This window comes from Bombina bombina, chromosome 5, assembly GCF_027579735.1.
Source record: "Bombina bombina isolate aBomBom1 chromosome 5, aBomBom1.pri, whole genome shotgun sequence".
NCBI classification, from domain to species: Eukaryota; Metazoa; Chordata; class Amphibia; order Anura; family Bombinatoridae; genus Bombina; species Bombina bombina.
In genome coordinates, this window is record NC_069503.1 from 831,017,064 (window position 1) to 831,305,421 (window position 288,358).

Here is a 288,358-nt window from a genome sequence, read left to right on the forward strand (position 1 = left end):
AGTTTGATGATGATGATACAATCTATTTGATTAGGTTTATAATGCTGTTTCGCATTTAAAGTCTTCATTTCAAAGCTTTAAAAATAATGTATTAGGTGTTACTTATGTCAATTTTTAGAGGGGCCTGGAACCTAACTCCCTCACTTCCCATTGACTTACATTATAAACTGGGTTTCAATTTACAATGGTTCCTTTTGGAACCTAACCCCGGCGTAAACTGAGGGCTACCTGTATATACATATACAGTTGTGCTCATAAGTTTACATACCCTGGCAGAATTTATGAATTCTTGGCCATTTTTCAGAGAAAAATGCAAGGGTCTGTCAGGAGTCCAGAAACTGATTGACCTTTTATACACACACTAATTACAAGCAAACAGATCACAGGTGAGGATGGTTACCTTCAATAGCCATTCAAACCCCTTTGTGTCAACTTGTGTGCATGTTATCAGGCCAAAATCACCAGGGTATGTAAACTTTTTATCAGGGTCATTTGGGTAGTTTCTGCTGTCATTATGATTTAAAAAGAGTAAACACAGTTGATTGATAATAAATGGCTTCAGCCAAACACTAACCATGAGTGAAAGAAAAGTTTTTTGTGTTATCATTCATATTCTCTGAAAAATGGCCAAGAAATAAAAAATTCTGCCAGGGTATGTAAACGTAAGAGCACAACTATATATATATATATATATATATATATATATATATATATATATATATATATATATATATATATATATATATATATATATATATATATATATATATATATATATATATATGTCTGGGGTTAACTACCTGTGGCTCTGGGGACAGCACAGCTTCCTGTGAGTGCCAGTGAGCACTAAGGGCTGAGCATGTTTCAGGGTCATGGGATGTGTACCCGGTCCGGTATGAGAGTGCAGTCCCCTTCCGTGTTTTGTATATGTCTAGGGTGATTACATAAGCCTGTGCAACCTTCCCTTGTTCCCAGTTTGTTTGGATTTGAGAGCTTGCATTGTGTGGCTGTTTTAGGGTCCCAGGTATTGGAAAGGACCTTGACGTGATACTTGGGCTTGTCCCATTTGGCCAGATGCGGTAACTAACCTTTCCATTTTTGCTTTTAAATCTTAGCTGAGAGCTTATAAGTGAGTGCTGGACTTTCTCTATGTGTTATATTAATTTGTTTTGTAATTTTCCCTATGGTTCTTGCACCCAGATCTGTCTGGGGTTAACTGCCTGTGACTCTGGGGACAGCACAGCTTCCTGTGAGTGTCAGTGACTGAGCATGTTGCAGGGTCATGGGATGTGTACCTGGTCCGGTATGAGAGTGCAGTCCCTTTCCGTGTTTTGTATATATATTTGTATATATATATATATATATATATATATATATATATATATATATATATATATATATATATATAAATACAAAATTTGGTTTAGCACACCTTACAAAAAGTTTATATACACATCTTTGGGAGTGCTGACCCAGTAATTACACAAACAAAAAGGTATTGGCGCACATCCATTTTCAAAAGCACAACATATTTTTTGAACTGCTGCAAAAAAATTGCCTGCAAACAACATCAAGGGACAACTCTTCTTTTTAAATAATATTGGGATCTTAGTCACACAATATGGCCATATTTTGCTTAGCCAGTCACCACTTACAAGGTGCCCCAATATAGACTGGTCCTAACACTACAGTCCTTTGCTTCAGAGGGCTGGACCATTCCTGCTTTTACTCTTCATAATAGAATGAGACTCCCTGGCTTAATATTCACAACTCTATTTCACTGACATGAGCACACCTGAGCAAAATTTGGTTTAGCACCTTACAAAAAGTTTATATATAAAGCGTGTGTGTGCATGTGTATATATGCATTTACAAATGTACTGTATATACACATATAAACATATAAATACATATTTATATATATATATATATATATATATATATATATATATATATATATATATATATATATATATATATATATATATACATATATAGAAGGCATTGGATCCCTTTGCAGTCAAGTAGAGGAAAACATAAGAAGCATAGTTATGCATTATTCATTTTTAAAGTGTGTGTGTGCATGTGTATATATGCATTTACAGATGTACTGTATATACACATATACACACATATACATATATATATATATATATATATATATATATATATATATATATATACATATACATACACACACACACACATTTATAGAAGTGCATTGGATCCCTTTGCAGTCAAGTAGAGGAAAACATAAGAAACATAGTTATGCATTATTAATTTTTAACAAAGTGTTATAGTGTGCATTTGCTATAAATATTTCACATTCTAATAATCTGAACATAGCAGAAAATGTTAGATGTATTTATAAATAGATGTTTTATATATATATATATATATATATATATATATATATATATATATATATATATATATATATATATATATATATATATATGCGGATTAATAAGGGCTAACCATTCCTGGTAGTTCTCTCATGATACGCTGGTTACTCTATAACAGCGTGAACTAACGTGAATTAACATTGTTTCTACGTTACACATACCTCATATGTTGAGGTTCTCTCTAGTAAGCATATTACCAAAGGAATAATTTTTATATGTGTATTTTATGTGTTAATAAATAACAGTATTACACTATCAGTGTTCCTTTTTTCGTTTTATGCTTTTATTTCTGTGGAAGCACCGTACAGTGTTTTACAACTATCCGGGGAGAGACGGAAGTTATTATCCACAACAAGACCAAGAGCTCCCTGCAGTACTCCACAAGGAAATAAAGGAGTTTTCTAGTGGGCGATGCACTTACCTCATTAGATTGAGGTGAAATCTGGTGAGAACCCACCTTTTTACCAGATACGGATAAGAAGATTGTACAGAACTCATTTGCACATCTAAAGACAGAGACTGCTTGGTTTCATCATACTTTTTTGCACGTCGATATTGAAAGTTTATATTATCCAGAATAAGACTTTTTATACCTATAATTTATATATATATATATATATATATATATATATATATATATATATATATATATATATATATATATAGTTTTTATATTGTTTTATAATTTACTTTATATTTTAATACTGGTGGTACATCACTCGCTTAAAATTGTGCTTCATCAAGATTACAACAGAGACATAATTTAACTCCCAGCATTATATTTTAATTGCCAGATGTACTTCTTTTGAAGCCATTTTTTTCATGTATATATTTTAAGTTATTTTATTGTTTCTATCATATGGAACTAAATATGTATGTACATGTATAGAATTTATTGAAATACACTACATATCACATACTCATTATCACACTAATTTTCCCACAGTTTTTATTTAACTGTGGAGTAGCATCTCCTGACAGCCACAGGAGATTCCATAGATTGGGTCTGATGCGCTTTAACCACATTTCTTTCTTTTCCTTCATATATGTTTATATATATATATATATATATATATATATATATATATATATATATATATATATATATATATATATATATATATATATATATATATATATATATATATAAATAGATATATATTTTAGCAAAAAAACATCAGATATATGTAGAAATATGTATTTATCAATAAATATAACATATTCTACTATATGAAGAACATTGGAATTTGAAATATTCATATTTTCATATTGGGTTAGCTCCCTTGAGAATATGCAACTGGATTTGCACACGAGCAGGGTGATGTTTCCTCACTTTTTTGCTTCTTTGACTTTTATGTGGTAAGCGCACAAGAGAAAACCTTTTACTTTTAACTTGTAATATGAACGCTACCTGTCATGCAAAAAAATGATTACTTCTAGCAGAGTTAGCGCAGAGGTGGGAGCATTAAATACCACTCCCCTTGTTATCTGGCCCAAATGCACGAAGCCAAATGCACGAAAATATTAAACTCATAACTTTAAATCCAAACTTGATACCAAGGAACTTTTAAATATGATGGTTTGTGAGGTAAAAAATGAGAAGTGCTTGATCTCCAGCTGTGAAAAGTGTCCTAGCATTGAACAGGTTTGTGCAGTCCTCATGGAAGAGGTTAAAAAATAGCAAATCAATGAAGAAGTAAAATATACACAATGGTTATCAACAGACAGATGCCAACTTGTAGAATTTTTTTTTACTTGTAGATTTTGTGGATAAGGACTTAAAACTTCATTACATTTCAAGAAAACATTCGGAATCTTTAAATCCACAAAAAGAAAACCTAAAAGATGATGACTGCAACATCATGAACGATTTCTTAAAAATATGTTTAATTTGTCATGCAAGGTGAGATCCAGTCTTTCCACTGGATCAACTCTCAGGCGACCCCCTTGCTATATATTTTAAGGGATAGATTTATCAAGCTAATTCCTGAAGTCTGGCGGTGAAGGTCTTCTTCCAGGTAGATCCATCTTCATCCAGCGCAGGGCCATCTTCTTTCTTCATCCCAGTGGCATGGAGCAAAGGCAGCATGCAGAGCAGGAATGGCGGCTGCACAGACATCCAATGTGGAGGCTCCTCTTCATGCGATCATCTACCGCACACTGAAGAATGAATGCAAGGCACCCATTTTATATTGGGGTACCTTGCATTCCTATTTTCTGAAAATGTAAAATAAGCCAATAGGATGAGAGCTACTTAAATCCTTTTGGCTAATTTGAACAGCATCTAATTTTGCTTCCAGACATACTACCCATGAGAGAGTACCCAAGAAAAAAAATCAAGTTGTTCCGCAGTCCTTCATTAAATTTTGAAGGACTAAATATTTAAAAAATGGAGATTCATTTAGACATATTTAAATAGTCATAGAGTTAAAACGGTTCAACAAATCGCAGAACCTCAATATGTAATTAAAAAGAACAGGTAATCAGCTTTCCAAAGACGCTATGTGAAGCTATATAAGTATAAAAATATGGGCAATCCAAAAAAAACATGAAAAGGTGATTTTATACTACCCTTGCAACAAGTAATTGCCTAAATTTTTAGGAGGACATTCTTTAAATAAATCTAACAATTTGGGGGGTTGATCAACAAAGGTGATAGAAATCACTATGGAATTTTCCTAAAAAATGGTGAGGAAACCTACATTTGAGGAAGCGTTCGTGAAACGCGCGTCAGGGGTCCGACAGGGGCAGCTTTGTCTCTCCTGTTCGTCCTTTTAATTTGACTTACTCTTGTGGAAAATTAGTTAATATAGTGGTATGATTAACAGCCTCTAGTCCTTAATGCTATCAGAATAATTATAAATACAGCCCTCGAATTGTAAGGGCTTAGTTAACTTTAATTCACTAACGGACTGAGGACTGTTCAATATTACATATTTATATTCGATTGCTATTATGCAATCCACTGAGTTCAAGTTTTGTTAACAAACAGCCTTTGTTACTGTATGTGTGTATGTTCCTAGTTGACAATAATAATGCTTAGTGTATGAATGATAAGGAACATTTTTAATACTTAGACAGTCTTTGTCTTTGCAGAGTTGTGTATACACATTGTGTATAGATAATATAAGTGGCACCTGGTACTATATCTATAACTCTGCTACCCCCAAACCCACTCAATTCTAAAGTCTATCACAGACATGACCCGTAAAGAGAATTATCCACTCCATTGGTCACCTACTGCCATTCAGGCCTTTGATGGTCTTAAGATTGCCTTTTCTGCTGCTCCAGTTCTGGCTCATTCTAACCCTGTCCTGTCTTTTGTTCTTGAGGTCGATGCGTCTGAGACTGGAGTAGGTACCCTCTTGTCTCAACGTCCTACGCCTTACGGTTCCTTGCATCCGTGTGGTTTCTTCTCTAAGAAATTGTCTCCAGTGGAGTGCAATTATGAAATTGACGACAGGGAATTACTGGCCATAATTTTGGCACTCAAGGAATGGAGGCATCTTCTCGAGGGTACTAGCGTGCCAGTGCTCATTCTTACTGACCACAAGAATTTAACTTATCTATCTGAAGCAAAACGTTTGTCGCCCCAACAGGCCAGATGGGCGCTATTTTTGTCTCGGTTTAATTATTTGGTCTCCTACCTGCCTGGTAGTAAGAATGTTAGGGCTGATGCCCTCTGTTGACAATTTTCTCCTCTGTCCAAGGAGGAGTCTGTACCTACTCCTGTTATACCTCCTGACCATTATTTAGCTACCATACGTACTAATTTGACTTCTCCCTTGGGAGAGGAGATCCTGGCTGCACAAACCAATGCACCTCCTGAGAAACCTAGTGGTAAGTGTTTTGTTCCTGAGAATCTTCGAACTAAACTTTTGCACACTTACCACTATCCTAAAGCCGCAGGTCACCCAGGCAAGAACCAAATGATTTGGTCTGTCACTCGACAATTCTGGTGGCAAGGTCTTAGTTCTGATGTTGCTGCGTATGTTGCCTCCTGCTTAGTTTGTGCACAGAATAAGACTCCTTGACGTCTTCCTGTGGGTCTTCTTCAACCTATTGCTAATGGTGAGCATCCTTGGACACATCTTTCCATGGACTTCATTGTCGAGCTCCCTGTTTCCAATGGCAATACTGTTATCCTTATGGTGGTTGACCGTTTTTCTAAAATGTCACATTGCATTCCCTTGATGAAGCTGTCTACCGCTCAGGAGCTTGCTTCAATTTTTGCCCAGGAGGTCTTCCGTTTACATGGCTTACCCAAGGAAATAGTGTTGAACCGGGGTAGCCAGATTTTGGCATTCCTTTTGTGCTCAAATGATGATCCAGCTTTCCTTCTCCTCGGCATATCACACTCAATCCAATGGGGCTATGGAATGGTCTAATCAAGCTCTGGAACAGTTCTTCCATTGCTATGTCTCAGATCACCACAATAATTGGTCTGAAATGTTACCTTGGGCAGAGTTTGCTCGTAATAGTGCTATTAATGCTTCCTCCAAGTTATCCCGTTCATGGTGAAATATGGGTTTCAACCATCCTTGTTGCCCGATTCATTCATGTCTCAGGGTATTCCGGCTTTGGAGGAGCATCTCTGGCAACTCCGTTCCACGTGGGTGCAGATTCAGGATTGCCTTCATCATTCTATGCAGTGCCAAAAGTTCCAGGCTGATCGTAAGCGTCTGCCTGCACCTTCCTACCAGGTTGGTGAGAGAGTTTGGCTGTCCTCCCGCAACTTGAACCTTCGTGTGCCTTCCAATAAATTGTCTCCCCGTTATGTTTGTCCTTTTCAAATACTCCGACGGGTTAATCCTGTGGCATACGCTCTTGACCTTCCTCCTGCTATGCGCATCTCCAATGTTTTTCATGTCTCCATCTTGAAACCATATGTTTGTATTCGGTTTACCACTGTGTTGCCTCGTCCCCTTCCTATCTTTGTTGACAACCATGAGGAGTATGAGGTCAGCAGCATTATTGACTGTCGTATGTCCAGGGGACGTGTACAGTATTTGGTTCACTGGAGGGGCTACGGTCTGGAGGAGCGTTCTTGGGTTCCCTCCTCTGATGTTCATGCTCCCGCCCTTCTCCGTGCCTTCCATGCCCGTTTCCCCAATAAGCCTCTTGTCCTCCCGCGGGGAGGGGTTGTTGAGGGGAGGGTACTGTCAGGGTTTTTCCCTGTTGTGTTTGCCATGGTCTGCTGGCAGCCATTTTACTCACCTCTCATCCTGACTATGGTGCATTGTGGGGGATGCTGCTCATTTTCTGCACTTCCTTTTATGGCCAGACTGGTGTGCATCATCCATGTGAGACAGGATGCAGTCTCAGAATTGTGATGTCATCACTTATTATTTAAACGGTCTCTGTTCAGTATGCTTTGCCTTTGTGTTGTCTCAGACATGTTTGTAAGAGTTCCTGTGTATTACCTGGCTGTCTGTCGTCCTTCCTGGTTCATGATCCCTGGCTTGTTCCTGACTCTGCTGTTTTCCTTGTTCCTGATTCCAGCTTGTCTGACTATTCGCTTTGGCTCCTGACTCGGCTCGTCTGACTACCAGCTCTGGTTTTGACTCCTGGCTTGTTATTTGACTTGTGGACTTTTTTATTATTTTTTGCTATTAATAAAGGTGTGATTATTTTTGCACTTCTCATCTCAGTCTGATTCCTGGCACCCTGACAATACTATAACTATGACATGTTGTTAAATAAGTCATGCACTCATTAGGGGTTATATGACCATCTTTATTAATGACTTATAGTCATATAAAGTAGTGTGTGGCAAATTGTATTAATGCTATGTAGTCATGTGAAGTAGAACAGAAAAAAGAGACAAGCGCAATCGCAATTCACTGTACTGGTTTATTATAGTCAGATTATTGGGGCTTCTAATGACTTGAAACATGGTTTCTGTATTTTGTGGAAAAATGTGTGACTAAATTAAGTTGCCTAATATTTAGTCACACTAAATGTGTGACTAAATATTAGGCAACTTAACAAAAAAACAAATATATACCCATTTCAATTATTTATTTTTACCAGTGAAACCAATATAACATCTCAACATTCACAAATATACATTTCTGACATTCAAAAACAAAACAAAAACAAATCAGTGACCAATATAGCCACCTTTCTTTGCAAGGACATTCAAAAGCCTGCCATCCATGGATTCTGTCAGTGTTTTGATCTGTTCACCCTTAACATTGCGTGCAGCAGCAACCACAGCCTCCCAGACACTGTTCAGAGAGGTGTACTGTTTTCCCTCCTTGTAAATCTCACATTTGATGATGGAACACAGGTTCTCAATGGGGTTCAGATCAGGTGAACAAGGAGGCCATGTCATTAGATTTTCTTCTTTTATACCCTTTCTTGCCAGCCACGCTGTGGAGTATTTGGACGCGTGTGATGGAGCATTGTCCTGCATGAAAATCATGTTTTTCTTGAAGGATGCAGACTTCTTCCTGTACCACTGCTTGAAGAAGGTGTCTTCCAGAAACTGGCAGTAGGACTGGGAGTTGAGCTTGACTCCATCCTCAACCCGAAAAGGCCCCACAAGCTCATCTTTGATGATACCAGCCCAAACCAGTACTCCACCTCCACCTTGCTGGCGTCTGAGTCGGACTGGAGCTCTCTGCCCTTTACCAATCCAGCCACAGGCCCATCCATCTGGCCCATCAAGACTCACTCTCATTTCATCAGTCCATAAAACCTTAGAAAAATCAGTCTTGAGATATTTCTTGGCCCAGTCTTGACGTTTCAGCTTGTGTGTCTTGTTCAGTGGTGGTCGTCTTTCAGCCGTTCTTACCTTGGCCATGTCTCTGAGTATTGCACACCTTGTGCTTTTGGGCACTCCAGTGATGTTGCAACTCTGAAATATGGCCAAACTGGTAGCAAGTGGCATCTTGGCAGCTGCACGCTTGACTTTTCTCAGTTCATGGACAGTTATTTTGCGCCTTGGTTTTTCCACACGCTTCTTGCGACCCTGTTGACTATTTTGAATGAAACGCTTGATTGTTCGATGATCACGCTTCAGAAGCTTTGCAATTTTAAGAGTGCTGCATCCCTCTGCAAGATATCTCACTATTTTTGACTTTTCTGAGCCTGTCAAGTCCTTCTTTTGACCCATTTTGCCAAAGGAAAGGAAGTTGCCTAATAATTATGCACACCTGATATAGGGTGTTGATGTCATTAGACCACACCCCTTCTCATTACAGAGATGCACATCACCTAATATGCTTAATTGGTAGTAGGCTTTCGAGCCTATACAGCTTGGAGTAAGACAACATGCATAAAGAGGATGATGTGGTCAAAATACTCATTTGCCTAATAATTCTGCACTCCCTGTATGAGATAGATAGCAGTGTGTTGCAATATAACAATACAAAATTGCAGTTTTAAAATATCCATAGTGAAATGTTGCTCCTATAGGAACACAATATTAACTATAAAAATGCTGTATATCACTTAAGCAACAATTGCAATGTTACTTGTAAACTTATCAGTTGCAGTTAAGTTGTGGCCACAACTCTGTTTCCCAGTTAAAAGTTAGGGTATCTTATCCTCCGTGCTTAAAAGTCAAATTTCTCTCCCCCTAACTGGACCTCTGGGGCGTGATCCAATAAAGATTGTGGTTTACAGCGCAAGCGAGGGAACCCCCGACGCCCGCAGTTTCAGCTCGCAACTCGAGCTATCCTATATACGGCACCGTCAGAGGCTAAAGTGCCGTAAGTCTGACAAACCAGCGATGTCCAGAAATCTGCGTAAGTACAAATTTCTGGAGTCGCCAGTGACTTACGGCACTTTAGAAACTGCCGGCGCCTACAAAACCTGACTACTGTCTAACACGCCTCCCAAACATAGCCTGACACGTCTAACCCTCTATCCGCTATCCCCCCTCACTATCCTAACAATAAATGTATTAACCCCTAAACCACCACTCCCGGACCCCGCCGCAGCTAATAAAGTTATTAACCCCTAAACCGCTGTTCCTGGACCCCGCCGCCAGCTATATTAAATCTATAACCCCCTAATGTGAGCCCCTACCCCGCCACCATCTACCTTACCTACCCCCTAAAGTGAGCCCCTACCCCGCCGCCATCAACCTTACCTACCCCCTAAAGTGAGCCCCTTACACCGCCGCCATCTACCTTACCTACATCCTAAAGTGAGCCCCTTACACCGCCGCCATCTACCTTACCTACCCCCTAAAGTGAGCCCCTTACACCGCCGCCATCTATTTTAAAAATATTAACCCCTAATTTAATCCCCCTACACCGCCGCAAGCTATATTAACTATATTAAACCTAATTATATTAGGATTAATATAGTTAATATTGTTATTATATTTTATATATATATATATATATATATATATATATATATATATATATATATATATATATATATATATATATATATATATATAAAGTATAATAACCCTATCTAACTCTAACATCCCTAACTAAATTCTTATTAAAATAGATCTAATTAATATTAATATTATTAATTAAAATATTCCTATTTAAATCTAAATACTTACCTATAAAATAAACCCTAAGATAGCTACAATGTAATTAATAATTACATTGTAGCTATTTTAGGGTTTATATTTATTTTACAGGTAACTTGGCATTTATTTTAACTAGGTACAATAGCTATTAAATAGTTAATAACTATTTAATAGCTACCTAGTTAAAATAATTACCAATTTACCTGTAAAATAAATCCTAACCTAAGTTACAAATACACCTACACTATGAATAAATTAAATAAACTACAAATATCTAAACTAAAATACAATAAAATAAAATAAACTAAATTACAAAAAAAAACACACTAAATTACAAAAAATAAAAAAAATTACAAGATTTTTAAGCTAATTACACCTATTCTAAGCACCCTAATAAAATAATAAAGCCCACCAAAATAAAAAAATTTCCCTACCCTATTCTAAATTTAAAAAGTTCACAGCTCTTTTACCTTACCAGCCCTTAAAAGGGCCATTTGCGGGGCATGCCCCAAATAATTCAGCTCTTTTGCATTTAAATAAACATACAATACCCCCCCAACATTACAACCCACCACCCACATATCCCTATTCTAAACCCACCCAAACCCCCCTTAAAAAAACCTAACACTACCCCCCTGAAGATCTCCCTACCTTGTCTTCACCCAGCCGGGCAGAACTCTTCATCTGATCCGGGTGATGTCCAATCAAGCGGCAGTGAAGTTTTCTTCCATCCGGGCGATGTCTTCAATCAAGCGGCAGTGAAGTCTTCTTCTATCCGGGCGATGTCCTCAATCAAGCGGCAGTGAAGTCTTCTTCCATCGGCGATGTCTTCAAGCAAAGCGGCATCTTCAATCTTCTTTCTTCGCTCCTCCGCCACAGAGCATCCATCCGGCAAGAAGACTGAATGAGGAATGAGGTACCTTTAAATGACGTTATCCAAGATGGTGTCCGTTGAATTCCGATTGGCTGATAGGATTCTATCAGCCAATCGGAATTAAGGTAGAAAAATCTGATTGGCTGATTGAATCAGCCAATCAGATTCAAGTTCAATCTGATTGGCTGATTGGTTCAGCCAATCGGAATTCGACGGACGCCATCTTGGATGACGTCATTTAAAGGTACCTCATTCCTCGTTCAGTCTTCGTGCCGGATGGATGCTCCGTGGCGGAGGAGCGAAGAAAGAAAAGATTGAAGATGCCGCTTTGCTTGAAGACATCGCCGGATGGAAGAAGACTTCACTGCCGCTTGATTGAAGACATCGCCCGGATGGAAGAAGACTTCACTGCCGCTTGATTGAAGACATCGCCCGGATGGAAGAGGACTTCACTGCCGCTTGATTGAAGACATCGCCTGGATGGAAGAAGACTTCTCTGCCGCTTGATTGGACATCGCCCGGATCGGATGAAGAGTTCTGCCCGGCTGGGTGAAGACAAGGTAGGGAGATCTTCAGGGGGGTAGTGTTAGGTTTTTTTAAGGGGGGTTTGGGTGGGTTTAGAATAGGGGTATGTGGGTGGTGGGTTGTAATGTTGGGGGGTGGTATTGTGTTTTTTTTACAGGCAAAAGAGCAGAATTCTTTGGGGCATGCCCCGCAAAAGGCCCTTTTAAGGGCTGGTAAGGTAAAAGAGCTGTGAACTTTTTAAATTTAGAATAGGATAGGGAAATTTTTTTATTTTGGGGGGCATTATTATTTTATTAGGGGTTTTAGAATAGGTGTAATTAGCTTAAAAATCTTGTAATATTTTTTTTTATTTTTTGTAATTTAGTGTTTGTTTTTTTTGTAATTTAGTTTAGTTTAGTTTATTGTATTTTAGTTTAGATATTTGTAGTTTATTTAATTTATTGATAGTGTAGGTGTATTTGTAACTTAGGTTAGGATTTATTTTACAGGTAAATTGGTAATTATTTTAACTAGGTAGATATTAAATAGTTATTAACTATTTAATAGCTATTGTACCTAGTTAAAATAAATACCAAGTTACCTGTAAAATAAATATAAACCCTAAAACATCTACAATGTAATTATTAATTACATTTTAACTATCTTAGGGTTTATTTTATAGGTAAGTATTTAGATTTAAATAGGAATATTTTAATTAATAATATTAATATTAATTAGATTTATTTTAATAAGAATTTAGTTAGGGATGTTAGAGTTAGATAGGGTTATTATAGTTAATATATATATATATAATATAATAACTATATTAACTATATTAACCCTAATATAATTAGGGTTAATATAGTTAATATATATATATATAATATAATAACTATATTAACTATATTAACCCTAATATAATTAGGGTTAATATAGTTAATATAGCTGGCAACGGTTTAAGGGGATTAGATTAGGGGTTAATGTGTTTAATATAGGCGGCGGCGGTGTAGGGGGATTAAATTAGGGATTAATATTTTTAAAATAGATGGCGGCGGGGTAGGAGCTCACTTTAGGGGGTAGGTAAGGTAGATGGCGGTGGGGCTTACTTTAGGGGGTAGGTAAGGTATATGGCGGCGGGGTAGGTGCTCACTTTAGGGGGTAGGTAAGGTAGATGGCGGCAGTGTAAGGGGCTCACATTAGGGGGTAGGTAAGGTAGATGGCGGCGGTGTAAGGGGCTCACTTTAGGGGGTAGGTAAGGTAGATGGCGGAGGTGTAAGGGGCTCACATTAGGGGGTATGTAATGTAGCTGGCGACGGTGTAGGGGGATCACATTAGGGGGTTATACTTTTAATGTAGGTGGCGGCGGTTTAGGGGTTAAATACTTTATTAGGGATTGGGGCGGGGGATCGCGGTTAACAGGTAGATAGACATTACGCATGCATTAGGTTTTATTTGGCAGGTAGTTTAGGGAGTTACGGGGCTCCAATAGACAGCATAAGGCTTACTACGGCTGCATTTTTGTGGCGAGGTGAAAATGGAGTAAGATTTCTCCATTTTCGCCACGTGAATCCTTACGCTGTATATTGGATACCAAACTGCGCTGGTTTGGTATACCTGCCAATGGCCCAAAAAACTACGGGCGAAGGCAGAAATATATGAGCGTAACTTCTAAGTTACGCCGTATATGTGATATATGTGATACCAAACCAGCGCAAATTTCGGTGTCACCGGCTTTTGTGGGCGACGCTGCATATCGGATCGGGCCCCTGATTGCTTTTACCTCCTTCCCTTCTCGGGTCTGGGGTGTTGGAATGGTTGCTGTTATATCTCTTTTACCTTCAGAGAGGGAAGGAAACTCGTCCTGTGTTGGCGTCTCTCTGTTAGATTTCCCGGCAACTCGCTTCTACCCAATCACATGTTGTGTCCGTATCACGTGGTCGTGGAGGGCCAATCAGGTAACCAGATTGTGGGGGGAGTATATCTTCTTCATGCTCAATACTTCTCGGGAGCCTGTATATCCACACTGGATTGTCTTTATGTCTACGCGTTTCAGCGCTTCACTGCGCCTTTATCAAGACTTCTAGTGTGTGTGTGCATAGCTTGGCTCTTTTATTGCTTCGGTGGGTCCATAAAACTCCTCCCATTTTTCTTCTTTATTTCCTTAAAGGGCATGTTCTTATAATTTGTTATTTCTTTTTCTTTTTGTTTGACTTCTGTACTTGTTTATACTTTGAATTCATTTTTACATAAAATAAAAAATATATGTGTAATTTAATAGATTGCATGCATATTCACATTTTTATTCCAAATATTGCTTCAAATTGTTTGGGTAACAGACTTCATATCTCTCCCAAGTTTTATAGGCAACAAATAATATATTTATAAATCTATCTTCCAGATATTATAATAGAAACATCTATTGGTAAGGCAAATGTATAGACATGGAAAAATATGTTTATGGTCCTTTCTAGCTTAATATTGAATAGGGTTCCACAATGAATGTCTCTATACTAATTTTCTGATGTTATACATGTCTATATTCTTCCGTTTATACATTATTATTGGTATAAACTTAGAACGTATATCATACCAGACATAATTTTTTATATAAAGAGGGTAAACATAGAGGTGTTTATTTAATTCCCTATACATTTACTAGTATATGTACATCTCATCTAAAGTGTGTTTCCTATTAGATTAAATATGTATTTTATTAGTAAGTTCACTATATATTCTTTAGTGGACTAGGTCCTTATATTTAATATTTTCCTTGTTATATGTATTTTTATATGTTTAAAATAGATATTTTATAAAGAATTTATATAGAATATACAGGTAGTTCTAACACTCAATTGCATCCTCATATTTTTGATAGGTATTATTCAGATATAGGTATAATTTTCCAATGGGTTATCTATATATGTTGGTGTACTCAAATACTTATTGGTATATCTTTGTATTCATTAACATCAGTTTGACTAAATATATAGTCTTATTGTATTCATTATGTATTATATTCAATCATTATATGAGTACTTTTTTATTATTTCGTATTTCTCCGTCTGACGTCCTTCCTGGTTCCTGATTCCTGGCTTGTTCCTGACTCTGCTGTTTTCCTTGTTCCTGATTCCGGCTCGTCTGACTATTCGCTTTGGCTCCTGACTTGGCTCGTCAGACTACCAGCTCTGGTTTTGACTCTTAGGGGTCGATCCGATAAAAATCTTCGCCCGCAAAAGTCGGCGACGCCAATATTTGCGCGGGTTTGGTATCCTATATACGGCGTAACCTAGAAGTTACGCGCGTATATTTCTGCCGTCGCCCGTAGTTATTTGGGCCATAGGCAGGTATACCAAACCCGCGCAGTTTGGTATACAATATACAGCGTAAGAACTTACGTGGTGAAAATGGAGAAATCTTACTCCATTTTCACCTCGCCACAAAAAGCAGCCGTAAGAAGCCTTACGCTGACTATTGGAGCCCCGTAACTCCCTAAACTGGCTGCTAAAATAAACCTAACACCTAACACATGCGCAATGTCTATCTCCCTGTCAACCGCGATCCCCCGCCGCAATCCATAATAAAGTATTTAACCCCTAAACCGTCGCCATCTACATAAACTAACCCCCTACTGTGAGCCCCTAAAACCGCCACCATCTAACTGATCTATCCCCTAATGTGAACCCCTTACACCGCCGCCATCTATATTAAAATTATTAACCCCTAATTTAATCTACCTACCCCGCCGCCAGCTATATTATCTATATTAACCCTAAGTATATTATAGTTAATATAGTTATTACATTATATATATTAACTATATTAACCCTAATTATATTAGGGTTAATATAGTTAATATAGTTACTATAGTATTTATATAAACTATATTAACTCTATCTAACCCTAACACCCCTAACTAAATTCTTATTAAATAAATCTAATTCATATTATAAACTAAAATATTCCTATTTAAATCTAAATACTTACCTATAAAATAAACTCTAAGATAGCTACAATGTAATTAATAATTACATTATAGCTATGTTAGGGTTTATATTTATTTTACAGGTAAATTGTTAATTATTTTAACTAGGTATAATAGCTATTAAATAGTTATTACCTATTTAATAGCTACCTAGTTAAAATAATTACCCAATTACCTGTAAAATAAATCCTAACCTAAGTTACAAATACACCTACACTATCAATAAATTAAATAAACTACAAATATCTATCTAAAAATACAATTAAATAAACTAAACTAAATTACAAAAAAAACCCCACTAAATTACAAAAAATAAAAAAAAGATTACAAGATTTTTAAGCTAATTACAGCTATTATAAGCCCCCTAATAAAATAATAAAGCCCCCCAAAATAAAAAAATTCCCTACCCTATTCTAAATTAAAAAAAGTTCAAAGCTCTTTTACCTTACCAGCCCTTAAAAGGGCCTTTTGTGGGAGCATGCCCCAAAGAAAACTGCTCTTTTGCCTGCAAAAAAAAACACAATACCACCCCCCAACATTACAACCCACCACCCACATACCCCTAATCTAACCCAAACCCCCCTTAAATAAACCTAACACTACCCCCCTGAAGATCTCCCTACCTTGTATTCACCCAGCCGGGCCGAACTCCTCATCCGATCCGAGCGATGTGTTGCAGCAAGCGGCAGTGAAGTCTTCTTCCATCCGGGCGATGTCTTGAAGCAAGCGGCAGAGAGTCTTCTTCCATCCGGGCGATGTCTTGAAGCAAGCGGCAGAGAGTCTTCTTCCATCGGCGATGTCTTCAAGCAAATCGGCATCTTCAATCTTCTTTGTTCGCTCCTCCGCCGCGGAGCATCCATCCGGCACAACGACTTCCCGATGAATGAGGTTCCTTTAAATGACGTCATCCAAGATGGCGTCCGCCGAATTCCGATTGGCTAATAGGATTCTATCAGCCAATCGGAATTAAGGTAGAAAAATCTGATTGGCTGATTGAATCAGCCAATCAGATTCAAGTTCAATCCGATTGGCTGATTGGTTAAAATAATTAACAATTTACCTGTAAAATAAATATAAACCCTAACATAGCTATAATGTAATTATAAATTACATTGTAGCTATCTTAGGGTTTATTTTATAGGTAAGTATTTAGATTTAAATAGGAATATTTTAATTAATAATATTAATATTAGATTTATTTTAATAAGAGTTTAGTTAGGATGTTAGAGTTAGATAGGGTTATTATACTTAATATATATATAATATAATAACGATATTAACTATATGAACCCTAATATAATTAGGGTTAATATAGTTAATATATATAATATAATAACTATATTAACTATATTAACCCTAATATAATTAGGGTTAATATAGTTAATATAGCTGGCGGCGGTGTAGGGGGATTAGATTAGGGGTTAATACATTTATTATAGGTGGCCGCGGTGTAGGGGGATGTAGATTGTAGGCAAAAGAGCAGTTTACTTTGTGACAAAGCCCCGCCAAAAGCACTTTTAAGGGCTGGCAAAAGAGCTGTTACTTTGGGGCAATGCCACGCAAAAAGCCCTTTTCAGGGCTATTTGTAGGGTTAGACTTAGGTTTAGTGGTAGGGATAGTTTAGTATTTTAGGGGTTAAATAATTTAATATAGATGGCGGCGGGGTAGGGGGATTAGATTAGGGGTTAATAATTTTAAAATAGATAGCAGCGGGGTAGGGGCTCACTTTAGGGGGTAGGTAAGGTAGATGGCGGCGGTGTTAGGGGCTCATTTTAGGGGGTTATAGATTTAATATAGCTGGCGGCGGTTTAGGGGTTAATAACTTTATTAGGTAGAGGCGGGCTCCGGGAGCGGCGGTTTAGGGGTTAATACATATTTTATTGTTAGGTTAGTGAGGGGGGATAGTGGATAGAGGGTTAGACGTGTCGGGCTATGTTAGGGAGGCGTGTTAGACTTGTCGGGCTATGTTAGGGAGGCGTGTTAGACAGTGCGGGTGATTTAGACTTTAGTCAGGTTTTGTAGGCGCCGGCAGTTTCTAACGTGCCGCAAGTCACTGGCGACGCCAGAAATTTGTACTTGCGCAGATTTCTGGACATCGCTGGTTTGTCAGACTTACGGCACGTTAGCATCTGACGGCGACATATATGGGATAGCTCGAGTTGCGAGCTGAAACTGCGGGCGACGTGGGTTCCCTCGCTTGCGCCCCAAACTACGATCTATATCGGATCGACCCCTTGGCTTGTTATTTGATTTGTGGACTTTTTAATTATTTTTTGCTATTAATAAAGGTGTGATTATTTTTGCACTTCTCATCTCAGTCTGATTCCTGGCACCCTGACAATACTATAACTATGACATGTTGTTAAATAAGTCATGCACTCATTAGGGGTTATATGACCATCTTTATTAATGACTTATAGTCATATAAGGTAGTGTGTGGCAAATTGTATTAATGCTATGTAGTCATGTGAAATAGAACAGAAAAAAGAGACAAACGCAACTGCAATTCACTGTACTGGTTTATTATAGTCATATTATTGTGGCTTCTAATGACTTGAAACATGGTTTCTGTATTTTGTGGACCAATGTGTAACTAAATTAATGTCTGTTTACAAGGTTGTAATTTATATAATAATCGTATAATATAATAATTTTTCAGTAGTCTTTTGTATCTTACTCTTAGCACCCTGAACTCTCCACTAAAGGTTTAGGGCACACAAAAAAAATATAACATGTGTTAATGTAGGCTGCCTGGTCTATTCACTTGGAAGATGGTCTTAGGGACTTATTAATCAGAATTTAAAATATTTTGATTATCATGCAGGGTTAATTTACATTAAGTAGGTGAGATAAAGATTGTTCATTGTACAACACCAAATATCAAGCATGGTGCAGGAAGTGTGATGGCTTCAGACTCTTTTATTGGATTTTGATTTTTGTTGCAACTTAGGCACCCTAAAACAAAATGACTACCACAGCATTTTGCATCACCATCCAATACCCTCTTGTATACAGTTAGGGCTAGATTACAATTGGAGCACAAATTTATCTTGCACCCTCAAATGGGCAAACTTGCCCGTTTGTTGTTGTGTGATAAATAATTAGCCATTACAAGATGCTGTTTATTGCTACCACAAGCTCACAGTAGCAATTAGCGCCTATAAAATTAACCAGAGATAAGATCTCTGGTTAATTTTATAAATGTCCACCAAATGCCCCCAAAATACAGTGGTGTGCATTTTATTAAAAAATAAAAATTGTATCATTTTTAATTTTCAATAAAATAACTGCAGCAGGCTGTTTTAGGGGGGCTAAATTTGGCGGGTGTGGGGTGTTAGAAAAAAAAATGGCACTGAAAAGTGCCTTTGAATTGCGGTCATGGGAACTGTGTGTTCCCAGTAAATATATATGTATATGCTTATATACATACAGTATATATAAGCTACCTACCACCCAACTCAATAATAAATTAATTTCACTTACCTAACAATATTTCCCTCATCTAACTATGCATTAACATATTTCTCAATCTTGCAGTCCTCACCTCCTGCTTCTCAACCTCCTACCCTTCTAGATTGTAAATTCCCATGGGAATAGGGCTCTCAATTCCTCCTGTATGTGTTTGTAAATGTTGGCCTGTCTCTTACAAGTTTTATATCATTGTTTTATTTAATGATAACAATAATAATAAGAATAAATATGTATATATACACATATTAGTACATAAATATATATATATCTATCTGAGCATAATGTAGGTTGCTAACTCCTTGCAGTAGGGCCCTCATGTTTTTGTTTTAATCTGTGTTGTTTCATCTATTTATGTGTCTGTATTTCAGTGTAATTATGTACCACAGTTCCTGTATCAAAAGCTATAGGATTTGGTGGTGCTTTAGAAATAAATAATAATGATAAAAGTTCTAGCAATAATAATAAAATGCCATTTTTAACCTATCCATAGTTTCCTTTAATGACATTCACAATATCTGAAATTGAATTTATCACAATTAAAATGTCACAATGCTGAAAATGTAATGATTGAAATGTTGCCAATTTAAATAATGCAGTGGTTAGGATAATGTTTTATGGTTATAGTTAGATTAAAGGGATATTCCAGTCGAAATGTAAATGCACATAGATAAATTACATCTTTGAAAATAAAGATGCTTGCAACATACATATATTGGCAAAAATGCTTCTAGTAAAAGTTATCACTGTTTTAGTTTTTTTCTCTGAATGTGCATGTAAAGCATAACTAGATATTCTCAGTAAACCAACATTTTTAATAATGCAGCTGATCAGAGCACCAGTGGGGCTTGTATTATGTCAGCAATTAACAAATTGAGTCATTACACATGAAACAAGCATCTTAGGCTCTCTGAGCAAGTGTTGCATTTAAAATGCTGGTGCACATTGCATACTTTGATACAATTTTGAAACAGCTATAGCATTAATTAGAAGCATTTTTTCTAATATAAGTATATTACAAAAATGCTTCTATTAAAAACTGAAATACATCCATGTGCGATTACGATTTTGGCTGGAATGTCCCTTTTATAGTTTGAGTTAGGTTAAGTTTAGGGATAAACTTTGGACATTAAAGTCCTTCCTAGAAATCAGGGAATCTACAAGACTGATAAATCTAAGTAAAACCTAAATATAACAATACAATAAGGCCTCGATCCGCTATAAATCGTCGCCCGCAAAAGCCAGCAACGCCAAATTTTGCGCTGGTTTGGTATCACATATACGGCGTAACATAGAAGTTACGCTCATATATTTCTGCCTTCGGCCGAAGTTTTTTGGCCAATAGACAGGTATACCAAACCAGCACAGTTTGGTATCCAATATACAGCGTAAGGACTTACGTGGCGAAAATGGAGAAATCTTACCCCATTTTCACCTTGCCACAAATTGCAGGCGTTGTAAGCCTTTTGCTGTGTATTGGAGCCCCGTAACTCCCTAAACTAGCTGCAAAATAAAACCTAACACTTAACGCATGCGCAATGTCTATCTACCTGTCAACCGCGATCCCTAATAAAGTGTTTAACCCCTAAACCGCCGCTCCCAGACACCGCCGCCACCTACATTAAATGTCTAACCCCCTAATGTGAGCCCCCTACACCGTCGCCACCTACATTAAAATTATTACCCCCTAATATGAGCCCCCTACCCCGCCGCCACCTATTTTAACTATATTACCCCCTAATCTAATCCCCTACACCACCACCACCAATATTAAATGTATTAACCCCTAATCTAATCCCCCTACACCGCCGCCACCTATATTACATGTATTAACCCCTAATATAATCCCCCTACACCGCCGCCACCTATAATAAATTTATTACCCCCTAAAATACTAAAATGTCCCTACCTTAAACTATATTAAAATTTTTTGTGTGGCATTGCCCCAAAGTAACCAGCTCTATTACCAGCCCTTAAAAGGGCCTTTTGTGGGGCATTGCCCCAAAGTAACCAGCTCTTTTACCAGCCCTTAAAATGGCCTTTTGCGGGGCATTGTCACAAAGTAATCAGCTCTTTTGCCTGTAATCTAAATCCCCCTACACCGCCGCCACTTATAATAAATGTATTACCCCCTAATCTAATCCCCCTACACCGCTGCCACCTATATTAAATATATTATCCCCTAATCTAATCCCCCTACACCGCCGCCACCTATATTAAAATTATTACCCCCTAATCTAATCCCCCTACACCGCTGCCACCTATATTACATTTTTTAACCCCTAAAATACTAAAATTTCCCTACCACTAAACCTAAGTCTAACCCTACAAATAGCCCTGAAAAGGGCCTTGCGTGGCATTGCCCCAAAGTTACCAACTCTATTACCAGCCCTTAAAAGGGCATTTTGCGGGGGATTGCCCCAAAGTAACCAGCTCTTTTACCAGCCCTTAAAAGGGCTTGTTGCGGTGCATTGTCACAAAGTAATCAGCTCTTTTGCCTGTAATGTAATCTAATCCCCCTACACCGCCGCAACCTATATTAAATATATTAACCCCTAATCTGACCCCCCTACACCACCACCACCTATATTAAATATATTAACCCTAATTATATTAGGGTTAATATAGTTATTATATTATATATATATTAACTATATTAACCCTATCTAACTCTAACACCCCTAACTTAATTATTATTAAAATAAATCTAAATAATATTAACTAAATTATTCCTATTTAAAACTAAATACTTACCTATAAAATAAACCCTAAGATAGCTACAATATAATTAATAATTACATTGTAGCTATTTTAGGGTTTATATTTATTTTACAGGTAACTTGGTATTTATTTTAACTAGGTAGCTATTAAATAGTTATTAACTATTTAATAGCTATTGTACCTAGTTAAAATAAATACCAAGTTACCTGTAAAATAAATATACATACCATAAATACCAATTTACCTGTAAAATAAATCCTAACCTAAATTACAAATACACCTACACTATCAATAAATTAATTAAATAAACTACAAATATCTAAACTAAAATACAATTAAATACACTAAACTAAATTACAAAAAAAAACAAACACTTAATTACAAAAAATAAAAAAGATTACAAGATTTTTAAGCTAATTACACCTATTCTAAGCCCCCTAATAAAATAACAAAGCCCCCCACAATAAAAAAAATGTCCCCACCCTAATCTAAATTACAAAAGTAATCAGCTCTATTACCAGCCCTTAAAAGGGCCTTTTGTGGGCCATTGCCCCAAAGTAATCAGCTTTTTTACCTGTAAAAAAAAACAACCCCCCCATTACAACCCACCACCCACATACCCCTATTCTAACCCACCCAATCCCCCCTTAAAAAAACCTAAGTCTAACCCCCAAGTGCTCCTTACCTGTCCTGAAGACCGGCGGAGAAGGTCCTGTTCCAGGCGGAGAAATCTTCTTCCAGGCGGCGACCTCTTCTTCTTCCAGGATCCAGCCGGCGCGGAGCGGAGGAGTTGAAGACTTATGACCGCGGAGCTGAAGACCGTCCATCTGGAACTGAAGACCGGCGATGCTGGAACTGAAGATCGGCGACGCTGGAACTGAAGACCGCTGGAACTGAAGACCGGAGCCGGAGCGTGGAGGATCCTCTTCATATGATCGCCGCCGTACACTGAATAGGAATTCAAGGTACGCGATTAAAAATGGCGTCCCTTGAATTCCTATTGGCTAATTTGAGCCTTCAAATTCAAATTAGCCAATCGGATGCGAGCTACTTTAATTCTATTGGCTGATTTGAATAGGGGTATGTGGGTGGTGGGTTGTAATGGGGGGGTTGTTGTTGTTTTTAAAGGTAAAAGAGCTGATTACTTTGGGGGCAATGCCCCACAAAAGGGTAGGGTAGGGACATTTTTTTATTTTTGGGGGCTTTGTTATTTTATTAGGGGGCTTAGAATAGGTGTCATTAGCTTAAAAATCTTGTAATCTTTTTTATTTTTTGTAATTTAGTTTTTTTTTTGTAATTTAGTTTAGTGTATTTAATTGTATTTTAGTTTAGATATTTGTAGTTTATTTAATTAATTTATTGATAATGTAGGTGTATTTGTAACTTAGGTTAGGATTTATTTTACAGGTAAATTGGTAATTATTTTAACTAGGTAGCTATTAAATAGTTATTAACTATTTAATAGCTATTGTACCTAGTTAAAATAAATACCAAGTTACCTGTAAAATAAATATAAACCCTAAAATAGCTACAATGTAATTATTAGTTATATTGTAGCTATCTTATTTAGATTTATTTTAATAATAATTAAGTTAGGGGTGTTAGAGTTAGATAGGGTTAATATAGTTAATATATATAATATAATAACTATATTAACTATATTAACCCTAATATAATTAGGGTTAATATAGTTAATATAGGTGGCGGCGGTGTAGGGGGATTAGATTAGGGGTTAATATATTTAATATTGGTTGCGGCGGTGTAGGGGGATTAGATTAGGGGGTAATATATTTATTATAGGTGGCGGCGGTGTAGGGGGATTAGATTAGGGGGTAATACATTTATTACAGTTGGCGGTGGTGTAGGGGGATTTAGATTACAGGCAAAAGAGCTGATTAGTTTGTGACAATGCCTCACAAAAAGCCCTTTTAAGGGCTGGTAATAGAGCTGGTTACTTTGGGGCAATGCCACGCAAAAAGCCCTTTTCAGGGCTATTTGTAGGGTTAGACTTAGGTTTAGTGGTAGGGAAATTTTAGTATTTTAGGGGTTAATAAATTTAATATAGGTGGCGGTGGTATAGGGGGGTTAGATTAGGGGTTAATAATTTTAATATAGGTGGCGGCGGTATAGGGGGATTAGATTAGGGGTTAATAACTTTAATATAGTTGGCGGCGGTGTAAAGGGGATTAGATTAGGGGTTAATAATTTTAATATAGGTGGCGGCGGAGTAAGGGGGTCAGATTAGGGGGTAGTACATATAATATAGGTGGTGGCGGTGTAGGGGGATCATATTAGGGGGTAATATAGTTTTAAATAGGTGGCGGCGGTGTAGGGGGATCATATTAGGGGGTAACATATTTAATGTAGGTGGCGGCGGGGTAGGGGGCTCACATTAGGGGGTAAAACATTTAATGTAGCTAGCGGCGGTGTAGGGAGGTCAGATTATGGGGTAATATAGATAATGTAGCTGGCGGCGGGCTCCGGGAGCGGCGGTTTAGGGGTTAATATATTTATTGTTAGGAGTGAGAGGGGGATTGCGGATAGAGGGGTATACGTGTCGGGCTATGTTTGTGAGGCGTGTTAGACAGTACGGGTTATTTTATAACGTCAGAAATTTGTACTTACGCAGATTTCTGGACATCGCTAGTTTGTCAGACTTATGGCAGTTTAGCAAATGCCGGCGCCGTATATGAGATAGCTCGAGTTGCGAGCTGAAACTATGGGCGGCGCAGGTTTCCACGCTTGCGCCGAAACCTGCGCCGTATATCGGATTGCGCTCTAGATTGTGCTATGATGTTTTAAACACAAAATTTGCTGTGGTTGCTACATTTAGTTATTACATCTAATATAAAAGCTTTTAAAATGAATTGACATTTTGTTTCCAAATCCTCATATTTTTGAAACAAGATTCTGTATCAGCTGCATTTCCTGTAGGTCTCATAAAGGCTTTAGACTGCACCAACAGCTCCTCCAAAGTTATGAGAGCTGTTAGCCATGCGGTGCAGGCTTACTCATGCAAACCTGCAATGGCAAGTTAAGAAGCAGCAGTCTTAAAGGACAGTAAACACCAAAAATGTTAATATTTAAAAATATAGATAATCCCTTTATTTACCATTCTACAGTTTTGCATAACCAACACTGTTATATTAATATAGTTTTTACCTCTGTGAATACCTTGTATCTAAGCCTCTGCAGACTGCCTCCTTATCTCAGATCTTTTGACAGACTTGCATTTCAGGCAATTAGTGCTGACTCTTAAATAACTCCACGGGCATGAGCACAATGTTTTCTATATGGCACACCTGAACTAATGCCCTCTAGCTGAGAAAAAAATGTGAAATGCATTCAGATAAGAGGCGGCCTTCAAGGGCTTAGACATTAACATATGAGCCTAACTATGTTTAGCTTTCAACTAAGAATACCAAGAGAACAAAGCAAATTTGATGATAAAAGTACATTGGAAAGTTGTTTAAAATTGCATGACCTATCTGAATCATGAAAGTTTAATTTGGACTTTACTATCCCTTTAAGTAAATGATACTCAAAAACATGTCTCTGTTATATCAAAAAGATACTCTTTCAAATTGTTCTAAAGATCTTTATTTTTTAAAATGGATGTCCCTGTGGTTATTATCCATCCCGGCTGACGACTGAACGACGAATGAGGTACCGTTAAATGACGTCATCCAAGATGGCGTCCGTCGAATTCCGATTGGCTGATAGGATTCTAGGTAGAATCTAGATAGGAATTAAGGTAGAAAAATCTGATTGGCTGATTGAATCAGCCAATCAGATTCAAGTTCAATCCGATTGGCTGAACCAATCAGCCAATCAGATTGAGCTCGCATTTTATTGGCTGATCGGAACGGAGAGAAGATTCAAGATGCCACTTGATGGAAGATTCTGCCCGATGGAAGAAGACTTTGCTGCCGCTTGGATAAAGACATCGCTGGGATGAAGACCTCTTCTTTACCGCTTGGATAGACATCGCCTGTATCGGATGAGGAGTTCGGCCCGGTGGTGAAGACAAGGTAGGGAGATCTTCAGGGGGGTAGTGTTAGGTTTATTTAAGGGGGGTTTGGGTTAGGGGGGGTGGTATTGTGTGTTTTTTTCAGGCAAAAGAGCAGTTTTCTTTGGGGCATGCCCCCACAAAAGGCACTTTTAAGGGCTGGTAAGGTAAAAGAGCTTTGAACTATTTTTAATTTAGAATAGGGTAGGGAATTTTTTTATTTTGGGGGTTTATTATTTTATTAGGGGGCTTAGGATAGGTGTAATTAGCTTAAAAATCTTGTAATCTTTTTTTTATTTTTTGTAATTTAGTGTTTGTTTTTTTTGTAATTTAGTTTAGCTTATTTAATTGTATTTTTAGATAGATATTTGTAGTTTATTTAATTTATTGATAGTGTAGGTGTATTTGTAACTTAGGTTAGGATTTATTTTACAGGTAATTGGGTAATTATTTTAACTAGGTAGCTATTAAATAGGTAATAACTATTTAATAGCTATTATACCTAGTTAAAATAATTAACAATTTACCTGTAAAATAAATATAAACCCTAACATAGCTACAATGTAATTATTAATTATATTGTAGCTATCTTAGGGTTTATTTTATAGGTAAGTATTTAGATTTAAATATGAATATTTTTGTTTATAATATAAATTAGATTTATTTAATAAGAATTTAGTTAGGGGTGTTAGGGTTAGATAGAGTTAATATAGTTAATATAAATACTATAGTAAATATATTAACTATATTAACCCTAATATAATTAGGGTTAATATAGTTAATATATATAATGTAATAACTATATTAACTATAATATACTTAGGGTTAATATAGATAATATAGCTGGCGGCGGGGTAGGTAGATTAAATTAGGGGTTAATTATTTTAATATAGATGGCGGCGGTGTAAGGGGCTTATATTAGGGGTTAATACCATTAATATAGGTGCGGCGGTGTAGGGAGGGCAGGTTATAGGGCAAAAGAGCTGTTAACTTTGGGGCAAAGCCCCGCAAAAGGCCCTTTTAAGGGCTGGTAATAGAGTTTATTACTTTATGGATATTAGATTAGGGGTTAATAATATTAATATAGCTGGCGGTGGTGTAAGGGGTCAGATTAGGGGATAGATCAGTTAGATGGTGGCAGTTTTAGGGGCTCACAGTAGGGGATAGATCAGTTAGATGGTGGCGGTTTTAGGGGCTCACAGTAGGGGGTTAGTTTATGTAGATGGCAGCGGTTTAGGGGTTAAATACTTTATTAGGGATTGAGGCGGGGGATCGCGGTTGACAGGTAGATAGACATTGCGCATGCGTTAGGTGTTAGGTTTTATTTAGCAGATCGCGGTTGACAGTTAGATAGACATTGCGCATGCGTTAGGTGTTTATTTAGCAGCCATTTTAGGGAGTTACGGGGCTCCAATACTCAGCGTAAGGCTTCTTACGGCTGCTTTTTGTGGTGAGGTGAAAATGGAGTAAGATTTCTCCATTTTCGCCACGTAAGTCCTTACGCTGTATATTGGATACCAAACTGCGCGGGTTTGGTATACCTGCCTATGGCCCAAAAAACTACGGGCGACGGCAGAAATATACGCGCGTAACTTCTAGGTTACGCCTTATATAGGATACCAAACCCGCGCAAATATTGGCGTCGCCTGCTTTTGCGGGCGACGATTTTTATCGAATCGACCTCCAGCACTGCTGATCCTAATTGGCTGCTATTGTTTTAATTTCAACTGAAGCTGACAGCAGCTGAAGGATAACTGTTCACAAAGGTTAACTATTCATAGAGCACTTACTTTTGTGAGCTAAAGATATTTTGATGCAAAATATCTTTCTTTTTTACATAGAGATGTTAATATTATATTTTCCTAGCAACTTTTTTACTGTTATGCTGCATCACTTTCAAATGATTTTCCATATGGGTATTACTTCCACTTTAGGTGACCTAGTTCAAAAAGAGGTCATAGACTTCTGTTGGTGGGACAGGTGAAGTTTTCAGTTGATGGAGCAGAATATTCTTCCAATCCCATAGCCTTAAGACATTGTTGTTTTAATACAGGAACCAGACAACTATTCAGTAATGTATGCATATTTGTTTTGGAACTTGGCTTAAACATAAGGGACATCACATAAAATATCTCCTTCATGATATTTAAAGGAACATGAAACCTTTTTTTCCCATGATTCTTTAATGAAGCAGCAGAAATACAGAACTGGGAGCTAGCAGAGCACATCATGTGATCCAATAACAAGAAGCATATATGTGAAAGCCCCAATCAGCAGCTAGCTCAAGTATTCTTTTCAGGATACCAAGAGAACAAAGGAAATGATGTAAAATAAGTCAAATGGAAAGTTGTTTAAAGTGAAGGTAAACTTTGATGAATTAAAGCCCGGTTTTTAAAAATACTATTAAAAACAGGGGCACTTTCATTCATCAAAGTTTAGAAAGCAGCCGTTTTGTTTAAAACTTACCTTTCTTCTTTTCACAGCTGGAGCAGCTTCCTCCACCCAGAGATCCTCCCTTCACATGTCAGCAATTACTAATCCGGCTTCCTCCAATCACGACTTTCCCCCCAGGGGAGTCATTGTCTAAGGGGTCATGCTATTATTGGAGGAAGCTGGATTAGTCATTGCTGACGTGTGAAGAGAGGATCTTCGGGTAGGGGAAGCTGCTCCGGCTGTGAAAAGAAGAAAGATACGTTTTTAAACAAAACGGCTGCTTTCTAAACTTAAAAAAGTAAATTGCCCCTGTTTTTAATACTATTTTTTAAAAACTGAGCTTTCATTCATTATAGCTTACCTTCACTTTAACAGTGCATGCTCTATCTGAATAATGAAAAACAAAAATTGAGTTTCATGTTCTGAATCATCAATAAATCACTGAAAGAACTAAACAAGAAGTTAAAAAGGGACACAAATATATTGGTGCTGACAATTGTTTCTATTGTTATTGCTATTTACATAATAGATAGATAGATAGATAGATAGATAGATAGATAGATAGATAGATGATATAGAGAACAGGTTAAAGGAACATTTAAGGGACAGTCTACTATTTAAAAGATAAATAATCCATTTATTATACATTCCCTAGTTTTGTAAAGCCAACAAAGTTATATTAATATACATTTTACCTCTGTGATAACCTTGTATCTAAGCATCTTCTGACAGCCCCCTGATCACATGACTTTTAATTTATTATCTACTGACTTGAATTTAGTACTGTGTTGTGCTAAATCTTAAATAACTCCTTGTGCATGAACATGGTTTACAAGCAAAGATACACACATTTGTGTGATTTTCAAGAAAATATGTGTTTGATTTTCAGATACATAATCTATTGCAATTCTTTTTGGTTGAATAAAAATGTGCTTGATATTGATATGTTTTTTGAATCAAGCAGAAGGTGATGTTAATCATGCAACATATTCAGATAAACAGATTTTTCTGGATATTGAAATTTATCATTAATTTAATAACATTAAAAAAAAAAAAACTCATGCAAATCATACTGACCATGTTTTTTTTTTTTTATAAAGCTCTGTTAAAATTGTTGCTTCAGGTATGAGGAGTGCATTCTCTCCTTTTGAATTAATTTGATACCAACATAGGGCTAGATTACAAGTGGCAAGTTAAAGTTTGCATGGGCTACAATATTACAAGTTAAAAGAAATTTGGGAGTCCATTTATTAACCGCTTAAGGACCAGACCATTTTTCAATTTCTTACCTTTATGGACCAGGGCTATTTTTACATTTCTGCAGTGTTTATTATTATTATTATTCTTTATTTATAAAGTGCCAACAGATTCCGCAGCACTGTCCATGGGTAACAAAGGTAAAAAGGACAGTACAATAAGAGACACCAGACAAAATTTAACAAACAAATACAGGGGGAATTGGGAGCCCTGTCCCCGTGGGAACTTACAATCTAAATGGGTAGGAGGGTGAGAAACAGGAGGTGGGGACTGCAAAGGTGGGAATGATGTTAGTGTGGAGTTAGATGAGGGCAACTATTAGGCAAGTGGAATTCATTAGTTACTGATTTGGTGATAGGCTTCCCTGAACAAGAAGGTCTTTAGGGAGTGTTTAAAGGAGGAGTGGTTGGGGGAAATTCTGACAGCTCGAGGAAGTGCGTTGCAGAGGGTTGGTGCCACATGAGAGAAGTCCTGTAGACTAGCATGAGAGGAGGTGATGGTAGAAGAGGCAAGGAGTAGATCTTTGTTGGATTTTAGGGGATGGGCTGGAGTATATTTGTTGAGGAGTGAGGAAAGGTATGGGGGGACTGCATTGGTAAGGGCTTTGTAGGTCAGAGTAAGAATTTTTTATTTAATTCTGCTGTGAATGGCGAGCCAGTGAAGGGACTCACAGAGGGGTGAAGCGGATACAGAGCATCAGGAGAAGTGGATAAGCCTAGCAGAGCATTTAGGATGGATTGAAGGGGGGAGAGGTGGGAGAGAGTTAGTAGGTTGTTACAGTTGTCAAGCCAGGAAATTACTAGGGAATGGATTAGCTGTTTAGTAGTTTCAGCACTCAGAAAAGGATGAATTTTGGAGATATTGCGTAGGTGATTGTGACAGGGTGAATAGAGCTATTGGATGTGGGGTATGAAGGACAGATTGGAGTCAGGTGTAACTCCTAGGTAGCGGACTTGGGGTGATGGGGAGATAGTGGTGTCACCAACAGTTATAGTAAAGTTAGAAACTGGAGTAGAATTAGATGGGGGTATTAGAAGAAGCTCAGTCTTGAACATGTTGATTTTTAGGTGGTGAGAGGCCATCCAGGAAGAAATGCCAGATAAGCAGTAGCTGATATGGGAAAAGACAGAAGGAGAGAGTGCAGGGGTGGATAGGTAGATCTGAGTATTATCAGCATAGAGGCGATAGTTGAAGCCATAGCTACTAATAAGTTTACCCAGTGAGGAAGTATAAATAGAGAAGAGTAGCGGGCCTAGAACAGAGCCTTGAGGTACTCCAACAGAGGCAATGGAAAGGAGGAGTTGCCAGCAAATGAGACAGAAAATGACCTATTAGAGATATGAGTGGATCCAGGAGAGGGCAATGTCACAGAGCCCAAGGAAGCTGAGAGTCCATAGGAGGAGGGGATGGTCAACAGTGTCAAAGGCAGCAGACAGGTCAAGTAAGATAAGTATAGAATAGTGGCCATTGTTTTAAGCAGAAAGAAGATCGTTAGTAACCTTGGTGAGGGCAGTCTCAGTTGAGTGTTGGGGACAGAAGCCAGATTGTAGAGGGTCAAGCAATAAGTTGGAGGATAATTTTGGTAGAAGGAGGGTTTTTTTGAGAATGGGGGTGACCTTTGCATGTTTGAAGGATTATGGAAATGAACAGTAGTAAGGTATCGGTTGAATATGTGAGTCAAAGATGGGGTGAGGGTAGAGGACAGAGAAGGTATTAGATGTGAAGGGATAGGGTCAATGAGCAGGTAGTGAGGTGTAAGGAAGATATTAGGGAAATCACTTCATTCTCAGTGGTTGGGGGGAAGGTACTGAGAGTGTTGGAGGGAGTGAACAGGGTCGGAGATGGAAGGTTGCAGTCTTGTGGTGGGATGTTACTTCAGATGGTAAGTGTTTTGTTGAAAAAGTAGTCTGCCAAGCCTTGAGCACTAAAGCCAGATGAAGGGGGTGATGCAGGTGGATAGAGGAGAGTGTTGAAAGTGGAGAAGAGATATTTAGGGTTTGAGGAGTGAGAAGATATGAGAGAAGAGAAGTAGTTTTTCTTGGCTAAGTGAAAGGCAGAGGAGTAAGAATAAAGAATGAACTTATAGTGTAGAAAATTGGGTTCAGAGCGGGATTTCCTCCAGGCACGTTCAGCAGCATGGGAGCATTTTTGTAGATAGCGTGTTTGCTGAGAGTGCCAGGGCTGGAGCTGATGACGTGGGGTTTTGCGTATTTGTTGTGAAGCAAGGATGTCGATTGCAGAGGAGAGAGTATTGTTATAGTGGTTTGTAACAAGGTCAGGGCAGGATTCCTTGGAAGTGTGGGGAAGGCGTTTTTCAATAAGGTAAGAGAGTTGGAGAGGATCCACAGTGTGCAGATTTCTACTGGTGTGGAGGTGGGGGGGAGAAATAATTTTAGCATGTACATTGAGATTATAGGTGAGCAGATGGTGGTCTGAGATGGGAAATGAGCCACAGGTGACATCAGAAGTGGAGCAGAGGTAGGAGAATACCAGATCAAGAGAGTGTCCGTCACGGTGAGTAGGGAATAGGGTGGATTGTGAGAGACTAAAGGAGTTTGTGAGTGAGAGAAGTTTAGAGGCAGCAAGGGCAGATGGGTTATCAATGGGGATGTTGAAGTCCCCTAGGATTAGAGCAGGTGTATTTGTAGAGAGAAAAGAAGAAAGCCAGGCAGCAAAGTTCTCGAGAAATTGGGAGGTTGGTCCAGGGGGGCGATAGATAACTGCCACCTTGAGGGAAAGGGGAGAGAAAATGCGGATGCAGGGGACTTCAAAGGAGGAGAAGGAGAGAGATGGATGAGGATGCAGGTGCTGATAGGAGCAGGAGGGGGATAGTTAGAGTCCAACACCACCACCATGTCTCTCACCTGGCCTAGGTGTGTGGCTAAAGTGTTTGTGTTTAGCTGTAATATTCCTCTTACTCATTTACTGTACCCACACATATTATATACAGTTTTTCATTAAAGATACAATTTTTTTTTTAATTGACTTTCTAAAGATACAATTTTACAATTTTTTTCATCATATCTTATAATTTGCTATCATTTTGTTTTTATAAATATGATGAAAAAATTGAAAAAAAACATACCTTTTCTAACTTTGACCCCCAAAATCTGTTTCACATCTACAACCACCAAAAAAAAAACCATGCTAAATAGTTTCTAAATTTTGTCCTGAGTTTAGAAATACTCAATGTTTACATGTTCTTTGGGTTTTTTTTTTTTTTTTGCAAGTTATAGGGCAATAGCTACAAGTAGCACTTGGTATTTCCAAACCATTTAAATTGTTAAATTTGTCACTAACTTTTTAACAAACTTTAAGTTTCTCACTGAAATTGTAATTAGAGGGCTGCTAAATGCCGCAGTGCACCACACTTGTATTATACCCATCAGTGAAGGGGTTAATTAGGTAGCATGTAGGGAGCTTGTAGGGTTAATTTTAGCTTTAGTGTAGTGTAGTAGACAACCCAAAGTATTGATCTAGCCCCATTTTGGTATATTTCATGCCACCATTTCACTGCCAAATGCGAACAAATAAAAAAAATTGTTAACTTTTTCACAAACTTTAGGTTTCTCACTGAAATTATTTACAAACAGCTTGTGCAATTATGGCACTAATGTTTGTAAATGCTTCTCTGGGATCCCCTTTGTTCAGAACTAACAGACATATATGGCTTTGGCATTGATTTTTGGTAATTAGAAGGCAGCTAATTGCCGCTGCGCACCACACTTGAATTATGCCCAGCAGTGAAGGGGTTAATTAGGTAGCTTGTAGGGTTAATTTTAGCTTTAGTGTAGAGATCAGCCTCCCACCTGACACATCCCACCCAGTTATCCTTCCCTAACCCCTCTCAAACAGCTCTCTTCCCTCTCCCACCTCACAATTGTCACCGCCATCTTAAGTACTGGCAGAAAGTCTGCTAGTATAAAAATAAAGGTGTTTTTTATATATATTTTATATGACGTGTAGGATCCCCCAACCTCCCTGACCCCCCCAAACAGCTCTCCAAGTCTCCCACCAGCTGTCTGCCAGTACCCAGTTTACTAACAAATTTGCCCTTTAAAAAAAAAAAAAAATATATATATATATAAACCCCCTATTTTCAGTAGTGTAGATTGCCCCCCTCAATCCCTTCCCCCTACTGGATCCCTTTTCATAAATGTTTTCCCTCTACATTTCTCCTCTCCCTCCTTCAGCTGAACAGTGAAAACATTGATGATTGCATGTGCGCTCCCGAGCCCCACGCTCACGGACACTTAACAGGATCTGGAAACGCACACCGGCGAAAGGCAATAGGCCCCACCTGACTCCCTGCTATGGCTCCCACCCACCAACGATCAGCACCACTGCTGTCCGATGCAGAGAGGGCCACAGATTGTCCTAAAGGTCATAACGACCAGCGTCGGACAGGGTATAACGCTGGTCGTTAAGGGGTTAAATGCCAGCGGACATATTTCGCTGTAGCAAATCATGTCCGCCCAGCATAGATAAATGCCGAGAGCATACACTGTCAGCATTTAACATTGCAGAAGCATTTCATGTGAAATGCTTGTGCAATGCTGCCCCCTGCACTTCATGGCCAACAGACCGCTAGCAGGGGATGTCGATCATCCTGATCGTATCAGATCAGGTTGATTGCAGTACGTCACCTAAAAGGTGACAGACAAGTCTTACAACCACTACTTCTCAACTTAAGTTTCCAGCCTTTTATGCGGTCGTCGCCCACATTAACATTTTGCTTCCATCGGTAGTAGCTTGTGAGTGAAAAAAATATTTAGGGCAGCACTTGTAATCTGGCCAATAATTTCTTAAAATAGCTAATACAACTTAAAAAAAACATCTACATGTTTTTCTCAGACTAATCTTTTCTTTTAATACATCATTCTATCTAGCATTTATTTAAGGCTATATTACAAGTGGAGTGCTAAATTATCACACGCTCGCAAATGGGCAAATGTCCCTATTTGCACGATAAATAACCAGCCATTACAAGTGTCTGGTTATTGCTACTGCGAGCTAGTTGATTTTCTAAAAGTGCCCCAAATGCCTTCAAAATACAGGCTATTATAGTTTTTTATTTAAAAAAAATAGCATTTTTAAATACAAAATTATTGCACTAGGCAGTTTTGGGGGTTTTAAAGTTGATGTGGGGTGTTAAAAAAAAAAAAAACGGCACTAAAAAGTGCCTTTTCATTGTGGTCTATGGTAGCTGTGTGTTCCCGGTAAATATATATATGTATATTCTTATATACATATATATTTATATATTAATATGTGTATATGTTATATAATATGTGTATATTAACACATAAATATATATGTATATAAGCATACATATATATTTAAAAATTATGTCATTGCTGCGCCACTTATCCCCTTCACTGCACTTAGGTTCTTTGTTGTCTCAGAGCTTCAGAACGAGGCTGCCATTGGAGTCTATAAAAGAGCACTCTCATGAGCACAATGCTTCCTAGAAATGTGAACACCAAGTCACATTCGCATTGCGTTTAAATTGAAATACAAGCGCACATTAGTGTGCGCTGGTATAACAAAGTGCAGCGCTAATATCGCATGCGTGCAAACAATATTTAGCGCACCACTTGAAATCTAGCCCATAGTGTTTAATATCTCTTTAAACTAAAATCAACATAATCTTACATGCGAAACATATTTAACCTTCACACCTGTTAACAGATTATTATAACAATAAATATATGTTGTTGTTTTTTTTGTTTTTTAAATTTCTTTATATAACCTGGTATTTCAGTGGTTATGAAATGCCTTCAAACTTTTTAAACTTATTAGATTCTTTGCCCTGAGACCCCTCACTAACAATTGTTCAGGCCATCAATAAACAATTTTCACATCATTTTTTCCATGTTTTAAAATATAAAATTCAAGCCTTTTTACCTCTGGTAAACCTATTTTGACCTGTTTTGCACAGTCTATTTTGGATTTTCACACAGCTTTTTTTGAGCTGTCAATCTTGCTCATTGTCATTTCACAGTTAAATAAACATAATCATTTTCTTTGCTTTTATTGAAATGTTAAAATATTGACCAAATCACACATTTAGTGTATGAGTCATGTTCAGAGAAAAAATATTGTCATCAGAATATCCATTCAAGGTTGATGTTAAGTGCTTGAACATTAAACAATATTAATTATAAATGTACAAAATTATTCAGATGTCATGAACTGTGTTTGTTAGGAAATTTGATAAAACTATAATTAAACTCACATAACAGTCATAAATAATAATGCATCCTCTTTTTGCATGACATTCCTTCTAATAGCTCTTTATTTTTTAGATTCATTTTGACCTATTAAAAGTCTAAGGGAAAGGAAACTCCTTTTAATAGGTTTCCATGTGTTTACCATTTTGAATGTAAGAAATTCAGGTGTCCCAGATTTATCCCATGAGTAACTTGGGTAGGTAAATTAATTCATATAGACAAGCTTCAGACTGACTACACCAATGACAGTAAGAAATCAAGAATTCCTGAGACAAGTTCAAAGACCTTGCAATGCATAAGCTATTAAGCTCATTATTTCATTTTGTTATGACAAACTTTGCACCTTATGGTTTTACAGAGTCAAATTTCCTTTGACATAAACAATTCTAAGAACATATTAGACTAGATTACAAGTGGAGCGGTAAATTATTGCGCTCCCGCAAATGGAAAAATGTGTTCATATAATAATTAACTAGCCATTACAAGTAGCTGGTTGCGATAGCACTTAGCGCTTCAAAAATTAAACAGAGATTAGATTTCTGGTTAATTTTCTAAAAGTGCCTCAAATGCCCTCAAAATAGAGGGCATTGTTGTTTTTAATTAAAAAATAATGTAGCATTTTTTAAAATGAAAAACGACTACACTAGGCAATTTTTGGGTTCTAAAGTTGGTGGGAGTGGAGTGTTAGAAAAAAAAAAAACGGCACTAAAAAGTGCCTTACATTGCGGTCATATATATGTATATGATTATGAACATACAGCTAAATTTCAAGTTGGGCGTTTTGACTCAAATTGTAGCGTTATGCCCCATAACACATCAATTTCCGTAACGCAGCCATGACAAGTTTGAAAAACCTCCATAGCGCAACCAAAATCCCCATTTACGCAGTAGCTATTGATATATCACAACCAAAAACCTTCACTAATCACTTCAAAAATATTATACAAAGTACACTTAGACTCATACAAACACTGTACAATAAATACATTTTTAATAAATTAAAAAATATATATATATATAACGGATCAAAGATATGAGATCTCGGATTATGTTTATTTAACTGTGAAATGACAATGAGCAAGATTGACAGCTCAAAAAAAGCTGTGTGAAAATCCAAAATAGACTGTGCAAAATAGGTCAAAATAGGTTTACAAGAGGTAAAAAGGCTTGAATTTTATATTTTAAAACCCCATTTTCTCTTGCAAGGTGTATCCAGTCCACGGATTCATCCTTTACTTGTGGGATATTCTCATTCCCTACAGGAAGTGGCAAAGAGAGCACACAGCAGAGCTGTCCATATAGCTCCCCCTCTAGCTCCACCCCCAGTCATTCTCTTTGCCAGCTCTAAGCACTAGGGTCTCTCTACGGGAGGGTAAAGTGAATGTGGTGTTAGAATTGTAGTTTTATATCTTCAATCAAAAGTTTGTTATTTTTAAATGGTACCGGTTTGTACTATTTACTCTCTAGCAGAAAAGTGATGAAGATTTCTGCTGAGAGGAAAATGATTTTAGCATGTTGTAACTAAAATCCACTGCTGTTCCCACACAGGACTGAGGAGTACCAGAAAACTTCAGTTGGGGGGAACAGTTTGCAGGCTTGACTGCAATGAGGTATGTTCAGTCATTTATTTCTAGACAAGACTGAGATAATGCTAGAAGACTGACAAGATCCCCATGTGGGGAGGGTAAGCTATGTTCTGAGACTTAGTAAAGAATTGAATGCTTACATAACAGGGCTGGTTGACACTAATTCAGGGCAATCGATTATTTGTTTAAGAAATACTCGTTGGAGACACTTTTTTAAGCACTTTGGAGTGTTTTTCTGGGGTTATTTTCCACATGCCAAAAATTTAGTCACTTAGAAGTGATTTTTGTAGGCCTCACAACTCCGGAATGGAGTGGGAGGGGCCTAATTTTGCACCTCAGATGCGCAGTTAGAATTGAAAGACAGTTCATGCTGCTTCACATGGAGGGTCCAGCTACTGATTGAGGGCCTAAAAGAAGCTTTTTTCCCCCAAAACTGATCCCTAAGGGCAGGTAGGGCCACAGCAGTAAGCTGTGGCAACGTGCTGTAGTTATTTAACCGGTTGCTAGCTTTAGGATGCTCCGGTTTGGGCATTAAGGGGTTAATTGTTCTGCAAATTGTGGTGCAATCATATTAAAGCCTTAGGTACATACTGTGAAAATTTCAAAGGGATTGCTGCATTTTTCACTGTTTTGTAAAATTGTGTGCTCTTTTTATTTCTTAAAGGCACAGTAACGTTTTTTCAAATTGTGTTTTTTATTTGATTAAAGTGTTTTCCAAGCCTGCTTGTGTATGCTACTAGTCTGTTAAACATGTCTGACACTAAGGAAAATCCCTGTTCAATATGTTTAGAAGCCATGGTGGAACCCCCTCTCAGAATGTGTCCCAATTGCACTAATATGTCTATACACTTTAAAGATCATATTGTTGCACTTAAAAGTGTGGCCCTAGATGATTCTAAGACTGAAGGTAATTAGGATAGTCTGTCTACCTCTCCCCATGTGTCACAACCAGTTACGTCCGCGCAAACAATTCCTAGTACCTCTAGTGCGTCTGCCCCTATTACATTGCAACAACTAGCGACAGTCATGGATAATTCCCTTGCGGCCTTTCTATCCAAACTGCCAGTTTTTCCTACAAAGCGTGATAGCTCTGTTTTAAGAAGAGATTATGAGCAGTCTGAAGCTTTATCTGATGTGCCCTCACAACGCTCTGAAGTGGGGGTGAGGGATTTGATGTCTGAGGGAGAAATTTCCGATTCAGGAAAGGTTTCTCATCAGGCAGAGTCAGATTCATTAGCGTTTAAATTTAAATTGGAACACCTCTGCGTATTGCTCAGGGAGGTATTTAGCTACTCTGGATGATTGTGACCCTATGGTGGTCCCAGAGAAGTTGTGTAAAATGGACAAGTACCTAGAGGTCCCTGTATACACTGATGCGTTTCCGATCCCTAAGAGGGTTACGGATATTGTTACTAGGGAGTGGAATAGACCAGATGTCCCTTTTGTCCCCCCCCCTATTTTTAAGAAAATGTTCCCCATAACTGACCCCAGGTGGGACTAGTGGCAGACAGTCCCTAAGATAGAGGGGGCTGTTTCTTCACTTGCTAAATGCACAACCATACCAATTGAAGACAGTTGTGCTTTTAAAGATCCTATGGATAAAACGTTAGAAGGTTTACTTAAGAAAATTTTTGTTCAATAAGGTTTTCTTTTCCAACCTATTGCCTGCATTATTCCTGTAACTACTGCAGCGGCTTTCTGGTTTGAGGCGCTGGAGGAGTCGCTCCAGACGGAGACCTCATATGACGAAATTATGGATAGAATTAAGGCTCTAAAGCTGGCTAATTCTTTTATCACAGATGCCGCTTTGGAATTAGCTAAGTTAGCGACAAAAAATTCAGGTTTCGCCATTATGGCGCGCAGAGCACTTTGGCTCAAGTCATGGTCGGCCGATGTGTCGTCAAAATCCAAATGATTAAATATCCCTTTAAAAGGAAAGACCCTTTTCGGGCCAGAATTGAAAGAGATTATTTCAGAAATCACCGGGGGAAAGGGCCATGCTCTCCCTCAGGACAAGCCTTTTAAGGTTAAAAACAAAGCTAATTTTTGATCCTTTCGTAATTTCAGGAGCGGTCCTGCTTCAGCCGCTACAGCTGCAAAGCAAGAGGGTAACGCTTCACAGCCCAAGGCAACCTGGAAGCCTTACTAGGGCTGGAACAAGGGTAAACAGGCCAAAAAGCCTGCAGCTGCTACCAAGACAGCATGAAGGGGTAGCCCCCGATCTGGGACCAGATCTAGTAGGGGGCAGACTCTCTCTCTTCGCTCAGGCCTGGGCAAGAGATGTTCACAATCCCTGGGCTTTAGAGATTGTTACCCAGGGATATCTTCTAGAATTCAAGGACTCCCCTCCAAGGGGAAGGTTCCACATTTCTCGTCTATCTACAGACCAGACAAAGAAAGAGGCGTTCTTAAGCTGTGTAGAAGATCTACATACGATGGGAGTGATATACCCAGTTCCAATTGCGGAACAAGGACTGGGTTTTTACTCAAACCTGTTTGTGGTTCCCAAAAAAGAAGGAACTTTCAGACCAATCCTGGATCTAAAAATTCTAAACAGATTCCTCAGAGTCCCATCATTCAAGATGGAGACCATTATGACAATCTTACCTACGATCCAGGAAGGTCAATATATGACTACCGTGGATCTAAAGGATGCGTACCTGCATATCCCTATCCACAAAGATCACCATCAGTTCCTCCGGTTCGCTTTTCTAGACAAGCATTACCAGTTTGTGGCTCTTCCATTCGGTTTAGCCACTGCTCCCAGAATTTTCACAAAGGTGCTAGGGTCCCTCCTGGCAGTTCTAAGACCGCAGGGCATAGCAGTGGCGCCTTATTTGAACAACATTTTAATTCAGGCGCCGTCTTTTCACAGAGCCAAGGCTCACACGGTAATTGTATTGGCCTTTCTAAGGTCTCACGGGTGGAAGGTGAACATCAAAAAGAATTCTCTGTCCCCACTCACAAGGGTTCCCTTCCTAGGAACACTAATAGATTCGGTAGAAATAAAAATATTTCTGACAGAGGTCAGAAAGTTGAAACTTTTAACTACTTGCCGAGTTCTTCATTCCATTCCTCGGCCATCTGTAGCTCAGTGCATGGAGGCAATCGGATTAATGGTAGCGGCAATGGACATAGTCCCTTTCGCTCGGATACACCTCAGACCACTGCAACTATGCATGCTCAATCAGTGGAATGGGGATTATGCAGATTTGTCTCCTCAAATACAGTTGGACCAGCAAACCAGAGTTTCTCTTCTCTGGTGGTTTTCTCAGGATCACCTGTCTCAGGGAATATGTTTCCGCAGACCAGAGTGGATCATTGTAACGACCGACGCCAGTCTGTTAGGCTGGGGTGCAGTCTGGGACTCCCTCAAAGCTCAAGGCTTATGGTCTCGGGAAGTATCTCTTCTCCCGATAAACATTCTGGAACTGAGGGCGATATTCAACGCACTTCAGTCATGGCCTCAACTAGCTGCGGCCAAATTCATCAGATTTCAGTCGGACAACATCACGACTGTAGCTTACATCAATCATCAGGGGGGAACAAAGAGTTCCCTAGCGATGAAGGAAGTAACCAAAATAATCAGGTGGGTGGAGGACCACTCCTGCCATCTCTCAGCAATTCACATCCCAGGAGTAGACAACTGGGAGGCGGATTTTCTGAGTCATCAGACTTTTCACCCGGGGAGTGGTAACTTCACCTGGAGGTATTTGCCCAGCTGACTCAGCTATGGGGCATTCCAGAGTTGGATCTGATGGCATCCCATCAGAACACCAAGCTTCCTCTCTACGGATCCAGGTTCCGAGACCCCAAGGCGGCATTGATAGATGCTCTAGCAGCGCCTTGGTCCTTCAATCTGGCTTATGTTTTCCCACCATTTCCTCTTCTCCCTCGTCTGATCGCCAGAATCAAGCAGAAGAAGGCGTCAGTGATTTTGATAGCGCCTGCATGGCCACGCAGGACTTGGTATGCAGACCTAGTGGACATGTCATCTGTCCCACCATGGACACTGCCAATGAGGCAGGACCTTCTAATACAGGGTCCGTTCAAGCATCCAAATCTAGTTTCTCTACGTCTGACTGCTTGGAGATTGAACGCTTAATTCTATCAAAGCGTGGTTTCTCTGAGTCAGTTATAGATACTCTGATTCAGGCTAGAAAGCCTGTCACCAGGAAAATCTACCATAAGATATGGCGGAAATATCTTTGTTGGTGTGAATCCAAGGATTACTCATGGAGTAAGATTAGGATTCCCAGGATATTGTCTTTTCTCCAAGACGGATTGGAGAAAGGATTGTGGGCTAGTTCTTTAAAGGGACAGATATCTGCGCTGTCTATCCTTTTACACAAGCGTCTGGCAGAGGTACCAGACGTTCAAGCGTTGGCACAGGCTTTAGTCAGAATCAAGCCTGTCTATAAACCTGTTGCTCCACCATGGAGTCTAAATCTAGTTCTTTCAGTTCTTCAAGGGGTTCCGTTTGAACCTTTACATTCCATAGATATTAAGTTGTTATCTTGGAAAGTTTTGTTTTTGGTAGCTATCTCTTCTGCTCGAAGAGTCTCAGAATTATCTGCCTTACAGTGTGATTCACCTTACCTGGTGTTCCATGCAGATAAGGTAGTTTTACGTACTAAACCTGGTTTTCTTCCTAAAGTGGTTTCTAACAAGAATATTAACCAAGAAATTGTTGTTCCTTCTCTGTGCCCCAATCCTTTTTCGAAGAAGGAATGTCTGTTGCACAATCTTGATGTAGTTCATGCTCTAAAGTTCTATTTGCAAGCAATTAAGGATTTCAGACAAACATCTTCCTTGTTTGTTATCTATTCTGGTAAGAGGAGAGGTCAGAAAGCGACTGCTACCTCTCTTTCCTTTTGGCTTAAAAGCATCATCCGTTTGGCCTATGAGACTGCTGGCCAGCAGCCTCCTGAAAGAATTACTGCTCATTCTACCAGAGCAGTGGCTTCCACATGGGCTTTCAAAAATGAGGCTTCTGTTGAACAGATTTGTAAGGCAGCGACTTGGTCTTCACTGCATACTTTTTCCAAATTTTCCAAATTCGATACTTTTGCTTCTTCGGAGGCTATTTTTGGGAGAAAGGTCTTGCAAGCAGTGGTGCCTTCCGTTTAAGGTACCTGTCTTGTTCCCTCCCTTCATCCGTGTCCTAAAGCTTTGGTATTGGTATCCCACAAGTAAAGGATGAATCCGTGGACTGGATACACCTTGCAAGAGAAAACAGAATTTATGCTTACCTGATAAATTACTTTCTCTTGCGGTGTATCCAGTCCACGGCCTGCCCTGGCAATTAAGTCAGGTAAAAAATGTTTTGTTTAAACTACAGTCACCACTGCACCCTATGGTTTCTCCTTTTTCTTCCTAACCTTTGGTCGAATGACTGGGGGGTGGAGCTAGAGGGGGAGCTATATGGACAGCTCTGCTGTGTGCTCTCTTTGCCACTTCCTGTAGGGAATGAGAATATCCCACAAGTAAAGGATGAATCCGTGGACTGGATACACTGTAAGAGAAAGTAATTTATCAGGTAAGCATAAATTCTGTTTTTATATTTCCTGATTCAGAAAGAGTATGCAGTTTTAAAGAGTTTTCTAATTTACTTCTATTATTTCATTTGATTTATTCTCTTCATATCATTTGCTGAACAGCAAATCTAGATATTCTCAGTAGCTGAAGGAATGGTGGCTGCACATAGATGCCTTGTGTGATTTGGTCACCCAATGTGCATTGCTTTTTATTCAACAAAGGATATATAAACAATGAAGCTATTTAGATCATAGAAGTACATTGGAATGTTGTTTAAAATTGTATTCTCTGTCTGGATCATGAAAGAAAAGTTATGGCTTTAGTGTCCCTTTAAGATCAGAATTTAAACATAATATACCACTAGGAATTTTGTCTAATTCAAATATATCATTAGAAAATATTCTATTTGTCGCTTTTTGGAAGGAACAACATTGCTATACTGTTTTATATAAATGAACATCTGTGGGAGAGAATCACAATACATACATAGATGTACACAACACACATCACACAACAACAAAACACAAATTTATCTTCTTAATCATCACACAATAATAATGTTGCAAAGTAGAACAAGAGAATGAAGATTTTGAAAGTAGACAGGCAGGTAGCTAATATGACGACATCATTCTAAGCTTCAACCATAGGGATTGTATCATTAGGACTTTACTGCCTCTTTAATCAGTTTCTCGCTCAATATTACATATACGTAGATGAGAGGTTTGTAATATCTTCATTATTATTGCAATTTCAATGGTACACGTAAAATATTGAAATCTCGACAATCACTTATATATATAATATTATTTATGTCAGCCGTTACTTTATCATTTTGCAATAATATTGCAGCAACATTGCTCAGTCTGAATCTATGCCATGTCTATGCACACATTATAGACAAGTATGCACTTTGAATCATGTTAGCATGGACTTGTGGTTTTTAATATAACATCGCGCTTACTAAGTATTTGTTACGCAAATAAACAAACATTACAAAGATACACTGTATATGTTATATTTTACACTTAAACACTTTCATATTATGATTTATTGGGGAAAAACAAAATTTCAACAAACACACCAAAAAAATGTACAACAGACTCAGGTATGCCCGGTGCCTTGAAGAGGAGCATGTGGAATGCTAGAGGATTAGGACTCCTCCTGTTCACAGAGTGAGGCTCATCTTGGATAACATAAACAATGCCAAGGTTTTTTTTGAGTATTGGCTCAATAGACAGCAGCTATTGAGCCTTTACAATGTACTAAGACCTTATCTGGAGCCACGCAGACGTATGCGCACTGCAATTCCTGGCATGTCCAAAGATGCTTTGCTGCCTACATGTCCTGGCTTCCATAGGCTTTAAATCCACAGAAGGTTACTTATCCGGTATGTCTCAATGCATCTTCTCTGTGGTTTTTGAAAAGTTTCTGAACACCATGAAAAAAATTATAGGCTTTTTGTAGGATTCCCTCAAAATGAGGACGATTGGAGACACCTCAAGAGGGAATTCTATCAAATAGCTGAAATGCCAAATGTTTTGGGAGCAATAGATCGCACCCATATTGCTCTGCAGGCTCCAGCAGAAGAGGGTCCTTTCCGAAATCACAAACACTTTCATAGTTTGAATGTATAGTTCATTTGCGACACACGGATGCAAATTATGAACGTGTTTGCGAATTTCAGAGACACCAGTCACTATGCCCATATCCTCAGGCAGTCCTCACTCTGGCAACAGTTTGAGGACAGACAGTTTCCCCACGGGTGGCTCGTTGGTGAATACTTGTGCACAGCATGGTTAAGAAGTTAGACAATTGCCACTGTAATGTTCGCAAACAGTTGTGTTTGTGTAATGTGCCAAATGTGCAGATATAGAATGTTGTTGAACCATTTCATTGTCTTTCAGCAAATGTCTAGGTTTAGCTTAAAGCAAATATGTAGCAGGTCATAGCTAAAATGTGTAGATATATAATGTTGTTTAACCATTTATTTGTATCTTTCAAAAAATGTCTAGGTTTATCTCAAAACAGATATGTAGCAGGTCATAGCTAAAATGTGCAGATATATAATGTGGTTTAACCATTTACTTGTCTCTTTCAGCAAATGTCTAGGTTTATATCAACAGATATGTAGCAGGTCATAGCTAAAATGTGCAGATATAGAATGTGGTTTAACAATTTACTTGTCTCTTTCAGCAAATGTCTAGGTTTATATCAACAGATATGTAGCAGGTCATAGCTAAAATGTGCAGATATAGAATGTGGTTTAACCATTTACTTGTCTCTTTCAGCAAATGTCTAGGTTTATATCAACAGATATGTAGCAGGTCATAGCTAAAATGTGCAGATATTGAATGTGGTTTAACCATTTACTTTTCTATTTCAGCAAATGTCTAGGTTTATATAAAGAGATATGTAGCAGGTCATAGCCTTGACAATACTTTTAAATGTACGGTGTAGCTCTTTAAACATAACTGACATAGACAACAGTTTAGCAGTTTAAAAGACTCTGAAAAATCAGCAAATTCACTAGCAGAGCAACAACTAACAGCTCAAAAAGAAAAGTATTTAAAACATCACTCTAATTAACTCATAAATCTACTCCTCCTTCAGATCTAATAAATAATGCAAAGAAAATAAAAAAGATAAAAAAGATAATAAGAATGAGAAAATAAAAATGATAATAATAAAAATTATAGTAAAAAATCTGGTTAAAAAAGTTCATGTAAATCAAAAATCCATTCAGGAACAATGTTCATATAAAAAGTTCCCACTTAGCTGCAACTGATGTCTCTCTCTGAGAGGTCTGTGTCACAGTGTTAGTATACAGCAAGCTGTTTCTCCTTTGCAGCTCCCTTTTTGATCACTGGTGTAATTCAGTAATTGGTGAAGAAAAAACTAAAAGCAAAAGGACATGGAGCGCATAGAAAAGAAACAATCACAGTGTAACATGTAAAAAAAAAATATATAATTTATTACAAATATAAAAATCAAACTCACAAACGTGACCTCAAACAATGTGAGGTATAAATACAGCGTGTAGTACAGATGACTCCTCCTATACCCTGGAACGCTTTTCATATCCCAGATCTTTTCCTGCCTCCCGATGCAGGTGTCAGCTGTTCAGGCTGGGGGATATCCAAAGCAAGGTCATCCTTTCCAAAGTGGGTACCCTCCTCCAGTATGGTCAACCCATGTTGCCCACAACGGTCCCAACCAACCAGAGGGGTCTAGCGTTACTGTACGTTCAAGTGGGCGTGGCCTTACACATTTTGCGAGACTCCACTCGCTTAGTCAGAGGCTATGCCCACTCCTCTTGCCTTCTTCTATTTATTCTTAAAGAGGTGTAATACGTGAAACTCTTGTTACAATGTCTCTGGCACTAATTGGCTACACCCAGTTAAAAGGTTTATATATGCTAACATCAACCCACCTCCTGCATTCAATCCGGGTTCTAAATATATATTACAAACTTATGGCTCATATGTGTATATACACAGCAGCAACACACAAAGCTTATGCAGGTTCATGGCAATAGCATATCTTTCTCCATGCCACATAGGACTTGTAAATTCATTCCTTAGATATTATAAATCACTAAATGGATATATATATATATATATATATATATATATATATATATATATATATATATATAAAAACAAAAAGCAAATACAATACAAATAAATATAAACATAAGAAACCATTTTATTAAAAACATATATATATATATAATGCACCTAATTTAATAAAAAAAATCCTATTATAATAAAAACATTTCATACTAACAAAAAAAAAAACCCATCTAAATATAAACAGACTGGACATATATAGATTAGTTATAAAAGTACACATAAAAATACATACTGAAATATAAGAGCAATCCAAAAATGGTATCTAGAAAAATAAACTGAGTTACTTTATATAAAAAACCTCCTGTGTCATTAAGTTCATCCTGTTTCAACATGTAATCCTAAAAAATCTTGGAGCTCCTATATGCCCACTAATAACACTCTATAGCTCAACCCCACATATCAGAGCTTTATTCCTCTATAAAAGCTGCCAAGTCAATATCCCTGTTGATACCTACTGGCTCCATGGTCCCCAACCTATGGATCCAGAAGGTCTCACGCTGTCTAAGTCTGGCTAGATGGTCCCCCCCATTGTACTTTTAATATGTTCTATTGCCCTAATACTTAGACCTGTGCAATCTTTATTATCTGCAAAGTGTGCTGACAAACCATGAATTCTCAATCCATTTTCTATGTTCCTTAGATGTTCACAATATCTTACTTTGACCGGACATGCTGTACGTCATTGTAGAACCTATTACACAGGCATTTTAGCATGTATACTATGTATCTTGTTTTGCAATTCGTTAGGTCCTTAATTTTAAATATAAACTCCTTCCCTATCTCGACAAAACTCTTATTGTTTTATCCATATGTTTACAACAAGTGCAACGTGTTAGATAAGAATCTGACACAGGTTTTCCTAGAGGATTACAAGAAATTGGTGTTGGAAGGGAGAGAGAAGGGTATCTTGAACAATACGGAGCAGAAATTCTTAGAGGTGGTCAATCAAGTACTGGCGATCTTCTATCACCTCTCCAAAAGCCATAAGGGGTTAGTTAACCCACCGGGGAGGCCGATAGTGTCAAAGATTGGTGGATTGACCACCAGACTATCAGAATATGTGGATCACACTCTTAAACCCCTGGTTCCAGTTAAAAAATCATTTGTATGAGATACCCCACACATTTTGAAATTATTGGAAGGCACTGAGTGGAAGAATAATTACCTATGGGTCACGATGGACATAAGCTTATTGTATACCTCCATTCCCCATGATTTGGCATTACAGCTGTAAAGTCCTTTTTGAAGAAATGTGGGTATATCAATAATACCCAAATATGTTTTTTAGAGGAATCCATTAAGTTCATTCTAACGAGGAAATACTTCATGTTCAAAAATAAATATTACCTCAAACAAACTGGTACCGCAATGGGACAAAATTCACCCTGATTTTTGCAATTCTTTACATGGGGCGGTGGGAGGATTTGTATATTTATAACACAGAGAATCCCTATAAGGAACATATAATTAAATGGTATCGTTATATTGATGACGTGCTCATCATATGGCAAGGGGAGATTGATGTGTTAAATTAATTTGTAAAATATACAAATATGAACATGATAAACCTAAAGTTCACGATGGGATACAACAGGGAACAAATTACATTCTTGGACCTTGAGATTGCCCAAGAGACTGGTGGGATCTATACCAGGTTGTATCACAAACCCACAGATACGAACGGGTACTTGCACGCCCAAAGCAGACACCATGAGAAATGGATACACAATATTCCATTTGGGCAATTTCAAAGGGTTAAACAAAACTGCTCAAGGAGACAGGATTTTGTAAATGAGTCAGAAATTATTAGTAATAGGTTCTTTGCCAAGGAATATCCCAAAATTGTGAAATTGTATATACAGGGGGAATACAAAAGTTATAAAAAGACAAAAGTGTGGACATAGGCATATACAATTTCACATCTTTATAGATATTGATTCAATGTTGATATATAACTTTATGCCAGTATATGCTCTATGTAAAGCTATATATTTCCCCTGTCTGTTCTCCTACACTGGACACTGTCTTCCTGTTAACTAAGCCCCCCTCATGATTTTTATGACACCTCCTCCTCTCCCTGCACTTTCTGTCTTCTTAGCTATTCTGTGATTTAAGATATAATCTGTAAATTCCATTGAATTGGTCAGTATTGCTTTAGACTTGATAAAGGAAGGAACTCTTCTGAAAGCTTGTCAACTTATAAATGTATAGTTAGTCCAATAAAAAAGTATCATTGCTCAATGCAATACTCTTGTTATTTTGATATCTAAATCTCTGGACTAACACAACTACTCTAATCAATGTATATATATATATATATATATATATATATATATATATATATATATATATATATATATATATATATATATAAAAATACATCTTTGAAAATGAGATACTATATATATATATATATATATATATATATATATATATACATATATATATATATATATATATATATATATATATATATATATATATATATATATACACTGTATATATATATATATATATATATATATATATATATTTATTTATTTATTTATTTATTTATATATCCATCCAAATAACTCACAAACAAAGAAAAGGATAGTTGTATAACTGGTTGTTAAATTATCTACTTTACAAGTACATGCCTGCTTTTATATATAATACAGTTAATTTGTTTTAAATTTACTTTCAAATATTAACATAGCTCCAGCAGATAATGAATGTTAAAGTCTTGCATTTTACCAAAGCGAAGGTGGAGCTAGATACAGCCATATAATGAATTTTGGTTGTGTGATTTAGAGATGTACAATTCAGAAAATTTTAAATAAGGCTTAATGGCGAGGCTATGCAGTATAATTTAGAATTCAAACTAATATCTGTAAATATTATTATATGTTGAAAGACATAACAACTTTTGTTATGTCCCTTTTAAGAAATGTGTAGGGTGAACTTGCTAGATTAAAGTGACAGTCTAGCATAATTTGCTATTTTCATTCTAATATCTAATTCACATTTGGAGAAAATTCTAATATATTTTTAAAAAATATATATAGCTTATTTATTATGTTATTGTTAGTTGCAAGATAGCATAGGTAGATTAAATGATCTTTAAAGAAAACATTATAGCTACATTTATTTTCACATTTAGACAGAACTATTGTATGTATGCCATATTGATGAGAGTGTTCACTCTAGTGGAGTCATTTAAAGGGACAGTTAACTCAATATCTTTCTCAACTTCAATTTGTTCACAATTATCCACTTTACCTGCTGGAGTGTATTAAATTGTTTACAAGTATTTCCATTACCTTTATTTTTGTATTTAAAATAGCTGAATATCTCCACCTATTCAGAGAGTTTTTGGCCTTAAGGCCAAGCTGTGTAAACACAGCCATCATAAGAAATTACACTCCCAGTGGGGTATAGAAGAGATTAGGTAATAAAATGTTAATTGTCAAGTATTGGTGCTTGTTTTACAGACAGATATAAGATAAATAAGCATGTATATGTACACAATGTGATAAAGTAATGAGATCAGATTATATCTACAAGCTCAAACCAGTTTATTTGTTTGTGGCTTCAAAACACAAAATCAGCTAATTCATATACACAAATAAACCTTAAAAAGCAAATATCATACATTTTATACTCTGCTGCTGTTACAAAAAAGTGTCCCTTTAATAGTCTGTACTGATTAATTAAAAAGCTCTGTCAAGGAGGGAGATAAGTGGCCAGTTTACATAGGCTTACATACAAGGCCCTTACACAGGTCAATGTATATTCATATAACATGGTCGAGTATGCCAAAATGTGGAATGGCTAATAAGATCTATTTGCTGGAGACTGTCCCTTTAAATGCATATAACCTGTGACAGTGTCTAGACTAATATTTTTAAATGTATTCTTAGATTTAGACTGCATCTAAATCTTATTTTATTAAAACATTACCATTGCATATCTATTATTAGAAAAGTGTGTATTACATGAATTTATCAACGATAAGAACAATATTCTAAAAGTAAATATGTTAACTATTTAGTTGTTGCTGTTACTAGCTTGTGATGGCTATTTCGTTTGTAGTGAAAGCGACATGCAACCCAAAGTTAGTCTTCCAACAAACAAATATTTACCTTCGATAATCACATTTGGTTCATTCTCTTGGTATCCTAAGTTGAAAAACCGATCTACATCGGCTCATGAGCAGCAAAGCATTACTGGGAGCTATCTGCTTATTTGTGGGTGGCCAAGAATGCATAGTTGCAATGTTTAGACAGATGTCTTCAGATTAGGCTGACCATATTGCCGCTTTAAGAAGGAACACATATGAAAAATACATATGTGAGGGTTCTTATACAAAACCATTTCTTTAAACAGCCCTAAAAACGGCCCTGACATATGTATTTTTCATATTGTCCCTTTTTAAAGTGGCAATATGGTCAGCCTACTTCAGATACTTCACAGTATTGCATATCTGCTCCTTAAAATAAAATACACCATGAGAATAAAATGAAAAAATTAAGTATATGTGAATATTTAATAGAAATACATGCTCTATTTGATAGGTTGTAAATACTCAGCTAGATTACGAGTCTTGCGTTATGAGTAAAAAAGCAGCATTAAGCCTCATAACGCTGCCTTTTTACTACCGCTGCTATTACAAGTCTTGCAGATTTAGGGGCACCGCACACTTTTTTGGCCTTACCGCAAATCAACTTACGCAAATTGCGTATAGTCTTTTTTCTATGGGACTTCCAAAGTGCCAGTATTACAAGCTTGTCCTGGGAGGCCAAAAAGTGAGTGGTACACCCTATCCCATCAAGATTCATAACGCATTCTAAAGTCAGTAGTTATGAGTTTTATACTACAAAGCTGTAGCATAAAACTCATAACTAAAGTGCTAAAAAGTACACTAACACCAATAAACTACCTAATAACCCCTAAACCGAGGCCCTCCCACATCGCAAACACAAATTATTAACCCCTAATCTTCCGCTCCTGATATCGTAGCCACTATAATAAACATATTAACCCCTAAACCGCCGTACTCCCGCCTCACACACATTAGTTAAATATTATTAACCCCTAATCTGCTGTCTCTAACATCGCCGCCACCTATCTACATATATTAACCCCTAATCCGCCACCCCAACGTAGCTGCCACTATACTAAATTTATTTACCCCTAAACCTAATTCTAACCCTAACACCCCATAACTTAAATATAATTAAAATAAATCTAAATAAAAATTACTATCATTACCTAAATAATTCATATTTAAAACTAAATACTTACCTATAAAATAAACACTAAGATAGCTACAATATAACTAATAGTTACATTGTATCTAGCTTAGGGTTTATTTTTATTTTACAGGCAAGTTTGTATTTATTTTAACTAGGTAGAATAGTTACTAAATAGTTATTAACTATTTAATAACTACCTAGCTAAAAGTAAGTTACACTACCACCTAACACTACACTACAATTAAATAAATTACCTAAATTAAATACAATTAAATAAATTAAATACAATTACCTAAATTACAAAAAAAAAAACCCACTAAATTACACAAAATAAAAAACCAATGACATGATATTTAAACTAATTACACCTAATCTAATAGCCCTATCAAAATAAAAAGCCCCCCCAAAATAAAAAAAAAACACCTAGCCTAAACTAAACTACTAATAGCCCTTAAAAGGGCCTTTTGTGGGGCATTACCCCAAAGAAATCAGCTCTTTTACCTGGAAAAAAAATACAAACAACCCCCCCAACAGTAAAACCCACCACCCACACAACCAAACCCCCCAAATAAAACCCTAACTAAAAAAACCTAAGCTCCCCATTGCCCTGAAAAGGGCATTTGGATGGGCATTGCCCTTAAAAGGGCATTTAGCTCTATTGCACCCAAAGCCCTAACCTAAAAATAAAACCCACCCAATAAACCCTATAAAAAACCTAACATCAACCCCTGAAGATCCACTTACAGTTTTGAAGATCCAACATCCATCTTCAACGAAGCTTGGAGAAGTCCTCATCGAAGCGGCAAGAAGTCCTCAATGAAGCCGGGAGAAGCCTTCATCCAAGCCGTAACTGTAAACAAAATAGCTTAATATTTAACGGATGCTGTATATTCTATATGATTCACATATGCATTCCATTCTCATAAATTCTAAAGAAAAATCTACATACCAAATGTAGTGATAGCACCCCTAGGAGGTATGTGTATGTACGTTACAAAGATATGAATCCATGAAACATTAAGTAAAGGCCAATCAGAGTTCATCACACAAACATGACTTGAGACAGTATGGCCTCACAGACATGCTAACAAAATTACATTATTTTATCCAATCAGATGTACAGATACCATGTCCCATGGTGTATCTCATGTTTACTTCCCCATATAAAAGTCCATTACACATAGTCATTTTTGTCGAGGAGTTTTATCTGCAGCTTTATGTGGCTCGAAGTAGGTCGACGACTCGGCCAGTAAAAAAAGCTATCTGGGCGCCTGTCGCATATCTGTTAATGGGGTGGCAGACATCCAGAGGACAACATTGCAAATTTGCAGGAGATTCAGGGATATGAGGTTGCGTCTGCAGAATAAAGTCCGTCTCATAAAGGAGTGGACTCGTGCCCATTGGAAAGGTGAGGAACCCCCATGGAAACTTGCCCTCAGAGATCATGAGGAGACTTTATGCGAGCTCCTCAGACTCCGATTCCTCCGCACATTTGCAGCTCCAAAGTCCTATACCCCCTCCTAGCCCCCAGCTGATGCCCATGAAACTCCTGACCCAGAGACCAGTGTACCTCCAATCGTTGACCTGGGAGAAAGCAGGACAGAGGCTGAACAAGGTAAAGATCAGACTTCATATAATATTTTAATATTTTAGTATATATTTAAGCAATGTGTATACAGTAATATTTTCAACATATCTCATATTCACAACATATGTTAACTAGGATGGTATACATATGAATTTAGATTCATCAAACATCATATACAGTGGGGCAAAAAAGTATTTAGTCAGCCACCAATTGTGCAAGTTCTCACACTTAAGAAGTTGAGAGAGACCTGTAATTTTCATCATAGGTATACCTCAACTATGAGAGACAAAATGTGGAAACAAATCCAGACAATCACATTGTCTGATTTGGAAATAATTTATTTGCATATTATGGTGGAAAATAAGTATTTGGTCACCCACAAACAAGCAAGATTTCTGGCTCTCACAGACCTGTATCTTCTTCTTTAAGAGGCTCCTCTGTCCTCCACTCATTACCTGTATTAATGGCACCTGTTTGAACTTGTTATCAGTATGAAAGACACCTGTCCAAAACCTCAAACAGCCACACTCCAAACTCCACTATGGTGAAGACCAAAGAACTGTCGAAGGACACCAGAAACAAAATTGTAGACCTGCACCAGTCTGGGAATACTGAATTTGCAATAGGCAAGCAGCTTGGTGTGAAGAAATCAACTGTGGGAGCAATAATTATAAAATGGAAGACATACAAGACCAATGATAATCTCCCTCGATCTGGGGCTCCAGGCAAGATCTCACCCCGTGGGGTCAAAATTATCACAAGAACGGTGAGCAAACATCCCAGAACCACACGGGGGGACCTAGTGAATGACCTGCAGAGAGCTGGGACCAACGTAACAAAGGCTACCATCAGTAACACACTACACTGCCAGGGACTCAGATCCTGCAGTGCCAGACGTGTCCCCCTGCTTAAGCCAGTACATATCCGGGCCCATCTGAAGTATGCTAGAGAGCATTTGGATGATCCAGAAGCGGATTGGGAGAATGTCATATGGTCAGATTAAACCAAAGAAGAACTGTTTGGTAGAAACACAACTCGTCGTGTTTGGAGGAGAGAGAATGCTGAGTTGCAACCAAAGAACACCATACCTACTGTAAAGCATGGGGATGGAAACATCATGCTTTGGGGCTGTTTCTCTGCAAAGGGAACAGGACAACTTATCCGTGTACATGAAATAATGAATGGGGCCATGTATCGTCAGATTTTGAGTGCAAACCTCCTTCCATCAGCATGGGCATTGAAGATGAAACATGGCTGGGTCTTTCAGCATGACAATGATCCCAAACACACCACCCGGGGGACGAAGGAGTGGCTTCGTAAGAAGCATTTCAAGGTCCTGGAGTGGCCTAGCCAGTCTCCAGATCTCAACCCCATAGAAAACCTTTGGAGGGAGTTGAAAGTCTGTGTTGCCCAACGACAGCCCCAAAACATCACTGCTCTAGAGGAGATCTGCATGCAGGAATGGGCTAACATACCAACAACAGTGTGTGACAACCTTGTGAAGACTTACAGAAAACGTTTGACCTCTGTCATTGCCAACAAAGGATATATAACAAAGTATTGGGATGAACTTTTGATATTGACCAAATACTTATTTTCCACCATAATTTGCAAATAAATTATTTCCAAATCAGACAATGTGATTGTCTGGATTTGTTTCCACATTTTGTCACTCATAGTTGAGGTATACCTATGATGAAAATTGCAAGCCTCTCTCATCTTCTTAAGTGGGAGAACTTGCACAATTGGTGGCTGACTAAATACTTTTTTGCCCCACTGTAGGAATAATGATATTTATTACTCAATCACGATTATGCTTCACAGAGATAAAACGGAAGTACGCATCCATGAACTCCCTATCCTCCGCCATTTTATCCATTGAATATCGATAACTACATAACTTGCAAATATTATTTAGCATCATTAAATATTTACAAACATTATATTTGAATATCGTAATACACACAATTGTTAATATATTTTAAAAAGTGTGAAAATATAGTCATCACCTTACTAGATTCAAATAAATTCATAGTCACGGATGACCAATTACATTTTTAATTATTGTCCAATGCTCATCGATAAAATTATTGCGCAGAGACATAAACATGATTTTGCTGTTACAGTGGCATTACTTTAGACATGTTGGTCAAATGTAAACATTAATTTGTATACATGTTTAAAGTACAGTATCATGAGTTTCAGATTAAAAATAAAATGATCTATACCATGAATCTATAGTTAAATAATGACAGATAAATATCTGAAAATTGATATCAATGCACGAATACATTAAATGACTCAAAGGGACAGTCAACAGCATAAATTATTTATTGAAACCATACATGATCCATTTATTTCTAAATACAGTTTTATTTATAAAATAACATTTATTATAAAACACATTTTTTTGCTATGATTAGTGTCACGCCATTGTTAGGGGCACAGCGTCGCCTTCCCTGCTCGTTGCCAGGGGTAGTGTCGATCCGGATGCGTGGGGTGCTGACGTCATTGCCGCACGCTCCTGATGCCGGTCGGATCTCTGTGGCGCGAATCCTGTGCCTATTTAAAGTTTGTACAAACAATCTGTCACTGCTTAAGTATAGGTGTTACTTTGTGTGCTCCTGGGTGTGACAGATCGTTGTATCTATGTGCCTAATTACTGTTGCTGAACCTGCCTGTCTGACTACTCTACTTGCCTTTTCCCTTAACTGCTAGATTGAATAACTATTGCTGAACCTACCTGTCTGACTACTCCACCTGTTTTACCCTTAACTGCTGGATTGAATTACTGTTGCTGAACCTGCCTGCCTGACTACTCTACCTGCCTTACCCCTTAAACTGCTGGATTGCTTTACTGTTGCCAAATATTGCCTGCCTGACTACTCTAGTGGTGTGCCCTTGGACTGCTTTACTATTGCCAAACCCTGCCTGCCTGACCATTCAGGTGGTGTGCCCTTGGACTGCTTTACTGTTGCCAAACCCTGCCTGCATGACCATCCTAGTGGTTCATCCTTGGACTGCTCTGTCATTGCCGCTGAGGACTGTCCTGCCTGTGGTGAGTGCCACTTTCCTCATTTTACTACCTTTCTCTGCTCTGGGATATTCCCTATCATTCCGACTCAATGCCGGGATAACAAGACTACTGGCCGAGTTTGGTCTGATAGAGGACTATCCCACGAGCGTTGCAATTAGCTTGTATCTAATCCATTGCAGACTGACCCCTTAATTATTTCTTTTGTGCAGGCTTACATTTAGCCAATCAGTGCCCATTATGCCCTTTAGCTGTTGAAAAGTGCAGCATGCATTGAAATAATATTTCCATTTCAAGGATATTGATAATAGCATATGATCAGAATTTGTTTTAGATTTAACAAAGAATAATAAGAGATCTGTTACAAGGGAACTTAACATTTTGGGGCCCATTTATCAAGCTCCAAACGGAGCATGTGGGTCTGTGTTTCTGCCGAGTCTTCAGACTCGCCAGAAACAGTGGTTATGAAGCAGCGCAGCGCTGCTCCATAACCCTGTCCGCCTGCTCTGATGAGGCGGACAGGAATCACCGGAATTCAACCCGATCGAGTACGATCGGGTTGATTGACACCTCCCTGCTGGCGGCCGAGTCAGCAGGGGGCGGCGTTGCACAAGAGCTGCTGGTGCAATGTTAAATGCGGAGAGCGTATTGCTCTCCGCATTCAGCGAGGTCTTGCGGACCTGATTCGCACTGTCGGATCAGGTCCACAAAACTTTTGATAAATAGGCCCCTATGTCACAGTTGCATTCACTATGTAATTAATGAAGGTTTGATTCTGAATAAACTGTCCCTTTAACATAAGAGGCACACTTCAAATTATAATAAAATAACATGTGAGACTACCTAGGATTATGATAAAATCAGGATAGCAACATAAATACAAACATATTTTTAAGCTAATTCCATTTGAAGTAAAGTATAGAAATCAAACTAAGGATTTGAATAAAACATATTATTATATTGATTCACTGTCAATTTAACACATGGGGTCATTGATTAAACCTTCTAGTTTGATAGTGCCTTGATGGATCAAACAGAGATTTAAAACATTGAATAAAAGTGTAAATATCAATCATTCATAAACATACAGTATTTACCATTTTTATAATAGTTGCGATTAAGTTATCACTTAATGGCAAAAACAAACTAGGAAATCATTGCTGCTTATTTACACATAAATTTTACAAAACAATGAACTCACATGCATATTTAAGAATATGTTTTACCTTGTCAAAAAATAAAATGTCTGACTGTTCGTGTCAAAGTTATGAATTTTACTAATGATATCAAATCTTGATTTAATATTTCACAGATATGGATGTTGGTACTAGACCCTCAACCTCGGGTTTGTCCCAGTCTGGTATGTCTCCTTATACTTCACTCTTGGCTTACAAATGTGTACATAACATTGCCTAATACATTGACATTGATCTATATGACCATGGATCCTCTAATTAAATGTAAAGTGTATTTAAAATTATTCTGATATAGAATTCCATTCTAAGCAAAATCAGAATTTATTAGTATTCGGAGTTATTCTTTATAATCTTGCTATCTTTAGTTGTATGTAATCTTAGGGGCTGGGCCATTTTGGATTCAGCACCTGGGTAGTGCTTGACAAATAATCAGTCAAACTTTAGACAAAAATCAGAAATTGATTCACAAGTACTGAATCTAAAAATACACATTTCATATTCATATGCTTAGATTCTTTATTCTTAAGATAGCAAGAAAATTATATAATCATGATGTTATGAGTAAATTATCTCTTAGATTTAAATTGCATGCTCTTTACGATTCATTACATTAACATATGGAATAGAATATTTCTTTAGAGGGACAGTCTCAAATATTGATATTGTATTTATATAAAGATGCAAATATCTTTATTACCTATTACACTGTTTATTGATTTAAATAACATCTTTCCCTCGAGGATTACCTTTCTATATAAGCATATTCTAACAACACCATGATGACATTGTTTTCAATATATCCTATGTCTTGCATTGTGATCAATATGTGTTGTGTCATCAACAACATTACTGTACATTGCACAATGTTATCTATATGTCCCACATGTATTATACAATAGTTGTCACCAGTTGTTATTCAAAGTGTTAATTCTCTGTCTGGATTGATTTTGAAACAGGGACAACTCTATGTTTTGAAATGTTCCATAGATGAATATAATAAGAATCGAATGTCTAATATTTGAACAAATAGTACATCTGTGAAATACATCATTTTCTTTTCACTCACCTTAATGAAGTAATACATTTATTTTTCATATTAGTGGTCTAGTCTTCACATTTCGATATATATATATTATTTTAACTTTTTTATAATACGTTTTTATTCATGCAAAATATGTATTTTTAAAGCATATGTACAAATTGTGTTACATAATTTATATTTATATCATTAATAGTTGAAGTTACTTTGACAATCACTGATGGATACGGCACCATTCCAGCCCTGCATGAGCAGGATGATGGTAAGTCCATTTAATCATTCATATATCATTAAAGGTATATTACACAAAGATTTTATGATCATGATAATGATAGAGCATTCAATTTGAATTAACCTTATAATGTACTCCTCTAATTATATATATTTATTTTAGTAGTTTAATATTAAAATCTCAAAGCTTCTTAGTCTACACTTTTGTGCTTCAGAACATGGATAGCACATGTTGATGTTTGTATAAATTTAGACAACAATCATCAAGCGATACACACATGATAAGCATTAAATGTTCTGTGTACTATGCTTTTGTTCCTGATTTACAAAATACAGATAAGTAAATTTATATATTAAACCTAGAAAATTATATATTTACTTAAAATTGCATGCTCCATCTAAATAAAGAAAATCCTTAATTTTGTTCAGTATCTCTTTAATACAACATTGATGTGTGTACTTGATCACCAGTAACACAAGTTTGAAATATTAGATTTTAACGTGTACACAACATATTATGTTTTACAGATATGGATGTTATATATGTGACAGAGGAGAATGGGGTTCCCTTGGTGTCTGATGGTATGTCAAATATAAATATAACAACATGTAAATAACGTGTGTATTTTGTAGAAATTATATATTTGGATACAAATAAAGTCTACGCCTTGGACTTGTTAAAAATTATTATCACATTAAGTTTCAAATACACTACTGCCCCCCCTTTCTATATCTTGCAGCAGGAACATAACAATTAAGAATTTGTTTTTAGTTAGGTATAATTTGGCATGAATAACATCATGATGTCACATGCATATTACATCCAATACCACAATAATCATCTTATAATTGTACAGAATGACATTGTTATTCATCTGAGTCCCTAGATGCAGACCAGCTTGTTATGGCATCAGTGTTCTGAGATTCTCAGCCATTTCTAAGTATACATAAAACATACTCATGTTTAAATTACTTGATTTAATTTCATGATGCATGCTCTGTAAAGGGTGCACGAGTATGTTTTCATGCTCATTTAAGCTTTGTTTTTAACATGATTTAAATGTAGACTGTCCATTTCACTAAGACAAACATTAATATTTCCCTAACCTAAAATGTTCAAGTCTGAATGTGTCTATTAATATTGGTATGACATACATTTAATCCTAATGTAAAAGATATATATTTAAAACATACTATGAAAATGTAATGTCAGATAGCATTCTATTCTTAATAGTTAACAGGTAAGGTACTGTCTACTGTGTAAATGTTTAGAATGGTAATTGATTGAACCATCAAGGTAAAAAAAAAAAAAACTTAACATTACCAAGGCAATCATCTTAATATAGTGTGTCATTAGTGATAACCTTGTTTCAAAGCCTATGTGGAGTGGCCATTTATATTTGCTCATATGAAACACTTCCATATTATACAATTAGTGGACTCTCATAAGTCAATCCACAGGTATGTGACTTAAGTACTCTATGTTGTTCACATTTAATAATGCACTCTACATGTGATCCAATGACAAGTATGGGGGGTAGTTATCAAGCCGTCAACCTCAAATACGTTGGAATTCCGCAGCGTATTTGTGGCGAGGCTGATTCACCTTAGTTATCAAGCCCTACATACCGGCAAAAGTAGAATTTTGTTACGTAAGCTTCGATCTGCCGGACTCAGTCCGACACAGATCGATTCTTACATCACTCCAGATGTTCCGCACACAAGTGCGGCACAATCTGACTACTTTTGCTAGTTATCAAAATACTAGCAGGTACGCTCGGCACTTTTCCGGCCCAGCGTACCTGGTTTTCAATCCGCCGCCCTGGAGGCGGCGGATTCCATAGGAATCAATTGGAGTCTGACCATAGCGAAAGTACAAGTTCGCTGCTGCCCGACATCCCATTGATTTCTATGGGAGATGTCTGCACCTAACACCCTAACATGTATCCCGAGTCTAAACACCCCTAATCTGTCCCCCCTACACCGCCGCAACTAAATAAAGTTATTACCCCCTAAACCGCCACTCCCGGAGCCCACCGCAAGCTACTCTATACATATTAACCACTAAACCGCCGCTCCCTGACCCCGCTGCAACTATAATAAATGTATTAACCCATAAACTGCTGCTCCCAGACCCCGCCGCCACCTACATGATACCTATTAACCCCTATCCTGCCCCCCCTATACCGCCGCCCTCTATAATAAAGTTATTAACCCCTATCCTGCTGATCCCGCACCTTTCCGCAACTAAATAAATAGTTTAACCCCTAAACCGCCGCTCCAGGACCCCACCGCAACCTATATTAAACTTATTAACCCCTAATCTGCCCCCCTACACCTATAATACATTTATTAACCCCTATCCTGCCCCCCCTACACCGCCGCCACTGTAATAACATTATTAACCCCTAAACCTAAGTCTAACACTAACCCTAAAACCCCCCTAACTTAAATATTAATTAAATAAATCTAAATAATATTTCTCTTATTAAATAAATTAATCCTATTTAAAACTAAATACTTACCTATAAAATAAACCCTAATATAGCTACAATATAAATAATAATTATATTGTAGCTATCTTAGGATTTATTTTTATTTTACAGGTAACTTTCAATTTGTTTTAACTAGGTACAATAGCTATTAAATAGTTATTAACTATTTAATAGCTATCTAGTTAAAATAAAGAGAAATTTACCTGTAAAATAAAAACTAACCTAAGTTACAATTACACCTAACACTACACTATACTTTAGTAAATTATTCCTATTTAAAACTAAATACTTACCTGTAAAATAAACCCTAAGATAGCTACAATGTAATTAATAATTACATTGTAGCTATTTTAGGATTTATATTTATTTTACAGGTAACTTTGTAATTATTTTAGCTAGTTAGAATAGTTATTAAATAGTTATTAACTATTTAATAACTACCTAGCTAAAAGAAATACAAAATTACCTGTAAAATAAATCCTAACCTAAGTTACAATTAAAACTAACACTACACTATCAATAAATTACTTAAATAAATTAACTACAAATACCTACAATTAAATACAATTACATAAACGAACTAAAGTACAAAAAATAAAAAAGCTAAGTTACAAAAAATAAAAAAATAAGTTACAAACATTAAAAAATATTACAACAATGTTAAGCTAATTACACCTAATCTAAGCCCCCTAATAAAATAACAAAGCCCCCCAAAATAAAAAAAATTCCCTACCCTATTCTAAAATAAAAAAGTTCAAAGCTCTTTTACCTTACCAGCCCTTAAAATGTCCTTTTGCGGGGCATGCCCCAAAGAAAACTGCTCTTTTGCCTGTAAAAGAAAAATACAACCCCCCCAACATTAAAACCCACCACCCACATACCCCTAATCTAACCCAAACCCCCCTTAAATAAACCTAACACTACCCCCCTGAAGATCATCCTACCTTGAGTTGTCTTCAGCCAGCCGACCCACCGATGGAACCGAAGAGGAGATCCGGAGTGGCAGAAGTGATCCTCCAAGGGGCGCTGAAGAAGTCTTCCATCCGATGAAGTGATCCTCCAGGCAGCGCTGAAGAAGTCTTCCATCCGGGTGATATCATCTTCCAAGCGGCGCTGAAGAAGTCTTCCATCTGGGCGATGTCATCTTCCAAGCGGGGTCTTCAATCTTCTTTCTTCAGGATCCATCTTCATCCCGCCGACGGACTACCGACGAATGAAGGCTCCTTTAAGGGACGTCATCCAAGATGGTGTCCCTTCAATTCCGATTGGCTGATATGATTCTATCAGCCAATCGGAATTAAGGTAGGAAAAATCTGATTGGCTGATTGGATCAGCCAATCGGATTGAACTTCAATCTGATTGGCTGATTCAATCAGCCAATCAGATTTTTCCTACCTTAATTCCGATTGGCTAATAGAATCCTATGAGCCAATCGGAATTGAAGGGATGCCATCTTGGATGACGTCCCTTAAAGGAGCCTTCATTTGACGGTAGTCCGTCGGGAAAGAAGGATGTTCCGCGTCGGTGGGATGAAGATGGATCCTGAAGAAAGAAGATTGAAGACCCTGCTTGGAAGATGACATCGCCCGGATGGAAGACTTCTTCAGCGCCGCTTGGAAGATGACATCGCCCGGATGGAAGACTTCTTCTGCGCCGCCTGGAGGATCACTTCATTGGATGGAAGACTTCTTCAGCGCCCCTTGGAGGATCACTTCTGCCGCTCCGGATCTCCTCTTCGGTTCCATCGGTGGGTCAGCTGGCTGAAGACAACTCAAGTTAGGATGATCTTCAGGGGGTAGTGTTAGGTTTATTTAAGGGGGGTTTGGGTTAGATTAGGGGTATGTGGGTGGTGGGTTTTAATGTTGCGGGGGTTGTATTTTTCTTTTACAGGCAAAAGAGCAGTTTTCTTTGGGGCATGCCCCGCAAAAGGCCCTTTTAAGGGCTAGTAAGGTAAAAGAGCTTTGAACTTTTTAAATTTAGAATAGGGTAGGGAATTTTTTTTATTTTGGGGGGCTTTGTTATTTTATTAGGGGGCTTAGATTAGGTGTAATTAGCTTAAAATTGTTGTAATTTTTTTTAATGTTTGTAACTTATTTTTTTTATTTTTTGTAACTTAGCTTTTTTATTTTTTGTACTTTAGTTAGTTTATGTAATTGTATTTAATTGTAGGTATTTGTAGTTAATTTATTTAAGTAATTTAATGATAGTGTAGTGTTAATTTTAATTGTAACTTAGGTTAGGATTTATTTTACAGGTAATTTTGTATTTCTTTTAGCTAGGTAGCTATTAAATAGTTAATAACTATTTAATAACTATTCTAACTAGCTAAAATAAATACAAAGTTACCTGTAAAATAAATATAAATCCTAAAATAGCTACAATGTAATTATTAATTACATTGTAGCTATCTTAGGGTTTATTTTACAGGTAAGTATTTAGTTTTAAATAGGAATAATTTATTAAAGTATAGTGTAGTGTTAGGTGTAATTGTAACTTAGGTTAGTTTTTATTTTACAGGTAAATTTCTCTTTATTTTAGCTAGGTAAGCTATTAAATAGTTAATAACTATTTAATAGCTATTGTACCTAATTAAAATAAATTGAAAGTTACCTGTAAAATAAAAATAAATCCTAAGATAGCTACAATATAATTATTATTTATATTGTAGCTATATTAGGGTTTATTTTATAGGTAAGTATTTAGTTTTAAATAGGATTAACTTAGTTAATAAGAGAAATATTATTTAGATTTATTTAATTAATATTTAAGTTAGGGGGGTGTTAGGGTTAGGGTTAGACTTAGGTTTAGGGGTTAATAATTTTATTACAGTGGCGGCGGTGTAGTGGGGGGCAGGATAGGGGTTAATAAATTTATTATAGGTGGCGACGGTGTAGGGGGGGCAGATTAGGGGTTAATAAGTTTATTATAGGTTGCGGCGGGGTCCGTGAGCGGCGGTTTAGGGGTTAAACTATTTATTTAGTTGCGGCGAGGTGCGGGATCAGCAGGATAGGGGTTAATAACTTTATTATAGAGGGCGACGGTATAGGGGGGCAGGATAGGGGTTACTAGGTATAATGTAGGTTGCGGCGGTTTAGGGGTTAATACATTTATAAGAGTTGCGGCGGGGTCTAGGAGCGGCGGTTTAGGGGTTAATAACTTTATTTAGTTGCGGGGGGCTCTGGGGGTGCCGGTATAGGGGGTAGAACAGTGTAGTTAGTGTGGGTGCTTAGTGACAGGCTAGCAATAAAGCTGTCAAAAAACTTAAGAGCAGCAAGATTGGATGAGTGATAACTATCACAGTCTGCTGTTCATCGCCCTGTACTTGGTGCGCGGCTTTTTGACAGCTTTTTTGATAACTTAGGCAAAATTTTTCAGGTCCACGGCGGCGAAGGTAGACGAGCTTAGGTGGGCGTATTGAACCGGCGAAGGCAGGTAAAGTAGACACGTTGATAACTAGGCCTCTATATCACATAAGAGACGGACCTCTATGGCTTTTCAATATCAAATGCATACATGTGTACCGATATAGATTATCAAAAAGAGAAAAGTAATATTGTAAAATTATAAAGATTAACACATAATGGGGATTTTGCAACATATGCTTTTTAATGTATGGATCAAACTTTCAAGAATAAGTACCAGTGAGCAAACATTAGAGTTTTAAGGATCAATTTCAGAAGATTTGAAATTAGACTTGCTTCAAATCAATTAGACCTTTAAACATATTCATTATTGTGACTTTGTCTAATTTGTGAGCAAAATAAATAATTACAAATCTCAAATGATGATGAATATTAATTTTAAATGTAAATAATATATTTTTATATAATATTTGTATTGAAACAATTAAATAATATAATTCAGATGGACCATCCACTTCTGAGCATAACCCTGCCACACGTTCTGAACCTCCCCCGTCTCCCTTGCCCCCCCTTGCCACTCTTCCCACCATTCCCGTCCTGCCCCTTCCCAACCTCCCCCCTGCCCACCTCGCAGCTCTCCCCGCCATTCCCTTCCTGGCCCTTTTAAAGCAGTCCTACCTGCCCTTCGCTGCTCTCCCCATCTTTCCTGTCCTGCTCCTGCCCCACCTGCCCATGCCCCAACTGCCCAAGACCCACCTTCCCCACCTGGACATGCCCCAACTGCCCAGACCCCACCTTCGCCACCTGCCCAGGCCCCACATTCCCCACCTGTGCATGCCCCACCTTGTGTCATCCATTCTCCCCTTCAACCCATTTTCCTTGATCCTCACCTTCCTCGGCCTGGGTATCCTATTCTCCTTCCCAGTCACAGATGTAAGTATCATTACAAATCAACATTAGACCATACATTCTTTAAGGGACATTATACTGATCTAATTATACCTAAAAAAAATGGAATCGAAAACTTTATTTATAAAACTTTTATTTCTGATATGAATGTAAATGTTTCATATTTACATTCTTTTAAATTATCATCAAAATACACTTTATTTTACGTATTCAATGTTGTGAACACATCGATAGAAATATGACATACAGGCTTTTTAAAAAAATAAAAATAAAAATTGCTTTATTTAACAAGCACATGTAGATATACCAATAAGCCATAAGGATTGGTATATGTTAGCATATTTTCTTGTTTAAGCTATGTTGTTTTCATTAACAAAGAGATATGCCATCATGTATAATTGTAATGGTCGTTGGTTTGTATTAGGAGAACACATTTGGAAATCACATCATAAAAACAAATCTATCTAATCAACAAGGAAAGCATGTGATGAAGTTGTCTCAACACACTTGTAAAACACACTCTGGAAACAATCTGCCTCCATGGACCCGGTCCAATAGAAGCCTATTAAATACAGAGTGTGTTCCACAAGTGTAAGAAGACAACATCATCACATAATTATCCTTTACACATTAATTTTAAGTTAAAAAACAATAATATATAAACATAATTACTTCTTCCTCCTTCCCTTCTTCCCATGACAGTGAGGCTCTGGAGTGGTCAAATGCCTCCTCAGATGTGTCCTCATTGGAGATGTTTGGGGAAGAGGGGGAGGAGGAGTACTGTGAGTGATGAGGTATTGACCAGGTAGAGTAGGAGATGGAGGAGGCACAGGAGATGATGGTCCAGGCTCTTGTGATCTTCCCATTTATGGATATGGTCTGCTTGCTACCTCCCATAGGACCTGAAATATGTTATTTAGAACATTTACAATATTTGTTTGTCCTTCTATCAGGGTGTTCATGACATTGGTCATAAACTGTGTGTGTGCCTGTTGTGCCCTCCGGGAGTCCTGCATTTCCTGTAGGAAGACCCTCATCAGCTCCACCTCGGCCATTGTGGGGGGGATGTTTGCGACAGGGGGAGCTGCTGCACGGGTATCTTCTGCAAGTGTATCTACAGCAGAGGTATCTACAGCAGGGGTATCCTCCTGTTCTCTCCTAGGAGGCGTTTCACCTTCTGCACCACTCTCATGCCTGGGTGAAGGAGGAACATGTTCCTGCTGTGTTTCCTCCTCACCGGCCTCAGACTCTGAAATAAGAGATATTAGCACAGTTCAAAATAAATATGTAAATGTTATTTTTGAAAGTGTATTAATAAGGCTGCCTTAGTAATTCAATTTTATTTTTAAAAAAAAAACAATACGATTTACGTATTTGAAAACCCATCTTTCGGATATCTAGATGGTCAATATTAATTTATTTTTGTGTGCGTCTTAAATATATTTATATGCACACATAATCTGGAGGTTAGATACTAATGTAATAGCTTTTCTTCATATACAACTTTTTCAAGGTAATTCTTAATGCGTTTTTGGAATAATGTTTAAAAAAGCGAAATTGCGTTAGTCATATCCCTAATTTATTTTGAGTGGAAATGAGTTATGAGGTGGATGAAAAGAGATTAGTAAATGTCCTTACCAGAAGATGAGAAGTGCAGGTTCCCGGTATTGATCCTGACTAGGGCCACCTTGGGACGCAGCATTTCCTCCCAACGGCTGTAGACGAATGTCTGCTCTGGGCCGCAACCGGTGCCGGTATTCGCTTGCCTGACCCTCAACATTTTTTCTTGAGCTCGCATTTGCAGTCCCAGTAGCAGTGCTGTATAGATTTCAAGTCCCTCCTGAACTCCCCACTGCGTTGACAGCATCTCTGATCTCCACCCTCAACCTTTTCTTCATTGCAGGGGTGGCCTTCGGTGCCTGTAGTCTCCTAGCCCTCTCCATATAGGCCATTATAAGGGTCTCCTTCTCCTCCCTGATATACCTCTCTGCCCTCTGCCTGTGCTTACCCTGTGATGTGAGCCTCTGTTCTCTGGACTGTATTGTGCCCTCTCTGCGCTCCTGCCTTGTCCCACTGGGCCCAGCCACTTGTTTGTCTTCAACAATGTTGCTTGGCCCACCCACCCACCCTGACCTCTTCCCCTTCTTCTCTAGTTCCTCTCCCACTTCTCCCCTTCCTCTCCCCCTTCCTCTCCAACTCTCCTCCCTCAATCTCCTGCCTCATTTCATCCCTAATCTCTTCCCTACTCCTCCTTCCCACCATACCTTTTCAGAAGGTGAAATTGCACAAATGAAAAGGGGTCAAAATAATTAAATAAAAGTAAAAAGTGCTCAAAGTGTGGATGGGTTTAAGAAAATAGCGTAAGGGGTAGTAAGAAAAAGACAAACGTATAATAAAGGACTAAATGAGGGTGTGTAAACAATAAGTTGGGCTAAAAAGAACAAAATATAACTATGGGATGGGTATAGGTTTAAAGGGAATGGGGTATGGAGTGTATGTAGTGTTACTGCTATGTGTATGTATGTATTGAATGTGTTTGCGTGTAACTGAAAGTAAATATGTTTAACTATGTGTAAGGAATGAAAAACAAAGCAGCACTCGCACACTCACCCAGACAGATTTGTACACAAATTCTCTCCCACTATCTGACTCTCACTATCTCTCTCACTATCTCCCTCTCACTATCTCTTTCTCACTATCTCTTTATGACTATCTCTAACCTTCAACGCCTAGACCTGTACCTGTCTCAAAAAGCAATACAGTCAAGGAAGCCATGTTCTGAGCGTGCTTATATACTTGCTGTAAATGCTTAATGATGTACCGGTTTGCAAAGTAAACGAGATCCAGGTGTGCTGTTCTGAAGATTTGTATGTGTGCAATGTGGGGTAGTTGTTTCAATTTGTGCATGCTCATATTGAGTTTCTAAATCCACATATGGTTTTAAGGAATGTGTATAATGCGATGATGTCATAGTGATCGCTTGCAGGACATTATCATAATTTAGTATCGCAAAATCCCTATAATAATTTTTTTAATCCTATTGTATTTGTTGACTGTTTTAAATAATTATTTTTGTGAAATCTTTCCATACAAATGTTTTTTTTTTTGTGTATAAGTGTGTAATGTGTTGTTCTTGTTCTTTTCTTCCGTGATGCAGATCCAAATATATTTTTTGATTCCTCGTTTTGTGTAAATGTTATGTAGTATTTGTTATGAGTAATTATGATTGTTGAATGCAAATCTGCTATGTTGTGTGAGTGATTGTTGTTTGTACATTTGACATGATTATTATTGGTGTCCATTAAGTTGTATGTGTAATGTGTCAGAGACATGTGTAGTTCTTGCAATATCGAGTGTTAGATGAAAAATCAGCTTATTTTTCAGTTTCCATTGATCTCTATGGGGGAATCCATTACGCGGCCATGAATACCCAAGTGAAATAAACACGGTTTTGTGTTCTTTTCAGACTTGTAATACCTAAGTTACGAAGAGTGCACAATAAACATTACGCATGCGCTATTTGCCCACAGCCATAACGTAAAACTCGTAATCTAGGTGATATATATTTATGTGTTAATATGTGTATATACACATATAAACACATAAATATATATGTATATATTCATTTACATATATATTTAAAAATACTGCCCATTGTTGTGCTTCTAACCCCCTTCACTGTGCAAGGTTTTGATGCCGTCTATGATAGCATCAGAACGAGGCTCCAATAGGAGCCTATAGAAGTGTACTCTCATGAGTGCAATGCTTCCTAGCAATGCGAATGCAAGTTCGCGATTACATTGTGATTTACTTCTAATAGCAGCGCACATTATCATGCGCTAGTATTAAAAAGTGGAGCGCTAATATCGCTGGCATGCAAGCGATATTTTGCCCTCAACTTGTAATCTGGCCCATAATGGGCTATATTACAAGTGGAGTGCTAAATTATTACATGCCTGCAAACAGGCAAATTTGCCCATTTGCAGGTGCACAATAATTAACCAGCCATTACAAGTTGCTGGTTATTGCTACTATGATCTTATGGTAGCAATTAGCATGCAGAAAATTAACCAGAGATCTGATCTCTGGTTAATTTTCTATAAGTGCACCAAATGGCCTCAAAATAGAGGGCATTATAGTTTTTTATTAAAAAATATATATAGCATTTTTTTTAATAAAAAATAACTGCATTAGGCAGTTTTACGGCTTTCAAGTTGGTGGGAAAAACGGCACTGAAACGTCCCTTTATATTGTGTTCCCAAAGACTGCACCGCAATGAAAATATATATGTATATGGTTATATACATATTAATTTTTAAATTAACACATAAATATATTTACCCTATTCGCTACTTACCCCATTCCTTGTGTGAGGTTTTGATGCCGTCTCTGAAGGCATCAGAACGAAACTACCATTGGAGAATATGGAAGCACACTCTTGTGAGTGCAATGCTTCCCAGCAATGCGAACTTGAGCTTGCGTTTGCATTGCTGTTAACTTGTAATATCAGCGCACATTAGCGTTAGCTAAAATTAGACAGCGGAGTGCTAATATCGCTTTCATTAAAGTGATATTTAGCGCTACACTTGTAATCTGAACAAAAACATTTTAAGAGAAAAATCTAAAATAATTAATTTAATAATAAAGATGATTAATACCAATCACATATCCTCAATTATATCCAAAGCATTTCAAATCCTGAATGACTCGGTTGCTTAGGGAGGCTGTGTCAATCAAAGACATTGTTTGCACCCTAGCTTTAATTATTATTAGAGTAGTTATTTGTGCTTTGTTTTGCTTAGTTTACTATTGCATTATATTGTTTTATTTATTTGGTAATGGATTTAACCTAACCCAATTGGTCGGGTTGCATTCATTTTGATAGAACCTTTGTTTGGCTCTTGTAGTGATTTGCTTGGATGGGAGCAATGACAAACATATATTGTACAATATTTATTGTTGATTGAGTTTTTATGGCTACGGGTCAAACCTTACTTAATTGTTTGGGATTCGGTCCGATCAGGCTTCACTCATTTTGATAGGACCCTTTGTTTGGTCCATGCAGTAATTTGGCTGATTGGGAACCATGCCAATCATATATTACTTTTTTTAAGTAATACATGTGCAATTTATTTATTTTTTTATACATATTTCCATTTCAATTTCTTTTGTGAAATCTTTTTATTGACAAGTTGGAAAACTCTTACTTTAATGGTATAACCTTTGCAATGAATTCTAAGTAAAAGAATTGAGCCAGTACCTATAGTTCCATGGCTGTATGGTATGTTTAGAAGTACTATGCATGAGGACAAATGGAGATGGTGGTGAGTAGGAAAACACCTAGCAAATATATATATATATATATATATATATATATATATATATATATATATATATATATATATATATATATATATATATATATATATATATATATATATATATAATGACTCCTGTTGAGATGGCTGAATTAAAGATTTGTTAGAATGTTTTGGGTTAATTGTTCTCAAATATTCAGTGTCAGATTCAGAGATTCAGAACAAGCCAAATAGTTTGAGGTCATAGTTTCTTTTAGCAACTTTCTTTGAAATACTGCCAATAGATAGGAAAATGTAGTTCAAATCAATGCAATGCATTAACAGGAAATAAGGGGCATATTTAATTACACGCCCCTTCTAAAAGTTGAATAGGCTTTTAAGCTATCACTCTGTGATTTACTATATATTTTAAACCCTTTCTAATGCCTACTATTACTTTTTCTATTATGACATTGTTTTTAAATATAATTATAGAATATACAATATGCAATTCCATTTCTAGAATATTATTTTAATATTTGAATCGTCAGTGAAAAATAACTGATAATTTGTCAGCATCAACTGAATTATTAAATAAGAATTATAATGGGTACTCAAGTCATCTACACTATCTTCCTGTCTGATTTTCTTTTTATGACCAGGTGAAATAAAACAAGGGATTTAATAATACCCATGGGAAGAATAATGTGGTTTTTATACTCCATTATTTACTGTGTGGCATATTTTCATTTGGAGGTCTGTGACTGGTGATCAATCTTTTATTGACGCACTATGTCCTGAGGGACGTATAGCAGCAAATCAGGGATAAGTGAAATAAAGGAAGAGCCAGTGAAGTAAACTTGTTTTGATTAAGTCTACATTAGAGTCATTTCTTGGCACCAAAGGATAATTTGTGTCAAAATGTATTTTACACCAGATTCAACATCCTATTGTGACATAGTCTCCAAATTGCTGTTTTTGTCATGAAAATTTAATAGCTGGAGCTTTAATTGTTTTATATGAGGATTATTTTCTGGGTTTTTTGGTTCAAAAAGTGACAATATTTTATCTGCATATCTAATCTGTTACAGATAGAGGTAATGGAATGGTGCTAGTTACTCGTGTAATAACCCATATGCTGTAGAACATATAGGATATAATTAGAATTGAACAAAAACAGAATGCCCATCTTGATTGTAATGATAAAATGTAATTATTTGTATAGCAGATGTGATAAATCTGTATTGAATGATCTTATCCAAACAGGATGTTTGTTTTTCAACCATAGAGGTGCACATGGGCATCCACAGATTTCTTTCTTGGGTGCAACAAAAAACATAAACTATAAACATAATAATATCAGTGGCAATGTTATACAAATGCTGGCTCATTAGCATAAAAAGCAACCTTGCAGTTAAAAACCAGCCAGCTAATGTTTGATGTCCTTAAAACAATATTACAGTCTCTACCAAATACACATCAATGGCAGACCCACTCACAAAAGACAAATTGATAATAAACATGAATAACACAGACATTTATCCAATGGCCATCTTTGAAGTAATGTTTCTGCATTAATTCTCTCTACTAGTAATTTAGTAAACATAAACGTGAAAATTCCCATGTTGAATACATGTTCAGTATGCAAATATAGGCCTAGGTTACAAGTGGAGTACAAAACTATTAGTGATATTGTGTGTTAACATTGTTCAAACACAATCAATAGTACTTTTATTTTTTTACTTTTTTGTGCTCAGTTATTTTTATTGCTTGGGTGATAGTTTAGGGTCATGTAAAAAGTGCTGGTTCACTAAATTCTTCTCATGATAGTCCTCTAATCGTGCATGCAGTAAAATTTAAGTTGGATATCAATCAAGCGCTAAGCAGGGGGTAAACTAAGCTGATGGTTCTTTATGTAATTCTATGGTATGCTATTATTAATAACTAGTCGATAAGCCTGCCCAGAGGGCAGTCTATGTGTTGAAAATACAACCCCCCAAGCTACAACAAATAAAAAAATAAAAATACAGACAAAAATAAACAAAGCTATAAAAAATAATAAAATTAAACCTAAACTAATACCCCTATAAAAAATAAAAAATTGCCCCCAAAATAAAACACCCCTTAATCTAATACTAAACTACCAATTGCCCTTAAAAGGGCTTTTTGTAGGACATTGCCCTAAGTTTAACAGCTCTTTTACATTAAAAATAAACAAAGTCCCCCCTAACAGTAAAATCCCGCACCGACCAAACCCCCCAAAATAAAAAAAACTAACACTAATAAACCTAAACTACCCATTTCCCCTAAAGGGGCATTTGTATGGGCATTGCTCTTAAAAGGGCATTCAGCTCTTTTTCACTGCCCTTAAAAGGGCATTCAGCTCTTTTAAAATTTGCCAAAAAAAACACTAATCTAAAAAAACAAAACTCCCCAAAAAATTAAAAAAAAAAAATAACACTAAAGCCCCCAATAGGTACTCACGGTTTCAGAAGTGCGGCGGAGGTCTTCTTCCAGGTGGATCCATCATCTTCAACCACAGCAAAGATGGCGCGGTCTTCCCAGATGTGGCGATCCTTGGCGGTGGTCATCTGTGGGGGAGTCGGTGGTCCTCGGCAGCGTCGGTCATCGGTAGCGGCTGCGGTCCTCGGTGGCGGCGGTCATCTGATGTCCGTGATATACTGAATATTGAATGCAAGGTACTGCAATCAGTTTGGGGTACCTTGCATTCCTATTGGCTGAATTTTTCAAAAAAGCCAATAGGATTAGAGCTACTAAAATCCTGTTGGCTGTTCAAATCAGCCAATAAGATTTCAGTAGCTCTCATTCTATTGGCTGCAGAATTTTTCAAAACAGCAAATAAGATTAGAGCTACTGAAAACCTATTGGCTATTCATATCAACCAATAAGATTTCAGTAGCTCTCAGCCTATTGGCTGATTTTGAAAATTTCAGCCTATAGGAATTCAAGGTACCCCAATAAATAGCTCTCATTCTATTGGCTGCAGAATTTTTCAAAACAGCAAATAGGATTAGAGCTACTGAAAACCTATTGGCTATTCATATCAACCAATAAGATTTCAAGGTACCCCAATAAATAGCTCTCATTCTATTGGCTGCAGAATTTTTCAAAACAGCAAATAGGATTAGAGCTACTGAAAACCTATTGGCTATTCATATCAACCAATAAGATTTCAGTAGCTCTCAGCCTATTGGCTGATTTTGAAAATTTCAGCCTATAGGAATTCAAGGTACCCCAATAAATATGGGGTACTTAGAATTCAATCTTCAGCGTGTGGCAGACGATTGCATGAAGAGGAACCTCCATGCATTTACCGAGGAGCGCCACCATCGCTGAAGGCTGCCGCCGAGGATCGCCACTTCTGGGTAGACTGCTCCGGACCTCCACTCTGCGCCACCTTCACTGTGGATGAAGATGACGGACCCACCTGGAAGAAGACCTTCTCCATCAGACTTCTGAAACCGTGAGTACCTATTTAGGGCTTTAGTGTTAGGTTTTTTTTTATTTTTGGGGGGGTTTTAATTTTTTAGATTAGTTTTTTTTTGGCAAATTTAAAAAAAACGGAATGCCCTTTTAAGTGCATTGAAAAAGAGCTGAATTCCCTTTTTAATGCAATGCCCATACAAATGCCCCTTTAGGGGCAATGGGTTGTTTAGGTTTATTAGTGATAGTTTTTTTTTATTTTGAGGGGTTTGGTGAGTGGGGGGTTTTACTGTTAGGGGGGACTTGGTTTATTTGTAATGTAAAAGAGCTGTTAAACTTAGGGCAATGCCCTACAAAAAGCCCTTTTAAGGGCTATTGGTAGTTTAGCATTAGATTAGTGTTTTTTTATTGAGGGGGGGGCTTTTTTATTTTCATAGGGATTAGGTTATTTTTTTTTATTTTGGATAGTGTTGTTTATTATTTTTTGTAATGTTAGCATTTTTTACAGTTTAAAGGCTTGCACTCAAGAACTCAAATTGAGGGTAGGTAAGTACCAGGGGGCTGGATCAAAAAATACAAACAGTCCAGTTTAACGACAGCACTCACTGGATTTTGTAAAAATTAAATTTTATTGCAAAGATATAAAAAAGATATAAAAAAGTCCCATGATGTTTCTGTGCCAAACTGTCACCTTTATCAAATGGTTTCACCCAGCATGTAGGCAGATGTTAAGTCCTGGAATCCGGGAGGTCAGTTAAAAAGTAGAAAATGCAGCAGCCTTAAATACCTTACATGTCTCCTTAATTAGAGTGAGAGACGCCATTTCTTGGCTCCGGGCGCGCGTGTCCCTGTGACCACGCCCCTTCCGGTCTGCCTGCTTATAGCCCATTGGATTGCGTCACGCTCATAGCAAGAGACACCCATTGTAGGTGTAAAGAGCACGCACATGGCTAATTTGCATAAGACAAGCTGCGCTGTCATTGCGGTGGTTTGACAGTGTATTAACTTGTAAGCGCTGCTGCAAATAAAAAACTGCAAATGTTTATAAATATAAACAAAATTATGCACTGTACACGGTAATGATACCAGGCGTATGCATCGATAGGTATCCTCATCCTTAAATGTGGAGAGTGTGCCCAGGCACCAGCAATACGAAGGCTTTATCAAGTCTTGATAAAGGCCCAGAGAGGGCCGAAATGCGTTGACCTGGTAAGCCTTATTCCAGTAGGAGAGTGTATCTGTGACTTTTCTACACATTGTATTTTTATTCTTTTTTCACAGGTATTCTCGCAGCAAGTCCGTTTTTTGCAGCAAGTTTGTTTGTTATTATTATTTCCCGTGTTTTTTCTAATCTACCTTTTTCACATCTTATATAGAGGCAAGGGCCTCTAGGGGCATCTGGGGAATCAAGAGACAAACACTAGAACCACCCGATTTTGGATTAACCACTGCTCAGGATTGACACTTTTTTCCACAGTTTGCAACACAGTCGCAGCTTTGCTATTTTTTCTAGACACTGTTTCTATTTTTACTTTTTATCACACTAGGATTGGATTTTTTTCATTTTTTCCTTTTTTCAGACATTGTTTCCATTATCACATCAGTATTGGATATTTGGAGTTTTCTTGGATTTTTTATACATCTCACATATTTTTAGGACACATTTTTAGGACACTATTTTTTGAGACACGTGTGATTTATGCTTTGTATTTTTTCTCCTTTGGATCAATTCACAAATGTTTAGATACATTACCCACTGTACCAGCATACACTGACAGCATTTTCATTGTCATCTTATTGTTATCTACTATGTTTTTATATTAATTCAGCGTGGATCCATGCATATGTGAATTTTAAATTTTATATTTGAATTTTGTGATTTTATCATATTTTACTCTGTATTAATAAATACTTTTTACCTTAGCCTTCGTATTGCTGGCGCCTGGGCACACTCTCCACATTTATTCTTCACAAGGTGATAGCTAGGTATCATCGCCACAGGCATATAAGGTACAGGTGGCGCTGGGATACACTTCCACTGTATCCTCATCCTTAGTCGATTAGGTATGCGGTAACTGTTGTGATGCAAAGTATTGGGAGACCCAATTGTGTGATGTCATAACTGGTAGTATTGGATATTAAACAAATCTAGACAACCAAACAGATTATTTGTGGCATAACACCATGGAGAGAATTTGTGCAAACTAGAAACACATCATGGTGATATGGGGACTTAACCAATAAATGCCCTAAAGTCCATCTTGACGTTAAGTCCTCTTGGTTCCACTGTATCCATGGTATAAATCCATTTGGATTCAAGTTGTAACAGGCGCCTTCCCTGGTCACCCCCTCTTGTCATAGGGGGGATATGATCAATGATCATAGTTTTAAGGCTAGAGACGCTGTGTTTTTTTATGGGCAAAATGCTGGGCCACCGACCGGTTGGAACGTATTCCAGTTAGCATCCAATTACAGGTAATGCAATCTCCACATCTAAAGCATCCCAGTCGTGTGGATTTAAGACATGTTTCCTTCTGGTAAGATCCAATGGGGTCTGTTTTAACCAGGATGTCTCGAATGTTTCTAGCTCTCCGGTACACCATCCGTGGTGGTCTCTTTTTCCACTGTGTCAGATTCTTATCCGTTTGTAGGATGTCCCATCTGTCACGAACAGCTTCATGTATGTGTTTATGAATTGGCGTATATGTCGTAACAAAATTCAGGTTGGAAGTTTTTGTGGTTTATTGTGTCTTATCCCTTGTCAATAGGGTCATTTGAGTCTGATCTGCTAGTTTTGCTTTTGCCATGTCCACATCAGCAATCGAGTATCCTCTAGCATGTAGTTTATCACACATCATGTTCAATTGTTCAATGGTATTACGTATCACCCTGGTGAGCTGAGAGGAGATAATTCCCATTTTCTTGTGATTGGGGTGACAACTTGTTGATAGCAAGTGAGAGTTTCTATCAGTAGATTTAGTAAATAGAGGGGTACCAAAGCGGTAGCTCCTGAGGTCAAGAAAATGTACATTGTGCAGGTCATGTTCCAACTTGAATCTAATGGGTGAGTTGATACTATTTAAGTCATATACCCACTGCTCTAATTGTCTTGCTGTGCGAGTCCAAACTAAAAATAAACCATCAATATACCTGGTGTAAAAAGATATGTGTGGATGAGATAGTGGTTTCATGGTAAAGAGCTTATATCCCAGCATAAATAAATTGGCATAGGCAGGGGCCATATTAGACCCCCATGGCCATGCCGGATAATTGAATAAAAAATATTTTTTGAATTTGAAATAATTTTTAGTGAGACAGTGTTCCATAAACTCAATAAGAAACTCTAATAGGGGACCTGTGTAGTGACTTGATTCTCTCACTCTCACTATCTGTCTCTAAACCCTCCATATGGGGGATGACCATATAGAGACTGTCAACATCCATAGTGACCAATATATCACTTGCCTGCAAAGTAGTATGTTGTTGTAGTTTGTGAATCATGTTGGAAGAGTCCTGCAAGTATGAGAATGAATTACATACCACAGGCTGAAGATGGTAATCAATGTATTCAGCAATGCCTGAGAAAATCGATCCCCTAGTGGATACAATGGGCTGGCCCGGAAGATTAACCAGGCCTTTATGTATCTTAGGGAGTAGGTATAGACTTGTGTGATGGGGTACTCCACACTCATATAATCAAATTCAGATTGTGTAATAATGTGTGACTGTAATGCAAATGTCAAAGTCAGATCAACTGACTTCTTGAAATCCTTAGTAGGATTGAAAGGTAATTTTCTGTAAGTGTTGGAGTTGTCTAATAGCTTCCAATCTATAATCGCTGTAGTCTTGAATGACTATGGCGCCGCCCTTTAGTTAGTGTAATAAGTGCCTTACGTTCAGATTCGGGTAAATTTGAGAAGCTGCGCTTGACAGATTTTGTTTCACAGTCATGTCTAAGGAGTCTTGAGAAGCTCTTAATTGATGGATTGGTAGTCTGTGGATCAAACCTAGATAAAGGCTTGAACCTGCTAGAGTTAAGTAAGGGCTGAGCATCCCTAAAATGTTCCTTGATGTTTAAATTTCTCTGGAATTTGCAAATATCAACTGCAGTCTGAAAATTATCATATTTGGGGGTGGGTATAAAAGACAATTCCCTGTTAAGTAGATTTTTTTCACTGTCCATTAGTGATCACGTACTGAGATTAAAAACTATGTCAGGCGTTTTTTGGGATTCTACATTTTTTTCTTTGTGCCCCCCTCGTCTAGTGCGAAGCCGTCCCCGTTTTTTGACTGTGTCAGAGGTGGTTTATTGGCAGATCTAGTAGAGATGCCAATATCTGTTTCCTTGTAGTCTGTCTGTGTTCTATCAGAGTCATATATGTGTGTATATATAAAATATATATAAATCAATAAAAAAATTGCATAGGAAATTAGCACATCTAGGCAAGTATCCCCGCTTGCTTTTCCCCAGTAAAACTTCATATATTTTGTTACCAATGTACAAGAGGATTCTGGGTAAGATATGCAAATTATATATGCAAAATATCAGACTTTTTGCTTCAAATACTGTTTTAACACAGCAATCCCTTAATAGGGTGATTGCAGCAGATGCAAAAATCACTGCTAGAAAGCCTGTTATTTTATATATATATATATATATATATATTTATATATATATATATATATATATATATATATATATATATATATATATATATATATATATATATATATATATATATATATATTGTCCTTATTAGAACTCTTCAGAAGCAGATAGATTTCTGATTGCTGCCTACGTAAAGCTCATTTCAGGGTTAAATCAAAATTCATTAAAATTATGGTGGAGTTAAAAGTTTGAAATTAAAATCCTCCATGTCTCAAAAGTAAATCAATAAAAAAATATTGCATAGGAAATTAGCACATCTAGGCAAGTATCCCCGCATGCTTTTTCCCAGTAAAACTCCATATACATTGCACAAGAGGATTCTGGGTAAGATATGCAAATTAGATATGCATAATCTCGGACTTTTTGCTTCAAATACTGTTTTAACACAGGGTATTGCAGCAAATACATTTATATATATCGTTATATATATATTATTAATACTTATATATTTGGATCCCAAACAAACAAGTTAGAGATCTTAAAGGGGGTGCACTTGATCAAATGCCAAATGAGTTCAATGTGCAATAGTCCACTTTATCTAGATGGATTTCCTTCACTGCAGTGTACAATGATTTTCTCTCCTATCCCAGACTGCTCCTCTTAGACAAAATGCAAATTAATCAAAAACAATACAAATAAAAGAAGGCACTTCTTGGTGCAGCACAGTTATACTCAAAGAGATATTTATTAAAATAACATTGTATTCACAAATGTTGAAGCACCAAATAGTGCTTAGTTGCGCATGTTGGGAACTTCCAGTGTCCCAGCTCACTGATACCAGGTGTGGAGTCAGTAACTCCCTGCTTGCCAGAAGGTGATGATTCAATGATGTTAAATATAATCAATTCCAAAGATTTAAAAGTTGTTTATTAAAAGCATAGGAGCAGATTACATAGGAGCAGATTACACTCACTGTACATATCTAAATTTGTGTATATGTATGCACACTGACTCAGTGCTACACTTATACGTCTTTGAATAAACCACTTTGGCTTAGAGTTCCCTGGTATCCTCGTCTTCCTTTACCTGATTATATATATATATATATATATATATAGTATATATATTTATTGTTTTATATATATATATATAGATATATATTTTACAAAAAAACATAAGCTTTATATAGAAATATATATATTTTAAAAAGAAACAACTGAAAACCCAAGATTTTGATCACATTGAGAAAAAGTACCCTTTTCTAAAGAAAACCTAACAAAAACAAAACATCTCCTATATTAGACATGATATGTTATGAAGTAAGCAAATTGTATTAAATAACAGGAAATATTAGGAAGGCATTTGCATAGTGCATCAGTAAAACATAGAAAATCAAACCTAGGGTGTGATCACATATGCGGCATCACCCACAAAAAACGGCGTCGGCTATTTTTAGATGGATGTAGCGATAACATATAAGGCGCCGCATACTAATACGGCGCGTATATTTTACTCTTCGACCGCTGTTTTTACTCCCATAAACTAACATAGAACCAGCGTCGCAAGTCGGTATCACATATTCAGTGCAAGGACTTATGCAGCAAAAATGAAGAAATTTTTCTCCATATTCATCTCGCCACACATAGGCAGGTGCAGCAAGCCTTGTGTTGAGTATATGAGCACCGTAACTCCCTAGAAGTCTTAACAAACACTTAACGCATGCACAATATGTACCTCTCAACCTCTATCCCCCATTGCAATAACTAATTAATGTATTAACCCCTAATCCACCAACCTTCACATGCATGTATTCCTGAAGTCTGGACATCCATCTTCTTCCAGGCGGAGCAAAGTCTTCATCCAGGCGGCGAAGATCTTCTTCCAGGGCAGCACCATCTTCCATCTTCATCCTGGTGGCATGGAGGTGGAGCCGTGCCACACTGGAAGAAGATCTTCGCTGCCTGAATAAAGACTTTGCTCTGCCTAGAAGAAGATGGATGTCCGGACTTCAGGAATGGTGAGTACATTAGGTAGTTTGTGATGTAGGGGATGGTGGTTTAGGGGTTAATACATTTATTAGGTACTTTGCGATGTGGGGGAATGGCGGATTAGGGATTAATACATTTATTAGGTACTTTGCAATGTGGGGGTTTGCAGATTAGGGGTTAATATCTTAAATAGGTAGATTGAGTTGTGGGGGTATGGCGGTTTAGAGGTTAATACATTCTATTATAAGTTGTGATGTGGGGGGATGGCAGATATAGGGGTTTTGTTGCCTCAGGTTCATTTTTGGGAGGTGGGTTAGACTTTTACGGGCAATTAAACTTTATTTTTTTCTTAGGCGCCGGCAGTTCATAAACTGCCGTAAGTCTCTGGCGACTCCAGAAATGTGTATTTCCGCACATTTCTGAACATCACCGGTTTAACTGACTTAGGGCAGTATATGATCTTCCAGCATTGTATATGTGATTAACCCGATGTGCGAGGTGAACTTATAGGCAGATGGGTTTCAGCAGTTGCGCTGAAACCTATGCCGTATATATAATTTCGCCTATAGTTGCATACCAACCAAAAGCTAAACAAACAGTGTTCAAAGTAATGTCCCAAAATTAAGCATATAACAAAATGCAAATCAGGCAAATTGTGTAGTGTAATCAGTATATTCGGGCACACAGTCACTGGTATAGTGCAAAACAGTACCTTTTTTAGCTTGGTGTAGTTGTGTCCTTGATGTCGGTAATCCTTAGGTAAACAACAAAACAAAACCGTGTCCAAGTTCCACTGAAGTATGCGGAGGACGCCAAAGGCCGGGTAAAGCGCTTCACTCGGTAAACACAGGTGAGTTGATTGTAGAGAGTGACGTAACTCCTTGCGGGAGGTTCGACTCAAAGAGCCTATAGGCAACTTGGCTGGATTGTAAACACACAAGGAGCTCCCCAAACTCCTCAAACAAATACTTATGAATACAAAGAGTGGACAATCCAAATGGAAGATATGCAGTGAAAGACACCTTTATTGGTAGTAGAAAGCAAACCTCATACAGAGACCAAACAGCACTAAAAAACATCCTATGTGTTTCATGCTGACAGGCACTTTGTCGAAGTGCCTGTCGGCATTTAACGCGTAGGATGTTTTTAGTGCTGTTTGGTCTCTGTATGAGGTTTGCGTTCTACTACCAATAAAGGTGTCTTTCACTGCATATCTTCCATTTGGATTATCCACTCTTTGTATTCCTCGTTATGTTATCTGTCCATTCATATGCAGATAGAAGAGAGGGGTAGTGTTTGCTCTTTTTGTTTACCCAGCCCCTTTCAGTGGGTGTCGCAGACTACTTCATTAACAGTGCTAAACTGGGAGCTTCTAAGTTAGTTTGTAAAAGGTTTTATATCAGTATCTGTGCATATTCTTCTTTATAATAGTGTATATTACATGCAGTTAAATGAAAATTGGTGTATATTGTCCCTTTAAGTATGCCACCTCTGAGGACTCAGACAGTTTAGGAAACTGTGGTCTAAAGACCTGCACTTCCTTAACCACAAGAGCTCAAAATGGCATCCTTTGTAAAAGCAATCCTAAAGTTGAGAGGCTGGAGTGAATCCTGCAGGATTCTAAATTCTTACCCAAAAAAACCATTCTACACAGTTTTTGCTTCACCAATGTAGATGCTCATTTTTATCTGCCTTACCAGCAAACCAAAAGAGGTGACAACAAGTAGTAAAGATAATAATGCAAGTTTTGCTATCAAAACATTAATGTTGTGTGCTTACCTGTTACAGGAAGGTGATAGTAAAGTTAATAATAAACTTGTATAAATCTGCTAGAGCATGTAATTATAAGACACTTTTAAAGGGATAGGAAAGGCAAAATTAAACTTGCCTTATTTATATAGATCATATAATTTTAAGACACTTTTAAATTCACATCTATTTTCAAATGTGCTTCAATCTCTTAGTATCCCTTGTTGAAAAATAAATATGCATATATCATACACCAGTGGGAGCTGCTGCTAATTGGTGCCTGCACACATTTGTCTCTTGTGATTGGCTAACTAGATATGTTCAGCTTCCTGTCAGTAGTGCAATTCTGTTCCTTCAGCAATGGATAACAAGAGAATGAAGCAAATTTGATAATAGAAGCAAATTGGAAAGTTGTTTAAAATTGTATGTTCTATATGAATCATAAAAGGATGTTTTTGGGTTTACTATCCCTTTAAATTCACTTCTATTTTCAAATGTACTTTGTTCTCTTGGCATCTGTTGTTGAAAAATAATATGTATATATCCTATACTACTGGGATCTAGCTGGTGATTGGTGCCTGCACATATTTGTCTCTTGTGATTGGCTCAATAGATGTGCTTAGCTAGCTCTCAGTGGTGCAATATTGCTCCTTCAGCAAATGATACTAAGAGAATGAAGCAAATTTGATAATAGAAGTAAATTTGGAAAGTTGTTTAAAATTGTATGTTCTATCTGAATCACGAAAGAAAAAGTTTGGGTTTCATGTCCCTGAATAACATGCACAAGTGTCACAGTGAAGATATAAAAGGTATAATGACGAAAATCAATTGAGTCATATTACTTAAAATGGTTTTACATATATAAAAGACAACAGTTAAACATGTTAAATATTTTTGCAAGGAAATTAAGTAAAAGTTAAAGTGAAGGTAAAGTTACCTTCATCTCTATCCGGAATAATATGCTTTCCTCAAAATGAATATGAGTTTAATTCATCAATTTTTTTAATTATGAGTGTAAATAAAGTAATGCCCTTTTTTACTCACTGTTTGATGGTCTGCAAATTCAACCCACATTTTTTCCTGTGTGAATCACGTTGTTATGCTAGCCTACTGAAAATCTGGCCGTTAGGCGGCCGTCAATCAACGTCATTCGCCTCCTTTAATATATGCGCATACGCTATATTTTTTCTTTCCTCATGTTTGACTGCCACGCGCGCTCCAGATTCGCGCATGCGTACTGTTATCTTGAAAAAATAATAAGAACTAGGCTTCCTACAGACAATAAGGCTACAAGCGGTGAGGAAATTACTTTTACCCGGTTTCATCTGGCAGCTCAGCTGATTCCAAGCAGGTACACAAAGAAAATGTTCGCCAGATAAAGGATATATTAAAACTCGGTCTTTATTAGCATCTTTAAAATTCCACAGTCTTTGGAGTACTGCAACAGAGTAAAGAAATAAGGCTATGACTACGGCTGTTTAAGCCGAAACACTTAAGCCGTTCTGTGCTACGCCAGTGTGCTTGTGTGATTTCTTTACTCTGTTGCAGTACTACAAAGACTGTGCAATTTTAAAGATGCTAATAAAGAGCGAGTTTTAATATATCCTTTATCTGGCTAACATTTTCTTTGTGTACCTGCCTGGAATCAGCTGAGCCGCCCGATGAAACCGGTATCCTGCAATGTGATTGGAGCAGGATCATAACCCCGTTGCCGCATTGACTAGAGATTGGCCAAGACGGACACACACCCCCGAAAAGAGGAGGAGTAGAGTTTCCAGCTCCACAGGGACGCCAGCCTCGTAGAGATACCACGGACACATGAAGTAAACAGATATCGCTGTTTGTGTCGGAAGTGTGGTAGGGGGGCACAGGGCTAGTGGAGCTGGTTTGAATTGTTTGTTTTCAGTAATTTAATTTGCGCAATTCAGAAGGGGTTTGCCGGTTAGCACATGCGCGGTGGAGAGGGATGTTGTGAACGCGCTTTAGAGAGATGTATAGAGCGGGTGGGACCGCTCTATACGTCAAAGATCAGAAAAGCAGGAAATAGGGTTTGGGACGAGTCAATAATAGAAACGGCAAAATATAAATTATATAGAGAAAACAAGTTAGCAATTAACTTATCTAAGGATTAACAAATGCTTTGATGTGTTCCAACTCTGAAAACTTTACCTTCACTTTAACTAAAAATGTTAAGTGAAACAAAAAGGGAGTGTATAACTGTGTACAAATGTTACTGCTCACTTCCCCACACAATTATTTTTTTATTCAGCATTGAAACATCCATTTAAAAAAATAAAAAAATATTTAGTAATACATTTTGAAACATTCTCTTCCTGGAACATCATGTTCCTTTAATTAAAAGATATGTGTGTTAATAGATAGTTATACTTCATTTACAAGACTTGGGGGGCCAATTTATTAAAGTGCGGACAGACATGATACGATATAGCGTATCATGTCCACCCCACATCGATAAATGCCGACAGCATACGCTGTCAGAATTTATCATTGCACAAGCAGATCTTGTGAACTGCTTGTGCAATGCCGCCCCCTGCAGATTCGTGGCCATTAGGCCGCTAGCAGGGGTGTCAATCAGCCCAATCGCATAGGATCGGGCGGATTGAAGACCGCAGCCTCAGAGGCAGCGGACAAGTTATGGAGATGCTTCATAACTGCTGTTTCTGGGCTTGATAATTTGGCACTTTAATTTCCACTGTTAGCTTTCAGCTTTCTAGGAACCTACTCTTTCTGCTGTTGGTTTAACACATCGGGTCGATTTACCAATGTCTAGTGGACATGATACGCTATAGCGTATCATGTTCACCAGAACACAGTCGGCATTTAACATTGCACAAGCAGTTCTGGTGAACTGCTTGTGCAATCCCACCCCCCGCAGATTCGGGGCCAATTCGCCGCAAGCAGGGGGTGTCAATTGATATCCTCAGCCTCAGAGCAGGCGGACAAATTAAGGAGCAGCGGTCTTAAGACCGCTGTTTCATAACTGCTGTTTCTTGCGAGCCTTCACAGGGGCATCAGGGGCCATTCGGCCCTTGATAAATCGGCCCCATCATCTGAAGACTCGCCAGAAACACGGGCCATCAAGCTCCATTTGGAGCTTGATAGATAGGCCCCACAGTCTCATTTCCAATTAAAAGTGTTGGCTATTAATTACTATACATTTATAGCATCAATATTCTATGTGGCCGATTTAACATGCTGCAAAGGCAGCTGTTTCCACGCGAGCCTTCACTCTCGCTGGAAACATAAGTCAAGAAGCAGCAGTTGTAAAAGGTGGCGGACAGCAATCATCCCGATCTTATCCGATCGGATGATTGACACCCCCTGCTAGCGGCCTATTGGCCGTGAATGTGTAGGGGGCGGCATTGCACAAGTATTTCACTAGAAATCCTTGTGCAATGTTAAATGCTGACAGCATATGCTGTCGTCATTTAGCGATGTCGGACGGACATGATCCACTACAGTGGATTGTGTCCATCCGACATTTGTTAAATGGGCCCCTATAGCTGTTGCTATGATGTGTGGTCCTCATATAGCTTTCTTTACCTGTTTTTGACATTGACATATACATAAGTTGTACAAAATTTTATTAATGGTAAAATGCATTTTAAAAGTGAGATTTTAAAACACCTGAAAGTATGAAATTTAATTTTTAATACATTTTAATATTTAATAATTTGTTTTAGTGTGTATGTACTGTGAATATTTTACATTCCAATGTTCTTCACATAGGGGAAAATGTTCTATATATTTATAAAAAGATATTCATATATACAGTATATATATATATATATATATATATATATATATATATATATATATGTATATATCTATACCTATATATTCATACATGTATATATATATATATATATATTTTACAAAAAATACATTAGATATCTATAGAAATATATTTAAAAATAAATAGAACATGTTATTCTATGTGAAGAGCATTGGAATGTAAAATATTCATAACTGTATGTTAGCGCACAATCGATAAGTGTTAGTTTTTTTTCCAGTTTCCGCTCTCCATTGAAGTCTATGGGGAGAAGTTAATGTGGTCGCAATATCCGAAGTCCTGAAGTTAGCATGCATTGGCTTTTGCCGGCGCGCAGACATTGTACTTTCATCTTGTTATATGCACGCTAACCTGGTGAGTTAAAAGTTTACTTCTGGCGGTGTTTACATGTGAGAAATAGCACTAAATAGTGTGTCACTTGTAATCTGGCCCTGTATTCCTTCAAAACTGTTGTATAAAAGTGTCAGCAAGTGGAATAGCAGCAGACTGGGATGCTCAAGTCAATGTGTAAAGCCAGTAGTGCTATGTGTCCTCCCAGTACAAGTTCTTTTGGTGATAGCAGTAGCAGGAGGTGTGAAGGAATAAAAGATGTGGAAGGTCTAAAGGATACTGTATATAAGTTACAAATATGGAGGCTCGTGGTGGTCAAAAATCTTTAATGGTATTACCACTAACAACTCCAAAGCTCCAGTTCTCTTAGAGCACCATGTAATACTCTTCATTATATATGAACCTAATACCATGGCATTATAACTGTGTCAAGTATGATCCAGTCAGTAAAATTGATCTATTATTAAAAATCTGGTTTCAATATATTTTTTGATTGCAGTTCCATAGTGTCAACTTGCATAATATCTAGATGTGTTTTTTCTTGCCTTCATTGAATAGTGCATACAGAATGTGTAGTTTGTAGTCTTGGAACCAGCTTAGTTTTAGTGGGGGTCAGTTTTATGAAAACAAAAAAAATCTCTTATCTCTACCTTCTACCATTTCCACGATTTAGCAAGCCCTGTATTGGCCCCAATGTAGCTGTTTCTTAAACTGTGTCTTAAGACCGCGGCTCCTTAACTCGTCCGCCACCTCTAAGATGGCGGACAGTAATCTGCCCCTTTAGATACGATTGGGTTGATTTACACCCCCTGCTAGCATCCTATTGGCCGCTAATCTGCAGGGGACGGCATTGCACAAGCATTGCTGTCGGCATTTATCAATGTGCGGTGGACATGATCCGCTACAGTGGAACATGTCCATTCGCACATTAATAAATCGGCCCCTTAGTCCGATTTTCAAATGAGAAGTTGATTCTTTTTTGACAAATTTCAAAGTTAAAATCAAACACAGTGCATACAAAGTAACAATATATGTAAAAGTCCAAGCAAGTAGGAGACAAGACTATGAGGATGCCCATTGTAGAAGCTCAAGCAATATTGGGGCATCAAAATAGTCTTGTCTCCTACTTGCTTGGACTTTTACATACAGTATATCATTTTTTGTATGCACTGTGTTTGGTTTTAGTTATATATATATATATAAATATTGAGTGTATACTTTTCCAAAGTATTTGCCTGTTTAACCCATCAAATTTCAAAGTTAGTTTAGTTTTCCTTCCTCCACACCATGTGACATTCATCAGCCAATAAAAACATGCATATAGATGTATAATGTGAATTCTTGCACATGCTTACTAGGACCTGGTGTCTCAGAAAGTGTGCATATAAAATGATTTTGCACAATCTGATAATGAAAGCAAATTGAAAAGCAATTTAAATTGTGGGGTCTGTCTGAATCATGGAAGTTAAAATTAGACTTTAGTGTTTCTTTAACAATAGCTTAGTATTAATTAGATATTAATTAAAATATTTTTCTAATAACCTACTATTTGATTATTACCATATTTGCCATGCATTAGTTTATAAGACAAATTCTGGGTAAAATAATGTTATGTAAATAATAGTTTCATAAGTCATTCAGCTGCAATCAAGTGTGGCAAAGTTTTTATTACCCTGTTTCAACAATAATTATAACTTTCAACATTAGATACAATGGGGCCTATTTATCAAAGCTTGAACTATGTTGCATTTGCTGGTGTCAATACGCTTGCCAGACATTGCTGCCGCGGATTTGAATACGATACCCTTTTTATTAAAAAAGCCATCAAAAACACGTGCGTCAAGTGCGAAGAGCATCGGAATGGTGTTAACTAACAGGCATCGATGTTGCGGTTATTCAGGTTTTTCCCAACTTTATTTATACCATTTGATTACTGTCCGGCACATTTCTCTAAAGCTAATCTTTTTATTTTTCATCTGTGAATGTCCAAGAAATAGATTGATTTATACCTCAACAAACAATATCTCATAGAAAGTTATTTTTATATGTATTTGTTATATGATACTTTCACATAAATGAATGTGTATTTGTATTTCTAGAAGTCATATTTTTTTTTTATTATTATTATTAATACTAGAATTTGTACAAGGATATATATATATATATATATATATATATATATATATATATATATATATATATATATATATATATGTGTGTGTGTGCGTGTGTGTTATGTCAGAAATCCTTTGCAAACATATTTACATGTCCCTAAGTTCCTTTTTTTGTTCTAAACAATGTTGTCTGTCATATCTCTGTGTTTATTTATACCACTATATTTATATATTGTAAATGTATTATTATTCTGAGAAGGAATAATTGCGAATATAACATGTAATCAGGGTATTATATGTATTTATTTGCAATCAATGTATATTTTAAGAGCTGGGCCAGTTTTCTCTCTGCACCTGTCTAACCCCTCCTGATTGCAATCTTAATTTTAAAAATTACCACTACACAGGTGTTATAAAATGGGCTGGCATATAAGATGATAGATGACTTTTCCTAATGAAAAAGAAATTCAGGAGAAGAAAGAAATACACTGAAAATAGCTTTCCAGTAAAGAGGTGATTTTAATTTCTGCTGTATCTGAATCATGACAGTTTAATGTTAGGTGGGCTATCCCTTTGAGCTATCAGTTTAAGATTATATTGAATCAAACATCAATTCGAATTTTAAAATCCTTGTCTAAAATATTACACTGTGTGTCCTAATGTCAGCATCAATGTATATTGTTTATACTAATTTCACATACTGTATACATACTTTCAAAGTATAATACACAATGTAACAAATGGCACAAGTTCTGATGAGTGATCAATGACACAAGTATCGAGCAATTTGATTAGTTAGTGATAGTTTATAATGTGTATTTGAATCAGATTAGCTGATGTCGTAAATCATGTGATTATGCATATTCCAATCAAAAGTGGTGGAAAAATTCACTAGTGTGTGGGTTGCTTAGGAGTTTGCGTCATAATTGTTGTGAAAAGTGTTCAATCAAATTTGGCGCAAAGTGGAGAGTCAGACTTGTATTACATGGCTTAAACATTTATTTCATTTTTATCTCTATATCCATTAGTGCAATAAGTTTGGGGCAAAACTTTGCACCAAATTTTGAGAAATATTGTCCCCTTGCTTTGTAATGAGATACAAAGTTGTAACATAATCCATAAGTAGTAATGTATTTTTCATTTGTATCCCTATATCTACTAGTGCACCAAATGTGTAGCAAATAATATTGTTTGATTTAGAAAGGGTATACAATTTTAATAACGTTTCTAATTTACTTTTAGTATGTAATATGCTTCCTTCTCTAGCAGCATTGAACATAAGCTTTCTGTGTTTTCAGACTCCCATTGAGTTCTTTGGCATCTGCGACCTCAAGGGTGGCAGATTTAAAACTATGTACGCTGAGTCGGAAAAGACACAAGCGTAAATGCAGAATTTTTGATAACTTAGTGAGAGGTTCAAATAGTTTAGATTAGGAGGGTGAATGAACAGAATTCTGCTCGAATACCTCTGTTTTCAACTTGCATCGATCTGTGTCGGATTGAGATCGTGAGATCGTATATTACGTCACAAATTTGAATATTTGCCGATTTTGATGCTTTGATAAATATGGCAGATCAATCTCACAACAAATACGACACGAAATTCAAGCATATTTTCAGTTGATGCTTTGATAAATATGCCCCAATGAATAGCTAACTAATTTTTAGAACCATGATCTCTTAAGTCATCAAGACTGTATAGTGAATTGTTACAGGAATGGAAGTAAAGGCCTATTAATACTTAGGTACTTACTTATTAATATAAAAATATATCTTTGTGCAAAATGATGGGGTTTACTACGTTCCCTACATGAATAGTCTAACACACTGGTTTTCAAACCAGTCCTCAGGCCTCCCCAACAGGCCAGGTTTTCTGGATTACATTGGATGAGAGCAGGTAAAATAACCATGTTTACTAATCAGCTAATTATTTCACCTGTGCTCCAGTGTGGCCTGTTAGGGGGGCCTAATGACAGGTTTGAAAAACAGTGGTCTAACAATAGCATGATAAAGTCAACGGCAGAGACCAGCACAGTCCTGAATGGAAAACCACAGTTAGAAACTGCCACACTCACCGAACATGTAGACAAAAGTTTTGGGGTCTCGTGATTAAAGGGTTTTCCCCCGAAACGTTGTGTTTCTATGGATCTGTTCCTATGTAACCAATAAAGGATTTTATTGCATGACTTTGGAAAACCACCTTCTCTACTTTTGTCTAACAAGAGCATGACCAACATGCAATATGGCTAACTAATAAATTTACTCATCCATGGACTAGATTACAAGTGGAATGCAAAAATATTAGCACTATTGTGCATTAGTATCTCCCACATGCAACTAATAGAGCTTATAATTTTACACTCATATTACAAGTCCAAAGTTATTTTTATGGCTTGAGAGATAGGGGCTGATTTACTAATTGTCGGATGGACATGATCTGCTGTAGCGGAACATGTCCGTCCAACATCGATAAATGTGGACTGCATATGCCCTTACGACCGCTGCTTCTTAACTCTTGTTTCCAGGAATCTGGAAACTGCGGGGGGTAGTCAGCAGCATCCGCTGATTGTTAAATCTACCCAGAGTCTATGTCGGACTAATATCTGCAAGTCGGATAGAGTAAATGATCTAAAACCCAAGAATATTGCTGGAGATCTAAGATGATGGTGCACAATTGGTGGAGTTCTTCATATAGTTCTGTGCTATACTATTAATAATAATTCCTTACTGCAGAAAGAACTCGATTTTACAGCGGCATTTTGGATTGTGCTTAAGTGCACCACTTAACTCCCTGCACTATCTATTAAAAGTATAGGGTGTGCTAAAAAAATGTGGCCACGTTAAGATACTTTGGTTAAAATATTTAGCAATCTACTTGTAATAACCAGACTGTGCATTTTTATTTATGCAAGGTCACACAAGATATAACACACTGTACATTTGATTGTACTCCACTTGTAATCTAGCCCCATATGAGTGATATTTGTTGGAAACAATCTTATTAGGAAGTTTCTGTTTGCATAAACCAAAAATACATCACAAATTATTTAAATATTTAACCTATATGATATTGTTTTATTACAAATACAATTTTAACAGGTCATGATTTCCTAAAATGTAGGTTTAGATGAGGTAAACCTTCTAATGGTCATATTGCCTGGCTTAACTTTATTTCACCCTCCATAGCGCTGCCATTAAACGTTTTTAAAACGCCGGCTTGTGCGTGCAATATGGTTGCGTTGAGCTCCATACCACACAAAATACAAGCGATGCTTTCACATGCTCATGCACGCTTTCCGCATAGACATCAATGGGGAGAAGTGTCCGAAAAAAATCTAACACCTGCGATCGCGAAATGAAAAGCTCCGTAATGCAGCCCCATTGATGTCTATGGGGAAAAATTGTTTAAACCTAACACCCTAACATAAACCCCAAGTCTAAACACCCTTAATCTGCCGCCCCCGACATCGCTGACACCTAAATAATGTTATTAACCCCTAATCTGCCACTCCCAATATCGCCACCACCAAAATAAATCTATTAACCCCTAATCTGCCGCTCTCAATATCGCTGGCACTATACTAAAGTTATTAACCCCTATTCCCCCGCACCCCAACATCGCCCACACTATAATAAAGATATTAACTCCTATTCCGCCGCTCCCCGACATTGCCGCCACTATACTAAAGTTATTAACCCTTAAACCTCTGGCCTCCCACATCACTACCACTAAATAAACCTATTAACCCCTAAACCATCAGCCCCCCACATCACAACAACCTACATTAAACTATTAACCCCTAAACCTAAACCTAACCATAACCCTAACCCTAACCCTAAACCTAACACCCCCTAACTTTAACATAATTAAAACAGAGCTAAATTAAATTTACAATTATTAACTAATAATACCTATTTTAAACTAAATGCATACTTACCTGTGAAATAAAACCTAAGCTAGCTACAATATAACTAATAGTTATATTGTAGCTAGCTTAGGTTTTATTTTTATTTCACAGGTAAGTTTGTATTTATTTTAACAAGGTAGACTAGTTAGTAAATAGTTATTAACTATTTACTAACTACCTAGTTAAAATAAATACAAACGTACCTGTGAAATAAAACCTAAGCTGCCTTACATTAGAACCTACCATTACAAAAAATAAAAAAAACCTATCATTGCAAAAAAAAAGAAACACTAAAATTACAAAAAATAAAAAAAAATAACAAATTAAATTATTACCATTCTAATACCCTGTTTAAAAAAACAACAAAAACAAAATAAAAAACCCTGGTCTATAATAAACTACCAAGGGCGTTTAAAATGGCCTTTTGTAGGCGCTTAAAAGGGCCTTTTATAGAGTATTGCCTAAAGTAATCAGCTCTTTCCCTACAAAAGAAAAACAAACACCCCCTAACAGTATATAAACCGCCACCCCCAAAACCCACAAAATAAAAATAAGGTTAAATCTAATCTACTCATTGCCCTGAAAAGGACATTTGTATGGGTATTGCCCTTAAAAGGGCATTTATCTCTTTTTTTTGCCCTTAAAAGGGTATTCAGCTCTTTTAAGAGTGCCCATTACCCTAATCTAAAAAAAAAAACACCCCAAAACGATTTTTTTTTAACAAAATAACAAATTATCCAAAATAATAAAAATTATTCCTATTCTAATACCCCTTTTAAATAAAAAAAAACCAAAATAAAAGAAACCTAATCTATAATAAACTACCAATAGCCCTTAAAAGGGCATTTTGTAAGGCATTGCCCTAAATAAATCAGCTCTTTTTCTAAACAAAAATACAAAGACCCACTAACATTACAAACTCCCACCCCCCAAGCCCACAAAAGGGCATTTGTATGGGCATTGCCATTAAAAGGGCATTCAGCTCCTTTTCCTGCCCTTAAAATGGCATTACCCAAATCTAAAAAAAAAAACACCCAAAAAAACCTTCAAATTAACTAAAGTGATAAAAATTACACTAACACCCATAAACTACCTATTAACCCCTAAACCAAGCCCCCCCCCCACATCGCAAATACTTAAATACATTTTTTAACCCCTAATCTGCTGACAGGACATCGCCGTCACTTTGATAAATATATTAACCCCTAAACTGCCACACTCCCACCTCACAAACACGAGTTAAATTTTATTAACCCGTAATCTGCCGTCCCTAACATCACCGACACCTACCTACATTTATTAACCCCTAATCTGCCACCCACAACGTTGCCGCTACTATATTAAATTTATTAACCCCTAAACCTAAGTCTAACCCTAAGTCTAACTAACCCCCCCTAGCTTAAATATAATTTAAATAAAACGAAATAAAATTACTTCAATTAAATACATTATTCCTATTTAAAACTAAATACTTACCTGTAAAATAAACCCTAAGCTAGCTACAATATAACTAATAGTTACATTGTATCTACCTTAGGGTTTATTTTTATTTTACAGGCAACTTTGTATTTATTTTAACTAGGTACAATAGTTATTAGTTATTAACTATTTAATAACTACCTAGCTCAAATAAATACAAAAGTACCTGTAAAATAAATCCTAACCTAAATTACAATTACACCTAACACAACACTATCATTAAATTAATGTACTAAATTGCCTACAATTAACTACAATTAAATAAAATAAAATAAAGTACGGAAAAAAAAACTAAAGAAAATAATAAAATAATTACAAGAATTTTAAACTAATTACACCTAATCTAATCCCCCTAATAAAATAAAAAAGCCCCCCAAAATAATAAATATCTCTACCCTATACTAAATTACAAATAGCCCTTAAAAGGGCTTTTTGCGGGGCATTGCCCCAAAGTAATCAGCTCTTTTACCTGTAAAAAAAAAGACAATACCCCCCCCAACATTAAAATCCACCACCATCAGCCAATCAGAATTAAATTAGGTAGGAAAAATCCTATTGGCTGATTGGATCACCCAATAGGATTGAGCTTGCATTCTATTAGCTGATTGGAACAGCCAATAGAATGCGAGCTCAATCCTATTGGCTGATCCAATCAGCCAATAGGATTGAACTTCAGTCCTATTGGCTGATTGCATCAGCCAATAGGAGTTTTCCTACCTTAATTCAGATTGGCTGCTAGAATCCTATCAGCCAATCGGAATTCAAGGGACGCCATCTTGGATGACGTCATTTAAAGGAACCGTCATTCGTTGTGTAGTCGTCAGTCGTCGGCTGGCTTCAAGATGGACCTGCTCTGCTCCGGATGGATGAAGATAGAAGATGCCGCCTGGATGAAGACTTCTGCCCGTCTGGAGGTCCTCTTCTGCCCGGATTGGATGAAGACTTCTGCCCCTCTGAAGGACCACTTGTGCCCGGTTGGGTGAAGACGTCTCACTGTAGGGTGATCTTCAAGGGGTTAGTTTTAGGTTTTATTAAGGGGGGATTGGGTGGGTTTTAGAGTAGGGTTGGGTGTGTGGGTGGTGGGTTTTAATGTTGGGGGGGTATTGTCTTTTTTTTTTACAGGTAAAAGAGCTGATTACTTTGGGGCAATGCCCCGCAAAAAGCCCTTTTAAGGGCTATTTGTAATTTAGTATAGGGTAGGGATTTTTAATATTTTGTAATTAGTAATATTTAGTAACTAATATTTTGTAATTAGTTTACAATTCTTTTAATTATTTTATTTTTTTCTGTAATTTAGTGTTGTTGTTTTTTTCGTACTTTAGTTTATTTTATTTAATTGTAGTTAATTGTAGGTAATTTTCTCCTAGATTTAGAGTTTTGCGTTAGTATTTAGAGTTCTCTGAGGGGCTGCGTTAGGCTCCAAAAAAAGAGGTAACAGCCAATAGAATGCGTGCTCAATCTGATTGGCTGATCCAATCAGCCAATCGGATTGAACTTGAATCTGATTGGCTGATTCCATCAGCCAATAAGAATTTTCCTACCTTAATTCCGATTGGCTGATAGAATCCTATCAGCCAATCGGAATTCGAGGCACGCCATCTTGGATGACGTCCCTTAAAGGAACCTTCATTCTTCAGTTGGACGTCGGAAGAAGAGGATGGATCCGCGCTGGAGGTCTTCAAGATGGAGCCATTCGTCATCGGATGAAGATAGAAGATGCCGCTTGGATCAAGATGGTTGCCGGTCCGGATCTCCTCTTCTTCCCGGATAGGATGAAGACTTTGGAGCCTCTTCTGGACCTCTTCAGCCGCCGCTTGATAGAAGACTTCAGCCGGATGATGGATCACAAGCCCCCGCTTGGGCTTGGATGAAGACTTCGGAGGCTTGGATCAAGACTTCGGAGGACGGATTGGTGAACCTGGCATGGCGAAGATAAGGTAGGAAGATCTTCAGGGGCTTAGTGTTAGGTTTATTTAAGGGGGGTTTGGGTTAGATTAGGGGTATGTGGGTGGTGGGTTGTTGGGGGGTGGGGTATTGTATGTTTTTTTTTCCAGGCAAAAGAGCTGAATTCTTTGGGTCATGCCCCGCAAATGGCCCTTTTAAGGGCTGGTAAGGTAAAAGAGCTTTTCTATTTTAATTTTAGAATAGGGTAGGGCATTTTTTTATTTTGGGGGTCTTTGTTATTTTATTAGGGAGCTTAGAGTAGGTGTAATTAGCTTAAAATTGTTGTAATATTTCTCTAATGTTTGTAAATATTTTTTTATTTTTTGTAACTTAGTTCTTTTTCATTTTTTGTACTTTAGTTAGTTTATTTAATTGTATTTATTTGTAGGTATTGTATTTAATTAATGTATTGATAGTGTAGTGTTAGGTTTAATTGTAGGTAATTGTAGGTAATTTATTTAATTAATTTATTGACAGTGTAGTGTTAGGTTTAATTGTAACTTAGGTTAGGATTTATTTTACAGGTGATTTTGTAATTATTTTAACTAGGTAGCTATTAAATAGTTATTAACTATTTAATAGCTATTGTACCTGGTTAAAATAATTACAAAGTTGCCTGTAAAATAAATATAAATCCTAAAATAGCTACAATATAATTATTCGTTATTTTGTAGCTATATTAGGGTTTATTTTACAGGTAAGTATTTAGCTTTAAATAGGAATAATTTATTTAATAAGAGTTAATTTTTTTCGTTAGATTTAAATTATATTTAACTTAGGGGGGTGTTAGTGTTAGGGTTAGACTTAGCTTTAGGGGTTAATACAGTTATTGGAGTAGCGGCGAGGTCCGGTCGGCAGATTAGGGGTTAATACTTTAAGTTAGGTGTCGGCGATGTTAGGGAGGGCAGATTAGGGGTTAATACTATTTATTATAGGGTTAGTGAGGCGGGAGTGAGGCGGATTAGAGGTTAATAACTTTATTATAGTAGCGGTGAGGTCCGGTCGGCAGATTAGGGGTTAATTATTGTAGGTAGCTGGCGGCGACGTTGTGGGCAGATTAGGGGTTAATAAATATAATATAGGGGTCGGCGGTGTTAGGGGCAGCAGATTAGGGGTTCATAGGGATAACATAGGTGGCGGCGGTGTGCGGTTGGCAGATTAGGGGTTAAAAAAATTAATATAGTGGCGGCGATGTGGGGGAACCTCGGTTTAGGGGTACATAGGTAGTTTATGGGTGTTAGTGTACTTTAGAGCACAGTAGTTAAGAGCTTTATAAACCGGCGTTAGCCCAAAAAGCTCTTAACTACTGACTTTTTTCTGCGGCTGGAGTCTTGTCGGTAGAGGGTCTAACGCTCACTTCAGCCAAGACTCTAAATACCGGCGTTAGAAAGATCCCATTGAAAAGATAGGATACGCAAATGGCGTAGGGGGATCTGCGGTATGGAAAAGTCGCGGCTGCAAAGTGAGCGTTAGACCCTTTCATGACTGACTCCAAATACCAGCGGGCGGTAAAAACCAGCGTTAGGAGCCTCTAACGGTGGTTTTGACGGCTAACGCAGAACTCTAAATCTAGGCCTTTGTAAATTAATTTAATGATAGTGTAGTGTTAGGTGCAATTGTAACTTAGGTTAGGGTTTATTTTACAGGTAAATTTGTACTTATTTTAACTAGAAAGTTATTAAATAGTTAATAACTATTTAGTAACTATTGTACCTAGTTAAAATAAATACAAAATTGCCTGTAAAATAAAAATAAACCCTAAGCTAGCTACAATGTAACTATATAGTTATATTGTAGATAGCTTAGGTTTTATTTTACAGGTAAGTATTTAGTTTTAAATAGGAATTATTTAGGTAATGATAGTAATTTTTATTTAGATTTATTTTAATTATATTTAAGTTAGGGGGTGTTAGGGATAGACTTAGGTTTAGGGGTTAATAAATTTAGTATAGTGGTGTCTACGTTGGGGGTGGCAGATTAGGGGTTAATAAATGTAGATAGGTGGTGGCGATGTTAGGGACAGCAGATTAGGGGTTAATAATATTTAACTATTTATTTAATTGTAGTAATTTTATTTAGATGTATTTAAATTATATTTAAGTTAGGTGAGGTTAGGGTTAGGGTTAAACTTAGATTTAGGGGTTAATAACTGTATTATAGTGGCGGTGACGTTGGCGGCGGCAGATTAGGGGTTAATAAGTGTAGTTAGGTTGCGGCGACATTGGGGGCGGCAGAGTAGGGGTTAATAATATAATGCAGGTGTCGGCGATGTGGGGGGCAGCAGATTAGGGGTTAATAAGTGTAAGATTAGGGGTGTTTAGACTCGGGGTTCATGTTAGGGTGTTAAGTGTAGACATAACTTTTGTTTCCCCATAGGAATCAATGGGGCTGCGTTAGAAGCTGAACGCTGCTTTTATGCAGGTGTTATTTTTTTTTTCCAGCCGATTCTGCCTTCATTGACTTCTCGACTACTCAGCTTCCTTGCAATAAAATGCACACACGTTTTACTAGGAAGGAAATACAGTAATTTTGATTGACTGCAAGCACGACATTTGAGAGAGAAAAACACACTCACATCATGATGTTGGTCTCAGGGGCACTGTATAATACAGCTGTCAGTGAATACATCTCTTTCAAATGTCTGTCATCTGAATTAAAAGTATTTTTTTTTATATTTTAGTATTAGGTGGAATTCTTGGTTAAAATATGGAATGATGTCTTGCTATGATCTCAGTATATTGGAAGTTGAAGAATTGATCTTCTTAAAATATAAAATGCATATTTTACACCAGTAAAATTATATATTTTGTACAGTGAATATCCCATTTAAAGGAACAGTCAACACCAGCATTTTTGTTGTTTAAAAAGATATATAATCCCTTTATTACCCATTCCCCAGTTTGCATAACCAACACAGTTATAATAATAGACATTTTAACTCTGCAATTACCTTGTATCTGTGTCTCTGCAAACTGCCTCCTTATTTCATTTCTTTTGACAGACTTGCATTTTAGACAATCAGTGCTGACTCCTAGGTAACTTCACGTGTGTGAGCTAAATGTTATCTATATGACACACATGAACTAACATCCTCTAGTGGTGAAAAACTGTCAAAATGCATTCAGATTAGAGTCGGCCTTCAAGGTCTATGAAATTAACATATAAGCCTACCTAGGTGTAGCTTTCAACTAAGAATACCAAGGGAACAATGCAAAATTGGTGATAAAAGTAAATTGGAAAGTTGTTTAAAATTATATGTCCTAGATATACTAGTTTGACTTTTGCTTTCCCTGACTACTCTTCTGTATTAACTAAAATAGAAGAGAAAGGGCGCACCTCCGACTCAAATAAAAAGTATAATTTTAATTGGTTAAAAGGCCCCTATAGGACAGACACTCCCAAGAGAAAAGTGAAAATACAGAACACCAAAAGCATTATCCCTTCTATCAGCCAATCGGAATTGAAGGGACGCCATCTTGGATGATGTCACTTAAAGGAACCTTCATTCTTCAGTCGCCATTGGATGGAAGAGGATGCTCTGCGTCGGATGTCTTCAAGATGGACCCGCTCCGCTCTGGATGGAAGAAGATAGAAGATGCTGCCTGGATGAAGACTTCTGCTGGTCTGGATGTCCTCTTCTGGCAGGATCGGATGAAGACTTCTGCCCCTTTGGACGTCCACTTGTGCCCGGCTGGGTGAAGATGGCTCAAGGTAGGGTGATCTTCAAGGGGGTAGTGTTAGGTTTTTTTTAAGGGGGGATTGGGTGGGTTTTAGAGTAGTGTTGGGTGTGTGGGTGGTGGGTTTAATGTTGGGGGGTATTGTATTTTTTGTTTCAGGTAAAAGAGCTGATTAATTTGGGGCAATGCCCCGCAAAAGGCCCTTTTAAGGGCTATTTGTAATTTAGTATAGGGTAGGGAATTTCATTTTTTAGTATTGGGTAGGGAATTTTATTATTTGGGGGGGTTAGTTTTTTAGGGGGATTAGATTAGGTGTAATTAGTTTTAAAAAATTGTAATTCTTTTTTTATTTTTCCTACCTTAATTCTGATTAGCTGATAGGATTCTATCAGCCAATCGGAATTGAAGGGACGCCATCTTGGATGATGTCACTTAAAGGAACCTTCATTCTTCAGTCGCCGTCGGATGGAAGAGGATGCTCTGCGTCGGATGTCTTCGAGATGGACCCGCTCTGCTCTGGAGCTGATTACTTTGGGGCAATGCCCAGCAAAAGGCCCTTTTAAGGGCTATTTGTAATTTAGTATAGGGTAGGGAATTTTATTAATTTGGGGGGCTTTTTTATTTTATTAGGGGGATTAGATTAGGTGTAATTAGTTTAAAAAAACATTATTTTTTTATTTTCGGTAATTTAGTGTTTGTTTGTTTTTGTACTTTAGTTTATTTAATTTAATTGCATTTAATTGTAGTTAATTGTAGGTAATTTATTTATTTAATTAATTTAATGATAGTGTAGTGTTAGGTGTAATTGTAATTTAGGTTAGGATTTATTTTACAGGTAAATTTGTACTTATTTTAACTAGGAAGTTATTAAATAGTTAATAACTATTTAATAACTATTCTACCTAGTTAAAATAAATACAAAGTTGCCTGTAAAATAAATATAAATCCTAAACTAGATACAATGTAATTATTAGTTATATTGTAGCTAGCTTAGGGTTTATTTTATCGGTAAGTATTTAGTTTTAAATAGGATTAATTTATTTAATAGTAGTAATTTTATTTCGTGTTATTTAAATTATATTTAAGTTAGGGGGGGTTAGACGTAGGGTTAGACTTAGGTTTAGGGGTTAATAAAAGTAATATTGTATCGGCGATGTGGCAGATTAGGGGTTAATAAATGTAGGTAGGTGTCGGCGATGTTAGGGACGGCAGATTAGAGGTTAATAAAATGTAACTAGTGTTTGCGAGGCGGGAGTGTGGCGGTTTAGGGGTTAATAAATTTATTAAAGTGGCGGCGATGTCCGGTCGGCAGATTAGGGGTTAAAGATTTTAGTTAAGTGTTTCCGATGTGGGGGGGGGGCTCGGTTTAGGGATTAATAGGTAGTTTATGGGTGCTAGTGTACTTTTTAGCACTTTAGTTAAGAGCTTTATGTTAACTGCTTTATGTTAACTACTGATTTTAAAATGCGTTAGGAGTCTTGCCAGGAGAGGGTGTACCGCTCACTTTTTCCAGCGATCGTAATACTGGCGTTAGGAAAATCCCATTAAAAAGATAGGTTACGCAACTGACGTAAGGGGATTTGTGGTATGCTAAAATTGCGGAAAAATACCAGCGGGTGTTAAAAAAAGCAGCGTTGGGACCTCTCAATGCTGCTTTTTAAGGCTAACGCAAGACTCGTAATCTAGGCACATATTCCTTATACTAAAAATAAAAGTAGTTAACAGAATAGTAAAAAGTGAGTGTCTGATTAAAAAAACTATGTGTTAAATAAAAAGTGAACAAAAAACACCTTTAAATAACTTCATTCAAAATACTTATACTTATATCAGAGGAAGTAATCTTTAAAATGGAGACTAATCCAAAAATGATTTCAAAAGCATGAAAGCACCAAAGCATTCTTCAAAATGTTATCCTCAAAAGAAAAGAGATACAATTCATAGTGTAAACGCTGATTTATTTTTTCAATAATAACAATGTGATACTCACATACTCTAGAGCTTAAATCCAGCTCTGAGATTTACTTGCATTCTTAATAACCCAATGGCACCACAGGATCAGTTTTTAAACAATTTATAAAAAAAAGTGTACACCGATACAATGTATACACTTCATAAGACAAATGGAAAACAAAATAACAAGGCTTTTATAGTTTAGCACAGGTGAAAAAGATTTAGGGATCTAACATAGACAACCAGTGTCCTTAATGTATACAGTTCCATTCTCTGCTCCTCCTTGTGCTGGTATATTACCTCACACTTCTCCGTGACAATCCCCAATCCTCCAACGTATGTTTCACTGTCTTTTCTACAGCTTTCTCAAGAAATATGATCCTGTTTTGCTATTATTCCTTAGTATATTTTCCTTAAATATTTAGATTAATGAATTTGCAGATACATCCTAGTACTGAATTGTTCTATTGTTTGTAGGTGCAGGTTAAAGTTTAGTCTAATTGCTCTCTTGCCGTTAGCTCCTGCTCAGTTACTGTGTTTAATTTGCAGTGTCCCTGTAAGGGTTACTGGTGAGTTGGGCATCTCAGCAATTGATTCCAATTTGTTATATTTTGGGACAACAGTATTTTACCTGATGCTGGAGAAGACGCAGGCCCCACCAGGAAAATAATTTACTGGTTTTTTTTTGTTTTTTTTAATTATTTTTATTCAAGATTTTGCAAATCCATAACATAACAATTGGGGACTCGCAGGACAAATTTTTCAACATTATAAATAAATAGAATAATGGGTCGTCTGACCCTACACAAAAAATTCAGCACATTTGAAAAGAAAAGTAACTGAAACAAACAAGCAGGAGAAATCCATTCGGATACAAATACATCAAGTTGGCCTCGCCCTGTACAGAGACAACGTACACGTTATTTCTTGCACGGTTGAGCGGATCTGTGGTAATACAATAGATCACTTCAGCTTAGATATTTCGAGTGTAGAGAAAAGGGTAGGGGGGAGGGCACATATGTGTGGAGTGGGGTGGGGGGGTATGCTACCGTCAGCACTTCTAGGTAACTGCGCACACTGTCCGTCAGGGAGAATAGTCAGATAATTAACTGTCAGTTTGGGCGTCAGTCGCCAGGACTTGTGGGTGCCACAAAGTATCGTGGTTGTTCTTCCAATCAGCCCAAGCCATTTCAAACAGGTCAGATTTGTTCAGATCGAAGTATATCGCCTTTTCCATAGAGTACAGATAGGCCATTGTGTGGATGATATCCTGCCAGCTAGGGGGAGCATCTCTTTTCCAAGCCCAGGCTATATTAGTTTTAATCGAGGCCAAGAGATAGACGCCAAAAAGACTCTGGTGCCTGGGAAGGGCGTGGAGACCTAGATGGAGAAGGGCAAGCGCTGGACCAGCAGAAATTCTTAAGCCGTAGTCAGAAAGGGTAGGTATTCCTCTTTCCCACAGGGGTCTAATGATGGGGCACTCCCACCATATATGTAGCAAACTACCATGGAGGCCACAGCCTCTCCAACATAGTGGAGACGTTCCTGGGAACATTTTAGACAATCGGGTAGGGACATAGTACCAATGTGAGAGAACTTTGTAGTATGTCTCAAACATCATTACACAATGTAGAGTCTTCTTAGTCAGCTGAATGGCTCTTTGCCAAGAGTCGATAGAGATTTCAATACATAGAAGGGAGCCCCATCTTAGAAGATGCGGAGCCAAAGTGGGTGGGAAGGTGCCGTCCAGGAGGGCATAATGTCTTGACAATGGCCTGACAAGTCTACACCCTCCTTGCCAGGTAGATTCCCATGGAGTAGGAGGGTGGGAAGTGGACGGAAGGAAACTCCAGCTTCTTAAAAAACTTTGGATCCTAGTAATTTCAAAAGTGAGGAACCTAGGGCTGGCCATTTGCTGATTTAGCTGTGTTAACGTTATAAACTCATCCAGCTGTGTAGCGGACCAAAAGTCTGAGACTTTAGTGACCCCTAACTGGGCCCACATGTTCGGGTGAGTGTCAGGCAAGCCCGTAAGTAGCCTGGCTACCAAAGTTATGGGAGAAGGATGGGGAGCGATGAGCTGGCGATGTCTAAGTCTATCCCAGATTGATAGACACTCCAGAATGACCAGATTACTAATGGCCATCGTTCTGTGACTATGTGGTGGAATCCATATAACATCTCGAAGGAGAACATTGGATGGCAGTGACGCCTGCTCAAGTTCCCTCCACCTGTCGTGAGATTGGAGTACTCCCCATTGGGAGATGTGCGTTAGCATAGCTCCTTCGTAGTATTTCACTACCGACGGTGATGTGAGTCCGCCTGAGTGAACGGGGAATTGCAAAGTCCTATGGGCAATTCGGGGGGTCTTGCCTTGCCAAATGAACTTTGTGATTTCACTCTGAAATTGGAGGAGGAGATGCATAGGGACTCTAAGTGGTAGAAAACGAAAAAGATATGTCAACTTGGGGAGGAAAGACATTTTAAGCGATGCTATTCTTCCCATCCATGAAATGGACTTATGGTCCCATGTGCTTTTTAAATTGCGCAGTTCTGTTAGTAAGGGGGAATAGTTATCCTTTATCATTTGTTGGGCGCTAGGAGATAGCTTTACTCCTAAATGGGTAATCTGCTCGGTCAACCACTTAAAATTGTATTTGTCTTTCAATTCACGAATGTAGGGTTGCGGGTATCCCCACCAAAAGATTTCGGTTTTGTGTGAGTTGAGTTTATAGAAGGAGAGATCCCGGAATATCTTCAGAGTCTCTAACAGTCTAGGGATAGCTTTGGCGGGGTCTGTGGTAAATATGGTAACATCGTCTGCAAACAATGCGATTTTATGCAGCGTGCCCGAAAGTCTAATCCCTGGAAGGGACGTGTCCGAACAGATTGTTGTGGCCAGAGGTTCAATCGCTAAGGCGAACAGCAGGGGTGAGAGTGGACACCCCTGTCTAGTGCCGTTCGATATGCTAAAAGGTGAGGTCTGAAATCCCAGGCCTCTAACAAATGCCGTTGGGGCCGAGTATAGAGCTTTGATATCCACACCGGTTTCGGGTGGGAAATTAAACGCTTGTAGTGTTTCCCACAGGTATTCCCAACAAACTCGATCAAAAGCCTTCTCAGCATCTAGAGAGACGACTGAGAAGGGCTTATTCATCCTAGTTGACTCGCTCATGATGTTGATGAGACGTCTGGTGTTATCCGGACCTTCTCTGTTATAGATAAACCCTACCTGGTCAGGGCTAATTAAATCTGGTAACAATTTACCAATACGGGTAGCTAAAATCTTGGAATAAATCTTAATATCTATGTTGATCAGGGAAATCGGTCTATAGTTTAAACAGAGAGATGGGTCCTTGCCCGGTTTGGGTATCATGACAATAGCAGCCTGCAGGAACTCTTCTTTGAGAGACCCATCTCTGCTTGCTAAGTCAAAAAACCTAAGTAGGTATGGTGCCAGTTCATGGATATATTGTTTATAAAACTGGGCAGGGAATCCATCAGGGCTGGGGGCCTTAAGAGGCTTTAGGCGCTTAATGGTTTGCTTAATTTGAGCAGCGAGATTGGTAAGGTGAGCGCAGTTTGCTGCTCTGTCGTGAGCGTGGGCAGATTCAGGGTGGATAAGTACTTTTTGATTTCAGGTATGGAGGACGGTTGTAATTTTTCCGCAGTGCCAATGTTATACAGTTTGGAATAGAAATCTGCAAAGCTTTCACCTATGAGGGATGGTTTATTATGCAGCTTATTATTATGGAGGATTTGCGAGATGCGGGTTGCACTATGTTTGTTTCGTAATTTATTGGCTAAGAGCGTATCAGCCTTGTTTCCCTTATGATAAAAGAGTTGTTTTAGCTTGGAAAGGGCACATTGAGTGCGCTTTAACTCCAGTTGATTTATATGGTCCCTGACTACTCTAATTTGATCTGTCAGGTCTGCTGAAATAGAGGCCCGATTGCATATTTCCAGATGCCTGAGCTTGGTATGCGCCTGCGCGAGCGTTAAGCCGGCCCGCTTCCTCAGAAGGCTCTGTTTGCGGATTATGAGTCCTCGAGCCATTGCTTTAATGGCGCCCCATAGGATATCATCAGGGGTCTGCCCATTGTCATTTTGGCTAAGTAATTCAGATAAGTCACGCCTCAGTTGCTCTCTAAAGGCGATATCTGTCAGAATATGGCATGGGAGTCTCCAATCTGCCCGAGGAAATGGCTTGTCCGTGGGGTGCAAGTCAGTTAAAATTAAGTCGTGATCTGACCAGGAGCTTAAAGCAATCTCCGACCGTATGACGGAGTCCAAGGTCTCCGCTTGACAGAACATGTGGTCTAGTCGAGAGTAAATTTTATGGGGGTGTGAGTAATGGGTATAATCTCTTTCCCTTGTGTGTAAGGATCTCCATAGTGAGACATTACACTCCGGAACTTAGCAGAGATACTGTTTGCCTGGGGGTTGGTATTGTCGGGAGTCATGGTTTTACGGTCTAAGGTGGGGTCCCAAGTCATGTTGAAGTCACCCGCCAAAATAACTCATCCTTGTCTGTACTGGTCCACTAATTGAAGGATTTTACGGAGGCATGCGGGTTGGTGGGAATTAGGGAGATAGATGGATACTAGTGTATGCAGTACGTGATTTATCTTACAGATTAAGATAGTGAATTTACTGTTTTTATATATACAAAATTGTCTGAAATCAAATTACTTGTGAATGTTAGGATAAAGCTTCTAATCCAGTATTGTCCTTGCACACACACTCACAGAAACACACATACACACATGACTGACCAGTTTGACTTGTACATATTTGACTAGACAATGTGAGTTTAGACCTAAATACATACATATACATAGGTATATAGGTATATAGGGCAAGATTACATTAAAGCCGGTGACAACGTTTTTTAAGTGGTTTTGGTATCACATATACGGTGCTGCATATACATGCAGAGCGTTTATTTCACCCGTTGGCCGCTATTTTTACTCCCTTAAGATGACATAAAACAGCGTCACAAATCAATATCACATATTCAGCGCAAGGACTTACGCTGCAAAAATGGAGAAATTTTGCTCCATTTTCACATTGCCACACATAGGCAGACGCAGCAAGTCTGTGAGCACTATAACTCCCTTAAAATAGAAACTAACACCTAACACATGTGCAATATCTATCTACCTGTCAATCGCAATCCCCCACCACAATAACTAATAAAGTATATTAACCTCTAATCCACCAACCTCCACTTTGCAATTAACCTAATAAATGTATTAACCCCATAATCCGCCATTAACCCACATCGTAATAAACCTAATAAATGTAGTATCCCCTAATCCGCCATTAACCCACATCGCAATAATCCTAATAAAACTATTAACCCCTAATCCACCATTAACCCACAACGCAATAATCCTAATAAATCTATTAACCCCTAATTCACCAAACCCCCACAACGCAAATAACTAATTAATTTACTAAGACCCCAAACCTAACACCCCCTAAATTAATCCCAATTACCTAAATTAAAAAACACTAAATTACAATTAACATAAAAAGCTAACATTACTTTAAAAATTAAATTAATCTAAGAATACAAATAAATGTACAAATAATTCCACAAAGTGAAACAAATATAACATAAATGTGAAAAATAGTGGTTTAAACTAAAAAGTTAATTCAATAATGGAAGGATATATCTGTTCATAGAGGAATCTCCTGGGACTGTGGTCTTCAAAAAAGTCCTTAAATAGAATGAGAAAAAGCAAAAAATAGTGTAACTCTGTAAACCAACTGGAAGCACTTGTTAAACAAGGACAAATGGTTACTCCCATTTGGTGAAGCTAATACAAGCTCTATAAGATGCGCACACCTACTTTATAGTGGTAGGCAAACAGTATCTCACACCGCAATAGTATAAAATAATATTAATTAAAATCTAAAAACGTCACAAATGCAAAGTGAACACCATAACTGTTAGGGTTTTTTTCCTGCTTTGTTTTCCATGTGCTGCTGGCAGCCATTTTACTCACCTCTCTTGCTGAGGTTGGTGCAGAGTGTGTGATGCTGCTCATTTCCTGCATGCCCTCTTATGGCCAGAATGGTGCACATCATCAGTGTGAGACAGGTTGCAGTCTCAGAATTGTGATGTCATCACTTACACCTAGATTTGGAGTTTTGCGGCCAAGGGGGTGCGTTAGGGTCCAATGGCAGGGTTTTCAGTGCGTTAGGCTCCAAAAAGGGAGCGTAGAGCATAATTTACCGCCACTGCAACTCTAGATACCAGCGGTGCTTACGGACGCGGCCAGCCTCAAAAACGTGCTTGTGCACGATTCCCCCATAGGAAACAATGGGGCTGTTTGAGCTGAAAAAAAACCTAACACCTGCAAAAAAGCTGCGTTCAGCTCCTAACGCAGCCCCATTGTTTCCTATGGGGAAACACTTCCTACGTCTGCACCTAAAACCCTAACATGTACCCCAAGTCTAAACACCCCTAACCTTACACTTATTAACCCCTATTCTGCCGCCCCCGCTATCGCTGACACCTGCATATTTTTTTTAACCCCTAATCTGCCGCTCCATACACCGCCGCAACTTACATTATCCCTATGTACCCCTAATCTGCTGCCCCTAACACCGCCGACCCCTATATTATATTTATTAACCCCTAATCTGCCACCCCCAACGTCGCCTCCACCTAACTACACTTATTAACCCCTAATCTGCCGACCGGACCTGAGCGCTACTATAATAAATGTATTAACCCCTAATCCGCCTCACTCCCGCCTCAATAACCCTATAAGAAATAGTATTAACCCCTAATCTGCCCTCTCTAACATTGCCGACACCTAACTTCAAGTATTAACCCCTAATCTGCCGATCGGAGCTCACCGCTACTCTAATAAATTTTTTAACCCCTAAAGCTAATTCTAACCCTAACAATAACACCCCCCTAAGTTAAATATAATTTTATTCTAACGAAATAAATTAACTCTTATTAAATAACTTATTCCTATTTAAAGCTAAATACTTACCTGTAAAATAAACCCTAATATAGCTACAATATAAATTATAATTACATTGTAGCTATTTTAGGATTAATATTTATTTTACAGGCAACTTTGTAATTATTTTAACCAGGTACAATAGCTATTAAATAGTTAAGAACTATTTAATAGCTAAAATAGTTAAAATAATTACAAAATTACCTGTAAAATAAATCCTATCCTAAGTTACAATTAAACCTAACACTACACTATCAATAAATTAATTAAATACAATTCCTACAAATAAATACAATTAAATAAACTAACTAAAGTACAAAAAATAAAAAAGAACTAAGTTACAAAAAATAAAAAAATATTTACAAACATTAGAAAAAAATTACAACAGTTTTAAACTAATTACACCTACTCTAAGCCCCCTAATAAAATAACAAAGACCCCCAAAATAAAAAAATGCCCTACCCTATTCTAAATTACAAAAGTTCAAAGCTCTTTTACCTTACCAGCCCTTAAAAGGGCCCTTTGCGGGGCATGCCCCAAAAAATTCAGCTCTTTTGACTGTAAAAAAAACATACAATACCCCCCCCAACATTACAACTCACCACCCACATACCCCTAATCTAACCCAAACCCCCCTTAAATAAACCTAACACTAAGCCCCTGAAGATCTTCCTACCTTATCTTCACCACGCCGGGTTCACCGATCGATCCAGAAGAGCTCCTCCGATGTCTTGATCCAAGCCCAAGCGGGCGGCTGAAGATGTTCATGATCCGACTGAAGTCTTCATCCAAGCGGGAGCTGAAGAGGTCCATGATCCGGCTGAAGTCTTCATCCAAGCGGGAGCTGAAGAGGTCCATGATCCGGCTGAAGTCTTCTATCAAGTGGCATCTTCAATCTTCTTTCTTCCGGATCCATGTTCATCCCGCCGACGCAGAACATCCATCTTCACCGACGACTTCCCGACAATTGACGGTTCCTTTAAGGGACGTCATCCAAGATGGCGTCCCTCGAATTCCAATTGGCTGATAGGACTCTATCAGCCAATCGGAATTAAGGTAGGAAAATTCTGATTGGCTGATGGAATCAGCCAATCTGAATCAAGTTCAATCCGATTGGCTGATCCGATCAGCCAATCAGATTGAGCTTGCATTCTATTGGCTGATCGGAACAGCCAATAGAATGTGAGCCCAATCTGATTGGCTGATTGGATCAGCCAATCGGATTGAACTTGATTCTGATTGGCTGATTCCATCAGCCAATCAGAATTTTTCTACCTTAATTCCGATTGGCTGATAGAATCCTATCAGCCAATCGGAATTCGAGGGACGCCATCTTGGATGACGTCCCTTAAAGGAACCTTCATTCGGCGAGTAGGCGTCGGTTGAAGAGGTTGGATCCGCGTCGGTTGGAAAGAAGATGGCTCCGCTCCGCTCCAGAAGAAAGAAGATTGAAGATGCGGCTTGATAGAAGACTTCATCCCGATGATGGACTTCTGACTTCAGCTCGATGATGGATTTCTTCAGCCGCCGCTTGGATCCAGACTTCAGCCCGAGGATGGACGTCACTCTTCAGCCCCCCGCTTGGGCTTGGATCAAGACTCTGGACCGATCGGTGAACCTGGCATGGTGAAGACAAGGTAGGAAGATCTTCAGGGGCTTAGTGTTAGGTTTATTTAAGGGGGGTTTGGGTTAGATTAGGGGTATGTGGGTGGTGGGTTGTAATGTTGGGGGGTATTGTATGTTTTTTTTTACAGGCAAAAGAGCTGAATTCTTTGGGGCATGCCCCGCAAAGGGCCCTTTTAAGGGCTGGTAAGGTAAAAGAGCTTTGAACTTTTTTAATTTAGAATAGGGTAGGGTATTTTTTTATTTTGGGGGTCTTTGTTATTTTATTAGGGGGCTTAGAGTAGGTGTAATTAGTTTAAAATTGTTGTAATATTTTTCTAATGTTTGTAAATATTTTTTTATTTTTTGTAACTTAGTTCTTTTTTATTTTTTGTACTTTAGTTAGTTTATTTCATTGTATTTATTTGTAGATATTGTATTTAATTAATTTATTGATAGTTTAGTGTTAGGTTTAATTGTAGATAATTGTAGGTATTTTATTTAATTAATTTATTGATAGTGTAGTGTTAGGTTTAATTGTAACTTAGGTTAGGATTTATTTTACAGGTGATTTTGTAATTATTTTAACTTTTTTAGCTATTAAATAGTTCTTAACTATTTAATAGCTATTGTACCTGGTTAAAATAAATACAAAGTTACCTGTAAAATAAATATTAATCCTAAAATAGTTACAATATAATTATTCTTTATATTGTAGCTATATTAGGGTTTATTTTACAGGTAAGTATTTAGCTTTAAATAGGAATAATTTATATAATAAGAGTTAATTAATTTCGTTAGATTTAAATTATATTTAACTTAGGGGAGTGTTAGTGTTAGGGTTAGACTTAGCTTTAGGGGTTAAAAAATGTATTAGAATAGCGGTGAGCTCCGGTCGGCAGATTAGGGGTTAATGTTTGAAGTTAGGTGTCAGCGATGTTAGGGAGGGCAGATTAGGGGTTAATACTATTTATTATAGGGTTATTGAGGCGGGAGTGAGGCGGATTAGGGGTTAATAACTTTATTATAGTAGCGGTGCGGTCCGCTCGGCAGATTAGGGGTTAATAAGTGTAGGCAGGTGGAAGCGACGTTGAGGGGGGCAGATTAGGGGTTAATAAATATAATATAGGGGTCGGCGGTGTTAGGGGCAGCAGATTAGGGGTACATAGGGATAATGTAGGTAGCGGCGCTTTGCGGTCGACAGATTAGGGGTTAATTATTGTAGGTAGCTGGCAGCGACGTTGAGGGGGGCAGGTTAGGGGTTAATAAATATAATAATGGGGTCGGCGGTGTTAGGGGCAGCAGATTAGGGGTACATAAGTATAATGTAGGTGGCGGTCGGCAGATTAGGGGTTAAAAAAATGTAATAGAGTTGCGGCGATGTGGGGGGACCTCGGTTTAGGGGTGTATAGGTAGTTTATGGGTATTAGTGTACTGTAGAGCACAGTAGTTAAGAGCTTTATAAACCGGCGTTAGCCCAGAAAGCTCTTAACTACTGACTTTTTTCTGCGGCTGGAGTTTTGTCGTTAGATTTCTAACGCTCACTCCAGCCACGACTCTAAATACCGGAGTTAGAAAGATCCCATTGAAAAGATAGGATACGCAATTGACGTAAGGGGATCTGCGGTATGGAAAAGTCGCGGCTGGAAAGTGAGCTTTAGACCCTTTAATGACTGACTCCAAATACCAGAGGGCGTTAAAAACCAGCGTTAAAAACCAGCGTTAGGAGCCTCTAACGCTGGTTTTCACGGCTACCGCCAAACTCTAAATCTAGGCCCTATTAGTTAAAGGGCCTCTGTTCAGTATACTTTGCCCTTGCGTTGTCTCAGACCTGTTTGTGAGTTCCAGTTCCTGTGTATTACCTGGCTGTCTGATGTCCCTCCTGGTTCCTGATCCCTGGCTTGTTCCTGACTCTGCTGTTCTCCTTGTTCCTGATTCCGGCTCGTACTCGCTTTGGCTCCTGACTCGGCTCGTCTGACTATTCGCTTTGGCTCCTGAGTCGGCTTGGGCTTTGACTCCTGGCTTGCTGTTTGATTTGTGGACTTTTTATTATTTTTGTTATTAATAAAGGTGTGATTATTTTTGCACTTCTCGTCTCAGTCTGATTCCTGGCACCCTGACATTACGCAAGGGCAATGAATCCTGATGGTGTTAATAATTAACCTTTACCTACCATCATTTCCAGGATGGATGAACAGGATCACCGCTTGGATCAATTTGCACTAGCCCAGCAAACCCTGCTGACTCGCAGTGCACATTTAGATCAAAGTGTCCTGCAAGTTATGGCTGCTCCTGTTTCCGCTGCTGCACCTAGTCCTACCAGGAGCATGTCTGGTTCTGCACCTCTACCTCAGCGATATAGAGGTGATCCTCTTCAGTGCAGAGGGTTTTTGAACCAGGTGGGCATTTACTTTGAGATGTTACCTTAGGCGTTTCTCTCTGACAGAGCTAAGGTGGGATTTCTCATCTCGTTACTCTCTGACACAGCTCTTGCCTGGGCTAATCCCTTGTGGGAGACTAATAAACCTGTGATTTCAAATTACCCTGAATTTGTGGCCTCATTTCGAAGGGTATTTGATGTTCAGGGTTGCTCCTCCTCTACTGCTAAACGACTCATGTCCATTCAGCAAGGTACAAGATCTGTTGCACAGTATGCCATTGAGTTCTGTACACTTGCGGCTGAGGTAGGTTGGAACAATGAAGCCCTTGTTTCCACCTTCTTTCATGGGCTCTCTGATGTGATTAAAGACGAAGTTCCTGCCAGAGATTTACCAGAGGATCTCGAGGCATTGGTGTCTTTTTTGATCCTAATTGACATCAGAATCAGAGAGAGGCCCTCTTTCAAGGAACGCTTGCAGAAGCCTCCTGTTCCGTTGTCTCCTACGTGTTCATTCCCACCCATGCCTCCCTGCCTCTATTGGGTGTTACAGGGCCACCTTTTAAAGGAGAAACCTTTGGTCATGGTTGTCATTTCCTGGGTGGACTCCTCCATAGTCACCCAGGCTCTTGTTGACTCCGGTGCTGCAGGCTATTTCATTGACAGTGCTTTTGTATCAAAGCACTCCATTCCTGTTTTGCCTCGGTCTGTTCCGCTTGCTATTGAGGCAACTGATGGCAGGCGCCTTCAGCCCACGCTCGTTACTAATGAAACCGCTCCATTATCCATGGCTGTAGGGGCTCTCCATTTTGAAACCCTCCAGTTCCAGGTGATAAACTCTCCACATTTTCCAGTTGTTCTTAGTTATCCCTGGCTCCAAAAACACAATCTCAGTCTCGACTAGCGCAGGTCCGAAATGTTGTCATGGCTTCTGCAATGTATTTCCACTTGTCTTGGGAATCCAGTTAAAGTCTTGTGCACTTCTTCTGTATCTCAATTGCCAGAGGAGTACTTAGAGTCCCTAGACATTTTTGACAAGGTGCGTGCTGGTACATTGCCTCCTCACCAGTCTTACGATTGTGCCATAGACCTGCAACCCGGAGCCATTCCTCCTTGGGGCCGGGTTTACCCTCTGTCTGTTGCAGAGAATTGTGCTATGGAGGAGTATGTTGCCGATGCACTGTTGCGGGGGATCATCTGCAAATCCTGCTCTCCTGCAGGGGCTGGCTTCTTTGTGAAGAAAAAGGGTGGCGAGTTAAGACCATGCATCGATTATAGGGGTCTTAATCGTCTTACCATTAAGAATACTTACCCTATTCCGCTCATTACGGAACTCTTTGACCGCCTCAAGAGAGCTACGGTCTTTTCGAAACTTGATTTGAGAGGAGTGTACAATCTCGTTAGGATCAAGGAGGGCCACAAATGGAAACAGCATTTAACACCAGGAGCGGACATTATGAATTTCTTGTAATGCCCTTTGGCCTATGTAAGGCTCCTGCTGTTTTCCAGGAATTTATTAATGATGTCCTACGAGATATGTTGCAACAGTGTGTTGTGGTGTACTTAGATGACATCCTCATACACTCACCCACACTTGAGGCTTATCGTTCTGATGTTACACAGGTTCTTCAGAGACTACGTGAGAATGTCCTGTTGAATGTCCATCAGACTAAAGTAACCTACCTAGGTTATGCTATCTTTGTTGCAGGGTTCTCCATGAATCCTGACAAGTTGTCTGCAGTTCTGCCGTGGCCTCGCCCAGTTGGTCTTTGGTCTACTCAACGTTTTTTGGGCTTCACCAATTACTATAGAAAGTTTATTAAAAACTTTTCTTCCTAGTCAAACCTATCACTGACATGACCAGTAAAGAGAATGATCCACTCCATTGGTCACCTACCTACATTAAGGCCTTTGATAGTCTTTAGACTGCCTTTGCTGCCGCTCTAGTTCTAGTTCATCCTAACCCTGTCCTGCCTTTTGTTCATGAGGTCAATGTGTCTGAGACTGAAGTAGGTGCCCTCTTGTCTCAATGTCCTACGCCTGACAGTTCCTTGCATCCGTGCGGTTTCTTCTCTAAGAAGTTGTCTCCAGCGGAGTGCAATTATGAAATTGGTGACAGGGAATTACTGGCAATAATTTTGGCACTAAAGGAATGATGGCATCTTCTCGAGGGTACTAGAGTACCAGTGTTCATTCTTTCTGACCACAAGAATTTAACTAATTTGACTTCTCCCTTGGGGGAGGAGATCCTGGCTGCACAAACCAAAGCACCTGCTGAGAAACCTAGTCTTAAGTGTTTTGTTCCTGAGAATCTTCAAACTAAACTTTTGCACACTTACCACTATCCTAAAGCCGCATGTCACCCGGGCAAGAACCAAATGATTTTGTCTGTCACTCAACAATTCTGGTGGCCAGGTGTTCATTCTGATGTTGCTGCGTATGTTGCCTCCTGCTCAGTCTGTGCACAGAATAAGACTCCTCGACGTCTTCCTGTGGGTCTTCTTCAACCTATTGCTAATGGTGAGCATCCTTGGACACATCTTTCCATGGATTTCATTGTCAAGCTTCCTGTTTCCAATGGCAATACTGTTATCCTTGTGGGGGTTGACCATTTTTCTAAAATGTCACATTGCATTCCCTTGAAGAAGCTTCCTACCACTCAGGGCTTGCTTCAATTTTTGCCCGGGAGGTCTTCTGTTTACATGGGTTACCCAAGGAGATAGTGTCGGACCGGGGTAGCCAGTTTGTCTCCAAATTTTGGCGTTCCTTTTGTGCTCAAATGGGGATCCAACTTTCCTTCTCCTTGGCATATCACCCTCAATCCAATGGGGCTGCAGTATGGTCTAATAAAGCTCTGGAACAATTCCTCTATTGCTATGTTTCAGATCACCACAATAATTTGTCTGAACTGTTACCTTGGGCAGAGTTTGCTCGTAATAGTGCTATTAACAGTTATCCCTGTTCATGGCGAATTATGGGTTTCAACCATCCTTGTTGCCCGATTCATGTCTCAAGGTATTCTGGCTTTGGAGAAGCATCTCCGGCATCTCCGTTCCACGTGGGTGCAGATTCAGGATTGCCTTCATCGTTCTATGCAGTGCCAAAAGTTCCAGGCTGATCGTAGGCATCTGCCCACGCCTTCCTACCAGGTTGGTGAGAGGGTTTGGCTGTCCTCCCGCAACTTGAACCTTTGTGTGCCTTCCAATAATCTGGCTCCCCATTATGTTGGTCCTTTCCGAATGCTCTGATGGGTTAATCCTGTGGCCTACGCTCTTGACCTTCTTCCTGCAATGCGCATCTCCAATGTTTTTCATGTCTCCCTCTTGAAACCATTGGTTTGTAATTGGTTTATCACTGTGTTGCCTCATCCCTGTCCTATCGCTGTTGACAACCATGAAGAATATGAGGTAGCATTATTGACTCTTGTAAGTCCAGGGGCCGCGTTCAGTATTTGGTTTTCTGGAGGGGCTACAGTCCAGTGGAACTTTTCCCTCCTCTGATATTCATGCTCCTGCCCCCCTCCATGCCTTCCATCACCGTTTCCCCAATAAGCCTTTTGTCCTCCCATGGGGGAGGGGTCATTGAGGGGAGGGTACTGTCAGGGTTTTTTTTTCCTGCTCTGTTTGCCATGTGCTGCTGGCAGCCAGTTTACTCACCTCTCTTGCTGAGTCTGGTGAAGAGTGTGTGATGCTGCTCATTTCCTGCATGCCCTCTTATGGCCAGACTGGTGTACATCATCCGTGTGAGACAGGTTGCAGTCTCAGAATTGTGATGTCATCACTTATTATTTAATGGGCCTCTGTTCAGTATGCTTTGTCCTTGCATTGTCTCAGACCTGTTTGTGAGTTCCAGTTCCTTTGTATTACCTGGCTGTCTGACGTCCCTCCTGGTTCCTGATCCATGGCTTGTTCCTGACTCTGCTGTTCTCCTTGTTCCTGATTTTGGCTCATCTGACTACTTGCTTTGGCTCCTGACTCAGGGTGTCTGACTATTTGCTTGGCTCCTGACTCGGATCGTCTGACTACCAGCTCTGGCTTTGACTCCTGGCTTGTTGTTTGACTTGTGGACTTTTTATTATTTTTTGTTATTAATAAAGATGCGATTATTTTTGCACTTCTCGTCTCAGTCTGATTTCTGGCACCCTAAAATAACTGGACAATACAAGGAGTATCAAAATCCAAGGTCAACCACACAGCCGGATGGCTACGGATGGAGGGCAGAAGCTTAACCGCTTAGCAACCGCAATACTGTACCGGTTAGGTATCACTCCGCCCTTGGTGTCACTAGCATGTTTTGACGTAATGGTGACATAAGAGTTCCAACGTAAGTTTCACTTTGCAGCTTCATCAAGGAAAAGAGTGTGCATATCCAAAATGTATTTTATACAGTAGAATATATGATTGATCAGCCATGATGGAAATGGGTAAATCATTATTATGTATTGGCAACCAAAAAATAAAAAATAAATTAAATCCGGCAGCTGTTTATCACCAATATATGGAAACAGTAGTTAAGAATAAATTGTTATCAATGTATCATTTCATTTTAAACGTAAATACAATATCAATGTATCTTGTTAATATAAACAGTAAGTGAGAGACTATATTAAAAATTATTTTTGTGACATAATAAGGGGAATCTGACAAAACACCTTATACATAGAAGAATATTATCCTATGTTAAACAAACATATCTAAGAACTCCGATTATAACATCAGTGATATTGATTGATATTATTATAAATGTGAATCTGACCTACCACCTTATACATAGAAGGATATGATCCCATGTTTAACAAGCAAATCTAAAGACCCTGATTATAGATTGATGATATTTTTTTGATATATTATAAATATAAAATCATTATAGAAAGTGGTGGACCTCAAAATCTTTATTAAGACCATTGGGTATGAAACTATTGATAATGTGGATCCACTTCATCTACATACGGCCCAAAGCATTCTGAGTATCACCCCCTCTCCGATTGGGTACCACCTTCCTAATCCCTAAAACCTGAAGATCAGCCAATCTTCTACTGTGTTTCCTATCAAAATGAGCAGATACTGTGTGGTTTGGAAAACCTTTCTCAATATTGTATATGTGTTCGTTGAGTCTTGTTTTTAATAATATAGAGGTACGCCCTATGTAGATCAGGTCACACAAACAGCGTAATAGGTAAACAACATTTTTGCTGTTACATGTGATAAACTGATCTATATCATAACTTTTTTTGCCATCTTTTGAATAAAACTTATTACTTAACTTGGGTGCGGGTTTCATTTGTTTGCATGCATTGCAAAACTGGCACCTTTTAAAACCCATATGTGAGGGAAGAAGCCAATTTTTCATCACATTCTCATCTGATATTATAGAATTATTTGAAAGTTGCAGTTTTAAATTAGGAACTTTTCTGAACATAATATTTGGACCATCTCCCAAAAGTTCTGACAGCCCTGAATCATGGAAAAGTATACCCCAATGTTTCTGTATAATTCCCCTTAGATCTTTACTTTGTGTACTGTGTTGGAATATAAGAATAATCGCTAGTCTGTCATCATACTTGTTATTATCCGACATTTTATTTTTAAATTGAAATAATTCATAGTTCTTCTCTAAAAAAAAAAAATTTTTAAATTTGAGACTGTTCCTGATACTTATATCTTTACAGTTTTGTCTCAACCGAACAAACTGTCCTTTTGGTATATTTGTTAGCCAGTGTTTTTGGTGACAGCTGTCTAAATTAATATAATTGTTCACTTCAATACTTTTAAAATAATTCTTGGTTTTTAATACATTGTCCTCAATGTATATTTCCAAATCTAAAAATTCCATATTGGTCCTACTATATTTCCAAGTGAGATCTACTTTGAATTCATTCCCTTTTAGGTGTTGTATAAACTCTAACATTTGTGCCTCATCACCTGACCAAATCATAAACAGGTTGTCAACATAGCGATGGTAGGATACCAGATATTGCGTCCAGGGGGAGTCATTTATTTTCCCAATCTGCCATATACAAGTTGGCATAACTGTGCTCATAACTGGGTGCAAATCTGGTGCCGATTGCCATACAGTCAACCTGTAGGTAGTAACTATGGTTAAACCAAAAATAATTAGTCTCAATAATGAGTTTAATACCTTCAAGGATAAACTCTAATTGTTTTTGATCTAATGTTTCATCTTTTTCAAAAATGTTTTTGATAGAAATTATCCCCAAATCTTTACCTATAATAGTATATAACAATGAAACATCACTTGTTACTAACCACTAGGTTTCATTACATTTTTTGTAACTCAATGGAAACATTTAGGTTCAAACATATTGAAGTTAAAAACAAGTCACACTTTAATCCAGTACAATACAAATCAGCTCCCATAGAAAGTTCCTAGAACTGGTTCACAGGGATATTAACAAATTAAAAGTTAAATATAACTCTAATCTATCAATAGAGGAACAAACAGCACTTTTAGAACTTAAAGAGAATAGAGAAATTATTATAAAGCCTGTGGATAAGGGCAGGGGCACCGTAATACTTGATAAGACACAGTATGATGCAGAATGTTATAGACAGCTTAATGATACAAATACCTATATCAAACTAACTTCTAACCCTATTACGAAATTTAAAAGTAGGTTAGATCAGTATTTAAAAAAAGGTTTTAAGGATAATATTTTAAATAAAAAGAAGCATTCTTTCCTCAATGTTAAATTTCCAGACACCTACATTTTACGTGTTACTGAAGATTCATAAAGATGTTCACAATCCACCTGGCCAACCCATCATGTCAGGGGTCAATTCCCTCACTAGCAATCTTTCTTTTTATATCAATCAATTCTTACAAATATATGTAAAAAATATGAGGTCCTATTTAAAGGACACTATTAGCATTTTAAATATCTTGGAGCACATAAAATGGAAATAAACCTGGTGGTTAGTAACAAGTGATGTTTCATCGATATATACTATTATAGATAAAGATTTGGGGATAATTTCTATCAAAAACATTTTGGAAAAAGATGAAACATTAGATCCAAAACAATTAGAGTTTATCCTATAAGGTATTAAACTCATCGTTGAGACTAATTTATTTTGGCTGTACGGCAATGGGCACTAGATTTGCGCACAGTTATGCCAACTTGTATATGGCAGATTGGGAAAATAAACACATCTATGACTCCCCCTGGGTGCAATATCTGGTGTCCTACCATCGCTATATCGACGACCTGTTTATGATTTGGTCAGGTGATGGGGCACAACTGCTAGAGTTTATACAACACCTAAAAGAGAATGAATTCAAAATAGATCTCACTTGGAAATATAGTAGGACCAATATTGAATTTTTAGATTTGGAAATATACATTGAGGACAATATATTAAAAACCAAGAATTATTTTAAAAGTATTGATGTGAACAATTATATTAATTTAGATAGCTGTCACCAAAAACACTGACTAACAAATATACCAAAAGGACAGTTTGTTCGCTTCAGACGAAAATGTAAAGATATAGATAAGTATCAGGAACAGTCACAAATTGTCAGGGTTTTTCCCTGTTGTGTTTGCCATGTGCTGCTGGCAGCCATTTTACTCACCTCTCTTCCTGACTTGGTGCATTGTGGGGGATGCTGCTCACTTCCTGCACTTCCTTTTATGGCCAGACTGTTGTGCATCATCCATGTGAGACAGGATGCAGTCTCAGAATTGTGATGTCATCATTTATTATTTAAAGGGCCTCTGTTCAGTATGCTTTGCCTTTGCGTTGTCTGAGACCTGTTTGTGAGAGTTCCTGTGTATTACCTGGCTGCCTGACGTCCTTCCTGGTTCCTGATCCCTGGCTTGTTCCTGACTCTGCTGTTCTCCTTGTTCCTGATTCCGGCTCGTCTGACTATTCGCTTTGGCTCCTGACTCGGCTCGTCGGACTACCAGCTCTGGTTTTGACTCCTGGCTTGTTATTTGACTTGTGGACATTTTATAATTTTTTGCTATTAATAAAGGTGTGATTATTTTTGCACTTTTCGTCTCAGTCTGATTCCTGGCACAATGACATTACGCAAAGGCCATGAATCCTGATGCTGCTAATTACCCACCTTTACCTGTCATCATTTCCAGGATGGATGTACAGGATCACCGCTTGGATCAATTTGCACTAGCCCTGCAAACCCTGCTGACTCGCACTGGACTGCATTTGGACCAAAGTGTCCTGCATGTTATGGCTGCTACTGTTTCCGCTGCTGCACCTTTGCCTACCAGGAGCATGTCCGGTTCTGCACCTCTACCTCAGCGATATGGAGGCGATCCTATTCAGTGCAGAGGGTTTTTGAACCAGGTGGGCATATACTTTGAGATGTTACCTGAGGCGTTTCCCTCTGACAGAGCTAAGGTGGGATTTCTCATCTCGTTACTCTCTGACACAGCTCTTGCCTGGGCTAATCCCTTGTGGGAGACTAATAAACCTGTCTTTTCAAATTACCCTGAATTTGTGGCCTCCTTTCGAAGGGTATTTGATGTTCCGGCTCGCTCCTCCTCTACTGCTAAACGACTCATGTCCATTCAGCAAGGTACAAGATCTGTTGCTCAGTATGCTATTGAGTTCCGTACGCTTGCCGCAGAGGTAGGTTGGAACAATGAAGCCCTTGTTGCTGCCTTCTTTCATGGGCTCTCTTATGTGATTAAAGACGAAGTTGCTGCCAGAGATTTACCAGAGGATCTCGAGGCATTGGTGTCTTTTTTGATCCTAATTGACATCAGACTCAGAGAGAGGCCCTCTTTCAAGGAGCGCTTGAGGAAGCCTCCTGTTCCGTTGTCTCCTACGTGTTCGTTCCCACCCATGCCTCCCTCTCCTTCCATGCCTCCTGCTGAGCCGATGCAGTTGGGGTTCACGCATTTCTCCGTGGTGGAGAGGGCCTTTAGGAGGAGGGAGGGGCTCTGCCTCTATTGTGGGTTACAGAGCCACCTTTTGAAGTCTTGTCCTAAACGGCTGGGAAACGCTCACACCTAAGGTCCTGTCAGGGGCAGACCTTGGGTGGTTTATCCTTGTCCCCGGAACCGCTTAAGGAGAAACCTTTGGTCACGGTTGTCCTTTCCTGGGTGGACTCCTCCAAAGTCACTCAGGCTCTTGTTGACTCTGGTGGCTATTTCATTGACAGTGCTTTTGTATCAAAGCACTCCATTCCTGTTTTGCTGCGGTCCGTTCTGCTTGCTATTGAGGCCATTGATGGCAGGCCCCTTCAGCCCGCACTCGTTACTCACGAAACTGCTCCGTTGTCCATGGCTGTTGGGGCTCTCCATTTTGAAACCCTCCAGTTCCAGGGGATAAACTCTCCGCATTTTCCAGTTGTTCTGGGTTATCCCTGGCTCCAAAAGCACAATCCCAGTCTCAACTGGTGCAGGTCCGAAATTTTGTTGTGGTCCCCGCAATGTATTTCCACTTGTCTTCGTAAACCAGTTAAAGTCTTGTGCACTTCTTCGGTATCTCAATTGCCAGAGGAGTACCGAGAGTTCCGAGACGTGTTTGACAAGGTACGTGCCAGTACGTTGCTTCCTCACCGGTCTTACGATTGTGCCATAGACCTGCAACCCGGAGCCATTCCTCCTCGGGGCCGGGTGTACCCTCTGTCTGTTGCAGATAATTGTGCTATGGAGGAGTATGTTGCTGATGCTCTGTCGTGGGGGATCATCCACAAATCCTGCTCTCCTGCAGGGGCTGGCTTCTTCTTTGTGAAGAAAAAGGGTGGTGAGTTAAGACCATGTATCGATTATAGGGGTCTTAATAGTCTTACCATTAAGAATGCTTACCCTATTCCGCTCATTACGTAACTCTTTGACCGCCTCAAGGGAGCTACGGTCTTTACTAAACTTGATTTGAGAGGAGCGTACAATCTTGTTAGGATTAAGGAGGGTCACGAATGGAAAACAGCATTTAACACCAGGAGCGGGCATTATGAGTATCTTGTAATGCCCTTTGGCCTATGTAATGCTCCTGCTGTTTTTCAGGAATTTATTAATGATGTCCTACGAGATATGTTGCAACAGTGTGTTGTGGTGTACTTAGACGACATCCTCATACACTCACCCACACTTGAGGCTCATCGTTCTGATGTTACACGGGTTCTTCAGAGACTACGTGAGAATGGCCTGTTTTGTAAACTTGAGAAATGTGAGTTCCATCCGACTCAAGTAACCTTCCTAGGTTATGTTATCTCAGTTGCAGGGTTCTCCATGGATCCTGACAAGTTATCTGCAGTTCTGCCGTGGCCTCACCCAGTTGGTCTTTGGTCTATTCAACGTTTTTTGGGGTTCGCCAATTACTATAGAAAGCTTATTAAAAACTTTTCTTCCTTGGTCAAACCTATCACAGACATGACCCGTAAAGAGAATGATCCACTCCATTGGTCACCTACTGCCATTGAGGCCTTTGATAGTCTTAAGACTGCCTTTGCTGCCGCTCCAGTTCTGGCTCATCCTAACCCTGTCCTGCCTTTTGTTCTTGAGGTTGATGCACCTGAGACTGGAGCAGGTGCCCTCTTGTCTCAACGTCCTACGCCTGACGGTTCCTTGCATCTGTGTGGTTTCTTCTCTAAGAAATTGTCTCCAGCGGACTGCAATTATGAAATTGGCGACAAGGAATTACTGGCCATAATTTTGCCACTCAAGGAATGGAGGCATCTTCTCGAGGGTACTAGCGTGCCAGTGCTCATTCTTACTGACCACAAGAATTTAACTTATCTATCTGAAGCAAAACGTTTGTCGCCCCGACAGGCCAGATGGGCGCTATTTTTGTCTCGATTTATTTATGTGGTCTCCTACCTGCCTGGTAGTAAGAATGTTAGGGCAATTTTCGCCTCTGTCCAAGGAGGAGTCTGTACCTACTCCAGTTATACCTCCTGACCATATTTTGGCTACCATACGTACTAATTTGACTTCTCCCTTGGGGAGGAGATCCTGGCTGCACAAACCAATGCACCACCTGAGAAACCTAGTGGTAAGTGTTTTGTTCCTGAGAATCTTCGAACGAAACTTTTGCACACTTAACACTATCCTAAAGCCGCAGGTCACTCGACAATTCTGGTGGCCAGGTCTTCGTTCTGATGTTGCTGCGTATGTTGCCTCCTGCTCAGTTTGTGCACAGAATAAGATTCCTCGACGTCTTCCTGTGGGTCTTCTTCAACCTATTGCTAATGGTGAGCGTCCTTGGACACATCTTTCCATGGACTTCATTGTCGAGCTCCCTGTTTAAAATGGCAATACTGTTATCCTTATGGTGGTTGACCGTTTTTCTAAATGTTACATTGCATTCCCTTGATGAAGCTGCCTACCGCTCAGGAGCTTGCTTCAATTTTTGCCCGGGAGGTCTTCCGTTTACATGGGTTACCCAAGGAGATAGTGTCGGACCGGGGTAGCCAGTTTTTCTCCAGATTTTGGCGTTCCTTTTGTGCCCAAATGGGCTTTCCTTCTCCTCAGCATATCACCTTCAATCCAATGGGGCTGCGGAACGGTCTAAACAAGCCCTGGAACAGTTCCTCCGTTGCTATGTCTCAGATCAGAGTTTGCTCGTAATAGTGCTATTAATGCTTCCTCCAAGTTATCCCCATTCATGGCGAATTATGGGTTTCAACCATCCTTGTTGCCTGATTCATTCATGTCTCAGGGTATTCCGGCTTTGGAGGAGCATCTCCGGCAACTCTGTTCCACGTGGGTGCAGATTCAGGATTGCCTTCATCGTTCTATGCAGCGCCAAAAGTTCCAGGCTAATCGTAGGCATCTGCCCGCACCTTCCTACCAGATTGGTGAGAGAGTTTGGCTGTCCTCCCGCAACTTGAACCTTTGTGTGCCTTCCAATAAATTGGCTTCCCGTTATGTTGGTCCTTTTCGAATACTCCGACGGGTTAATCTTGTGGCCTACGCTCTTGACCTTCCTCCTGCTATGCGCATCTCCAATGTTTTTCATGTCTCCCTCTTGTAATCGGTTTACCACTGTGTTGCCTCATCCCCGTCCTATCTTTGTTGACAACCATGAGGAGTATGAGGTCAGCAGCATTATTGACTCTCGTATGTCCAGGGGCCGTGTACAGTATTTGGTTCACTGGAGGGGCTACAGTCCGGAGGAGCGTTCTTGGGTTTCCTCCTCTGATGTTCATGCTCATGCCCTCCTCCGTGCCTTCCATGCCCGTTTCCCCAATAAGCCTTTTGTCCTCCCGCGGGGGAGGGGTCATTGAGGGGAGGGTACTGTCAGGGTTTTTCCCTTTTGTGTTTGCCATGTGCTGCTGGCAGCCATTTTACTCACCTCTCTTCCTGACTTGGTGCATTGTGGGGGATGCTGCTCACTTCCTGCACTTCCTTTTATGGCCAGACTGTTGTGCATCATCCATGTGAGACAGGATGCAGTCTCAGAATTGTGATGTCATCATTTATTATTTAAAGGGCCTCTGTTCAGTATGCTTTGCCTTTGCCTTGTCTGATACCTGTTTGTGAGAGTTCCTGTGTATTACCTGGCTGCCTGATGTCCTTCCTGGTTCCTGATCCCTGGCTTGTTCCTGACTCTGCTGTTCTCCTTGTTCCTGATTCTGGCTCGTCTGACTATTCGCTTTGGCTCCTGACTCGGCTCTGACTACCAGCTCTGGTTTTGACTCCTGGCTTGTTATTTGACTTCTGGACATTTTATAATTTTTTGCTATTAATAAAGGTGTGATTATTTATGCACTTTTCGTCTCAGTCTGATTCCTGGCACCCTGACACAAATCTAAAAAAAATTATTTTTAGAGAAGAGCTATTCAGGTCATTTATTGGGTGCCAAAATAGAAGAAGTGTCTAAATTAGATAGAAAAGAATTACTTTAATATAAAAATAAAATGTCGGCTAATAACAAGTATGATGACAAACTAGTGAATATGCTTATATTCCAACACAGTACACAAAGTAAAGATCTAAGGGGAATTATACAGAAACATTGGGATGAAACATTGGGATATATTTTTCCGTGATTCAGGGTTGTCTGAACTTTTGGGAGATGTTCCAAATATTATGTTCAGAAAAGTTCCTAATTTAAAACTGCAACTTTAAAATAATTCTATAAGATCAGATGAGAATCTGACAAAAAATTGGCTTCTTCCCTGACATATGGGTTTTAGAAGGTGACAGTTTTGCAATGCATGCAAACATATGAAACCCGCACCCAAGTGGAGTAATACGTTTTATTCAAAAGATGGCAAAAAAAATTATGATATAGATTAGTTTATCACATGTAACAGCAAAAATGTTGTTTACCTATTATGCTGTTCGTGTGAACTGATCTACATAGGGCGTACCTCTAGATTATTAAAAACAAGACTCAACAAACACATATACAATATTGAGAAAGGTTTTCCATACCCCACAGTATCTGCTCATTTTGATAGGAAACACAGTAGAAGATTGGCTGATCTTCAGTTTTTAGGGATTAGGAAGGTGGTACCCAATTGGAGAGGGGGTGATACTCAGAATGCTTTGGGCCATACGGAGATGAAGTGGATCTACATTATGCATAGTTTCATACCCAACAGACTTAATAAAGATTTTGAGGTCCACCACTTTCTACATTGATTTTTTATTTATAATATATTAAAAGAATATCATTGATATATAATCAGGGTTTTTAGATTTGCTTATTAAACATGGTATTATATCCTTCTATGTATAAGATGCTAGGTCAGATTTACATTTATAATAATATTAATCAATAATCACTGATGTTAGAATCAGAGTTCTTAGATATGTTTGTTTAACATGGGATGATAGTCTTCTATGTATAAGGTGTTTTGTCAGATTACCCTTATTATGTCACAGAAATAATTTTTAATATAGTCTCTCACTTACTGTTTGTATTAACAAGATTGATATTGTGTTTACGTTTATATTGAAATGATACATTGATAAAAATGTACCCTTAACTACTGTTTCCATATATTGGTGATAAACTTCTGCCAGATTTAATTTATTTTTTATTTTTGGGTTGCCAATACATAATAACGATTTACCCATTTCCATCATGGCAGATCAATCATCAAGCACTTCCGGTTTGATTATATTCTACTGTATAAAGGACATTTTAGATATGCGGACTCTATTCCTTGACAAAGCTGCAAAGCGAAACGTACGTTGCAACTCTTTTCTCACCATTATTTCAAAACATGCTAGTGACGCCAAGGGCGGAGTGATACCTAACCGGTACAGGATTGCGGTTGTTAAGTGGTTAAGCTTCTGCCCTCCATCCGTATCCATCCGGCAGTGTGGTTGACTCTAGACTGTGATAATCATTGTATTGTCTCTCAGATCCCTTCCAGTTATGGTGTTCACTTTGCATTTGTGACGTTTTTAAATTTTAATAAATATTCTTTTATACTATTGCGGTGTGAGATACTATTTGCCTACCAGTATAAAGTAGGTGTGCGCATCTTATAGAGTTTGTATTAGCTCCACCAAATGTGAGTAACCATTTGTCCTTCTTTCACAAGTGTTTCCAGTGTTTTTACAGAGTTACATTATTTTGTGCTTTTTCTCACTTTATTTGAGGACTTTTTTGAAGACCACAGTCCCAGCGATTCCACTAGGAATGGATATATCCTTCCATTATTGAATTATTTTTTTAGTTTTAACCACTATTTTTCACATTTATGTTACATAAAATAATAAACAAAATTATCCAAAATAAAAAAATTAAACCTAATCCCTATGAAAATAAAACAAAAAACAAAAAAGAAACACCCCCTAATTTAATGCTAAACTACCAATAGCCATTAAAAGGGCTTTTTGTAGGGCATTTCCCTTAGTTAATCAGCTCTTTTGCCTTAAAAAATACTAAGTCCCCCCTCTAACAGTAAAACTCACCACCCACCAAACCCCCAAAATAAATAAACCGAACACTAAAAAAACCTTAAACTACCCATTGCCCCTAAAGGGGCAATTGTATGGTCATTCAGCTCCTTTAAGAGTGCCCATTAAAACCCTAATCTAAATAAAAAAAAAAAAGAAAAAAAATCCTAACTCTAACCCCCAAATAGGTACTCACTGTTCCTGAAGTCCGGTGGAGAAGGTCCTATTCCAGGGGTTAAGTCTTCCAAGCGGCTGACATCTTCTTCCAAGCAGGGACCACTTCCTTCTTCATCCAGGACCAAGATTTCAGTAGCTCTCATCCTATTGGCTAATTTGAATTTGAAGAATCAAATCAGCCAATAGGAATGCAAGGGATGCCATATTTAAATGCATACCTTGAATTCACTATTCATTTTACGGCGGCGATCATACAAAGAGGATCCTTCACGCTCCATGGCTCCGTGGTCGCCTGTACTGCTCCAGGCTCATCTGTGTTCCGCGCCGGCTTGGTCCTGGATGAAGAAGTTAGTGGTCCCCGCTTAGAAGAAGATGTCGGCCGCTTGGAAGAAGACTTCACCGCCTGGAACAGGACCTTCTCCGCCAGACTTCATGGAACGGTGAGTACCTATTTAGGGGTTAGAGTTAGGATTTTTTTTTTAAAGATTAGGGTTTTAATGGGCACTCTTAAAAGAGCTGAATGCCCTTTTAAGGACAATGCCCATACAAATGCCCCTTTCGGGGCAATGGGTAGTTTAGGTTTTTTTAGTGTTAGGTTTATTTATTTTGGGGGTTTGGTGGGTGGTGGGTTTTACTGTTAAGGGGGACTTAGTAATTTTGTAAGGTAAAAGAGCTGTTTAACTTAAGGCAATGCCCTGCAAAAAAAGCCCTTTTAAGGGCTATTGGTAGTTTAGCATTAGATTAAGGGGTGTTTTTATTTTGGGGGCTTTTTTATTTTCATAGGGATTAGGTTTATTTTTTATTTTGGATAATTTTTGCTTATTATATTACATAATGTTAGACTTTTTTATTTTTTGTAATCTTAGATTAATTTAATTTTAGGTTTGTTTTTTTTAAATTAATGTTAGCTTTTTTATTTTAATTGTAACTTAGTATTTTTTATTTAAGTAATTGGGGTTAATTTAGAGGGTGTTAGGTTAGGGGGTTTAGTAATTTAATTACTTATTTGTGTTGTGGGGGTTTGGTGGATTAGAGGTTAATAGGTTAATTAGGGTACTTACGTTGTGGAGGTTTGGCAGTTTAGGGGTTAAAAGTTTTATTAGCATTATTGCGTTGTGTGGGTTTGGGGGATTAGGGGTTAATAGATTTATAAGGTTTGTTGCGATGTGGGTTAAAGGTGGATTAGGGGTTAATACGTTAATTAGGTAGTTTGAGATGTTGGGGTTGGCGGATTTAGAGGTTAATACTTTTACTAGGTAAATTGCGATGTGGGTTAATGGCGGATTAGGGTTTTTTAGTTTAATTGGGTATATTGCGTTGTTGGGGGTTGTCTGTTTAGGGGTTAATACATTTATTATTAGTTGCGATGTGGGTTTGATGGCGGATATGGGGGATTTACATGTCGGGCTTATTTTTGGGAGGCGGGTTAGACTTTTACGGGAGATTTGAGATTTGTTTTAATATTCTTAGGCGCCAGCAGTTTCTAAAGTGCTGTAAGTCATTGGCGACTCCAGAAATTTGTATTTATGCTAATTTATGGACATCGCTAGTTTATCTGACTTACTGCACTTTATGAACTGTCGCCGCCATATATGTGATATTCAGATGTGAATTTTACGGGTGGTGCATATGTAATCTCGCCCATAGTGTCTAATGAGTTACTAACTTCCTGTTTCATACTTTTTCAGAGAAGACAGGACATATGTGTCTTCATTTCATATTTATTAATAATTTTTTAATCTTAGTTATATTTTGAAATGTTAATGGGATTTAATAAACTACATAACGTATAAAACTAGATGCTGGACAATTTTCTTGAGTTTAAGCACTGATTTATCCACAGGACATTAATATTCCTTGCATTTAGTATTGAATTCAAATTATTTGATTGGGACATATATAATCCATTCTGTAATATTTATTTGAGGCTTCTCTTTGTTCAGGATAAAACCCTTATAAAAACACAAATGCACAAAAATACAGGGGTGTATTAGGGCCTAAGCAAACAAGGCAGATGGGGAAAGGCACTTTTTGACATAATTTACACCCATGGCTAGCCCCAAATTACCACAATTGTCACCCACCATTTGTCGCTGACCACTGAAGTTTAGCACGTTGCAGCTGGATGCCTTTCAGGCCACATTATATTATTTGTTGAAGAGATACCTAGTAGGGATGGGCGAATGTTTCTAAAAATTCGAAATTTAAAACGAATTTTGATACGTTCGTTCAAATCGAATTTAGAATGTTTATATAACATTCTATTTTTGAATTTTCGTTTTTGAATTTTTTAATAAAATAAAAAAATATTTGTTCGAATAGTAGAATGTTTAGCTATGTATTTTATATCACATTTAATTTCAAAATGTAACATTCAAATTTGAAATAGTATTTCTAATCTAATACTGTGTTTTTTAAAAAAAAAAATATTCTAATTCGAATTTGATATTTAAATTTGAATGTCACATTCAAATTAAAAATAGTATTTGTAGTCCATAACTGTGCTGTATAAATGTAATATTCGAATTTGAATGTCACATTCGCATTCGAATGTAGCATTCAAATTCAAAATGGTATTTCTATTCTACAACTGTAATATTCGAATTTTAATGTCACATTCGAATTTTAAATAGAATTTCTAGTCTAATACTGTGTTTTATAAATGTAATATTCAAATTTAAATGTAACATTCAAATTTGAAATAGTATTTCTAATCTAATACTGTGGTTTTTTTAAAATGTAATACTCTAATTCGAATTTGATATTCAAATTTGAATGTCACATTCAAATTCAAAATAGTATTTGTAGTCCACAACTGTGCTGTATAAATGTAATATTTGAATTTGAATGTCACATTCGAATTCGAATGTAGCATTTAATCACATTTGAATTCAAAATAATATTTCTAGTCTAAAACTGTGCTGTATAAATGTAATATTCGAATTTGAATGTCACATTCAAATTCGAAAGTAGCATTTGAATTTGAAACTGTGTTTTATAAATGTAAAATTCAAATTTGAATGTAATATTCTAAATCGAATGTGACATTCGAATTCGAATGTGACATTCAAATTCGAAAGTGACATTCGAAAACTGTAAATAACACTTGATAATAGAATTTTAAAGAATATTCGTTCTTATCAACATTCGATTATGTAAATCAAATTTCTACAATAAAATTCGTTCTAACATTTGAATTTGAATATAAACACATTTGCCCATCCCTAATTCCTAGGTAGACATCTGGAGCACTATATGGCAGGAAATGGTGCTGCCATCTAGTGCTCTTGCAAATGGATAACATTCTTGCAAAACTGCTGCCATATAGTGCTCGTAAAATAGGCCAGCTCCTAAACACATAAAGATAAAGATACAAAAGGGACAAAAGAAAAATTTATATTATAAGTAAATTAAAAATGTGTTTAAAAGCTCATGCTCTATCTGAATCATGAAATAAATAATTTGGGTTTCATATACCTTAATAGGTTAGGTGGTGTTTGTGGTGGGGGGTTGTAAAGGTTTAGGGGTTAAAGGGTTAGGGGTTTGGTTAGGTTTTTAGTGTAATGGAGTTAGGTTGTGTTGGTGGTGAGGGCTCATAAAGGGTTAATAGTTTAGAGGAGCAGTATGTGTATATACAATGTTTAAATTATATGAATGTTCCTGTATAATGCATATTAATTTAAGTATTTATTGATTTTAAACATGTTATTTTTCCATGTTAAAAAAAAAAACATTCTTAAAATATATACAATGCTTAATTTAATATGTATTATACAGGAAAATGCATATCCTTTAAACATTGTATATACAACTATCGACATAGCTCCGATAGTTATAATAGGGAGTTGTTGTTTTTTTGTCTTTATTAGTCAGGTATAGAGATTACCAGTTGTGTGATATATTCCAATATTTGAAATGCAGGTGTCACAAACCAATCCTCCAGACTAAAAAAGAAAAAGAAAAGGTCTGGGAGGAATTCTGCTTGACAGGGCAGTGCAGGGATTTGAACCCATGGCTCTGTATTTACTACTCTGTTTACTTGTGTGTTGAGCCACAGCCAGTTATACCAGTTTGTAAATTTCAAATGCAATATCATGCAACTTAAAAGAACTGCCAAAGCTGTATTTGTCTAATTGTATTTTCACCTGTGCAAAACACAGGTGCTTTCAATTTTGGTTATACTCTAAACCAATCCTGTGCAAAACCTTCCTATTTAAGGCTGGCTGTTAGGGTGCACATTGTTTCTGTTTTCTCACAAGCCAGAACCTGTTGCCTTTACTTCAGTATATAATTGGCGGAAGACTTCACCTTTGCACCTGTTTACAAGTTTGTTTCCTGCCTTGTGCAATTCCTGCACTTCAGTTATTACCAGGAGAAAGACTTTACCTTTAAACCTACCACCTGTTTACAAGTTTATTTCCTGCTTTATGCAAATCCTGCACTTCAGTTATTACCAGGAGAAAGACTTTCCTTTTGAATCTGCATCTGTGCTTACTTGTTTGTTCCTTTCCACTCCTGGTGTATGTGGACATAACATACCTGAATAGTACATATTTAAAATACCCTGCAAGTATTTGCTCAAAGTATTTTCTTGTTTAAATAAATCTGATATCTTTTCAATCTATATGGCTTCTATTGATCTTCATTTAAAGCAATTGTTCCAGACAATGAGACTCTCACAAAATATCCTGAGACAGAACATGACAGCAGGTTAAGTTTAGGGTTTCAGCCATGTTTTGCTCTCCACCTTTTCAGTGGCAAGATTTTACAGTGTGAGGCACGTAGTGTAGTTACAGTAAGGTTAGATATGCATTATTTAAAGTGTTCCTGCTCAGAAAAAAGTTTTTGGTTTCAGTAAATGCACTGTCTGTGCTGTGTGGGAACATTTCAAATACGCCCCCCACCACAAGTGGCGATGTCAGCTGATGGCAAATTTTTGGCATTTTGTGGGTGTTCTCCTTTTTTTCAGAAAATCTATGTCGATCCTTTAAATATCGGGGCCATAGAGAGTTATAAAAGAGCAAAACAGAAATACTCTTATTTGTCATTATTGTTTAATCGTTTACATAAAACAATGTTTTTAACTTAGTGGTTAACCACTTTGCAGGTGCTAAAGTTAACTCTATAGCAGTAATGCACTAGTGGAACTGATCTGGATCTGAAGAAATCTGTTGAGACAGTGTTAACAAGGCATATGTGCATAACAACCAATCACCAGGTAGCTCAATTAGTATATTGCTGCTCCTGAGCCAATTTAGGTATGCTTTTCAACAAAAAATAAGCAAATTGAAAAATCTCTTAAAATTATTCTATCTGAACAATCAAACTTCAGTTTTGACTTTCATTTACCTTTAATCAAGGTTGAGGTTTTTAAAAAAAATAATAATAATAATAAAAATATATAAATATATGACAACCGGCGGACCTGCGCAATGAGCTTTGCAGGACGCTGGAGCCACTTCCGGTAGTACATGGTGATGGTGGTGGGTAAAGTATAAATGCTGTATGTTTATTTTAATATATGTAATGGTCTGAGGACGGGGCTAACGACCCCGAAACGTCACTTGATTAAAAGATATTAAATTAAGACCCGGTGAGTGCGCTCCTATTTCATTTATGTATATTTGGCTTTGAATGCACCCCGGACACTTGTGGTTGCTGAGAGTGTGTGCAGTGCCCTACGGACATTTGTTATTGACTTTTTTTGGCACTATAGCACCCTAAGAATTAACACTATTTACCTGACTCAGGACCATCATTTTTTCACTAACACTGGGTGTGCGCACTGAAGATTGGTGTTTAAAGTTCACCCTTATAATGGAACAATCTATGCCAGCTATAATGGATGACATAGAGGATAATATCCCTGGAGCTACTGTGTTTAATTATACACAAGATGATGCTGACCGCATCCGGTTTGCAGCATTGCCTGTGAGGGACATAAAGGTCTCGTCTGAACATCTGTATACTAAATTGCTGAAATTAAAAAAGAAATGCACTGATCTTTCACTTCATGGAAGTTTTCTTTCAGAGTATCATCGCAAGATGTATATACCCAGGGGCTTCAGGGTCAAAAATGTACCAACAATTGGGAGGAACAACACTGCTTTTTGCGCCAAATGGTGCAGAATACTTAATAAGTGCTCGCTAGACTTGATCCTCTTGGTGATAGAGGAAGTCGGAGCACTTATGAAGGTGGCTGAAACAGAGGTAGCCAAGTTTGAGGAGGTACATAAAGCAGAATTGGAATTGGACAAAGACAACGACTGGTTAAATAAACTGGAACACCAGCTACAACAATACCAACATGAGTTGACAACTTTTAAGAATAAAAAATGGGATGTAGTCACGATGGACTATAAGGAGAAAAGGGTATACCGCTGGTTGTTGAGCCCAGAAGAAAGAAGGGGTATGTTAGACATGCGGACCAGGCGGCCAAGATACCACAAACCCAGGAACCTGACAACAGTGGATATATCAGGCAACAGTTCAGAGTCCGATGGGGCTACTGCACCCAATATTGATTCACCTAATAACAGTCAAGGTGTCATCACACGTTCAAAAAACATGAGGGGCGCAGGCCACACATCAGGAGGGGGGGGGATTAAGAGGAAGACCCCCCCAGACAACGTTGGTTCTAATGGAGGATATAGTTCTGAACCTGAGTTCACATGTACTTACATCCACGGAGTCTCAGGTGCTAAATAAAGGTTTGTCATTCATACCCACTGAACTGAATGACCCTTTTACGACATATCTGGAATTACAGAAATTTACAGAAACGTACTTTGAGATTACGTGAACATTTTGGGAACAATAGCTCTGAAATACCTAAATTCCGGGCTAAAGGGAAATATGATCCATGTAGTTCCAATCCGAGTATAAAAACCTATAGCCGTTTACTAGCAGACCAACTGAGTAAAGGATGTATGGCCTCAAAGGATCTCTGTAGGAATAATCTGACAAAGATGGAGAAAAAAGCCCTACAGGATTTAAAGTCAAATCACTCCATTATTTTCTGTGAAGCAGATAAAGGTGGGGCGGTAGTACTCTTAGATTATGCTTATTACCAACAAGAGATTATGACTCAATTACAAGATACAAATACCTACAGACAACTACCAGGGGATCCAGTTTGGACATTTAAGAAACAAGTGGATGAGTCTTTACACAATGCTCTAACGGGCGAGCTGATTGATGAAAAATTGCTGGCCTATCTAACAGTGCTGTTCCCGAGGACGCCAGTGTTTTATACACTGCCGAAGGTACATAAACACGCCACGCGACCACCAGGGAGACCGATAGTGTCAGCAATAGGATCCCTACTACAACCAATTGCTGTGTATTTGGATTCCATTCTGCAACCTATCGTCCACAATATGCCATCATTTCTACTAGATTCCATTTCCTTGATTAAAGAACTAAAGGCGATCAAAGGACTTAAGGGAACTGAATATCTAGTCACCCTTGATGTGGTGAGTCTCTATACGGTGATACCACATCATCAGGGTATAGAGGCTGTACGTAATCACCTGTGCAGATATCCTTATGTAGGTTCTAATATGGAATGGCTATTAGAACTTCTGGAATTCTGCCTGAAGATGAATTATTTTCGCTTCGAGAACAGATATTATCTCCAACTACTTGGAACGGCGATGGGGTCGTGTATGGCCCCATCGTACGCCAATATCTACATGGCTGAATTTGAACAACATCATACAGAGTTGTTTAATGACACCAAGATCCTATTTTTTCGTCGCTACATTGACGATTTGTTCTTGATTTGGGATGGCTCTGAAAATGAATTGTCTATTTGGTTGCAGCAAATGAATCAGGTTTTACTTAATTTGCAGTTTAAAATGGAATACAACAAGACCACAGTGGACTTTTTAGACCTGCGAATTTTGGGGGATGGGCTGGGGACCACCCTATACCGGAAAATTACTGATAGAAATTCACTATTACAAGCCACCAGCTGCCATCCACCTGGTTTAAAGCGAGCCTTACCCATATCACAATTTAAACGGGTAGTACATAATAACAGTGACCCTGAGAAAGCTAAAGAACAACTACTGGATATGAAAGAAAGATTTCTGCAAAGAGGATACCAACAAGCTCATATTGATAAACATCTCACACAGTTTTGGAACATGAAACAGGATGATGCCCTGCGTACAAGAGAACCGCTGGTGATGGAAAATCGATTGGCCTATCTAACTACATACACCGCAGACAAAAATGAAGTACCACAAATTGTAAGAGATAAATGGGAGATTGTGGCCAGTGATACAACACTACCTTTTACCACAATGGGGCCACCAAGAGTGAGTTACAGACAAGGAAGATCACTAAGGGACACTCTGGTTAAAGTGGGTCCTGTGGATAGTTACAAGAAGAGAACTTGGCTTCAATCCCCCAAAGTGGGATGCTATAGCTGTCTCGGCTGCATGACGTGCAGTGGGATGAGTAACACCAAGACATTCCTACATCCCCATACTAACAGAAAGTACACAATTAGATACAGAGTAACATGTACAACAGAGTTCATAGTCTATCTTTTACATTGTCCTTGTGGACTCTTTTACGTAGGTAAGACGGTAGATACCCTACGTATCCGTATGGCTAACCATCGCGCTGCTATTAGGCTGGCAATCCGAGAAAAAGGATCAGAACAGCCTGTTGCTAGGAATTTTGCGATGTGTGGCCATACGGTTAGTGATCTAAGATATGTTATTATTGATCACATGCCCAAACTCAATAGGGGGGGTGACAGAGCCAACTTTTTACTGCAAAATGAATCTAAGTGCATTTACAACTTGGGGACTTTGGCCCCCAAGGGATTAAATACCCAACTGGATTGGCATTGCTTTTTATAATTCACTTAATCCAGTATTCTTTTGAGAAATCGGGTTATTAAATTGCTAGGAAGTCCAGTTAGGATGGTATAACATTTATAATTGAGGAGTTATATGTTTTATGTTTTATCTTCAAGAGTAGCCCCGGTTTAGTCCCACATAAGCTAGATAGTATGTCATAGGTAAGGGATTGATCTAAACATAGGGACTAGCTTGTAGGTTTATTCTGGTACTGTATATATATTGAGATATGTATTGTGACAATATTTAAGCTATGCTAATGCCCTTAAAGTCACTATTGACACAGGCTATCTGAGTCCCCACTGACGTAGACTAACAACAACGGTTGGCATGACAACCGGATATGTCTACACTGTGGCCGGGACTCAAATAGCGCGCTTTAAGCTGTTTGCTTTATCAGAGTAAATATTACTACATATTGGACATATTTTGCAATTACTATTGGATTGTGTAGCATCTAGATTATATGCATTACTAACGTTTGTTCCTTTTTATAGATTGTGTACACGGGTTGCTATGACAACCGGCGGACCTGCGCAATGAGCTTTGCAGGATGCCGGAGGCACTACCGGTAGTACGTGGTAATTGTGGTGGGTAAAGTATAAATGCTGTATGTTTATTTTAATATATGTAATGGTCTGAGGACGGGGCTAACGACCCCGAAACGTCACTTGATTAAAAGATATTAAATTAAGACCCGGCGAGTGCGCTCCTATTTTATTTATGTATATTTGGCTTTGAATGCACCCCGGACACTTGTGGTTGCTGAGAGTGTGTGCAGTGCACTACGGACATTTGTTATATATATATATATATATATATATATATATATATATATATATATATATATATATATATATATATATATATATATATATATATATATATATATATATATATAGATATATATAATCAAAAGGCACATCTTAGTAGTACTTCTAATAAAATTTGTTTGTGATAGATATTTAGAGAATAATAACATTGCCTAAAGAAGATGCAGTAATTTACTGTACAAAATGTAGAGTTAATTGTATTAGAATTATTATTAACTATTTCTCTTCAGAAAACAAATATATACATGTCAGTTCTTGAACCAAAGTTTTCTGAAGTGGTACGAATAAAAGTGCTTTTTTTTAAGCAGAACTATACTAGGTATGAATGAATACTGATTGGATTCAGGGACTTGCATAGTAGGAGCTGCATTCTAATTCATACTGAATGAATATTTACATCTCATTTTATAGTTTTAATAGCTTTGTCATTTGTTTTCTCTGTTGTCATAGTATCAGAACATTTTTGAATATACGTAGAGATGTATAAAATGAATGCACAACAGAGTTATTATATAAATAAAAGATAGTATTTAAAAGAAGGCACACTTGAGTTCAAAGGAAAAACAGCATTTTCAAAAACGGAGGCATACATAAGCTCTGCTTTCATTTTTTTCCATTTATTAAGACTCATTGAAATCCTGTGGTCTTAAAAATACATTTCCCAGGTTCATTGAAGTAAAAGTAAAAATATGATTTGCATGTCAATAGCTAGGAGCTAAGGAAAGCTGGGCACACTTGTATAGCTCATTATTATAACTCACACATTGCATCTTTGCACATTTATAACATACAATAGGAAAAGGCCCACATTAAAATAACTGAAACTGTTTTTTTTTGCAAATCATAGCAGAACAAAACATAGAAGGTTATATTAAGTTTGACAGGGTCAGAAACATATTTATGATGAACTTTGATTGCTGTTTACAAGGTGAAAAGTTAAGAACATTATGTGTGTATATATAAAATTAGGGATGGGCGACTGTTTCAAAACATTCAAATTAAAAAAAAAAAATTGATACATTTGTTCATTTTAACACTCAAACATTCTTTTTTCTAATTTTAGATTTCTAATTTTCAATAACATTCGAAAATATGTGTTCGTACCATAGAATGTTTAACTATCGGCTAGATTACAAGTTTTGCGTTAGAGGCTATGCGGTGCTAATGAGCAGTTTTTACTCACCGCTCACTTTCCTACAGCGCTGGTATTACAAGTTTTTACAAACCCGTCGTTAAAAGACAAGAAGTGAGCGTTGAGCAAAATTTTGCTCCTTACCACACTTCAATACCAGTGCTTCTTAAGATCGTGCACGATATATTCATAGGAATCAACGGGGAGAGCAGGCTGAGAAAAAGTCTAACACCTGCAAAAAAGCAGCGTAAAACTCAGTAACGCAGCCCCATTGATTCCTATGGGGAAAAAAAAATTATGTCTACACCTAACTAGAGATGTCGCGAACGTAAAATTTTCCGTTCACGAACAGCGAACGCGAACGTCCACAACTGGTCGCGAACGGGCGAACCGGGCGAACCGCCATTGACTTTAATAGGCAGGCGAATTTTAAAACCCACAGGGACTCTTTCTGGCCACAATAGTGATGGAAAAGTTGTTTCAAGGGGACTAACACCTGGACTGTGGCATGCCGGAGGGGGATCCATGGCAAAACTCCCACGGAAAATTACATAGTTGATGCAGAGTCTGGTTTTAATCCATAAAGGGCATAAATCACCTAACATTCCTAAATTGTTTGGAATAACGTGCTTTAAAACATCAAGTATGATGTTGTATCGATCAGGTAGTGTAAGGGTTACGCCCGCTTCACAGTGACAGACCAAACTCCCCGTGTAACGCACCACAAACAACCGCAAACAGTCCATTTGCACAACCACAAGATAAATAGATTTGATAGATAGATACATAGATTAGATAGATAGATCAATAGATGCAATATACATTTGATAGATACGATAGATAGATAGATTTGATTGATAAATAGATAGATTTGATAGAAATATAATTTCCCAGACAGAGAATTACAAGATGTGCGGTCTGAGACCCATGGTAAGGTTCCCAGAGGCAGTTGCGGTGCCAGGGGACGTGTATATGTCATGGATTTTAGGGGGCAAATTTGGGGCACTGCGCGTGCAATCTACTGTGCCACCAGATATGAGTGGCGTGTTAAGTAGTACTATTCTGATCAGTTTAATCCCTGTTACGCCCCCTATCAGGGGACGTGTATATGGCATGGATTTTAGGAACCTGGAAAAAGATGCTTGGTCGGTCCTCCTACTTCAAATTTGGGGCACTGCACGTGCAATCGTGGCCGGACTTTTAGCCGACGGACATTTGGCAGACGGACATTTGGCCGACAGGCATTTGGCCGAAACACAAGTGACTGTCACAAAACAGTCCGGCCACGAGATAGATAGATATTGATAGATAGATAGATAGATAGATACATAGATTAGATAGATAGATAGATCAATAGATGAAATATTCATTTGATAGATACGATAGATAGATAGATTTGATAGATAAATAGATAGATTTGATAGATAGATAGATAATTTCCCAGACAGAGAATTACAAGACGTGCGGACTGGGACCCATGGTAAGGTTCCCAGAGGCAGTTGCGGCGCCAGGGGACGTATATATGGCATGGATTTTAGGAACAGGGAGATGGAAAAAGATGCTTGGTCGGTCCTCCTACTTCAAATTTGGGGCACTGCGCGTGCAATCTACTGTGCCACCAGATATGAGTGGTGTGTTAAGTAGTACTATTCTTAGCAGTTTAATACCTGTTACGTCCCCTATCAGGGGACGTGTATATGGCATGGATTTTAGGAACGGGAGATGGAAAAAGATGCTTGGTCGGTCCGGCCACGAGATAGATAGATTTGATAGATAGATAGATACATAGATTAGATAGATAGATCAATAGATACATTTGATAGATTTGATAGATAGATAGATAGATAGATTTGATAGATAAATAGATAGATTTGATAGATAGATAATTTCCCAGACAGAGAATTAAAAGACGTGCCGGTTGGGACCCATGGTAAGGTTCCCAGAGGCAGTTGCGGCGCCAGGGGACGTGTATATGGCATGGATTTTAGGAACCGGGAGATGGAAAAAGATGCTTGGTCGGTCCTCCTACTTCAAATTTGGGGCACTGCGCGTGCAATTTCCTGTGCCACCAGATATGAGTGGTGTGTTAAGTAGTACTATTCTTATCAGTTTAATACCTGTTACGTCCCCTATCAGGGTACGTGTATATGGCATGGATTTTAGGAACCGGGAGATGGAAAAAGATGCTTGGTCGGTCCGGCCACGAAATAGATAGATTTGATAGATAGATAGATAGATAGATAGATAGATACATAGATTAGATAGATAGATCAATAGATGCAATAGATACATTTGATAGATACGATAGATAGATAGATGATAGATAGATAGCTAGATAGATAGATAGATTTGATAGATAAATAGATAGATTTGATAGATAGATAATTTCCCAGACAGAGAATTTCAAGACGTGCGGTCTGGGAACCATGGTAAGGTTACTTCCTTTTGCACAATCGAGTACAGGTTGGGGATTGCCTTTTGTGCAAAGAGATTTCGGCTGGGTACCTTCCACTGCGGTGTCCCCTATCAGGGGATGTGTATATGGCATGGATTTTTGGAACCGGGAGATGGAAAAAGATGCTTGGTCGGTCCGGCCACGAGATAGATAGATTTGATAGATAGATAGATAGATAGATACATAGATTAGATAGATAGATCAATAGATGCAATAGATACATTTGATAGATACGATAGATAGATTTGATAGATAAATAGATAGATTTGATAGATAGATAATTTCCCAGACAGAGAATTACAAGACTTGCGGCCTGGGACCCATGGTAAGGTTACTTCCTTTTGCACAATCGAGTACAGGTTGGGGATTGCCTTTTGTGCAAAGAAATTTTGGCCGGGTACCTTCCACTGCGGTGTCCCCTATCAGGGGATGTGTATATGGCATGGATTTTAGGAACCGGGAGATGGAAAAAGATGCTTGGTCGGTGCTCCTACTTCAAATTTGGGGCACTGCACGTGCAATCTAATGTGCCACCAGATAGGAGTGGTGTGTTAAGTAGTACTATTCCTATCAGTTTAATCCCTGTTAAGTGCCTTTTTTTTGGTTTGGTTTTTGAAGCCACAGTGCAGCACCAGAGGCCAGAAAAATTTGGCATGTACACATGCCTGAAAAATTAGGTATTGTTGCTGTAGCAGCGGCCAGAAAAATTGATGTTTGTTTCCGAGGCAGAAAGTGCCCTAAAACATTGCAGCTTGAACCCTAGTTGGTGGCGGATGTCACCCAAGTCATCCGGCATTTGAAGATAAAATACAGCAGCGTGTGGACCATTTTTAGCCCAAGGCAGCTCATCTCATCAGGCCTCTTTTACCCGAATGTATCGCCCAATGTCAGTCCCTTTGGGATCCATCCCTCATTCATCTTAATAAAGGTGAGGTAATCTAGACTTTTTTGACCTAGGTGACTTCTCTTCTCAGTGACAATACCTCCTGCTGCACTGAAGGTCCTTTCTGACAGGACACTTGAAGCGGGGCAGGCCAGAAGTTCTATTGCAAATTGGGATAGCTCAGGCCACAGGTCAAGCCTGCACACCCAGTAGTCAAGGGGTTAATCGCTCCTCAGAGTGTTGAGATCTGCAGTTAAGGCGAGGTAGTCTGCTACCTGTCGGTTGAGTCGTTCTTTGAGGGTTGACCCCGAAGGGCTGTGGCGATACATAGGAGTTAAAAAGCTCTGCATGTCCTCCATCAACAACACGTCTGTAAAGCGTCCCGTCCATGCCGGCGTGGTCGTGGCTGTCGGAGGATTACTTTCAGCTCTTCCCCTGTTAGATTCCCGTTGTGCTGTGACATCACCCTTATACGCTGTGTAAAGCATACTTTTTAATTTATTTTGGAAATGCTGCATCCTTTCCGACTTGTGGTAATTGGGTAACATTTCTGGCACTTTATGCTTATACCGGGGGTCTAGTAGCGTGGACACCCAGTACAGGTCGTTCTCCTTCAGCTTTTTTATACGAATGTCCCTCAACAGGCACGACAGCATGAAAGACCCCATTTGCACAAGGTTGGATGCCGAGCTACTCATGTCCCGTTCCTCATCCTCAGTGATGTCACTGAAGGTATCTTCTTCCCCCCAGCCACGTACAACACCACGGGTACCAGATAGGTGACAACGAGCACCCTGGGATGCCTGTTGTGGTTGGTCTTCCTCCTCCTTCTCAAAGCCACATTCCTCCTCTGACTCCTCTTCCTCACAATCCTCTTCCAGCGTTGCCGCTGGTCCAGCAAGCAATGCTGATAAGGCTGATTCTGGTGGTGATGGTGACCACAACTCTTCCTCTTCCTTTTCATGCTCATCTACGGCCTCATCCAGCACTCTTCGCAGAGCACGCTCCAGGAAGAAAACAAATGGTATGATGTCGCTGATGGTGCCTTCGGTGCGACTGACTAGGTTTGTCACCTCCTCAAAAGGACGCATGAGCCTACAGGCTCCGCAGAGGCTGTCCTAGCACCCCGGTCATACAAATACTCGTTAATGGCTTTTTCTTGTTGGAGCAGGCGGTCGAACATTAGGAGTGTTGAATTCCAACGTGTCGGGCTGTCGCAAATCAAGCGCCTCACTGGCATGTTGTTTCACCGCTGGATATCGGAAAAGTGTGCCATGGCCGTGTAGGAACGCCTCAAATGGCCACACACCTTCCTGGCCTGCTTCAGGACGTCCTGTAAGCCTGGGTACTTATGCACAAAGCGTTGAACGATCAGATTACACACATGTGCCATGCACGGCACATGTGTCAACTTGCCAAATTTCAATGCCGCCACCAAATTACTTCCGTTGTCACAAACCACTTTGCCGATCTCCAGTTGGTGCGGAGTCAGCCACTGATCCACCTGTGCATTCAGGGCAGACAGGAGTGCAGGTCCGGTGTGACTCTCTGCTTTCAGGCAAGTCAACCCCAAGACGGCGTGACACTGCCGTATCCGGGATGTGGAATAGTACCTGCGGAGCTGGGGGGTGCCGTTGATGTGGAGCAAGATGTAGCAGCAGAAGAGGACTCAGCCGAGGAGGTTATGGAAGAGGATGGAGTAGGAGGAGTAGAGTAGGTGGCAGCAGGCCTGCCTGCAAGTCGTGGCGGTGTCACCAACTCCTCCTCTGCAGAGCCACACATTCCATGCTTGGCAGCCATCAGCAGGTTTACCCAATGCGCAGTGTAGGTGATATACCTGCCCTGACCATGCTTTGCAGACCAGCTATCAGTGGTCATATGGACCCTTGCCCCAACACTGTGTGCCAGACATGCCATTACTTCCTTTCGCACAATCGAGTACAGGTTGGGAATTGCCTTTTGTGCAAAGAAATTTCGGCCAGGTACCTTCCACTGCGGTGTCTCAATAGCTACAAATTTTTTGAACGCCTCAGACTCCACCAGCTTGTATGGTAAAAGCTGGCGGGCTAAGAGTTCAGAGAAGCCAGCTGTCAGACGCCGGGCAAGGGGGTGACTTTGTGACATTGGCTTCTTACGCTCAAACATGTCCTTGACAGACACCTGACTGTGGGCAGATGAGCAGGAACTGCTCCGGAAGAGAGACGGAGTGGCAGATGGTTGAGAGGGGGCAAGGAGGACAGCAGTGGTTGACGTGGCTGAAGATGCTGGACCAGGAGGAGGATGGCGGCTTTGAGTTTGTGTGCTGCTTCTAATCATGTGTTGATCCCATAGGCGTTTGTGATGTGCGATCATGTGCCTTCACAAAGCAGTTGTACCTAGGTGGGTTTTGGACTTCCCACGACTCAGTTTCTTTTGGCACAGGTTGCAAATGGCATCGCTGTTGTCAGAGGCAGACACACACAAAAAATGCCACACTGCTGAGCTCTGCGATGATGGCATTCTGGTGGTGGCAACAGCATGCGTTGATTGGCGTGCTGTCTGGCTGACCCCGGGTGCCGATGCATGCTGTCTGACTGTGCCACTAGCTCCTTGCGACGACCTCCCCCTGCTTCCAACTCGTCTCCTCCTCCTCCTCTCTGTCTCCCCATCTAAACTTTCCCCCTGTTCTTCTTCTCTTCTAGCGGGAACCCACGTGACATCCACGGATGCATCGTCATCATCAACCGCTTCACTTGTATCTGACAAATTACAAAGGAAGCAGCAGCAGGTACAACATCATCATCATCACACCGTACGTCCATGTCTGTAATGCTGCCTGACTGAGACATATCACTATTATCTACATCCTCTGTCAATGATGGTTGCGCATCACTCATTTCTTCCAACTGATGTGTAAAAAACTCCTCTGACAGATCAAGTGAAGCGGCTGTGGTGCTAGTGTTGGTGGTGGCAGCATGCGGGCGAGTGGTAACTTGAGAGGTGCCCGAAGATAAGCTGGAGGAGGATGGTGCAACAAGGTTCGGAGGGGAAGCTATAGAAGATTGGGTGTCCTGTGTTAAAAAGTCAACTATTTCCTCAGGATTTTTCGAGTTCATGGGACGTGGCCTCTGAACACTGGGCATTATTCTAGGGCCAAAGGGAATCACAGCACCATGACCACGACAGCAGTGGTGGCCTGCCTCTGCCTGTCATTTTTTTTTAAATATACACTTACACTTCTATTAAACAAGATATGAGTGGTGGCACTGGGCAAGTGGGCACAGTATAAGCTGTGAGCCTGACACAAAAAAGCAGACTGATGTTTCACAGTCCAAAAAGTTTTTTGTTTTTTTTAAATGTACACTTACACTACTATTTTAACAAGATATGAGTGGTGGCACTGGGCAAGTGGGCACAGTATACACTGTGAGCCTGACACAAAAAAGCAGACTGATGTTTGACAGTACAAAAAGTTTTTATTTTTTTAAATTTACACTTACACTACTATTAAACAAGATATGAGTGGTGCCACTGGGCAAGTGGGCACAGTATACGCTGTGAGCCTGGCACATACGCTGGCAGGCAGGCAACTGCAATTAGATTACACAAGCAGACTGATGTTTCACAGTCCAAAAAGTTTTTTTTTTTTAAATTTACACTACTGTTACACCAGATATGAGTGGTGGCACTAGGCAAGTGGGCACAGTATACGCTGTGAGCCTGGCACACACGCTGACAGGCAGGCAACTGCAATTAGATTACACAAGCAGACTGATGTTTCACAGTCAAAAAAGTTTTTTTTTTTAATTATTTACACTACTGTTACACCAGATATGAGTGGTGGCACTGGGCAAGTGGGCCTGGCACACACGCTGACAGGCAGGCAACTGCAATTAGATTACACTAGCAGACTGATGTTTCACAGTCAAAAAAGTTTTTTTTTTTTTAAATTATTTACACTACTGTTACACCAGATATGAGTGGTGGCACTGGGCAAGTGGGCCTGGCACACACGCTGGCAGGCAACTGCAATTAGATTACACTAGCAGACTATTAAACAAGATATGAGTGGTGGCACTGGGCAAGTGGGCACAGTATAAGCTGTGAGCCTGACACAAAAAAGCAGACTGATGTTTCACAGTCCAAAAAGTTTTTTTTTGTTTTTAAATGTACACTTACACTACTATTTTAACAAGATATGAGTGGTGGCACTGGGCAAGTGGGCACAGTATACACTGTGAGCCTGACACAAAAAAGCAGACTGATGTTTGACAGTACAAAAAGTTTTTATTTTTTTAAATTTACACTTACACTACTATTAAACAAGATATGAGTGGTGCCACTGGGCAAGTGGGCACAGTATACGCTGTGAGCCTGGCACATACGCTGGCAGGCAGGCAACTGCAATTAGATTACACAAGCAGACTGATGTTTCACAGTCCAAAAAGTTTTTTTTTTTTTAAATTTACACTACTGTTACACCAGATATGAGTGGTGGCACTAGGCAAGTGGGCACAGTATACGCTGTGAGCCTGGCACACACGCTGACAGGCAGGCAACTGCAATTAGATTACACAAGCAGACTGATGTTTCACAGTCAAAAAAGTTTTTTTTTTTAATTATTTACACTACTGTTACACCAGATATGAGTGGTGGCACTGGGCAAGTGGGCCTGGCACACACGCTGACAGGCAGGCAACTGCAATTAGATTACACTAGCAGACTGATGTTTCACAGTCAAAAAAGTTTTTTTTTTTTTTAAATTATTTACACTACTGTTACACCAGATATGAGTGGTGGCACTGGGCAAGTGGGCCTGGCACACACGCTGGCAGGCAACTGCAATTAGATTACACTAGCAGACTATTAAACAAGATATGAGTGGTGGCACTGGGCAAGTGGGCACAGTATAAGCTGTGAGCCTGACACAAAAAAGCAGACTGATGTTTGACAGTACAAAAAGTTTTTATTTTTTTAAATTTACACTTACACTACTATTAAACAAGATATGAGTGGTGCCACTGGGCAAGTGGGCACAGTATACGCTGTGAGCCTGGCACATACGCTGGCAGGCAGGCAACTGCAATTAGATTACACAAGCAGACTGATGTTTCACAGTCCAAAAAGTTTTTTTTTTTTAAATTTACACTACTGTTACACCAGATATGAGTGGTGGCACTAGGCAAGTGGGCACAGTATACGCTGTGAGCCTGGCACACACGCTGACAGGCAGGCAACTGCAATTAGATTACACAAGCAGACTGATGTTTCACAGTCAAAAAAGTTTTTTTTTTTAATTATTTACACTACTGTTACACCAGATATGAGTGGTGGCACTGGGCAAGTGGGCCTGGCACACACGCTGACAGGCAGGCAACTGCAATTAGATTACACTAGCAGACTGATGTTTCACAGTCAAAAAAGTTTTTTTTTTTTTAAATTATTTACACTACTGTTACACCAGATATGAGTGGTGGCACTGGGCAAGTGGGCCTGGCACACACGCTGGCAGGCAACTGCAATTAGATTACACTAGCAGACTATTAAACAAGATATGAGTGGTGGCACTGGGCAAGTGGGCACAGTATAAGCTGTGAGCCTGACACAAAAAAGCAGACTGATGTTTCACAGTCCAAAAAGTTTTTTTTTGTTTTTAAATGTACACTTACACTACTATTTTAACAAGATATGAGTGGTGGCACTGGGCAAGTGGGCACAGTATACACTGTGAGCCTGACACAAAAAAGCAGACTGATGTTTGACAGTACAAAAAGTTTTTATTTTTTTAAATTTACACTTACACTACTATTAAACAAGATATGAGTGGTGCCACTGGGCAAGTGGGCACAGTATACGCTGTGAGCCTGGCACATACGCTGGCAGGCAGGCAACTGCAATTAGATTACACAAGCAGACTGATGTTTCACAGTCCAAAAAGTTTTTTTTTTTTTAATTTACACTACTGTTACACCAGATATGAGTGGTGGCACTAGGCAAGTGGGCACAGTATACGCTGTGAGCCTGGCACACACGCTGACAGGCAGGCAACTGCAATTAGATTACACAAGCAGACTGATGTTTCACAGTCAAAAAAGTTTTTTTTTTTAATTATTTACACTACTGTTACACCAGATATGAGTGGTGGCACTGGGCAAGTGGGCCTGGCACACACGCTGACAGGCAGGCAACTGCAATTAGATTACACTAGCAGACTGATGTTTCACAGTCAAAAAAGTTTTTTTTTTTTTAAATTATTTACACTACTGTTACACCAGATATGAGTGGTGGCACTGGGCAAGTGGGCCTGGCACACACGCTGGCAGGCAACTGCAATTAGATTACACTAGCAGACTATTAAACAAGATATGAGTGGTGGCACTGGGCAAGTGGGCACAGTATAAGCTGTGAGCCTGACACAAAAAAGCAGACTGATGTTTCACAGTCCAAAAAGTTTTTTTTTGTTTTTAAATGTACACTTACACTACTATTTTAACAAGATATGAGTGGTGCCACTGGGCAAGTGGGCACAGTATACGCTGTGAGCCTGCCACATACGCTGGCAGGCAGGCAACTGCAATTAGATTACACAAGCAGACTGATGTTTCACAGTCCAAAAAGTTTTTTTTTTTTAAATTTACACTACTGTTACACCAGATATGAGTGGTGGCACTAGGCAAGTGGGCACAGTATACGCTGTGAGCCTGGCACACACGCTGACAGGCAGGCAACTGCAATTAGATTACACAAGCAGACTGATGTTTCACAGTCAAAAAAGTTTTTTTTTTTAATTATTTACACTACTGTTACACCAGATATGAGTGGTGGCACTGGGCAAGTGGGCCTGGCACACACGCTGACAGGCAGGCAACTGCAATTAGATTACACTAGCAGACTGATGTTTCACAGTCAAAAAAGTTTGTTTTTTTTTTAAATTATTTACACTACTGTTACACCAGATATGAGTGGTGGCACTGGGCAAGTGGGCCTGGCACACACGCTGGCAGGCAACTGCAATTAGATTACACTAGCAGACTATTAAACAAGATATGAGTGGTGGCACTGGGCAAGTGGGCACAGTATAAGCTGTGAGCCTGACACAAAAAAGCAGACTGATGTTTCAAAGTCCAAAAAGTTTTTTTTTGTTTTTAAATGTACACTTACACTACTATTTTAACAAGATATGAGTGGTGGCACTGGGCAAGTGGGCACAGTATACACTGTGAGCCTGACACAAAAAAAGCAGACTGATGTTTGACAGTACAAAAAGTTTTTATTTTTTTAAATTTACACTTACACTACTATTAAACAAGATATGAGTGGTGCCACTGGGCAAGTGGGCACAGTATACGCTGTGAGCCTGGCACACACGCTGGCAGGCAGGCAACTGCAATTAGATTACACAAGCAGACTGATGTTTCACAGTCCAAAAAGTTTTTTTTTTTAAATTTACACTACTGTTACACCAGATATGAGTGGTGGCACTAGGCAAGTGGGCACAGTATACGCTGTGAGCCTGGCACACACGCTGACAGGCAGGCAACTGCAATTAGATTACACAAGCAGACTGATGTTTCACAGTCAAAAAAGTTTTTTTTTTTTATTATTTACACTACTGTTACACCAGATATGAGTGGTGGCACTGGGCAAGTGGGCCTGGCACACACGCTAGCAGGCAGGCAACTGCAATTAGATTACACTAGCAGACTGATGTTTCACAGTCAAAAAAGTTTTTTTTTTTTTAAATTATTTACACTACTGTTACACCAGATATGAGTGGTGGCACTGGGCAAGTGGGCCTGGCACACACGCTGGCAGGCAACTGCAATTAGATTACACTAGCAGACTGATGTATCACAGTCCAAAAAGTTTTTTTTTTTTTTTTATTATTTACACTACTGTTACACCAGATATGAGTGGTGGCACTGGGCAAGAGGGCCTGGCACACACGCTGGCAGGCAGGCAACTGCAATTAGATTACACTAGCAGACTGATGTTTCACAGTCAAAAAAGTTTTTTTTTTAAAAATGATTTACACTACTGTTACACCAGATATGAGTGGTGGCACTGGGCAAGTGGATTGGCAGGCAAGCAACTGCAATTAGATTACACAGGAAAAAAATAAATGATGTTCTAGCCCTAAAAATGGCTTTTTGGGGTGCTGTCCTTAAAGCAGAGATCAGATGAGTCCTTCAGAACTGTAGTGGACACTGAATACACTAGCCTAGCTATCAATTTCCCTATAAAATCACCAGCAGCTACACTGTCCCTCCTCTCACTAACAATGCAGCTTCCGAATGAATCTAAAATGGCTGCTGTCCAGGAGCTGGGAGGGTCTGGGAGGGAGTGTCTGCTGTTGATTGGCTGGAATGTGTCTGCAGACTGTGAGATACAGGGTCAAAGTTTACTCAATGATGACGAATAGGGGGCGGATCGAACATCGCATATGTTCGCCCGCCGCGGCGAACGCGAACAAGCTATGTTCACCGGGAACTATTTGTCTGCGAACAATTCGCAACATCACTACACCTAACACCCTAACATGAACCCCGAGTCTAAACACCCATAATCTTACACTTATTAACCCCTAATCTGCCGCCCCCGACATCGCCGACACCTACAATATTCTTATTAACCCCTAATCTGCCGCTCCGGACACCGCCGCCACCTACATTATATTTATGAACCCCTAATCTGCTGCCCACAACATCGTCGACACCTACAGTATATTTATTAATCCCTAATCTGCCGCCCCCAATGTCTCCGCAACCTACCTACACATATTTACCCCTAATCTGCCGCCCCCAACGTCGCCGCCACTATAATAAACATATAAACCCCTAAACCGTTGCACTCCCACCTCGCAAACATTAGTTAAATATTATTAACCCCTAACCTGCTACCCCCAACATCACCGACACCTACATTATTCTTATTAACCCCTAATCTGCCGCTCCGGACACCGCCGTCACCTACATTATATTTATGAACCCCTAATCTGCTGCCCCTAACATCGCCGACACCTACATTATATTTATTAACCCCTAATCTGCTGCCCCAATGTCGCCACAACCTACCTACACTTATTAACCCCTAATCTGCCACCCCCAACGTCACCGCCACTATAATAAACATATTAACCCCTAAGCCGCCGCACTCCCGCCTCGCAAACATTAGTTAAATATTATTAAACCCTAATCTGCCGTCCCTAACATCGCCACCACCTACCTACATTTATTAACCCCTAATCTGCCGCCACTATACTAAATGTATTAACCCCTAAATCTAAGTCTAACCCTAACACCCCCTAACTTAAATATAATTAAAATAAATCTAACTAAAAATTCCTATCATTACCTAAATAATTCCTATTTAAAACTAAATACTTACCTATAAAATAAACCCTAAGCTAGCTACAATATAACTAATAGTTACATTGTATCTATCTTAGGGTTTATTTTTATTTTACAGGCAAGTTTGTATTTATTTTAACTAGGTAGGATAGTTATTAAATAGTTATTAACTATTTAATAACTATCTAGCTAAAATAAATACAAAAGTACCTGTAAAATAAAACCTAACCTAAGTTACAATAACACCAAACACTACACTATAATTAAATAACTTAACTAAATTAAATACAATTACCTAAATTAAATTAAATTAGCTAAAGTACAAAAAACAAACACTAAATTACAGAAAATAATAAACAAATTACAAGATATTTAAACTAATTACACCTAATCTAATAGCCCTATCAAAATAAACCCCCCCAAATAAAAAAAAACCCTAGCCTAAACTAAACTACCAATAGCCCTTAAAAGGACCTTTTGCGGGCCCTTATAAAACCCTTAACTACTGACTTTTAAATGCTTTAGGACTCTTGATGGGGTAGGCTGTACCGCTCACTTTTTGGCCTCCCAGGACAGACTCGTAATACCGGCGCTATGGAAGTCCCATAGAAAAAAGACTTTACAAAGTTTACGTAAGACGTTTTGCTGTAAGGCCAAAGAAGTGTGTGGTGACCCTACTAAACCTTCAAGACTCGGAATAGCAGCGGTAGTAAAAAAAGCAGCATTAGGACCTCTTAACGCTGCTTTTTTACCTTAACGCATAACTCGTAATCTAGCCGTATGTATTTTACATCACATTAGATTTCAAATTTGTTTTATCCAAATCAAATTTTTAGTATTCGATTTTGTTTTCTAAATAGTATTTCTAATCTACAATTATATTTTATGTATGTAATGTTCTAATTTGAAATAGTATTTCTAGTCTACAACCGTGTTTTATAAATGTAATATTTTAATTAGAATTTGAAATAGTATTTATAGTCTACAACTGTGTTTTATAAATGTAATATTCGAATGTTCAAAATAAATCGAATATAGACATTCAATTTTTGAATGTGTATATTCGATCTATTAAGTACATTCGTAATTAAAAGTGATATTCAAAATCAAAAGTGGGAGCTAGCTTGTTATTGGTGGCTTTTGTCATTGGCTCACAAGATGTGTTATTTACCAGCAGTGCATTGTTGCCCTGGAGTTGACTTAAAGTAAGTGTTCAACTGCATTTGTAGAAGTTAAAGAAATGGTTATATGTAATAGTGCAATAATAAAATACTCTAACACATTAGAACATTCTCTGTGTTTACAAAAATAATACTTTCCTGTTTTAATAAAATGCTAAAAATTCTAGTTCAAATCACACTTTTAAACCTCCAGCACATTAGGAAGTCATTGTCAATTCTGTATCAATTTAATTTCCTTCAAATATTTTGATTCTGTAAATATCTTTGAAAACACAAACTAAAAAGCCAGTGAAGCATTGTAGTAGAACATGTTTAGGTTATATCATATGTGTTATTTAAAAAATACTTTGATGTTTTTTGGCTTCTTTTTCGGTGTTATCCAAATCACTTTTAGTTTAAAACAGCAAAGTTCAACAAAAAAATGTCATATGGCAAATTCTAATGGTTTAGAATTTTAAATTTGATAAAACAACAAATAATTATTATTTTTATTAGCACAAGCATACAATATTTGACCTAGGATATGTCATCTATATACAATAATGTAGAACATTTATAACTTTGCTGCAAGATCTGAGCTAGTGGTTTGTAATCACTAGTCAAAGGGCGTGATTGAAAGCTCAAGTGTAATTGGCTGTTTGAGCAGGGTGGTATTGAACAAGGGCCCATCATATAATATTAAAGGCCAAGTGTGTTTGTCCGAAGCTGTCATGCGCAGTAGAGACACCACAAGGACAAACACACCTGGCCTTAGAGTCTACATGATCTGCTGCGGCACAGTGACGGTGGACGGAAGTGGGCATGAGCAGGCTGGGTCTGGGCGTGAGCGGACATAGCAGGGGCGGGGCCGGGTGCGCAAGAGAGAGAGAGAGAAGAAGGAGATAGAAAGAGAGGGGGAGAGAGCAAAAGAGATGGGAAAGAGCTAAAGAGAGGGTAAAAGAGAGCAAAAAAGATGGGGGAGAGAGCAAAATAGAGGGGAAAGAGCAGAAGAGAGAGGGGAGAGAGAGCAAAAGAGAGGGGGAGAGAGAGAGCAAAAGAGAGGGGGAGAGAGAAAATAAGAGGGGAAAGAGAGAGAGCAAAAGAGAGGGGAAGAGAGAGAGCAATAGAGAGGAGGGAGAGAGCGCAAAAGAGAAGGGGGAGAGAGACCGCAAAAGAGAGGGGGAGAGAGAAAATAAGAGGGGAAAGAGAGAGAGCAAAAGAGAGGGGAAGAGAGAGAGCAAAAGAGAGGAGGGGGAGAGCGCAAAAGAGAAGGGGGAGAGAGACCGCAAAAGAGAGGGGGAGAGAGCACAAAAGAGAGAGGGGAGAGAGTGCAAAAGAGAGGGGGAGAGAGCGCAAAAGATAGGGGGAGAGAGCGCAAAAGAGAGGGGGGAGAGATGTAAAAGAGAGGGGAGAGAGAGAGCAAAAGAAAAGGGGGGAGAGAGCAAAAGAGAGGGGGAAGAGAGCAAAAGAGAGGGAGGAGAGAGAGCGCAAAAGAGAGGGGGGAGGGAGAGAGCAAAAGAGAGGTGGAGCGAGAGAGCGCAAAAGAGAGGGGGAGAGAGCACAAGAGAGAGGGGGGAGAGATAGAGCGCAAAAGAGAGGGGGAGAGAGCACAAGAGAGAGGGGGGAGAGACAGTGCGCAAAAGAGAGGGGGGAGAGAGAGTGCAAAAGAGAGGGGGAGGGAGAGCGCAAAAGAGAGGGGAGAGAGAAAGCACAAAAGAGAAGGGAAGAGAGAACGTAAAAGAGGGGGGGAGAGAGAGCAAAAGAGAGGGGGAGAGGAAGCAAAAGAGAGGGGAGAGAGAGCAAAAGAGAGGGAGAAAGAGCAAAAGAGAGATGGGAGAGAGAGAGCAAAAGAGAGGGGGAGAGAGCAAAAGAGAGGGGGGAGAGAGAGCGCAAAAGAGGGGGAGGGCGAGAGCGCAAAAGAGAGAGGGGAGAGAGAGAGCGCAAAAGAGAGAGGGGAGAGAGAGCACAAAAGAGGGGGGAGAGAGCACAAAAGAGAGAGGTGAGAGATAGTGCAAAAGAGAGGGGGAGAGAGAGCGCAAAAGAGAGGGGGAGAGTGAGAGCGCAAAAGAGAGGGGGAGAGAGAGAGCGCAAAAGAGAGGGGGAGAGAGCAAAAGAGAGGGGGGAGAAAGATAGCAAAAGAGAGGGGGGAGAGAGAGCGCAAAAGAGAGGGGGGAGAGAGAGTGCAAAAGAGAGGGGGGAGAGGGAGCAAAAGAGAGGGGAGAAGGAGCAAAAGAGAGGGGAGAGAGAGCAAAAGAGAGGGGGGAGAGAGAGAGCAAAAGAGAGGGGGGAGATAGAGTGCAAAAGAGAGGGGGAGAGAGCGCAAAAGAGAGGGGGAGAGAGCAAAAGAGAGGAGGAGAGAGCAAAAGAGAGGGGGGAGAGAGAGAGCGCAAAAGAGAGGGGTAGAGAGCGCAAAAGAGAGGGGGGATAAAGAGAGCAAAAGAGAGGGGGGATAAAGAGAGCAAAAGAAAGGGGGGAGAGAGAGCGCAAAAGAGAGGGGGAGAGAGAGTGCAAAAGAGAAGGGGAGAGAGTGCAAACGAGAGGAAGAATAGAGCAAAAGAGAGGGGGGAGAGAGAGAGCAAAAGAGAGGGGGGAGAGAGCAAAAGAGAGAGGGAGAGGGAGAGCGCAAAAGAGAAAGGGGAGAGAGAGCACAAAAGAGAGGGGGGAGAGAGAGCGCAAAAGAGAGGGGAGAGAGCACAAAAGAGAGAGGGGAGAGAGAGAGAGTGCAAAAGAGAGGGAGAGAGAGCGCAAAAGAGAGAGGGGAGAGAGAGCGCAAAAGAGAGGAGGAGAGAGCTCAAAAGAGAGGGGGAGAGAGCAAACAAGAGGGGGAGAGTGCAAAAGAGAGGGGGAGAGAGAAAACGATATGGGGAAGAGAGAGCAAAAGAGAGGGGGAGAGTGCAAAAGAGAGGGGGGAGAGAGCAAAAGAGAGGGGGAAGAGAGAGCAAAAGAGAGGGGGGAGAGAGAGAGCAAAAGAGAGGAGGAGTAAGAGAGCACAAAAGAGAGGGGGAGAGAGCACAAGAGAGAGGGGGGAGTGAGTGCACAAAAGAAAGGGGGAGAGAGAGCACAAAAGAGAGGGGTGAGAGAGAGAGCGCAAAAGAGAGGGATAGAGAGAGCGCAAAAGAGAGGGGAGAGAGCAAAATAGAGGGGGGAGAGAGCAAAAGAGAGGGGGGAGAGAGAGAGCACAAAAGAGTGGGAGGGGGAGAGCACAAAAGAGAGAGGGGAGAGAGAGAGCGCAAAAGAGAGGGGGGAGAGAGAGCACAAAAGAGAGGGGTGAGAGAGAGAGCGCAAAATAGAGGGGGGAGAGAGAGCGCAAAAGAGGGAGAGAGAGAGCACAAAAGAGGGGGGAGAGAGCGCAAAACAGAGAGGGGAGAGAGAGCACAAAAGAGGGGGGAGAGAGCAAAAAAGAGAGAGGTGAGAGAGAGTGCAAAAGAGAGGGGGAGAGAGAGAGTGCAAAAGAGAGGGGGAGAGAGCACAAAAGAGAGGGGGGAGAGAGAGCCAAGTTTGTTTGTCCGAAGGTGTCATGCGCAGTAGAGACACCACAAGGAAAAACACACCTGGCCTTAGAGTCTACATGATCTGCTGCGGCACAGTGACGGTGGACAGAAGTGGGCGTGAGCAGGCTGGGTCTGGGCGTGAGCGGACATAGCAGGGGCGGGGCCGGGTGCGCAAGAGAGAGAGAGAGAAGAAGGAGATAGAAAGAGAGGGGGAGAGAGCAAAAGAGATGGGAAAGAGCTAAAGAGAGGGTAAGAGAGAGCAAAAAAGATGTGGGAGACAGCAAAATAGAGGGGAAAGAGCAGAAGAGAGAGGGGAGAGAGAGCAAAAGAGAGGGGGAGAGAGAGAGCAAAAGAGAGGGGGAGAGAGAAAATAAGAGGGGAAAGAGAGAGAGCAAAAGAGAGGGGAAGAGAGAGAGCAAAAGAGAGGAGGGGGAGAGCACAAAAGAGAAGGGGGAGAGAGACCGCAAAAGAGAGGGGGAGAGAGAAAATAAGAGGGGAAAGAGAGAGAGCAAAAGAGAGGGGAAGAGAGAGAGCAAAAGAGAGGAGAGGGAGAGCGCAAAAGAGAAGGGGGAAAGAGACCGCAAAAGAGAGGGGGAGAGAGCACAAAAGAGAGAGGGGAGAGAGTGCAAAAGAGAGGGGGAGAGAGCGCAAAAGATAGGGGGAGAGAGCGCAAAAGAGAGGGGGGGAGAGAGTGTAAAAGAGAGGGGAGAGAGAGAGAGCAAAAGAAAAGGGGGGAGAGAGCAAAAGAGAGGGAGGAGAGAGAGCGCAAAAAAGAGGGGGGAGAGAGAGAGCAAAAGAGAGGTGGAGCGAGAGAGCGCAAAAGAGAGGGGGAGAGAGCACAAGAGAGAGGGGGGAGAGACAGTGCGCAAAAGAGAGGGGGGAGAGAGAGTGCAAAAGAGAGGGGGAGAGAAAGAGCGCAAAAGAGAGGGGGAGGGAGAGCGCAAAAGAGAGGGGAGAGAGAAAGCACAAAAGAGAGGGGAAGAGAGAACGTAAAAGAGGGGGGGGAGAGAGAGCAAAAGAGAGGGGGAGAGGAAGCAAAAGAGAGGGGAGAGAGAGCAAAAGAGAGGGAGAAAGAGCAAAAGAGAGATGGGAGAGAGAGAGCAAAAGAGAGGGGGGAGAGAGCAAAAGAGAGGGGGGAGAGAGAGCGCAAAAGAGGGGGAGGGCGAGAGCGCAAAAGAGAGAGGGGAGAGAGAGAGTGCAAAAGAGAGAGGGGAGAGAGAGCACAAAAGAGGGGGGAGAGAGCACAAAAGAGAGAGGTGAGAGATAGTGCAAAAGAGAGGGGGAGAGAGAGCGCAAAAGAGAGGGGGAGAGTGAGAGCGCAAAAGAGAGGGGGAGAGAGAGAGCGCAAAAGAGAGGGGGAGAGAGCAAATGAGAGGGGGGAGAAAGATAGCAAAAGAGAGGGGGGAGAGAGAGCGCAAAAGAGAGGGGGGAGAGAGAGTGCAAAAGAGAGGGGGGAGAGGGAGCAAAAGAGAGGGGAGAAGGAGCAAAAGAGAGGGGAGAGAGAGCAAAAGAGAGGGGGGAGAGAGAGAGCAAAAGAGAGGGGGGAGATAGAGCGCAAAAGAGAGGGGGAGAGAGCGCAAAAGAGAGGGGGAGAGAGCACAAAAGAGAGGGGGAGAGAGCAAAAGAGAGGAGGAGAGAGCAAAAGAGAGGGGGGAGAGAGAGAGCGCAAAAGAGAGGGGTAGAGAGCGCAAAAGAGAGGGGGGATAAAGAGAGCAAAAGAGAGAGGGGATAAAGAGAGCAAAAGAAAGGAGGGAGAGAGAGCGCAAAAGAGAGGGGGAGAGAGAGTGCAAAAGAGAAGGGGAGAGAGTGCAAACGAGAGGAAGAATAGAGCAAAAGAGAGGGGGGAGAGAGAGAGCAAAAGAGAGGGGGGAGAGAGCAAAAGAGAGAGGGAGAGGGAGAGCGCAAAAGAGAAAGGGGAGAGAGCACAAAAGAGAGGGGGGAGAGAGAGCGCAAAAGAGGGGGGAGAGAGCACAAAAGAGAGAGGGGAGAGAGAGAGAGTGCAAAAGAGAGGGAGAGAGAGCGCAAAAGAGAGAGGGGAGAGAGAGCGCCAAAGAGAGGAGGAGAGAGCTCAAAAGAGAGGGGGAGAGAGCAAACAAGAGGGGGAGAGTGCAAAAGAGAGGGGGAGAGAGAAAACGATATGGGGAAGAGAGAGCAAAAGAGAGGGGGAGAGTGCAAAAGAGAGGGGGGAGAGAGCAAAAGAGAGGGGGAAGAGAGAGCAAAAGAGAGGGAGGAGAGAGAGAGCAAAAGAGAGGAGGAGTAAGAGAGCACAAAAGAGAGGGGAGAGCGCACAAGAGAGAGGGGGGAGTGAGTGCACAAAAGAGAGGGGGGAGAGAGAGCACAAAAGAGAGGGGGAGAGAGAGAGAGAGCGCAAAAGAGAGGGATAGAGAGAGCGCAAAAGAGAGGGGAGAGAGCAAAATAGAGGGGGAGAGAGCAAAAGAGAGGGGGGAAAGAGCAAAAGAGAGGGGGGAGAGAGAGAGCACAAAAGAGTGGGAGGGGGAGAGCACAAAAGAGAGAGGGGAGAGAGAGAGAGCGCAAAAGAGAGGGGGAGAGAGAGCACAAAAGAGAGGGGTGAGAGAGAGAGCGCAAAATAGAGGGGGGGAGAGAGAGCGCAAAAGAGGGAGAGAGAGAGCACAAAAGAGGGGGGAGAGAGCACAAAAGAGAGGAGGGAGAGAGAGCGCAAAAGAGAGGGCAGAGAGAGAGCGCAAAAGAGAAGGGGGGAGGGAGCAAAAGAGAGGGGAGAGAGAGCAAAAGAGAGGAGAGAAAGAGAAAAAGAGAGAGGGGAGAGAGAGAGCAAAAGAGAGGGGGGGAGAGAGAGCGCAAAAGAAAGGGGGAGAGAGCGCAAAAGAGAGGGGGAGAGAGCAAAAGAGAGGGGGAGAGAGCAAAAGAGAGGGATAGAGAGAGCGCAAAAGAGAGGGGAGAGAGCAAAAGAGAGGGGGGAGAGAGCAAAAGAGAGGGGGGAGAGAAAGCAAAAAAGAGGGGGAAGAGAGCAAAAGAGAGGGGGGGATAGAGCAAAAGAGAGGGGGGAGAGAGAGAGCAAAAGAGAGGGGGAAGAGAGAGAGCAAAAGAGAGGGGGAAGAGAGCAAAAGAGAGGGGGAGAGGGAGAGCGCAAAAGAGAAGGGGGAGAGAGAGCACAAAAGAGAGGGGGAAGAGAGAGCAAAATAGGGGGAGAGAGAGCACAAAAGAGGGGGGGAGAAAGCACAAAAGAGAGGGAGAGAGAGAGAGTGCAAAAGAGAGGGGGAGAGAGCACAAAAGAGAGGGGGAGAGAGCAAAAGAGAGGGGGAGAGTGCAAAAGAGAGGGGGAAGAGAGCAAAACAGTGGGGAAGAGAGAGCAAAAGAGAGGGGGAGTGTGCAAAAGAGAGGGGAGAGAGCAAAAGAGAGGGGGAAGAGAGAGAAAAAGAGAGGGGGAGCAAGAGAGCACAAAAGAGAGGGGGAGCGAGCACAAGATAGAGTGGGGAGAGAATGAACAAAAGGGAGGGGGGAGAGAGAGCACAAAAGAGAGGGGGAGAGAGAGAGCGCAAAAGAGAGGGATAGAGAGAGCGCAAAAAAAGGGGAGAGAGCAAAAGAGAGGGGCGAGAGAGCAAAAGAGAGGGGGAGAGAAAGCAAAAGAGAGGGTGAAGAGAGCAAAAGAGAGGTAGGAGAGAGAGAGCAAAAGAGAGGGGGAGCGAAAGAGCTCAAAAGAGAGGGGGAGAGAGTACAAGAGAGAGGGGGGAGAGAGAGAGTGCAAAAGAGAGGGGGGAAAGAGAGCACAAAAGAGAGGGGGAGAGAGAGCACAAAAGAGAGGGGAGAGAGAGAGCGCAAAAGAGAGGGGAGAGAGAGAGCACAAAAGAGAGGGGGAGAGAAAGAGCGCAAAAGAGATAGGAGAGAGAGAGCAAAAGAGAGGGGAAAGAGCAAAAGAGAGGGGAAAGAGCAAAAGAGAGGGGAGAGAGAACAAAAGAGAGGGGAGAGAGAACAAAAGAGAGGGGAGAGAGAGCAAAAGAGAGGGGAAAGAGCAAAAGAGAGGGGAGAGAGAGCAAAAGAGAGGGGAGAGAGAGCAAAAGAGAGGGGAGAGAGAGCAAAAGAGAGGGGGCAAGCGAGTGCAAAAGAGAGGGGGAGAGAGAGCAAAAGAGAGAAGGGGGAGAGAGAGCAAAAGAGAGGGGAGGGAGAGAGAGCAAGGCGTGGGACCGATGTACTGCAAAAAATGGCCGGTGTGAATGGGCTTTAGGACTAGTTAATTATATATATCAATGTCATTCATTTGTGTTTTTAGATATTATCATTAAAGTCAGAATTTTAAGTTTTCAAAAGATTTTTTAAGTTTTCAAAAACTTTATTGATCATTCAACAAAAGTTACAGAAGAATAACGAAAATAAATATCAAAGAAAATCCTCTGATTACATGTAAGGTCAAGAGACCCGGGTATCAGTACAAAATAATATCTATAACAAATCAAGTCTATATTTTTCAAGTCAACATCTTTACAAGGGAACATAAAGACTTTGTACACAATAATGAAGTACAAAAAGGGACTCGTGGGTTCCCACATTTCTTAATTTATTGATTCAAGTGGGGGGAGGAAAGGAGTGGGAGGGAGGGGGAGGAATAGGAATGATTTTTAACTCTTATGCAGGGCTCAAATGGAAGTCTTGTACGCCCTCTACATCATTTGGCTTATTCGGAGGTCAGAATGTTGGGTCTCCACACTGTGTCATAGGTATCTTTCCAGTCAGCCCACACAAGTTTGAAAAGGTCTGTTTTGTCGAGTTTAAAACATATATCCTTCTCCATGGTATATATATATGCCATGGTGTTACAAATTTCAGCCCAGCTAGGGGGAGGACTCCTTTTTTCCATGCACAGGCTATAGCCTTTTTAATAGTCTTGAAAAGGTAAATACATATGAAGGAGTGGTGCTTCTGTAAAGTATGTACACCTATATGTAGCAGGGCCATGGATGGTGATCTAGGGAGGGGTATTCCCAGCTTGGTCAAAGCCAGGAAAAATGTGCTCCATAGGGGCTGGATCTTAGGGCACTCCCAACAAATGTGCATTGTGCTGCCCTTCTGACCACAACCCCTCCAACATTCAGATAACGCGCTCAGGAACATTTTGGCCAACCTATTTGGGATGTAGTACCAATGGGATAGAAGTTTGTAAAAGGTTTTGTATAGTGTAGTACAGTGGATAGTCTTCTGAGTAAGTTCTAGGGTCCGTTCCCAAGTGTGGGGGGAAAATGGGGTGTCCAAAAGGGACTCCCAGCACAGCAGGTGAGCAGGGGTTTCAGAGAAAGGGGTGTCTCTGAGTAACGAATAATGTAGGGATAATGGTCTACGTAGCCTATCAACTTGGATCCAGACAGTTTCCCAGGGGGTCAGCGGGCGAGCCAAGCCTAGCTTGAACCTCCAGCTAAGTAGAAAACTTATGATTCTATGGAATTCAAAAGGTAAGAACGATGGTATTAGGGGTCCAGGGTCAATCTGGGTAAGAAGTTTAAATGAGCCCTGAGGGGAAGAGGACCAAAGGTCCAAGACCTGATTGACTCCTAGTTGAGCCCATTTATGCGGGTGAGTGTCCTGTAATCCCAAAAGGAGGCCAGCGATAGAAGTTATAGGAGAGGGGATGCGGGGCTATATGGGCATTATGCCGAAGCTTGTCCCACATATCTAAACACTCACGAACCACCGGATTAATCAAGTCTAATTCCCTACGGCAGTGTGGGGGGGGGGTCCATACTAGATCTCGAAGGTGAATGTTATAGGACAAGGAAGCCTGCTCGATTTGATCTCCATTTGGATTGGGAGAGTTTGACTCCCCATTGTGCAACATGGGTGAGCATCGCTCCCTCATAGTACAGAAGTACAGAAGGGGTCCCTATACCTACTGAGGTTTTAGGGAGGTGAAGTATTTTATGCGCCACTCTAGGAGGTTTACCCTGCCAGATAAATTTTGTAAGTTTGCTTTGAAACTGTAGAAGTATATGCTTGGGGATCCTAATGGGGAGGCATCGAAATAAGTAAGTAAGCCTGGGAAGAAAGGACATTTTTAATGCAGCTAACCTACCTAACCAGGAGACATGGGATAAGTTCCAATCCCATTTAAGCGAACGAAGCACTGTCAAAAGAGGGAGGTAGTTGTCCATAGTTATCTGGGAAAAACAGCCGGAGAGCTTAACTCCTAGGTTTAGGACAAATTTCCCTGTCCAGTTGAAATAAAATCTGGATGTCAGGGAGGCTAACTGATCACCAGGGATGTCCTGCGTATATATCTCTGTTTTTGATAAGTTTAACTTATAGAAAGAGTGAGCTCCAAAGGAAGACAAAATATCCATGAGTCTGGGGATAGAGTGTGTAGGATCCGATGAGAAAAGGGTAACATCACCCGTAAATAGAGCTATCTTGTGTACCGTACCAAACAAGGTGACACCCTTTATTTGAGAGCCCTTTCTAATTTGTTCCACCAGAGGTTCTATAGCCAACGTGAACAACAAGGGTGATAGCGGGCAACCATGCCTAGTGCCATTTGTTATGGAGAAAGAAGAGGAGTCAAAACCAAGACTGCTTACCGAGGCCGTGGGAGTAGAGTAAAGGGCTTTAATTGCAGTTACTTTTTCACTAGGTAACCGAAAATGCTCAGGTACTTCCCACAGATACTGCCACCTAACGTGGTCAAAAGCCTTCTCAACATCAAGAGAGATAACTGATAAGGGCCTGTTAAGTTTAGAAGAGAGACTAAGAATATTAAGCAGCCGCCTTGTATTATCCGGGCCCTCTCGCTGCGGGACAAACCCCACTTGGTCCGGTTTAATAAGGGACGGCAACATACTTGCCACACAGTTAGCCAACAATTTAGAATAAAGTCAGAATGATTTTTATATATCATGTGACCAGTAGTGAGTAGCAGTTGTCATTTAATATATATTTGATTTCTCTGTTTAACCACTGGTGATTCTACAAAAAAAAGGTAAAACAATATTTCCTATTGCAATTTCAAGTGTAATAAAAATAAATTTTAAAACTAATTCTGGACTGTAGAAACCCCCTCTATCTTAACCTTATGCACAACTTGGTAATCCCTCTCCTATGTGATCTTCCATGAAAATAAACATATTCAATTTAAAAAAAGAAAAAAAGACTCCTTAATATTTTTTTTTTTCCTGAAGCTACTTTTAAGACTTAAAGGGATAGAAAGGTCAAATATGAAATGTGCATGGGTGCATTTCATTTTAAAATATAAGCATTTTTGCAATATGCTTTCATTAGCAAAAATGCTTCTAGTAAAAGTCATTACTGTTTTTTCAGTGGCATATGCACATATCACATCCCATACACCAGTATTCAAACACCACACCTTCTGAGAGAGTCAGCAGTGGCTTGTGTGACACAAATTAAGTCTTCAGAAGCAATACACACCACTATAAGCTCTCTGAGTAGGTGCGTTTTTTTTTTAATACTGTTGCACGGGCCCTCACAGAATATGTGTGTATGCTGCAGAAAAGCAGTTATTATTTTTATTATTTAGTAAATGGCAACAAGTCCTTTATTTCAAAATGAAATGCACTAATGCACATTTAATTTTTGTCCTTTACAGCCCTTTAAATCTTCTGCATTTTTTCTGGCCAACAATAATAGGATTTCTCCATGTTGATCCTTGCTGGTTCTGTTTCTGCTAGGTTGTATATGGAAAATTTAGCAATGCTGTTTTTTTTAGTCAGTTTACACCTCCTCAACAGGTCAGATTTCCAGGATTACATAGGGTGATAGCAGGTAAAATAACCATGTTTACTAATCAGCTGATTATTTCACCTACTGTATGTTCCAGTTCAGATATCTTCAAAATGTGTCCTGTTAGGGAGGCCTGAGAACAGGTTTGCAAACCAGTGGTTTAAACTATCACTTGTGGGTATGACAACTATAAATCCTCAGACATCTGGTGGATTTGGGGGCGGACTCAATTGAAAGAGACAGTGAGAGAATACTGTTGCTAATATATGTAAAGCTTCAGCCTCTCAACATCTGAGTGAATTGAGTGTGATGAGTGAACGGTCACTTCTGATAACAATCAGCTTATTGGTGCAGGGGATCTGTTCCTATCAGTAGCAGCCTGCACATGATCTGTGCCTTGGTTTACACAAACACAGCTCCTAAATATGAAACACTCTACTTATTTACTTCTTTATTTAAAGGGACACAACCCAAATTTTTTTCTTTCATGATTTAGATAGAGCATGAAATTTTAAGCAACTTTCTAATTTACGCCTATTATCAATTTTTCTTTATTCTCTTGATATCTTTATTTGAAATGCAAGAATGAACAACCTGGGTTGCCCTTGCTGATTGGTGGATAAATTAATCCACCAATAACAAAGTGCTGTCCAGAGTTCTGAACTAAGGAAAAGGTTTAGATGCCTTCTTTTTCAATTAAAGATAGCAAAAGAATGAAGAAAAAACGATAATAGGAGTAAATTAGAAAGTTGCTTAAAATTGAATGTTCTATCTGAATCACAAAAGAAAAAAATTGGGTTCAGTGTCCCTTTAAGGTTGTAATCAGAAAAACTAATAAAGTACTAAAATAAAAAGGCAGTTGTTCTTGTTGTTGTGTACAAGTGCAAGCATATGATACCTGTAAATTATGTTGTATATAGAAACAATTTTCTTTAAAAGTTATGAAATTAAAATGTTTTAATTGAACAGTCATATTGTGGCTGCTTGTCTGTATAACTCATTTTATTGGAAGTTACTGTAAAAGTGATTTGTTTAACAAAAAGATTAGGAGTGCTATGTAGTTTTTACTGATTTAGCAATAGTGATGCTGCTGTCATATAAGTGTAGTTGGTAATGTATAATCCTTAATAAAATCTAAGTTATATGATAATTTTTTTTTAAAAATGTATGTTTTTGACTGCAGTGCTTCCTATTTTTAAAATTTGCATGAAAGTTGGAAGGATTGCCAATTCATTGGGTAATTTGCAACTGACTTGATCTCTTAATACATGACATTGGGGGTTTTCATCACAGTACATATTTTTAGCATCATATTTGTATACAAAAAACAAATAACCTAAACGCTAGTAATAATAATAATAATAATAATAATAATAAAAAAAACACTTTCAACTTTTATACTATATGTAATTAAAGGGATACTAAACCCAATTTGTTTTTTTCATGATTCACATAAAGCATGCAATTTTAAGCAACTTTCTATTTTATTTCTATTATCAATTTTTATTTCTCTTTTAATCTTTATTTTCAGGTGCTGAACCAAAAGTGGGTCGGTTTTTAATTATTATTATTTATTATTATCATTTATTTATAAAGCGACAGCAGATTACGCAGCACTATACAAAGAATAAAAAAAAACATTACAGGAATACAATAATACACAAACAAGTACAGTAGGGGTAAATAACAGTTGTAGGTGCAATAATTAATTTATACAAAAGGAGAGGAATGCCCTGCCATTGAGCACAATCAGTAGTAGTTCACTTTAAACACAAAGCGGCCAACAGGTAGAGAGGCTCTCAAGCTTACAATCTAAATCAAGCTTTGCAAATCTGGAGTCCGATGTTAGGTGTGGGTGGTGGTGGGAAGGGATTGGAGGGCTAGTACTTGCAAATCTGTTGTCTGGTGTTAGGTGTGAGGCATGTAAAATGTGTTTGCAAATCTGGAGTCTGATGTTAGGTGTGAGGCTGTGGAAAGAGAAAGGAGGGTAAATGTGCGAGGAGGAATTTGAGACACAGCAGAGGGGGAGAAAAGGTTTGGAAACAAAGATTGGAAAAAAAAGATTGGAATATTAAAATGAGATTTAGAAATAATTTTATGATAGCCCAACAGAAAAAAGAAATAATTGCACTCAGTATCTTGATTGGAGAGAGACCAGTCAGGTGAATTACCTTGTAAAAATTCTTTGCAAATCTGGAGTCTGATGTTAGGTGTGGGTGGTGGTGGGAAGGGATTGGAGGTGTAGTGCTTGCAAATCTGGAGTCTGATGTTAGGTGTGAGGCTTGTAAAAGGTCTTTGCAAATCTGGAGTCTGATGTTAGGTGTGAGGCATGTAAAATGTCTTTGCAAATCTGGAGTCTGATGTTAGGTGTGAGGCATGTAAAATGTCTTTGAAAATCTGGAGTCTGATATTAGGTGTGAGGCTATGGAAAGAGAAATGAGGGTAAACATGAGAGGAGGTGTTTGAGAAATAGCAGAGTGGGAGAAAAGGTTTGGAAACAAAGATTGGAGACACAGATTGGAGAAAAAAATATTGGAATATTACAATGAGATTTAGAAATAATTCCATGATAGCCCAACAGAAATAAGAAATAATTGCACTCAGTATCTTGATAAGAGTTAGACCAGTCAGGTGAATTACCTTGTAAAATGTCTTTGCAAATCTGTTGTCTGATGTTAGGTGTGAGGTATGTAAAATGTCTTTGCAAATCTGGAGTCTGATGTTAGGTGTGAGACGGTGTGAGACTGTGGAAAGGGAAAGGAGGGTAAACATGGGGGGAGGGGTTTGAGACACAGCAGAGGGGGAGAAAAAGTTTGGAAACAAAGATTGGAGACACAGATTAAAGAAAAAAAGATTGGAATATTACAATGAGATTTAGAAATAATTCCATGATAGCCCAACAGAAATAAGAAATAATTGCACTCAGTATCTTGATTGGAGTGAGGCCAGTCAGGTGAATTACCTTGTAAAATGTCTTTGCAAATCTGTTGTCTTATGTTAGGTGTGAGGTATGTAAAATGTCTTTGCAAATCTGGAGTCTGATGTTAAGTGTGAGGCTGTAGAAAGAGAAAGGATGGTAAACATGATAGGAGGGATTTGAGACACAGCAGAGAGGGAGAAAAAGTTTGGAAACAAAGATTGGAGAAACAGATTAAAGAAAAAATGATTGGAATATTACAATGAGATTTAGAAATAATTCCATGATAGCCCAACAGGAATAAGAAATAATTGCACTCAGTATCTTAATTGGAGAGAGGCCAGTCAGGTGAATTACCTTGTAAAATGTCTTTGCAAATCTGGAGTTTGATGTTAGGTGTGAGGCTTGTAAAAGGTATTTGCAAATCTGGAGTCTGATGTTAGGTGTGGGTGGTGGTGGGAAGGGAGTGGAGGGCTAGTACTTGCAAATCTGGAGTCTAATGTTAGGTGGGAGGCTTTTGAAAAGTCTTTGCAAATCTGGAGTCTGATTTTAGGTGTGAGGCTGGGGAAAGAGAAAGGAGGGTAAACATGAGAGGAGAAGGGGTTTGAGACACAGCAGAGGGGGAGAACGAGTATGGAAACAAAGATTGGAGACACAGAGAAAAAAAGATTGAAATATTACAATGAGATTTAGAAATAATTCCATGATAGCCCAACAGAAATAAGAAATAATTGCACTCAGTATCTTGATTGGAGTTAGACCAGTCAGGTGAATTACCATGTAAAATGTCTTTGCAAATCTGTTGTCTGATGTTAGGTATGAGGTATGTAAAATGTCTTTGGAAATCTGGAGTCTGATGTGAGGTGTGAGGCTGTGGAAAGATAAAGGAGGGTAAACATGGGATGAGGGGTTTGAGACACAGCAGAGAGGGAGAAAACGTTTGGAAACAAAGATTGGAGACACAGATTGGAGAAAAAAAGATTGGAATATTAAAATGAGGTTTAGAAATAATTCCATGATAGCCCAACAGAAATAAGAAACAATTGCTTTCAGTATCTTGATTGGAGTGAGGCCAGTCAGGAGAATTACCTTGTAAAATTTCTTTGCAAATCTGTTGTCTGATGTGAGGTGTAAGGCTGTGGAAAGAGAAAGGAGGGTAAACATGGGAGGAGGGGTTTGAGATACAGCAGATGGGGAGAAAAAGTTTGGAAACAAAGATTGGAGAAACAGATTAAAGAAAAAAAGATTGTAATATTACAATGATATTTAGAAATATTTCCATGATAGCCCAACAGAAATAAGAAATAATTGAACTCAGTATCTTAATTGGAGAGAGGCCAGTCAGGTGAATTACCTTGTAAAATGTCTTTGCAAATCTGGAGTCTTATGTTAGGTGTGAGGCTTGTAAAATGTATTTGCAAATCTGGAGTCTGATGTTAGGTGTGGGTGGTGATGGGAAGGGATTGGAGGGCTAGTGCTTGCAAATCTGAAGTCTGATGTTAGGTGTGAGGCTTGTAAAATGTCTTTGCAAATCTGGAGTCTGATGTTAGGTGTGAGGCTGGGGAAAGAGAAAGGAGGGTAAACATGGGAGGAGAAGGGGTTTGAGACACAGCAGTGGGGGAGAACAAGTTTTGAAACAAAGATTGGAGACACAGATTGGAGAAAAAAAGATTGAAATATTACAATGAGATTTAGAAATAATTCCATGATAGCCCAACAGAAATAAGAAATAATTACACTCAGTATCTTGATTGGAGATAGGATAGTCAGGTGAATTACCTTGTAAAATGTCTTTGCAAATCTGTTGTCTGATGTTAGGTGTGAGGCATGTAAAATGTCTTTGCAAATCTGGAGTCTGATGTTAGGTGTGAGACTGTGGAAAGAGAAATGAGGGTAAACATGAGAGGAGGCATTTGAGAAATAGCAGAGTGGGAGAAAAAGTTTGGAAACAAACGGCTAGATTACAAGTCTTGCGTTAGCCTTAAAAAGCATTGTTGAGGGGTCCCAATGCTGCTTTTTAACGCCTGCTGGTATTACGAGTCAGGCAGGAGAGGGTCTACCACTCACTTTTTTTCTGCGATTTTAGCTTACCGAAAAATCCCCTTACGTAAATTGCGTATCCTATCTTTTTAATGGGATTTTCCTAATGCCGGTATTACGATCGCCTGAAAAAGTGAAAGGTAGACCCTCTCCTGCAAGACTCCTACCGCATATAAAAGTCAGTAGTTAAGTTTTTTGGGCTAACGCTGTAACATAAAACTCTTAACTAAAGTGCTAAAAAGTACACTAACACCCATAAACTACCTATTAACCCCTAAACCGAGCCCCCCCCACATCGCAAACACTTAACTAAAATGTTTAACCCGTAATCTGCCGCCACTTTAACAAATGTATTAACCCCTAAACCACCGCACTCCCGCCTCGCAAACACTAGTTAAATTTTATTAACCCCTAATCTTCCGTCCCTCACATCGCCAACACCTACCTACATTTATTAACCCCTAATCTGCCGACCCCAACGTCGCCGCTACTATATTAAATTTATTAACACCTAAATCTAACCCAAACCCTAACCCCCCTAACTTAAATTTAATTTAAAAAAAATTAAATTAAATTACTACAATTAAATAAATTAATCCTATTTAAAACTACTTACCTATAAAATAAACCCTAAGATGGCTACAATATAATTAATAATTACATTGTAGCCATCTTAGGGTTTACTTTTATTTTACAGGCAACTTTGTATTTATTTTAACTAGGTACAATAGTTATTAAATAGTTATTAACTATTTAATAACTACCTTGCTAAAATAAGTACAAAAGTACCTGTAAAATAAACCCTAACCTAAGTTACAATTACACCTAACACTGCACTATAATTAAACTAATTACCTAAACTAACTACAATTAATTACAATTAAATTAAATAAACTAAATTGCGAGAAAAACAAACACTAAATTACAGAAAATAAAAAAAGAATTACAAGAATTTTAAACTAATTACACCTAATCTAATCCCCCTAATAAAATAAAAAAGCCCCCCAAAATAATAAAATTCCCTACCCTATACTAAATTACAAATAGCCCTTAAAAGGGCCTTTTGCGGGGCATTGCCCCAAAGTAATCAGCTCTTTCACCTGTAAAAAAAAATACAATACCCCCCTACATTAAAACCCACCACCCACACACCCAACCCTACTCTAAAACCCACCCAATCCCCCCTTAAAACTTAACACTACCCCCTTGAAGATCACTCTACCTTGAGACGTCTTCACCCAGCCGGGCACAAGTGGTCCTCCAGAGGGTCCGACGTGTTCATCCTATCCGGCCCGAAGAGGACATCCGACACGGAGCATCCTCTTCATCCGACGGCCGACGACTGAATGACTTTTCCTTTAAGTGAAATCATCCAAGATGGCATCCCTTGAATTCCGATTGGCTGATAGAATCCTATCAGCCAATCGGAATTAAGGTAGGAAAAATCCTATTGGCTGATGCAATCCGATTGGCTGATCCAATCAGCCAATATGATTGAGCTTGCATTCTATTGGCTGTTCCATTCAGCCAATAGAATGCGAGGTTAATCCTATTGGTTGATTGCATCAGCCAATAGGATTTTTCCTACCTTAATTCCAATTGGCTGATAGGATTCTATCAGCCAATCGGAATTCAAGGGACGCCATCTTGGATGACGTCACTTAAAGGGCCAGTCATTCAGTCGTCGGCCGTCGGATGAAGAGGATGCTCCGCGTCGGATGTCTTGAAGATGGACCTGTTCCGCTCCGGAAGGATGAAGATAGAAGATGCCGTCTGGATGAAGACTTCTGCCGGTCTGGAGGTCCTCTTCTGGCCGGATAGGATGAAGACTTCGGACCCTCTGGAGGACCACTTGTACCCGGCTGGGTGAAGACGTCTCAAGGTAGGGTGATCTTTAAGGGGATAGTGTTAGGGTTGGGTGTGTGGGTGGTGGGTTTTAATGTTAGGGGGGGTATTGTATTTTTTTTACAGGTGAAAGAGCTGATTACTTTGGGGCAATGCCCCGCAAAAGGACCTTTTAAGGGTTATTTGTAATTTAGTATAGGGTAGGGAATTTTATTATTTTGGGGGGCTTTTTTATTTTATTAGGGGGATTAGATTAGGTGTAATTAGTTTAAAATTCTTGTAATTCATTTTTTATTTTCTGTAATTTAGTGGGTTTTTTTCGTAATTTATTTTATTTTATTTAATTGTAATTAATTGTAGGTAGTTTAGGTAATTAGTTTAATTATAGTGTAGTGTTAGGTGTAATTGTAACTTAGGTTAGGGTTTATTTTACAGGTAAATTTGTATTTATTTTAACTAGGAAGTTATTAAATAGTTAATAACTATTTAATAACTATTGTAGCTAGTTAAAATAAATACAAAGTTGCCTGTAAAATAAATATAAATCCTAAACTAGCTACAATGTAACTATTAATTATATTGTAGCTAGCTTAGGGTTTATTTTATAGGTAAGTATTTAGTTTTAAATAGGAGCTTGATAAATAGCCCCCCCCCCCAGATAGGAGAAAAAAGATTGGAATATTACAATGAGATTTAGAAATAATTCCATGATAGTCCAACAGAAATAGGAAATAATTGCACTCAGTATCTTGATTGGAGAAAGGCCAGTCAGGTGAATTACCTTGTAAAATGTCTTTGTAAATCTGGAGTCTGATGTGAGGTGTGAGGCTGTGGAAAGAGAAAGAAGGTTAAACATGGGAGGAGGGGTTTGAGACACAGCAGAAGGGGAGAAAAAGTTTGGAAACACAGATTGGAGACACAGAGGCATATTTATGATTGTGCAAGCGGACATGATCCAATATAGTGGATCATGTCCGCTGTACATCGATAAATGCAGACAGCATACTTTGTCGGCATTTATCATTGCACCAGCGGTCCTTGCGAACTGCTGGTGCAATAACGCCCCCTGCAGAATCACAGCCAATTGGCTGCTAGCAGGGGGTGTCTATCAACCTGATAATATTTGATCAGTTTGATTTCTGTCCACCGCCTCAGAGCAGACGGGCAAGTTATGGAGCAGTGGTCTTTAGACCTCTGCTTCATAACTTCTGTTTCCGGCATGCCTGAAGGCTCGCCGGAAACACGTGGCATCAAGCTCCATATGGAGCTTGATAAATAGGCCCCACAGATTGAAGAAAAAAAGATTGGAATATTATAATAAGATTTAGAAATAACTCCATGATAGCCCAACAGAAATAAGAAATAATTGCACTCAGTATCTTGATTGGAGAGAGGCCAGTCAGGTGAATTACCTTATAAAATGTTTTTGCAAATCTGGAGTCTGATGCTAGGTGTTTCTAAGCACACATTCTTGCTTTTCAAATATAGATAACAAGTGAACAAAGAAAAATTGATTATTGGTTTGGAGTAAAATAGAAAGTTGCTTAAAATTGCATGCTCTATCCGAATCATGAAAGAAACAAATTGGCTTTAGTATCCCCTTTGATAAAATTTTTCATTTATTAAAATTATAAATAAAATTATATTTCAAGCATGTTGTTTAACTTTAAATAAACTGATTACACTATTCTTTACCATCTCGTGTTGACTTTGCCAAGACATGTCCATACGTTATTAAGATGAGATCAACCCTTTTGTGGTTTGTTATTTGAGAATTTGCTAAACTATAGAGGCATATGAACCAGCATGTTTACTATAAATATTTTCAGAGGGGGGATAACCCACCAATCTTAACATGTTCTGGTCAGCATTTAGCGATCTTTTGAAGATCCCTATCTACCGTTTGGGCACACTTGCTATGTATGTAATTATGAGTCTGTATGTTTATCTTTTTTGTAATGGGGCTGTGAAGATTAGCAATGAAATTTTCTTTGAAAATAACAATAAAAATCTCCAAGCAGTGAGGAAGGGTGACAAATTTACATCTGCTAAGCATGCGGAAACCTAATTAAAATTTTTGGACTTGCATCTGGTGTGTGCTTTGCTTGTATGCATTGTAATATTGAACATTAATAATTTATATTTACTAAGGCTCAGCAATGATACATCTGAACAAATAAGCATCCTTGTGCTTTCTTTATGACATTTAATACTGCTGACAAATATATATTCCATTTTATTTATGTTTATTGTGCTGCACAATGTGTTTTAATATTCTCAGTTATTGTAAATTGAGTTTAGCAAATACAGATGTATCCCTAATCTCTAAAATGAAGTAAATAATTTCTGTTTTATTTTTTAGGAAATTTAGTCAAATTGTTGCTATATTTAACAAATTTTACATACACTTTCTGATTTTCAACCTATTTGCTGACTGCATTTTGTACTTTCTTATCTGTCATGGGTGTCAGTTGGGAAGGGTAAAAGGGGGCAAGTGCCTCCCCAGGAAATTGTTTTACAGTATAAATGCCAATTACTTTTGATCCATAAAGGATGTCATTTTTAAAGAATCTAACTTACTATCTCCACTCCACATGCATTGTCTGTCAATCTGCCCAGGCAAGTGGCAAATCTGCTCACCGTATATTTTGCCTTTGACACCTGCCCCTCAGCCATCTTACATGTACATAAAGATAAAGCAGGCTGTTGTGAGGTGTGAATTGCAAATAGAGTGCTTTGTGTAAACATACCATTAGTTAGACAAGATATATATATATATATATATATATATATATATATATATATATATATATATATATATATATATATATATATATATATATATATATATATATACATTTACTGATATGTTGGACACCTCTCCTCAATCTAACTTAATTTCATGTTTGCTAAAGAGGGGTGCATATATTTAAGTTTATTCTCACTACAAATTATTTTGGGCTAGATTAAAAGTGAGGCGCAAAAGGTTTTTCTCTAGCGCATTTATGTTTTTGTGAACCATTTTCATTTTGCTTATATTACAAGTGGAGCAAAATCGCAATTGAGCTAACCCAATCACCCTTCACGCTTCAATCCTTACCGTGATCTCAGAGCTGTGATTAACTACTGGTTAATTAAAAGTTGCACAAAATACTTCAAACATACATGACAAAGTACAGTTACACTTATAATTACACTGTCTAATATAAATTATTTATATATATATATATGTGTGTGTGTGTGTGTGTTTATATATGTGTAAATATATATATCAATGTATTTATATGTGTATATTTGTATTTACAGTCATATATATAACATCTAAAAACATTAATATATATGTACTCACATATATAAGCGCATTATAGCATTTTGCCATTAACCATTTGAGTGCTAAGCACTTTCCCACCTGGGTGCTAAGATTTTTTAAGTTTTTTTATTTTTTGAACAAATTTTGCACTGTTGGAAAGGTTAGGCGATTACCTTTCCAATGGTGGGTCTTGGAGGTCTGTAGCTGCTTAGATGCCTGAGATACAGCATGCTCCCTGCTCCAATACTTAACATTGTTAAGTATAAATAAAGTTGCGTGATGACGTAATCACGTTATTGCGAGTGACGTCACCATGCATAATGTGAAGCCCCGGCTATGCCTGTCACTATGCAGGCTCGATCGCCGGGGTAGGAGCGGGTGGGAGCCCCCAGATCTCCCTCAAGGTGGGAGAGTGCTAGTGACATTATTAGCACCAGAGTGGGAAACTCTGTGACGGCTCAGAGCCGTCAAGCACTCAAGGGGTTAAAGGGACACTGAACCCAAATTTTTTATTTCATTATTTAGATAGACCATACAATTTTAAGCAACTTTCTTATTTTCTCCTATTATACATTTTTTTTCGTTCTCTTGCTATTTTTATTTAAAAAGCAGGAATGTGATGCATAGGAGCCAGCCCATTTTTGGTTGAGAACCTGGGTTATGCTTGCTTATTGGTGGGTAAATGTAAGCCTCCAATAAGCAAGCGCTATCCATGGTGCTGAACCTAAAATGGGCTGGTTGCTAACATTTACATTCCTGCTATTAAAATAAAGATAGCAAGAGAACAAAGAAAAATTGATAATAGGAGTAAATTAGAAAGCTGCTTAAAATTCCATGTTCTATCTGATTTATGAAAGAAAAAAATTGGGTTCAGTGTCCCTTTAAGCAAATAAAATCATGATAAAATATATTTATGCAATATCCATATTTAATAAAGATTTAAACTATGTATTTACTGCAAATATTACACATTTGCTAATGCGAATGTTATGTTGTTTGCGCGATGGGTGTTTGTTTTTATTTATTTTTTCTTCTCCATTGACTTCAATAGGGAATGCAAAAAAGCAATGGTGTTTGTGTAATCTCGGGTGGGGTTTTTTCAAAAAGAATGTCTCCATTGATCTCAATGGGGGAATACGCATGCACGCAAAAACCTAAATTTTGTTTATTTGCAGTTGTTGGGTTAACACTAGCACAAAAATAAGTTTATTTGGAACCTGTAATATAAATGCAACCCAAAAAGAGCAAAAATGAAAATCCTAGCGGAATTTTAGCTTATGCATAAATAATAATCTGTGCCACTTGTAATCTAGCTCTTTTTGTTTCAGGAGAAGGTTCGCTTGCATTAATATGGAATATCTATGGGATCGATTGTCACCCCATCATACACATGTATTATGCATAGAAGTAAGGAAGGTTCGCTTGCATTAATATGGAATATCTATGGGATCGATTGTCACCCCATCATACACATGTATTATGCATAGAAGTAAGGAAATTTACAGGACAACTGTATAGTGATGATTTGGTAGGGTCATTATGATTTCCTGGAGGATTTATACCACCATAAGTTTACAGTCAAATACTCTATGATGTTTTTGGATTGTATTGCGTCTTTACATAATGGAAATTTACATTATGATGTGTATAGGAAGCCTAGCAGTTTAAATATGTTGTTATTGGGACAAAGTTGTAATCGGCCAAATGTTTTTAAGAATGTTTCTAAACCACAAATGTTCAACATATTTATTCTGATCAATCAAGTAGATGTTGAAATGCTGGATAGATTTTTGAGTAGGGGGCATACTCATCTGGAAATGTATCTCCTCATCATTCAGTATGGAAAAACAAAATTACATGTTGGGGTTCATACATAGTTGTGTTATTTTAAAGGGACAAGAAACCTATAATTTTTCTTTCATGATTCAGATAGAGAATACAATTTTTAAATAACTTTTCAAATTTCTTCTATTACTTAATTTGCTTTGTTCTCTTTGTATACTTTGTAGAAAACCATACCTAGGTAGGTTCTAAAGCATCTATACATTGCTGGGAGCTAGTTGATGATAGATGGCTGCACATTTATGGCTGTTATCATTAGCTCACCCACGGCTAGATTTGGAGTTTTGTCGGTAACGACCCGAAAAACTAACGCCGGCTTTTTTCTGGCCGCACCATAAAAATAACTCTGGTATTGAGAGTCCACATAAAGGCTGCGTTAGGCTCCAAAAAAGGAGCGTAGAGCATTTTTAAAGCAGCTTCAACTCTTGATACCAGAGTTGCTTACGGACGCGGCCAGCCTCAGAAACGTGCTCTTGCACGATTCCCCCATAGGAAACAATGGGGCTGTTTGAGCTGAAAAAAAACCTAACACCTGCAAAAAAGCCGCGTTCAGCTCTTAATGCAGCCCCATTGTTTGCTATGCGGTAACCCTTCCTACGTCTGCACTTAACACTCTAACATGTACCCCGAGTCTAAACACCCCTAACCTTACACTTATTAACCCCTATTCTGCCGCCCCCGCTATCGCTGACCCCTGCATATTATTATTAACCCCTAATCTGCCGCTCCGTAAACCGCCGCTACTTACATTATCCCTATGTACCCCTAATCTGCTTCCCTAACATCGCCGACCCCTATATTATATTTATTAACCCCTAATCTGCCCCCCACAACGTCGCCTCCACCTGCCTACACTTATTAACCCCTAATCTGCTGAGCGGACCTGAGCGCTACTATAATAAAGTTATTAACCCCTAATCCGCCTCACTAACCCTATCATAAATAGTATTAACCCCTAATCTGCCCTCCCTAACATCGCCGACACCTAACTTCAAACATTAAACCCTAATCTGCCGACTGGAGCTCACCGCTATTCTAATAAATGTATTAACCCCTAAAGCTAAGTCTAACCCTAACACTAACACCCCCCTAAGTTAAATATAATTTAAATCTAACGAAATTAATTAACTCTTATTAAATAAATTATTCCTATTTAAAGCTAAATACTTACCTGTAAAATAAATCCTAATATAGCTACAATATAAATTATAATTATATTATAGCTATTTTAGGATTTATATTTATTTTACAGGTAACTTTGTATTTATTTTAACCAGGTACAATAGCTATTAAATAGTTAAGAACTATTTAATAGCTAAAATAGTTAAAATAATTACAAATTTACCTGTAAAAGAAATCCTAACCTAAATTACAAATAAACCTAACACTAGACTATCAATAAATTAATTAATTAAATAAACTACCTACAATTACCTACAATTAACCTAACACTACACTATCAATAAATTAATTAAATACAATTGCTACAAATAAATACAATTAAATAAACTAGCTAAAGTACAAAAAATAAAAAAGAACTAAGTTACAAAAAATAAAAAAATATTTACAAACATAAGAAAAATATTACAACAATTTTAAACTAATTACACCTACTCTAAGCCCCCTAATAAAATAACAAAGCCCCCCAAAATAAAAAAATGCCCTACCCTATTCTAAATTACTAAAGTTCAAAGCTCTTTTACCTTACCAGCCCTGAACAGGGCCCTTTGCGGGGGATGCCCCAAGAAATACAGCTCTTTTGCCTGTAAAAAAAAACATACAATACCCAAGCCCCCCAACATTACAACCCACCACCCACATACCCCTAATCTAACCCAAACCCCCCTTAAATAAACCTAACACTAAGCCCCTGAAGATCATCCTACCTTGTCGTCACCATACCAGGTTCACCGATCGGTCCAGAAGAGCTCCTCCGATGTCCTGATCCAAGCCCAAGCGGGGGGCTGAAGAGGTCCATGATCCGGCTGAAGTCTTCATCCAAGCGGGGCAGAAGAGGTCTTCCATCCGATTGAAGTCTTCATCCAAGCGGCATCCATCCGGAGCGAAGCGGCAGCATCCTGAAGACCTCCACCGCGGAACATCCATCCTGGCCGACGACTGAACGACGAATGACGGTTCCTTTAAATGACGTCATCCAAGATGGCGTCCCTCAAATTCCGATTGGCTGATAGGCTGTTCCGATCAGCCAATAGAATGCAAGCTCAATCTGATTGGCTGATTGGATCAGCCAATCGGATTGAACTAGATTCTGATTGGCTGATTCAATCAGCCAATCAGAATATTCCTACCTTAATACCGATTGGCTGATAGAATCCTATCAGCCAATCGGAATTCGAAGGACACCATCTTGGATGACGTCATTTAAAGGAACCGTCATTCGTCGTTCAGTCGTCGGCCAGGATGGATGTTCCGCGGTGGAGGTCTTCAGGATGCTGCCGCTTCGCTCCGGATGGATGCCGCTTGGATGAAGACTTCAATCGGATGGAAGACCTCTTCTGCCCCGCTTGGATGAAGACTTCAGCCGGATCATGGACCTCTTCAGCCCTCCGCTTGGGCTTGGATCAGGACATCGGAGGAGCTCTTCTGGACCGATAGGTGAACCTGGTATGGTGAAGACAAGGTAGGATGATCTTCAGGGGCTTAGTGTTAGGTTTATTTAAGGGGGGTTTGGGTTAGATTAGGGGTATGTGGGTGGTGGGCTGTAATGTTGGGGGGCTTGGGTATTGTATGGTTTTTTTTACAGGCAAAAGAGCTGTATTTCTTGGGGCATGCCCCGCAAAGGGCCCTGTTCAGGGCTGGTAAGGTAAAAGAGCTTTGAACTTTAGTAATTTAGAATAGGGTAGGGCATTTTTTTATTTTGGGAGGCTTTGTTATTTTATTAGGGGGCTTAGAGTAGGTGTAATTAGTTTAAAATTGTTGTAATATTTTTCTTATGTTTGTAAATATTTTTTTATTTTTTGTAACTTAGTTCTTTTTTATTTTTTGTACTTAAGCTAGTTTATTTAATTGTATTTATTTGTAGCAATTGTATTTAATTAATTTATTGATAGTGTAGTGTTAGGTTAATTGTAGGTAATTGTAGGTAGTTTATTTAATTAATTTATTGATAGTCTAGTGTTAGGTTTATTTGTAACTTAGGTTAGGATTTCTTTTACAGGTAAATTTGTAATTATTTTAACTATTTTAGCTATTAAATAGTTCTTAACTATTTAATAGCTATTGTACCTGGTTAAAATAAATACAAAGTTACCTGTAAAATAAATATAAATCCTAAAATAGCTATAATATAATTATAATTTATATTGTAGCTATATTAGGGTTTATTTTACAGGTAAGTATTTAGCTTTAAATAGGAATAATTTATTTAATAAGAGTTAATTAATTTCGTTAGATTTAAATTATATTTAACTTAGGGGGGTGTTAGTATTAGGGTTAGACTTAGCTTTAGGGGTTAATACATTTATTAGAATAGCGGCGAGATTCGGTCGGCAGATTAGGGGTTAATAATTGAAGTTAGGTGTCGGCGATGTTAGGGAGGGCAGATTAGGGGTTAATACTATTTATGATAGGGTTAGTGAGGCGGATTAGGGGTTAATAACTTTATTATAGTAGCGCTCAGGTCCGGTCGGCAGATTAGGGGTTAATAAGTGTAGGCAGGTGGAGGCGACGTTGAGGGGGGCAGATTAAGGGTTAATAAATATAATATAGGGGTCGGCGGTGTTAGGGGCAGCAGATTAGGGGTACATAAGTATAACGTAGTTGGCGGTCGGCAGATTAGGGGTTAAAAAATTTTTTTAGAGTGGCGGCGATGTGGGGGGACCTCGGTTTAGGGGTACATAGGTAGTTTATGGGTGTTAGTGTACTTTAGAGTACAGTAGTTAAGAGATTTAGAAACCGGCGTTAGCCCAGAAAGCTCTTAACTACTGACTTTTTTCCTGCGGCTGGAGTTTTGTCGTTAGATGTCTAACGCTCACTTCAGAAACGACTCTAAATACCGGACTTAGAAAAATCCCATTGAAAAGATAGGATACGCAATTTACGTAAGGGGATCTGCGGTATGGAAAAGTCGCGGCTGAAAAGTGAGCGTTAGACCCTATTTCGAGTGACTCCAAATACCGGCGGTAGCCTAAAACCAGCGTTAGGAGCCTCTAACGATGGTTTTCACGGCTACCGCCAAACTCTAAATCTAGGCCCCAGTGTCTTAAAACCACTGCTACTTAACTATCATTTTAAGTGAACAGCTTTTGCAGCTTGATAAATGGGGCCCCATGTGTCTGACCTGCCAGATAGGCACATATGTGCCCAAAAAGTAGCAATAATTAGTTTATTTTCCAAAAGTTCTGGCTGTGTTTTATCTTTTTCTACTTTAGCATTACAGCAATATTATGCAGCTCACTATTATCTATTGTTTTCAATGGATGGGCATGACAAGTGCCCACTGCCATGCTACAGATTGAGGACATGTTCTTGAAAAAGAGCCAATGAGGCCTATTTAACAAAGGTCTGTCGGACCTGATCCGACAGTGCGGATAAGGTCCGACAGACCTCGCTGAATGCGGAGAGCAATATGCTCTCTGTATTAAGCATTGCACCAGCAGCTATTGTGAGCTGCTGGTGCAATGCCGCCCCCTGCAGATTCGCTGCCAATCGGCCACCAGCAGGGAGGTGTCAATCAACCCGATCATACTCGATCGGGTTGAATTGTGGTGATCTCTGTCCGCCTGCTCTTAGCAGACAGACAGGGTTATGGAGCAGCAGTCTTTAGACCGCTGCTTCATAACTGCTGTTTCTGGTGAGCCTGTAGGCTCGCCAGAAACACGGGCCCTCAAGCTCCATTCGGAGCTTGATAAATGGGCCTCAATATCTGTATGCCACAATTTAGTATTGATGTAAATCAAGTGTAAAACAACAGAAAATCGTTACAATTTACTTTTTCTCTTGTTTCCAGGGAATGCAACCGGCCTTGTACCCCTGTTGCAGCTGGTGTGCCAATCGCAATATTCTAAAATTTGTTTATCTGGGAATATTTTTGCTGATAAAACATAAAAGGCAATTCACTTAGACTTACAATTTGCTTTCCTGTGACAGTATACACAAAAAGATTATAGATACATGTCAGAGTAAGCAGCTGCCATTTTAAATAAATGCACTCCTCCCTTATTACAATCAATCTATGGTTGTGGTAGCACAGTGCTGTGCCAGACAGGGTCCAGCAGCATAAGTTTGTAGATATGCAGACCACTTCCAAAGAAGAGGTCATCTATGAGGCATACAAAAAGAAAACAATGGTGAAGGTGTCTTAAAATCATGTCAAAAGTCAAAGCAACAGTCTGCAGTGACATGTAAACATTTTGCTGGCAAAAATAAAAGAAGCAAGCTAGTGCCACTCCTGCACCACCTACCCATGCATCCAGTGCCAGTTGTGCCAATCCTACCCAACTGCCAGTGCACAAAGTACAACTTTTACTGCTGCTGCTGCAAGTTGTCAGAATATTCTTACTTTATATACCACCAATGTGCCAGGGTTCCTGCACTTCTGTCCTTGGTGTCTGGCCTGACTTTCCTTCTATCTACCAGTGCTGCTGCTCCAAGCTGCCACAATATATATTCTTAATTTATTTACCACCAATGAGCCATGGTTCCTGTACTGCAGTGCTGAATGCATAGTCTGACTTCCCTCCTGCCCACATATGCTGGCGCTCCTCATTGTCAAAATATATATTCTTAATTTTTTATAACAATAAGCCATGGCTCTTGTACTGTACTATATGCCCATCCTGACTGCCCTCCTGCCCACTTGTGCTCCTTCTCCATGTTGTCAAAATATATATTCTTACTCTGTGTATCACCAATGTGCCATGCCTCCTTTATTGCTGCCCTGGTTCCCCAGCCTGCCTGCCCTCCTGGCCACTTGTGTTGGTGCTCAGAATTGTTAAAATATATACTCTTAATTCATGTTCCACAAATCTGTCATTGCTACTTTCTGGGGCACTTTTCTGCCCCAGATATAACATTTCAATGCTGAGTCCTGTCCAGTGCTGCCCACAGTGTTAAGCCCATTCCCTTTGCACACCATGTCATGCAGCTCCTTTACTGTGCTAGTTGCCTGTCTGTTTATTTGTGCTGATTGGGCAGCTGCTCCTATGAAGCTATGAAGCTGTTCCACATAGGACATGGGTAATAATTGTGGCCACATTTGAACACTCAAAACAAACACACAGGTGAATACATTAAAAAAAGTATGCACATGTCTAGTATGTATTTTCAAGATGAAATGGTCGTCATTAATATGGTTTTAGGTGACAAATGGTTTATAATTTATTTTGTTCCTATTTTCAGGTGTGTAAACATTAATTGAGCTACCCTGTTTCAGAATATATACATACAGTTGTCAGACTTCATACTTGAAAGTGGTAAAATATTCTTAACCCCTTAACGACTAGCGATGTACCCTTTACGTCACTGGTCTTTTAATGGAGCTTGTGTTTTTGATAGTGTGGCTTTCGCCACTTGCTATACCAAGAGGACTGCAGGAGGGAGGTTGTAACAGTGCAGTCTTGCTGCTGGCGGTGAGACCTGCACTATTATAGGTCATGAACCCCTTATAGATCAGCAACATACAAGGTACATTGACATACAAGGTACATTGTGGTCATTAAAGGGTTAAATATATTTTGCTTAAAGATGTGACCTTATGAGACAATTTACATTTTAAAATCTATTTAGTCGCAGAAAATTTAATATAATGTTTAAGATATTGTTATTAGCAAAACCTTTATTTTTTCTTTCATTAGTTAAAGCAATGCCATATTTTTCTTCACTCAATCCATTGCATACCTTGCAATCTATAATACAAAATCCTATATGTGTTGAATGAGGCCAGTGAGTGCAAGGTCTTAATTCATCCTGCTGTGTCAATCTTGTTGCACTCTGTTCTACTACTTCCTTTTTTCAACTTTACAAGGTGATGGCTTGTCAGATTCTATTATAGTCTTGCATGTTCTACCTCCCCCACTGTAATAAGCTTATTTTCTAGCAGACAGATGAAAATTGTTGGATGGTACTTGGCCCATGGGGTGACTGTGATAAAACATTACTCATCTTGTCTGAAAGTCCCATATTCTTTCCTGTCCTGACATCTATATAAGAGTCAGGCATCTTTTGTGTGTATCCCTTTCAGAGCTGAGCCATTTATCAATTAGCTGTGAAAGGCATTTTAAACCTTTGCTTCCTAAAACATCAATTTCAATGTCTGCCTATCAGTAACATCAATTATTTGTGTTTTATGTGACAGACCATGTCATCAAGATTGGAACAAAAAAAATATGTTTTTAATTAGAGAATTTTTTTTTGAGAATTATTATTTGATCTTTGTTGTCTTATTAAAGTTTGCCAACAAACACCTCATGGTTTGCCATCTATGAATAAAAAAACATATACATATGTATCAGCAAAATAAATTATTTAGTCATTTAACACTATCATGTTATTACACTTTACAATGTAAGGATGCTTCAGGGATACACCTCTTTAATCTTAAAACGCCTGGTGGGATTAATGTTTCTGGTCTTCTTTGTTGTTTTCATTTAGAGATACATGTAACTAAGTGTGTGCTATGAGCTAACCAATAACATAAATATATAAATATATGAATAAATGTAGAGTCATTGTTTTAATTCATATTTAAAAATACAGAACTATGAACTCTTAAGAACCATGCCTGCATAAATATGGGAGCTAAGGTGACCCTTGATGGTTAACTACCTAGCTGTAGGTGTAAATAAAATGAAAAACAAGACTGACATTATTTGTGCACCAGTAAATTCCTAGGGTTCTACTGGAAAGCACTTAACACTTTATTCCCAAGTAACCCTCCCAACAATGGCCTAGTAACTGCTATTATATAGTGAGCCACATATAGCATGCTGTCATTAAACAAGAGTGGTGCAAGTTTGATAATGTACTTAAAATAAATCAATATGAGAAAAAAATGCTTTAGAAAAATGTTGTGAATAATGCTATCTTGAATTTTATTGCATCCCTGAAGTTTCTGCTGCTTAACATCCAACATATCAGCACTATTCTCCTAGTTCAGCAGAACCTTACCAAGAATGCTCTTCTGAAGTTGCAGATTGTTAAAAAAAAACAAAAAAAAACCCCAGCAAAGAGTGATGAACTCAATTATATCTCAGGAAATATTTTTAGTATTTTAAGACGTTGTGAAAATGTTCTTGTAATAAAACGTGATGTTTTAATACATAAAAGGCTCTCTAAGGCCTAGATTTGGAGTTTGGCGGTAGCCGTGAAAACCAGCGTTAGAGGCTCCTAACGCTGGTTTTAGGCTACCGCCGGTATTTGGAGTCAGTCAGGAAAGGGTCTAACGCTCACTTTTCAGCAGCGACTTTTCCATACCGCAGATCCCCTTACGTCAATTGCGTATCCTATCTTTTCAATGGGATCTTCCTAACTCCGGTATTTAGAGTCGTGTCTGAAGTGAGTGTTAGAAATCTAACGACAAAACTCCAGCCGCAGAAAAAAGTCAGTAGTTAAGAGCTTTCTGGGCTAACGCCGGTTCATAAAGCTCTTAACTACTGTACTCTAAAGTACACTAACACCCATAAACTACCTATGTACCCCTAAACCGAGCCCCCCCCACATCGCCGACACTCGATTAAATATTTTTAACCCCTAATCTGCCGACCGCCACCTACGTTATACTTATGTACCCCTAATCTGCTGCCCCTAACACCGCCGACCCCTATATTATATTTATTAACCCCTAATCTGCCCCCCACAACGTCGCCTCCACCTGCCTACACTTATTAACCCCTAATCTGCCGACCACAAAGCGCCGCTACTTACGTTATACTTATGTACCCCTAATCTGCTGCCCCTAACACCGCCGACCCCTATATTATATTTATTAACCCCTAATCTGCCCCCCACAACGTCGCCTCCACCTGCCTACACTTATTAACCCCTAATCTGCCCCTAATAAAGTTATTAACCCCTAATCCGCCTCACTAACCCTATAATAAATAGTATTAACCCCTAATCTGCCCTCCCTAACATCGCTGACACCTAACTTCAAACATTAACCCCTAATCTGCCGACTGGAGCTCACCGCTATTCTAATAAATGTATTAACCCCTAAAGCTAAGTCTAACCCTAACCCTAACACCCCCCTAAGTTAAATATAATTTTAATCTAACAAAATTAATTAACTCTTATTAAATAAATTATTCCTATTTAAAGCTAAATACTTACCTGTAAAATAAATCCTAATATAGCTACAATATAAATTATAATTATATTATAGCTATTTTAGGATTTATATTTATTTTACAGGTAACTTTGTATTTATTTTAACCAGGTACAATAGCTATTAAATAGTTAAGAACTATTTAATAGCTAAAATAGTTAAAATAATTACAAATTTACCTGTAAAATAAATCCTAACCTAAGCTACAATTAAACCTAACACTACACTATCAATAAATAAATTAAATAAAATACCTATAATTATCTACAATTAAACCTAACACTACACTATCAATAAATTAATTAAATACAATTCCTACAAATAAATACAATTAAATAAACTAACTAAAGTACAAAAAATAAAAAAGAACTAAGTTACAAAAAATAAAAAAATATTTACAAACATTAGAAAAATATTACAACAATTTTAAACTAATTACACCTACTCTAAGCCCCATAATAAAATAACAAAGCCCCTCAAAATAAAAAAATGCCCTACCCTATTCTAAATTACAAAAGTTCAAAGCTCTTTTACCTTACCAGCCCTGAACAGGGCCCTTTGCGGGGCATGCCCCAAGAAATTCAGCTCTTTTGCCTGTAAAAAAAAACATTCAATACCCCCCCCCCAACATTACAACCCACCACCCACATACCCCTAATCCAACCCAAACCCCCCTTAAATAAACCTAACACTAAGCCCCTGAAGATCTTCCTACCTTATCTTCACCATACCAGGTTCACCGATCGATCCAGAAGAGCTCCTCCGATGTCCTGATCCAAGCCTAAGCAGGGGGCTGAAGAGGTCCATGATCCGGCTGAAGTAATCATCCAAGCGGGATCTGAAGAGGTCCATGATCCGGCTGAAGTCATCATCCAAGCGGGAGCTGAAGAGGTCCATGATCCGGCTGAAGTCTTCTATCAACGGCATCTTCAATCTTCTTTCTTCCGGATCCATCTTGCAGACCTCCGACGCGGAACATCCTGCTGGCCCGACGGACTACCGACGAATGAAGGCTCCTTTAAGGGACGTCATCCAAGATGGCGTCCCTCGAATTCCGATTGGCTGATAGGATTCTATCAGCCAATCGGAATTAAGGTAGGAAACAGCCAATAGAATGTGAGCTCAATCTGATTGGCTGATCGGATCAGCCAATCGGATTGAACTTGATTCTGATTGGCTGATTCCATCAGCCAATCAGAATTTTCCTACCTTAATTCCGATTGGTTGATAGAATCCTATCAGCCAATCGGAATTCGAGGGACGCCATCTTGGATGACGTCCCTTAAAGGAGCCTTCATTCGTCGGTAGTCCGTCGGGCCAGCAGGATGTTACGCGTCGGAGGTCTGCAAGATGGATCCGGAAGAAAGAAGATTGAAGATGCCGTTGATAGAAGACTTCAGCTGGATCATGGACCTCTTCAGCTCCCGCTTGGATGATGACTTCAGCCGGATCATGGACCTCTTCAGCCCCCTGCTTGGGCTTGGATCAGGACATCGGAGGAGCTCTTCTGGATCGATCGGTGAACCTGGTATGGTGAAGATAAGGTAGGAAGATCTTCAGGGGCTTAGTGTTAGGTTTATTTAAGGGGGGTTTGGGTTAGATTAGGGGTATGTGGGTGGTGGGTTGTAATGTTGGGGGGGGGGGGTATTGTATGTTTTTTTTTACAGGCAAAAGAGCTGAATTTCTTGGGGCATGCCCCGCAAAGGGCCCTGTTCAGGGCTGGTAAGGTAAAAGAGCTTTGAACTTTTGTAATTTAGAATAGGGTAGGGCATTTTTTTATTTTGGGGGGCTTTGTTATTTTATTAGGGGGCTTAGAGTAGGTGTAATTAGTTTAAAATTGTTGTAATATTTTTCTAATGTTTGTAAATATTTTTTTATTTTTTGTAACTTAGTTCTTTTTTATTTTTTGTACTTTAGTTAGTTTATTTATTTGTATTTATTTGTAGGAATTGTATTTAATTAATTTATTGATAGTGTAGTGTTAGGTTTAATTGTAGATAATTATAGGTATTTAATTTATTTATTGATAGTGTAGTGTTAGGTTTAATTGTAACTTAGGTTAGGATTTATTTTACAGGTAAATTTGTAATTATTTTAACTATTTTAGCTATTAAATAGTTCTTAACTATTTAATAGCTATTGTACCTGGTTAAAATAAATACAAAGTTACCTGTAAAATAAATATAAATCCTAAAATAGCTATAATATAATTATAATTTATATTGTAGCTATATTAGGATTTATTTTACAGGCAAGTATTTAGCTTTAAATAGGAATAATTTATTTAATAAGAGTTAATTAATTTCGTTAGATTAAAATTATATTTAACTTAGGGGGGTGTTAGGGTTAGGGTTAGACTTAGCTTTAGGGGTTAATACATTTATTAGAATAGCAGTGAGCTCCAGTCGGCAGATTAGGGGTTAATGTTTGAAGTTAGGTGTCGGCGATGTTAGGGAGGGCAGATTAGGGGTTAATACTATTTATTATAGGGTTAGTGAGGCGGATTAGGGGTTAATAACTTTATTATAATAGCGGTGCGGTCCGCTCGGCAGATTAGGGGTTAATAAGTGTAGGCAGGTGGAGGCGACGTTGTGGGGGGCAGATTAGGGGTTAATAAATATAGGGGTCGGCGGTGTTAGGGGCAGCAGATTAGGGGTACATAGGGATAATGTAAGTAGCGGCGGTTTACGGAGCGGCAGATTAGGGGTTAAAAATAATATGCAGGGGTCAGCGATAGCAGGGGCGGAAGAATAGGGGTTAATAAGTGTAAGGTTAGGGGTGTTTAGACTTGGGGTACATGTTAGGGTGTTAGGTGCAGACGTAGGAAGTGTTTCCCCGTAGACAACAATGGGGCTGCGTTAGGAGCTGAACGCGGCTTTTTTGCAGGTGTTAGTTTTTTTTTCAGCTCAAACAGCCCCATTGTTTTCTATGGGGGAATTGTGCACGAGCATGTTTTTGAGGCTGGCCGCGTCCGTAAGCAACTCTGGTATCGAGAGTTGAAGTTGCGTTAAATATGCTATACGCTCCTTTTTTGGAGCCTAACGCAGCCATTCTGTGGACTCTCAATACCAGAGTTATTTTAAAGGTGCGGCCAGAAAAAAGCCAGCGTTAGCTACGCGGGTCGTTACCAACAAAACTCTAAATCTAGCCGTAAGTGCGTTGATATATTGTGTTTGCGCGTGAGCGAAAGCACTAAATGGCGCACTACTTGTAATCTAGCCCTATATGTATAGTTTAAGTTAATCCTTCATATACTATATAATTAATTGACTGGTTTATAGCAAGATAAAAATGTAACTATATCAGTAAGCTCTGTGAGTCTTCTATCTACACATAAAATATATGCAATGTTTGAATGATCAACTGTATACTGAGCTGGTTGTCATACCACTTAAACAGCTTAACTTTATATACACTTTGTCACCACCTTGATTTGTTTAATAAATGTGTATCAGTGTCAATGAGCAATTTTGTGTTCATTTATACTTAAAGGGCGAGATTACAAGTGAGGCGCAACAGACTTTCAGGAGAAATTGCCATTGCGCTAGTGCAATAGTCTTTTCCGCTTCAATCCATACCGCAATCTAGGAGCTCTGGTAAAGTGTGTTCCAAAATAAAAAAGTTGCACAAAACACAATAAAAATACATTACAAAGTATACTTACACCCATAAACTAAACTATTAACCTCTTAACTGCCACCCCCCACATCACAAATACTAAATAAACGTATTAATCCCTAAACTGACATCCCCCAAAATGCAAAGTAATAAACTAACAACTAAACCCCCTAATCTAGCAACCCCAAACTTAACCCCAATTAAATTACTCATAAATTAAATAAATACTATACTACCTTAAAAAAAATAAAAACTTACCTGTAAAGTTAAATTAAAACCTAAGCTTGCCCTAAAAAACCTAACATTACTTAAAAATACAACAACATTACAATGAATAAAAAAAACTAACATTGCCAAAAAATAAAAAACCTAACATTTACACAAAAAAACAAAATCTACCCTTACAAAAAAATTGTATGGTCATTGCCTTTAAAAGGGTAGTCAGCTCTTTTTCTTCCCACAAAAAAAATAAAAAATCTTAAATCTTAAAAAATCCCACGCCAAAATATAAAAAAAATACCTAAATCTAACCCCAAAATTGGTACTCACCAATGATGATGGGTAGCGCTCCATCTTCATCCAGGCGGCGCTCCATCTTCATCCATTGCTGGTCCATCTTCTTCCCATCTGTGGTCCATATTCTATCTTCCTCCCGTTGGCGGCGATGAATTCGACTGCAATGTCTGTGGTCCTCTTCAGATGATGAACACAAAGCTCCCTCTTCATGTGGTCTCAAGCCGCACACTGAAGATTGAATGCAAGTAACCCCTTTTATGTAGGGGTAACCTTGCATTCCTATTGACTGATTTGATTTTTCAAATTCAACTTAGCCAATAGGATGAAAGGAAAAAAGCTTCTTTTTTTTAAGATTAGGTTTTTTTTTTTTTTTTTTTGGGGAAAAAAGAGCTGAATGCCCTTTTAAGGGAAATGCCCATCCAAATGCCCTTTTCGGGGCAATGGGTAGTTTAAGTTTTTTTAGTTAGGGGGTAATTATTTTATTTTATACAAAAGAGCTGGGGGTTTTTTAGGGAAAAGTCCTACAAAAAGCCCCTTTAAGGGCTATTAGTAGTTTATTTGTAGAATCAGGTTTTTTTATTTATTTTGGGGTTGGATTTTTGGGGGGTATTAGAATTGGAATAATTTTTTTATTTTTGGTAATTTTGTTCGTTATTTTTTGTAAGGGTAGCTTTTTTAATGGAAGGTTGTTTTTTTGTGTGTAAATGTTAGGGTTTTTGTGTAAATATTAGGTTTTTAATTTGTTTTGGTAATCTTAGGTTTTTTAGTTATTTATTGTAATGTATTTTTCTGTTTTTTGGTAGTATAGTTTTTATTTAATTTATGGCTATTTTAATTGGGGTTAAGTTAGGTAGTGTTAGGTTAGGGGGTTTAGTTGTTAGTTTATTACTTTGCATTGAGGGGATGGTGGTTTAGGGGTAAATAGGTAGTTTATGGGTGTTAGTGTACTTTAGAGTACAGTAGTTAAGAGCTTTATGAACCGGCGTTAGCCCAGAAAGCTCTTAACTCCTGGCTTTTCTCTGCGGCTGGAGTTTTGTCGTTAGAGTTCTAACGCTCACTTCAGCCAAGACTCTAAATACCGGCGTTAGAAAGATCCCATTGAAAAGATACGATACGCAATTGGCGTAAGGGGATCTGCGGTATGGAAAAGTCGCAGCTGGAAAGTGAGCGTTAGACCCTTACCTACACGACTCTAAATACCAGCGGTAGCCCAAAACCAGCATTAGGAGCCTCTAACGCTGGTTTTGACGGCTAACGCAGAACTCTAAATCTAGCCGATAGTTTGTGTTGTGGGGGGTTGAGGTTTAGGGGTTAATAGTTTATATAGTCTTTGATGTGGGGAGATGGCGGTTTAGGGGTTAATAGTTTATTTATATAGTTTGTGATGTGGGGGATGGTGGTTTAGGGGTAAATGATTTATATAGTTTGTGATCTGGGGGATGGTGGTTTAGGGATTAATAGTTTATTTATATAGTTTGCGATGTGGGGGTTGGCGGTTTAGGGGTTAACAGCTTATTTAGATTGCGCTGTGGGGGTGGCAGTTTAGGGGTTAATACTTTTATTTAGGGCTGGCGATGTAGGGGGGTGGCAGATTAGGAGTTATTAGGCTACGTGCTTATGGTAGGGTGTTAGGTTTTTTTCAAATCTATTGATGTTTTCGCGAGTAGGGTACAGCTTTTTTTTTTTTTCTATGGGGAAACACATGCACACGCACGCCAAAACTCCACAAGTGATGTTTGCCATTCTTGGGCTACCACTAGCAAAAAAAATAAAAAAATAACTTGTAATACGAGAGAATCCCGAGAAGCACAAAAAGCATTTCGCTAGTGGAAAAAAAAATGCTGCGTAACTTGTAATCTCGCCCAAAATCTAAAAAACTGTCTTCTTCTAAGTGATAATCATCTGTGATAATGTTGTTGTAAGCTGATGTTTGTTGTGCAAATACACTATTTTTATTTCTCCTGAACTTTCAGTGAAGTAACAAATTTGAATTGTTTTGAAAACTTCAATAGCTTGGCTAAAATTTTTCCAGTTTAATTTCCATATCTCATATATTTTCCATGTTTTCTGAGCTCAGCCCTACTTTCCATCTGCAGGAAATAAGCATCTATTTGATATTTGGCAGCTAGATAATTTGTCCATTTAGTGGGAGTTGAATTTTATTTATATTGATTATATTTATTGGTTAATTGGTTTGTAAGCTGTATAATTCGTTTATTATATTTTTTATTCTCTTTTATTACATATGCAAGAATTTCTTCCCGACTTACTGCCTTGAATCAGCTCAAGGTTATACATTAAGGACTTAACCATTTTAGATTCCCAAGATGAAAAGCATGGACATATATTATGACTCATTTTACTATCTAGAGGCAAAAAGTGGACCATATTAAAATCTCCTCCAATAATGAATTTCTGAGAGGGGTAACCTACTAAAAGAGGTTGTGTTCCTCACAGCGTCTCCTCTGTATCCAACTAGCTCCCCAGAAAAGGTAAGACACCTAGTTTGTCTATAGATATTGAACAATGTATAATTTAGAATCTAGGGAGCGCCTCAAAGTGGGCTGGGATATATATGCACATAAAACGTTGATAAGATTTATGAGAAAATGCACAGGTTTATTTATACATACACGATAAAAACAGTAAAAAATGTAAAAAATATGAAATTGCAATCAGATTGGGTTGAAATTATTCAACTTGTTAGATGTATATCCTCTTATACATTAACTTATATGGTATCAAACAGGGTGGTGATACATAAGTGTAAAAGAGTAAAAAATATATAAAAAGATATATAAAAAGAAGTCATTCATGGATCCATGAGTACAATAAAAAATGAATAAAACCATATAACAGGTACAGAAATGCAATCTTCAAAAATTAAAACACTAAAAACATACAGTACAATAAGTTAACGATTCCTAAATATAATAAGTGTGTAGTGTCTCCTATGTGTATTAGACAATCCCTGATATCAGGGTAAATAGTTCCAAGTTCCTTGGGGGCAATTCTGCCCTATGGTGAGTCGATCCTAGGGGTGATAGCTGTGAAGGTGTCCAAGAAGTCTGACTTAGTGGAGGGTGATGTAAAATATAAAAATGTAAAAAATATAACAATGTGGAAAAAGCAAATAGAAAAAAGATATCCTAGTGCTGTGATCAATAGCAATAAAACTCAAATCCAAAAAATGTGATAAAAGTAAGTAAAAAGTTGAAAAAAGTCAAAGAATATTCGTTATAATGTCCTAAATCCAAAATCCAAAAAATATATCCCAGTGTACCTGTGGAATATAAAACAAAAACAAATAGTGCAATAACGTTTAGGAAATCCTTAGTACAAATGAAATGAGGCTTACCATCAATAGCCAACGCGTTTCGGCCCTTCCTTGGGCCTTTTTCAAGACTGTATTGTGGTAAGCATAACTAGGCCTCTTTTTATACTATGGTGCACCTATCACAGTGCACCAAAATTTGCGCCAAAAAGTATTGACCTTTGAACCGGAAGTGGTACCTTCCTGTGTCTTAAATGATAAATGATAGGTGCACCATAGTATAAAAAGAGGCCTAGTTATGCTTACCACAATACAGTCTTGAAAAAGGCCCAAGGAAGGGCCGAAACGCGTTGGCTATTGATGGTAAGCCTCATTTCATTTGTACTAAGGATTTCCTAAACGTTATTGCACTATTTGTTTTTGTTTTATATTCCACAGGTACACTGGGATATATTTTTTGGATTTTGGATTTAGGACATTATAACGAATATTCTTTGACTTTTTTCAACTTTTTACTTACTTTTATCACATTTTTTGGATTTGAGTTTTATTGCTATTGATCACAGCACTAGGATATCTTTTTTCTATTTGCTTTTTCCACATTGTTATATTTTTTACATTTTTATATTTTACATCACCCTCCACTAAGTCAGACTTCTTGGACACCTTCACAGCTATCACCCCTAGGATCGACTCACCATAGGGCAGAATTGCCCCCAAGGAACTTGGAACTATTTACCCTGATATCAGGGATTGTCTAATACACATAGGAGACACTACACACTTATTATATTTAGGAATCGTTAACTTATTGTACTGTATGTTTTTAGTGTTTTAATTTTTGAAGATTGCATTTCTGTACCTGTTATATGGTTTTATTCATTTTTTATTGTACTCATGGATCCATGAATGACTTCTTTTTATATATCTTTTTATATATTTTTTACTCTTTTACACTTATGTATCACCACCCTGTTCGATACCATATAAGTTAATGTATAAGAGGATATACATCTAACAAGTTGAATAATTTCAACCCAATCTGATTGCAATTTCATATTTTTTACATTTTTTACTGTTTTTATCGTGTATGTATAAATAAACCTGTGCATTTTCTCATAAATCTTATCAACGTTTTATGTGCATATATATCCCAGCCCACTTTGAGGCGCTCCCTAGATTCTAAATTATACATTGTTCATAACCTACTAAAAGGTTCTGTAAAGATTTCCAAAAAGTCACATTTCTGTAATTTGGTCCATAAACATTACACAGTACTAACTCTAGGCCTTCTATATCAGTTTCTAAAACAATATATCTTCCCTGGTCATCTAATATCTTCTTATTTATTTTATACTGGATAGTTTTCCTAAATAAAAAGGCAACTCCTTTTTTACTTTGAACACAGGTAGTAAAAATGACTTCCCCCACCTAACCTCATTTTAATGTTTTACTTTCAATTTCATTCAAATGAGTTTCCTGAATAAAACCAATATCAATTTTAAGTTGGTTTAAGTGCTGTAGAATGGCCTGGACAAGGAAAAAAAAAGAAAAAGAAAGAAAGAAACAACGAAAGAAAGAAGGGAAAACCTAAATGAATAAATATCTCATCTATTCTCATATCTTTCTTTATTAAAGACACAAAAAAAAATCAAAAATACAATTATAGTTAATACTACTCTCATCTACTCTCTTCCTTCAAAAAATCTTCCACCTCTTGGGCATTATCAAATACCCTGAAACCATATTTTCTGAATTGCTGTTCTCTTTGTAATCTAAATCCTGAACCATTGGAGTGCTATAAAGAAAAGGGTTACATGATATAGGGGAGGTATTTAAGGATACAATTACCTTAGATTGCATTACAATAATAAAGTACACCGAGAAGGTTGATAGTGAACAGCAAAAGTTAAAACCAAAGGTAAGGGTCCACTTAGAATGAAAAATAAAGAAAGAACGCCAATATTAAGCGCTGCATTTGAAGCGATCAAAAGAGATACAGCATTATATATGTGCCAATGTCAAACAACAATGTTCTTAATAATGGTGGCACATTATGTGTCTCTTTTTGTATCTATATAAATTTATTTGTGTTTGTATGTGCTTGTGTTGCTATTTTGACTATTTGTAAAACCAAGTTTGCAGTTTATTATTAATGTGAAATTGAACGCACATAGGAGGGGCTTTATAATACCTCAAGTCTGTTTTTATGAATGGAAAATATGTGTGTGAATTTTATTGGTATAGGGTTTAAACAATTAGAAATATGAATCCATATTGGAAGATGTTCATTTTAAATAAGTCTCCAGCTGTATTTGGTAACATGCCTGATGAAACTGTGATATGGAGTCGAGAAACACATTGTATGTTCTTGTTACATAGTTTTTAAATGGTTTTAAATAAGTTTTATTAAAAGATACATTGTGATACATAATGACAGCTTAGAGATTTGTTCTTGGATTGGTGAAATCCAGAGGGCAGTGAGCTGGATCACTGAGATATTCTAGCCTGCCCTAAACAGCACAATTTCCTTAGGGTTGTTAATTGGTGGTGAAATACAATTGAATACATTACACTAGAGGTCACCCTTTCTTCTTTCGTTTGTGTTCTATATTTTGCAGTGAGATTCTGATGGAAAAGTCAAGGAAGGAGCAGCCCATTATAGTATTATTGTCAAGATTAGTTTGGACATAGACAACAAGGACTGATATAAAGTAACTTTAAACATTCTATATTAGTTAGAAAGTTCAGAACTTTGTGCATGGTATATGGTAACTGGTGATTTTACAAATTGTATGGCACCCGCTAGAGCATAATAATTACTTTTAATACTTTTTATTGTGTTTAATAATACAATTAGAATACTTAAGTTTACATATGAATATTATGGGGGCTTTTTTAAAATTGACCAAGATTAGTCTTGCATTGACATTTTTTTTGAGGCAGTCATTGTACTTCAGTTGGAGCCAGATAAACAGGATTTGCTTTCTTTCCCCATTAACCAGTCTGAAGTAATCTTGGTTATTGCTTAAATAATAACAAATCCCCAGTTTCTTATAGCTTAACTGCAGAGTTTTATAAACAAAATCTACTAAAGTTTATAATGAAGCTCTAGAGGGGAGAGGCTTTTGTTTTTCCCAGTATGTCACTTTAGACATTGCTTTATAAGAAAGGAGAATGTACTAACATTAGGAATAGGCGTCCCATAGCTCTTCTTAATGTTGATTATACAATTGCTTCATCCATTGTGTGTGAAAGACTTGGGAGGGTAATGGAGAAGAAAGTCCCCAACAATATTATGGTATTTATGGTAGGGATATTGCAAATGATCTTGCTGGTATCAGAGAGATTTTTCAGAGTGCAGAAAATGGAGATTTTACGGCTTAATTATACTTGGTACTACCTTTATGTTATTTTTTTTTTTATTAAACTGTATTATAAATTGACATATGACATGTGACATTCAGAAAACAGCATTCGTATGGAACAAGACATAAGTAAAATTAATATAAATTTTTGTCTGATCTTTCTAACAGTCTGTGGTTTTGTCTTCTAAAACAGTAGGCCACTAATACATCACTTAGCATAACATCAGAATCCAAAGATGAAGAAAGAAACCAAATAGCAGAATGCCAAGTCCTGTGTTACAGTCTTTTGGTTCAATCTCACTGAACTCTGTATGGTTCTATTCCCACAATGTGTACTGCGATTCCATTCACCATATAAAGAATGTATAGAAGTATTTAAATTTCTTAATAACAACACGACCTTATAGTATAAACTTTTTTGTTTGAACAAGTAAAACTAACAATATTGCCATTACATGCTTTTCTTCTTTTCTTAGTACATTTATAATAATCTTATGTACATATTGTATATAATTAATAATCCCAACTAACTCCCTTTCTAAGTGTGAAGTCTGCATAGGTCGACTCTTCTCCACAATTTCCAGATCCTGACTATTGTAAATTCTGGAATCTATTTAAGGGCGATTGCTCCTTATTTTTATTAAGAATCCAGTAATACCAAACCTGGAGAAATGAGTCAGTCTTATTTTGAATGTGTGCTGCTGATTCATACATTATATACTGTAAGTGGGTTCACATTTATTTAATATCTCGGTCCACGTTGGGACACCTGACTTACAATATTTTGCAATATTTGTTCTAGTAATAGTGCACAGAATTTTAATGAAGGTGTTGATGTGGGTGTTAAATTTGGGGATTCTCTCATTCAGGAGAGCTTGTGCTATAGTAAGAAGAATCGGTTCTTCCAAAAGATCACTAAGTAATTTAGAGAGTCTCAGCCAAATTGACCTAACTTCTGGGCACTCCCACCACATATGTAGATATGATCCAACTTCTCCACACACCCTGTAACAAATCCTAGTTCCTCCTTTGATCATATGTGCTGTTTTCAGGGGGGTGAGCTATCATCGGACAGATGTCTTTATACAATTTTCTCTCAGGTCTGCACTAAGCAAGCCTTTGCAAGAGTCAAAGAATATCTTATCCTATGTACCCATATCTTTTTCTCCTACACCATCAATTCCCCACCTGAGTACTATGGGGAATTTGGTTTTAAGCTTTGCTGATTGGATACTAAGATATAGATTAGAAATCATTGCCTAGATTTAGAGTTCTGCGTTAGCCACCAAAAGCAGCGTTAAGGGCTCCTAACACTGCTTTTTAACGCCCGCTGGTATTTAGAGTCAGCCAGGAAAGGGTCAAACGCTCACTTCCAAGCCATGACTTTTCCATACCGCAGATCCCCTTACGCCAATTGCGTAGCCTATCTTTTCAATGGGCTCTTCCTAACGCCGGTATTTAGAGTCTTGGCTGAAGTGAGCGGTAGACCCTCTACCGACAAGACTCCAGCCGCAGAAAAAAGTCAGTAGTTAAGAGCTTTCTGGGCTAATGCCGGTTTATAAAGCTCTTAACTACTGTGCTCTAAAGTACACTAACACCCATAAACTACCTATGTACCCCTAAACTGAGGTCCCCCCACATCGCCGCCACTATAATATTTTTTTTAACCCCTAATCTGCCCCTCCCAACGTCGCCGCTACCTTACCTACACTTATTAACCCCTAATCTGCCGACCGGACCTAGCCGCTACTCTAATAAATGTATTAACCCCTAAACCGCCGCACTCCCGCCTCAAAAACCCTATAATAAATATTATTAACCCCTAATCTGCCCTCACTAACATCGCCGACACCTAACTTTAAGTATTAATCCCTAATCTGCCGACCGGACCTCGCCGCTACTCTAATAAATGTATTAACCCCTAAAGCTAAATCTAACCCTAACACCCCCCTAAATTAAATATAATTTTAATCTAACGAAATAAATTAAATATTATTAACTAAAGTCTTCCTATTTAAAACTAAATACTTACCTGTAAAATAAACTCTAATATAGCTACAATATAACGAATAATTATATTGTAGCTATTTTAGGATTTATATTTATTTTACAGGCAACTTTGTATTTATTTTAACTAGGTACAATAGTTATTAAATAGTTATTTACTATTTAATAGCTACCTAGTTAAAATAATTACCAAATTACCTGTAAAATAAATCCTAACCTAAGTTACAATTAAACCTAACACTACACTATCAATAAATAAATTAACTACAAGTACCTACAATTAAATAAACTAAATTACAAAAAAACAAACACTAAATTACAAAAAATAAAAAAAGATTACAAGAATTTTAAGCTAATTACACCTACTCTAAGCCCCCTAATAAAAAAACAAAGCCCCCCAAAATAAAAAAATTCCCTACCCTAATCTAAATTAAAATAGTTAACAGCTCTATTACCTTACCAGCCCTTAAAAGGGCTTTTTGCAGGGCATGCCCCAAAGAAATAAGCTCTTTTGCCTGTAAAAAAAAACACAATGCCACCCCCCAACATTACAACCCACCACCCACATACCCCTACTCTAACCCAAACCCCCCTTAAATAAACCTAACACTACCCCCCTGAAGATCTCCCTACCTTGAGTCGTCTATCAGCCAATCGGAATTAAGGTAGGAAAAATCTGATTGGCTGATTGAATCAGCCAATCAGATTCAAGTTCAATCGGATTGGCTGATCCAATCAGCCAATCAGATTGAGCTTGCATTCTATTGGCTGATCGGAACAGCCAATAGAATGCGAGCTCAATCTGATTGGCTGATTGGATCAGCCAATCGGATTGAACTTGAATCTGATTGGCTGATTCAATCAGCCAATCAGATTTTTCCTACCTTAATTCCGATTGGCTGATAGAATCCTATCAGCCAATCAGAATTCGAGGGACGCCATCTTGGATGACGTCACTTAAAGGAACCTTCATTCGTCGGTAGTCGTCGGTAGGAAGAGGATGTTCCGTGCCGGAGGTCTTGAAGATGGAGCCGCTCCTCGTCGGATGGATGAAGATAGAAGATGCCTCTTGGATGAAGATGTCTGCTGGTCTGGATGTCCTCTTCTGCCCGGATAGGATGAAGACTTCTGCCGCTCCGGATGTCTTCTTTTGGTCCATCGGTGCTCGGCTGAGTGAAGACGACTCAAGGTAGGGAGATCTTCAGGGGGGTAGTGTTAGGTTTATTTAAGGGGGGTTTGGGTTAGAGTAGGAGTATGTGGGTGGTGGGTTGTAATGTTGGGGAGTGGTATTGTGTTTTTTTTACAGGCAAAAAAACTGATTTCTTTGGGGCATGCTCCGCAAAAAGCCCTTTTAAGGGCTGGTAAGGTAATAGAGCTGTTAACTATTTTAATTTAGATTAAGGTAGGGATTTGTTTTATTTTGGGGGGCTTTGTTATTTTATTAGGGGGCTTAGAGTAGGTTTAATTAGCTTAAAATTCTTGTAATCTTTTTTATTTTTTGTAATTTAGTGTTTTTTTTTTTTATAATTTAGTTTAGTTTATTTAATTGTAGGTACTTGTAGTTAATTGATTTAATTTATTTATTGATAGTGTAGTGTTAGGTTTAATTGCAACTTAGGTTAGGATTTATTTTACAGGTAATTTGGTAATTATTTTAACTAGGTAGCTATTAAATAGTAAATAACTCTTTAATAACTATTGTACCTAGTTAAAATAAATACAAAGTTGCCTGTAAAATAAATATAAATCCTAAAATAGATACAATATAATTATGTGTTATATTGTAGCTATATTAGGGTTTATTTTACAGGTAAGTATTTAGTTTTAAATAGGAAGACTTTAGTTAATAATATTTAATTTATTTTGTTAGATTAAAATTATATTTAACTTAGGGGGGTGTTAGGGTTAGGGTTAGACTTAGCTTTAGGGGTTAATACATTTATTAGAGTAGCGGCGAGGTCCGGTCAACAAATTAGGGGTTAATACTTGAAGTTAGGTGTCGGCGATGTTAGGGGGGGCAGATTAGGGGTTAATACTATTTATTATAGGGTTTACGAGGCGGGAGTGCGGCGGTTTAGGGGTTAATACATTTATTATAGTGGCGGCGAGATCCGGTCGGCAGATTAGGGGTTAATAAGTGTAAGTAGGTAGCGGCGAAGTTGGGGGCGGCAGATTAGGGGTTAATAAATATAATATAGGTGTCTGCGATGTTAGGGGCAGCAGATTAGGGGTACATAGCTATAATGTAGGTTGTGGCGGTGTCCGGAGCGGCAGGTTAGGGGTTAATAATATAATGCAGGGGTCAGGGGGGCGGCAGATTAGGGGTTAATAATTGTAAGGTTAGGGGTGTTTAGACTTGGGGTACATGTTAGGGTGTTAGGTGCAGACTTAGAAACTGTTTCCCCATAGGAAACAATGGGGCTGCGTTAGGAGCTTAACACTGCTTTTTTGCAGGTGTTAGGTTTTTTTCAGCCCAAACTTCCCCATTGTTTCCTATGGGGATATCGTGCACGAGCACGTTTTTCCAGCTAGCCGCTACTGTAAGCAACGCTGGTATTGAGAGTTGAAGTGGCGGTAAATATGCCTGTACGCTCCCTTTTTGGAGCCTAACGCAGCCCTTCAGAAAACTCTAAATACCAGCGTTATTTAAAAGGTGCGGGGGGAAAAAAACAATCAATTTTCTGTTTCAGTTGGTTAAAAGTTAAAGGGGATCTATTGCTAATGAAGTCCGCCACCCTATAAAGCCCTTTGTTTTTCCCTTTGTCTATCATAATTCTGTAATCTTTGGGTATCAAATAATTGAGAGGTATAATCTGAGACTTGGCAGGTATGATAAGCTCATTTTTTTAAAAAATATTTTCATTGAAGTATGGAGAGTTTGGTAGTTTGGGGTCCCTTAATTAGATTGTCTTTCTTTAAATTACTATTCCATAAAATATTTTCAGGTGAATCAAAATTTCCCATACTTGACTCCAATATGGGCCATACTGTATCAGACTTTTTCTTACTGCACAGGGAGAATTGAGCAATTCTAGAAGCATGGTAATAATCCATCAAATTTGGTACCCCAACCCCCCCCCCCCCAATTGAGGGGGGTCTGGTAAGGGATTCTAGCATGTTTTTTACCCCTTAGATATCCATTAAGGGCCGATTGAAGTGATTCAATATCTGGTTTGTGTATTTTTATTGGCAACACTCTAAATAAGTACATTATTCTGGGAAGGATATTCATTTTTATGTCTCTCATACCACAAAAAATTATAATTTTGCCATTTCCTAAGGTCTGATCTAATTATTTTGTATAATGGAGTATAGTTTGTTTTGTATAAATCTGTTTTTAGTGGCTAGATACTTAATACCTTCCTTTGCCCATCTAAGGTCGAAGTTAGCTTCTAACAATTTAATCGTATGACTCGGCAGAGCTATAGGTATGGCCTCGCATTTATCCAAGTTTATGTGCTGTGGAATAAAATGTAGTGTTGGTTGTGAATCCATATAATGATTTCCATGTATCTAATAGAGTAAGGGATAAAAAGCAATCTAGAATATTATTGGCCATGGATCATAGGCTCTGTTTTTTTGGGAGTTTGTTAAAGTTCCCTGCTAAAATGATTCTCATTTGGGACAAAACTGTTAACAGGTGTGAGATGTTACAAAAGAAGGTGTCTTGATTTTCATTGGGGAGGTATTGGATAATAAAACGTCTATTCATTAGATTTGTCCCTGGACCATAATATATCTTCCCTCTTTGTCTGATATAGTCTCCTTGTGAACAAAGTGCAAAGAGGAGTGGATTAGTATAGAAACGCCCTGTTTTTTAGTTTCAGTAGTGAAGTGGTAATGCTGGGTATATTCTCTAGACCCGTATTTAGGGATTAAAGAATGTGTGAAGCGAGTTTCCTGTAGGTATATGATATTTGCTCTGAGACTTTTGTATTGGGCAAGGGCGGTACGTCTTTTAACATCTGAGTGAAGTCCTCTCACATTATGTGAAAGTAATACAATATTAGGGAAATCCATTAAAGAAATCTATCTAAATTTTTTTTTATATTTTTGAATTTGAGGGGTGTACACCTCAAAAGCTTCCAGAGGCTATATGTAATTTGAATAATCACAGAACACCTCTTAAAGTTATAGACACAAAGTGACTGGTTTTTTATAGCAAACTTTATGTCCAAAAGAATGGGAATCATGAGAGTTTATTGGACAGAAGTTGGCCTAGACCTACCTGTGCTGTGATTATGGGTGTTAGAAAAAAAAGCAGGCAAAGGCTTTAACATTGATATACATACATATACATCTCTATAGATGTGTGTATGTATATATACAATATATATATATATATATATTTTTTTTTTATTATTATTATTTTTTTAAATTTGTGCATATATGATATGTATACATATATAGACATATATAGAAGTGCAAGAGTAGAGCAGTTGATGTCGCATATCTAGATTTCAGCAAAGCATTTGACACCGTCCCACACAATAAACTAATTCATAAACTGTATCTCTTTGGTCTAGATTCAAAAATTGTGAACTGGGTGGAATGCTGGCTTAATGACAGAAAACAAACGGCGAGATTACGAGATTTGCGTTAGGAGCTGTGCGGTGCTAATGAGCAGTTTTTTCTCACCACTCACTTACCTGCAGCGCTGGTATTACAGGTTTTTACAAACCCAGCGTTAAAAGGCAAGAAGTGAGTGTAGAGCAAAATTTTGCTCCATACGCACTTAAATACCAGCGCTGCTTAAGTCAGCGGTGAGCTGGTTGCACGTGCTTGTGCACGATCTCCCCATAGACATCAATGGGGAGAGCCGGCTGAGAAAAAGTCTAACACCTGTAAAAAAGCAGCGTAAATCTCAGTAACACAGTCCCATTGATTCCTATGGTGAAACTAAAGTTATGACAACCTAACATGAACCCTGAGTCTAAACACCCCTAATCTTACACTTATTAACCACTAATCTGCCACCCCCGACATCACAGACACCTACATTATACTTATTAACCCCTAATCTGCCGCCCTGACATCGTCGCCACTTACATTATACTTATGAACCCCTAATCTGCTTCCCCCAACATCGCCGCCACCTACATTATATTTATTAACCCCTAATCTGCCTCCCCCAATGTCGCTGCAACCTACCTACACTTATTAACCCCTAATCTGCCGCCCCCAACGTCGCCTCCACTATATTAAATGTATTAACCCCTAAGACTAAGTCTAACCCTAACACCCCCTAACAAATATAATTTAAATAAATCTAAAGAAAATTACTATAATTAACTAAATAATTCCTATTTAAAACTAAATACTTACCTATAAAATAAACCCTAAGCTAGCTACAATATAACTAATAGTTACATTGTAGCTATCTTAGGGTTTATTTTTAATTTACAGGCAAGTTTGTATTTATTTTAACTAGGTAGAATAGCTATTAAATAGTTATTAACTATTTAATAACTACCTAGCTAAAATAAATACAAATTGACCTGTAAAATAGAACCTAACCTAAGTTACACTAACACCTAACACTACAATACAATTAAATAAATTACCTAAATTAAATACAATTAAATAAATTAAATTAGCTAAATCACACAAAAAACTCCCACTAAATTACAGAAAATAAAAAACAAATTACAGATCTTTAAACTAATTACACCTAATCTAATAGCCCTAACAAAAGAAAAAAAAGCCCCCCCAAAATAAAAAAAACCCTAGCCTAAACTAAACTATCAATAGCCCTTTATAGGGCCTTTTGCGGGGCATTGCCCCAAAGTAATCAACTCTTTTATTTGTAAAAAAAAATACAAACAACCCCCCAACAGTAAAACCCACCACCCACACAACCAACCCCCCAAATAAAAGCCTAACTAAAAAAAACTAAGCTCCCCATTGCCCTGAAAAGGGCATTTGGATGGGCATTGCCCTTAAAAGGTCATTTAGCTCTATTGCAGGCCCAAAGCCCTAACCTAAAAAGTAAACCCACCCAATACACCCTTAAAAAAATCCTAACACTAACCCCTGAAGATTCACTTACCAGGAGAAGTCTTCATCTAAGCGGCAAGATGTCCTCAACGAAGCTGGCAGAAGTGGTCCTCCAGATGGGCAGAAGTGGTCCTTCAGACGGGCAGAAGTCTTCATCCAGACGGCATCTTCTATCTTCATCCTTCCGACGCGGAGCGGCTCCATCTTCAAGACATCTGGCGTGGAGCATCCTCTTCAGAATGAATATCACTTTAAGTGATGTCATCCAAGATCGAGTCCCTTAGATTCCAATTGGCTGATAGAATTCTATCAGCCAATCGGAATTAAGGTTGAAAAAATCCTATTGACTGATGCAATCAGCCAATAGGATTGAACTTCAATCCAATTGGCTGATCCAATCAGCCAATAGGATTGAGCTTGCATTCTATTGGCTGTTTGGAACATTGGCTGATGGCTGATTGCATCAGCCAATAGGATTTTTTCTACCTTAATTCCGTGGCAGCGACGTTGGGGGCGGCAGATTAGGGGTTAATAAGTATAATGTAGGTGGCGGCAGATTAGGGGTTAATAATATTTAACTAGTGTTTGCGAGGCGGGAGTGTGACGGTTTAGGGGTTAATATGGTTATTCTAGTGGGGGCGATGTCTGGAGCGGCAGATTAGGAGTTAAAATTTTTATTATAGTGTTTGCGATGCGGGAGGGCCTCGGTTTAGGGGTTAATAGGTAGTTTATGGGTGTTAGTGTACTTTTTAGCACTTTATTTATGAGTTTTATGCTACAGCGTTGTAACGTAAAACTCATAACTACTGACTTTAGAATGCATTACGAATCTTGGAGGTAGAGGGTGTACCGCTCACTTTTTGGCCTCCCAGGACAGACTCATAATACCAGCGCTATAGAAGTCCCAAAGTTTACATAAGTCGGTTTGCGGTAAGGCCAAAGAAGTGTGCGGTGCCCCTAAACCTGCAAGACTCGTAATACCAGCGATAGTGAAAAAGAAGCGTTAGGACCTGTTAACGCTACTTTTTCATCTTAACACAAAACTCGTAATCTTGCCGAAAGTGTCTTAGTAAATGGAGTTCATTCAGCAGAGGGGGCTGTTACTAGTGGTGTTCCTCAGGGGTCAGTTCTGGGGCCTGTTTGGTTTAACATATTTATCTGTGATATCAGCAAAGGGCTACAGGGGAAAGTATGTCTGTTTGCAGATGGTACAAAAATTTGTAACAGAGTGGATGTTCCAGGGGGGGTAGACAAAATGAGAAGTGATATACAACAATTGGAGGATTGGACAAACGACTGGGATCTAAAGTTTAACACAGCAAAGTGTAAAATAATGCATTTAGGGAAGAAAAATCCAAATGTTAATTACAGACTCAATGACACTTTACTGACTGTTACAGATGAGGAACAGGACTTGAGAATTATTATTTCATATGATTTAAAACTTAGTAAACAATGTAGTAATGCAGCGAGTAAGGCTAGCAGAATGCTTGGATGTATTGGTAGAGGTATTTGCAGCAGAAATAGAAACGGCTAGATTATGAGTTCTTGTCGGTAATGGAGTGCGGTGCTAACGAGCCTTTTTTTCTCACCGCTCACTTAAGACAACGCTTGCATTACGAGTTTTCTGCAAGACAGCGTTAGCCTCAGAAAAGTGAGCGTTGAGCAAAATTTAGCTCCACATCTCACCTCATAGGAAACAATAAGGCTGAGCTGGCTGAAAAAAAAACCTAACACCTGCAAAAAAGCAGCGTTCAGCTCCTAAAGCAGCCCCATTGATTCCTATGGGGAAATAAAAGTTATGTCTACACCTAACACCATAACATGAACCCAGAGTCTAAACACCCCTAATATTACACTTATTAACCCCTAATATTCCGACCCGACATTGTCGCCACCTACATTATATTATTAACCCCTAATCTGCCGCTCCGGACACCGCCGCCACCTACATTATACTTATGAACCCCTTATCTGATGCCCCCAACATCGCTGAACCCTACATTTTATTTATTAACCCCTAATCTGCCCCCCCCAACGTCGCCGCAACTATATTAAATTTATTAACCCCTAAACCTAAGTCTAACCCTAACACCCCCTAACTTAAATATAATTTAAATACATCTAAATAAATTTACTATAATTAACTAAATTATTCCTATTTAAAACTAAATACTTAGCTGTAAAATAAACCCTAAGCTAGCTACAATATAACTAATAGTTACATTGTAGCCATCTTAGGGTTTATTTTTATTTTACAGGCAACTTTATATTTATTTTAACTAGGTAGAATAGTTATTAAATAGTTATTAACTATTTAATAACTACCTAGTTGAAATAAGTGCAAATTTACCTGTAAAATAAACCCTAAAATAAGTTACAATTGCACCTAACACTACACTATAATTAAATTAATTACCTAAACTAACTACAATTAATTACAATTAAATTAAATAAACTTCATTGCGAAAAAAACAAACAAATTACAGAAAAAAAAGAAATTACAAATTTTTAAACTAATTACACCTAATCTAATCCCCTTAATAAAATAAAAAAGCCCCCCAAAATAAAAAAAATTCCCTACCCTTTACTAAATTACAAATAGCCCTTAAAAGGGCTTTTTGCGGGGCATTGCCCCAAAGTAATCAGCTCTTTTACCTGTAAAAAAATACAATACCCCCCAACATTAAAACCCACCACCCACACACCCAACCCTACTCTAAAACCTACCCAATCCCCCCTTAATAAAACCTAACACTACCCCCTTAAAGATCACCCTAACTTGAGCCGTCAGGGTGCAGAAGTCTTCATCCGATCCGGCCAGAAGAGGACATCCAGACTGGCAGAAGTCTTCATCCAGGCGGCATCTGCTATCTTCTTCCATCTGGAGCGGAGCAGGTCCATCTTGAAGACATCCGACGCAGAGCATCCTCTTCCATCCGACGGCGACTGAAGAATGAAGGTTCCTTTAAGTGACGTCATCCAAGATGGCGTCCCTTGAATTCCGATTGGCTGATAGAATCCTATCAGCCAATCGGAATTAAGGTAGGAAAAATCCTATTGGCTGATCCAATCAGCCAATAGGATTGAGCTCGCATTCTATTGGCTGTTCCAATCAGCCAATAGAATGCAAGGTCAATCCTATTGGCTGATTGCATCAGCGAATAGGATTTTAACTACCTTAATTCCGAATGGCTGATAGGATTCTCTCAGCCAATCGGAATTCAAGGGACGCCATCTTGGATGACATCACTTAAAGGACCAGTCATTCAGTCATCAGCCGTCGGATGAAGAGGATGCTCCGCGTCAAATTTCTTGAAGATGGACCCGCTCCGCTCCGGAAGGATAGAAACATAGAAACATAGAATTTGACGGTAGATAAGAACCAAAAGGCCCATCAAGTCTACCCATATTACATGTTACTTTTTCCTTAGGATAGCCTTATGCATGTCCCAGGCATTTTTAAATTCCTTTACAGTCTTTGTGTTTACCACCTCAAATGGAAGTTTATTCCATGAATCCATCACCCTTTCTGTAAAAAAATGCTTCCTCAAATTTCTCCTGAATCTACTACCCTCTAACTTTAGATTGTGACCCCTTGTTTTGGCATTTATTTTTTTGTGAAAAATGCTTTCAGCCTTAAGATAGAAGATGCCACCTGGATGAAGGCTTCTACCGGTCTGGAGGTCCTCTTCTGGCCGGACAGGATGAAGACTTCGGACCCTCTGGAGGACCACTTGTGCCAGGCTGGGTGAAGACGTCTCAAGGTAGGGTGATCTTCAAGGGGGTAGTGTTAGTTTTTTTTAAGGGGGGATTGGGTGGGTTTTAGAGTAGGGTTGGGTGTGTGGGTGGTGGGTTTTAATGTTGGGGGGGTTATTGTATTTTTTTTTACAGGTGAAAGAGCTGATTACTTTGGGGCAATGCCCCGCAAAAGACCCTTTTAAGGGTTATTTGTAATTTAGTATAGGGTAGGGAATTTTATTATTTTTGGGGGCTTTTTATTTTATAAGGGGGATTAGATTAGGTGTAATTAGTTTAAAATTCTTATAATTCTTTTTTATTTTCTGTAATTTAGTGTTTTTTTTCCATAATTTAGTTTATTTAATTTAATTGTAATTAATTGTAGGTAGTTTAGGTAATTAGTTTAATTATAGTGTAGTGTTAGGTGTAATTGTAACTTAGGTTAGGGTTTATTTTACAGGTAAATATGTATTTATTTTAACTAGGAAGTTATTAAATAGTTAATAACTATTTAATAACTATTGTACCTAGTTAAAATAAATACAAAGTTGCCTGTAAAATAAATATAAATTTATTAGTTATATTGTAGCTAGCTTAGGGTTTATTTTATAGGTAAGTATTTAGTTTTAAATAGGAATAATTTATTTAATTGTAGTAAATTTATTTAGATGTATTTAAATTATATTTAAGTTAGGGGGTGTTAGGGTTAGGGTTAGACTTAGGTTTAGGGGTTAATAAATTTATTATAGTGGCGGCGACGTTGGCGGCGGCATATTAGGGGTTAATAAATTTAATATAGTTGCAACGACATTGGGGGGGGTAGATTAGGGGTTAATAACTACAATGTAGGTGTCGGCGATGTTGGGGGCAGTAGATTAGGGGTTCATAAGTATAATGTAGGTGGCGGAGGTGTCCGGAGCGGCAGATTAGGGATTAATAATATAATGTAGGTGTCAGCGATAGCGGGGGCGGCAGATTAGGGGTTAATAAGTGTAAGATTAGGGGTGTTTACTAGACTCGGGTTCATGTTAGGTTGTTAGGTGCAGACATAAAATTCATTTCCCCATAGGAAACAATAGGGCTGCGTTAGGAGCTGCTTAACGCTGCTTTTTTGCAGCCAGCTCAGCCCCATTGTTTCCTATGGGGAAATCGTGCACAAGCACGTTTTGCCAGCTTACCACTACCGTAAGCAACGCTGGTATTACAGTGAGATGTGGAGCTAAATTTTGCTCAACGCTCACTTTTCTGAGGCTAACGCCAGCTTGAAGAAAACCTGTAATACCAGCGTTGGCTAAGTGAGTGGTAAGAAAAAAAGGCTTGTTAGCCCCGCACAGCCTTACCGACAAAAACTCGTAATCTAGGCGTTTGTTAATTTAACAATGTTAAAGTTACCAGCCAAGTTATTACATATTAGCTTTATTTAGCTTACAAAAGATACATCCTTTAATAACAACTAAGAAGTAACACATGATATTCCTGCTGTGACGTTAGGGAGATTCTTGAAACCCAACGTATTTAAACTAACTTTATATTTTATGTAGCTAACTTTAGCTATTGTACATATATATATAACAGCTAATGCAGGACTATACAATAACTGTCTAGGTTCTTTTTTAAGTAACTGAATGTTATATGGAATATTCCAAAGTTAGATACGCTTACTAAATTCAAGTGAATAACTCTATAGACATTACACGTAATAGCAAACCGTGATAGCTTTGAAGGTAATCATAACTTTTTAGTTGCTAATGCAATCACATTGCAGTTTCCAGTTAAGCTGTTACAGATTAGCTCCATAGTGCTTACAAAAGGAACTGTTCCGAGCAATAACTCTTAGCACTATATTACACTCCAGCAGAGAACACAGTGAAATCTGCCTTAACCGGTAGATTTAATCTAACTTCCTGACATACTATATACTTGGTGAATATCGAGTCACTAAATATATAAGCAAGTTCACTATATTGTTGGGTAATTTTTACGAACCTATTCAATCAACTGTAACTAGGGTCACTTGACTGTTACAAAGCTCCTGAGTGCGTTTTTAACTTTGCATTTTATTTTATGTGTAAATGTTATTAATAAAAGTTATGTTTTAACGTTGAGCAACCTTGTTCACTCTGTGAGGACAGTTACCTCAATAGTTGTAACACAATATTGCTAATTTATAAATGACAATCTATATTATATTAACCCCTTGAGTGCTATATATGTAGTCTTTTCCAGAACAGAGCTCTTTTCTCTTTTGGGTTAATTTTGTCTATTCAAGATTTGTCTAATTTGCTTATGGTCCGAATTGTACTGGGTGATGAATGTAGGGTCCTTAAATTGTTTTTCATTTTTTAGCTTGTCTGACCCTTCTAATTTAGGTGCAAGGATGATGTTCCTATCTTCATTTCTTGCTTTCATATAGCTATCTTTGATTCATTCTATAGGATAGCCCTTCTCTTTAAATCTCATAATTAAAATTTCAGATTGATTGTCATATGATGTCATAGTGCTACAGTTTCTTCTAATGCGTCTGAACTGACTATAGGGGATGTTGGTCTTCCAGACATTTAGAAGATTGCTGGAGAAATGGAGAAAATTGTTACTGTCCACCTCTTTAAAATAGGTGGAAGACTCAACATCCCCCATACATGTCCACATTGGAACACTGATATATTTAAGGAATCCCTGAATATCCCTTGACATGTATATATATATTTTTTTAGAAGACATCCCAAAGTATTGATCAAGGCCCAATTTTGTATAGTTCATGCCACCATTTCACCGCCAAATGCGATCAAATAAAAAAAATTGTTCACTTTTTCACAATTTTTTTCACAAACTTTAGCTTTCTCACTGAAATTATTTACAATCGACTTGTGCAATTATGGCATAAATGGTTGTAAATGCTTCTCTGGGATCCCCTTTGTTCAGAAATAGCAGACATATATGGCATTGGCATTTACTTTTGGTAATTAGAAGGCCGCTAAATGCCACTGCTCACCACATGTGTATTATGCCCAGCAGTGAAGGGGTTAATTAGGGAGCATGTAGGGAGCTTGTAGGGTTAATTATAGCTTTAGTGTAGTGTAGTGGACAACCCAAAGTATTGATCTAGGCCCATTTTGGTATATTTCATGCCGCCATTTCACCGCCAAATGCGATCAAATAAAAAAAAAAACATTCACTTTTTCACAAACTTTTTCACAAACTTTAGGTTTCTCCTGAAATTATTTACAAACAGCTTGTGCAATTATGGCACAAATGGTTGTAAATGCTTCTCTGGGATCCCCTTTGTTCAGAAATAGCAGACATATATGGTTTTGGCGTTACTTTTTGGTAATTAGAAGGCCCCTAAATGACACTGCGCATCACATGTGTATTATGTCTAGCAGTGAAGGGGTTAATTAGATAGCTTGTAGGGAGCTTGCAGGGTTAATTTTAGCTTTAGTGTAGAGATCAGCCTCCCACCTGATACATCAGACCCCCTGATTCCTCCCAAATAGCTTTCTTCCCTCCCCTACCCCACAAATGTCCCTGCCATCTTAAGTACTGGCAGAAAGTCAGAGGGATAAGAATTGCGATTGCAGGATGCCTCGATATCGAGGCATCACTGCAATAACCAGAAAGCAACTGGAAGCAATCAGGATCGCTTCCACTGCTTTCCAAGACTGACAACGTACACGGTACATCCTCGGTTGTTAAGGGTATTTATTGTGAGGACGTACGTTGTACGTTGTCATTTATTAAGGGGTTAACCAGGATGCCAAGGAAATGGCAGAAGCTTTCTGACCATTCCTAGGACCAGAAAAGACAACAAATAGAGTAGAAGTCTTCCTGAAATCTTTAGTAGCTTCAACATAATATTTCAAAGCTCTTACAACATCCAGAGAATGTAAGGATCTCTCCAAAGAATTCTTAGGATTAGGACAAGGAAGGAACAACAATTTCTCTACTAATGCTGTTAGAATTCACAACCTTAGGTAAAAACTTAAATGAAGTTCGCAAAACTGCCTTATCCTGATAGAAAATCAGAAAAGGAGACTCACAGGAAAAAGCAGATAACTCGGAAACTCTTCTAGCAGAAGAGATAGCCAAAAGGAACAAAACTTTCCAAGAAAATATTTTAATATCCAAAGAATGCATAGGCTCAAAAGGAGGAGCCTGTAAAGCCTTCAAAACCAAATTAAGACTCGAAGGAGGAGAGATTGATTTAATGACAGTCTTGACGCGGACCAAAGCCTGCACAAAACAGTGAATATCAGGAAGTTTAGCAATCTTTCTGTGAAATAAGACAGAAAGAGCCAAGATTTGTCCCTTCAAGGAACTTGCAGACAAAGCTTTATCCAAACCATCCCGAAGAAACTGTAACATTCTAGGAATTCTAAAAGAATGCCAGGAGAATTTATGAGAAGAACACCATGAAATATGTCTTCCAAACTCGATAATAAATCTTCCTAGAAACAGATTTACGAGCGTGTAACATGGTATAAATCACTGAGTCAGAGAAACCTCTATGATGAAGCACTAAGCGTTCAATTTCCATACCTAAAATTTAATGATTTGAGATCCTGATGGAAAAACGGTCCTTGAGACAGAAGGTCTGGTCTCAATGGAAGTGGCCAAAGTTGGCAGTTGGACATCCGGACAAGATCCGCATACCAAAACCTGTGAGGCCATGCTGGTGCTACCAGAAACACAAACAATTGTTCCATTAAGTTCTTAGAGATCACTCTTGGAAGAAGAACTAGAGGTGGAAAGATATAAGCAGGTTGGTAAAACCAAGGAACTGCTAATGCATTCCACCAACTCCGCCTGAGGATCCCTAGACCTGGATCTATTACTGGAAGACCCCACATCTGAACAATCTGAAAAAACACATCTGGATGGAGAGACCACTCCCCCGGATGCAAAGTCTGCTGGCTGAGATAATCCGTTTCCCAGTTGTCTACACCTGGAATATGTACCTCAGAAATTAGACAAGAGCTGGATTCCGCCTATGAAAGTATCCAAAATACTTCTTTCATAGCTAGGGAACTGTGAGTCCCACCCTGATGATTGACATATGCCACAGTTGTGATATTGTCTGTCTGAAAACAAATAAATTGCTCCCTCTTCAACAGAGGCCAAACCCGAAGAGCCCTGAAAATTGCTTGGAGCTCTAAAATATTGATTGGTAACCTCACCTCTTGAGATTTCCAAACTTCTTGTGCTGTCAGAGATCCACAGACAGCTCCCCAACCTAAAATACTTGCATCCTGTAAGCCTATTGTGGACATATAATGACCTTGCTGAACAAAAGGCAGAATAGTCCTTATAGTCACCATTTTGATAGTTGGCACTCTTACAAAATAATTCAAAATTTTTAGATCCAGAACTGGCCTGAATGAATTTTCTTTCTTTGGGACAATGAACAGATTTGAATAAAACCCCAGACCCTGTTCCTGAAACGGAACTGGTATAATTACCCCTGAAAGCTCTAGATTTGAAACACACTTCAGAAAAGCCTGAGCCTTCACCAGATTTGCTGGAACGTGAGAGAGAAAGAAACTTCTCACAGGAGGTCTTACTCTGAATCCTATTTGATAACCTTGAGAGACAATACTCTGAATCCACTGATTTTGAGCAGAATCTGCCCAAATGTTTTCGAAAAATGTTAATCTGCCCCCACCAGCTAAACTGGAATGAGGGCCGCACCTTCATGCAGACTTGGGGGCTGGCTTTGATTTCTTTAAAAAGAAAATCTCCCCTGTACTCCTAAAGGCATGTATAACAATGCTGGCTGTATGATGTCTTAGCCTGCATAGATAGAGTCACTGCAGAATAGTGATGGTTGAGGGGGGTGGCAACCTTAAAAATTCCCGGTTCTGTTCTATACTTCTTTCCTAGCTGTGTGTTTCTAAAGGGTTACAAAGTCTCTATTACAAGGCCCTGTAGTTGTGCATTAAAATTTGCAAAGGGGTATCCAGCTGTTGTGCAAACTCTGGTTTAGGCTCAATATCTAGTATGGCAGGTCTCCCTGTCTGCAGCTTTGTCACAGTATCCACTGAAGTGTCCGTTATTTATAGTGGCTGTAGTTACTGGGGCTCAAAACGTAACCTGTCTATGTGTTCAACGTGAGATCTTGGTGTAATAATTCAGCATGTCACTCCAAAATGCTGTGCCGTTATCTATATCAGATATTTTATGAGTCTCCAGGAGCCCTCCGGTGTCCCCTACTACCCCTCTTGACTCTCTCACTTACCAAGGCTTGGTGTGCGAGGTAGATCCGTCCTCGCAGACAGATCCGCTGTGTGTTTGAAAGTTGTAAGTCCGCAACCAAGATGGCGGCTGTTCGCGCCACTAACCTTCTCTCCGTGTGTCTCAGACAGCTCTCCAGCCCGGGTGACTCTAAATTTGCCTGTATAGTGTGTAGAGGTAAGGAATCTGTCCCAGGACCGTCTCCGCTATCCGTCCACCTTGTAGCTGTATCTCGGTCAGAGGGCTGCACTGAGTCAGACGTGCCCTATGTTGTTTGATCTCTGGTTGAGCTCGGGACAGCAGCAATGGCTCCGGAGCGGAGCCCCGACCCTCCGGGGTTGTAAGCTGTTCGTTAGCAGTCAGTTGGCGGTCTGGTGGTTGATCCGCCATGCAGGAGCAGGTATAGGTCAGGTCTGGTGTATGGAGCAGGATGGCGTTGCTCAACTCACAACTACGGCACTTCTCACTTCCCCAGATCGGCACAAAAATTATGAATTAGGGTGATAGGGTGACTAAGTTTAATAATCTCCCAGATTTACCAGCAAAGCAAATTATTTTAAACTGTTTTATATGGCCAAACTTCGCAAATCTTTCAGGAGCCTCTGCAAAATGCTGCCGCTCAGTTCGGCAGATAGCTCCGCCCCCGGCTTTGATTTCTTAAATGGCTTGGATTTATTCCAACTTAAAGAAGGTTTCCAAAATAAAATAGATAAAGACATAGATTTAACATAAATTTTGATGATATCAAAAATAGCATCACAGATAAAATGATTAGCATGTTGAAGCAAGCGAACAATGCTAGACAAATCAGAATCTTTTTCCTGTTGTGCTAAGCTTTCCAACCAAAAAGTTGATGCAGCTGCAACATCAGCCATAGCAGGCCAAAAAATATAGCAAGAAAATAAATAAGCTTTCCTTAGATAAGATTCAAGTTTCCTTTCTAAAGGATCCTTAAAAGAGGTATTATCTTCCATAGGAATAGTAGTACGTTTGGCAAGAGTAGAGATAGCCCCATCAACTTTGGGGATTTTTTCCCAAAACTCCAATCTAGCTGCTGGAAAAAGATACAACTTTTTAAACCTAGAAGAAGGAATAAAAGAAGTACCAGGCCTATCCCATTCCTTTAAAATTATATCAGAAATAGCATCAGGAACTGGAGAAACCTCTGGAGTAACCACAGGAGGTTTATAAACAGAATTTAAACGTTTACTAGTTTTAGTATCAAGAGGACTAGATTCCTCAATATCCAAAGTAATCAACACCTCTTTTAACAAGGAACATATATACTCCATCTTAAAGAGATAAGTAGATTTGTCAGTGTCAATATCTGAGGTAGGATCTTCTGAATCAGATAGATCCTCATCAGAGGAGAATAATTCAGTATGTTGTTGGTCATTTGAAATTTCAGCAACTTTATGAGAAGTTTTAAAAGAACTTTTATGTTTATCAGAAGGCGGAATAGCAGAAAAAGCCTTCTGAATTGCATCAGCAATAAAATCTTTTATATTCACAGGGATATCATGTACATTAGATGTTGAAGGAACAACAGACATTGTACTAGTACAGATGGATACATTCTCTGCATATAAAAGTTTATCATGACAATTGTTACATACTAGAGCTGGAGATATAATCTCCGCTAACTTACAACAGATACACTTAGCTTTGGTAGAATTGTTATCAGGCAGCAGGATTCCAACAGTTGTTTCTGAGACAGGATCAGATTGAGACATCTTGCAAATGTAAGAGAAAAAAAAGAACATATAAAGAATAAATATCAATTTCCTTATATGGCAGTTTCAGGAATGGGAAAAAAGGCTTCAAAATGCTGAGAAGCATATATCACAGAAGACAATCAAGCACAAACTTACTTCACCACCTCCATAGGGAGGCAAAGTTTGTAAAACTAAATTGTGGTTGTGGTGAGGGGTGTATTTATAGACATTTTGAGGTTTGGGAAACTTTGCCCCTCCTGGTTGTATATCCCATACGTCACTAGCTCATGGACTCTTGCCAATTACATGAAAGAAAACTAAGTTACAAAATTAAAAAATCCTAACACTACAAAAAAATAAAAAAATAACATTACAAAAAAAAAATCAAACACAAAAATTATGAAATATAAAAACAACTAACATTACAAAAAACACTAAATTTACAGAAAAAAAAATCTAAGATTACAAAAATGAATAAACGAAATTATCCAATATAATAAAAATGAAATAGCTTACTCGCATGTCATTATTGAAGCTATCATTTTATGAAATTACAAGTAAAAGTTAAATTGTAATGTGTGTTTATTAATTGATGTGCTAAAAGAGCATTATTTTCCCTATTTCTTTGATTGGATCACTTTATACTCCCTTAATTAGTTCTATAAATACACATGGGTTTGGCTGAAGGAGATCTTTCTGCTTTTTTAGCGCTGCCCTTTTTTCATTTTTTTACTTAGGTTTTTTAGAGTTAGGTCTTTTGTTTTGGGGGGTTGGTTAGGTGGGGTAGTTTTACTGTTAAGGGGTACTTGGTCATTTTTTTTTAGGTAAAAGAGCTGATTTCTTCAGGGCAATGCCCTACAAAAGGTCCTTTTAAGGGCTATTGGTAGTTTATTGTAAGATTAGGGGGTGTTTTTATTTTGGGGTGGCTTTTTTGTTTTTATAGGGGTATTAGATTAGGTTTAATTTTTATTATATTGGATAATTTTGTTTATTATTTTTTGTAATCTTAGATTTATTTTTTTCCGTAAATTTAGTGGGGTTTTTTTAATGTTAGATTTTTTATTTTTTCGTAATTTTAGTGTTTTATTTTTTTTTGTAATGTTAGGTTTTTTTAATTTTTATGTGTTATGATTTTTAAATTTTGTAACTTAGTTTTTTTTATTTTTCGCTTATTTTATTTTTTAAAAATAGTTGTGTAAGGTTTATTTATAGTTTAAGCTTAGTTTTTTTATTTCACAGGTAAGTTTTTATTTATTTTAAGATAGTTATATTGTAATTTTAATTTAAAGTTAGGGGGGGGTTAGGTTTAGGGGTTAATAGTTTAATTTAGTATGTCCCGATTTGGGGCCCCGGCAGTTAAGAGGTTAATAGGCTTAGTTTAGTAGTTGCGATGTGGGGGGGGGGGGCGGTGGTTTATGGCTTAATAGGTTTATTATAGTAGTTGCGATGTGGGTGGCCGGCAGATTAGGGGTTAATAGGTTTATTTAGTGTTTCTGATGTGGGGGGCCGGTGGTTTAGGGGTTAATACATTTATTATAGTAGTTGCGATGTGGGGGGGGTGACAGTTTAGGGGTTAATAGGTTTATTTAGTGTTGGCGATGTGGGGGGCCCGACAGTTTAGGGGTTAATAGATTTATTTAGTGTTGGCGATGTGGAGGGCTGACTTTTTAGGGGTGTCAGGACAATTGTCAGGAAATATGTCCCATTTTGATATGGCATATTAATCAGGTGTCTGTGCAATATTATATAGGCATAAAATTGATCATGTGTATTTACTTATATATTCATGTACACATACACACACATATATATATATATATATATATATATATATATATATATATATATATATATATATATATATATATATATATATATTAATCATTAACTCTTACCTAGTGTTGTTTTTCAGTATATAATTGCTTACAGTGAAGTTTTTGTACTTTAACAAAATAATTCAGATTTAGTTATTATGATATTCAAGGTCCCCAACATAGCTGCATGAGTCCTATCATTACATTATTGGAGTAAATATCCACAAATATTCCCATGTTATTCATACATGGTTCCAGTAAGTCTCATAGTCTATAAACATTAGTGGGGTTCAACCTCAGTTAGTGATAAACTAGAGATACCGACTTGTTTTTCAGAACATATTTACAAAATACATATTTGTCTATTATAGCTTAGTGACGAGTGTCATCTTCCGAAGGAAAAAATATTGTGACTGCTAAATCTTAGCTTATTAACAAAAAATATTAATGAATCTGTAATTAGTGCTAGCCAAACATTTATGTGAACCTAATCTTTATCAGGGGGGTGGAGTTAAGAGATTTCCATAAAATACACACTCACCCACAAGAGGGGGGCACAAGGGGACACAAGCAGACAGGACAATAGGGGCAAAACTGAGCATGCACGATGACAACACCCTGTCCAGAGGAGATGGGAGGCTAAGCTGACCAAACTGACAAGTCAGGATAATGGTGAGTGAGGGTCCAGGGGTAACCTAGGAGGGTCTTTTTACATTGAACCCCAGTGAAAGATACCACAATATTGATAAGTATGAAACAAACTTATATGAAACAGTTTTGTAAAATGATTTATGCTCTCTCTCTCTCTCTCTCTCTCTCTCTCTCTCTCTCTCTCTCTATATATATATATATATATATATATATATATATATATATATATATATATATATATAATATATATAAATACTGCATATATATTTAAAGTTTTCTTATTGGATCAGGTGAGTTAATCAATTCTGGTTTGCCCATTATAGTCACACATGTTTTTTGCTAGGTAATTCATGTTAACCTGGTCTGTCATGTAAAAGGTGAGATATCATTGGAAGCTATATGCACAGAAGCTATAGCGCTGCGGAACCTGTTGGCACTCTACAAATACCTGATAATAAAATAAATAAATAAATAAAATATCATGTTGATTAATTAATTCATATAGGAAGCTATTGGTATCAGTTTTATTACTGTAAGATTACAGTTCTCTCCATCAAATGGCCTAAAAACTGTATAACACAACCCCCTTTTCCTGATTACAGAACATCAGAGAACAAAGGAACATACCTTTGTGTAGATAAAAAGATAGGTATTTTTTCGGGGATTTAATCACATGGCACCCTCAGATCTGAACGCCCATATATAGAGTTTCCTGCCTACAAGTTCCATACCTAGATAACGACCCCCTGCAATGTCAGGGACAGTCTGCAGTGATCAGTATTTGAAGCTAACAGAACCTCAGGAAAGTAAGTAATTAGCACTTGTATGATATACAAATTATACAATATACTGTCTAGAAGAGAAACATCTTTAACCCTGTGGAAGCTGAATGCATATAATAATTTAAATCTTAAATATATTGTTAGACAAAGTTTCAAATATTTAGATTGTATAAATAATAAAATATTTATAAATAAATAGCCCTGAGAGAAATACCTAACAGTAACCTATTAGATAAGTATCTGCTGTATTGAGTGGGTAGCTATATTGGTGAATTTAAAATGTTTAGCAAACTGTTTCAGAATAAAAATACATTTATTTTTCTTTGTATCAGGAATACAGTTCCAAATAAGAAATTAATGTGTGCTAAATAAGCAGTCCTATAAATATTTGTCATAAACATGTCATTGCACTCAAAAATTATTAAGAAATACGTCCCAGGTTTATATAATATATTAAATGAACATATGACTGTATATTTAAAATAAATAACATCTCCTTTGTTTTTCAGACATGAAGGAATACATATTCAATGAGTTGTCCAATAAATTATATCACATTCGTGTTTTCATGCATGTACTAAATATGGGTTATATTTATATTGAAATTAAATGAGACTAAAATGAACATGTTTTACTATAGAACTGATAAAGATGCCATGTTTGTTTTTTAATTATGCATATTTAATAGTATTAAATAATCACACATATGTTGACCAGATAAGTTTATTGAGCAAGGTAACATAAGTGTATTTAATGAACACTTTAATATATATATTAAACTGCAGCAGTATTTGATAATGAAACTGTTTTGCTATGTCTGCTGTCCCCGATGGACTAAAACTGGTATTACAACCAAAAGGGTTGACTGTTAAGAGTATGCATTCCCAAGGGCCAATGAGGGACAAGCTCCGAAGGGCCAATGAGAGACAAGTTTCAATTAAGGGCGTAAACAACTTCTGCTGGAATGATTAGAAGTGAAGGAGTGGCTTATCATTGATAAAAGCTGCTACACACTAAGAAACAGGGAGATTTTACTAATAGAGAAATACACAGACTTTGGGCTAGTATTTTCTCTGCCATTTTGTTGGGACCCTTTCTTAGGATAAGAAAGTTAAACTTTGAGGCCTGTGCCCTGGCAAATAGTGGAATATTCCTTCATGTATGACCGACAGAATATTGGAAAAAGCCCAACTCTCATATGGGTATTTGGTAATGTATGGTGATTTTTGTAATTTAATATTTTAAAGCAAAGGTATTCATTGTTGCTGTAGTTTAATTGAAGCTGGTGATTGAAAAGGGTTTGTTGTATTTTAAATTTATAAGTCAGTCTTACGCATTGTGAAATCTCTTAGAAATTGCATATAAATTGGTTATTGTGTTAATAATATATAATTTATCTGATTGTTATAGGTTCAGCATTGTAACTTATAGGCTCATATAGTGGCAGTAAATTAGAGTTGTTGGCTAATTATAGATTGTTCTGGTATTCTCATTTGTGATATCTTAATAGGCGATTCATTTGGAGCTAAGGTTAAATTTTAGAGATGTATATATTATGCTTGCTTGGTATAGAAAATTGTAACAGCATAGAGATATATAATTGATTCATAATCTATTTTCTACATAAATATAATCATTGTGTTTTTAATAAGGATTAACTTATCAGAACTTTGGAAATATTGTTACATAAATATATAATACATTTTTGAGGTTAACACTGAAATAGAGTATAATTAATATCATAACCTAGGTTATATCTAACAGGTCTTATCTGTCGAAAATAACACTGGGTGAATCAGAAATCTGGTAATAATATAATTTTCTTATGGTTTGCCATGTTTATAAGCTTACCTGATTCTTGTCAGCTATATTATGCTGAGAATTTTAATAACAAACATTTCTCTTTTTCTATTATACACACAAGCTACTGTAGATAAAATAATTTAGTGATTGGTACCCTAATAATCAGTAATTAATTGTAATGAAGTATGTTTATTGTTTTGTTTTATTCAAATATTGCTTATTATTTCTAATAATTATTTTAATAAACAATTGGCTAGTTTACTAGTCTTGTGTTATTAGTAAAAAAGCAGCATTAAGCCTCATAACGCTGTTTTTTTTACTACCGCTGGTATTACGAGTCTTGAAGATTTAGGGGCACTGCACACTTTTTTTGGCTTTACCGTGAATCAACTTACGCAAATTGCGTATAGTCTTTTTTCAATGGGACTTCCATAGCGCCAGTATTACGAGCTTGTCCTGGGAGGCCAAAAAGTGAGTGGTACAGCCTATCTCATCAAGATTCATAACGCATTTTAAAGTCAGTAGTTATGAATTTTACAATACAAAGCTGTAGCATTAAACTCATAACTAAAGTGCTAAAAAGTACACTAACACCCATAAACTACCTATTAACCCCTAAACCGAGGCCCTCCCGCATCGCAAACACTAAAATAAAATTATAAACCCCTAATCTGCCGCTCCGGGCATCGCCGCCACTATAATAAACATATTAACCCCTAAACCGCCACACTCCCACCTCACAAACATTAGTTAAATATTATTAACCCCTAATCTGCTGTCACTAACATCGTCACCACCTATCTACATTTATTAACCCCTAATCTGCCGCCCCCAACGTCGCCACCACTATACTATATTTATTAACCCCTAAAAGTTTAACCCTAACCCTAACACCCCCTAACTTAAATATAATTTAAATAAATCTAAATCAAACCTACAATTAATAACTAAATAATTCCTATTTAAAACTAAATACTTACCTGTAAAATAAACCCTAAGCTAACTACAATATAACTAATAGTTAAATTGTATCTAGCTTAGGGTTAATTTTTATTTTACGGGCAAGTTTGTATTTATTTTAACTAGGTAGAATAGTTACTAAATAGTTATAAACTATTACTAACTACCTAGCTAAAATAAATACAAATTTACCTGTAAAATAAAACCTAACCTAAGTTACACTAACACCTAACACTACACTACAATTAAATAAATTACCTAAATTAAATACAATTAAATAAATTAAATACAATTAGCTAACTTACAAAAAAAACAAACACTAAATTACAGAAAATAAAAAACAATTTACAAGATCTTTAAACTAATTACACCTAATCTAATAGCCCTATCAAAATAAAAAAGCCCCCCCAAAATAAAACCTAAACTAAACTACCAATAGCCCATAAAAGGGCCTTTTGCGGGGCATTGCCCCAAAGAAATCAGCTATTTTACCTGAAAAAAATTACAAACAACCCCACAACAGTAAAACCCACCACCTACAACTAACCCCCCCAAATAAAACCCTAATTAAAAAAACCTAAGCTCCTCATTGCCCTGAAAAGGGCATTTGGATTGGCATTGCCCTTAAAAGGGCATTTAGCTCTATTGCGGCCCAAAGCCCTAACCTAAAAATAAAACCCACCCAATAAACCCTTAAAAAAGCCTAACACTAACCCCTGAAGATCCACTTACAGTTTTGAAGATCCGACATCCATCCTTAACGAAGCCGGGAGAAGTCCTCATCATAGCGGCAAGAAGTCCTCAACGAAGCCGGGAGAAGTCTTCATCCAGGCGGCATCTTCTATCTTCATCCATCTGGTGTAGAGCGGGTCCATCTTCAAGACATTCAGCGTGGAGCATCCTCTTCTGCCGACCACTACCCGACGAATGAAGGTTCCTTTAAGTGACATCATCCAAGATGGCATCCCTTAGATTCCGATCGGCTGATAGAATTCTATCAGCCAATTGGAATTAAGGTTGAAAAAATCCTATTGGCTGATGCAATCAGCCAATAGGATTGAACTTCAATCCTATCGGCTGATCCAATCAGCCAATAGAATGCAAGCTCAATACTATTGGCTGATTGGATCAGCCAATAGGATTGAAGTTAGGGTTTTATTTGGGGGGTTGGTTGTGTGGGTGGTGGGTTTTACAGTTGGGGGGGTTGTTTGTATTTTTTTTCAGGTAAAATAGCCGATTTCTTTGGGGTAATGCCAGAAAAAGGCCCTTTTAGGGGCTATTGATAGTTTAGTTTAGGCTAGGGTTTTTTGTTTTATTTTGGGGGGCTTTTTTTATTTTGATAGGGCTATTAGATTAGATGTAATTAGTTTAAAGATCTTGTAAATTGTTTTTTATTTTCTGTAATTTAGTGTTTGTTTTTTGTAATTTAGCTAATTGTATTTAATGTATTTAATTGTATTTAATTTAGGAATTTATTTAATTGTAGTGTAGTGTTAGGTGTTAGTGTAACTTAGGTTAGGTTTTATTTTACAGGTAAATTTGTATTTATTTTAGCTAGGTAGTTAGTAAATAGTTAATAACTATTTAGTAACTATTCTACCTAGTTAAAATAAATACAAACTTGCCTGTAAAATAAAAATAAACCCTAAGCTAGATACAACGTAACTATTAGTTATATTGTAGCTAGCTTAGGGTTTATTTGATAGGTAAGTATTTAGTTTTAAATAGGAAAAAGTTAGGTAATGATAGGAATTTTATTTAGATTTATTTAAATTGTATTTAAGTTAGGGGGTGTTAGGGTTAGACTTAGGTTTAGGGGTTAATAAATTTAGAATAGTGCGGCGACGTTGGGGACGGCAGATTAGGGGTTAATAAATATAGGTAGGTTGCGGCGACATTGGGGGAGGGAGATTAGGGTTTAATAAATATAATGTAGGTGTCGGCGATGTTGGGGGCAGCAAATTAGGGGTTAATAAGTATAATGTAGGTGGCAGCAATGTCCGGAGTGGCAGATTAGGGGTTAATAAATGTAGGTAGGTGGCGGTGATCTTAGGGGCATCAGATTAGGGGTTAATAATATTTAACTAGTGTTTGCGAGGCTGGAGTGTGGCGGTTTAGGGGTTAATATGTTTATTATAGTGGTGGCGATGTCCAGAGCGGCAGTTTAGGGGTTAATAAATATAATGTAGGTGTCGGTGATGTCAGGGGCGGCAGATTAGGGGTTAATAAGTGTAAGGTTAGGGGTGTTTAGACTCGGGGTTCATGTTAGGGTGTTAGGTGTAAACATAAAATGTGTTTCCCCATAGGAATCAATGGGGATGCGTTACTGAGCTAAACGCTGCTTTTTTGCAGGTGTTAGACTTTTTCTCAGCCGGCTCTCCCCATTGATGTCTATGGGGAAATCGTGCACGAGCACGTATAACCAGCTCACCGCTGACTTAAGCAGCGCTGGTATTGGAGTGCGGTATGGAGCTCAATTTTGCTCTACGCTCACTTGTTGCCTTTTAACGCCGGGTTTCTGTAAACCTGTAATACCAGCGTTGTATGTAAGTGAGTGGTGAGAATAAAGTTCAAGTTAGCAACGCACCCCTCTTACCGCAAAACTCGTAATCTAGCCGTATGTTTGTTTATCGATCTGCGAATAGTGTGCACTATACAATTTCAAACAACTTTCCAGTTTACTTCTATAATCAAATTTGCTTCATTCTCTTGTTATTCATTGCTGAAGGAATATCATTGCATTACTAGCAGCTAGCTGAAAAAATCTAATTAGCCTATTACAAGAGACAAATGTGTGCAAGCACCAATCAGCAGCTAGTTCCCACTAAAATATGTGCATATTCTTTTTCAAAATGGGATACCAAGAGAACAAAGCATATTTGGAAATATAAGTGAATTTAAAAGTGTCTTAAAATTACATACTCTATCTGTATCATGCACGTTTATTTTTTAATTTTCAATTTAATATTGTAGTATTGTATTCTTATTTAGTTAATAATTTTAATGTATCTGACATTTCTATGTCTTTATTCCTACTGTGCCTTAAATGAGAACTTGAATTTGCTGATTTTTTTAAAGTTGTTGAATTTATTAAACTAGTCTATGGGGTTAAATTATCATGGGCTGAAAGGCCCCTGATGCTCCTGTTTGCGAATGAGCTGCTTCAGCAGTTAAGAAGCAGCGGTCTAAATGCTACTGCTCCTTAACTGGTCCACCTGCTCTGAGGCTTCGGACAGCAATCCGCCCGATCCTATGGGATTGGGCTGATTGACACCCCCTGCTAGCGGCCAATAGGCCTCGAATCTGCAGGGGGCAGCATTGCACAAGCAGTTCACAAGAACTGCTTGTGCAATGATAAATGCAGACAGCGTATGCTGTCGGCATTCATCGATGTCTGTCGGACATAATTCACTGAGTGGATCATGTCGGACAGACCGATGATAAATCGGATGGTTTGTATGAAGAATTTTGTTGTACCAAACTTTATCAAGTTGAAGAATAAAGTTGTTTTTTTCAATAAGTACTGAATTTATCAATTTTAGTTTCCTTATTTTCTTCTTCAAAAAGTTGTCAACCATAGTGCATGCTGCTGTGTCTCAAATTGAATTTTCAGTAATTAAAGCACCAAATTGTGCTAATAATAAAGCATAAGGCAGATAAAAATATGTTACTACTGTTCAGTCATCAGGTTCCATTCAAGAAAACAGGAAACATTCTATCTATCAACCTAACCTGAAAATGAGAGGTAAAAGAATGCTTTAGGGGATGCTAGTCTGTAAATCTTCTGGTTGGCTTTTGCTTTCTCGTGTCTTTCTCCAGCATGCCAAATTAAGGATTTTTCAATACATTTTTTTAGAACAAAATATTATTGTAGAAGGTTATTTTGTCCCACTGGAATTTAATAAAAACACAGTGTAAAATATATTTGTCCATATGAGTTTAATTTACTAACCCTTAAATATAATGTTAAATTATTTTGTATAGCTTATAAAAAAAAGTACATGAAGCTATCATTTGCCACTAGCTGAAATATTGCAGCATCATTAAATCTGTGGTTTTATCTTAAAATATTCATGCATCTATTTATATAGTTTGAGAAATCACAGCTTTGTATTACATTGGAATGTTTGTGACTGCATTATAAAACTGTACATTATTCATGGGAAAGCAAAGTGCCCATATAATTAATTATTCATTTATGCTTCTCATTATTTCTGTCTCCTGCTATGTATTGCAATTGGTGCCCACATTCTAAGCACTGCAGTTTTATTTTATTATTATTATTTTTTTATTTCAAAATACGCTAAATTCATTCAGAGCAAATAATGTCATTCATAAAAATGAAAGTAAACGTGTTTTGAATAAAAATGCTTGAGCAATGTTATAAAGTATGCAACTGGAATTTCAATTGTTAGAATTATTTCAGGGTTTATTTAATTACAAAAAAATATGCACATAGGTAGCTGGTAAATACATCCTATGGCTACATACTTATGTTTACTCACACATGTATTCTTGTGTCGTATTTGAAGGCTGGTCAGGATGTAGATCACAGTGGCAGAAGCAATACAGACTAGGTCTGTGACCATGGCAAGGCAAGAATAATATAGTTGTAAGTCATAGCAGGAAAAGCATATGTTTAATATTCTGAATTAGTAGACTGATGTAGGTGCAGAGGCTGGAAAGTGAAGTAGGATACAGGTTAATAGCTAAAGCTTGGCAAAGCGGGAAGAGAGATAGATTGCTGTGACCAGATCTGCAACTTGAAAAAGCAGGAATACAGCTTGGAAGCTGTTATTGGAACTTAGTGAAGGAGGAACATAGGTAGATTGTTGTGACAGGATCTGCAGCTTGGTGAAATAGGAAGTTAGTAGCAGTGATTTGAAGTGCAGTTTGACAAAATGAAGAATACAGGCCAGTAGCTGAAATAGTGATTAGACTGGAAAAGCAGGACATTATGCAGATAAATATGACCAGATCTGCATTTTGGAAAGCACACTACTGACTGACTTGGAAAGCACACTACTGGCTGACTGTAGAACAGTAAACCCCACAACTGTATTGTAATAATAAACCTATACCTGAGTAAGGGCCATGGACCTACATACAACAAAAGAAATGTGAAAAACAATATTGAAATCAGAAGCAAGCTAAGTAAAATTCAATTACTCTGTAATGTACATATGACAGCGTGCTGGATCAATCCGCCAAAAGTAGCCAAATCAGGAAACAAAAATCCGAGCACTCCAGGGGTAAAGGGCTAAAAACAATATTTATTGATGCTCTTTAAAAATGCAAGAATGCAGAAGCACATGGGAGAACCAACTGATGCATGTTGAGCTGCACTTAGCACTTAATCATAGTTAAGTGTAGGTAACAAACAATGCCCTTAAATATATGCAACAACCTATCACAACATGGGCACAAAACTCCTCCATCAATTATTTAAGGTGGAAGAAAAGGAGATAGGGATTACAACACATTTAAAACATTGAAATGTTAAAACTATATATAATATTGTGTTACTTCCACTCATCCCATACTTACTGAACAAACTATTTTACTTTTATGTAATCTGTATAGGACGTGATGGAGAACCACGCACATTTAACTAGCTGTACTGTGTTGTATATTATGTGATTTGATTTTGTTTTCAGATATAAATCAATATTCTTATAACAAAATCAGTGATGATGAAACTACCCTGTATATTATGAAATATCCCATTCTAAATTCATTCCTTGAGGGAATCTTGTGCCTAACTTGAATATCTACAAGTGTTCACTTTTTGTTAGATTTTTATGTCACCTCCTCTTTCTTGTTTTTTTTACCACCTCTATAATGTTGGTTGAAAGGTATGGGTCATGTGAAATATGGATATAATTGAAATGTTTTGCTACTGCGTAATCTTTGTTGAAATTTGCCACAGCTCTTAAGTGTTCCTGGACTCTATCACTTAATTCGTGAGAAGTCTGTCCTACATACTGATGATGGCACAGCTTGCAATCTAAAATATATACTACCCATTGCGTTCTACATGTACAATATGATAAAATATAAAAAATTTCACCAAACTGGTTGATTGTTTTAACTATCTGGTGCTCCTAAATAGACTGGTGCTATATAGTAGGCAGAACTGGTAAGCTGATTGACAGATCACAGCTTACACAACTGCCTTTCAGCCTGTTACCCTACAGAAGAGGAGTAATCATCAATTATGTGACCCTCTTTTCTAATGGATTGACTGCTTGACTCTGTGTCTTATTTCATTTAACTCTGTAATTTGTGGCCAGTTTTGCCTCATTTCAAACATACAGTCTTAAACTTACTATGGTCCAAAGTCTTACTCTGCAACAGTTCCTAATTCCAGATTTGTGATTTTTTTTTTTCTAATGAGCTGCTACTCTTAAGTAAGGGCCCTTGTAAAAATCATGAGGAAAAAACAATATTTCTTGAACTCTCTGTAGCTTGCTTAACAGTGTTCACTACATTGAGTATTATTTATTTTATACTTAAGACTCTATTTAACAATTTTCTTAGGTGCCCTTGTGTTGCCAAAGCATGCAAGACTGGAATTGCAACTAGTTAAGAACCACTTCAGATGTGTGTTTTTTCCATGCCAAACCATTGCACAACTGTTTGCATTGTGCGGGTAGCACAATACATTTTTTCAATTTTAATTGGGGACAGAGGATGCTGCCTACCAAGTCTCAAACACAGCCAGACAGAATGGCTGTCAACCTTGTTCACCTTGTTTCAAAAGTAATACAAGTTAGAAATTGAGAAAAAAAAAACCTATAGTACACCTACAGAAAGGAAACACAGCACTCTTTAAATTTACCAAAAATATGTTATTAAAAAAAACAAAAGAAAAAAAATAAATAAAGTACTACACATAAATATCCAACATTTATTACAAAAAACACACAATTATAAAAAATCTAAAAACACTAAATATCTTTATTAGTCATATGACTAATATGTTACTATGAAGCTATATGCACAAAATATAGAGAAATAATAGTTGTGTTCAAACCTGAAACACCCAGCTGCACATAGACTCCACCAAATCAGATGGAATATGTTGAGGATCCAAATACGGAAGAAGACAGACACTCATGCCGTTCTGTTACTTTCAGAGCGAGATTTATTCTTGTTAAGTTCACCACACGAAGATCTGTGCAAATCCAGATCTTAGTGTGGTCATCTTTCACAAGAATAAATACGGCTCTGAAAGTAGACATGTGCGTTTTGTTTCAGCCAAATTTAATTTTCGGCTGAATCTTGGCCAATTCAGAGATTCAAATGCATTAGAATTTCCGAATCGGCACATCCCGAAAAAAATCCCGAAAATTCCGAAAATGAATAAATTAGTTTCCGATTTTTGGATCCGTTATTCATATTCAGAATTTTTCATTGTTCTATCTAAACCGCAGTTCCCTGACATTGCCGACACTAAATCATTAAAGGACCAGTCAAAACTGCAGGTTTCAATTATAAATGTATTCCTTATTAAAGATTAATTATTCCTAACTTTACCTTAGCCATTGTAATTATCTAATATCCTAAAACTAAAGTTTTTAATTTTTTACAGTTTTCCCTGTCCTCCTAAGTCATGTGGGGGCGATCTCCCAATGAAAAATGCATATACGTATATGCATTTTTCATTCACTGCGCAGCCGCAACCGGTAGTGGTGATGTCACTCATGACGTCACCGGCACATCGGCATCGCGCTTCTTTGGTGGAGCAGTGCACATAAAAGGATGTGCACTGTCCACCGAAGCAGAAGAGCGCCTGCGTGTCGAGAGAGGACACAGTGCCTACTGCCTTACTGCGTGTCAATAGAGGACACAGTGCCTGCCTGCCTGCCTGCTTGCTTGCTTGTCAATGTGGCAGGTATGTTCTTGGCACGTATTTTGGGGCTATAATGGATGGTTATTATGGATATAATGGATGGCTCTTTATGGATGGTTATAAAATATACACAAATTTGTTTAGATTCCCTAATGTATTATAGTGTAATGTAAAGATTTGTGCATACTTAATATTTAAACAAATTACACATTTTGGTCTGATATATATATATATATATATATATATATATATATATATATAGAGAGAGAGAGAGAGAGAGAGAGAGAGAGAGAGAGAGAGAGAGAGAGAGAGAGAGAGAGAGAGAGAGAAGCTATGTAGATGGAAGGCACTCACAGGACTTTATACAATTTGTATTGTTTATTCATACTATCAATTTCACATTTTAAAGAATGTCGACGTTTCGGCCTATCCAGAGGCCTTCTTCAAGACAATTCATAATCTAAAAAGCATAAACATAAAAGTATAGTTACAATCACAAAAAACAAAAGCTAAAACATAATTGTACACCAGTGACAGCCCTCCACCAGAGAGAGATTGTTACCTACCACCACCAGAACATAAGAATATAGACAGAGCCCAATATGAGGACTCACATAATTAAAAGCCAGGGCAAAAGAAAAAGAATAGATCAAAATGGTCAAATTTAGCTAAAGCAAAAACCAAAAGAGAATAAAAAGAAAGAGACCTAATGGCCTAGACACCAAATGAGCCTAGCTCGAATACTCAGGTGATTTCATCATCAATGCTACCATCTGTAAGCTAAACATAGTGAACCAGAATATCTTAAAACATATATAAAAAAGAGCCGGAAACAAGAGGCCAACCGGAACAGCTATGAAACCCTCTAGCAGATAACCTAGGTAGTGTGTGCAACCATGCAGCAGTACCAGCCAGTCCTGTATTCTATCATTAACAGTGACCAAGATATAGTATCGATGTCCCCAGTGGCCTAAACGTAGTATATGTGCATATCACTAAAAAGCAGAAACGATGAGCAAACAAGGAGGTCAGGGGCCCAATATAGAAGGGAACCGTATCCTAAACAATAGGCGCTTGAAACATAGCCACAGACTAATTACTTTTACAGCCTCCCACATGAAACGAAAAAAAAAAAAATTATACAACAATCCTGGTGAGGTAACTGTGAACAATATAAATTCCACTTTCTGAACAATGCGTATCTACAGACAGGTCTCATAGCTTAGATTAATCCCCAAAATAACTAATACATGCCGTACAAGTTTCACGCCACATTATAAGGAGCCACAGTGTTATCCATAACCTTTCTCACCTTCAATAGTGCGTACCGCACTGTTAGACGAACTCCCAACAATGAAAACAGAGATGCTTAGACCACAGCACCTAGGCGTTAAAGTACAGAAACTCCCACAAGCAAGGGCCAATCACAGTGGCGCAAGCATACACACCCCTAATTATAAAAAAAAACCTCCAACACCTGACCACAGTGGAAAAACATAAACGGCAACATAACCACCTACACAGGAAAATAGTTAACATCAAATGAGGTATCGCAAACATAAGAAGAAACACCACAAATAAACTGTCACTTAAACATGTCAGTGGGGATCATCCTATGCAAATCTATTTATGGCGTGGTTTGAGGATAAGTATGTGTCCAGCCTTAATAGCCCTAATGTCCTGCTTTATCGCAGGTATATAGACGATCTGCTGGTGATTTGGGGTGGGTCCTCCAAAGAGCTGGAGGAATGGATTCATATTCTTAATACCTCATTGACTCCTATTAAATTTAAGAGTGAGATAAGCATGGATTCGGTACATTTCCTGGATCTGTGCATCTACAAATCTGAGATGGCTGGAGAGTGCCAGTTGAAGACCACACTATACTCTAAACCCACTGACAGGAACACTTTACTGCAGTTTGACAGCTACCACCCGCTACAGCTGAAAAGAGGCATCATAAAGTCCCAACTGTTGCGGGTCATGCGCAATAACTCGGATAAAGACAAGATGCTGTCCCAATTAGAGGAGATGAAGTTGAAATTTCTCAACAGACGATACAACCCAGTTATGCTACAAAAGACCCTTGATGAAGTGAAACAGTGTGAACGTATGTCTCTCATGAGTAGAAAGTCTGCACGGGCCCTGACCAGTAGCGCAGAAGCACCCATGAACCTGGTGACTAGCTACACTCCTGCAACCAGTACACTGCGAAAAGTTGTTCAAAGAAACTGGCCTTTGATAAGTGGTGACAAAACCCTCCTGTTTAAAGACAAACCTTCCCCTCGAGTAGTACACAAGAGTGGTCGAAGTCTGAAATCATTATTAACGAAGACTGATCCATAGAAGAAGGAAAAGGCTTGGCTACACTCTGTCAAGAATGGATGCTACAAATGTGGGAGCTGCGTGACATGCAGCTCTCTTATAACAGGGGAAAAATGTCATCATCCAGCAACCAACAAGAATTATTGGATAAAGCACCAGCTAACATGCACCTCAGACTATGTGGTTTATCTTTTATCTTGTCCGTGTGGCCTCTATTACGTTGGTAAGACCATTACCCCCTTCCGTGAGAGGTTGGCAAACCACAAGAGTGCCATTAGAGCAGCCCTTAAGGATGGCCATTCGGATCAGCCGGTAGCCAGGCATTTTTTGGAACAACGGCATCCTATTTCAGCTCTTAGGGCTATGCTAATTGACAGAGTCACCCCTCTTAGGCGAGGTGGGGATAGAGACTCGGAGCTCCTCAGGAATGAGGCGAAGTGGATCCACAGATTGAACACTCTGGCTCCAAATGGACTAAATGCAAGCATAGACTATGCCCTGTTTTTCTGATATTTCACATGTTGATTTGTTCCTCTTACATTATTTTTCCATCTAGTATCATGTTATAGGCACGCCAGTTTTGGGGTTCCCTCCCTATACTCTTCTTCCCCACTTTTATACTTCACACTTTACTCTCTACTTGGTCCCTTGTGGGGATCAACATTACTGATGGGCCACTAATTACAATATGTCATGTGGACCTGACTGGGTTGGACATCTTTGAGACCTTCATGGTAGTAATTGTTAGACTATTAACTAGGTGGTGCCACCACTGCGGTGATTCAGTGTCCTATGGTTTATCTGGTTGATGGTGTGCCCTCTCGTATGGTACACACATGTTGTGTTATTGGATATATACCACTAGTAAGGTTGTGTTACAGCGGCCCCCTAAGCTATGATGGGGCTGGGATCTGATCTTTGGGAATGCTAGGATTTAGGTATAAACTGGAGCAGGTGGTTTAATCACATCTTATGGTTTGATATATTGTTACGGGAAGCATTGTATTAAGGTGTAGGACGATCCTGGTTGGATACAAATTTTTTTTATTGTTAGGTATACAATATGCTAAATGCCTGACCTCATCATTATTTTACTCAATGGTGTTGGGACCTGATTTACATAACTTTCATGTTTTCTTTAAGTAACATTATAATGCCCTGTTGGTAAAGCTGTAATGCCCAGGGTTGACCTAAACAATCTTTCTAGTTCTCATACTGCAAGACGATTGTGCACAGTTTTTACTGCGTTCCACTTGCAGACTTGCGCTTTGATGATGATGCGATTAACGATATAGGTATCCGTGCTGGGCGGTGAGTGTATTACCGCGTCTGTTTTACTGATCTGTGATTACACTAGACGGTGGATGATCCCCACTGACATGTTTAAGTGACAGTTGTGGTGTTTCTTCTTATGCTTGCAATACCTCATTTGATGTTAACTATTTTCCCGTGTAGGTGGTTATGTTGCCGTTCGTGTTTTTCCACTGTGGTCTAGGGGTGTGTATGCTTGCGCCACTGTGATTGGCCCTTGCTTGTGGGAGTTTCTGTACTTTAACGCCTAGGTGCTGTGGTCTAAGCATCTCCGTTTTCATTGTTGGGAGTTTGTCTAACAGTGCGGTACGCACTATTGAAGGTGAGAAAGGTTATGGATAACACTGCGGCTCCTTATTATGTGTCGCAAAACTTGTACGGCATGTATTAGTCATTTTGGGGATTAATCTAAGCTATGAGACCTGTCTGAAGATACGCATTGTTCAGAAAGTGGAATTTATATTGTTCACAGTTACCTCACCAGGATTGTTGTGTAAATTGTTTTTTTTTTCGTTTCATGTGGGAGGCTGTAAAAGTAATTCGTCTGTGGCTATGTTTCAAGCGCCTATTGTTTAGGATACGGTTCCCTTCTGACATATACTTATATTGGGCCCCTGACCTCCTTGTTTGCTCATCGTTTCTGCTTTTTAGTGATATGCACATATACTACGTTTAGGCCACTGGGGACATCGATACTATATCTTCGTCACCGTTAATGATAGAATACAGGACTGGCTGGTACTGCTGCATGGTTGCACACACTACCTAGGTTATTTGCTAGAGGGTTTCATAGCGGTTCCGGTTGGCCTCTTGTTTCCGGCTCTTTTTTATATATGTTTTAAGATATTCTGGTTCACTATGTTTAGCTTACAGATGGTAGCATTGATGATGAAATCACCTGAGTATTCGAGCTAGGCTCATTTGGTATCTAGGCCATTATGTCTCTTTCTTTTTATTCTCTTTTGGTTTTTGCTTTTGCTAAATTTCACTATTTTGATCTATTCTTTTTCTTTTGCCCTGGCTTTTAATTATGTGAGTCCTCATATTGGGCTCTGTCTATATTCTTATGTTCTGGTGGTGGTAGGTAACAATCTCTCTCTGGTGGAGGGCTGTCACTGGTGTACAATTATGTTTTAGGTTTTGTTTTTTTGTGATTGTGACTATACTTTTATGTTTATGCTTTTTAGATTATGAATTGTCTTGAAGAAGGCCTCTGGATAGGCCGAAACGTCGACATTCTTTAAAATGTGAAATTGATAGTATGAATAAAGAATACAAATTGTATAAAGTCCTGTGAGTGCCCTCCATCTACATAGCTTCTCTACATATTTAATTGAGGATAGCACCAGGGCACAGACAACACAGGTGTGGAAGGAGTGCTAGGCCACCGGCTACATATTATATATATATACACACACACGTTTATGTGTATATATATATATATATATATATATATATATATATATATATATATATATATATATATATATATATATATATATATATATATATATATATATTATAAAAATGGATGCTCCTACATCGATCAGTTGCACATAAATCTCCAATATACAAGTAAATAGAAAAAGTGAAAAAAATAAAAACATTGAAACATAAATTGTAGTAGAAATATAGTTTATTGAATAAATTACAAACATTCTATTTCTAAAGTACACACGTCCTCAGCAAAACCATAACACTCTACTTTGTGATAACCAACATATATGTCGCTCTCTTGTAACTCATTCACAGGACATACGTTTATTATTTACCCCCTTTGCATGTAAGGCTTTGCCTGGGGAAGGTTTAGCTTTGAAAAGGCAGTAGGGTGCTTGTAAATGATTTTGCACAGATAAAAATACCTTACATGCAAAGGTGGAAATAACAAATGGAAAATATCTCCATGAAATTGAGTTCTAATTATTTGTTAACATACAGATATGCAACATGGTTAGCCTTGACACAATAAAAAATATGAACATTATAAATTATAAAAGCAAGTAGGGTGCTTTCTAACATCATCTTTCTAATGGTGCAAAATGACATGCTGGGTAACAAAGGATTGTAATATACAAAAGAAAAGTACAAATGTATGTAGCAGGGTTAGCCAATAAAAGGCATAAATGATAAATACATTTTGTAGCTTTTTGTATTTTCGATCTATTCTTTTATGCTAACCCTGTTGCATAGCTGTATGTTTACAATTAGAAGACTGCAATTGCATGCAGAGATTTTGCGTTTCTTATTTATCCCCTTTGCATGTAAGGCTTTGCAACGTGGTTAGCCTTGCAAAAAAAAAATTAACATTATAAATTTTAAAAGCAAGTAGGGTGCTTTGTAACATCTTTCTAATGGTGCAAAATGACATGCTGGGTAACAAAGGATGGTAATATACAAAAGAAAAGTTAAAATGTATGTAGCAGGGTTAGCCTTAAAAAGAGACTAGAGTGTTTTTTAAGGTACGATAAGTAAAATTTCTCGTATTTCAAGATCCAAATTGCCTGCAGAGTATCAGTGAAAGACTTTATGAAAAATAAATGTTAAAAAGAGAAGTAGCAGGGTTAGCCTATAAAGTAAAAATAAATTGCTAATTATAAAAGCAAGTAGGGTGCTTTGTAAGGTATAAAAAATATAAATTCCATTATTGCCTGCAGAGGATCAATGGAAGAGAATATAAAATATACATTTAGAAATAGATATGTAGCATGGGTAGCCTATAATTTTAAAATAGGGATGATAATTATAAAATAAGTAATTGTAAATGCAAAATTACACAGACTTACTATAAAATGGGACCATTTTAATTTAAAAAAAAAAATAAATTATTTTTTAATAGTGAAAATGTTCATGCAAGGGGAGCAAAATAAATATTTATGCTGCAATTATGTGAGTGCACTAAAATACATTAGACAGAGAAGCACTATAATGTGGCACCAATCCAACTGACATGAAAGGGAACAGCTCCTGCTCTAAATGCTGTTCAGCTGCTTCCTTTCATGCTGTGCCTGCTTGTAATTTATAAAGACAATGGTGCACGTCTGAGGGGGAGTCACGTGCACGTGCAAGGTGGGTCACGTGCACGTGCAAGGGGTCACGTGCACACTCACATGCACACACAATGGGGGAAACAAATGCAAATAGGCTAATCTTGGATTGGAAGATAAAATTTGTCACTCACAGTGAGCCCATCCTCCTCTAGGCGTGGGAGGTGGTCAAGCCTCAGAACAATTGGTAAAACAGACAGGAGAAAAAAGTAAGTTTTATAATAATTTTACTATCTAACGGCTAGATTTAGAGTTCTGCGGCCAAAGGGTTGCGTTAGCTACGCGTGCTTTTTTTCCGTCGCACCTTTTAAATACCGCTGGTATTTAGAGTTCACAGAAGGGCTGCGTTAGTCTCCAAAAAGGGAGCGTAGAGCATAATTTACCGCCACTGCAACTCTAAATACCAGCGGTGCTTACGGACGTGGCCAGCTTCAAAAACGTGCTCGTGCACGATTTCCCCATAGAAAAAAATGGGGCCGAAAAAACACCTGCAAAAAAACAGCGTTCAGCTCCTAATGCAGCCCCATTGTTTCCTATGGGGAAACACTTCCTAAGTCTGCACCTAATACCCTAACATGTACCCCGAGTCTAAACACCCCTAACCTTACACTTATTAACCCCTAATCTGCCGCCCCCGCTATCGCTGACACCTGCATTATACTATTAACCCCTAATCTGCCGCTCCGTACACCGCCGCAACCTACATTATCCCTATGTACCCCTAATCTGCTGCCCCTAACACCGCCGACCCCTACATAATATTTATTAACCCCTAATCTGCCCCCCCACGTCGCCACCACCTACCTACAATTATTAACCCCTAATCTGCCGACCGGACCTCACTGCTACTATAATAAAGTTATTAACCCCTAATCCACCTCACTCCCGCCTCAATAACCCTATAATAAATAGTATTAACCCCTAATCTGCCCTCCCTAACATCACCGACACCTAACTTCAAGTATTAACCCCTAATCTGTTGACCGGACCTAATAAATTTATTAACCCCTAAAGCTAAGTCTAACCCTAACACTAACACCCCCCTAAGTTAAATATAATTTTTATCTAACAAAATAAATTATTTCTTATTAAATACATTATTCCTATTTAAAGCTAAATACTTACCTGTAAAATAAACCCTAATATAGCTACAATATAAATTATAATTATATTGTAGCTATTTTAGGATTTATATTTATTTTACAGGCAACTTTGTATTTATTTTTACCAGGTACAGTAGCTATTAAATAGTTAAGAACTATTTAATAGTTACCTAGTTAAAATAATTACAAAATTACCTGTAAAATAAATCCTAACCTAAGTTACAATTAAACCTAACACTACACTATCAATAAATTAATTAAATAAAATACCTACAATTATCTACAATTAAAAATAACACTTCACTATCAATAAATTAATTACATACAAATACTTACAAATAAATACAATTAAATAAACTAACTAAAGTACAAAAAATAAAAAAGCTAAGTTACAAAAAATAAAAAAATAATTTACAAACATTATAAAAATATTACAACAATTTTAAGCTAATTACACCTACTCTAAGCCCCCTAATAAAATAACAAAGCCCCCCAAAATAAAAAAAATGCCCTACCCTATTCTAAAATAAAAATAGAAAAGCTCTTTTACCTTACCAGCCCTTAAAAGGGCCTTTTGCGGGGCATGCCCCAAAGAATTCTGCTCTTTTGCCTGTAAAAAAACATACAATACCCCCCAACATTACAACCCACCACCCACCACCCACATACCCCTAATTAGATTGAGCTCGCATTCTATTGGCTGATCAGAACAGCCAATAGAATGCGAGCTCAATCTGATTGGCTGATTCCATCAGCCTATCAGAATTTTCCTACCTTAATTCTGATTGGCTGATAGAATCCTATCAGCCAATCGGAATTCGAGGGACGCCATCTTGGATAACGTCATTTAAAGGAACCGTCATTCGTCGGGAAGTTGTCAGCCAGGATGGATGTTCCACGTCGGCAGGATGAAGATGGATCCGGAAGAAAGAAGATTGAAGATGCCGCTTGATAGAAGACTTCAGCCGGATGATGGATCTCTTCAGCCCGTTGATGGACCACTTCAGCCGGATGATGGACCTCTTCAGCCGGATGATGAACCTCTTCAGCACGATGATGGACCTCTTCAGCCTGATGATGGACCTCTTCAGCCCGATGATGGACCTCTTCAGCCCCCACTTGGGCTTGGATGAAGATTTCAGAGCCTCTTCTGGACGGATCGGTGATACCCGGCGTGGTGAAGACAAGGTAGGGAGATCTTCAGGGGCTTAGTGTTAGGTTTATTTAATGGGGGTTTGGGTTAGATTAGGGGTATGTGGGTGGTGGGTTGTAATGTTTTTTTTTACAGGCAAAAGAGCAGAATCCTTTGGGGCATGCCCCGCAAAAGGCCCTTTTAAGGGCTGGTAAGGTAAAAGAGCTTTTCTATTTTTATTTTAGAATAGGGTAGGGCATTTTTTTTATTTTGGGGGGCTTTGTTATTTTATTAGGGGGCTTAGAGTAGGTGTAATTAGCTTAAAATTGTTGTAATATTTTTATAATGTTACAACAATATAATTTTTTTATTTTTTGTAACTTAGCTTTTTTTATTTTTTGTACTTTAGTTTATTTTATTGTATTTATTTGTAGGTATTTGTATGTAATTAATTTAATGATAGTGTAGTGTTAGGTTTAATTGTAGATAATTGTAGGTATTTTATTTAATTACTTTATTGATAGTGTAGTGTTAGGTTTAATTGTAACTTAGGTTAGGATTTATTTTACAGGTAATTTTGTAATTATTTTAACTAGGTAGCTATTAAATAGTTATTAACTATTTAATAGCTATTGTACCTGGTTAAAATAAATAAAAAGTTGCCTGTAAAATAAATATAAATCCTAAAATAGCTACAAAATAATTATAATTTATATTGTAGCTATATTAGGGTTTATTTTAAAGGTAAGTATTTAGCTTTAAATAGTAATAATGTATTTAATAAGAGTTAATTTATTTTGTTAAATAAAATGATATTTAACTTAGGGGGGTGTTAGGGTTAGACTTAGTTTTAGGGGTTAATAAATTTGTTAGAGTAGCGGTGAGGTCCGGTCGGCAGATTAGGGGTTGATACTTGAAGTTAGGTGTCGGTAATGTTAGGGAGGGCAGATTAGGGATTAATACTATTTATTATAGGGTTATTGAGGCGGGAGTGAGGTGGATTAGGGGTTAATAACTTTATTATAGTAACGGTGAGGTCCGGTCGGCAGATTAGGGGTTAATAATTGTAGGTAGGTGGCGGTGACGTGGGGCGGCAGATTAGGGGTTAATAAATATAAGAAAGGGGTCGGCGGTGTTAGGGGCAGCAGATTAGGGGTACATAGGGATAACGTAGGTTGCGGCGGTGTGCGGTCAGCAGATTAGGGGTTAAAAAATATTATTAGAGTGGCGGCGATGTGGGGGGCCTCAGTTTAGGGGTACATAGGTAGTTTATGGGTGTTAGTGTACTTTAGAGCACAGTAGTTAAGAGCTTTATGAACCGGGGTTAGCCCAGAAAGCTCTTAACTCCTGGCTTTTCTCTGCGGCTGGAGTCTTGTCGTTAGAGTTCTAACGTTCACTTCAGCCAAGACTCTAAATACCGGCATTAGAAAGATCCCATTGAAAAGATAGGATACGCAAATGGCGTAGGGGGATCTGCGGTATGGAAAAGTCGCGGCTGGAAAGTGAGCGTTAGACCCTTTCCTGACTGACTCTAAATACCAGTGGGCGGCCAAAACCAGCGTTAGGAGCCCCTAATGCTGGTTTTGATGGCTAACGCAGAACTCTAAATCTAGGCCTAAGTTTTTATTTTGAATGCTCATATACATTATAAACTTAATCCTCTATGTGGCTGTATATTTATTTTGGTTTTGGTTTTGTATTTTGTGCTGTGTTGACTGGTCCTTTAAATAAAGCTATTAACCCCTAAACCGCTGTTCCCAAATATTGCCAACACTAACTAAACCTATTAACCCTTAAACCGCCGGCCCCCACATCGTAACAACATTAATTAAACTATATTAACCTCTAAATTTAACACCCCCTAACATAATTAAAATAGACCTAAATTAAAGTCACAATTATTAACTAACTACCTATTTAAAAATAAATACAAACTTACCTGTGAAATAAAAATAAAACCAAAGATAGCTACAATATAACTATTTACTAACTACCAAGTTAAAATAAATACAAACTTACCTATGAAATAAAACCGAAGCTAGCTACAATATAACTAATAGTTATATTGTAGATAGCTTAGGTTTTATTTTTATTTCACAAGTAAGTTTGTATTTATTTTAACTAGGTAGACTAGTTAGTAAATAGTTATTAACTATTTACTAACTACCTAGTTAAAATAAATACAGTCTTACATGTGAAATAAAAATAAAACCTAAGCTGCCTTACACTAAAATCTAACATTAAAAAATAAAAAACCTTACCATACAAACAAAAATAAAAACTACAATTACAAAAAATAACAAAGGAAATTATCAAAAAAATAATAAAAAATATTCCTATACTAATACCCCGTTAAAAAAAAAAAAACACCCCAAAATAAAAAAAACCCTAATCTATAATAAACTACCTATAGCCCTTAAAAGGACCCTTTGTAGAGCATTGCCCTAAAGAAATCCTCTCTTTTGCTAAAAAATAAAAACAAACACCCCCTAACATTACAAACCCCCAAACCCCCAAAATAAAAAAAAAACCTAACTAAAAAAACATAATCTACCCATTGCCCTAAAATGTGCATGTATATGGGCATTGCCATTAAAAAGGGCATTCAGCTCTTTTACTGCCCTTTAAATGGCATGATTTTGACCTATTCCAAACTATTCTGGACGTGAATAGGCTCGTGAGGGACCTAATTCTAAGAAAATATTTCCCTGGAAATGATACCATAGAAAATGTGAGGCAAGTAGAGCCTATTGCTAACTATGATGATCTCACGTTTACAGACATCTGTGCATTAAGTAATTTGGAGGATCTTTCTTATGGCAATGTTGAGTAATTTGACATAGACAAAATACCTTGTAGGATGAAGTCGAGAAAACTTTGTTCACTCATTTTTACCCTTGGAGTCCTGTAGTTTTTATTGGATTATAAATAAAGATTTTTCATGTTTTTTACCTCTATGGTTACTAGCACTATTTTTCACAAGGGGGTATTGGAACCTTTTTTTATTTATCATTGTTTTCGTGGAGCACTGGGACTCCATCTAATTGCACTTTGTTCCTACATACCCCGTGAGAGCTGACAGGGAATTCTCTACAGATTGAACGTCAGGCGGAGGAGCTTAGGAGCCGGGTAGCGTGCGTCTAGTGAGGTGAAGTGGAGAGGACGCTGAGATGGCAAGCTGCAGCAGTACACGGATGACATACAGGTGACTCTGCAAACAGTGAGTGAATTACATCTAAGACCACAGCTGGATACAGGTATCAGCTTCTCAGAGTGCATTGACTTATCCCTGATATTCCAGTGGGCTGTATGTGGGACACTTCGACTTTTATACTGTACTGCATCTTGTTATAATATCGAGACCATAAATAGTGGACTGTTTACTTATAACAAACGGATCATATGGTATTGCGATCTGGGAAGGCACATACCCCACTCGCACTTTTACTTATACCCTTGAATCTGGATCTCTTAATACATATTTTTACATGGTAGTACAGTTATAGCCCACAGACACGTTACATGCTGCTAATTAACGGCCCCAGTATAGCTTCTTCACCCCATCTTTTATGTTACACACTACTCTATTTCTGTGCAGTTCTCTGGTAATATTCCGCTCATTGTACATTATCAAATATTGTTAATATATCTGTTGGCTATTTTATATTTATTCTTTTTATTTTCACTTCAGTGTTGTATGCACAATTAGTTAATTTTTCTTTTTTATAGCTCCTTAGCACTCCCCTGAAAACAGTGCTGTTTGAGCATTGATCAATTTTTTTGCAAACTTTTTTTGCATTTTTTTCAATACATTTATATATATATATATATATATATATATATATATATATATATATGTGTGTGTGTGTGTGTGTGTGTGTGTGTGTGTGTTTGTGTGTGTGTGTGTGTGTGTGTGTGTGTGTAGCAGAGATGTGCACCCTCACTTACAAATCATCTGCCAGGGTGCTAGTGGATATTATAGAAAATTGAAGAAACTTGCACTCTCTGGTTACTGTGATACAAAGTGTAACGTTTTGGGGATAAAGTATTCCCTTCCTCAGACACAGGCAATACAAATTGAAGCACATTTATAATAAAAAAATCAAACAAATACAAACCCACCCCCTAATTAGATAAAAAAAAACGCCAAAACAGTTGCCATGGTGACCACAATGTCACAATATAAACAAAAATAGTGTCTCCATAAAGTGTCATTACAAATAACCTTTCTGAGAATACTTCAATATCCTAAGTGAAAGTGACTCTGTTTAAAGGCAGGGGAGAAACATAGGGTACAGACGCAATGGATGATCACACAAACCCAACACAAACACAGCTGGACCGCAAACAGCAGGGACCTCACTCTACTAACGGGTATATGAAAAAACACACTGGTGATAATCATAAACCTAAACTAATTAATAACCATATTGCTCAATTGGATCTTTATGTACTCACCCCCCATAGAGTCGTGGCGCTCCTACAAATGACAATCTGTCTGCCCCTGGAGAGATAAAGCACCACTCGTAAACCCGGAAGAAACACTCTAGACCGGTAACCACATCACGTGGTAAGCATCCACCAATCACTTTGAGACGTCCAGGTTGTCATTGGGATGATTGCACACATCTTAACCTACTATCATAAACAGACCTGGAATAAGTAACAGAAGCGATCACTGTATAAAAACGTTTGAAACACGCACTTTTTACCATACTAAAGGACCCAGGGCACAAGCAAACTCATCACTATATGGGAGGTGAAACTGCGATACTAACTAACCTCTACGGAAAAACAGCGTCCAATTGAATAACAATCATAGGTATGCCTAAGCCAATAAGAGATCCTAGCAATGCCACGTTGGATCCCATGGCCGTACCGGAGATTTGCTGATAAAACTGGCCCTCAAAATGAAAATAATTCAGTCTGAGACTTAGATCAAGTAGTTGTATCAGAAAGTCTCTTGGGGGACTAACGTATGGATACCTATCCAAGGCTTCAGATACCCACAATTTTCCTGATTCATGGGGAATAATAGTGTATAGACTATTTACATCAGCGGTTAACAAAATACACGGTTCATCAATGGAGACTGATTTGAGATCCTCAATTAGATGTGATGAATCTCTCAAATAGGACCTCATGTTCCTCACCAATGGCTAAAGGAAATGGTCTACAAACACCACCAGTCTTGAGGTAATGGAGTTCCTGGCCGAAACTAACCCCATGGCCTAAATACCATGTTTGATTGGCATTTTTTATTGTTACTTATAGTTGTGTCCGCCATGAGAGCCCACAATTCATGTATACATATATACCTTTGGGGTAGGTTAATCACATCCTTTGTAGCACTTATTTTTCTTGGGTCTAAAATAGTCTTGTGAGTTTAGGATTTATACACTGTATACTTCTACAATTTTTGGTTGTTAGAATTGTTCCTTCCTTATAATATGTATCGCTCATTGATTGTGCAAGGACTTAGTTGACAATTGAGTTGGGGCTTGCTGTAGATTGGTACGCATTTGCATAAAGCTGATTGGTGTCCCATACCTATGCTGTAGTGTAGTTATGGAGAAATATTTGGCAAATTTTTTTCCTCTGCAGTGGGACCCATTGCTAGATGTGTCATATGACTCTCTCTCTCTGTATACTAATCGCGGCCATTAGGATTTATTGTATGCTGGTAGTTTCTTATGCATAAACAGCTCTATCAAGGCTTTTCTAGGATCTCTTAATGGCTTAGGCATAGCTATAATTGTTATTCAATAGGACGCTGTTTTTCCGTAGAGGTTAGTTAGTATTGCAGTTCCACCTCCCATATAGTGATGAGTTCGCTTGTGCCCTGGGTCATTTAGTATGGTAACATGCTAGTGCGTGTTTCAAAAGTTTTTATACAGTGATCGCTTCTGTTACTTATTCCAGGTCCGTGTATGATAGTAGGTTATCATCCCAATGACAACCTGGACTCCTCAACGTGATTGGTGGATGCCTACCTTGTGATGTGGTTACTGGACTAGAGTGTTTCTTCTGGGTTTGCGAGCGGTGCTTTATTGCTCCAGGGGAGGACAGATTGTCATTTGGAGGAGTGTCATGACTCTATGGGGGGTGAGTACATATAGATCCACTTGAGCAATATGGTTATTAATTGGTTTAGGAAAAGCAAAAAATGGAGGAGCACGAACCGGGTGGAATGCAAATAAAAAGGTTTATTGAAACCCAGCGCCGTACTTACCTGATAATTTCAGCCCTTGTACATATAGTCTTTCCGTGTTTAACCCGGGGTGTTTATCCCCTCCACTACACTTTTTGTGATTTGTTGTTATTTGTCTACCCTCATGTCACGCTACGGCGCTGGATTTCAATAAACCTTTTTATTTGCATTCCACCCGGTTCGTGCTCCTCCATTTTTTGCTTTTCCTATATGCTCCTTTATGGCCTGGGAGTGAGCACTAACATAGGGTGAAGACCGTAAGCACACACACAGCTTTGGCACTTGCAACAGGAGGAGGATCCGAGATTGACTTAACCGCCGTGGAAGGCGGACACAGGACGCAGCTGTGGTATCCAGCAGGATTGAAAGGCACCAAGCATGAAGGTAAAGTGACTGATCTACAGCCAACCCATTTGTTTGCCTTTTACATATATATATATATATATATATATATATATATTATATATATATATATATATATATATATATATATATATATATATATATATATATATATATATATATATGATTCGGATAATTACAGATCTGATCCCTGTGACTGTTGTGCACTTTATGCCATTTTGAATACCATTTATATGAACTCCGGCTACAGAAGCACTGTAAATCTCTCATTCCATTTTTTACCACCAGTGTTTCTGTGGGACACGTGTGGTGGGTACACTCCTGATATTGAACTCTGATATTGAACTCTGACTTGTGATTATATATATATATATATTTATTTATCTCTCTCACTGGAATAGTGAAGATTGTTTACTATATATATTTCACATTCATGTATGCAGGGAGTTCTTGCCATTACACTTTCATTTATCCCACGCCTTGCTTTTTCTTCATACGTTTATTAATTGGTTTAGGTTTATGATTATCACCAATGTGTTTGTTCCTATACCCGGCAGTAGAGTGAGGTCCCTGCTGTTTGCAGTCCAGCTGTGTTTGTGTTGGGTCTGTATGCTCATCCATTGCATCTGTACTCTATGTTTCTCTTTCTCCCCTGTCTTTAAACAGAGCCACTTTCACTTAGGATATTGAAGTATTCTCAGACAGTTTATTTGTAATGACACTTTATGAAGATACTATTTTTGTTTATTTTGTGACATTGTGGTCACCATGGCAACCATTTTGGCATTTTTTTTAATCTAATTAAGGGGTGAGGTTTGTATTTGTTTGATTTTTTTTATTATAAATGTGCTTCCCTTTGTATTGCCTGTGTCTGAGGAAGGGGATACATTGTCCCCGAAACGTTACACTTTGTATCACAGTAAAGATATTTTGAAAACGAACCAGAGAGTGCAAGTTTCTTCAAATATATATGTATATATATATATATATATATATATATATATATATATATATATATATATATATATATATATATATATATATCGAAATCAATCTGCAGATCCACCCACCAAATCCCAGCTACCTGGGTGTAAAAATGTCCTTGAATAGTACCACAAATGAATGCACTCATAGGCTTTTCTCAAAGTGTAAACAGCAAAGGATTCTTGAACGTTTTCGGGAAGATTACATCCCCTTCATCAGAATTCATTCTGATGAAGGGGATGTAATCTCCCCGAAAATGTTCAATAAACCTTTGTTGTTTTCACTTTGAGAAAAGCCTGTGAGTGCATTCATCTGTGGTACTATGTATATATATATATATATATATATATATATATATATATATATATATATATATATATATATATCGATAGGTTGGATTTTGGTGTTGCGTCTGAACCAGGAGAAAACTTGGAGACAAAGAAGAGGTGTTTATAACAGCGCCTTCCAAGAGGAACTCCTCATGTGCATATGGGAATGGTATACAAATATAAATGTGTCCAAATGAGTCAAACAGTGTTTAAATTGTATTGATAGTGTTAATAATCCACTCACCTGTAGGACCACAGGGATAAGTGGTCACGATGCAGTATGATGTAATATTTCCAGCTAGGTTCATTTTTCTTCCCAGATGGAAAAAGATCCTCTTATTTGCAGGATGGATTAAAGACTGGAGTAGTGGTGTGGGGAAACCCCTTCTGTTACTACTCTGTATATGTGGACAGATAATAGATAGAGGGGTATTCCGTTTTAATTTGAGAGCTGAATAAGGGATAGGTAAAATACTAATAAAAAATACTTTATTTCTATGATAAAAACTGGGGATAAAAACAAGACCTAGGAATTCTATAAACTCCTAATGGAATACTAGCGAATGCTAACAATAACTATAAAAATAAATAATAATTAACGTGAACAATGGGTGTATTTAAAGCATGTAGCTGTCGACAAATGCTACAAAAAATGCTTAAAATGCTAAAATGCTATAGAGCAACTGAAAAAATAGAGTGCTGAGCGCTACTGTACTAACTGCTAGTATATGGGTGTCTAGTGGCAGGTCGGATAACCGGATGTGATGTCACATACGTGCGTCATGTGTCTTACACGTTTTGTGAGCATCTCAGCTCACTTCTTCATAGGAACTCAATCTAGTAGCATCCTTGGTGCCCTTATATAGGCTGCTAAATGCCATTAGAGGGAGTTAATTGTGGCAATGCAGCCTAATTGATGCGGTAATTATTTAACTGCTTTAGCGATGTATAAAGCTAAGAAGGATGTATAAGGGCGAATTGTAATAAAATTAAATAAAATATCAAGAACTATCTTTGTGTCATCATTTTTGGAAAAAATACCAATTTAATTTATATTCTTGAGAGTAAAGTAACAAAAGTATTTTATTTCTATTATAATTTCCCGATCACTGTGTTTAATTTAATGTATTTGTAATTGTGAGCATACATATATACAATGAAGAGTATTAGTATATGTTATATATTAATTTCAGTGGAAATACATATTTTAAAATAGTAAAATACAAAGAGAAGCAAGTGGATTCTATCATGATTTTATAATATGTTAATTATAGCATCCTCTATTTAAAAATTAAGGATTATTTCTGAATGCAAGACTGCATAGAGAACTAGGTTAAAAAGTTAGAATGCAAACTATAATTAAAAAATATTGTTTAAAATGTATTTTTATTTTTTTAAATACAAAATAAAGTAAAAAAAGCATGTTTTGTACTCAATAAAACCTATATTTTAATAATATAAAGTTCAATTATTATTTGCTATGCCAAAAAAGCTGTTTGGTTAAAAAACTATGGCCTAGATTTAGAGTTTGGCGGTAGCCGTGAAAACCAGCGTTAGAGGCTCCTAACGCTGGTTTTAGGCTACCGCCGGTATTTGGAGTCAGTCAGGAAAGGGTCTAACGCTCACTTTTCAGCCGTGACTTTTCCATACCGCAGATCCCCTTACGTCAATTGCGTATCCTATCTTTTCAATGGGATCTTTCTAACTCCGGTATTTAGAGTCGTGGCTGAAGTGAGCGTTAGAAATCTAAGGACAAAACTCCAGCCGCAGAAAAAAGTCAGTAGTTAAGAGCTTTCTGGGCTAACGCCGGTTTATAAAGCTCCTAACTACTGTACTCTAAAGTACACTAACACCCATAAACTACCTATGTACCCCTAAACCGAGGTCCCCCCACATCACCGCCACTCGATTACATTTTTTTAACCCCTAATCTGCCTAATTATCCCTATGTACCCATAATCTGCTGCCCCTAACACCGCCGACCCCTATATTATATTTATTAACCCCTAACCTGCCCCCCTCAACGTCGCCTCCACCTGCCTACACTTATTAACCCCTAATCTGCCGAGCGGATCTCACCGCTACTATAATAAAGTTATTAACCCCTAATCCGCCTCACTCCCGCCTCAATAACCCTATAATAAATAGTATTAACCCCTAATCTGCCCTCCCTAACATCGCCGACACCTAACTTCAAGTATTAACCTTAATCTGCCGATCAGAGCTCACCGCTACTCTAATAAATTTTTTAACCCCTAAAGCTAATTTTAACCCTAACCCTAACACCCCCCTAAATTAAATATAATTTTATTCTAACTAAATAAATTAACTCTTATTAAATAAATTATTCCTATTTAAAGCTAAATACTTACCTGTAAAATAAACCCTAATATAGCTAAAACATAAATTATAATTATATTATAGCTATTTTAGGATTAATATTTATTTTACAGGCAACTTTGTATTTATTTTAACCAGGTACAATAGCTATTAAATAGTTAAGAACTATTTAATAGCTAAAATAGTTAAAATAATTACAAAATTACCTGTAAAATAAATCCTAACCTAAGTTACAATTAAACCTAACACTACACTATCAATAAATTAATTAAATAAAATACCTACAATTATCTACGATTAAACCTAACACTACACTATCAATAAATTAATTAAATACAATACCTACAATTATCGACAATTAAACCTAACACTACACTATCAATAAATTATTTAAATAAAATATCTACAAATAACTACAATGAAATAAACTAACTAAAGTACAAAAAATAAAAAAGAACTAAGTTACAAAAAATAAAAAAATATTTACAAACATTAGAAAAATATTACAACAATTTTAAACTAATTACACCTACTCTAAGCCCCCTAATAAAATAACAAAGCCCCCCAAAATAAAAAATGCCCTACCCTATTCTAAATTAAAAAAGTTCAAAGCTCTTTTACCTTACCAGCCCTGAACAGGGCCCTTTGCGGGGGATGCCCCAAGAAATTCAGCTCTTTTGCCTGTAAAAAAAACACATACAATACCCCCCCAACATTACAACCCACCACCCACATACCCCTAATCTAACCCAAACCCCCCTTAAATAAACCTAACACTAAGCCCCTGAAGATCTTCCTACCTTATCTTCACCATACCAGGTTCACCGATCGGTCCTCGGAAGTGTTGATCCAAGCCCAAGCGGGGGGCTGAAGAGTGAAGTCCATCCTCGGGCTGAAGTCTGTATCCAAGCGGCGGCTGAAGAAATCCATCATCGGGCTGAAGTCGGAAGTCCATCATCGGGATGAAGTCTTCTATCAAGCCGCATCTTCAATCTTCTTTCTTCTGGAGAGGAGCGGAACCATCTTCTTCCAAGCGGACGCGGAACATCCTCTTCAACCGACGACTAGACGACGAATGACGGTTCCTTTAAATGACGTCATCCAAGATGGCGTCCCTCGAATTCCGATTGGCTGATAGGATTCTATCAGCCAATCGGAATTAAGGTAGGAATATTCTGATTGGCTGATGGAATCAGCCAATCAGAATCAAGTTCAATCCGATTGGCTGATCCAATCAGCCAATCAGATTGAGCTCGCATTCTATTGGCTGATCGGAACAGCCAATAGAATGCGAGCTCAATCTGATTGGCTGATTGGATCAGCCAATCGGATTGAACTTGATTCTGATTGGCTGATTCCATCAGCCAATCAGAATATTCCTACCTTAATTCCGATTGGCTGATAGAATCCTATCAGCCAATCGGAATTCGAGGGACGCCATCTTGGATGACGTCCCTTAAAGGAACCGTCATTCGTCATCTAGTCGTCGGTTGAAGAGGATGTTCCGCGTCGGCTTGGAAGAAGATGGTTCTGCTCCGCTCCAGAAGAAAGAAGATTGAAGATGCGGCTTGATAGAAGACTTCATCCCGATGATGGACTTCCGACTTCAGCCCGATGATGGATTTCTTCAGCCGCCGCTTAGATCCAGACTTCAGCCCGAGGATGGACATCACTCTTCAGCTTGGGCTTGGATCAACACTTCCGAGGACCGATCGGTGAACCTGGTATGGTGAAGATAAGGTAGGAAGATCTTCAGGGGCTTAGTGTTAGGTTTATTTAAGGGGGGTTTGGGTTAGATTAGGGGTATGTGGGTGGTGGGTTGTAATGTTGGGGGGGGGTATTGTATGTGTTTTTTTTACAGGCAAAAGAGCTGAATTTCTTGGGTCATGCCCCGCAAAGGGCCCTGTTCAGGGCTGGTAAGGTAAAAGAGCTTTGAACTTTTTTAATTTAGAATAGGGTAGGGCATTTTTTTATTTTGGGGGGCTTTGTTATTTTATTAGGGGGCTTAGAGTAGGTGTAATTAGTTTAAAATTGTTGTAATATTTTTCTAATGTTTGTAAATATTTTTTTATTTTTTGTAACTTAGTTCTTTTTTATTTTTTGTACTTTAGTTAGTTTATTTCATTGTATTTATTTGTAGATATTGTATTTAAATAATTTATTGATAGTGTAGTGTTAGGTTTAATTGTAGATAATTGTTGGTATTTTATTTAATTAATTTATTGATAGTGTAGTGTTAGGTTTAATTGTAACTTAGGTTAGGATTTATTTTACAGGTAATTTTGTAATTATTTTAACTATTTTAGCTATTAAATAGTTCTTAACTATTTAATAGCTATTGTACCTGGTTAAAATAAATACAAAGTTACCTGTAAAATAAATATTAATCCTAAAATAGCTATAATATAATTATAATTTATGTTGTATCTATATTAGGGTTTATTTTACAGGTAAGTATTTAGCTTTAAATAGGAATAATTTATTTAATAAGAGTTAATTAATTTCGTTAGATGTAAATTATATTTAACTTAGGGGGGTGTTAGTGTTAGGGTTAGACTTAGCTTTAGGGGTTAATACATTTATTAGAATAGCGGGGAGCTCCAGTCGGCAGATTAGGGGTTAATACTTGAAGTTGGGTGTCGGCAATGTTAGGGAGGGCAGATTAGGGGTTAATACTATTTATTATAGGGTTAGTAAGGCGGATTAGGGGTTAATAACTTTATTATAATAGCGGTGCGGTCCGCTCGGCAGATTAGGGGTTAATAAGTGTAGGCAGGTGGAGGCGACGTTGTGGGGGGCAGATTAGGGGTTAATAAATATAATATAGGGGTCGGCGGTGTTAGGGGCAGCAGATTATGGGTACATAGGGATAATGTAAGTAGTGGCGGTTTACGGAGCGGCAGATTAGGGGTTAATAATAATATGCAGGGGTCAGCGATAGCGGGGGCGGCAGAATAGGGGTTAATAAGTGTAAGGTTAGGGGTGTTTAGACTCGGGGTACATGTTAGAGTGTTAGGTGCAGACGTAGGAAGTGTTTCCCCATAGGAAACAATGGGGCTGCGTTAGGAGCTGAACGCGGCTTTTTTGCAGGTGTTAGGTTTTTTTTCAGCTCAAACAGCCCCATTGTTTTCTATGGGGGAATCGTGCACGAGCACGTTTTTGAAGCTGGCCGCGTCCGTAAGCAACTCTGGTATCGAGAGTTGCAGTGGCGTTAAATATGCCTGTACGCTCCCTTTTTGGAGCCTAACGCAGCAATTCTGTGAACTCTCAATACCAGAGGTATTTAAAAGGTGCGGCCAGAAAAAAGCCAGCGTTAGCTACGAAGGTCGTTACCGACAAAACTCTAAATCTAGGCCTATGTGTCAGGTGTAGTGTGCATAAAGCTAAAAAATACTGAGACCTTATTGGGTGATAGTTATGAAATTAAATTAAAAAGAATAAATAAAATAAACATTATTGGTAATTATTTCTGGGTATGGGAAAAGCAGATGAAGGCTGCTAAATCTATGTCTGTATTTAGCCCGTAAGGTTTTCTGGTCTTAAGCTTGTATATCCAGAAGGTCTTTCTTTTTCTCAACTGTAGTAATCTATTTGTACCTTCTGTATGTGGTATGTTTTTTATGTGTTCAAGAAGCCTGGTTTTTAGGCTTCTCTTCGTCCTTCCTATATAAGATTTTTTGCAGCTTCAAGTCAGTTGATATACGACATACTAAGATTTGCAATTCATAAAACTTTCTATTTCATATTTGTTATTTTCCCCATTAGTACTCAATTTATTCTCTTCTTTGATTTTGCTGATGTGTTCACAGCATGAGTAGTTTTTTCTATTGCATTTATAGAACCCTTTTGTTTTAGTTGTTAGCCAGTTTATTTGTTTCTGTGTTTTATTGGTTTTTAATTTAGTAGGTGCTAGTATATTTTTGAAATTCAGATTTTTCTCATACATGATTTTTGGTCTCTCTGGTAGTGTTTCCTTCAGTAGGGGGTCTCTTTTTAAAATGTGCCAATGCTTGTTTAGTATTTTTTCGATGTCCTTGGTGCCACTGTTAAACATGGTTATCAATCTGGGTGACTGATTTGAAAGTGAAACTTTTTGTTCACAGGTCGTTTTCACATTCTTATGTTTATTTCTGGTCGTGAGTAATTTTTCTCTATCTAACAAGTTTACTTTTTCAAAGGCCTTGTCTACATTAGTTTTATTGTTTTCCTTGCTGTAGAACTTCTGTTTTAAAATTCCTGCCACTTGCTCAAAATCATCATTTTTTTAAAAATTGTGTCTTATGCTCTAAAATTGGCCATATGGGATGTTGTCTATCCATCTCTTGTGATGGTTACTGATGGCGTGAAGGTACCTGTTTGTGTCCTTGTCTTTGGTTTAGATTTTAGTTTCAATCCTGTTGTTTTCGATAAATATGGGGACGTCTAAAAAGTTTATTTCTGTCTGGTTCCAGGTTTTGGTTAATTTTAGATTCCAATTGTTTTGATTTAGGAAGTTAACACATTCATTGCACTGGTTTTCATTTTCCTTCCAAATTATTATGATATCTTCAATGAATCTCTTACACATTATGATATTTCCTATGAATTTATTGTTGGTCCATATATGCTGATTTTCAAAGACCCCCATATACATATTGTTAAAGCTTGGGGCAAATGTTGTGCCTATTGCTGTGCCAAATTTTTGTAAAAATATTTTGTTTTTAAATGTGAAGTTATTTTTGGTTAGGATGAAGTTTATAGCCTCTCCTATAAAATCAACTTGTTTTTGCTTGATGTTTGTTTCACTAGTTAGGAGTTCTTTAACTGCACCAATACCCTTACTTTGTGGAATAGATGTGTAGAGAGCTGTAACATCTAATGTTACTAGTGAATAGCCTTCTTCCCATTTGTTCTCCTTTAGTATTGATAGGAGATGTTGGGTGTCCTGTATATATGATTTAATTTTTGGAACTACCGATTGGAGGAAATAATCCACATATTCCGATAATTTACTAGTTAAATAATTAATACCGGAAATAATCGGTCAACCCGGGGGATTTTTAGTGTCTTTGTGTACTTTTGGTAAGTAATAAAAGTTGGCAGTTTTTATAGTATCTGAGGATAGGAATTTATATTCTTCATCATTAATGATTTCTCCTTTTTTGGCACTTCTTTTCAATAAATGGTATTCACCTGAGAACTTATCAGTGGGATCTTGTATTAATTATTCATAAGTCTCTTTGTCAAAGAGTAATCTGTTAGCTTCACTAATATAGTTAATTTTATTCTGTACTACGGTTGAGCCTCCTTTATCGGCTTCCCTGAAAAGTTACCAAGATTTGTTCTTCCTTATTTGTAAGGTTTTTTTTTTGACAATTTGAAGGATTTACACATAGTTTCAAGATCGTTAAGTACTAAATCTTCAAAGAGTGACACAAATTGGCCCTTTGAATGGATTGGATAAAACACAGACCTTGTCTAAAATTTATGTGCTTGATAATTCTTTCTTCTCCTATTGTTTCCAGTGTCTTTAATTCTAGGGACTCTAAAAGGCTTAATGTAGGTAAATCACTTTGTGTTAGTGAAACAATATTATTTCTTTCTATATTTACTACTGTTTGAGAGGAAGCTATCGGTCTCTCTATTTGATCCTTACCATTTAGTTAGTTTCCTGATATATTTGTTGCAGTCAACAAACAATGAGAAGGTGTCAGGTTTTTTGCTTGGGGCAAAGGACAGGCCTTTTCTCAAGAGGTTTTCTTCTCCCTCTGTTAGTTCTCTACTTGATAAATAAAAAAATCTTTACTTTGGTTAATTCCTCTGAAATTAAACTGATCTCTGTCTTGTTTGCCATTTGTTTTCTTCTTTATTTTTGTTTTCCTGCTCTAGATCCTCTTCACCTCTTTCTGTCTTTTTTTGTGGGTTTGATCTCTGTAGTGTTTGGAAATTGTGAGTGACTATTTCTTGTCTTTCTGCCCTGAATCTCGGTGGAATGTATGGTTTCTGTATGCATTCTCTCCTTTCTCTTAAGCCTAAAAAATGTATTTATTCATGATGGTTCTGGTGGGTATTGGGTTTTGAGAATCTATTGTACTCTTGATGTCTAGTGTCACCTTTATGTTTATAAAAGTGATAAGTGTTGGAGTTAGAATGATTTGCATGAGTGTTGGAGTAATTAACAAACTTGGTTTCAGGTTGTCTTCTTCTATTTTGATTATTATTACTATAGTTTGTATTGTGATAGTAATTGTTTCTATCATTTGATGGTCCTGTATAACGTGAATGAGTATTTTTACCAGTATTTAAGTGCATATTTTTTTTCTTTTTTCAAAGAAGCTTTATTGAAGTATAATTATACATATGTAATAAAACCATTCGACATACAAAGAATATGCAAATAAGGATCTCTTCACAACAATGATAAAGTAAGTCATACACTTCAATTTAATATACACTCACGCTCTCAAACATGTATTGAGAGCGAAAGTTTACAAGCTTAAACTTTTGAACAGTTTTGAGATAATTATAAAGTACTATAATGTTTAGAGTGAATGAGGGAAAGGGTAGAGCAGGGACTAAAGAATTGGTAGGAAGGGGGTAGAGAGAAATGAGAAAGAGAGAGCGAGAAGAAGAGAAGAAAATAAAAACTCAACAAAGGTCAAATCTCCTATAATAATTTTTTCTTTATATTGTGCCATGCCAAATTGCCAACATAAGCTCATATTTATCTAACGTATGATTTTTAAGATAATGATATCTTTCCAATAGTAATATGTCTTCCACCTGAAGGTACCACTCCCCCAAAGTGGGGGGGGTTCGCGTTTTCCACTTTTTTGGAATTAATTTCTTAGCACCAGTAAGCATGATTAACAACAGGGCGAGATGCATCTGGCTTTGTGTTTTGGGCAGTCTCAGAAAGAGTAAAATATCTGGAGTGTTTGGGATTGGAAGGTTAAGGATTTCTGATATCTTTTTTACAACCTCCGTCCAAAAGGGTGTCAAGGTAGGGCAAGACCACCATATATGCAAAATGGAGCATCGTTCTCCACAACCCCTCCAGCACATAGGGCTAACAGTCGGGAAAATCTTATGAAGTCTTACTGTTGTCAGATACCATCTGCTCATAAATTTGATATGCGTTTCCTGTAAAGTAGATGAAACCGATGATTTTTTAATCAGTTTAAACGCCCTCAGCCACACCTCCAGGCTGATATCCGACCCCAGGTCCTCTGTCCACCGTATAGTGTATTTCGGAAGTATGTCAGTCCCCTGTAAGACCACTATCTTAAATAAGAGGGAGATCAAGTGTCTTGGCAAGACTTCTCCTGCACACAGTCTCTAAAATGGGGTAAGTGATCTGCCTAATTCTTGTTTGTGTTTGTGATTAGAGATGAAATGTATCAGCTGGTTGTAGTGCAGCCAAGAAGAGAAAATCTTGGGTTGGAAATCCCCAAGTGACACTTGAAGCTTGACCTTCCCGTTGTCCACCACTCCGAGGACCGAGCCCTCTTTTATTTTGTAAGGTATGATTCTTTGGTATCCCACTTTATGATATGGATCTCAGGGTTTTCTAAGATTGGCGTTAAGGGAGAGGGGTTTGTAGAGATGTGAGTAAAGGTCGCAACAGTTGAGTCCCAAATATTAAGCGTTTCCTCTATTAAGTGATATCTGTGGATTATTTTGGGGCGCTGTGTGGGAGGAAGCCATGCAAGAGTACCCACATTACTTATTTTAATAATCTGTCTGTCCAAGTCTACCCATGCTTTATGTTTAGCGTTTTTAGCCCATTCCATAATCTTCTGTAAACCTATTGCCTTTTTGCAAAGAGAAATGTCCGGCAGACCCAGCCCCCCTCTGTCTCTTGGTAAGTACATAGTACGTTTTGGAATTCTAGTTTTGGTGTTAGCCCATATATATTGCTCATTTAGTTTCTGCAACTGACTAGTATATCCCCTAGGTAGTGTTATAGGTAGGGTCTGGAAAAGGTATAAAATACGGGGCAAGATGTTCATCTTAATAACCCCTACTCTGCCTAGCCATGATATGTATTTATTTTCCCAGGAGGAGAGGTCGGCAGCTATATCGCTTTTAAGAGGGGTATAATTATACTTAAAAAGATCTGAAGGGTCAGGCGTTAGAAAGATGCCAAGATATTTTAATTTATTAGTGGCTAGGGTGATCTTGTACTTTTGTTGCAAGCTCTGCACTGCTCTTGGACAAGTGTTAATGTTTAAAAGTTCCAATTTACTCAAGTTGAGGGAAAAATTAGAAGCTTTGCCATATTCTTTCAGCACCTCTAGAAGCTCAGGGAGAGATTCCGAAGCATTAGTTAGGGTGTACAAGATGTCATCAGCATAAAGCGCTTGCTTATGTTCAGTGTCCCCCAACCCTGATGGCCTTGATATGTTGATTTATTCTCACCTTTTGGGCAAGAACCTCTATAGATAGGGCAAAGAGTAATGGGGACAAGGGGCAAACCTGCCTAGTCCCGTTCCTTATATCGAATGAATTTGATAAGGTGCCGTTAATTCTAATCCTAGCATTAGGACTCGAATAAAGTGCCATAACTGAATGTACAAAAGCCTGACCAAATCCCATCTTCTCCAAAACATGACGTAAAAAACCCCAGTTTACCCTATCAAAGGTTTTCTCTGCATCGCTGGAGAAGAGCACCAGGGGGAGGCCAGAGATTCCAGCGTGATTAATCAATTGCGTTACTTTGATTGTGTTATCTCTGGCCTCACGACCAGGGACAAACCCCACCTGATCATTACAAACCAGATCCGGTAAGTATTTGTTGAGTCTGGATGCCAAAATTTTTGCCAACAGCTTCATGTCTGAGTTGATCAGGGAAATAGTCCGAAAGTGGCCAGGAGAATCTGTTGTTTTTCCCGGTTTGGGAATAACCGTAATATGAGTCTCCAGAATGACACGAGACAGAGCGGGGTTATCTCGAAGACTATTAAACAAGTCAAGGAGAGGTCCCAACAAAATCTCCTAAAACTTCTTGTAGTAGGCCGAGAAAAATCCATCAGGGCCTGGGCTCTTACCCCCTGGACAATTTTTAATGGTGTCGTAGAGTTCCTCAACATTTATTGGGGAGTCTAGGAAGTCGGAGTCTTCCTTCGACAAAGAGGGGAGGTCAATATCATCCAAGTAAGAACTAACAAAGGTTTCATGTTGAGAGACGTCGACCACTCGGTCTGGATCGAATGTTTGACCTTGTATATTATATAGAGAGTGGTAGTATCTATGAAACTCGTTGGCTATTTGCTCGCTGCTATGCAGCACCCGGCCATCTGCAGATTTGAGAGAGTGTATGTGAGAGCGGAGCTGTCTCTTTTTAAGGGTTCTAGCGAGAATTCTACCTGGCTTATTACCCCCCTCATAATAATGCTGTTTCAAGTGTAGTGCTGCCTTTTGATGAGATTCCGCTAAATGTTTTTGAAATTCTATTCTAGCCTCTTTCAGTTGAGTTATAGTAACACTGCAAGAAGGGTCTACCTTATGCTTTACTTCTAGTTTACTTATTCTGGATTGGATATCATGATATTTGGCTCGGTATTGCTTATTGAGGAAAGCCTTGTGTTTGATTAAAGCCCCTCTAATAACGCTCTTATGCGCTTCCCAAATGATGCCTAGTGATGAAGAGGGACAGGTGTTAATCTCAAAATATTCCAGTATAATTTTAAGTATATCTTTAAAGATTAAAGGGTTATCATTGATGGTATCATCTATTCTCCATGTTTTTTGTGTGATGGGGACGTCAGGCCATAAAATCGAGCAGGAAACGGGGCATGATCTGACCAAGTGATATGGTCAATAATACAATGATGCGTGATTGAAAGGCCACAAGAGTCTGTATATATATATAATCCCTAGAGGTCGGGTGTAGTGTGCGCCAAACATCGTGTAACTTTAGTTTTGTGAGTATATCGTTAACCTGATTAATCGTGGAGGTGGATATACATGATACCCCCCTCGAGGTGTCAACTAAGGGGTCGGCCACAAGATTAAAGTCTCCTGCGAGGTATGTAATACCTTTGGAGTGTTCCAGGAGAAGGTCAGAAATCAGCTTTAAAAAAGTCTCCTGCCCGTGACTAGGGGCATAGATTGAGGCCAGAGTAATATAGTGTCCAAAAAGAGTACCAACTAGAATTACATAACGCCCATTTGGGCCCCTTTTGATATGTGTCATGATAAATGGGACTGTTTTATGAAAGACTATACCTACGCCACCTTTTTTATCTTGTTCTGAGGCAAAGTAAGCCAAAGGAAACTGAGGATTATGCCATTTAGGTTCTTTGCCTCTTCTATAGTGTGTTTCTTGTAATAAAATTATGTGACTCTGTGATTTATGCAGTTCCCTAATAGGGGAATAGGGGAATAGTTGTGAGATTAATGGAATGGTCACAAATTTTTTTGGACTTAAACTGCTGAGACATTTCCCCCCCCCCCCAAAAAAAAAAAAAAAAAGAAAGAGAATATCTCTCTGAGGGGGTAATGGAGGTAAAGGAGAAAAGAAAGGAGAAGTGTTAAGCTGGAGATTTGCTGCCAGGTAAAAGAGATAAAGTGTTGCCTAGGAAAGCAAGAGGAGCCTAGGCGCAATAATAGATAGCAGAATATCAATAACCTTGTAACAATCTGAAAATATCAAGATAGGGGAAAAGCCCCTTTACTGACGTAAGTTATATAAAGAAAAGAACATAAGTATTTCTATAGCATATTTTAGCCTTAGTTCAGACCAACCTCAGTATCAACAATCAGGATATAGCGATAATAAACAATTATAAGTCCAAAAACCCACCCAGACCCACCCCCATTATGTGTACTGAGGGAAGCGATTAGGCTAGAAAGAGCTTTATGTGAATGATGTAACCTAAAGTAGCCATAATCTATATCATAAGCCCATAGTGACTAATCAAATTATCATGAAAGAGGCTGAGGTAGGGGCCATTATAACCTATCAAATTGTTCCCAGTATACCATCTCCACCTATGGACTTATAATCAAAGGCTAAGTGGATTCTTGAGCCAACCCGAGTAAGGGGGGGAAACAATATGTTAATTTGGACTCCCGAGGGCAAAAAGCCTACAAAGCCGCAATCAAAGAACGTATTAAACTTTTAAACATATAAAACATATAAAGCAGAACTAACATCTGCACATAAATGAGAAATGTCCCTCGTGTCCGGTTAATTAAATACTTCAGAAGAAAGAAATAACATTAAAGGCAAAGTAACTATGATAAATACCACTTCTTAAATGCCATGAATAATAAGCATAATTCCCTAATGTGCCCATATATTAGTGTTGGGACATAGTCATTCCAGAGTAGCGACAGTCCAGATTTATGGCATAATAAGCAAATAGACATAAAAAAAAAATAGACAGAACTTTTTTAGCACAATGTATAATACACCGGCTTAACTTTTACACACATAAAACTTTCTTATGACATAATTATATTAATAATTAAGTAGTAACTAACATTCTAGTCCAATGAGAAGCCTGAATTAAGGAACAAAGTGTCTCTGTACTTTACCCAACTGATTCCTCCTCAGTGCGATCTCTAAGAGGCAGAATAGGTGGTGATGACCTCTCCGCAAGGGCTCCGCTTGAAGATGGGACCTGAATCCCAGGTTCTCGAAAAAGACCTTGTAATCCATTCCTGGCCTGAAGATAGATGTTTTATTGTTGTTGGTAGCTATGATAGAAACAGGAAAGCCCCATCTATAAAGGACCTTGTGACTTCTTAAAACAGATGTAATGTGTCCCAGGTCCCTCCGCTTTTGTAGAGTCATCGGTGATAGGTCAGAAAAAACCTGAATTTCTTCGCCAGCATGGGTAATCGGATGCTTCTTACGAGCAACCTGGAGAATTTCATCCTTATCTTTAAAACTTAAGAATCTGATGATAATATCCCTTGGAGGCGCTTTATTAGGTGGTTTGGGTCTAAGAGCCCTATGCGCTCTCTATGGGAACATCAGGAGATGACGGTGAGTCTTTAATGATTCGGAACAAGGCTTGGAGGTAACCTTCAATATTCTGCGGAGCTATAGCTTCAGACACTCCGCGAAATCGCAGGTTATTCCTGCATCCTCTATTATCGATATCCTCGAGCTTGTCGTTGAGGTACTGCAGGTTGTCGGCGTGGTTTTGTATGTCGGATGTATTTTGCTGCACTGAGGATGCATTTTCTTTTGAGGTCTTCTCTATTTTTAGCACTCTTGTTTCAAGAGCAGAAAAATCCTTTCTTAGGTCCCCAAATAGGCTCCTCATTTCAATCATGACTCCTTGTATGTCATCTTTAGAGGACAAGTGGTGAATGTCTGCCTTAGTGACACACTGAGAATGGATGGCATTACTGTTTGGGATAGAGGGGTTTGTGGTGTCCTGAGAGCTCTCCATGACACCTCTCGTTGTGTCACTAGTCATGTCTATAGGCTTGAGGTAGTGGCTCATAGACTTAGAGGCACTATTCTTATCTGCCTTGCTTGCCCTTTTATTAGGTATACCCTCTGCAGTATGTAAATGAGTAAAATCAGGTCAGGAATTTACAAGTCCCTATAGACCCACTTAGCCATCCGTTGAAAATGGCAGAGTAGAAAGAATAAATGTTCACAGTCTTTAGCCTAGTACCCAACTTATTAAAAAGTATAAAGCCTAAGGTTATAATCACTTTTAGGGTGTTAAACTATTATGAATACAAATGCCTGTTTGGGAATATTGGCCCAGGGTAACCGCAATGTGATACACTCCCCACGTGCAGTATATGATAGAAATATGTCCACCGTAGGAGATTAGAATGACTGCCCCTTTAAATGCCACCGGCAATATCCCAAAATAAAGTGATGTGTTATGTTTAGAAGAGGCATATAGAAGATGCCAACTTAGCCATAATCATTAGTGCCGACTGTTATCCGCACACTCTTGCAGGCCTTATGCTCCTCCAAAGCCCCCTGCATTGTTTTTGTGTGAGCTCGTGATGTGACTTACCGACCCACATACTAATGTCTCAGAGACCCTGCAGCGTTACGAGTCGGCTGCTATCACAGCTCTTATCTTTCCCCTCTTCGTGCTGCGCTTGAAGGTAGGCAAAATGAGACCTGCTCACAGCGCTCCTACACGCTGCCAACCGGAGCCCTCATGATACTTCAATGCCGCTTTACCAGATGCCTGAAGTCGGCTCTCTCCTCAAACAGACAGCTTGTTCCAGGCAGTGCACAGGTAACCGGTCGGGTTGTTCTCCTCCAGAAGGGTTATCTCCAGCCAAGGGAGGGTTGCTGTAACGGAGGTGTCGCTGGCAATAAAGAAAAAACTCCATGTGGGGTAACGGCTCTGTTGTACAGACCCGTTCTTCAATAGGCGAAATGAGGCTGAACAGTTCCTTCACTTAAATGCCTCAGCAGTCACTGTAGTTGGCATTAGTCTAGCTCATGCACTGAAAAAGTTAGATTTAATAAGGGTGCATAAATGCTAAATAAGGCTATATTGTCAGTATTGGTAGCAGGAGCCCACCTAGTGTGTGATCATCTTCCTGCGTGGTCAGGCTCCACCTTCTTTGTTTTTTGTTTTTAACTGCATTCTGTTCTGTTTTATTGTTTTTATTTTTTGCGGCTGTATTTGGAAAGAACCGAAAAGTTGTGTTTGGAAAAACTTCTATATTGGGTGTATCTGTAGCATCTACGAACTCATCTCTTTCTCGGTCTGTATTGTTTTCCCCTAGTTCTGGTTTTTTTTTTAGTGTTAAGGTGTCTTTCAATTTTTTTCCTTTTCTTTTTAATTATATCTAATTCCAATGTATTTGTCCTATTTGAGATGTCTCTATCTAATTGCTGATAATATACATCCTCATTGAAGGGTTGGAGTTCATGCCTGATGTCCTTTATTTTGTCCCTTGCTTCTCAATGTTTTGTTCTCTGTATTTAATGAATGAATATATTCAAAAAGTGTTAGAACAGGTTTCCATTGCTTCCTCCCATTCTGTAATTAATTCAATATCACCTTGGGTATTAGTTTTAATTTTTGATAATGCTCTAGTCCTATTATGTCATTCCACTTACTGACGTCTAGCCTTTTAAATTTTTCTAGTCTCCTCAATAATGATTTAGGATTGACCTGTTCTGTAATTATAAAGGGTTCTGGTATGGTCTCACTAATTGATCATGATCTTCTTTTTGTTTTTGTATCAAAGTAGTTCCCAAAGGAGTAATTTTCCTGTTGGTGGTCCTCCATACTTCAACAATATTTGTGTTGTGGGCTGGTATCAGTAAAAGTTATTTTCAAATGTTTTTAAGTGTTTTTGTGTACAAAAAATATGCAAATATATATAGGTCCTAGAAATCACAGAACTTATTATGCTTTTTAGTTTTTTTTGTTATAGCATAATATTTTTGGGTTTAGGTTAAAATGTGTAGAAACTCAATATGAAGAGATACAGTTGGGGGTAGGAGGGTGAAACCAAGCTCCTAAACAGGCTGCTACTTCCAATGAGGTGGGAAAATAAGTCGATAGGTTGGATTTTGGCATTTCGTCTGTACCTGGAGAAAACTTGGAGACAAAGGCACTATGGGAGATCCTAGAGGTGGCTGCTATTAGGGGTATCTCACTTCCTCCTTAGTGAGAAAAAGGTTTTTGGTGTCTGTAGAAGAGGTGTTTATAACAGCACCTTCCCAGAGGAAATCCTCATGTGCATATGGGGATATAAATATAAATGTGCCCAAATGAGTAAAACAGTGTTTAAATTGTATTTGATAGCGTTAATAATCCACTCACCTGTAGGACCACAGGTATAAGCTGTCAACGATGCAGTATGATGTAATTTTTCCAGCCAGGTGCAGTTTTCTTCCCAGATGGAAAAAGGTCCTCTTATTTGCAGGATAGAAGACTGAGCAGTCTAATTAAAGACTGGAGTAGTCGTGTGGGAAACCCCTTCTATTACTACTCTGTATATGTGGACAGGGAGTAGATAGAGGTGGCATTCCATTTTAATTTGAGAGCTTAATAAGGGATAGGTAAAATACTAATAAAAAATACTTTATTTCTATGGTAAAAATCAGGGATAAAAACAAGACCTAGGAATCCTATAAAAACATAATGTAATACTAGCGAATGCTAGCAATAACTATAAAAATAAAAATAATAATAAAACTGAATGATGGGTGTATTTAAAGCATTTAGCTGTTGACAAATGCTACAAAAAATGCTTAAATGCTATAAAGCAACTGACAAAATACAGTGCTGAGCGCTACTGTACTAACCGCTAACAAATGGGTGTCTAGCGGCAGGTCGGATATCCGGATGTGAAGTCACGAACGTGCATCACGTGTCTTACGCATTTTGTGAGCATCTCAGATCACTTCTTCAGAGGATATATATATATATATATATATATATATAACAAAATCTCATATTTTATTTCCAAAAAGTATTACAAAGACATAACGTTTTGGTGTTTTATTAACACCTTTGTCAAATGTCAAAAGGCACAAAACAGAACGTGTTCCTAAAAAAACTCCCTGGAGACTGCTTATGTATATATATGTGTCCAGCACCCAAACAAAAAACTGCGTGCCAGTAACAGTGGAGTATCTGTTACCTTCAAATAATGCAGTCCATAGAATAAATGTGACAGCACCACAGCAGTTTCTGATGAAAATGTATTTTATTAGAGGATATGAGACCTTAAGTTAGTACGTGTAACGTTTCGAACCAATATGGTTCTTAATCATGCATAGCTGTACAGGTGAACACACACTTTTAAAAAGCTTACCTGAACCAATCAAATCACTAATTGCTTATGACACATTTTAACCCTTACCTATTTAGGCATACTTGTAATGAGGCAGTGACATCTAGTGGTGACAGTAAACAATTACAATCAAAACTTATTTTTATATGCAAAATCATAAATTCTTATTCAGACCATTTGAATGAAGTGTATTCACTTCTCTTTGTTTTAGCTTAATTTCCCTATTTCCTCCTCTCCTAAGTTGGGGAATATGATCAATAACCTGGAGGCGAAGTTGGCTAACTGAATGGCCAATTTGAACAAATTGGCTAGAAATTGGCAAGATATAGACTGCGCCAAAATAAAACTGCTACACAAACTCCAATAAGAAATTATAAGGTCTCTCAACCCCTTAATAATAGATACGTCAGAAAAAAAAGTCTGTATAAAGTTCAATGTCCGTATATAGGAGCGTGATCCTCAACACAAAGGTATACTGGTCGGGAAAAAAGAGTTCATTGAAGTTTCCTAGATGATGAAAACCTTTGTGTATGGTGTAATATCCGTTGTGTGTGCAAAAGAATACGCTAGCAATACAAAATGATTATAGGCCTACAGATAAAGGTGATTATCTCCTAAAATACACCTTGGAGAGACTATTGGGGGAATTATTTAGGTTGTAGGGAGTCCCTAAAGACACTCAAACAATACTAAAAGAATCTGTGGCGCTGAAAGTACAACTAAAATAATCACTAAATGGCTATGTGAGTAGTGGTCCCAATTATATATATAGAGATAAGATGGCTAAAATGTTAATTTTAATGATCACAATACATATGTATTATACAAAATAATTAAAATAGACTCTACAAAAATATATGTGTTAAAATAAAAATAAAAACACAGCTTCTAGCAAAGATGCATAAAAAACAAGAATGCATAAAAAACAAAGGTAAAATACAAGAGACCATGCAGTTAAATGGCCATTAAAATATGCAATCAACTTGCCATAAGAGCAAGTGTACAAAATAACACAGTGTAGTAAACTTAATATAAAGAGCGGTTTATGCTTCAAAGCTCAAAGAGTCAATTTAAAGTTGTGTTTCCCCAGCAATGCTCATCAATCCTAATGAATGGGGATACGTGAGACAAGAAATGGACTTGTCAAAAGCAAATCAATTGTTCAGGTTAGGTATTACACTTTTTACTTACACCGGAGGGTGTCTAGCAGCTCTCTTGGTGCCGGTCTCGGTTGCTGTATTCCTCTCACAGCCCGGTTGTAGTTTATGTTGGTGGGTGTTTGCAGACACTTCTGCCAGTTTCTTTTTCTGCCGCCCGGGTGTCCTTGCACAGCAGTAAATCCTGTTTGCATGCAATTTTGCCGGATGGCGTTTTTGACAGTGTCTGGGTTAGGCAGCGTGTAGTTTCAGATAACTACGAATCCTCACAAGGGAAAAAAAGAGCAACGCATTTCGGCTTACAAGCCTTTGTCAAACTCTACTCGCATTACTATGTCGGTGCCTTTTAAAGCCGGTACATAAATTTGATTGGTAGATTTGGTGGCAATTATAATCGGAGTGTTTAGCATCTTTAAATTTAGTTTTTTGCATAGTTTTTTTACATTAGTTAGGCAGTTTATTGTTATAGATATTTAAAAAATTCTTTAGCAAATTGTCTATTTGTATCATCTATTATTTACTCTATTTAAGCCTATTTTTTGGACTATTTAAATTCCTTATTATATCAATTATACTAAAAAGGCACCTACTATAGTATGCTCACAGTCTAAAATAACAGAAAATGCATGCAGTATTTTAACACAGTCTTATTATTTGAGAAACAAAAAACAAAAAAAGAGGAATAACCTATGTGAATCTGTGCCTATGTTACTACACCTAAAGAAAATATATATAATAAATATAATAAAATCAATAGATAGAGGTTTTTTTATGTGTTTTGCAGATATTCATTATTATTTTTGTTATATTTATTGTTATTTGGAGTGAACCAGAGGGGTATATAAGTGAAGAGGATGAGGGGATTATAATGATTATTAGAGGGGGGTGTAGGTAAGTTGAGTGGTTTAGTTAGAACTATTGGAAATAACAGACATTCATTTTTGTTAGGAACTATATATTAAATTCAAATTTTTTTTGTTTTTGTTGGTAATTGACAGCTATTTAAGCAATTTATTGCAGGAGTTCTATTTGATGGGGATATATATATATTTATAAATGATAGCTATTTGAGCATGGGAAGTGTTGTATTTTATTTCGGTATATACAGTATTTTATGCTGTTTTATTTCATTACTTTTTAAGGAACATATAGTTTTTATTTTATATATTTTTATTTAATTTTAGATTCCCAACAGATTATCAGATGTCACCACCGTTCAGAATGGGCACATTTATCCACTAGTTTGAAAAAACAAATTCGACAATGTGTACACCAGTTACTTATAGTGACAGTTGATAAAAAATATATATAAAAATAAGAATAAATAAACTAAATAAACTAATTGCTTCTATTATATTTTTCATAGAGGATGTGTATAATTATAATATCAGAATTAAGTCATACGGAATATTAGGACTTAATCTATAAGAAAACATCCCAAATCGAATTCCTGATTTAGACCATTTGGAGTTAGGGATTTCATTTCGAAAATCCACTTCCCTTCCAATTTTAGTAGACTGTTGTGTGTGTCCATGCCCCTCCAGTTTTTTTGTACTTTTGCTATTCCTGTATACTTTAAGCATTTTGGGTTAGCTTTATTGCAGGTGGCGAAATGTTTTGGAATGGGGAGATCTTTATTCCTTTCTTGTTCAAAGTTTTCTATTGAGAGAATATGTTCCCTAATGCGATCTCTCAGGGGCCTTTCTGATTCTCCTATATATTGGAGGCCGCAAACACACTCAAGGAGATATACTACATTTTTGTCTGAACATCGTATTTGCTGTTTAATTTTATATTTCTTCCCAGTGACATTGGATTTAATGTCTTTTGTTTTAACTGCATGTTTGCAGGCCTTGCATGTTAGGCAAGGAAAGTATCCATTAATTACTTTACCCATTAGGTCTTGATCTCTCTTGCTTTTCTTTTTTATATCTGTGGGTCTAGAATTGATTTCAAATTTTGGGATTTGTTGTATATTATTTTTGGGTAGTTCGGGAGTGAATCCCCAATAAGCTCATCACTTTTTAGGACCGACCAATGTTTCTTTATGATTTTTTCTATTAGATGTTTATTTTGACTGTATTTAGTGATAAAAGGAACAAAGAGTTCTTTATTGTCGTTTAACATAATGTTTTCATTCTTTTTTGTTGTTAGTAGCTCCTTCCTATTTCTTGTTTTTAACTCGTTTTTTATTTCTGTAATGTCTTTATCTTTGTAACCTCTCTCTATGAATTTGTTCTTTAAAACTTCTGCCTGTATTTCATAGTCAGTGTCGTTACTACAATTTTTTCGGATACGCAATAACTGTCCCTTGGGAATATTTCCAAGTTCGATGGTGGCAGCTTGTCTGATGTATGAAATTGTTTGTGTCTACGGATTTAAAATAAGTTCTAGTATTTATTATGTTGTTACTTATGTATATTTCCAGATCTAGGAAATTAATTTTTGCGTTACTTATTTCACTGGTGAATTTTAGATTTTTATTATTAGTGTTCATTTCTAGGAGAAACTGTATAAAATCCTCTTGTGTTCCTTTCCAAATTAATACTATATCATCGATATAGCGTCTGTATAGGACCAGATTTGCCGCAAATGAGCTGGATTCTAGAAACTCCTTCTCCCACAAACCCATAAATAAATTTGCATAACTTGGGGCAAATCTGGTCCCCATTGCAGTCCCACATTTCTGTATATAGAATTCATTATTGTAATTAAAATAGTTATGGGTTAATATGAAATTAATACCCTCTATTATGAACTTTTTTTGTTCAATTTTTATTGTTTCGTCTTTATCTAGAAAATACATACTGTACTGCTTCCAACCCGTCTTTGTGTGAGATGCAGGTATAAAGAGAGGATACATCACATGTTGCAATGAGATAGTTTTCTTCCCATTTCATATTATCTAGAATTTTCAACATTTCTGTGGAGTCTTTTAGGAAGGATGGCAGTTCTTTTATGTATTTCTGCAAGTATCCATCTATATACTGAGAAATATTCAAAGTAATGGAATTTATTCCTGATATTATTGGCCTCCCTGGGGGTGATGTTAAGGACTTGTGTATCTTTGGAAGACAATATAGTAATGGAATTTTCAGTGTTTTTATGTGTAAATAGTCCATTTCTTTTTTATTCAATATTCCCTCATCACTTGCTTTGTTTAAAATTTCTTTTAATTGCAAATTAAATTTATTGGTTGGGTTCATTGTTAGTTTGCTATAAGTAGTGATATCACATAAAATGTCTTCACATATTTTATTGTAATCTTGTGTGTTTAAAATGACAATGCCCCCTCCCTTGTCCGCTGGTTTCACCACTATATTTTCATTGTTTTCTAACTCTTTGATGGTGTCAAGTTGTTTCTTAGTGAGGTTGTTTTTGGTGTTCTTAATTATCTCTTCTTTTATATTCTCTATATCCCTAGTTATTAGCCTCTCAAATGTTTCGATTGTATGTCCCTTATTGCATGTCCCTTATCTTGTTTTGGATAGAATGTTGATTTTTTACTTAAATTAGAGTGTAAATATCCCCTCTAATTTAAGTAAAAAATCAACATTCTATCCAAAACAAGAGGGACATGCAATCGAAACATTTGAGAGGCTAAAAACTAGGGACAACTTGACACCATCAAAGAGTTAGAAAACAATGAAAATATAGTAGTTACAAAGATAAAGACATTACAGAAATAAAAAACGAGTTAAAAACAAGAAATAGGAAGGAGCTACTAACAACAAAAAAGAAGGATAACATTATGTTAAACGACAATAAAGAACTCTTTGTTCCTTTTATCACTAAATACAGTCAAAATAAACATCTAATAGAAAAAATCATAAAGAAACATTGGTCGGTCCTAAAAAGTGATGAGCTTATTGGAAGTGATGAGCTTATTGGGGATTCACTCCCGAACTACCCAAAAATAATATACAAAAAATCCCAAAATTTGAAATCAATTCTAGCCCCCACAGAAATAAAAAAGAAAAGCAAGAGAGATCAAGACCTAATGGGTAAAGTAATTTATGGATACTTTCCTTGCCTAACATGCAAGGCCTGCAAACATGCAGTTAAAACAAAAGACATTAAATCCAATGTCACTGGGAAGAAATATAAAATTAAACAGCAAATACGATGTTCAGACAAAAATGTAGTATATCTCCTTGAGTGTGTTTGTGCCCTCCAATATATAGGAGAATCAGAAAGGCCCCTGAGAGATCGCATTAGGGAACATATTCTCTCAATAGAAAACTTTGAACAAGAAAGGAATAAAGATCTCCCCATTCCAAAACATTTCGCCACCTGCAATAAAGCTAACCCAAAATGCTTAACGTATACAGGAATAGCAAAAGTACAAAAAAACTGGAGGGGCATGGACACACACAACAGTCTACTAAAATTGGAAGGGAAGTGGATTTTTAAAATGAAATCCCTAACTCCAAATGGTCTAAATCAGGAATTCGATTTGGGATGTTTTCTTATAGATTAAGTCCTAATATTCTGTATGACTTAATTCTGATATTATAATTATACACATCCTCTATGAAAAATACAATAGAAGCAATTAGTTTATTTAGTTTATTTATTCTTATTTTTATATATATTTTATCAACTGTCACTATAAGTAACTGGTGTACACATTGTCGAATTTGTTTTTTCAAACTAGTGGATAAATGTGCCCATTCTGTACGGTGGTGACATCTGATAATCTGTTGGGAATCTAAAATTAAATAAAAATATATAAAATAAAAACTATATGTTACTTAAAAAGTAATGAAATAAAACAGCATTAAATACTGTATATACTGAAATAAAATACAACACTTCCCATGCTCAAATAGCTATCATTTATAAATATATATATATATCCCCATCAAATAGAACTCCTGCATTAAATTGCTTAAATAGCTGTCAATTACCAACAAAAACAATTTTTTTTTTTAATTTAATATATAGTTCCTAACAAAAATGAATGTCTGTTATTTCCAATAGTTCTAACTAAACCACTCAACTTACCTACACCCCCCTCTAATAATCATTATAATCCCCTCATCCTCTTCACTTATATACCCCTCTGGTTCACTCCAAATAACAATAAATATAACAAAAATAATAATGAATATCTGCAAAACACATAAAAAAAACTCTATCTATTGATTTTATTATATTTATTATATATATTTTCTTTAGGTCTAGTAACATAGGCACAGATTCACATAGGTTATTCCTCTTTTTTTGTTTTTTGTTTCTCAAATAATAAGACTGTGTTAAAATACCGCATGCATTTTCTGTTATTTTAGACTGTGAGCATACTATAGTAGGTGCCTTTTTAGTATAATTGATATAATAAGGAATTTAAATAGTCCAAAAAATAGGCTTAAATAGAGTAAATAATAGATGATACAAATAGACAATTTGCTAAAAGCATTATTTAAATATCTATAACAATAAACTGCCTAACTAATGTAAAAAAACTATGCAAAAAACTAAATTTAAAGATGCTAAATGCTCCGATTATAATTGCCACCAAATCTACCAATCAAATTTATGTACCAGCTTTAAAAGGCACCGACATAGTAATGCGAGTAGAGCTTGACAAAGGCTTGTAAGCCGAAATGCGTTGTTCTTTTTTTCCCTTGTGAGGATTCATAGTTATCTGAAACTACACGCTGCCTAACCCAGACGCTGTCAAAAACGCCATCCGGCAAAATTGCATGCAAACAGGATTTACTGCTGTGCAAGGACACCCGGGCGGCAGAAAAAGAAACTGGCAGAGTGTCTGCAAACACCCACCAACATAAACTACAACCGGGCTGTGAGAGGAATACAGCAACCGAGACCGGCACCAAGAGTGCTGCTAGACACCCTCCGGTGTAAGTAAAAATTGCAATACCTAACCTGAACAATTGATTTGCTTTTGACAAGTCCATTTCTTGTCTCACATATCCCCATGCATTAGGATTGATGAGCATTGCTGGGGAAACACAACTTTAAATTGACTCTTTAAAATTGACTGTTTGAACTTTGAAGCATAAACCGCTCTTTATATCAAGTTTACTACACTGTGTTATTTTGTACACTTGCTCTTATGGCAAGTTGATTGCATATTTTAATGGCCATTTAACTGCATGATCTCTTGTATTTTACCTTTGTTTTTTATGCATTCTTGTTTTTTATGCATCTTTTTGCTAGAAGCTGTGTTTTTATTTTTATTTTAACACATATATTTTTGTAGAGTCTATTTAAATTATTTTGTATAATACAGGGAGTGCAGAATTATTAGGCAAATGAGTATTTGACCACATCATCCTCTTTATGCATGTTGTCTTACTCCAAGCTGTATAGGCTCGAAAGCCTACTACCAATTAAGCATATTAGGTGATGTGCATCTCTGTAATGAGAAGGGGTGTGGTCTAATGACATCAACACCCTATATCAGGTGTGCATAATTATTAGGCAACTTCCTTTCCTTTGGCAAAATGGGTCAAAAGAAGGACTTGACAGGCTCAGAAAAGTCAAAATTAGTGAGATATCTTGCAGAGGGATGCAGCACTCTTAAAATTGCAAAGCTTCTGAAGCGTGATCATCGAACAATCAAGCGTTTCATTCAAAATAGTCAACAGGGTTGCAAGAAGCGTGTGGAAAAACCAAGGCGCAAAATAACTGCCCATGAACTGAGAAAAGTCAAGCGTGCAGCTGCCAAGATGCCACTTGCCACCAGTTTGGCCATATTTCAGAGCTGCAACATCACTGGAGTGCCCAAAAGCACAAGGTGTGCAATACTCAGAGACATGGCCAAGGTAAGAAAGGCTGAAAGACGACCACCACTGAACAAGACACACAAGCTGAAACGTCAAGACTGGGCCAAGAAATATCTCAAGACTGATTTTTCTAAGGTTTTATGGACTGATGAAATGAGAGTGAGTCTTGATGGGCCAGATGGATGGGCCCGTGGCTGGATTGGTAAAGGGCAGAGAGCTCCAGTCTGACTCAGACGCCAGCAAGGTGGAGGTGGAGTACTGGTTTGGGCTGGTATCATCAAAGATGAGCTTGTGGGGCCTTTTTGGGTTGAGGATGGAGTCAAGCTCAACTCCCAGTCCTACTGCCAGTTTCTGGAAGACACCTTCTTCAAGCAGTGGTACAGGAAGAAGTCTGCATCCTTCAAGAAAAACATGATTTTCATGCAGGACATGCTCCATCACACGCGTCAAAGTACTCCACAGCGTGGCTGGCAAGAAAGGGTATAAAAGAAGACAATCTAATGACATGGCCTCCTTGTTCACCTGATCTGAACCCCATTGAGAACCTGTGGTCCATCATCAAATGTGAGATTTACAAGGAGGGAAAACAGTACACCTCTCTGAACAGTGTCTGGGAGGCTGTGGTTGCTGCTGCACGCAATGTTGATGGTGAACAGATCAAAACACTGACAGAATCCATGGATGGCAGGCTTTTGAGTGTCCTTGCAAAGAAAGGTGGCTATATTGGTCACTGATTTGTTTTTGTTTTGTTTTTGAATGTCAGAAATGTATATTTGTGAATGTTGAGATGTTATATTGGTTTCACTGGTAAAAATAAATAATTGAAATGGGTATATATTTGTTTTTTGTTAAGTTGCCTAATAATTATGCACAGTAATAGTCACCTGCACACACAGATATCCCCCTAAAATAGCTATAACTAAAAACAAACTAAAAACTACTTCCAAAACTATTCAGCTTTGATATTAATGAGTTTGGGTTCATTGAGAACATGGTTGTTGTTCAATAATAAAATTAATCCTCAAAAATACAACTTGCCTAATAATTCTGCACTCCCTGTACATATGTATTGTGATCATTAAAATTAACATTTTAGCCATCTTATCTCTATATATATAATTGGGACCACTACTCACATAGCCATTAGTGATTATTTTAGCTGTACTTTCAGCGCCACAGATTCTTTTAGTATTTTTTGAGTGTCTTTAGGGACTCCCTACAACCTAAATAATTCCCCCTATGGTGTAATATCCTCCTAATAGAAGAGAGAAATCTTCTTAGGGCAGTGACACAAGTCGTTTATAAAAACAAACAATCTGTACTCACAGTATAAAACTGCTGTAATCTGCGTAGTGGTTCTGCGAATTAATTGGAAGCCGATATCCCATCTGTGTCAGTTAGTCAGCTGCATACATAAAATGTCCAAATGGGCAGATACCAACTAAATGAGAATGCAAATTATATTATCGTAAAATTGAAGCAAGTGTCTCAAACGGCCGCTAACTGAATACACAACCAGCCAGGACTGTCAGAGGTGCCGTAGCCTGAATTCAGGAGCGCCAACAGCGAGATCACTATGCTAGATGCAATAAACAGGTGTACTCCATTAGGAGGTCACATGAGCAACGCGTTTCAAAATAATCTTTTTCAAGCTCTTCTTTTGAAACGCGTTGCTCATGTGACCTTTAGCTTTTCGGTAGTGCTCCATTTGGTATTCTATTTTTTCTGATAGAAATTGGCAAGGTCATATCTTTTAATCAATGTTTTATTTTGGAGGAACCTATTCCTGACAGCCTGTGTTGTTTCACCTATATAACACAGCCCACGTAGGCATTTAAGTAGGAAAATGGCATAATCTGTCTGGCAAGTATAAAGACCATTAAAAGTAAGCTGCTTTCTTTTATCATTTTGAGCCAGTTCTTTATCTTTAATAATGGAATTACACTGCACACAGTGTAGGCAGAGGAAGCAACCCTTATTGGGGGTTATTAAATAATTAAATGACATAGGTTTATCTGTACCCACATCTGCCCTCACTTAATTATCTCTAAGGTTCCTCATTCTATGATATGATGGCATTGGTGGTAACTGGAATTACCTAATTTCTGGATTATATTTAGACAAAGGGTACCAGTGTTTTTCTTATAATTTGAAAAATATCACTGCTCTTCTAGCTATACATCTAGCTTATTCTTATCCTTGACAATTCTTTGTGTACACAATAACTGGCTGTTTGGTATGGATTGGAAGACACTATCAGAATGGAAACTATTGTATCTTAAAAGACTATTTCTATCTGTGGGTTTCACATATAGATCAGTTATTAGTCTACTACCCTGTTTGCATACTCTAGTATTCAAAAAATATTATCCTCATTAGAGTGTGTAAGAGTAAATTTTAAAACTGACATGGAGGAATTTATGTCTTCCACAAATTGAAGCAAGGACCCCAATGTGCCCCCCATATGCCAAAGATATCATCTATAAAGCGTACACTCTTTTCTAAACAAGATATTTTCATAGACATATGTATTCTCAAAGCCACGTATAAATAGATTGACATAGGAGGGGGCAACAATGGAACCCATAGCAGTACCTCTTTTTTGCATGTCGTAGGTATCCTGAAAAAGAAAATAATTACATTAGAGAACAAGTTTCAAAAGATCATCAACAAAATCACATTGAAGTGAATTATATTGTTCATTTCCTACCAGGAAACATCTAACTGTAGTCAATTCAGCTTCATGGGGAATGGACGTGTATAGACTACCAACATCTAGGGAGAAAAAAATTAAATGTTCTTCAACTTCAAAATTTTCCAGTCTCTCTAAAAAGTCATTTGTATCTTTAATAATCAGATAATTGGTGGATAATTTCCTGCACATAGTATTCTGTGTCTAACACAACAACTGCTCCCCACTTGTCCACATTTTTAATTGTGATCTCTTTGTTACTCTTTAATTTAGACAGGGCATCTTTCTCTTCCCTTGTTAAATTATACTGGCGCATTTCAGGGGTTAAATCAGATTTTTTAAAAAGAGCATACACATCTTTTGTACAAATTTAGCAAAAGTTTCTCACCCTGGATTACTGGTACGGGGAACAAAAGTGGATTTCTTAGTAATACCAACAGCATTCAAATCAAGTGCAACTGAATCTGATTTATTAACATCATTTTTTAACCCCTTGATGACCACAACACTTTTCCATTTTCTGTCCGTTTGGGACCAAGGCTATTTTTAAATTTGTGTGGTGTTTGTGTTTAGCTGTAATTTTTTCTCTTACTCATTTACTGTACCCACACATATTGTATACCGTTTTTCTCGCCATTAAATGGAATTTCTAAAGATACTATTATTTTCATCATATCTTATAATTTGCTATACAAAAATTATAAAATATGAGGAAAAAATGGAAAAAAAGACACTTTTTCTAAATTTGACCCCAAAATCTGTTACACATCTACAACCACCAAAAAACACCCATGCTAAATAGTTTCTAAATGTTGTCCTGAGTTTAGAAATATGCAATGTTTACATGTTCTTTGCTTTTTTTTGCAAGTTATAGGGCAATAAATACAAGTAGCACTTTGCTATTTCCAAACCACTTTTATTTCAAAATTAGCGCTAGTTACATTGGAACACTGATATCTTTCAGGAATCCCTGAATATCCCTTGACATGTATGTATATATATATATATATTAAAAGACATCCCAAAGTATTGATCTAGGCCCATTTTGGTATATATCAAGCCACCATTTCACCGCCAAATGCGATAAAAAAAAAAAAATCGTTCACTTTTTTACAAATTTTTTCACAAGCTTTAGGTTTCTCACTGAAATTATTTACAAACAACTTGTGCAATTATGGCATAAATGGTTGTAAATGCTTCTCTGGGATCAGAAATAGCAGTCATATATGGCTTTGGCATTACTTTTTGGCAATTAGAAGGTTGCAAAATGCCACTGCGCACCACAGGTGTATTATGCCCAGCAGTGAAGGGGTTAATTAGGAAGCATGTAGGGAGCTTCTAGGGTTAATTTTAGCTTTAGTGTAGTATAGTAGACAACCCCAAGTATTGATCTAGGCCCATCTTGGTATATTTCATGCCACCATTTCACAGCCAAATGTGATCAAATAAAAAAAAAATGTTACATTTTTCACAATTTTAGGTTTCTCGCTGAAATTATTTACAAACAGCTTGTGCAATTATGACACAAATGGTTGTAAATGGGATCCCCTTTGTTCAGAAATAGCAGACATATATGGCTTTGGCGTTGCTTTTTGGTAATTAGAAGGCCTCTAAATGCCGCTGTGCATAACACGTGTATTATGTCTAGCAGTGAAGGGGTTAATTAGTTAGCTTGTAGGGAGCTTGCAGGGTTAATTTTAGCTTTAGTGTAGAGATCAGCCTCCCACCTGACACATCACACCCCCTGATCCCTCCCAAACAGCTCTCTTCACTCCCCCACCCCACAATTGTCCCCGCCATCTTAAGTACTGGCAGAAAGTCTGCCAGTACTAAAATAAAGGTATTGTTTATTTTTTTAAAACATATTTACATATGCTACTCTGTAGGATCCCCCCTTAGCCCCCAACCTCCCTGATCCCCCCCCAAACAGCTCTCTAACCCCCTCTACCTTATTGGGAGCCATCTTGGGTACTGACAGTTGTCTGCCTGGACCCAGTTTACAATAAAATTGCTTTTTTTTTTTAAATGTTTACTTTTTTCTGTAGCTTCCCACCCAAAGACCAACCCCCCACCCCCTCCCAGATCCCTTAGATCCATTTAATTTCCCAATCCCCACCCCCCTTTCTCCCACTTAACATATAAAAAAATTCTATAGTGTAGTGGTTCCAACCCGCTACCACCTTGTGCAAGCGCCCGCGTCCGTGCACGACCCCAGCAACACCGCCCACGATCCCGCCCCCCCTCTAGCATCATGCACTCCATTGATGGCCGCCCACCCACCTCCCACATTGACTCCCACCCACCAACGATTGCGGCCATCGATGTCCGATGGGTTAGAAAGGTTATTGCAGGATACCTCGATATCGAGGCATCACTGCAATAACCGGAAAGTGGCTAGAAGTGATCAGGACCACTTTCCAAGACCGACGACGTATGGGGTACATCCTCGGGCCTTAAGTGTATTTTTTTAGAGGACGTACCCCATACGTTGTCGGTCGTTAAGGGGTTAAACAGATTTCCTTATTTTAAAAAAAGAGCCTTAAGTCTCAGCAATCGGAAAAATATATACAGATTCTTATCAATGCCAAATTTATCACAGTCCTTAATTGGACAAAAAGACAGTCCCTTAGTGAGGGGACTATGCTCCGCTTCAGTCATATTTAGAAATGTTAACGACTAAAGTCTCTTCAAATTTTGAAGATTGACACTTATCAGGGTCAGAATGGATATTTGATACTGCATTTACCCTTATCTGCGTTGGCCTCGGTTCTGACGTCCTCCCGGCTGTTGTTGTGTTCTCGGTACATGTGATTTGACATTCCAAGTGCTCCATGTACCCATCCGTCGATTTCTTTGTATGGCAACATTTTTGCCCTGGTGTCTCCTTTGCATCCGGAGCCCAAAAAACTCTCCCCTGAGGATGATGAATTAACCAGTTACTCCCGTTCACTCAGAGCTGGTAATGGTTTCCTCCAGCGCTGTGTGTCACCTGATCTGATACGTAATCACGTGACCAATTGTAGATTCAATTGTTAGCATAGTCCTGCTCATCTCTACCAAACTTTAACCGTTTGCGTTCCTCCAGTTCCTGTCAATATTTCTGCAGCAAAGTTTCCACTTCATACTTAGTAGTTTTCAGTGTCTCAATTGCCAAGTTCAATTATTATGCCTTTTTGTTTTTCAATCTCAGCTTGCAGGCATTCAATTATTTATTAAGAATACACTCAAATCTGCTTTTATAAAACTTGCTGTTTGACAGAATAGTGGGGTGCAATTTAACCCTTAGGTCTCTTGGGATTCGTTTGACTCTGAAGTACTCTGCAAGTAAGGTTGAATGTAGCTCAAGAGAGACTTGTTTCCTTTTTGCTCTCTCATAATATTTATTTAGGTCTGTTTCAGTAAACACTCTTAGGAAATTCCTTGAACCCAAAGCCAAGGCAGTGATGGGTGCAGCATCTCGGTCTGTATAAGAAAAAAATCTTGGGTGTCACCTATAGTATCCTCACTCTCAGGGAGTGCTCATGACTCTGCAGATTCCATAATAAAGAAAAACACACATGTAGAGTCCAGCACCCAACAAAAAACGTTCAAAGTGTGCCAGTCACAGGGGAGTATCTTTTACCTCCAAATAATGCAGTCCATAGAATAGATGTGACAGCACCACAGCAGTTTCTGGTTTAAAATTAAAAATGTATTTTAAATGTATATTATTAATAATAATAATTTTTTTATATGATTTATTTAATAACGTGCCTTAAGATAGCTAAGTTTTCATGTGTATTAACTCGGCACTGCGTTAGACATACATTGTGAAAAATTAAGTGCGTTATGAATATTTTACCTTCCATTGTTCTTCACATAGAATTTTTATTGTTATTAAATATATATATATATATGATAATGTTAATGTAACATAAATATCTATAACCATACATCTATCATAATATATATACAGGTATAGGTATAATCAGAAATATACATACATTTGTATTTACAATAAGAATAGCATGGCCCTGTATGTGGAGAACACTGGAATATTAAATATTTACAGTAAATACACAGTAAAACACATTAAATATTATTGTGGAATTATTATTTAGATACAAACACACACACTTATATATTGTGACAGCACTAAAGGGATTATGTAAAATAGAGTATATGTGTGTGCTTAGGCTGCTAGAGAGAACCTGTATGAGAAAGAGAGAAGATGGAGTTGTGCTTCTGTCTAGAGTTTCTAGGCCTGTGAGGTTTGAAATCTGTTTGTAATTTTGCAGTTGTGTAGAAAAGCTGCACAACTTTAGTAAGGAATACTTTATTCTGTTTGTTAAGTGCCATTTTGCAAGGATTTATTTTTGTCTGTGAATAAACAGTCTAAGGCATTTACATACATATAACCTAGTGTGTTTGGAGTGTTTCTTTGCGGTGAAGACTGTGTGTTAAAGCTGTTCCAGGACAAAATCCCAAGGAGAGGGATTTTTTTTGTCACATTTGGTAGAGTATCGGGCGGCACACTGATAAGTCTGTAAAGCAGAAAAGAAACAATTTGAAAAAATGGAAGATGTTAAAGCTCTGATCCAATCTGCAGCAGTGCAGAAAGAGACCAATGCTATACAGCAAGGTAACATTACAGCTTTAGAAGAACTGGTGCTAACTTGGAAAGAAAATGCAGATGCCCTGATTAAGCAGCTGGCAGCTACACAAGCAGAGGTGCATCTTCTGCTGAGAAAGGAGCAGAAAAGTGCTACTCTTGCCATACATTAGGAAATCCAGAGCCTGTCAGGAGCACCCCAAGGTTCCAGAGTGTAGGGTGTGAATAATTGCCTGCAGAAGATGGTGGCTACACATGATATAGAGGCTTACCTGATTTCATTTGAGCAAATCTCTGAGAGGGAAGGCTGGCCTGTGACTTAGTGGGCAAATTTACTTGCACCATTCCTGAGAGGAGTACCCAGAAAGCTTACTATTATTTGGATTCAGAGCCAGGCATTAATGCCTGGAATTTCAGCAAGGATAAGACAGTCAGTTCTCAGATGTTTGACTTTATACATCTTGCCAGATAGTGTCTGAAACCTGAGACCAATTTGTCTGGTGTTGTTGTAGAGCTACTTGTTTTGGTTCCTGAGGAGCTTACCAGTTGCCCTTTGCCTGTGGGTGACCCCCCAATCAAGTTACCAGCTGTTGGAACTTGTGGAGAGATATGTTGCAGCAGGGGACCTGTTGTATTACTCCATCCAAGAGAGCCCCCGGAGTCTGAAGCCACAGAGCCCTACTAAATCTGGTAAGACTGTTCAAGGGAGGAGGGTGTCTGGTTATGAGCAGAGGGATCCTAGAGATTTTTCTTGGAGAGATTCAAAAGTGACTATGTCTGTTATAAAATGTTTTAAATGCAAAGAGACTGATCATATAGCTAAGAACTGTCTCAATGATTTTGAAGCAATTGAATATAATTTGGGTTATATCTGAGATTTATATTAATTGTATTCTCCTTCTGTTTTTGCTGCAAGCAAAAGTGACTGTTTAAATGGCCATCCTTGGTGTACTGTGTCTATAAAAGTAAAAGTGATTCAGGCCCTACTAGATTCAGGGAGTTTCGTTACTCTCTTAGACCAGGCTTTATTTCCTAATATACAAACAGATATTGCACACAAGCACACAAGTATTCACAGGGATATACATAATTACCCAAAAACAGAGATAATGATTGAAACCCACTGTAAAATGTTGAGTTGGGTTGGTACAAAAAATGGCAGACAAAATGATAATCAGAAGAGATTTTCCTCATTTTTTGAGCCTTCGGCTATTGCTGGAAAATCTACTGCTGAGCTATCAGAAAAGCTAATGAATGAATGGCCATTTTCTGATTTTTTTGATTGATTAACTAGATAATAATGATGTGATTGTAAATAAGCAGTTAATGTTTATGAAAACATTAGTTGGTTACAACCCAGAGCAAACTGAGGAAGGGCCAAAGTAGTGCAGAACAAAATATAAGATTGATTTAGAATCTAACCCAGGTAACTTTAAAAGTGCACAGTGGTCTTATCCAACTATGGCAGTGGCCAGACATAATATTCTGCTAAGAGATGGTTTACAGATTAATACAGACAAGCCCCTTAGTTATCCTTATTTTAAGGAGAATAATGATTTACTGTATTACTGTATCGTGTTGAAAAGAAATGGGCAGAGGTTATAAAGCAATTATTGGTACAGCAATGTTATCAGGACACTGGGGCCTATCTATCAAGCTCCGAATGGAGCTTGATGCCCCGTGTTTCTGTCGAGCCTGCAGGCTTGCCAGAAACAACAGTTATGAAGTAGCGGTCACAAAGACCACTGCTCCACAACCCTATCCGCCTGCTCTGAGCAGGCGGACAGACATCGCCGGAATTCAACCTGATTGAGTACGATCGGGTTGATTGACACCTCCCTGCTGGCGGCCCATTGGCCATGAGTCTGCAGGGGGCGGCGTTGCACCAGCAGCTCTTGTGATTTGCTGGTGCAATGCTGAATATGGAGAGCGTATTGCTCTCCGTATTCAGCTAGGTCTGGCGGACCTGAACCGCACTGTCGGATCAGGTCCGCCAGACTTTGTTAAATAGGGGCCACTGTGTTAAAACTTGCCCCAAAGCCATATTCTTGGGGGCCTCTTAGGGGTGGAAAAAACAAAAGAGAGAATCCTCAGAAGGTTTTAGTGGCCTGGTATTTTTGCAGCAGTAACACATTACTGTTTAGATTAGGTAGTGGTCCCGACAATGCAAGCACTCAGTCTCTCTCATGCCGGAGCACCGGAACTAATCAAAGAACATCCGTTGTACTGTCCTCATCTGGAGTTCCGTAGCAGGGTGCCGGAGAACCAATCCGCCAAATGTAAATTGATATATAGAGGGATGCCTGAACTACAACAATACTTGCAAATAAAAGCCTCAGTTTATTGAATGGAATAAAAATATCCAATACAATGTTAGAGGTAAAATATAGCAAAAAATGGACTAACAGACATGCAGTGTGGAAGACAAAGACGTTTGTCTGACGCGTTTCGTGCCCCCTACAGGCGCTTACTCATAGACAGCTGAGGCTTTTATTTGCAAGTATTGTTGTAGTTCCTGCATCCCTCTATATATCAACACATTACTGTTCTTTGTACCCTGAATGTCAGAATACTGGTGGTACTGGAGTATGCTACCTGTTACCCACAGGCCATACCCATGAGAACGAACTCCCCAAAATCCATTGCGAAAGAATTAATGTTTATGCCGGCTTGAGATACCCAAGGAGATCCTGACTGATCAGGGTACGCCATTCATGTCACGAGTGACTAAGCAATTATGTAAACTCCTTAATATTAAACATTTAAAAACATCTGTGTATCACCCACAAACTGATGGTTTAGTTTTTAATAAAACCGTAAAAGATATGTTACAGAAAGTAATTGACAAGGATGGTAAAAACTGGGATTTTCCTTTGCCATATTTCATTTTTGCAATACGTTTCCCAAGCTTCTGCTGGCTTTTCACCCTTTGAGTTCTTGTATGGTAGACATCCCATGGTTATTTTGGACATAGCTAAGGAGATATGGGAACAGGAGGTTACCCCACATTGTAGTGTAATTGAACATATTTCTCAGATGCAAGACCGTTTATGCCATTAGATCAGAGGTTAATAATATGTTAGATTTGGGTATAATAGAAGAATCTCAAAGTATCTGGTGCAGTCTGATTGTACTTGTGTACTTGTGTGCCAAAGCCTGATGGCACAATTAGATTCTGTAATGATTATCATACACTGAATTTAATTTTAAAATTTCTTGCATATAAAATGCCTCGAATTGATGAATTCGTAAGGCCTGATACCTCACTACAATTGTCCTCAACAAGGGTTATGGTCAGGTGCCACTCACAGAGCAGGCAAAAGAGAAGACTGCATTTCCTACACCTGATGGTCTATTTCAATACACAGTCTTACCTTTTGGCTTGCATTGTGCATCTGCCAGTGCCACATACCAAAGATTGTTGTACAGAATATTAAAAATGCATGCACGCTATGATGTGGAATACAAAGATGACGTTGTGATACACAGTGAGGATTGGGAATCCCATCTTCCCAAAAATCAGTCCTAAATTCAATAAGAAATGCTGGTTTAACAGCTCACCCTAGCAAATGTACAAATGGCCTAGAAATATCTAAATACCTGAGCTATTCTATTGGTAGAGGTTTGTTGAAATCACAGGTTGTTAAACTTGAAGCCATACAAATGTGGCTACAAGGCCACTAATTAAGAAGCACGTAATGGTTTTTCTTGTTTTAAGTAGATACTACAGGAAATGTATTTATAATTTTGAAATTTTTGCTGGGTCTTTAACTAATCTGACTAAAGCAAAATCCCCTGTAATTGTTAAATGGTCTTCAGAAGCTGTAAGAGCATTCAGACAGCTTAAGGAGGCCATATGCGACCAGTCAGTTATGATAACCCCTGACTTTTCCAAAGAGTTTATTTTACAGGCTGATGCTTCAGATGTGGGTCTTGGAGTGGTGCTTTCTAAAGAGAGACAGGGAGAAGAGCACCCTGTCTTGTATTTGAGTAGGAAGCTTGATCCTCATTAAATGAGGTACGCAACAATGGAGAAGGACAGGGGCGGACTGGGCGCCGGGGGGCAGGGGGGAATTGCCCCCAGGCTGCCCTAAATCATGTTAAAAATGGCTGCTGCTTTTTTTATTTTTTTATTTTAATAGCGACCGGCAGGGGGAGCAGCTGTACATAAATAAGGAGCAGTGGAGCAGCCTTTCACTCTCTGAAACTGACAGGCCATGTACTGATAGAGCATACAGTTTTAAAAAAAACATTCCAGTTGACTTACAGTATTTTATCAAATTTGCTTAATTTTTCTGGTATCTTTTCTTGAAGGGGCAGCTCTGCTCTACTGGGAGCGAGATAAACCAATCAGGTGAGACAATGACAAGAAGCATATATATGCAGTCACCAATTAGCCGCTATCTCCCAGTAGTGCATTGCTGCTCCTGAACAAGCACATAAGCATACAAGCCCAGCTGCTTTATAGATCACCTTCAATAAGAGCTGAATTGCAACAGTGCAACTCTTGGTAGGGCCCCCTACCAATTTGTTTCTTAAAAATACATATTATACCTATGTTTATAGGGCTTCGGAATATGTTGAAGCTCTACAAATAGCTAATAATAATAATAATAATAATAATAATAATTATATTAATAATAAAGGATACCAAGAGAACAAAGCAAATTTGACAATATAAGTAAATTGCAAAGTTGTTTAAAATTGTTAAATCTATCTGAATTGTGAAAGAAAAAAATTGGGTTTCATGTCACTTTCAGTATATTAAGATTAAACTAAAGACTCTTGTTTACTATATGTAAATAAAAAAAATATTAGAAAGTCTTTTATTTTCCCTTTGCTAGAGTCTACCTTGACATGGTTGCAGGCTTGATTTTTTTGACTGAAGTATGAATATGGGGGGCCCTGGACACTGCTTTAGTAAGTAAAATTTCTACTGGCGTCCCTGCGTATAACCCTGCACTATGGCCCCAACCTCAGAGTGGTAGCGCTGGTGTGGGATGCAGTGAGTACTTTGTATCTACATTAAGATATTATATTATTTAGTGTTTATTAGGTTAGAATACATGTGGGGCTCCTCTTTGTGTCTCATTGGCATCCAGTGATTGTAGCATTCAAGGTGTTAATACAAAAGATGTACATGAGGGCTGCACACACTCCATCCAGCATAAAAAATAAGAGGTAACGTGTGATCGCTCTAACTGTAGGCTTATTTAGATTAGAAGAAATTTTAGATGTTTTTTTTATTTAGTTGTTAATCCGGTGTGTACAGACCTTCAATTCTACCAGCCTACATGGTCACCGTATTTTTAAAGAGGCAATAAATGTTCTAAAAAGAAACATTTAAAAAAATCAGTGGTTTAAAATCATTGCAGAAAAAAATGCTCAAAAGCTTTTCTTTAACCCCTGGAAAAAAAAACCCTGTCTGGCACATTCCCCCAGTCCACATTTTTTAAGGAATATAAACACTTTAAAATTACAATATGACATTTTAAATAATGTCTAGTAAAACCCCTTTTTAATAAACTTTCATTATTTTGCACCTTTTTCTGCAATTAGACTTTGAAAACAAAGTTTTTTCTAATTTCAAGAATTGGAAGTGAACATGCAATTGTTTCCAGTTGGCTTCAGTAAAGGTTATTCTGGCTGGCTGTGGGTCCTGCTTTGGCCTGCGGTGGATCCTGCTGTGGCCTGTGGTGGGTTCTGCTGGCTATGGGTCCTGCAGTGGGTCATGCTGTGGCCTGTGGTGGGTCCTTTTGGCTGTGGGTTCTTCTGGCTGTGGGTCCTGATGGAGGTGGCCTGCGGTGGGTCCTGCTGGCTGTGAGCTGATTCGTTGGTGCAATGGGCCACTTGACTGGATTTGCCCCCCCCAAGGCCTAAGACTGCCAGCCCTCCCCTGGAGGAGTATCTGGCTATAAAAGTGACGGTTAACACTTACATGGATGAGGGAAAACAAGAAGAAAAATAGTATTGTTACCCGTTGGGTCCCAAGTTTCAACCATTTATTTTTATATTGAACACAGAGCAGGAAGTAAACATGGAAATGCCATTAGTGTCTCAAGAATGCACCTACTTGTTGCTAAGGTTGCGCATCCCAGTGGGTCTGAGCTGGGGCGGAGGATATGTACAGAGCTAAAGTGATTGTGTACAATGGAGCATATGTTTTCCCACAAATTCTGCAATGCTGTTGGTGTTATTAAAACTGTATTATGTGATTGTGTATTTCGGTATAGTAATCTACTCTACAGTTTGGATGTGGCAGAGGATTGTAGGTGAGGAATCCAGTTCAGGTTTTCCCTACAAGTAATGTTTTCTTACCTGCAGCTAATAAAAGTCAATTAACTCAATTTACTGAAGCTGCTAGCAAAAACCTTTATGAGAAAGACAGAATATTTGGAGTTGTGCTGCTGAGTAGAGCTTCTAGCCATGTGAGGTTTGAAATCTGTTTGTAATTTGTCAGTTGTGTGGAAAAGCCACACAACTTTAGTCAGGAATATTCAGTTTTGTAAGCGCCATTGTGCAAGGATTTTTTTTGTTTTTTTGTTTTGTTGAATCTGTATTCCTGCAAATTTTCTGTGAATTAAAAGGGCAAGGTCTTAAATCCAGTGTGTTTGGAAGGTTTCTCTGTTGTGAAGACAATGGCATCTATTTATCAAGCCGTCAACTTACTTGCTTTCCACGGCACCAATACGCTCGCCTAAGATCGCCTAACATCGCTGCCGCAGACCTGAATACGTTCTCCAAAATGATCAAATAAAAAAAAAGCCTCACACCAAGTACGGGGCGATGAGCAGCGGACTGTTGTTAACTAACAGTCATCGATCTCGCTGCTCTTCGGCTTTTTCCCAGCTTTATTGGTACCCTGTCACTAAACACCCACAATATACTATACTGTTTACCCCCTATACCGCCGCACCCAGAGCCCACCGCAACTCTAATAAATGTATTAACCCCTAAACCGCCGCACACGGACCCCGCCGCAACTAAATAAAGTGTTTAACCCCTAAACCGCCGCTCCCGGAGCCCACTGCCACCTACATTATACTTAGTAACCTCTAATCTGCCGCCCCCTACACCGCCGCAAACTGCATTTTACTTATTAACCCCTAATCTGCCGCCCCCTTCACCGCCGCCATCTACATTATATTTATTAACCCCTAATCTGCCGCCCCCTACACCGCCGCCACCAACATTATATTTATTAACCCCTAATCTGCCCCCCTACACCGCCGCCACCTACATTATACTTATTAAACAAAATCTGCAGCCCCAACCCCTGCCGCCACCTACATATAGTTATTAACCCCTAATCTGCCCCCCCTACACCACTGCAATCTACATTATACTTATTAACCCCTAATCTGCCACCCCCTACACCACCGCCACTATATTAAATTTATTAACCCCTAAACCTAAGTCTATCCCTAACCCTAACACCCACTAACATAAATATAATTTAAATACATCTAAATAAATATTCCTATCATTAAATAAATTGTTCCTATTTAAAACTAAATACTTACCTATAAAATAAACCCTAAGCTAGCTACAATATAACTAATAGTTACATTGTAGCTATCTTAGGGTTTATTTTTATTTTACAGGCAAGTTTGTATTTATTTTAACTAGGTACAATAGTTATTAAATAGTTATTAACTATTTAATAACTTACTAGTTAAAATAAATACAAATATACCTGTAAAATAAAACTTAACCTAAGTTACAATTACACCTAACACTACACTATAATTAAATAAACTCCCTAAACTAAATACAATTAAATACAATTAAATAAAATTATCTAAAGTACAAAAAAGATAAACACTAAATTAAAGAAAATAATAAACAAATTACAAGATTTTTAAACTAATTACACCTAATCTAATCCTCCATACAAAATAATAAAGCACCCCCAAAAATAAAAAAAAAGCCCTACCCTACACTAAATTACAAATAGCCCTTAAAAGGGCCTTTTGCGGGGCATTGCCCCAAAATAATCAGCTCTTTTACCTGTAAAAGAAATTTACAACCCCCCCAACATTAAAACCCACCACCCACACAATCAACCCTACTCTAAAACCCACCCAATACCCCCTTAAAAAAAACTAACACTAACCCCTTGAAGATCACCTTACCGTGAGAAGTCTTCACCAAACCGGGCCGAAGTCCTCAACTAATCCAGCAGAAGTGGTCCTCCAGAAGGGTAGAAGTGGTCCTCCAGACTGGCAGAAGTCTTCATCCAGACGGCATCTTCAATCTTCATCCATCCGGCGCGGAGCGGGTCCATCTTCAAGACATCCGACGTGGAGCATCCTCTTCTGACGACGTCTTCTTGTTGAA